The sequence below is a fragment of the Xenopus laevis genome, chromosome 5S, assembly GCF_017654675.1.
Source record: "Xenopus laevis strain J_2021 chromosome 5S, Xenopus_laevis_v10.1, whole genome shotgun sequence".
NCBI classification, from domain to species: Eukaryota; Metazoa; Chordata; class Amphibia; order Anura; family Pipidae; genus Xenopus; species Xenopus laevis.
The window spans coordinates 77,782,657-77,986,738 of NC_054380.1; the positions used below are offsets into that span (position 1 = coordinate 77,782,657).

General features: G+C 38.2%; 3 protein-coding genes across 8 annotated transcripts; all 3 read left to right on the plus strand.

The window, feature by feature from the left end:
• Positions 1-6,056: 6,056 nt before the first annotated feature.
• Positions 6,057-114,645, plus strand: filip1.S (filamin A interacting protein 1 S homeolog). 6 transcript variants are annotated; one of them, XM_018265491.2, is made up of 9 exons: positions 6,057-6,440; positions 41,328-41,365; positions 41,557-41,636; positions 62,104-62,382; positions 83,799-83,972; positions 85,582-85,760; positions 107,324-110,132; positions 111,073-111,130; positions 114,339-114,645. In XM_018265491.2, exons 4-9 carry the CDS (start codon positions 62,110-62,112, stop codon positions 114,377-114,379), a joined length of 3,534 nt encoding a protein of 1,177 aa, XP_018120980.1. In that variant the 5' UTR covers positions 6,057-6,440; positions 41,328-41,365; positions 41,557-41,636; positions 62,104-62,109; the 3' UTR covers positions 114,380-114,645. The 6 variants fall into 6 exon arrangements, with proteins under 6 accessions (XP_018120980.1, XP_041420601.1, XP_018120979.1 ...); XM_041564667.1 differs by lacking the exon at positions 114,339-114,645 and adding an exon at positions 10,685-10,753 and having other exon boundaries at positions 111,073-111,294; XM_018265490.2 differs by lacking the exon at positions 114,339-114,645 and having other exon boundaries at positions 111,073-111,294.
• A 6,247-nt stretch (positions 114,646-120,892) lies between these two features.
• tmem30a.S (transmembrane protein 30A S homeolog) lies at positions 120,893-150,116 on the plus strand. Its single transcript, XM_041564670.1, has 7 exons — positions 120,893-121,261; positions 123,975-124,088; positions 126,190-126,297; positions 130,122-130,209; positions 139,747-139,890; positions 141,871-142,080; positions 145,138-150,116. Exons 1-7 carry the CDS (start codon positions 121,025-121,027, stop codon positions 145,329-145,331), a joined length of 1,095 nt encoding a protein of 364 aa, XP_041420604.1. The 5' UTR covers positions 120,893-121,024; the 3' UTR covers positions 145,332-150,116.
• Positions 150,117-152,570: 2,454 nt separating this feature from the next.
• cox7a2.S (cytochrome c oxidase subunit 7A2 S homeolog) lies at positions 152,571-158,691 on the plus strand. Its single transcript, NM_001093888.2, is given in 4 exon segments — positions 152,571-152,648; positions 155,707-155,796; positions 155,882-155,966; positions 158,480-158,691. Coding segments are annotated over 4 exon segments (252 nt in total). The 5' UTR covers positions 152,571-152,630; the 3' UTR covers positions 158,539-158,691.
• Positions 158,692-204,082: the final 45,391 nt, after the last annotated feature.

Genomic DNA, 204,082 nt, shown 5'->3' on the forward strand with positions numbered 1-204,082 from the left:
ATAACGTCTCATAAAAATTCGTAAAGGCTGAAAGTATATCATCTGGAGTATTAACCACTTCCCCTGCTGAATCCTGTATCTGAGCTATTGGAGTCTGTGAATCCCTAGCTGAAGCCAACCTCGCCAGTAATTTACCAGCTCTATCCCCCTGTTCAAATATGCCCTGGCTGGCATATAACAACCGATTGCTAGTCAGCTTCGTTTGGGCCAACTCCAGGTCTCTTTGTGACTGGACCAGAAGCTGATATGTGGTATCCGTGGGAGCTTGACTATGGACCCTCTCTGCTTCTGTAAGAGCCATAGCTGCTTTATCAACCTCTGCCTTAGATATTTTCTTAACCTTAGCAATTTCACTAATTAACACCCCCCGAGCGACCGCCTTAGATGCCTCCCATAAGATTCCTGGAGGAGCCGTTCCCACATTGATATCCCAATATGCCCCATATTCTTCACATGAGTGATCCCTAACTTGTATATTTGATAACCACATTGGGCATAATCTCCAATTTGCTCTATTATCACCAACCCCCACTCGAATTGAAATACACAAAGGGGAATGATCTGAGAACGCTCTCGGAAGATATTCAACAGTACTAACCTGTTGTGCAAAATCCACAGAGGCCAAAGCTAGATCTATTCGAGACAAAGTAGCATAGGTCGCTGAATGACATGAATATTGTCCCTCGCCCGGATGTTTCCAGCGCCATAGTTCTATAAGACCTAGGTTATCCACCCATTGCTTCAATCCCTGGTTATAACTACTTGTTTGACCCAACCTATCCAAATGAGGAACAAGAGTGGCATTATAATCCCCTACCATACAAATTGGAGCATTTGGGAAGGAGGCAAGTACTGAATAGACCTGGTCTAAGAGGGATGAAGAAAATGGAGGAGGACAATAAACATTAGCCAAGGAAAAAATTTGGTTAGCAAGTTTACAATGAAGGACAATATACCTGCCATAAAAATCTGTTCTAATCCCCACACACTCAAACGGAACACCCTTCTTAACAAGAATCGAGACCCCTCTTGCATAAGTAGAGAACGAGGCATGATTAACATAGGCCACCCAAGGTTTCTTCAATGTAAAAAGCTTCTGGCCCACCAGGTGGGTCTCCTGTAGGAGCAAAACATCAGGCTTATATCTTTTGATGTAATCGAACACTCGAGCACGCTTATATTTACAATTAAGACCCCTAATATTCCAAGATACTAGAGTCAAGGAGGACTGCATATAGAAGAGAATTGGAATATCTCAAAAGTCAAAAGTACCTTGATCAGAATAATTATATGTGAACCATAACATACAAAACACATAAAAAATGAAATCCCACACATACCCTTTTCCCACCCTGCCCATCCCCTAATCCTAGGAGGGCCTACACCCAATACCATTAAACCCTATGAGGAGGAACCCTATTGCTCCCAACTAGTGGCCAGGAAGCTAACTGACACCCTTAGTTATGTCTTAGCCTTCCCAATTGTCCCGTGCTTACAAATCTTCAGTTTCGAACCAGTCCCAAGGTCAATCGTGCAGCAAGATCATAAGCGTCTCTGGGTTGGTGAGCCCGTAGTCACAGAGGCCTTCCCTCCAGCCACGCATTGGCCTCGGCCGGGGCTGTGAAGAAATGGACTCTATCGCCATCCTGGACTCTCAATTTAGCTGGAAACAACATCGCATACGATAAGTTGATCTGCCGGAGACGTTTTTTTATATCTGCAAATTTTAGCCTTTGCTTTCGCACTTCGGTGGAGAAATCTGGATATATAGAGATTTTAGCATTCTCATAAATAATTTCCTGCTTTTTCCGAGCTTCCGAGAGGATTTTATCTCGATCTCTGTAATTCAGTATTCTGGCTATACAAGGGCGAGGAGGAGCACCAGGTGGAGGTAAACGAGCCGGGACTCTATGAGCCCGCTCCACTGTAAACGCTGATGAAAAATTATTGCTCCCAAACATATCTTTGAGCCAATCCTCCAAAAAGAGCTCAGGCGTACTCCCCTCCACTCTTTCTGGTAGGCCCACCAATCTAATATTGTTCCTGCGGAGCCTATTTTCAAGGTCATCCGCTTTTTCCTCCAATCTCCGAACTTTCTGTGCCATTTCAGATAAATTATTTGGGATAGAGGTAGTAACATCCTCGAGTATGGCAATGCGCCTCTCTGCCTCTGTTGTACGTTCCCTTATCTTTTGCACATCCTGCTTCAGCAAAGCAAAATCCTGTTTAAGGTCATCCATCTTTGCTATCGTGGCAGCATGGTTACTGTTAATGAGCAGCATAAGTTCAGACAAAGTTGGTTCAATATGTACAGTATGTTCACTATGTTCTGCTATCTGCTCACTTAAATTACTGACCGGAGAAAGCATGGGAGAACCATAAGGGGAAGGCTCAGGAGATATAGACCCCTGGCTTCTAGGCATGGTGTCATTATGGGAAGTGTCCCTGGCATACTTGCCCAGTTTCAATGCTGCAGAAGCTCCAATAGTCTTCCCTTTCCCCAACTTGGTGGTAGTTCTTCCCTCTCCATCGCCATGTTTAGCAGAGTTAGGTGACACTCCACGAGCGCCAGCACCATCTTGGATATTCGGCGTTTTCACTCCGATGCGCGAATTCACTCCGCGACTTTTCCCCATATCGGCGCACAAGTCTGGGCCCTGGCTGTGAGCCGCAGAGTACCGCCGGGTAAGAAAACTCACCAAGAAAGACGCTCCGGTTCTCCAATCACGACTCGGCGGTTCTTTACAGGGGAAAAACAGTATCTTAGCAGCACGGGTGCTGCGGTGCAGTGCTAAGCGTCCGTCTCCGTCAGCTTCCGGCCACGCCCCAATTCATTTTAGTTTTAGGGTAAAAAGTTATATTTACTTAATGTTAATATTACATTTATCTGAATATGCTCCATACAGAAATACATGGTCAACTAACTGTTTCGGGTTTTATGACACAGATGTGTTTTTTCATAGTCTTAAATTGTAGCAAAAGGTTCACAGTGTGATAGTTTGGAGTAGAAAGGCAAATGTACCCATTTTATTTTCTAAATTAATCACAAAAAATGTATGGTTTGCTGGGCAGCTTTTTTGGCCTTATAATCTAAAGTATGCTAGTTTTTCATACTTTGAAAATTGAATCTATACCTGTCAGGAATCTCCATATAAATATACACATTTGGGGGGGTTATTTACTAAAATCCGATTTTTTTTTTCTGGTCGGACTTTTAAAGGGTAAAAACAGAGGGATTTATTAAACCCGATGTTGTTAAAACACTACTCCATCTTAAACCTTTCAAGGTCATGTATAAGTCAATGGCAGATGTCCTGTTTTGGGGTGTCAAATCCGTAAAAATTATAGGATTCAGATAGTTTTACGATTTTATTGAGACTTTTCCAGCACAAGATTTTTTGTGAAAATTTATAGATAAATACAGTGAAAAAAATGCTGTGGGAATTTGGTCAGAGTGGGAAATTTACGGAGTTTTATAACTCCCTAGGTATTGGTGATCTTGAAGGCTTTCCAAATCAATAGTTTCTTTATTCATATAAAAAAATATGTTCACATCATACAGAATAGTAATAGGAATTAAACAGAAATGAAGGTAGATTTCCTAGGTAAATCAAAATGCCCCTAAATCATAAGAGAGCACACCTTCATATGTAATAAATAAAGTTGAGCAAACTGTTCTGCTAGAATTTTGCTATGCATTTTTTGTTTTGCCTAAAAAAAGTTTTGAGCCACAAAAAATACTGACATTATTATGTACCCCTTGACTTCTACATCAACCAGTGGTATTAAAGCCCTCACCCTGTCTATCTAAAGAGCTGTCTGGGTCCTGTGGAAGTCTTTTGTTCTCATGAAGAATAGTTCTAGCCTAGTGAAAAGAACTTCTATAAAAAAAAGTTAGGGCAATCAATATATATGCTATTTCACAGTACCTGCAAAACTTAAAAATAGATTATTTTATTATTATTAGTCCCTGGGGTCTCCCCTCTTTTCCGACTCACAAAACTCATTCTCCCTCGAGTTCAGTAAATGGGAAAATATTATGGTGAGTGGGAGTCAGAGCTAAAAAATCTCAGGCAAACAAGCATATAGCAAAAAGAAAAATATAGTGTAGTATGGTGTATACGTTTTTGTATGGCCTAACTGAACCAATTATAGATATATCCACCAGTTGTTTTCTCATTAAGTCAAGCTGTATACTTCATAACCACACCAACTTAAAACACCACCGGGGTAATGTAATAAAAGTTAGTAACGGAAAAACTATTCGGAATGCGAAAAGTTATGCCTTTGCGTGAACAAATTTTGCCTTGTGCAAATTTAATATAGCTGTTGCGAACCCAGAAACTGTTAAGCGACCACTTCCGACAGTGGAAGACCGTTTGCGAATTTTATAGTTTGCGCCAATGCGCAGTAAATGTAATAAAACTTCTTACTGAAAAAGTCGTTATGTTTGCTCCAAAAGATTACAATACCTTCAAGCACTTCTTAAGAGTGCGCAATTAAGATTCGCAATGCACAATTAAAATTCGCAGTGCAATAACAGTTTAAAGAACAATATTACATTGCGAGTTGTGCATTATTATTCATATTGGTGTGAATTGTTTTCCTCTTTGCGACTTTAATTACATACCCCCATATGTGCATTATTTCTGGTGGGTACTTACAAACCATTAGCGTTAATCAGCGCACATCAATTAACCGGATATCAATTCTGGAAGTTTGCAAGTTTCTCTTATAGTAGTCCGCCCAAATGCTTGAATTTGAAGTGCTGTGATGTCACCCCCAAGTGCCCGGAAGGTAACACGCAGTGAAGTAGGACAACGCTGGCTGTGGTCTTCAACCCCTGATTTTAGCAAGCATTTGGGCACACTACTATAAGGGAGACTTGACATGCCTAAACAAACATCACGTTTCAGGAATTGATATCAGGTAAAGCTACTTGGGTTAATTAATGTGCGCTGATTAACGCTAAACGTTTGTAAGTACCCACCAGAAATAATGCATGTGGTGCTTTAAGTCGGTGTGGCTATGAAGTATTCAGCTTGACTTTTTGAGGAAACAACACCTGGTGGATATATATAATTGGGTCAGTTAGGCCATACAAATATACAACATACTACACTATATTATTCTTTTTGCTATATACTTGTTTCCCTGAGCTTTTTTAGCGCTGACTCCGACCCACCAAAAGATTTTACAGTATCTGCAATGTACAATGTAATGTTTAAATTCCAATGTATTTGCCTAAATGTTGCCTACAAGTAATAAAAGCACAAAGCTTGCCCAGGAGCAGTAACCCAAATCAACAACTGCAATGCTTGCTTTAAAACAATTCACTAGTAAATGCTACCTGCCAATGGGTTGCTAACAATGTAGATCAGTGCTGGATGATTTTTATGTCACCCAGTCTGCTCAATGGCTTTACTGTATGACATCATCATTTTAACTGAATCTGGCCTTTGAAAATACTATAGAAGAAATGATTGGCTCACTACATGTAATATTTTGGGCAGCAATGCATAGGTGATAGGTGCCTAGTAGATCTGTAAAAGATTTTTTACTGAATAATCCCCATAGTGTTAAAAATGTACCTTACATTTAATGAAAAGGAAATGCGCTGAAAGGTTTAATACGCTCTGTCAACAGACGCAAGGGTGCTATAAACAAAAATGTACTTTATTATTACCAAAACTCTGCAGACATTCTGCATTTGGTAATATGATTACTTGCATTCTTGTGTTACATTTTGTTTTGGTCAGGATTTATTTTTTTACATCTGTTATACTGATCCATTATTTATTGTAGACGAAGATTTAAAGGCTTTGGGTCTGCCAGAAGTCAGTTAGAGACAGTGTAATCTATTGCAATAACTATAATTTATTAACAATAGCCAAGTTGCAGATTCCAAACTCTGGGCAGTTATCATTACGTGTCAGTGATAACTTATAGCTGATGTACAACAGCACCAGGAATGCTCCAACATCCTCAGCTGTTGACAAGCCTGACCATCTGAGAACACCAGTTATATTTAGCGCAGTTCAACCAGCTCAACAAAGTCTCTGGCTTTACTGTGCCCGAGGAGACAAATAGAGAGGAAACCTTTTCTTAGGACCCTACTGCCAAGTCCCCAATAACACCTAACAACAGGAGGGGAGGAAAAAAAACCTAAAAAATCCATAAATCTGAGTGGGTGTATCTGTGACCTCCTACTTCTCTTTTGGGATATTTGTGATCAGGGATTGCATTGTACCATTTCCTGCATGAATTGTGCTTCTGGCAAAATCAACTTAGTGAGACAGGCAAATAACTGTGTGTGCTGGATGCTTTCTCACACTGTTAGACTGAATGTGACTACTACTATATTTATTCTTGGTTTTAAGTCAAGCCTTGGGCTGCACGGTGGATCCACTCACTGGTATTGCACAGAACAGCTACAGTAGGTAAGGCAAAACTCATTGTTATTACAAATAACATTGCAAATGTATTACTAATATTTTGTATTCTAATGTGAGATCTATGAAATATGTGCAGTGAATATGTGATACATGTACATGTTGTAAATGCATTTTTAGATACCCAAACAGGTACAGTTTGTATATGCTTGTGTTTGTTTACATATTCCCCTCCCACACAGTACACATACAGTAATAAAGCCATCTGTATATATGTTTTAACACACACACACACATATGTTACTACAATGGGGATGTGATCAGATCATTTCAACACAAGCACAATGTTATACCTTATAATCTGGGTTCAAAGCCCAACAATCTTGCCAATCAGCAGTCTTTTTAGAATTTAACGGCTAGCTACTTTCTAACAGTCCATTTCCTATTTTCAAGGGCAGATGAGTAATAAGGATGTGTGAAAGTAATGGAAAATATTCTGATATATCAATGTCCCTTAAAAATATCTAAATCTAACATGTAATATTGTTTGCCACATTTTACAAATAAAGAACAGACGCTTGTCTCTCTGCCTAAAAAGAGGATCTCTACCTAAAAAAAGGGGTACCCTGCTTGAAAAAAATTACAAATGTAATGCAATTACTTGTTTTTTTTATTTTAAGTACTGTATCATTAATACTGGTCACCCTAATTCTGCTGGGACCAACTTTTGTTGGCAGTAATCATTAGGATAATTTGGACAGTTATGTCATTAAATGGGAAAGGTTTTCCATTTTCAGCATCCGAAAACACGAATTTAGCAATCTGCTTTTATTGATGTAGTATCACTAGATAATGAGAGCAAACAATTGATTGGTTTACCCCAGATATAACATAGCCCTTATGCTGTTTTAATATGCCATTGCTTTATTAGCAGTTTATGCTCACATGTAGACCCTACAACAGTTCCTTAAACTTTCCAGTTTATGACAGTTAAGTGGAAAGTGACATGTTAATGTTCCCTCCAGTGTTACTCTGTTCCACTTGTTTTTTTTTCCACTTGTTTAATATTTTAGTGGCTGGAGTGTGCAGTTCAACTATTATCTTTTAATGCTTTACTATATGCTCATAATTTGGGTCCCAAGCTTCAGAGTCATTAATTATATGATTGGTAACATATACATTTCTTATTTCAAATAACTATAGTTTTAAGTACAACATGTAGTATTTTTTTAGGATTTTTTCCCGAATTGCTCTATATTTTTTTTGGCTTTTAAAAATAGTTGGATAGTCGGATTTTCGGGCTATTTACAGAGCAGAACTCAGACTCCTCCAAATAGGATAGGGACCTCTCTCACTGGCTTATATACAACCATGGCAGGTCTGAGATGCCGGATTTTTGGATCCTGACTTTTTGCAGCATCGGGCTTTAATAAATCCCGAAAAATTCAAGTTTTACAATAAAAAAAATACTAAACATTTTAGAGTTTTTCCAATCAGACTTTAATAAATAACCCATTATTGTTTCAGGACATAAATGCATGTTACCATCAGAGAAACTGCCAATGAGAAAACACAAGCATTCAATAGCTCTTATACAGTTCATAACTTGCACTGTCCTAGACATCATTGTTTACTTCATTCTACTGTTTTATTTAACATAGGAAACATAAAAGTAACAGGGTGGGTGTAGTTGTTATTAGCACATTGACCTCCAGATAAGAAGCCATTCATGGGTATACTTTTTGTTGTTTGCATCCCTGTGGCTCTTTTATTTTGCATGTTGTTTTTTAGCACATTAAAGGGCATAAGAATTTCCTTACTCCTGTCAAGAAGACTGCAATGCACTATATACTCTATGCTGAAGCAGGAAATGAGAAGTATATAGAAGTGCATTTCCATACACCTTGTCTTGTCCTGAAACAGCAGATGCAAATATCTGATTTCTCTCTATAAAGGTGAAATGTTTACATGTCTAACTTTGTAGTGTAATATGAGACAAGTTTATACTGTACTTTGGTGCCATTTTAGGTGGAGACGGAAAACAGCAATGCTGTCAGTTAAGGTCTGCATAATATTCTTTCCCCAAAAAGGCCTAAACACTTCTTAGTGTACTTATAGCAAATTTGGACCACAACTTCCAACCTTATTGTGGTTAATGAATGGCAGGTACATATTTAGTCTTGGAGTTAGAATTAGTTGAAGGTAGAGTTGGAAGCCATAATGGGAGAGTGGGAGGAATTAGTGAGATATTTCCCCTACTGCCTTTTCTCACTCACTCTACTTCAAAGCGGGATCATGTACCTAGGCTATGGTTTTCATAAAAAAACAGATATTTAAGTGACTGACAGGAATGGAATTCACTGGAGCACCTGTGCTGTCTATTGTCAGGACGATGGTGACTAGGTTGCTCTGTCAACATTGCAATGATTGGCTGAACACCTTGACCTGTATTAGCTATAGTGGAGCCTGCAACTGCTGGCAATTTTCCAATAGCAATCTATGAGATATCAGATATGCACTGTGAAATGGGGTAACATTCTGTAGAAATTAAATTCAATGCACATTTTTCATCAAAATGAAGTAAATTAAAGAGTAGTAAAATATATCACGGCCTATGCCTATATTCAAAGCAGATATTATGGAATTGGATTAACAGTTAGAGGAATGGAAGACAGGGAAACACTGGTGCGGTAGATTGTATTGCGGTCTCACATTCCTGAGATTACCACAGAGAAATCCTTATCATCCTATTTCAAGATACACTTGTGAGAAGCATTCTAGAACAGGTGCCAGGGGATATAAAGCATGCTAGCAAAGGGTTTAGATTTAAAGCTTTATAATACGCATACAGTATATACATTAATATATGTTTGCTGCAGTGATATATAACAGGTTACATGATATCCTAATAAAGGTCAGGTACACAAAGCACATGACAACAGTGCATATCTAAGGAAACCAACGAAGCTAGATTGCAAGCAGCATGGTAAAACCTGGAATCCTTGGGTACCGAGACAATGACACATTGGTGCAACAAATTGTGTTGTGTTGTGGTTTCACATTCCTAAGATTATCACAGAGAAATCCTTATCATCCTACTTCAAGTCTGGAAATAGTATAAAACTGGTGCCAGAGGATAATTAGCATTTTAGCAAATGGCTTAGTTTTTAAATAGTTTTTAAAGCAGTTTTTACAAAATATTGAATAAAACATTGCATAGCTAAATATCATTTTGAATTCAGATCAATATCATTAAAATGTTAGTTTAAGATGCAGTTCTTCATCAGTTTTAGTTGAAAAGAATACCACATTGATATGGTTTTATCTTTTCTGCCTTTTCCCACTATAAGGCATTTCTTCCCTTCCCTACACTATTCTCTTGTCAAAGAGGCCACTCCCCTTAGTCATAGTTTTGTGAGAACATTATAATACAGGTAGGGGATCCATTATTCGGAAACCCATTATCTAGAAAGCTACAAATTACAGAGCCCATCTCCCATAGACTCCATTTTATCCAAATAATGCAAATTTTAAAAAATGATTTCCTTTTTCTCAGTAGCTTGTACTTGAGCCAAACTAAGATATAATTGATCCTTATTGGAAGCAAAACCAGTAATTTTGGTTTATTTAATGTTACACGATTTTCTAGTAGACAAGTTATGAAGATCCAAATTACAGAAAGACCTATTACCTAGAAAATCCGGGGTCCCGCACATTCTGGATAACAGGTCCCATACCTATATGATGCAACTAGGTGTAATGTATTAAAAAAGGCAATGTTTGCAACAGGTTTAGCCACCTATAGCAAGCAATCTCCAGGTAGCACTCCTAGCCACCTGAAAGAACCACAGACATTGTCGGTTATATATTGCCTCATATCAGGATCCCCTAATAATGCCATTTAGCTTAATAAGGCATCATTTTCCTTTTTAATGTATAACACCACAGCAGTGGTGGGCATACCATTGTATCTGGGTTCTTATTGCAAATTCTTTATTTTTTTTTGCCATTACTGGTTTGTTGGTTTGTCCTGCTGGCACCAGAAAATATGGACGTATTTTGGCTTTTTTGTGACAGTAGTAAACTGTATGGATCTACCAGTTAACACATTTAGAAGTGGACTTGCTGGATACATTGGATAAAATCTGGTGACTATCTTACTGTTCATATAAAAATTACATACATACAAATTAATGGGTATTTCCAAAACTGACATCACGGACGTGAATAAACACACAGGGGTTCCTTCCGCTTCACATGCCTTTGAATGTTTGGTAATTCTTCTTATACAGTATTATCGGAGAGGTGCCGACTTCTTTTCCAAACACCAGGCAGGACATTTGGAGAGGCTGGGAAGATAGGTATTGTATTTGCATGAACCCTAAAATGTATAACATTCTACCATCAAACGTGGATTGCTTTTGCTAGTGTATATAACATAGAAAAAAGGAAAAGAAAATTCACGCTATTTATAGAACATTTTTTACGTTTATGGAAATCACTAGATCTAACAGTGGAGCCCACCAATAACCAAATTCTCATATAACATGGTAGAATGTGTGTGTGATACCTAAACCTCTCTCGTACATAAGTGTGCTCTTGAGAAGAGGCATAAACATCTGCAACTGATCACTATAATCTCTCTTTAACTGTATATCTAAAAATATCTTCTCAGTACTATTTTTTCATTTCTTTACAACAGTACAGTTGGTAAACATTGTCTACAATATCAATCGACAATATGAAAAAAGCTGAAAAAATAATTTGAATATCAGTAAATGCTGGAAACTGTTATAATTCTCAAATACATGTGTGCTTCTTGTATAATGTTCTCCCAGGTTTTACTGTTTTCAATCCTAGTTGCTGGAGCTTGAGAATAGGCCTGGGGTTTTCAGCTTTCAGCACCCATCAGTCCATCGAAGAAACTTGTCATTTAGTATTTCTTCACAAAGGTGATTTATAGGCTCACCCATTGAGCTATTTGCAGATAGCTACATGAATTGCAAACCAAATTACATTACCACTTGTTTAGTGGTGTCATTTTCCCTGTCTGAAATAGTAATCCATGTGGTATTGAGCTATAAGTAGTTCACTGTCAAGTAGCTCATGGGTTTAGCACTGATTCCAATGGGCATATATAAATTGCTTAAACAAAGCCAGCCTAAACCCCTTCTCATGCTTTATTCTCTGACCTTCTTTATGTTTTGCTTTTGAAATGAGGTTTAAAACACTCTTTTGGATATGTTAGCTGACGATGTCTCAGGCTGAACCTGATTTAAAAATATAGATCTGTTTATCTCCACTACATGCTAGCTTGCCATATCGCACTCATTCAAATCTGGAATTTGTTAAGAAGTCTTTATACATATGCTAAGCAAAACAAAATACTGCCTTTCAAGTTAATAGATTTATGAACAATATTGCTGACTAATAAACACACAGACATTTTCAATAAAAGTTCATCTAGATACACAATCATGCAATCTAGTAGAACAGGTATGGGATGACCTTCTCCATTAGAGTAAATTTTAAGCAAATAAATTATATTTGGAAAAAATATTCCCTTTTTTTACTGTAACTGTGAAACAGTAATTTTTACTTTATTCTAACTAAGCTGCACAAATCCATATTGGAGGCAAAACAATCCTATTAGAATTATTTAATGTTTCAACAATTTTTAGTAGACTTAGGGGCAGATTTATCAAGTGTCATTAAGTAAATTTGAATTTGAAATTCACACATTCGAATTTTAAACCCTCTGTGAGAAAATCTTACCCTGGTGGTCTAGTGGGGGGACGCAGGGACGCCTGCCGCCCCCTCGGCGGGGACGCTGGCTGCACTGAGCCGTTTTCAGAGCAAGCGCCGGTCTGTTAGGGCGCGCGTGCGCGCCTCTTCCTGGGTTTATGCGCATGCGCGCTGACGTGATGACGTCAGCGCGCAGTGGCGTGAAATTCAAATGCTATTTAAAGGGATCTCTAGTGCCCGTGATAGGATTTGTTCCTGGTGCTGTTAGCTTTTGCTATTCCGTTTGAATCTGACCCTGATTATCTGTTTTGACCCCTGCCTGCCTGTTTGACTATTCTGATCTCTGGAACCTGACCCTTGCCTGCCTTCGACAACGCTTCCTGCTAAATCCCTTGATTGACAACGTGGTTTGACCCTTGCCTGCCTGACGATTCTGGATATCTGCCTGCCTCGACCCTGCCTGTCTGACGATTCTCTTGCCTGCTCCATTTGTACCGAGACCATTGGCCTAACTGACTTTTACAACAGTCGTGCCCCTTAGCTTGCCAGAATTTCTCGCTTTGCTCCTCTCGAAAAGTCCAGGTGGCATCTGAGTTCGCTGAGGGCTCCTCCCGAAGCCAAAGGCAGTCACACTACTGGTGAAGCCGAGCCGAGACCAGGGAGCTTGGCATTAGTTCTGGTTTAGGGTGCCGACCGTGACACCCTCTAACCGAAAGTGAAATTCATCACACCTCGACCATGGGAACAGTCCTAATTTGAATACTTGCCACCTAAAACCTGGCGAGTTCATGTACAAGTCAATGGCAGAGGTCCATTGAGCCATTTGGAGATGTTAAAAGCCTTCTTGACATTCAAGATTTTTTTTTCAGAGAAAAACTCTTTTCATAAGAATCGAATACAAATTGAATAGAATTTGACTTTTTGGAGTCAGAACCACACTACACTGCACTTAAAAGCATCTTGGCGGCTGCTGTTTATTTTTTCTTTGCCTAATAGAATAGTCCAATACCTGAATTACTCCATTTATTAATACTCCTAAGTGCCAAACCTTGTATCTTTTGCCACCTTAAACCTTTTTATTATGTTGTCATCTATAGTGATTGTCACTGAAGCCTTACAGAGCATTTTGTTTTTAGAAGGGGTCAGTGATCCCCATGTGAAAGATGAAAAGAGTCAGAAGAAGTAAAATAATTCAAAACCTATGTAAAAAAAATTGCAGGCCAACTGAACAGTTGCTTAGAATTGATCATTCTATAACATACTAAAAGTTAAGTTAACCACCCCTTTAAGTACTTTTTGGCAGACTTTATTTATGGCAGACACTTTCTGCAGATGTAATTAAGTAATTAGTTAGTTCAGTTACTGATTTAAAAAAACAAAATTGTTATACCTATATCTGAAAGAAGTTCAAACAGAAAATGTTTTTTGTGCATAGAAATAGCCTGTGCTAATTTTAGTGTTACTGATATATATTTTTTTCAGTGTTTCAAAAGATTACATTTTTTAAAATCCTTAAAACCAACATCCTGCCTTACCATCTGTTTAGGGGAGAAAGTCTATTTATAAGCATATTTATAATAACTAGATGTGTACCAGGTACAGTTCAGAAATCTAGATAAGGCAGCAGGAAGTTTGTTATCTGGTTAATAACACAGCCCAGCACTATTATACTGTATAGATAAAGGTTTCAGTGTCTACATTATTCTCATATTCAGTAATTACATAAACATGTTTAATGGATTTACATTAAAACATTTTTTACAGATGTTACATCCATTACTTGAATTAAACTTCAAAAGTTCATTGTAAAAGATTCAGTTATGTTCTCAGCACACTGTCTTGCAAGAATAAATTGAATCAATATGTGATTAAGAATATTTGCCTTGTGACATCACTGTTTTTTTCCCTAGCCTAGAAACCAGTATTTTTTTCCCAGACTCATGAGTAATACCAAGTAATAAAGAGGATCACTTCCTTATACTTTATCCAAAAGTTATCTTTATTAAGTGAGACATGAAATGTTTTTTTTTTTTATGTTTCTGTTCTGTGGTTGGTTTTAAAGTATGTAGATCAGGGGTGGGGATGTCACACCTCAGTTTACATTTCATCACCAAAATCTGAACCCCCTACTGTTTTTTATTTTCAATAAATTTTTATTCTTTTAAACCACATTTGTATACAGAATGCTTTTTACACAGGATCATTTATATTTCCCATATCAATCTTACATAATAAACATAAAAACAAATCCATAGAAAATTTTAACCTGATGGCCTGAGGCCAAGAGGGAAACCCCGACAGCCCGGAACAAAAATGTGGGTTCCATATATCACCCCCCCCCTAAAAAAAAAAAAAAAAAAAAAAAAAAAAGGACCCGCATGCCCAAAGCCCCTAATGTAGTGTCATAAATTAAAGCTAGTATCTTCGTAATAAGTTGTGATCCTTGTATAGTGCAAACCCGTGCCATAATACTGTCGATGATTAAAACCAGTGATATTGTATATAAACCTAGAGCCGATTTATTGTGAGGAACGATGCCCCCGCTACTGAAATAGCCGAGCCATCGATCCTTTAAAGTGGACCCCTATAATCCTAGAAAGAGGAAAAAATAAAAAAAAATAAAAAAAAAAAAAAAGGAGAAAACCCCCCCCCAGTGATGCTCCCCCTACTGTTTTAAGTTAAGTTATGTTGATAAATTCAAGTTATGTTGAGATCAATTTCGACCCCTCCAAATGAATCTCAGAGCACATATATACACACACACTCACATCAACTATTATATACCAATATCTATATTAATTGTAAATTTTAGTAACACAATAGCCTTGGCTATTATGATTGTTCAAGAAATCATCCAAGCCTCACTTAAAGGCATTAACATAATCAGCCATCACAACATCACCCGGCAGGGCATTCCACAACTTTACTGTCCTCACTGGGAAAAACCACCTACGTTGCTTCAAATGAAAGTTCTTTTCTTCTAGTCTAAATGGGTCGCCTCTGGTCCAATGATCCATTTGATGGAAAAAAAAGATCTCCCACTATCTGTCTATAATTCCCTCTAATCAGCAAAGAGCCCTCCAGCCCCCCTCCGCAAGCCACAACCTCCCCTCCTCCGGCCCCCAGCACCTACCTTCTTTTTCTTTCAACCATGACTGGGCCAGGAAGGGAAGTCGGAAGTCACTTCCGCTTCCATGCAAGGCCCGGGTCTGGGCTGGCATTTTCTTGTCCTGCCGGCCCAGTCTGATGCTGCCTCTAATGTACTTATAAAGAGTAATCATGTCTCCTCTCAAGAACTGCCCTAACCTTGAGAGTCTACCCTCATAATTAAAGTCTTCCATCCCTCTAACCAATTTAGTTGCACATCTCTGCACTCTCTCCAGCTCATTTATATCCTTCTTTAAGGGGAAGGAAACCTAGCCGGCGCACACACCCCACCCCCCCTCCCATTTGTTGCCCACCCTCCCTCCTCCAGCCTGGCCTACCCGTCCCGCTGGCAAATGCCCCTAACTTGTTACTTACCCTTCTGCGCAGGTCCAGTCCAGGGAGTTCACCGACGACATCTTCTTCCACGCGATCTTCTTCCTGCTGTGAACGGCGTTTTGGCGCATGCGCAGTAGGATCATTTCGCCGGTATGGATCTACTGCGCATGCGCCAAAAGTCACGCGCATGCGCAGTAGATCGTACCGGCAAAATGATCCTACTGCGCATGCGCCATTCAAACCAGGAGGAAGATCGCGTGGAAAAAGATGTCTTGGTGAACTCCCTGGACTGGACCTGCGCAGAAGGGTAAGTAACAAGTTAGGGGCATTTGCCCAGCGGGATGGGTAGGCCAGGGGGGAGGAGGGCGGGTGGGCAACAAACAGGAGGGGGGGTGGGGGGTTTGCGCCGGCTAGGTTTCCTTCCCCTTTAAGGACTGGAGCCCAAAACCGCACTGCATACTCCAGGCCTTACCAGGAACCTATGAAGAGGCAAAATTAACCAATAATAATTTTCTTTGTGACCTTTTGCCAAGTCGAATTTCTCTACCCAAAGGAATTCCACATCCCCTCAGTGCCATCCATGGTAATTTCTTTAGAGCATGGCTTTAATATAGGTTTTACAGACATACAAACTCCTCCACCATTTTGAATCCCTCTGTCCCTCCTACAAAGGATGTAGCTATTTAAAGGAACACTATACCCCCAAAATGAATACTTAAGCAACAGATAGTTTATATCAAATTGAATGATATATTAAAGAATCTTACCAAACTGGAATATATATTTATATAAATATTTCCCTTTTACATCTCTTGCCTTGAACCACCATTTCGTGACTGTATCTGTGCTGCCTCAGAGATCACCTGACCAGAAATACTACAACACTAAGTGTAACAGGAAGAAGTGAGGAAGCAAAAGGCAGAACTCTGTCTGTTAATTGGCTCATGTGACCTTACATGTGGTTTGTATGTGTACACAGTGAATCTTACGATCTCAGGGGGCGGCCCTTATTTTTTAAAATGGCAATTTTCTATTTATGATTACCCAATGGCACATACTACTAAAAAAGTATATTATTATGATAATGGTTCATTTACATGAAGCAGGGTTTTACACATGAGCTGTTTTACTCAGTATCTTTTAATAGAGACCTACATTGTTTGGGGGGTATAGTTTTCCTTTAACTTCACAACCCAGTCACGTTTCATCCCACGAGCTCTCAGTGATACCAACTATGACATAATTTAAAGTCCATGCAGTTAACTCTATTTCTCCCATTTTTCCATGCATTCGCCAACATACAGCGGAGGTTACTACTTCTCTCTATTATTTACTATTCTTAAAAAATGTGTTAGTTACTTTGTGTATAGAAACTGTTTGCCATTAAAAGTTTTAGGTTGAGAAAATCAGGCGAGATGCATTTTTACATTAATAGAAGCCATTGGTTTATGCCTATACGTCACATCATGTGTTCCCGAACTACAGGGCTGCATTGTCTGCAGACCAAGATCTGTGTCATGTGGCCCTAGTCTTATTTTTCTAATACTACATTTAGATTAATTGTTTCCCCCTCTTAAAGGGGACCCATCACCCCAAAAAAATATTCAAAATCTTATTTTATCACATTAATCAAGCAAAATGAACTTAAATTACACTACATAAATTACTTGATTCTTGTTTCCTTCAGTCATAATTATAGCAAACAGGCAGGAGCCATTTTGTGGACACTGTTATTAAGGCAAGCCTTGCATCATCTCACAATCTTGTTTGTGCATCAGAATAGGGGACCCGATGTCCATCTCAATGCACTGGCTACACAATTAAGCGGGGGAATGTGTGGAGAGCAGTGATATCTAGGAAGTGCAGAATGGAAAGTGAAAGTAATTGTCTGCCCCTCCTCTATGCCATATGATTGACAGCTGTGATTTTTAAATGCGCTTACAATAGCTATGAATGCTTTAATAAAAAATTTAAATTGGATTTCATGTTTAATTTGAAAAGTACTTTTATTATACAGCTTTTTGTTATAGCTCTTACCATGTTAGCTACAAAGGAGCAGGAAATATTTTGGAATTTATACAGTCATTTTATTATGCCTTCTATATTGCAATTTGCTCTACACCTCCTATCACTCTCTTTGTAAAGAGCTGCATAAGTGGTGGGACCATTCCAAATTAAGTGTAATTAATAACCTCTTATTTCACATCACAGAGAAGAATTTGGGGATTAAATACAGAAGTACTAAAAAGAAATAAAACTATTGGGAATTGGCTGCGCAAACAGAGCTGTGTGACTTTTAGCAAAGAAACAGATTTATACAAATAAGCTTTGTTTTTCTTGTGTTTATCGCTGTTAGGAAATCAGATCTTAGAATAACATGTACCCAGCATTAAAGGAATAACAGTTCAGGCCGAGTCACAGAACACTTTGTCAGTTTTGACATCCTGCTCATTTTTTTACAGAAAGCTAAACAAACCAAGTCAAATTTCTTTTATGTGCACGTTCAAAGAAATAAAAGAATTCTTGGGCTCTAATAACAGTGTAACAGAACAGCTTTTTGGCAAGGGCCCCAGCGCTATTTGTTGTCAGCAGGTTAGAGGTGAGAAATCCAATGTTATCTCTCAGCTATAACTGTCAGCAGAGGGTATAAAACAAGCAGCAGCTGCGCTCTACCATTAACATGAGACTGTGGCCAGTTAAATCCAAAATAGCTTTTGAAGTCAGCCTGTGTTTTTGTTCCAAATGGGCTTTACAGGGAAACATACCCTATTTATAAGTATCCTATATAATTTTTCCTAAAATTTAGCATGAGGGTAGAACATACTATGTATGGAAAATTATCTCCTCCAGTGGTCAGACAGTCATAGATTCAGCATTTGCAGAATATGGATAATAGTTGGTCCATTTAGGGGAAAATAAATACAAGATAAAGCTTTTTTTATAATCTTTTATAAGATATGTTTTGTTAAAGAAAATAAGGTGGCTAATAGAGAATGTTCTTGCGTGTGCTTTAAGATGCATGGTTCTGATAAAGTATTAAAGTAACTGCTATATTTACAGGCATTTAAATTAGTGCATTTTTCTCCTGAGAAGAATGAGCATATGAAAGGTTTGGAATGAAATAAATGCAACTTGAAAGTGCTGTCAGTACCCCTCAGTCAGTGATTGTCACTTGGAAACACACCATTGGCTATGACAAATGCATGATGGGATTACAAATGGCATTTTCCACTGCAGTTAATTAAACCTGACCTTCCAAAAGCAACTTGTGGCATTTTAAAGGGCGACTAATGTCTTGAACAGACAACTTTCACTGTTCTTAATAATGCTCCCTCACAAGGCCAGCAGCATGCTGAATGGATTCTATAGGTAATGGAAACTGTAGCAAACTTTGCACGTTATTATATAATAATATGTTATTATATAACCCCTTATGTCACTTAAATTACCCTTCTACTAGGTATGTAGGCCTATGTCTCTAAGACCTCAATTTAGCCTGTGTGCACTATAAATGTGCCTGTACCCCTTGACATATTGTAGCAATACACATGGCCCTCAAAGGCTTGAAAAGGAAGGCTGTTCTGGAGTAACATGAAGGGGGTTATTTATTAAAAAGTTCTCACTATTTTCTGAAAACTACAAAATCCATACGGACTTTTCCCCCTTATTTATCAATACATTTTTACGAAAATTTCTTGTGCGGAAAAAAACTTGATAAAATCATGAAAAAATCTGAATTGTACAAATTTTATGGATTTGTCGCTGACTTTTAACACCCTCTGGGTTTAAAAAATCTTGAAAAATTCTAATTTTTTTTTTAAGAAAAAATTAAACATTTCCCCTTTAAAATAGGACTTTAATAAATAACCCCCAAAGTTTTAGATGATAGTAATCATGAAGTTGGACAATGATCAAAAAATTGTTTAATCCTTCTGTAATGCCTGATATATCTGCCTTTGTGTATATAAATATCTTAAACCGAGTGCTACAATAGATAATTACAGACTTGTTAGCTCCTATACATACAACTATGAGTTCTTGCAGCATATTTGTCTCTTACCCATGAAACAGTCCATTAGGTAATGGAATCTCTGGAATGGGTTTTATACTTCCAGAAATAGAATCTGCATACATTCAAGGAATTATATACTATGAAAAAGCATGCCAACTATTTTGAGCCGGAAGATGGCACCCACGAGCTCCGCTGTGCTTACTCTGCACTTATATAAAGTAAAGGATTAGGGGTACTTATAGATGTTATCACCTATGTGGCGTACAGCAGGGAGGGGGGCTATGTAGGGTACTGGGTAGGGTTTTTTATTAGTGGAGGGGTTGAGTTCTCATTTAAAGAGTTGAACCTGCAAATCAAGTGTTGATACTTGAGCTTCTGCCTGTGTTGGGAGTGTGATATTCTCTGATCTCTCCAGGTTTGAGGAGAGAAAACTATGGGGCAGATTCCCTAAAGGGTGAAGTGGCCAACAATAGCGTCAATTTGCTAGCGTTACTGCCTGCAGGGACTTTGTCGATTTCCTAATGGGTGCAGGCGTCACTTCGCTAGCGAAGGAAATAGACGCTAGCGTTGCTTCGCACTCTAATGCCAGGTGAATTTTCGCTCTGGTGAATGGACGTAACTCTGCAAATTTACTAAGAAGCGGATTTTATTGAATGTTACCTCATTCACCAAACTTGCCTTCACCAGCTCAGACCAGGCAAGTGCAATGGAGTGCATAGGACTAACTAAATTTTTAGTGCACAAATAGTCCCGCCCCATGATGTTGCCTGTTCTGCACCATGAGATCAGCGGTCCGCCTCATGACGCCCCCCTACCTGGACTGCATGGCCCTGAGAGGTGGCATCCTATCCCAATCTTCTTTCTACTGATTTACAATACATGCTCTGGGCTGTTGTCATTAATTTGATTAATAATTGTATCAGGTTCAGATCAGCAGCAGCAGAATCAGAAGTCATTTTCAGTCCAGTAGCATCAGATTTTATGGTAGATGTCAACTAGGGTTGCCACCTTTTCCGGAAAAAATATATTTTCCCTATTAATAACATTGGGAGCGACCATCATTTTACCGGCCAGGCCGGTAAAATACCAGCCAGGTGGCAATCCTAATGTCAAACTGCTTGCTGCTAAAGTTTTGATGATTTCTAATGATCCTTTTGCTTCTCAATAGAAGCCTAGAGCACACTGAGCATGTGCCACAGACAAAGTCAAAAGAAAGCAGCACTCTAATCTTGTAAAGATAAAACTACCTTAATTATTTCATACGGCAACTCCAGCAATGTTTTGGGCTATCCAGGCCTTTTTCAAGATGACTTTCAGCTTATAGTATATATAAAGTGTGCCGGAAGACTTCTGTTTGTCATGTGCCACAGACACTAAGGGGGTTATTTATTAAAATCTGAATTTATCTGATTTTTTACAATAAAAAAGTCTGACCAAAATAGAATCCAAGATGTGACCTTATTTATTATGAAAAAGCACGATTTAATTGGATCGGGGGAAACACTCTATAATATTGAGTGAAACCCCTAATCATATGATTTTTTAGATTTTTTTCCCCCCAAAAAGCCCAACATTTTCAGATTTTTGCCCGAAAAGTCGAAAATAGTCGGATTTTTGGGCTAATTCAAGTGCAGGCCACAGAAACTTCCAAATAGGATTAGGGACCTCTCCCATTGACTTATATACAACCTCGGCAGGTCTGAGATGGCAGATTTTCGGATTAGGACTTTTTTCAGCCTCGGTGTATATTAAATCTTGAAAAATACACGTTTTTTTTTCTATTAAAAATTCTAAATGATTCTGTATCATGTGACAATGCTATCAAATGTCTCTACCAGCCTTAATATCTGCGACCTAGACTTGTTAGCTATCCCTCCTAGACTAATAGTACTGCTCATCACTAATACAAGGCACCTCCATATAACACTAGAGAAAGGTGATTTAATGAACCTGTCATTACAGTGCCTAGGATACATTTATCATGAATAGGGATGTAGCGAACGTCGGAAAAAAAGTTCGCGAACATATTCGCGAACTTGCGCAAAAACGCGAGCGGTTCGCGAACGGTTCGCGAACCCCATAGACTTCAATGGGAAGGCGAACTTTAACATCTAAAAAAGACATTTCTGGCCAGAAAAATGATTTTAAAGTTGTTTAAAGGGTGCAACGACCTGGACAGTGGTATGCCAGAGGGGGATCAAGGGCAAAAATGTATCTGAAAAATCTGCCTGTGTGTGCTTGGAAGAGATAGTGTAGGGGGAGAGCTGTTAGTGATTTCAGGGACAGATGATAGTAAGTTTGCTGGCTAGTAATCTGCTTGATACTGCTCTGTATTGGAGGGACAGAAGTCTGCAGGGATTTGAGGGACATTTTAGCTTAGGTAGCTTTGCTGGCTAGTAATCTACTGTTCTCTTTAAACAACTGCCATACGTTGACCTTGTAGGCATTGTTTGCCCAGTTTTTTTGGACGCAGCCACTGAAGCACAGTTGCCAGAAAAAATATGCCATATAAATGCTGAAAATAGTAATTTTTCGCTGGGTACCTTCCACTGCGGTGTCCCAATTGCTACAAATTTGCGGAAGGCCTCAGAGTCCACCAGCTGGTATGGTAAAAGCTGGCGGGCTAAGAGTGCAGACAAGCCAGCTGTCAGACGCCGGGCAAGGGGGTGACAGTCAGACATTGGCTTCTTACGCTCAAACATGGCCTTCACAGAAACTTGGCTGGTGGCAGATGACTGGGAATGGGAACAGGTGGTCAAGGTGGAAGGCGGAGTGGAGGGTGGTTCAGACGGGTCAAGGAGAGCAGAGGTAGAGCAGTAAGATGCTGGACCAGAAGGAGTGTGGCTTTTAGTTTGCCTGTTGCCTTTGAGGTGTTGCTCCCAAAGTGCTTTGTGCTTGCCGCTCATGTGCCTTCGCATAGAAGTTGTACCTATGTGGCTGTTGGGCTTACCAAGGCTCAGTTTCTGACTGCACTCATTGCAAATTACAATGCTTTTGTCAGAGGCACACACATTAAAAAAATCCCACACTGCTGACTTTTTGGAAGTGTGCGATCTGGCGGTAACAGTAGAAGTTGGCGGCATTGGCGGCAATGGCGGGTGCGTTGGCCGGCTGAACACAGGTGCCGATACATGTTGTTGCCCTACTGATCCCTGCGGGCTGTCCTCCCTGCTTCTTCTAAGTCTTATTCTCCTACTGCCTCTCTGACTCTCCGTCTCTCCATCTGAACTACCCTCCTCTTGCTCTCTTCTACTAGGCACCCACAAAACATCAATCTCCTCATCATCATTCTCCTCAGATGCATCAATTTCTTCTGACACATCACAGAAGGAAGCAGCAGCGGGGACCTCCTCCTCATCACTCATTATGTCCATCTCTATCGTGTTCTCTGCCAGAATTAAATCTGGTGTAAGGTCCTCATCTCCTTCATCTTCTTCTGGCAATAATGGTTGCACATTACTCAGTTCAAGAAACTCATGGGAAAATAACTCCTCTGACTCCAGTGAAGAAGGGGCACCGGTGGTGGAGGAAGTGTTACGTGGGGTGGCCATAGCAGTGGAGGATGAGGAGGATGTTGTGGTAAAGTTAGAAACGGTAGAGGATGGGGTGTGCTGTGTAAGCCAGTCAACTACCTCTTCAGCATTTTGGGAGTTCAGGGTCATTGGCTTTTTAAAACTGGGCAATTTGCTAGGGCCACAGGATTGCATAGCAGCACGGCCCCTAGCACGGCCTCTGCGTGGCGGCCTGCCTTTGCCTGGCATTATTTTTAAAAAAACAACAACAACAAAAACTCAGTTGGTTTTTCTGGAAACGATAATACACACAGCTAGATGGCAGTTTGAAGAAAACAGTGTGCAAATAATGCCTACAAGGTCAACGTATACACTACTACAGTGGTGGATACGGATTACGTAAAATATATGAATGCTGCTTGAAAAAAAGTAACTCAAGTGGTTTTTCTAGAGACGATAATATTATCAATATTTAGACAAAATGTGAACAAGCTCACACAGCTAGATGGCGGGTTGAAGAAAACAGAGTGCAAATAATGCCTACAAGGTCAACGTATACACTACTACAGCGGTGGATACGGATTACGTAAAATATATGAATGCTGCTTGAAAAAAAGTAACTCAAGTGGTTTTTCTAGAGACGATAATATTATCAATATTTAGACAAAATGTGAACAAGCTCACACAGCTAGATGGCGGGTTGAAGAAAACAGTGTGCAAATAATGCCTACAAGGTCAACGTATACACTACTACAGCGGTGGATACGGATTACGTAAAATATATGAATGCTGCTTGAAAAAAGTAACTCAAGTGGTTTTTCTAGAGACGATAATATTATCAATATTTAGACAAAATGTGAACAAGCTCACACAGCTAGATGGCGGGTTGAAGAAAACAGTGTGCAAATAATGCCTACAAGGTCAACGTATACACTACTACAGCGGTGGATACGGATTACGTAAAATATATGAATGCTGCTTGAAAAAAAGTAACTCAAGTGGTTTTTCTAGAGACGATAATATTATCAATATTTAGACAAAATGTGAACAAGCTCACACAGCTAGATGGCGGGTTGAAGAAAACACTGTGCAAATAATGCCTACAAGGTCAACGTATACACTACTACAGCGGTGGATACGGATTACGTAAAATATATTATGGCTGCTTGAAAAAAGTCACTCCGGTGTTTTTTCTGGAGACGGTAATATTATGGATATTTAGACAGAATGTGAACAAGGTCACACAGCTAGATGGCAGTTGGTTGAATAACACACTGGGCAAAAAATGCCTACAGGGCAAATAATGCCTAAAAGGTCAACTTATACACTACTACAGCGGTAGTAAAATAAAAAAAAGTAAAATAAAAAAAAATGAATATTAAAAAAAAAGTTAAAGTTGGTGCTGCTGAACTACTAGGAGCAGCAGATTAGCACACCAGTCCCACTCCCCAACACTGCTAGACTAATAGCACTGGGCTCTTATAGTAGTAGTAGTAGTAGTAGTAAAACAACAAAAAAATAAATAAAAGCAGTCCTTACAAGGACTACTGTTATTGCAGCAGTCAGCAGATGAGATCAGAAGCAGGACAGCTGCCCACAGCAGCTACATACAGAGCACTGCAGTAGAAGGTAGATTACTAGCCAGCAAAGCTACCTAAGCTTAAATGTCCCTCAAACCCCTGCAGACTTCTGTCCCTCCAATAACAGAGCAGTATCAAAACGATTACTAGCCAGCAAACTTTCAACTGTCCCTGAAATCACTAACAGGCAGCAGCTCTCTCCCTACACTATCTCTTCAGCACACACAGGCAGAGTGAAAAAACGCTGCAGGGCTTCGGTTTTTATAGGGAAGGGGAGTGGTCCAGGGGAGAGCTTCCTGATTGGCTGCCATGTACCTGCTGGTCTGGGGTGAGAGGGCAAAAAAAAGCGCCAACAATGGCGAACCCAAAATGGCGAACGTCGCGCGACGTTCGCGAACTTCCGGCGAGCGCAAACACCCGATGTTCGCGCGAACAAGTTCGCCGGCGAACAGTTCGCGACATCTCTAATCATGAATGACAGCCGTGTAAAAAAAAAAAAAAAGAGAGAATATTTCTATTAACTGGCCTTGCTTGTTTAGGATGCACAGTAGTGCTGCTGTTTCTCCCATGATTTCCCAGCATTTAACCTAGAAAAGATAGCCAGTAAACTGCACATATAAGGTGTATAAGTTGAAAGTAGGGTCCCCCCATAAATGCAGACTTAGGTCCACCAAGCTAGGTTGGAAATCCACAATCCAATATGTATGTATGAGAATTATGAGCCTGTAAGTAGGGTGACATGAATATATAACTGCCAATGAATTTAAGGAATAGGTATGCAGCAAGAAACACTACAGGTTGTTATTTTCAGACAATAATAAAGAAAAAAAAACAACCTGACTGCAAATGAACATGTTTATTCAATATCTCATTGTTTTTTATAGAAAAGTTTACTACTTTATGCTAAGCTGGTATAACTAGTTTCCCATACCCATTTCATGGCCTTTTGTGTACCACAATATATATAATATTAAGTCTTCAGTCTGTCCTATATCAGCATAGAAGACCAAAGGACCCTTAAAGGGGAAGGAAACCTAGTTGGCGCAAAAACCCTCCCCCCTCCCGTGTGTTGCCCACCCTCCCTCCTCCCCCCTGGCCTACCCGTCCCACTGGGCAAATGCCCCTAACTTTTTACTTACCCTTCTGCGTAGGTCCAGTCCAGGGTGTTCACAGACGACATATTCTTCCACGCGATCTTCTTCCTGCTTTGAACGGCGTTTTGGCGCATGCGCAGTAGGAGCGCATGCGCAGTAGATCCGTACCGGCGAAATGCTCCTACTGCGCATGCGCCAAAACGCCGTTCAAAGCAGGAAGAAGATCGCGTGGAAGAAGATGTCGTCTGTGAACTCCCTGGACTGGACCTGCGCAGAAGGGTAAGTAACAAGTTAGGGGCATTTGCCCAGCGGGACGGGTAGGCCAGGGGGGAGGAGGGAGGGTGGGCAACAGAAGGGAAGGGGGAGGGTTTTTGCACCAACTAGGTTTCCTTCCCCTTTAAGACAGAATGTTCCAATATATAATACCAGTGCAAAGTGCTTTATGTTACATCACAAGAAAGGGGTAGTTCACCTTTAAATGAAGTTTTAGTATTTTTTTATTCTTGGTGGTTTTTCAGTTATTAGCTTTCTGTTCAGCTGCTCTCCAGTTTTTTCAGTCAGCAGCTATCTGGTTTCTTGGGTCTTATTTACCATAGCAAACAAGTTGTGGTTTGAATGAGAGAGTGAAAGATGAATAGGAGAGGGAGTGAATAGGAAGATAAGCAATAAAAAGTGCTACATGGTAGTCAGGTTCAGCTGGAAAGAGGCAGAAAAGGAAGTCAAATAAAAAAAGAAAGAAAGAAGGCCAATTGAAATGTTAAAAGGAATAGGACATTCTATAACACACTTGAAGTTGAACCACTCCTCCAAATATTCCTACCATACAGATGCAACTATTAGCCACAGCTTTTTACAGCATTCTAATATATTACAGTATAAACATATGCCAAAAATAAACTGTGCAATTAGTATGAACTATTCTACAATTCTATGCAGGCAATTCCCAGGTAACATTCATGATAGGGTCTGTAGGTTTGTTCTTAAGTTGAATTGATATGGAAGTTAAAACATATACATTTACTTATTAAACACAGCAAGACAGACATTTCTGTGCTCTGCATTAGACAACACACACTAGAGGGCATTAGGGATTGGGGAAGATGGTTTATTAAAACTAAATGCTATTAAAGGCCAATAAAACCACATTACATTTCTGTAATAGCCTCTGTATGTAAGTATGTGTTGTATGTAAGTCTGGTGTACAGTATGTAACTCAAAGACTCCCTGTAATTATATGCTGTATAAATAACAGGCCAATATCGGTCACAGAGAATTTCTTAACAGAAGATGAATACCTTATACCTACCTGATAAAACCCTACTCCAACTTGTATATTCCTCTCATTTTAAGACACTCCCTGAAAAGCTATGTATGGGAAAAGCCATATTTTATATACTGAACTTTTTGCACCAGCCTAATGTTTCAGCTTGTCAATAGCAGCAATGATCTAGGACTTCAAACTTGTCACAGGGGGTCACCATTTTGGAAAGTGTCTGCGACACTCACATGCTCAGTGGGCTCTGAGCAGCTGTTGAGAAGTTAAGCTTAGGGGTTGTGGCAAATTATCAAGCAGAAAAAGAGGTTTGTGTGTAATATAAGCTGATTCTACAGGGCTGATTATTAAATTCTGATTCTAGTTGCACTGGTTTCTGTGCTGCCATGCAGTAGTTATCTGTATTAATTACTAATCAGCCTTATACTGTGACATTTCTATTTTGTATATACAGTATATTTTGAGTCAGTCCCTAAGCTTAGTCAGTGACATCAGCACAGAGTATGTGCAGTGAATCAGCCGAAAAGAAGGCTGGCTGGTACAGAAGCATAAAACATACGTACAACATTCTAGCCAAGTTAATCTTTAGTTCTCCATTAAAAATACAAAACAACACATGCATTTAAATAACAATATTACAATATACTTCTATACTGTGATTACAGAAATATAATCCATAAAAAAGTTAACTATAGGGTGCCGTTTGTCCCAAATAAATTCTGTATACAAAACTATCCCTAATACACAGAATTAATGTCTCTCATGGTATATAAGTATTTGTGACCATACACAGATAAAAAATATAAAGGATGTCGTTATATTACGTACTCCATTCTGTACAGTTTAACAAGCTGTCTCACAAATGTATAACTTCCATGTAACAGACACACTTATGTGCAAAGTAACTTATAGAATGAAATATGTAAAAAAAAGTTGGACATAATATATAATAGTGTAACTAACTAGTGCATGTCAAGCTAGATTTGACTGACAAAATAGATATTTGTGATAGAAAGCAAGATTTTATACTACAGGATTCATTCTTTCCACAAAATGAAAGCTCAGTTTCACAAAACACATAAAATATCCATTCTGTGAAGCAATACTGTCAGTCACATTCCTGAACCAATAAGAACAAAGCTTATTGCCATATAACAAACAAGATGAGAAGTTGCCAGCTCTGCTCCACATGGCTGCATCATCCCTAAGGCAAAGTATCTGGCCTGATATAGAAGGCGCCCTCTAATGTCCCCTGTGCTGCATAGTAATAAACATGAACAAACATTTCCTAAAAGGGCTGCGGTTAAACACTACAGGTTCATAATTTGAAGTTCTTACAAATGGCTGAGAATATAATGCTGCACTGATAATGATTGTAAAGAAATAAAAGTATGCAAAACATAAATATGATCATTTTAGGTGATATGGCTATTCTTATTGTAGTGACCTGCTTGTGTGGGCATTTTGGTTAAGGGCATTCCTGCTGTTTTGCCATTGTCTTATGATTCATTCCTCTTCCTGTTTCCCTCTTACTGTCTAAGCTAAGAGCAATAATGGGGCAGGCCACACCTGCCTGCAAGATGGGAGTCAGTCTCCCAATCAGGCTTAGTTCTGCTCAATGGGGCAAATTCACTAAAGGGCTGATGCTAGTGAAAATTTGCCAGAAACCTCATCCACAGGGACATTGCCAATTCGATCGCCAAAATCAACAGGCATAGAGAACAATTCGCTAGTGAACGAGACCCTCGCTAGCATTCGTTCACACCCAATCGCCAGGCAACTTTTCGCTCTGGTGAATGGTCGTTACTCCGCAAATTCACTAAGATGCGAATTTTACTGAACGTTACCTCTTTCGCCGGAGTTTACTTTGCCACCTCAGACTTGGGTTGCCACCTGGCCGGTAAAAAATGATGGTTGATCCCAATGTTATTAACAGGGAAAAAAGAGAAATATATTAAAGTTGTAAAAAACGCTGGTGACTTTTCTTTTTTTAAAGTGGGATTGCCTTCAAGAGTCCGAACTATTAAAGATTTATGGGTGAACAATTTTTTTCCAACTAATTTGAGGGGCATGCCACATTTGTTTAAGGGTGGGCTCATGTCTAGGGCATTAGAGGATCTATTCTGTCTTTATTATGGCTCATTGGACATGTGATTAAAAAAGTGGTCACTACAAGCATTTGCACCAACATTACTAAGAAAGATGTCCATACGACTTTTAGATACCAGCCCTATTGAAATGAAACTAAGCGTAAGATTATAAGCAAAGGCAGAAACGAACTCTAGCAAAAATTCTCCATGAAGCATTCGCACTGCCGTTGTAACACTAGCAAAAATTCACCAGCGTTCAGGCTGCTGTGATGCAACTATGCATTTTAGTGAATTGGCATAGTGGTAACAAATTTAAATCTGGCGAAGAAGTGCGGAGTGTGGTTTAGTCACTGGCGAAAATTCGCCTTTAGTGAATTTGCCCCATAGTGTTTTTAGGCGAAATAGGAACACAGCTCCTGCACTTCCTTATAAAAAAAACTCCTGTAGGGTAATTCCCCTAATTGCCCTAATTGCCACCTGCTGGCTGAACTGTCATATTACTCAAATACATTGAAAACACCTTGTTACATGTTCACTGCTCCAAAATTGCAGTAAATGTTGGCTAATGGAACTGTATGATACAGTGTGTCTTCTGCCTGTTAGGGTTGTTCTCTTCTGATTCCTAAAGGTTTCTTTTTTTTTTTTTTATATAATTTTCCCATTTATTATTTGAAAGGATGTTGCTAATTCCCCTTAACGTCATGCCTGGGCCAGGCCATATTCGCATCAGCGGGTGTCTTGGTGGTGACAAAAAGGGGCACCTCTATATAACACAAAGCAACATCCCAAGTTCAGACAATTTTTGTCCTTACCAACTACATCTGAAAAAATTGCTACCCTTGCATTTCCACTCCTTCCTATGGCCATCTCTCCAGAAAGCTATATAGTCACATCTTAGTTTTCACCGAGACACTGCCAAGACACAGGATTCATGTAACTGAAATAATAAAGCTAAGAATAATTGCATTTCTGAGAGAGAGAGAGATTCATTTTGCTGTTTTTCTGAAGAAGAAACACCAGGACCCCCTAGGCATAAGAATTACATATTTTTGTAAAATATCTTGATTAAAAGCTTAATCATATATAGTATCAAATGTAAAAAAAACTATAAGTAAAACCTTACAAGCATAAAACCTCTCAGGCATGAAAGCTCTCAAACGTAAAGCCTCTCAAGCATAGAGGCTTAACAGCTCCCCAGGGCTCAAAATATCTGAAGCATAAAAGCTCTCAAGGGTAAACGCTTGTAAGCAGAAGCTATTTCAGCATAAAATATCTCCAGTGAGGTCCAAGGACCATCATTATGAAGAAGATAGCAGATGGTTTGTCTTATTCAACATGGTTGAAGTTTTATTAGAATTTTCACTTTGCCAAATTATACAAGTTTAGCCTGTAATGTACTGTAAAATTAGTTTCTTTCTTTAGTCTGACGAAATGCAAAGTCTCACACTTCTTCTCCGAAATCTGCCAAGTATGTACGCACTGTAGCAAACAAAACACTTCTGGACATGAACAGAGAAGAGGATTTAGCCATTGGTCAGGAACTGAAATAAGCCTGCGGATTTCAGCCCTGTCTGGCCCTAGCCTTAGGCCTTAGCCTTATGGCCACTTCGTCTTAACCACTGGGCTAGGAGAGCAGTTCTCACCTTACTCTCATTATTATCTTGGGTGTTGAGATTGGCCTGCAGATTTTAGTAGGCTGATTTTGGTCCCATCTGGCCCTAGCCTAACACATTCCCTTAGCAGTACTTGTTTTAGGAAGCTTGATGCCTGGGCACAGGTGGCACATCTTCTTCTAGGGTTTATGCTGAGAACCAAGTATTATTATGGGTTCTTTTTTAATGCACAGCACCATACAAGTCTATGGACTTCATTTCCTAGGCGAAACAAGGCAAAAAAAAATTTCCCATCCCCAGTTCTGAGGTTTAATTTTATGAACCTGCCAAAGAACTCTTAGAACCAATATATGTTTGAGAAACTCATCATGCTTTACTGGGTGAATACAAGATGGAGTTTTTTTGTGCTTTCAGAACAGATTTTGGAATAACCCCCATAGGGGCTAACAATAGCCAAGTGTGAAGTAAGAGGAGCCACCTTACTTCACAGCCATGCAGAACTTTGCAGCTTTGTTTGTTTCCCTGTAGAGCCGTCGGCGACTGTGTAGAGATTTGTATTGGATTTAATTTTTTCCTTTACATCCCCTTTACTGTTTCCAACTCCAGCTGCAGGGACAAAGATCTTGGAGCCAGATTTAAACAGATAAACTGGGATTCTTTTTGGATATTTATTTTGCTGCAGTCACTGGTTTTGCAGAGTTGGAGAAAGTTTGTATTAAACAATACAAAAATTATAAAATCCACATTAGATTACATGACAACACAGAACCCAGTGCAGTCTGCTTATTCTGATTATTAATCAGTCTTGCTGTAATGGCTTCTGGCAGATATTATTTGACTTGTGCTGTTTTGATCATTTATGAGGATCCCTAAGCAGCCCATACCACACTGAGCATGTGCACAGTCTTGGTCTTGCAAAGCTGTTTAACAATGTTACAAGGTGTTGACCCCCCATGGCCAACGTTGAAAGCATAAATCATTTGTTTTATGTTTGAGGCTTGTGGTGCATTAATTTCAAGTTTATGTTTAGTATACAAAATACAGCATTTCTAGTCTTTTTCTAATTTAGACTTTAATTCCCCTTTAAAGACGAACAACACCTTAAAGAACAGCTCTGTTTGGACATGTGAATTTTTCAAATGAGACTATCATATTACACTGCCCTGATTTATATTATGAGTAATCATTTATATACTGGATTCTACTTCTTCTTTCATTTTTATAAGAAAGCATGGGAAGAAATGAAAATAGTCCCTTGAATAGACTGATATATCGGATAATACAGTACAGGTGGAAATCACAATGTTTACTGCATAATTGACAAGCTTATGTGTTATCTCCAAAATGGTTTTCTGCCCCATAAAGTCAAATCCTTATATCCACGGCACAGGAAAGGCTTTGTCATCACTGTTTTTATCCCTGTATCAACTCCTGAATCAAATTCTTGCAGCCTTGGACACCTCTGTTAATCTCCCTGTGGCTAACATACCAAACTTAAAATTAGTCCTGTTATGTAAGAATTAATAAGAGATTGCATAAGAAGCTTTCAATATGTGAGTCCGTCTCCCTGGTAACAAGATTATTGCAGTCACTATTCCCTCTAAGGTGAGCAAATAAGGTGTGAAAGAGTTAATAGAGGACTAGAACAATAAAACAATAAAAATCTACAGTATGTTGCTCTGCTGCACGGAAACAGGCACTTACAATGGCACCCAGCAGAATAGTCTTTTCATAATTAGTTCAGATAAACCTGTCACTGCGAGTTTGCTCATACTGATTATGGCACACTTTTGTTTGGCATGAGCTCTGCAGGTTCCTGCTACCTGAAGCTGAAAAAGTTTGAAAGAAAGTCACAGAAAATATTCCGTTCAGCTCCTGTCATTATTTACTGAATTAATTGTAATATATTTATACTTTACATTGACACCTGCCTATCCAACATTTAATTCTGACAACAAGGGTATAAATATAAAGAATATACAGTATAAGAAACTCTACTAAAATTACTATAAAACTGCCCTTGGCAGCAATAATCATCAAATAATGATATCTGGTGTGCTGCTAAAAGAATGCTGAGAATGTTCCTTGTTCAACATCTTGCTTTCAGGTCCCCTGACTTTTATCTGTACCATTGGCAGTGGGTATAAGGATAATTGCAGATACTCCATTGATATACATAGGGATACATTTACAAGGGCGCTTGCTCACACTGGCATTTGTTTGGCAGATGTTTCTGCCCATATTAAATGCCAAGCTTCACTGCAGTTATCTTGATTTCAGTAAAAACTCTGTGATTTAATGGCACTTCCATTACAATACTTTAGAGATTGGGATTGGGTATCATTCCTACTCATATTAGAAACTCAGATAGCAAGAGACTATCAGCTAGAGACCATCAGCCTGATGCAGTAAAAATTAGGTTCTCTTAAAGGTTAAATCTTTCCTTTTGTCATTAGGGCATAAAACTGCTTATTTAACACTTGTTGGAAGAGACACAATCCCCAATATCATCTGGCAGCCAAAAGGTAGAGACATCCCCCAAATTATTGTGACTGAAATAACTTTGTCATACATTACCTCTCTTCACGAACCTCTGGAACACTGGATTTCTGGACACTGCAATGACAGGTACATTGGGAAAAACCTCTGGCACCATGAGAGAGGCGAGGGCTGTTACTATAGGCTGCGCATAACAAGCGCTATCCATGCCGCCGCTCCCCCCTTATTCCCCTCTGCTGCCCCCCTCCTCTTCTCCACTCCCCCCACTCTCAACTCCATCACCCCCAGAAAAGGCCCTGCTTCCCCTGTTTCCAAAGTCATGCAAGTATCGGCTATGAATGGCTGAATAGTATGGGAAAGCGCGAAGGAGGAAGAGGAACGCAGGCAGCGGTTTAGAATAGTTCTGGTTGATGCAATAGCATTGCAAGAACTTTTGGCAGAGTGCCCACTGTGTACGATATGCTCAATCCCTGCAGGCCCGGATTTGTGGAAAGGCCACCTAGGCCCGGGTCTAGGGTGGCAGGATTTTAGGGAGGCGGCATGCTGCCCAACCACACCCACATTGGTTCAAAAACACTGGGGATGCGTTGGAGATACAACCATTTTTTAAATTTCCCATGCGCCAATCCCCATTGCTCCTGTCCCCCTGGAGGGGAGAGGGGCGACGAACGGCAGTGGGCCTAGGGGCGCCCACTATGTAAATCCAGCCCTGAATCCCAGGGAAAGCATCCGTATCCCGGCCTCTCTTGCAGAAACGATATGCCATAAGCGGCTTTGTCCCAGCCATTGGCAGCAGCGAGAGAAAAAAATGTAAGCTGTCATTTTACAGCAATAGCTTTAGCCTCTCGGCTTCACTCCCTGCACTAGGAGCATGCTGTTTCCGGCACAGACAGATGACATTGCAGCCTCTTTGCCAATACAATGTTACTGAAACCTCTCATTCAGATCCCTTACCCAGAAGGAGGCCTTGGACGACCCCTGTGAAAGGGTCGTTCGACCCCCAAAGGGGTAGCGACCCACAGGTTGAGAACCGCTGCTCTACTCTAAGCTCTAGATTTTGAAACATTATTGGTAGAATTTGCTCCATTTATTCACAAGACCACTACTGAGTTGGACACTGATGTTGCATAAGTAGACCTGGCTCACATTCACCATTCCCATGATTCATCCCACACTATTCCAAGGTCAGGGCTCTGTGCAGCTCAGTCCACTTGTAACAGCGAAAAACCTAACTTTTGTTTTTATACAATAAGTTACAATCAACTTGTAGTAAACTAGTTGCTTTACTTTACAGTGATTCTGTCACTGGAAAACATGTTCTTTCAAAATGCATCAGTTATTAGCGCTGCTCCAACAGTATTTTGCACTGAAATCTATTTCTCAAAGAGCAAACAGTTGTTTTATATTTAATTCTGAAATTTAACATGGTGATAAACATGTTAATTTCCCAGGTGCTCTCAGTCATGTGCCTGGTGCTCTGATAAACTTGAGTCACTTTTTACTGCTGCACTGCAAGTTGGATGGATATCAACCCCCTCCATCCCCCCCCAGCAGCCCAGAACAATGGAAAAGTAACAAAATAACAACTCCCTGACACCCGCATTGATAAAATGCTCCCATGCTCGCTTAGTTGTAAGATATGAGCACAACACTTAATAGTAAAGAACTCAAGCAGACCGTGACTCCTCCCGTTACATTGAGTAGGAGAAACAATAGCTTATCTGAAATTAGTTGCATTGTGAAGTGCTGGCTCTTTCTGAAAGCACATGACCAGGCAAAATGACCTGAGGTGGCTGTCTACACACCACTATAACAGCTAAAAATTACATTTGATGGTTCAGGAATAGTATATTATATGGTGGAGTGAATTATTTGTAAACCGTGTCATTTAGAAATAAAAAATGTCAGGCCTAACTCCCTGATATGATGTTTTTCTAACCTTGATCTCAACAATGTAAGAATGGAAAGAGCACTTTATCTTCCTCTTCCAGAAATAGCTTTTCCTAGTAAAAACTGTCCACAAACAAATGTGAACATGTATTGCCCTTGCTTTTACACTAGTGATTAATGTACATACATACAGGGTCGCCATTAGAAATCACGGGGCCCCGTACAACAAAATTTTTGGCCCTGCCCACCCCAGGTCCCGCCCACCCAGATCCCGCCCACTTCACACCACAGCTAAAGGAACAACACAGCCATCAGCGCTAAAAACGGTAAGCCCCCTCACGCACAAGTTATAAAAAACTATTGATGATCAGGGCCCCCTTATAAGTTAAAAAAAAAAACTGGTGCCAGGGCCCCTCATAAAAGTTTTTTTTTAAAAAAATTTTGGTCTGGGCCCCCCTACAAGTTAAAAAAGGAGATAGGAGTAAATATTTAAGCTCCTTCTTGCTAGTCTGATACCTGTCTGTCTATACCTTCAGGCAAAAGTTTAGCCACCTCCGCCAGCCAGCCCCTCCAGTTTCATAATTTTTACTGTCTGTAAGTAAAGCTGTGCTCTGATTGGATAAAATGCTGGCAGAAGTATCCAATCAGAGTTCAGCTGATCTTCACAGCACAGAGCCTGGAGGCAGAACTGGAGCTTTCCTTCCTGTTTGAAGGAGCGCACAGTCATCAAGAGAGCAGGGTTTTTTTCTGTTTTACATTTTCTTTTGTGTCACATAGGTTTGGGGAGGCTTAGCTTCCCCTAGCCTTATTGAAAATCTGCCCATGAGGGGAGGGGAAAGCGACGTGCAGGCAATACAGCTCTGCCCTTCCTACCAGATTGTGTGGCTTTCTGACAGCAGCAGGGGCCCTGCCAGAGTGAGTACAGCCACCGGGCCCCCCACCGTGTCCCCCTGATGGCGGCCCTGCATACATATATACATTAAAAAGTACCATCATAACTTTATAAAATAACTAACAAAGTATAACAAAGGTTCTAAAACTTATTTCCAAAATAAACAAATGTGAATTAGATTAAATAAAGTCACTGTTAACTTTAGAAAATAGTTATTGTTATCAAAGTGCCTTATGACATCCAGTATATTTTTTTGCCGTGGGTTCATAAGCTCTCTCTATTTGTGTGTGTGTATATATATATATATATATATATATATATATATATATATATATCCCTCCCCCCATAAATTAATAGTGCAGCAGGGAAATGTTGCAACAGCCTATCAGGTAAGAGATAAATTGGAAACTGTCCAGCTGCTGCTTAAGCTGGCCATAGACTCAAAGATTCACTCGTTTGGCAACTTCGCACCTTAATAGATTCACACTATTATTACTTAATAATGAGAGGAAGGCAAAGGATTTGCATAGCAGCAGTCTCTTTCTAACTGAATGCTCATAAAAATTAAAAGTGGGCAAGAACTGTGCTGGAAAGAGCTTAGAAGCATGCTGCAGTTTGTTTTGCTGCCACAAAAAAACTATGGGGGGGGAAATCCATTTGGCGCTCAGTGTTCTGTCCCTCTAAATTTAATTTTGGGAATAAATAAAGCAAACTCATTGCGGAGTTTGCAGCAGACATGAATTTCATTTACATGAAAACTACAAATCCAGATTTAAGCAGGGAGTGAGTCACATAGTTGGTAACGACTGTACATCAATTTGTCTCTCATTGATTTGTGTGAACACACTATTTAAGTGCAAATCGGTAATGTCTGCATTTAACATATACACCTGGAGGGGTCTTAAATTATTTTGAATGAGTGTTTGAGTATTTTTCTGCAAAACAATCAAGCAGAAATGTGGAACTGAAGTGTGGCGATGCAAAACCATACTCACCCCCCCCCCTTAAATAAATATATCCTAAGGAAGGACACAGAGAGCAACGTTCTTGTTTACAAAGTGAAGGACCAGGTGCAAAACAGCCATGTCTTTAGCACTTTGCATCTTACCTTGTACTTTGCACAAAGCCCCTGCCATCCAATGTGAATCAGCTCTAAGGGGTTGTATTTCGTGCACCTTGGAGCTCCTGCACTTGCAACAGGGCCATAAATAAATGACCCCACAAGTATAAGTGAAGGTTGAGCACATTTAAATAGTACAGGTATGGGACCTGTTATCCAGAATGTTTGGGATCTGGGATTTTCTGTTTAGGGATCTTTCTGTAGGGGTCCATAGGGGTTAATCTGCCCCTATGGCTTTAAGGCCCTACCCTTTTCTCAGTTACTAGGCAAAATCCTGTGTAGCTCAGTGTTATTGGTCTAGAGGTGTAATGACCACTTCCTGCCACACTGCACTATAGTTTGTGTAAGGACTCTTCCTCTTTGGCTGCTGGATGCTGATCTGGCTGGGTGTGCCATGGGGAGCCTGGGTACAGCAAAGCCCAGAGAAGCCATGTGCCTAGAGGGACTGGGCCCTCTAGTGTCTAAGTCGGGGAGCAGGCAACCCCGTGGATGAGGAATAGAAAGTGTCAGGTGAGCTCCCAGTACTAGTACACTCTAGGAGTGTAATTTAGTAGGGGTGAGCTAAATAAGAGCAGTTCTGAGCTCCAACATAGGAGTGATAGATTGGAGGTATCTCTCCCAGGCCATATTGCCTATAGTAAAGGGATCCCAGTGGAGAGGGAATCAGGAGAGATGATTCCCCTGAGGTTGATCCAGAGACCACTACCGGAATATGTTGCAAAGGGGAAGTGGTATGCCTGCCAAGTCTGTCCTAAGGTAGTGTCAGCCTGTGTAAAGCTGCATGTGATATGCCTGTGCCTTTTTCCTCCAACTACTGTGATGTGAGTAAACCTGAGGTCATTGTCTCTGACTAATAAACAGTTTCTTTGTTTGCACCATAAGAACCTCCTGGTGCCCAATCATTTTTTATGCACAGTAGCCTGGGAGTTGTAGTTGCACAACAACTGTGGGGGAAATGCTTCCACTTAGCGAAGGCCCTGATCCTGAAGAGAGAGTCCAATGTAACCCATGCTCCTACCTTAGATGGACACTCATTAAAATAATAAATAAACCCAATAGATTTGTTTGCCTCCAATATGAATTAATTATATCTTAGTTTGGATCAAGTACACAATACAGTTTTGGTAATATATAAAAAAGAGATTTATGTTTTACATTTTGAGTTATTTGATTAAAATGAACTCTAAGGGAGATGACCTTCCAGTAATTTGGAGCTTTCTGGATAACAGGTTTCCAGATAATGGATCCCATACCTGTATAACCAGATCATTGTGCAGAACCAGGTTTGCTGCTATGGATTTATTTAATTTTTAAACGTAGACTAAGGGTTTTTTTCACAGGTGTATTTCTGTGCATTTTCTTCACACTCAGTATGCGTACATAAATGCATATAAAGAAGCCTGAGTTCCCTATATAGTCCCTGCCTACCTAGGATGGCACCGGACCTACATACTGCACTGCCTATATGTATGGACATCAACATTACAGAAATATCCCTTATTCAAAAAACCTCAGGTCCCACACATATGTTGCAATAATATAATTCTGCATTTAATTACATAGTAACATAGTAACATAGTAAGTAAGGTTGAAAAAAGACACATGTCCATCGAGTTCAACCTTTTTTTTTTTTTTATTAACTACCTATCTGCCAGTTGATCCAGAGGAAGGCAAAAAAAAAACCCATCTGAAGCCTCTCCAATTTGCCTTAGAGGGGGAAAAATTCCTTCCTGACTCCAAAATGGACTAGTCCCTGAATCAACTTGGACTATGAGCTATTTCCCATAACCCTGTATTCCCTTACTTGCTAAAAAGCCATCCAACCCCTTCTTAAAGCTATCTAATGTATCAGCCTGTACAACCGATTCAGGGAGAGAATTCCACATCTTCACAGCTCTCTCTGTAAAAAACCCCTTCCGAATATTTAGGCGGAACCTCTTTTCTTCTAATCGGAATGGGTGACCTCGTGTCAGCTGGAAAGACCTACTGGTAAATAAAGCATTAGAGAGATTATTATATGATCCCCTTATATATTTATACATAGTCATCATATCACCCCTTAAGCGCCTCTTCTCCAGCGTGAACATCTCCAATTTGGCCAGTCTTTCCTCATAGCTAAGATTTTCAATACCTTTTACCAGCTTAGTTGCCCTTCTCTGTACCCTCTCTAATACAATAATGTCCTGTTTGAGTGATGGAGACCAAAACTGTACGGCATATTCTAGATGGGGCCTTACAAGTGCTCTATACAGTGGAAGAATGACCCCCTCCTCCCTTGACTCTATGCCCCTTTTAATACAGCTCAAGACCTTATTTGCCCTTGATGCTGCGGACTGGCATTGCTTGCTACAGCCAAGTTTATCATCTACAAGGACTCCAAGGTCCTTTTCCATAATGGATTTGCCTAGTGCAGTCCCATTAAGGGTATAAGTGGCTTGGATATTTTTACATCCCAGGTGCATGACTTTACATTTATCAACATTGAATCTCATTTGCCACTTAGCTGCCCAGATTGCCAGTTTGTCAAGATCATGTTGCAAGGATGCCACATCCTGGATGGAATTAATTGGGCTGGATAATTTTGTGTCATCTGCAAACACTGATACATTACTTACAACACCCTCCCCTAAGTCATTAATGAACAAGTTAAATAAAAGTGGACCCAATACTGAGCCCTGGGGGACCCCACTATGAACTTTACTCCAAGTAGAGAATGTCCCATTTATCTTACTTACCACATCATAAAATGCAATCAAATTTGTCTGACATGACCTATCCTTCATAAAGCCATGCTGATTGTTGCTCATAATGCCATTCATTAGGACAAAATTTTGAATGTGATCCCTTAACAAGCCTTCAAATAATTTGCCCACCACAGATGTCAAGCTTACTGGCCTATAATTGCCAGGCTGAGATCGTAATCCCTTTTTAAATATTGGAATAACATCAGCTTTTCTCCAATCCATAGGCACCATTAGGGATGTAGCGAACAGTTCGCCTGCGAACTTGTTCGCGCGAACTTCGACCGTTCGCGTCCGCCTAATGTTCGCGAACGTTTGGGAACGTTCGCAATTTGAGTTCGCGACCATTCGACCGCTAAAATCGAACGATTTCCATTCGTTCGAACGATTAAAATCCCTCGACCGTTCGATTCGAATGAAAATCCTTCGATCGAACGATGAAAATCCTTCAAACGTTCGAATCGAACGAAAAATCCTTCGAACGTTCGAATCGAACGATTTTGCGGGTGTTCGAAGCTCGCGAACGGTTCGCGAACCGTTCGCATTTTTTGCCGGTGTTCGCGAACGGCGTTCGCGAACACCAAAACGGCGGTTCGCTACATCCCTAGGCACCATACCACATGACAGTGAATCTGAGAAAATCAGAAATAAGGGCTGGTCTAAAACTGAACTAAGCTCTCTTAGAACCCGGGGGTGTATGCCATCAGGCCCTGGAGCCTTGTTTACATTAATTTGTATTAAAGCTTTTTGAATCATATCCTGAGTCAGCCACTGACTAGATTGAGCTGAACCATTCGTGCAGTTATAAAGTGAGCCTGTGAACCCAGACTCTTCTATTGTATACACTGAAGAAAAGAACTGATTTAACACATTTGCCTTATCTGTATCTGTTACAACCATACTGGTACCATTATTTAATGGAGCAACACTCTCAACCTGCATCTTTTTACTATTAATATATTTAAAAAACTTTTTAGGGTTAGTTTTCACCTCCACCGCAATTAACTCTTCATTTCTTTTCTTCCGGATTGCTGATTTACAACATTTATTACAGTGTTTATATTCATTAAATGCAGCTTCTGTCCCTACAGATTTGTAGTTTTTAAATGCCTTTCTCTTCTTTCCCATTAACTTCTTTACTTCTGTATTAAGCCACACAGGATGATTCTTAGAGCTTCTACGTTTAGTCCTTAAGGGAATAAATTGAGAAAGGTAATGATTTAATATCATTTTAAAGGACAACCATTTCTGTTCTGTGTTTTTAGCTGAAAACCTAATGCCCCAATCAATGCTCTGTAGGGCAGCCCTCAAGGCACTAAAATTACTAGCAAAGCAGTGTTACAAGACAGATATCTTTTGTTTTCTAAACATATGCATTTTTATGTTTTCAGGGACATGGGTAACATTTGGAGGGCAGATTTCTGATGAGGTAAGACATTTATATAGAGGAATGTATTATCAAAATGAATACCTCCATTATTGTTTTTATATAAAAATATAATATAATTTTGGAGTGCAGAGGCTTATGCTTGCATATTATAATTAAAAAGAATAAGGATGCTAGAGGAGACAAATGTGACATCTCAAGTAACAAAATGAATGTGTTCACCTTTTCAACAGGTGGCTGAGCAACTCATGACCATTGCATATGAAAATGGAGTAAACCTGTTTGATACAGCAGAAGTTTATGCAGCAGGAAAGTAAGTGATTTTGTGCAGGGTGTATCCACAGAGGAAGACAACCCTGCGGCTGCCCAGAAAGTTGGGGGGCCCAGTAAGGCCCTAGTAATTTCAATATATTATATATATTGTGGTAGAATGTATCCATTAAGCAATGTTTTCAGGACTTAAATTGAATTTACTCTGGGACCCTGTAGCATCTAGTTATGCCACTGATTGTGTCAATGTAAGATTTAGAAACAATAGCTTAATGTTTCTAGCAGGGGGACTACACTGTATCCTGGATATTGAAAACATACACCTCCATAACAACACAAAACCCTTGTTGTTCAATGTATTTGTTTTACGAATAAAGTGGTATTAGCTGCTGAGCCGGCAGTATTTGTCTTGCAGAGCTGCCCTTGTTCCAGAATGCTTGGCCACAATCATATTCCCCTATTCATGTACAATAGAAATAGCAGGAATAACAATAATTAATTTTTAGGTTGCATGGGATCACAAGGTGTACAAATTATTTCTGTACTATGTATTTTTGTAAATATTGCAGAGTATCTGATACATCATTGTTTTTATATACCTGTAAACTTGTCAAGAGATGTGGGCTTGGAATTGTTGGACCTTGAAGAAGGCCTGAAACAACAAAAGTGTGACACTACTGTGTAACCTGAATGGGTAGCCCCCCCCCCAAATATCTTTAGTGGGGCCACCATGCATCCTCAGGCAGTCCTTCCTTAGCACCCAAATGGCTGCCCACTCATTTTCAGCAAGCAAGGCAGCAAAGTTTAAGCTGCAGAAGAAGCTGTGAGGAGGGATAGCATATGCTTACGCCACTGAAACTGCTGAACACTGAAAGGCCAGTAAGGGTGAGATTTTGAAAGGTGTTTATTGGCTCTCAGTATTACATAGGTTCCTATAAGTCCTATGGAGGATAGTAGGACTGACACAGCAGTTATATGGTGTTTCAGTTTCATTGTTAGGAACCAAGGAGAAACATAACCAATGTGACCATTTCCTTCTCTATAAGAGCATTATTCTAACTTCTCTCCCTCCCCCTCTATATGTTATCCCTGCCAAATCCCTAGCCCAATACCCACAATAAAGATACACACAATGACTTTGTGGTTAATCTGTGTAATCCACAGCTTTATTAATAATTAGATAAACTACGCTTTTTGATCGCAAGGAAGGCAAAAAACCCCTGAAAAGCAATTTCCTTCACTAGAGGGAAAAATTCCTTCCTGACCCCTTAAAGGCGATCGGATTTGCTCCCACGATCAATGTGCCACATTGAATCAAGGGAAGTGGTGGGGGGATATGGTAAATTAAGGCACTGCAGTGAAAGGATGAGAAAGAGAAGGGAATATGGCAGCATAAACATGGGCACATTTAAGCAGCATGATGAATGCTGCATTCCTTTCCATTCCATTAGACCCAGTCAGCCTGCAGACCCCGGCATTTGCAGTCTGAGGGATGGAATGAAAAGGAATGCAGGGTCTACCAAGTGGCTTAAAGGAGTTCTTGTGTATAACACCATATTTGGATAAAGGGGAGGAACCACTGGTGGAACTATGGTGGCTGAAAGCACCACTGGTGAAAGTGCAGTGGATGAAAAGGGGGCATCACTGGTGGAATTGAGATGTCCCATACTTACTGCTGTTTCCTGAGGATGTGGTGCCTAGACTGAGGTGCATCGGTATTTGGTACCAAGGAAACTGCTGGTGGTGCTGGTATCTGGTGCCGTTTGTAAGCTGTTCCGAGGACCATCTGTAAAACCAAACAAGATAACTCAGACTGCGTATTTTTTACCTTAGAAAGTGATATCCCTGCAAAATCCTTATATCGGTATAGGACCTGTTATCCAGAATGCTTGGGACCTGGGGTTTTCTGGATAACAAATCTTTCTGTAATTTGGATCATACCTCAAGTCTACTAGAAAATCATGTAAACATTAAATAAACCCAATAGGGTGGTTTTGCTTCTAATAACTATATCTTAGTTTGAATCAAGTACGTGAAACTGTTTTATTATTAAAGAGAAAAAGGAAATCATTTAAAAATGGATTGTTTGAATAAAATGAAGTCTATGGGAGATGGACTTTCCATAATTCAGAGCTTCTTGGATAATGGGTTTCCAGATAATGGATCCCACACCTGTAATATTTAGTAGCACATTAAGCACAAATCAGGTGATTAAGCAAAATTAAATGATTGACCAAGTGTGGGAAAGAAAAGGATGGATTATATACTGCACCTGAATATCTCTCATTGTTCTTAATCAGTATGGCCTTGTTAATCTTCTCTAGGTCTTTGTAGAGGTGTTTCAGGTGGGCCTTGATGTATCTGTAGTCCTGCCAGAACTCATTCTTAAGGTGTAATTTCCACCATTTTGTAATCGTCACACAGTTTTTGGCCATTCACAGATCGTAGAGTGCAAACCTGATGTCATTGGTGATCTTGTCCCTGATGCACTCGAGATAAGGGCCAGCGAGTGGATCCTCAAAATCCCTGATCTCAAAGATGTCCAGATCAGGCGAGATCCACGGTGAGGGCTATAAAAATGTAAGAAGCAAGAAAACATCGAGGTCAGGGCACACACTATGCTAAACCCTTTCAAATTTCTGTTTCATTGTATTTACACAGAAGATATGCCATGTTTAGCATTGGGTTAGCCCCTCCATTAACCCCTTGGATACCTTTCTCAGCAGTCAGAAAATAAAATGAGGAAATTAGCTGTGAGCACCTTTACCTTTTCATAGCGCCACTGGTAGTAAACCCTGCTACTTGCACTCATGCCCATCTTTGATGTTCCTGTAATATAAAATTGAGATTTGGGAAGGTTAGAGTTAACGTAAAGATGTAAGACCCCCAAATAAACACAAGAAAAAACACAGAGGTAAAAACAGCAGCATATTTACACCTTATTTAATAAGAATCCTTTTCATTCAGAAACTATGGTTTTAATATGGTTCCAATTAGAAACAAATGCTTACTTATGTATATAGAATGCCCCTCCCCACCAGCTCCCCATGTCCCCATTTTAAGACAATACCATCCCATTTTATTTGGTCCACAAATCAGCCCATTATTTCTGTCAGGGCCCTACTTTCCACTGGATCAGCAGTTAAACAAAAAGGTAGACGTTGATGGACGTGTGTCTTTTTTCAGCCCCATCTATTGTGTAATACGTATTAAAGATGGGAACAGGGCCGCCATTAGAAATCACGGGGCCCCGTACAATAACATTTTTGGGGCCCCCTGGGCCCCGCCCCAGATCCTGCCTACTCTATATCACAGTTAAAAGACCACACAGACATCAGCGCTAAAAAAGTAACCCCCCCACACACAAGTTATAAAAAGCTATTGATGGTCAGTTAAGTTAAGAAAAAAACATTGGCGCTAGGGTCCCCCATAAAAGTTTTTTTGAAAAAGCATTGGTGCCAGGGCCCCCTTACAAGATAAAAAAAATTAGGGCCCCAAAATGTTTTTAAAAAAAAAGCATTGTTGGCAGTTTACAAGTTTAAAAAAATTAGGGCCCCAAAATGTTTTTAAAAAAAAAGCATTGGTGGCAGTTTACAAGTTTAAAAAAAATCTGTAATTTGGATCTTCATACCTCACATCTACTAAAAAATCCTGTTAACATTAAATAAACCCAATAGGATGGTTTTGCTTCCAATAACTATATCTTAGTTTGAATCAAGTACATGAAACTGTTTTATTATTACAGAGAAAAAGGAAATCATTTAAAAAAAAATTGGATTATTTGAATAAAATGAAATCTATGGGAGATGGACTTTCTGTAATTTGGAGCTTCTTGTATAATGGGTTTCCGGATAACGGATCCCATACCTGTAATATTTAGGCTGTTTGGCTTTTCGGCACTTCCGCGTTTTGGCCGTTCGGGACTTGATAAATGGCCGCACGGCTCCGGCGCTCTCAAGGGGGGCCCGGCTCTTTCAAAAGTGCAGCACTGCTGGGCCCCCCCTTCATGCCCGGGTCACTTGTCCACCCTGTCCCCCCCCCTGATGGCGGCCCTGGATGGGAAAATGCAGGATCCTTACCTTCCTCCAAATAACCCACAATGGGTTGGGCAAGTTGTTCTTCTGCTCCTGATGAAAGTTGATAGTCTTTAAAAAGACTTTTGTGTTTCTTCTTTATCTCCTGCTCCTGGGAATCGCTGAGAATCGATGGGAATCACTTGGAATCGCTGAGAATCACTAGGAATCGCTTGTATTTCACTTTATGGGGAGAGAAAGAGAGAGAAGAGATTGTGAACTGAACCCTCTCTGCCATATATATCTGTATATACTGGATTTCCCTTAATAGCTCAAAACTGCGCTACTGAATATGGTTGTGCCTTATAAATAACCAGTAACACCAATCAGCAGCAACTTTAATAGAATGAAGGAGAGACAGAATTGATTGGTGCAATCAAGGGCCCTAGACACCCCTGCTAACCATGGTTGGGTCCTGGTGACATAATGCACAAACTAATAGTTAAATGAACACTTGGAATCACCCTCATTTATTTCTATGCCAATTGCTTTCACAGGGCTCAATTAAATTGAATTTAGAAATGAACAGGAGTGATCATTTGGTTGGCCATACACTGAACTGGAAATCACATGGGGACAAAACATCCCAAATCCCCCTCTGTGCCATTACTGTAAAGCTGTATGTTACTGGCAGGGTGTTATAGGGGCAAAAGACACTGGTTCCCATTAGAGGCCCAGGTGAGTAATGGGCCCACTGGGGCTTTTCATAACCAGTCAAGCTCTGATCAGTGCCCCTGCACCCATAACACAAGGCACCCTAATTCTAGGCATGTAACTATTGTTCTTGTTTGTGCTACTTGTCTTTCATCTCAGGTCCTCACTTACTCATCATCTACTCTAATGCTGAGGCCACTCGGATGAGTGATGAGTGGGACAGTTGGCTAATGGCAGTTTGAAAAATGGCAGTTGACATTAACAGCTTAACAGCAGCAGAATAAATGGTCTAACACTTCAAAAGCTGTAACAAGTAAACAAGAAATACCAAACACACTATATTGTATAACTACAAGTCAGCCACAGGGGGTGCTGGGAATTGTAGTTAAGGCACAGCTAGATAAGCACAGGTTTAGAGTCAGTGGGACAGCAAGTTCTCATGTTGTCTTACTCTCCTTAGCAATGGCACACAGGCAGATTTTGGGTACTTTGGCATCCACAAGTTTTAGTAGTTTGGGAAGGGGCAGGGCTGCCACCAAAAACCATTTTTAAGGCCCCATCATTGATTGTCCCCTTCCTTGTAGTTGTACCCCCGATGGCTTATCACCAAAAATGACCCCCCCTTTTCCAATGAAATTGGAAAAGATGGAACTGGAAAGACAAACTGACATTTCCAATGGACAATTTAATGACAAGCACCTTCCCAGACAATTACAATAGCAGGCAATGGTGGGGCAATTTTGGGAGCTTTGGCTCTAGACCAAAGTCCGGACTGGGATTTAAAAATGGCCCTGGCATGTGAGACACCCAGAGGCCCTCACAGCCCCCCCCAGTAGCCCAATAAATAGTGACTGTCTATGGCATCTTACCGCAACCCCTTTGGCATTTGCCAGAACCCACAGATTGCCAGTCTGGGCCTGGCTCTAGTCCCCGAACTACTATAAATCACGGAAGCCACACTGCCCAAACTATCCCCTTGTATCATTGACTTTATGCCTAGTGATGGGCGAATTTGCGCCGTTTCGCCCAAAAATTGCGATTTTCGGGCGAAATTCGCAAAACGGCGAAAAATTCGCGAAATGAGACGCCGGCGCCCGTTTTTGAGGCCGGCGCCCGTTTTTTGCGCCGGCAGCCGTTTTTTGCGCTGGCGAATTTTTGACGTGAATTTTCGCGGGCGTTTCGCAAATTTATTCGCTGGCGGCGAAACGCGCAAATTCGCCGCAAATTTGCGCCTGGCGAATAAATTCGCCCATCACTATTTATGCCCCCCCCATATAGTCTGCTCCACTTACCTATGAATCCAGAAATGAAATACTGGTCACTTGTGCCTGAGCCGTTAAGTCATCTTCCCTGGCAGCTTTCAGTCAATCAGTGCTGAGCTGGTGATGTCATCCTCAAGTAAAGCATCATATACCAGAAATTGGCAGCCAATCACATTAGCCACACACATGTGGATTTATGAAAATACAACAAATAGACATCAAACATAAGCAGTCATAGAACCAGGGCCACCATCAGAACTCACTGGTCCCTGACTGGACTCTCCCATGCCCAATGTCCTGCTGAGATCTCCTCCCTAGCCCATCAGCTCTGCTACTGGTTCTGGCTTTGAATGCTGGGAATTGTAGTTTAGCAGTGGCTAGAGAGATCCAGTTATGGGATCACTGAGGCAGACAGTATTATTCTGTTGGGAATGTGTTTTTTCACTTTACTCTTTTGCAGCTCTTTATGTTTGAATATGTTTGGATATGTTTGAATAGAATTGGAATAGTTTTCTTGTTTCAAATGTTCTATCTCCCTAGCAACCAGGCAGAGGCTTAAATAGACATAGAAAGGCATAGTATCCCTTGAAGCTTGCAGCCTATTGCCACAGCCTATTGTCACTTGTCTATAGAGCCTGAGACTAGAGCTGCACCCAACAAATATGCTTTAGTAGGGTGCAGCAGACACAGCAAGGGCCTAAACATTCCCCCTATGCCGTGTAGGGATGCACTGTATCCACTCTTTTGGATTCGGCCGAACCCCCAAATCTTTTGCTAAAGATTTGGCCGAAAACTGAATCCGAACCGAATTTGCATATACAAATTAGTGGTGGGAAGAGGAAACCATTTTTTACTTTTTTGTTTTCTGACAAAAAGTCACGCGATTTCCCGCCTCTAATTTGTATATGCAAATTAGGATTCGGATTTGTTTCGGCTGGGCAGAAGGATTCGGGCGAATCCGAATCCTGCTGAAAAAGGCTGAATCCGGAACCGAATCCTGGATTCGGTGGATCACTACATTAGAGGGTGCCCTCTATAGCAGGCCAGATACTATGCCTTAGGGATGCTGCAGCCATGTGGAGCAGAGCTGGCAACTTCTCATCTTGTTTGTTATATGGCAATAAGCTTTGTTCTTATTGGTTCTGGAATGTGACTGACAGTGTTGCTTCACAGAATGGTTATTTTATCTGTTTTGTGAAACTGAGCTTTCATTTTGTGGAAAGAATGAATCCTGTATTATAAAATCTTGCTTTCTGTCACAAATATCTATTTCGTCATTTAAATCTAGCTGGACATGCACTATTATACAGTATATTATGTCCAAGTATTTTTTTACATAATAGATTCTGTACAGAATGGAGTTTGTAATATATTGTCATCCTTTTGTGCATTAACCAGATTTTGTTCTCATACTTTAATAGAAATAAGTCTTTTGTATATTTTTTTATCTTTGTATGGTCACAAATACTTATATACAATGAGAGACATTAATTCTGTGTATTATTGGATATGTTATGTTTTGTATACAGAATGTATTTGGGACAAACGGCACCCCATAATAAACTAGTGAATTTGTTGTTAAGATTGAAGTATTGAATGATAAAAAGGGTAAAGGAAATGACCGCACAGTGCCTGCTTAGGCCATTGTTATTGTCCTGGAACACTAGCGTTAGAATTCATAATGTAACTAGTTCAATCCTAAATCTTTCAGTATTCGTTATGAACTAGCATTAAAGGAACAGTTCAGTGTAAAAATAAAAACTGGGTAAATAGACAGGCTGGGCAAAATAAAAATCTTTCTAATATAGTTAGTTAGCCAAAAATGTAATGTACTATAAAAGCTGGAGTGCGTGGATATCTAGAATATTAGCCAGAACACTACTTCCTGCTTTTCAGCTCTCTAAGTCTGAGTTAGTCAGCGACTTTAAGGGGGGTTCAGTGAGTTTGCAATTGATCATTAGCATTCAGCTCAGATTCAAAAGCAAACAGTTATGATCCATGTGGCCCTCCCTCAAGTCACTGATTGGTTACTGCCTGGTAACCAATCAGTGGAAACCAAGAGAGCTGCAACACAGGAAGTAGTGTTCTGGCTATTATGTTACTCATCAGCCTTTATACATATATACAATTTTTTGCTAATTAACTATATTGATTTTTCTTTTTATTTTGCACATTCTATGTATTTATCCAGTTTTTATTTTTATACTGCACAATTTCTTTAAGAACGCACAAGCATTAAAAGCTTCTGGGTTCAGTTTCTCATTATGTGAGTTTTGCTTGTCTGTATACTGTAATATATAGAAAGCTGGCCACACGTGCCAATAGTTTCTTACAATCTGATTATTTTCTAGTCTGCTTAAATGCTAGAAACTTTGCTGCAGCAAAATAATTTTTGTAATAATATTTTTTATAATAAATATAGTGTTTTACTTTATTTTTTTGGCCCTGTGGATTCCTTTGAGTGCCGGACAGCCCTGTTTTTCTTGTAGCTGTAGAAACATCTTCATTTCTGAATGATTGCTCAATGGGGGGAGGGGGCTGGTCAGCTAAATATTATGTTTTTCAAACTTCCCTTTTCTACATTAAATTTTCTGCGCAGCCTCGCAGGAGCCTCCTCAGGTAGCAAAAAGCTTAGGGGCAAATTAACCAAGCTGCGAAAATTTGCCAGCGACGGATTCGCAGGCAGCGCAACACTCCGCCAGACGAAAATTCGCTCAGACAATGCTAATTCACTAACATGCAAAGTTGTGTCAAGGGCACTGAACGCTGATGAAGTTGCGGTAGGTTTAATTCAGCAAGCAGAGCGAAGTTGCGCTAGCGTTGGCTAATTTATATACGGCAGGAAGTTAAAGTTGAATGGACGTATATGTTGCAGCAAATACATTACATTACACAAGCCCAGGGAAGCTTAATAAAATAAAATAAAGTTTTTACGCTCTTTTGCAGCCTATCACCCTGAAAAAAGGAAAAGACGCCAGCGTTTTCAACTAAACTTTTAGGAAGTCCTATCTACTCTATTGCACTTCGCCTGGTCTGAGGTGGCAAGTCTGGCGCAAGAGGTAACGTTCAGTAAATTCTGCATCTTAGTGAATTTGTGCAGTTACGCCCCTTCGCCAGAGCGCTACTTCGCCTGGCAATTGAGTGCGAATGAGCGCCAGCATCAGTCTCTTTCACTAGCGGAGTTATGCCTTCGCCCATTAGTAAATCAGCGAAGTACCGAAATGATGTCACACTGGCGAATAATCACTTCGCCCTTTAGTAAATTTGCCCCTTAGAATCACCCTTGTACTCCTACAAGACTTTTATGGCCAGGTGATATTTTCAACAAACAAAAAAGTTACTGTTGCATTTTGCTTTAATAGATTCTACTATAACATTACTTATGTATGTTATTCTTTTACAACATTTGGTTACACAAGCATTTCTGACCTCGGCAGACATACTATGAAAGCACTTTATTAAAGGGCAAAGGGATTATAGTTTGTGAAGCTGCTTTTCATCTGTAATAGTAGATATGGTTGCATATCTAAAGAGGTCAAATGAAGTGCAGGATTTTAATGATTTCTAAATATAAAGTAACAATCCCAACAGCCAGTTTCCATCTGCTGTCTGTTGTGGGCCTGTATTTAATAGTAACCAGTTGTGAAGGCATTTCCTCTCCCCAGATCATTAAGGTATAATCAAACCTGCATAAAATGCAATTTGTCAATGTAACTTACAACATAACCTTCTGCTGCTGACACTCATTGAAAAGAACTGGCTGCTTCATGCATATTCTTCTTATTAAATTATTCATAATCAAATAGATGTGTAGCATATGGAATCATGTAGTGCAATAAAGCTAACAAAACATTATAATAATAAGCATTTAATTTAACCCAAATCCTAATTACACCTTTGTTTATATGGATGAGGTAATACAGCTGAGGTAATAGACTCTTTGAATTAGTTGTATAGCGTTCAATGATTACATGAACTACTTATTCATATTATATTCATACTGAGATATGTGAACTACGTAATATTAAGGATATACCAGTAGATTTCATATGGCTGACATTACACAAAGGGTTTTATTTATTAAAGTCCAAATGCCAAAAACTCAAAAATTTTGTTTTTTTTACTATAAAATCAGAAAAAAACAGAAAACTAAAATTTTTCAGGGTTTATTATATACCGAGGATGGAAAATGTCTGAATTCGAAAACCCAGCATCTCAGACCTGCCAAGGTTGTATTTAGAGAAGTCCTGAAGATATCCTGATCTGTGCTGGGTTTCATGCAATAATACAAAGATTTTGTGGTTTTCAGGTGGAAAATTCGAAAAAAAATTGTATGATTTGAATTTTCATACGGTTTTCAAATTTTTTTTGTTTTTTTTCTCGCTCTGGAAAATTTTGGGAAAATGTATTGATAAATAATGGGAAATAAACAGCGTGGATTTCATTGGAGTATACAGTATTTCAGAAAATAATGATAAATTTGGATTTTGATAAATAACCCCCAATATGATGAATGGTTTGGGTAGGTCATAGTTTGTCGGTAGATTTTAGCTTGCATAGCATCTCATTGTTGCTAAAAAAAATGTTGCACTATTTGTGCTGCCTGCGATATGCAAAATAATAATAATATATCCAAATACTCTACAAAACAGTTACTTGTGCCAAGAGGGTGATTTATATCATCTACTAAATGAGATATGTAATTCATGAGTAGATTTGATCTACCTTTTAGTTATTTTAGACCAACAAATACAGGTATATATGCTGAGTCCCAATAATTCAGCAAAAGAAATAATAGTAAATGATCAAAATGTATTTCAACCAGTCAATCTTATCACGTGATCCCAGAGCAGTCTGGTTGTTTGAGGCTTCTATTATTGTGTGTGGGGAACAGTCTCATTTAGCTAAGGAATCTCTAAATCTAAATAGCCTCAAAAATCACAGATCAGAGTAACATGCTAATGTTTGGCCTCAAAAATCACAGATCAGAGTAACATGCTAATGTTTGGCCAATTTAATGGTTAATAATTCGAATATGTAGTTCCTAGTGTGTTGCTGTACACATTTCCCCTGCAAGCAAACAAAAACATGACAGCATGAGTAAAGGTTATGCCACTGGTATTACCATGGGTCGAATTGTATTGCAGGGTACAGTGATTTACACCAAATAAAAGCTCATGCTTTTATTGAGTATATACTGACTCTGATGAGAACATACTAACTCTGATGATTATATACTGACTCTGATGATTATATACTGACTCTAATGAGTATCTACTGACTCTGATGAGAATCTACTGACTCTGATGAGTATCTACTGACTCTAATGAGTATATACCGACTCTGATGAGTATATATTGACTATGTTGAATATATACTGACTTCAGAAAGCTGCACAGAGTGGGCAGAACAGAAAATCTATCTATACATTCCGAGACAAAAGCAGAATTGTATACACAGTGAGGCCACTGCAGTGGGTTGGTTAACTGGTAATCTATTAAACTTGCAAATCAATTCCATGATTATAGCAGTGGGCATGTCTCCCCAGCACAGAATGTTGTATCGTTGGCTGTGGCAAAATAATTATGCCAAAGGGCGTTTGTATTATAGATACCTGCACCCTATCCTAATTTATATTTTGCCAAACATCGAAGCTTTGATGAGTTAATGAGGATTCCTTTACTCTTTCCCAGTACCCGCGCATATAAGTTCTGGAGGATAAAAGTAGTTCTGTAATGGAGAGAATGATGTTTCAATTAGTAGGAGTGGTTTTAGTACGGCAGTAGTGCAGGGAAAGAGAAAGGATAGTTTGGTGTGAAGGATTACTAAAGGTGAATAAATTCAGCCCGAGGGATACACAGACATCACAAACAGGTAAGTAGCTACATGGCCTGATATAAATATCTACTATTCTGTGAAATGAACAGAGCAAGGAATGTTTTGTGTTGCACATTCATGATATTGATATTGATTGATAATCCAATAAAGGGATTATAGATGAGTATGGAAAGTGCCCTGTAAACACGTTTTCATCCTAATGTGAGAACATAGATATGGATTTAAAAAACAAACAAAAAATGAGAATGAAAATATGATTTTGGTTAAATATAAAACTATAACGTAGGTGTCTCTAGTACTTTCATATGTTTTGTGTATTACAGTTATGCTAAACACATATACACATTAACCAAGCACTGTGTTTCCTTGTGGAAATACAGGCCTTACAAGTTGAAAAAGCAAATAACTGCTAGTTTATTTCATATTTTCTTTGAATTAAAATTTGTATATTTATAAAAGGAGAAGGAAAGTTTGCTGGGGGGGGACAAGCTATAAGGCACCCTCACCCCACCCCAGTGATGGGCTGGTGTCCTTTACCTGGCCAAGCATTTGCACACTACAGGACTTCTTCATGGATTTCTGTACTGCGCATGTGCCAAGGGAATGCCTGGGACACAGAGGGGAAGTGCCAGCCTGGCTATGAGGAAAGCAATTAAAATCACATGGAGTTGCCTAACCACTTGGCAACCTCCAATGATTCTGCCTTTGCTTCTCCTTTAAATTAAGGGAAAAATATATAAGAATCTACCCTGTTCTGATATTTTGAAAATCTATTTACTGTCCCCTTAAGCAGCATGCTAAATATTCACTTGGGTGCACATTTATCAAAGACAATGTACCAGCTCTGTATTCACTTGTATATATATTTTAGGGTCAGTTATTTTGGACTAGTTTAAAAAAAACAGCTACTTTCCAATACAAATAATACTGTGTATATATTTGTCAGCTTCAGCTTCTGTGCAGCAGTATAGCATTGAGATCTGCTGGCCTCTGATTGGCTGCTGTTCAGGATGTAGAATTATTTGCTGATGAAATTATAGTACGTTATCTGAACAGAGCCAAATATGAAGTTATAATAAGGGCTAATGTCTATAATTAAAGAGCAAACACCACAGTCACTTCTTATATACTTTTCACATCCATTGTCACATGGTACAAAACTTTATAAATCACTGCATGTGAGAAAGTAGTGATGTACGGTTTGACCCGAAATCCACAGTGACCCATGGGTTTACCACCGGATGTCCAGGTTTGATTTGAAATTTGGCCAATCATTGTGGACTAGGGTTTGGTGTTGGTCAGACTGGGAGAGTAAATTTCTCCATTTCTCCCATAGATTCTGTGTCATGGAACCAGATGCACACACAAAAGTAGCATATAGATCAAAAAGATGTGGGTACGGTTTGTGTGCTGGTCCTACAATGGCAACATTTTGCTGGTTCTACAATGGCAACATTAGGGTCATGTGCATGTTAAGGTTTTGCAGCTTATGTTGAGTTTTTCTTGACCCGGACATCACTATAATATAATATTGGATGAAGTTAGAGTTTTTGTAAGGATTTGGGTTTGCAATGTAAATTAAGATCCTCAGACTGTGGCCTTGTGCCTTCTAATAGGCACAGACTTCCAAAATGCCTTCTTAAGAGTATATTGGTTTGGGGTGATTCATAAAAGTTATGGTAACTATAATCCAGAATTCTTGGCAACTGGGGTTTTCCATAAATTGTGACCCCATACCTAAAAGCTACTAAAAAGAACATTTGAATAATAAAAAACCCAGGTATGACTTTATGCTAGTTTAAACAAGCCAATAGAGTATGTAGAAGTAGAACTGCCTGCTCAAATAGGACATATTGTAAAGGGCACTTATTGTCTCATTTTCTGAACATCAGATCAGCATTAACAATGCACATGTATTGTAAGTGACCAAAAATGTCTTACACCTATATGCATGTTATGTATGAGGTTATACATTACAGCCATTTATTTACATTATACATTGTAATTCATAGCTTTTATTTGATATATGGAACATTTATTTTCTACTATGTATTAGCCATATACAAGGACCTATTGCTGATCCTATAAAACTTTGACTATTCCTGTTTAGAATGTTGGAATTTTTAAGCTTGACAAGGTCATTCTCATGGATTTATATGCGGCTTAGCATTATCAGGGGAAATGTCTTGCACAAAAACAGCCAAAAATATGTTGCTCTTACACAATGGTATTTCTATGACTCATAAGTGACCCTCTCCCAAGAATATTAATCTAAAGAAAAAATCGGTTATGACTCATACTATTCTATTTTTGTTTGTCTGTTTGTAAATTGCACTCACATTGAGATTAATCTGCTGTCATCACCCCCTGCAATATACAGAATCTGCTGCACCCAAGTAAACTTAGTACCCTAAAACTGTCTGTCAGACAATTACATATTAATTCATAGTTTAGCTTCCAGCTATGTCTAAAACTTTACATTTACCATTGTCTAAATGATGTTAACGTTTTCCTTTTGTATCCCATTAAGCCACGTTTTTACCCATAATGCAGTGTTTTCACTATAATCATATAATTGAGGGGCCTTGACGTGGCACGTGAGCTTACATATGTTGGCCAAAGTGTGGTACTAACATCTCATTTTTCGTAATAATTCTTTTTAAAGGCAAACAGCGTGCGGGCAATTTTTCTCTTTCTATTTCAGCAATTGTGGTGTGCTCTGAGTTACATCCTCTGCAATTGCACATGATGCATCATAAAGTATGTTAGTTTGGTGCACCTATTGATGCACTGTGGGAACCTTGGAGCTACCACAAAGTCCACAGTGGAGGTAGTTACAAGGTTCCCCAGCATCAATAGGTGCAGTTGTACGCCGCTCATCAGAAAAGAAAGAATGGATGCATTGTGGAAGGGCAAGAGTTTCATCTATCTATTTATTACTCACTATATTATTAGCATACTGCAACCTGTAAGTGTTGTTGTCAGTGTTGGACTGTTAGTGTTGTTGTCAGCTGCAACCGCAACTTTAGCCCTGTCCTCCCCAGCGCGTGCAGTTTCCTGCGTGTCATTAGAGAACTGGCATCAGATAGGGAGGTAAGCACAATGCAGGGATAGGGTCTGGCCTGGTGGGGCCCAAAACAGCCAGGGTCCACAGGGTTTTTTCCCGGTGTCCCACCGGCCCAGTCCGACCCTGGTTATTGTGTATCTTTTGCATATTTTACACTTTGTTAATCTCACACTCAGGGGCAGATTTATCAAGGGTCGAATTTCAGCGGGTTTAAGTTGGCGAAGTATTGAAGTCGAAGTTTTTTTTAAAGAGACGGTACTTCAATTATCAAATGGTCGAATAGTCGAACGATTTTTACTTCGAATCGAAGTTAAAGTTAATACGAAGTCGTAGTATCCTATTCGATGGTCGAATATTCAAAAAATTACTTTCAATTTCGAATTTTCGAACTTCGAAAATTCCCTCTAATTCACTTCAACCCTTGATAAATCTGCCCCTCAGTCTAATACCCAATATGCACCATAACAGCTCTGCCCCACCATTCAGCATTTTAACCTCTACCCCTTATCTTAAGTAAATAATAAGTACTTTCAACGACTGATATGGGAATCTACCTTTAAATAATGTAGCATTTAAATTCTGCCTGCTGAAAATCAGTTTCAGTATGTCTTAATCCATTTTTTATCTTCACAGATCACAACCATAGTGCTTTTTATTTTTAAGTCAACATAAGTAAAGCAAATAATTCTCCAGTATTTTACCCTTGCTTTCCAAACACTCCCAGTGGATATAGCTTTGACTTTCTCCAAACAATAGAGGATGGCCTTTAAATGAGCTTTACACCTGTAGGATTATGATACAATATTAATTCAATATTCTGCCTGTAAAAAGCAAACATTTGCTTATTTTATGATGCATAAAATGCTAGATGTGTGCTGGTGATAAAAATCCCCATTTTAGACTTTCCCCATATGCGTCAAAGATGTTAGATTTATTCCCACTCCTATAGTTTGTATCCCAATGGGATGGGCTATGTATGGTGTGATGAAAACCTGGAAATGTATTCCCTCTCTTGGTGCCATCAACTGGATTGTGGTTGATCAACATTCCCATAACAGATGTTGAAGAGAGAAAAATATCACACATGTTTTGCAGCAATAAAAAGGTGTCCCTAGTGATCCATTTCATCACTTCTACCGAGCCTGACCTTTATAAGATCTAACATGGACAACCAGGAAATGCGTTCTGCTATAAACTTTTATTGTTCGGGATTAACGCACACTTTGGAAGGAGATCAAGATAAGCATGTTAATGTGAAATAACTGCCATTTTAAGTGCTATTATGGGAGAAGAATAAAAGTATTGCTCGCCAACTGTAAACCACTGGTTTGTCAAAGGTATTCAGAGAAATATTATAAATAATTCCGTTGTATAAAGACAAACATCTGAGAATGAATTCTGTCTCTGTAAGCAATTATAACCATGAAGTCATCTTTGGTGAACTTGGGGAAGTTTTTTTTATTTCTTGTCAGTAGTGTGTTACATTTGTAAAGTCATCCAAACCGCTCCAAACAAAATCAGTATGTTAATGTGGTGTCTATGATTCCTGCTTATTCTGCTTTATGGCGGAAATCTAGCCTGCAATAAGCATCCATTTATTAAAGGTGGATCTCTACATGATAACACGGTCACTGAGTAAACTGTATTGATCAAATAAGCCCTATGGATGTATACTGCACTATGTCAAGCTGTGTTGCCATTGAGTGTTGCTCAGGAAAGCTGACTTCTATGCTCTGCAGTAAGATTTGCTTTATGACAACATATCATGTCATAGGGCAGCACATTTAACATTCTATTGATAACACATTTCCCATACCTTAATGGCAGGGAAGGTCACCTTTTGTACAATCTGATATACTGTAGGTTGACTAATTACCAATTAACCCGTAGGCACATATTTTAAAAGTATTTTGGGAGTGTATTTGGAGCCAGATCATCTCTTTAAACAGGGCATAGGTTTCATAGAAGTGCGCTTGTTACTGTAGCTCTTTTGCAGTAGCAGAGGTCCCATTTTAAATTCTTACCAGGGCATAATCTACAAAGATTTTGATTCACACTTGACAAAAAGCCTCACAGGGCTTGAAACATGTAGTGCTGAGAATAAAACACAGAAGTCTGAGCAGTTAAACTGCAGTTTCGCCTGTTCTTGTTCAACTACAGCTCCCTAGGATAATATTACAGCACCCTGGGCGGAGGTGTTAACAAGAACCTTATAAATTATATAATTACTCTGCTTGGACAGGTAACAGTCACACACAGTTTACAATTGATTCAGATTAATTTCCTCTTGATGAAACTGTGTTTGTCATGCCTGGTATGGTGCGGCCATACTGTACATGGGCAGATTTAAGATGCCGATTCGGGTCCTTTAGCCCAAAATGGCAGATTATCTGCCCATGTATGGGGCCCTCCAATGACCCACCGCACTGTTATCTGGCCGAAAGATGTAAATCGGCAGGTTTGATTTTCCCGTCAGATCATAGACTGTATTGGCTAGTTTGTGTGATCCTCTCTCCAACGGCATCTATTCCTATCATTGTATTCTGATTGTTTATCCCTAGGGCCAAAGATTAGATTAAGCACAATATTGCCCACTTTAGGTAGGTATATTTGGGGGTTTAATTTCCACTTGTTTGTCTCTTTTCTGGTTCTTTTATAAAACTCTTTTAATTCAGAAGAAAACGTGAAAATCTTCTACTTTAAACAATGTAGTATCATTTTATTTTGATACGGCATTATATGATGTAGACCTCTTTGATGTGTCCAAAGTAAATGACCTTGTAGTATCATATAATACATTTACGTTATAACCTTCAGCATGGGTAGCTTTAATTAATGTCACTTTGCTGAATTGCTGGTGTAATGGATTGTTTGATATATGAAAGTATATATGACTGGTTATGGAGACTCTATAATAATAAGTTATATTTCTTTTTTCACGAGTTTATATGTTCCATTCACTTTTTAGTTTAAAGGAGAACTAAACCCTAAAAATGAATATGGCTAAAAATGTCATATTTTATATGCCTAAAGTTTCAGCATCTCAATAGCAGCAATTTCCCAGAACTTCAAACTTGTCATAGGGGGTCACCATCTTGGAAAGTGTTTGCAACACTCACCTGCTTAGTGGGCTCTGCACAGATGTTGAGAAGCTAAGCTTAGGGGTCGTTGACTTTGTTAAGCAGAAAATTAGGTTGACCTGTAATATAAGCTGATGCTAAAAGGCTGATAATTAAATTCTGATGCTAGTTGCACTGGTTTCTGTGCTGTCATGTAGTAATATCTGTATTAATTACTAACCAGCCTTATATTGTGACATTTCTATTCTATGAGTACTGTATATTGTGAGTGGGTCCCTAAGCTCAGTAAGTGACAGCAGCACAGAGCATGTGAAGTCAATCAGCAGAAAAGAAGATGGGGAGCTACTGGGACATCTTTGGAGGCACAGATCTTCTCTGCTAAATGGCCGTGATTGCATTAGGCTGGTACAGAAACCCAAAACATTACGTACAACATTTCTAGCTACTTCTTTAGTTAAGCTTTAGTTCTCCTTTAAGGATTCAAATAATGTTTCTGAAATAATGACTGGGTAAAGCATCACCAAAGGGGGGGGACGCATCTAACTATCAACTGAACCCACTCAGTCATAATGGAAGGCAGTCATAGAAGGCAGCATTTAAATTGGGGAAGAAATAATGTGAAGGAAGGAGAGAAATGGAGAAAGAATGGAGTGCAATAAAGATAAATATATAACTGAATTACCGAGGCAGCATTTAAAGACATTCTGTGATTCTACAAGTAACATAACTGGATTGACAAGAAATATGGGCTTGAAAATTGGATCACCCAAAAATTGCCACACACATTGTTTGAATAGGGGTGTTGTAGACCTGAATGTGTTTTTTATCTTATATTCAGTATGTAGATGTAGATATATGATAGCTTTTTTCAGGAACTTTGCCGATTTACTAACGGGCGCAGGCGTCACTTCACTAGCGAAGGAGATAGACTATATCGGTGATTCGCACTCTATCACCAGGCAAATTTTCGCTCTGGCGAATGGACATTACTCCACAAATTCACTAAGATGCAGATTTTACTGAACTTTACCTCTTTCTCCAGCTCAGACCAGGAGAAGTGCAATGGAGTGCATAGATCTTCCTCAATCTTTTGTTACTCACATCATATTTTTTAGCGGAAAAACGCTGGTGTCTTTTCCTTTTTCAGAGTGATAGCCTGCAAAAGTCCTTACATTTTTTTTGGGTAACCGGGTTCCCCCATACATTTCCTAACATATGGAACATAAACTATACAGTGGGCTCATGTGTAGGGCATTATAACAACTCTATTTTCTTTATTAAGGTTCCCTGGACTTGTGTAATGTAATGTATTTACTGCAACATATACGTCCATTCAACTTTAAATTTCCTGCTGTGTGCAAATTAGCCTGAGCGAAGACCTCTAATGAAGTTGCGCTATGCAGAAATGAAAATGAAGCACATCTTTGCTTTGATTTGCTCGCATTGCCGAAGTAACGCTAGCGAAAATTCGCCAGCGTTCAGCGCCCTAGACGCAACTTTGCATCTTAGTAAATTAGCATTGTCTGAGCAAATTTGCGCCTGGCGAAGTGTTGCGATGGCTGTGAAGCCGTCGCTGGTGAATTTTCACGGCTTAGTAAATTTACCCCCAGATACCAGAGACAGACTGTGTTTGTTTGTGCTTCTTTCTTGTCACATTTTCCAACCTTATAATATGGCTAAAACAGAATTACTATAGCATGTTTCTTCCATTGTTTTACTTTGTTGAACTTTATCCTCCGCCATTGCTTGCAAATCTGTTATTTATTGCAGAGATCCAAGCCACAATAAAGCTGTAAAGCAGAACAGTACAAAATGATATCATCACATGGTTTAAACAAAGAGCAGGCATCTGCTCCTAAAATGGAAATGCTATGTGCTTTCTAATGAATGTATTTACGTGTAGGTCATCTCACTATGTAAGTAAGCTAAAAACAACGACTTGGACCCCAGCCAGTTTATACTTTAGCGATGATGCAGCTAAACTAAGCAAGTGACTTCCCTGACAGGAAACATATGAGAATGTTTGTTTTTCCATTATGCAGCTCAGAGGTTGCTCTGACTCTTCCTTACTGGGTCTATAGCTTTGTATGATAATTGGAAATAACGTTATTTTCCTACAAGCTGCACATGGAAAAGCTTAGCTACGTTTACCGATTTCTTCTTGGTGAGACTTTTAAACATTTTTTATATGTTCTTTTGAAAATATGCTTAAATTCAAACCTTAAGGTGGTGAGTTTAGGACTTTTCTTGGTATGAGCTCTCCTTTGTGGTCCAACATTTGGCCAGCTTTAGCAACCATGCAGCCATAGTTACAACACTATATAGGGCAGCAAATAAGTATTCATCTCAATTCTTCATCAAACTGGCATTCTTCTAGAATATCATTCTCACTTACCATCAGGCTGGGTCCCCTTAGCCACTACTCAAGTTTCCCATTGGAGGCAGTTTCACAGTTTTTGAACCACTTCTTTAAGGTATAAAGGGTTGAAAACATTTAATGCAGACTAAGTTTAATCATCTTTTTTTTCCTCTTTAGGTGGGAATGAGGTCTCGAAACCAGGGTGGAGAAAGCTCATCTGTTGGGCGGATCTCAAACTGCAATAATACAAATGTGTTAGAGGAGGGAACTGTCAATAAGGATGCCAAATATAACAACAAACTTCATGGAAACAAGGAGGGTGATATGCAGGTTTCTGCCACTGTTAAACGGCACATGAAGTCTACTGGAGTTGGTGACAGGAAAAACAAAAATCTGAATGAACCAACAAAAGATGACCTTGTCAGGCTGCTGAGTATTATGGAAGGAGAGCTACAGGTACAGTGACCAATATGCAGTGACACTAGGGCTGGATAATATTTTTGTGTAATAATGTGATCATTCAGGATAACAGGTCCCATGCCTTGTATATAATGTTCTTGTGTTCAGTGTATGCCCTCTAAACAATATGATACATAACTTTGCAGCTCCATTTATTATTGCAGCCCAAAAGATGTTGCAACAAAAACAGTGCAGTATTTCCATCTATCGCAGGTCAGAAAGTGTAAAAGCCATGAAAACCTCTAAGGCAAAACTTCAGCAACTAAATGTTGCAGAGGTACTATAGATCAGTAGGAACTGTGCTGATCCTATTGGACCACTTTAAATCAATTCAGACTTTTAGAGGTTTCGGATTTTTTCTCTGCTGGAAATTATCTGAAAAACTCACATTTTGAAAGGTTTTAGTGGTATTTGGTTTTTTTTCTTCAAATTGTTCAACTCTTTATTTCATTCCTACTTTTTATAATCAGAACTTTTAATAAATTCAATGACAATTGTGGTTTGTGAGTTTAGTTGTGGTTTCAAAAATTTCTAAAATCTGGCCCCTTATAAATAAGCCTCCATGTGTAAATATTTTCACTACAATAATGTTTACGTATTATTAAATCCTTGCAAATAAACTCAAGACTGTAAAGTAAGACCCATGTGTCAAATTAGGTGGATGACTCTGAGGTATAAGCTCAGAATTTTATGAGTTTATGAGCTTATAATACAAACATTTCCAGATTTAAAAAAATAATCATAAACTTGCTTGAATCTCTTGAATTGTAATAAATCATCTGCCAAGAGTAGCAGCAATACAGCATCTGGAGGCTGTTAAGCAGGTTACTCCTGTCCTAACACTATCTGAGCAAAGCTGAATTAGTCATAAGCTAAAAAAAGTGAACAAGTTTCAGAATTTCAGTGGCCTATTGCCAACTTTCAAAATTGGAAGTTTTGCTAACTTTTTGCCAAATATTTTGAAAGGTGCCATAGAACAGGGCCAAAAGAAAAGAGAGCTGGCACCAGAGAACTGAAGAAGACCCTCAGTTCAAGGGGCCAACCCACAATCCTACATGCAAGACTTAAAGGAGAAACAACCCCATTATTAAAATAAATCGTACCCCACATAGACCCTCTCCCTCCTCCCCCCCAGCCTAGCTGCTACCTGGGCAAATGCCCCTAACTTTTTACTTACCCCTCAGTGCAAATTCAGGGATTGGAGTTCACGGCAGCCATCTTCCGGGTCTTCGGTCATCTGAGAATGAGACCGGCGAAGCCTAGTTGGAGCAATTTCCTGGCTTGCGACAATTGCACATGCGCAGAAATTGCCGAAGTGCGGGAAGAAGACACGAAGACCCGGAAGCTGGCTGCCATGAACTCCGATCCCTGAATCTGCACCGAGGGGTAAGTAAAAAGTTACCATTTGCCCAGGGTAGCAGCTAGGGAGGAGGGAGGGGCCTATGTGGGGTAGGGGGTATGTTTTTTTTTTTTTTTTTAATAAGGGGTTTGTTTCTCCTTTAAGGGATAACGTTATTAGTATTAAGAAACAAGGGATAGTAGGGGAATGGGAATTTGGGGGCATATCCAAGTCTATAGTTTTTACCAGGTCCACCATCCTCTACAAATGCTACACAGGTTTGTCAAAGCAGTAGTACCTGCAGAGAGCCTAATCATTGATGAGGCCTTAACAAACAATGGGCCAGATTCAGTAAAAGTTTATCATGTGAAAAGTTATGGACAGGATTCAATTTTCAGAAAAGCTTATCTTCCTGTTTATCATGTGAAAACTCTATTGAAGTCTTTAAAAAAACTGGAACTGAATTTAGAATTTTTATTTTTCCTCAAATTGAATCATGTGATAAACCATGAGATAACATTTTCTCACTGAGTTGAATCTGGCCCAGTATTTAGTGTGGTTATATATGTTTTTTACCGAGGGTCCCGAATGCTGCAAGTATCACAGTCCCTAAAAGATAGTGTGGATTGCAATTAGCAACCTTAACCCTTTAACCGCCAAGCACGTACGGCGTACGTGCTGGCGGTTCAGGGCTCAGGCTGCCAAGAACGTACCTCGTACGTTCTATTGCAGCTGAGCCCTTCTCTCTGCATCGGCGGCTTTTGCCGCCTCTGCAGAGAGTCAGGACGGTAGACAGCCCCCTGGGCAACGTGGCTGGGGGGCTGTCAAGTCGGATCTGCGACGCAATTTTCGCAGATCCGACTTCAAAGTAGCAGAAGAGCAATGTAAGCGCTGCTGCTGCTGGCTTACCTCCTCCTCGTCACACCACCCGCCCACTCACTTCCTGCTGCGCAGTAACTCTGCAGACACGCTGCCAGGAGTCCTCCTTCGGTTCCAGCGATCCTCCTGCTACAAAAACGGTAAGTGCACGTTTTTTTACACACTTACCTGCACTTACACATACCTACAGTACATTTATACACTTACATAAACATTTTAGTAAAAATTTGTATTTTTTATTTTTTTATTTTAGCACACTTGGTCGATTTTGTACACTTATTTACACTTAATTACATGTATTTGCACACTCAGACAACTTTTATTAGTGCACAAATATGTATACACAAAAACTCACAAACAGGTGTTTTTTTTACTTATTCATTGTACTGTTTGTTTTGCCTAAAAGCATGTTATTTTGACAGCGTGACTATTGGATAATCGATTTCGGCCACTAATTACGCTGTCGGATCAATTATTTTGTTATTTCATTGATTTACGCTATTTTGTGGTTTTATTGCAATTTTATCCATGCATTATTGTTCCTTATGTATCTTTAGTATAGTTTTGCTGTTTGGTGCTTTGGTATAGAAAGATTTATTTTACTTAGTTTGATTCGCCAAAATATATGCTTTCCAAAAATATTGGGTTTTTGGGGGTCTTTTTACAGTTTTGGGGTCTTATGGCACATAACGCACAGTTGGGGCTCTCTTTTCTGCTGCTTAGTTGGCTAGCGTGAAAATTCATAGGCATGTTTTTCATTTGGGGTCCGTACACGCCACATACTTTGGTAAATCTATGCATATTGGGCATCAAACTATTTAGTAGACCTCTGACGTCCATATTTAGGGTGATTTTTCTTTATACGTAAAACATTGTGTGCGATAAATGCGGCAAACTGCAACAATTTTAGGCGATTTTCAGAAATGTAAAAACCTCTGCGTTTAGAAAAGCTTTGCAGTTTGGTGTAGAAAGACGTCTTTATCTTTTTTGGATTCGTCAGAATGTGTACTTTCCAAAAATATATGGTTTTGGGGGGGTCTTTGCTGTTAGGAGGGTCTTGAGGCACATAATATGAAGTCAAGGGTCTATGTTCACAGAAGGCGAATCGGCAGCGGAGAAAAATCATATGCACTATTTTCATTTGGGGTCCGCACATGCCAGCTGCCTTGGTATATCAATGCATATTGGGCATCAAACGGTTCAGTTGACCCTTGGCATCAGTATTTATGGTGTTTTAGAATTGTATGTAAGAAATTGGGTGAGATAAATGCGGCCAATTGCAATATTTTTAGGCAATTTTCAAAAATGTAAAAACTGTTGCTTTTATCGCCAAATTTAGGAAAGGCTTGCGGCTTGGTACTTTGGAGTACAAGGACATGCATACCCAATTTGGATTCGCGGGAATGTGTACTTTCCGAAAATATATGGTTTTCTGGGGTGAATGTACTTTTTTCTACCTTTGCTCCCCCCAAAACTATGTATATGTGTTGATTTTGCAGTACCTGAAATGACAGACCATATGGGGGTCTTCCTTTTGGGGCCCCTATATGTCACGTGCTTGGGTACACCTATACATATTGGGCATCAAACTGTTCAGAGGACCCTAGGCTTTCATATTTGGGGTGATTTCTCTTGATACCTAAAAGTATGTGGGTAATACGATGCTGCAGGGTAGAAATTTTGAAGTCATTTTTGGAAATGTCCCCAAAATCACCAAATTTAGGAATGATTTGCGGCTTGGTACTTTGTAGTACAAAGACATGCATACCCAATTTAGATTCGTGGGAATGTGTAATTTCCGAAAATATATGGTTTTCTGGGGTGAACTTACTTTTTTCTACCTTTGCCCCCCCAAAAACAATGTAAATGTGTTGATTTTGCAGTACCTGAAATGACAGACCATATGGGGGTCTTCCTTTTGGGGCCCCTATATGCCACGTGCTTGGGTACACCTATACATATTGGGCATCAAACTGTTCAGAGGACCCTAGGCTTTCATATTTGGGGTGATTTCTCTTGATACCTAAAAGTATGTGGCTAATACGATGCTGCAGGTTAGATATTTTGAGGTGATTTTTGGAAATGTCACCAAAATCACCAAATTTAGGAATGGTTTGCGGCTTGGTACTTTGGTGTAGAAAGACATGCATACCCAATTTGGATTCGTGGGAATGTGTACTTTCCGAAAATATATGGTTTTCTGGGGTGAACTTACTGTTTTCTACTTTTGCCCCCCAAAACGATGTAAATGTGTTGATTTTGTAGTACCTGAAATGACAGAATATATGGGGGTCTTCCTTTTGGGGCCCCTGTATGCCACGTGCTTGGGTACACCTATACATATTGGGCATCAAACTGTTCAGAGGACCCTAGGCTTTCATATTTGGGGTGATTTCTCTTGATACCTAAAAGTATGTGGCTAATACGATGCTGCAGGGTAGATATTTTGAGGTGATTTTTGGAAATGTCACCAAAATCACCAAATTTAGGAATGATTTGCGGCTTGGTACTTTGGCGTAGAAAGACATGCATACCCAATTTGGATTCGTTGGAATGTGTACTTTCCGAAAATATATGGTTTTCTGGGGTGAACTTACTGTTTTCTACTTTTGCCCCCCCCCCAAAACGATGTAAATGTGTTGATTTTGCAGTACCTGAAATGACAGACTATATGGGGGTCTTCCTTTTGGGGCCCCTGTATGCCACGTGCTTGGGTACACCTATACATATTGGGCATCAAACTGTTCAGAGGACCCTAGGCTTTCATATTTGGGGTGATTTCTCTTGATACCTAAAAGTATGTGGGTAATACGATGCTGCAGGGTAGATATTTTGAGGTGATTTTTGGAAATGTCACCAAAATCACCAAATTTAGGAATGGTTTGCGGCTTGGTACTTTGGCGTAGAAAGACATGCATACCCAATTTGGATTCGTGGGAATGTGTACTTTCCGAAAATATATGGTTTTCTGGGGTGAACTTACTGTTTTCTACTTTTGCCCCCCCCCCAAAACGATGTAAATGTGTTGATTTTGCAGTACCTGAAATGACAGACCATATGGGGGTCTTCCTTTTGGGGCCCCTGTATGCCACTTGCTTGGGTACACCTATACGTATTGGGCATCAAACTGTTCAGAGGACCCTAGGCTTTCATATTTGGGGTGATTTCTCTTGATACCTAAAAGTATGTGGGTAATACGATGCTGCAGGGTAGAAATTTTTAGGTGATTTTTGGAAATGTCGCCAAAATCACCAAATTTAGGAATGGTTTGCCGCTTGGTACTTTGGTGTAGAAAGACATGCATACCCAATTTGGATTCAGGGGAATGTGTACTTTCCGAAAATATATGGTTTCTGGGGTGAACGTACTTTTTTCTACCTTTGCCGCCCCCCAAAACTATGTAAATGTGTTGATTTTGCAGTATCTGACATAACAGAACAAACGGGGGGTCTTCCTTTTGGGGCCCCCTATGCCACGTGCTTGGGTACATCTATTCATATTGGGCATCAAACTGTTCAGTGGACCCAGGATTTTATATTTGGGGTGTTTTACATTGATACCTAATGATGTGTGGGAGATATGTTGCTGTAGAGTGGAAGCTTTGAGGTCATTTTTCAAAAAATTCACCAATTTCTATAAAACATTATAACTTTAGGAAACAATTGCAACTTGGTAGTTTGGAGTACAAAGATATTTCTACCTATTTTTGATTCACCAGAATCTGTTCTTTCTAGTAATGGGTAGTTTTCTAGGGTAAACCTACTGTTAGCGGAATGTTTGGCCTTGAAATCAAAAGTATGCCGTTTGGGGAGCGTTGCTTTGGAAATTTGGTTGTGTACTGCTTGTAGATTTTGAGCTATACAAGTGAGAAATCTTCATAAAACTATATATATTTGGTATTGTCGCGTTCAGGAGACATAGACCTTTCTAAATCGGCTGTGTTCTCGTACATAAAATGAATGATGTTTCCGATATATGTGATTGTTCTTCGTGAAACATGATTTTTTTCATTTTATTTGACACTTAGAATCCAATATTTTTTTTACAGAAGTAGAATTACACCAAAATTCTTGCATATTGTGAAAGTTCAGGTTGTCCTGAAAAAAACAATATATTGTTTTCCTGGGTTAACTAAAAGACCACCCCAGGAAAGGCCCTTAAAGTAAAAGAGTGCAAAATATCTAAAAACTGCTTGGCAGTAGATGTTCGCATCTAGGACAAAACGGCTGGCAGGGAAAGGGTTAAACTAACATATGAAAACATAGAAACAGAATTTGACAGTGGATATCTTGCCGATATACAGTAATCCTGTATTAGGAGTACTTCAACATCTGATCCACACTTTCCTGCAAACTGTGCAAATATATTTGCTAGAGATTTACCAACTCTACATCCCTTGACAGTGGGGGTCTTTATAAAGTTTGCTTAGAGCATATTTATTCGCAAAAGTTTGTATTGCCCATGTTTTTTCCTGAATGCTAAAATATTGCATTTCTGTGGCCATCTTTCTGTTTTTCGCGAATTTCCATTGAGAACAATTTTTGCAAATTAGATGGGTGTTAAGTTAGGACTTTTGCAGGTAATGACGCTGAAATACAGAATATAATTAAGTGACAGAAGATTGAGAAAGATCTAGCTACTTTATTGCACTTCACCTGGTTTGAGGTGGCGAAGGCAACTCTGGCGAAAGAGGTAACTTTCTGTAAAATCAGCATTTTAGTGAATTTGCAGAGTAACGTCCATTCGCCAGAGCGAAAAGTCGCCTGGCCATATACTGCTAATAACTGCTAGCGATATTCTATTTCGCTAGCGAATTGGCCCCTGCATTTGTTAGTAAATTGTCCCTGCGGGTGGCAACGATAGCGAATTGTCGCTAGAGTTAGCCACTTCGCACCTTAGTAAATCTGCCCCATAGGGGTATATTTATCAAAGAGTGAAGTTAGAGATCTCCACAGTCCGCTAGAGTGAAATTCCGCCAATCTCCATTCATTTCTATTGGACTTTTAAAAGAGTATTTATCAATGAATGAAAGTGAAAGTTCACCCTTTGATAAATACGCTTTTTTTTAACTGATGCGAAATATAATAAATATAAATAATACATAAAACATTCAACTACTGAACCAATTTGCTTAATTAAATCATAGCAGACACCGAAATGTTAGACAAAGCTCTAGTTAGCACTTGCACAATGCAACAGAGATGTTGACTTAGTTCCAAGTTAGATAAATCAAATCAATTACAGGTAGATCTCTGAACTAACAAAACAAAGCACTAAATCCTTCCATCAATAATAGTAAAGTACAAGGTATATATGAAACATTAGTTGAATCAATGACTAATAGCAAACCAAAAGGAGTGTTCGTTTAGGGCAGAAGTTCGTGTGACATTAAGGTGAAAACATGATTTATTAAACCCCTATGATTAAAGTCCGAATAAAAAAGTACTCCATCTCAAACCTGCCTAGGTCATGTAGAAGTCAATGGCAGGTGTCTTTTTTACAACTGGAATCTATCATGATCTGCGCTGGATTATGATGATATTATTTTGGTGTTAAATCCAAAAAAAAATCATACAATTTGGATTTTATTATGATTCCCCCAGATTTTTTGGAGTAAATTTATTGATAAATATGGTAAAATGTGCACAGGAGTTTGGTCGAATTGGTTTTAAGAAAATAGTAAAAATGGTAAATAACCCCCTAAAAGTTTTTTTTTGTCTTACATTCAACCATATTTATTTATGGCTGCTTCATGCATTTACAAAATTATATATGCACCTTTTTCCCATTCTGGCCTATTTAACAAAAAGAAAACATAAATACAAAGGGTATGTTGTATGCCCTCCAGTACAAACATGAAACTAAGGCTGTCCGAAAGTGACAAAAGTTGAATCTAAAATTAATGGCTATAGAATTATGTTCCCTCTAATTCCTTCTTGGCTATGTGAGGAGAAAAATTCATTTGTGCATACATTTTGGGGCATATTTATCAAGGGTCGAATTTCGAATTGAATAAACTTCGAAATTCGAATTCAAAAAGACTAAACCGAAATTGAGTCAAAGTTTTTTTTTTGGTCAAATAGGTCAGTTTTTGATCGAATAGGTCCGTATTCGGGCAAATTCGAATCGTACGAATCAAAGGAATAGCGCATTCGATCTAATTCGATGCAAAGTTTTTCCCCCAAAAAAACTTTTTCAAAGTCCACCAATTGACTCCGAATAGGTTCTAGGAGGTCCCCCATAGGCTAAAACAGCAATTTGGCAGGTTTTAGATGGCGAATGGTCGAAGTCGAATTTTTAAAGATACAGTACATGATAAATTTCAAATTTTCAATTTTTTTCAAATCAAATTTGGACAATTCCCTAGTCGAAGTACACAAAGAATACATTGAATTTGAATTTTTTTCATTCGAAAATTCACCTCGACCTTCGATAAATCTGCCCCTAAGTGTGCCGTTTTTCAAAACATGTGCTCAGGTCAGAATTAATACCACATTTTGTGCTTTCACACAAAACTCTTTGCTTGTGTGATCACAGAATTTGTGTGCACGTGCACAGGCACATACCTTAGAGCAGTGATCCCCAACCAGTAGCTCGCGAGCAACATGTTGCTCTCCATCCCCTTGGATGTTGCTCTCAGTGTCCTCAAAGCAGGTGCTTATTTTTGAATTCCAGGCTTGGAAGCAAGTTTTATATGCATAAAAACTAAGTATAGTGCCAAGTAAAGCCTCTTGTAGGCTGCTAGTCCACATAGGGGCTACCAAATAACCGATTATAGGCCTTATTTGGCACCCAAGGGACTTTTTCATGCTTGTGTTGCTCCCCAACTCTTTTTACATTTGAATGTGGCTCCCGGTTAAAAAAGGTTGTGGACCCCTGCCTTAGAGGGAACATTGATTACTGGTGCAAGAGGCACAATTATCAAAGGTCGAATTTTGAATTTGTGAGTTTTTTTAAAACTCCCCTAAACTCCCATAAATTAAAAATATGACCAATCTAAATTTATTATTAAAATCTAATTTTTCCAACTCGGACGAATTGAAACGAACAAATCGAATTCGATCAAGCTTTATTTGCGTTTTTTCTTGAAAAAATGTCAGGAAGGCTGCAAAAATCTCCAAATCCCTGGACCTCTCTGATTGACTTAAACAGCTATTCGACAGGTTTTACGTGGCGAATAGTTGAATTCGAGTTCTTAAAGGGCCAGAGTATGATGAAAATCAAAAATCGAATTAGAATTTTTTAAACAACTCAAATTGTCGAATTTGACAGTTTTGCCCGTAAAAAAAATCTAAAATTCGAATTTGGATTTTCAATTTGACCCTTGATAAATCTGCCCCTTGGTGTAGCATTTTAATGAATTATTTCTCTACCTAATCAACAAAATACATACTGTTCTAAACCACAAGAGGAGGTTCTGCCAGTTAGTGTCGTCTGAGGGGGAATATATTTTTAGCGGGAATCCACATCCTACAGCTATTCTGCTATTATAGAACTTCAAATCCAGCATCTTCCCAAGAACATTCAGTCGGATGTTGAAAAGTACAGGGCTGCACACTGGATATTCTTGCCCTGAGCAAATGCCCTCTTTACCTCAAACATCAGGCTTGGATGTTATCATTTATCTGGTGTTGTGTATTGCTCTGTACATTATTTATTATATACACATAAAGTAAATCTTGCATGCAAGGACCAGAATCAGATCAAGAGTTTGGATTAAAAACCTTAAGGGTGGCGGCACAAGTAGCGTTCAGTGGAGATTAGTCGCCCAGTGACAAATCTCTTATTCGGACGACTAATCTCCCTGAAATGCCTTCCCGCCGGCAAGAATATGCACTTCCGGCGATTCACATTCTTGCCGGCTGGAAGGCATTTTGGGGGGGGGGGGTTAGTCACCCGAAGAAGAGAATTTGTAAGGGTATCTGATCAGGTATGATAATGCAGCGTTTGTCATAAAAAAAAAAGATAAGAATTTTTCATTCAGCAACTATTACTAATTTAAGAGTTTTTACTAAATGGAGACTTTTAGCGCAAAAGTAAAACATGGAAAAAGAGATTTTGATGTGCCCTCTGGTGGTGATTAAAAGAAAACATACAATGCATTTATAGACACTTCTTGGTAGGTAAAGAAAGGTTATTCTTAAAGGGATAGTTATAGAATGCTTCCCAGTTGATCTTCAGTTTTAATTTTTATGGCTTTTTCTTCTGCCTCTTTCCAGCTTTTAAATGGGGTATATTGGTTTACAGCAGCCTCTTTGAGGCTACAATTGTTTTGTTCAAATGATCAATTACAATTTACATTACACTGTCATTGTGTACATCATCCTAAAACATAATAAAGTGAACACAAGCTTATCTCCTAATTCAGTTACAGATTTTACCGTACACTTGGGATAAAATAATTGGATCTTCTCCTGAAAGACAGTGAGTCTATCAAAAGCCTGGTTTTTTGTATGCAAAACTAAAACAAGATTTCATAATTTGCAAACATTTTGTGTCATTCCACTGTTGTGAGATATATGACTCGTATGGGCTTATTTATCAAAAATCTAATTTGTGAGGTTTTACAGTTTTTTTCTACTTTTTAAACCAATTTTAAAAAAAACTTGAATGTGTGCATATTTATTAAAAATCACAATATAAAAAACTCAATTGAATACAATCATGGAAAAAAACTTGAATACATTGAATTTGTGAGTTTATCAGCTCAAAAAACACTAAAAAACTCAAAAATCTCGAATTAAAAAAATGACCTGAATTTTGTCTAGGACAACTCCCATTAACTTCTACATAAACTCGCCAGCTTTTAGATGCTGTAGTTTTACATTTAAGTTTTCCAGGTTTATTGTGCTTAATTAATATCAGACATCTGAGTTTTTGAAAATATAACTAAAATTTGTGAGTTATTGTGAAAAAAAATCTACTAGTGTCAAAACTTTTAATTCAAACATTGATAAATCACACTCTAAGAGGCCGATTCACTAAGGGTAGAATATCGAGGGTTAATTAACCCTCGATATTCGACTAGGAATTAAAATGCTTCGACTTCGAATATCGAAGTCGAAGGATTTAGCGCAGATAGTTCTATCGAACGATCGAAGGATAATTCCTTCGATCGAACGATTAAATCCTTCGAATCGAACGATTCGAAGGATTTTAATCCAACGATCGAAGGAATATCCTTCGATCAAAAAAAGTTAGCCAAGCCTATGGGGACCTTCCCCATAGGCTAACATTGACTTTGGTAGCTTTTAGATGGCGAACTAGGGGGTCGACGTTTTTTTTAAAGAGACAGTACTTCGGCTATCAAATGGTCGAATAGTCGTAGTATTTTTACTTCGAATCCTTCGATTCGAAGTCGTAGTCGTAGTCGAAGGTCGAAGTAGCCCATTCGATGGTTGAAGTAGCCCAAAAAAACCTTCGAAATTCTAAGTTTTTTACCTTCGAATCCTTCACTCGAAGTTAGTGAATCGGCCTCTAAATGTCTAAACAAGATAAAAATAATAATTTAATAATAAAAAGAAAAATATTTTATTACATACATAGAAATACAATTGGGGGGTTATTTATCAAAATCTGAAATTTTCTCACTATTTTATGAAAACCACTCTCGGACTGGCCCACCGGGATACCAGGAAAAGATTTGGCCATTCCCTATTTCTTTGAGAACAAAGAGGCTAAATAGATGGAATAATAGATTATAGTATTTAAAGAATAGTGACTAGGAGAATAGAGGTTGAGTGAGGAGAAGAATAATAGTACTGAGAGTGGGCCCCTGGTCTATGGTTCTTTGGTGAGCCCCTGATCCAAGGTTTTTAGGTGGGCCCCTGGTGTCCCAGTCCGACACTGCACTCCGACCAAATTTGCATGGACTTCCCTCCCATTTATTAATAAATGTTCACAAATTTTTTCTTGTGTTGGAAAAGACTCAATTAAATCAGGAAAAAACCCGAATCATACAACTTTTTTCGGATTTGAAGCCCAAAAACATTTTTGGATTACTGCCCAAACACAACATACTCTTCAGAATATTGTATGAAACCCAGCGCAGATCAGGATATCTTCAAAATGTCATCTGCCATTGACTTGATCTACATGATCTCGGCAAGACAAAGCAAGGCTTCAGAGAATTCATTGGCAGGAGTGAAGCAGAGTTTGACACAAGCTAAGGTCTGGACAGGTGGCAACCATTCAGTATCAGAAACAAGATACGGTCAGGACAGGCAGCAATGAAACATAGCCAGGAACATATAGATCAGGACAGGAAACAGAAACTGAACTTCAATTTACACAAGTCAGAAAAACTCAGATTCGCCAGCGTTACCGCTTTCAGGGACTTCGCAGATTTACTAACTCACTTCGCTAGCGAAAGAGACAGATGTTAGCATTTAAACACACTCTATCGCCAGGCGAATTTTTGTTCTGACGAATGGACGTTGCTCACTAAGTAATTCACTAAGATGATGATTTTACTGAACGTCACCTCTTTCGCCAGACTTGCCTGCGCCAGCTCAGACCAGGCAAAGTGCATTGGAGTGCATAGATCTTCTTCATTCTTCTGTTACTTACATCATATTTTTTAGTGGAGAAAGTTTCTAAGTCCAAAAAATGCTGGTGCCTTTTCCTTTTTTCAGAGTGAGAGCCTGCAAAAGTCCTTAAATTTTTTTTGGGGTAACCGGGTTCCCCCCTACATTTTCTAACATATGGAACATAAACTATACAGTGGGCTCATGTGTAGGGCATTATAACAACTCTATTGTCTTTATTAAGGTTTCCTGGACTTGTGTAATGTATTTGCTGCAACATATACATCCATTCAACTGTAAATTTCCCGCCGTATGCAAATAAGGCTGAGCAAAGACCTCTAACGCAGTTGTGCTAGGCAGAATTGAATGCTAGCGCATCTTCACTTTGATTTGCTCGCATTGCTGAAGTAACGCTAGCGAAAATTCACCATTGTTCAGCACCCTGGACGAAACTTTGCATTTTAGTAAATTAGCATTGTCTGAGTGAATTTTCGTCTGGCGAAGTGTTGTGATGGCTGCGTTGCCATCAATGGCGAATTTACCCCTAGTTTCAGTGGAAATGTTCTCAGACACAAAGTTCAAGCCTAGAAAGGAGTAAGTGAAAGGGTCCATTCCGCTAGGGACCTGTCATGATTAGTTAACTGTAGTTAACTATAAGGCTGATGGATTTGTTACACAACACAGAGAAGCCCAGATTCACCAGAAACTGCTTAGTTGCTCAGGAAAGGAAGTCAGGAGCCAGATGTCTCTGGTTTATATCCCAACAGTGTGCCATTTTACCAGGTTAGCACTCCTATACATCACAACACCACACTTTAATAAAACAGGCAATTCCCTGGTTTATTTAGATATTCTCAAGATATTTTCAGGGTGAGCAGTTAACAGTACTCATCAGGCATTACTATGAAATACACTAAACAAACAGATTGTGTGACAGCATTTCTCTTAAAATTAAAAGAAATAAAAAACAATTGCACAATCATAGTTTTTCTAATGTGTATTCCCTGCACATAGAATTTAGTGGCATAAAACACTTTTTTTTTGCTTCCAATAAGGATTAATTATATCTTCGATTGAATCAAATTCAAGGCACTGTTTTATATTACAGAGAAAAAAGAAATAATTATTAAAAATTTGGATTATTTGAATACAATGGAGTATATGGAAGATGGCCTTTCCGTAATTCTGAGCTTTCTGGATAACAGGTTTCCAGATAACGGATCCCATACCTGTATTTATATATCTGCATCTTCAACTAATAGAAACAGAAAACAAAAGGAAACATTTCTCATCACCCCTGTTATTTCCACTGTGGCCCTGTAGTCTCTGTGTGAAGTCATTTATGCTGCCTCTAGGGATTATATGGGGAAGTTTTATCAAAGTGTGAAATAAGGGCACACCATAGTAAAATTCTGCCACTATTTATCAATTCTTATGGGATTTTAGAGGCATATTTATTAATGGGTGAAAGTTCACCATCTGATAAAAATACCTCTAAAAATTCCATAGGAATAAATAGAGAGTGATTGAATTTTACTGTGGTGTGCTTTAATTTTACATTTTGATAAATCAGACCTCAGGTGTCAATCTAAAAGGATGCAGAGCAGGAAGAGTTCTTATTCAGGCAAATGCAACTAAGATAATATAAGCAGTCTTAGGAAGATAGTCTAAGCCATTAGCAGATAGCCTAAAGATGGCCATAAGCGGGCCGATAATAGGTGCCGACAGACCGTATTGGCTACATTATGATCCGATCGTTGGGCCCTAGGGCCCACAATCGGATCAGCCCGATATCGCCCAACTCAAAGTGGTCATATCGGGGAGAAATCCACTCATTTGTCAAAATCGCTAAACGAGTGGATCTCTATGTGTATGGCCACCTTTACAGAGCCTCAATGTAGGCTGACAATCCACATAGGGGCTACTAAATGGCCAATCACAGCCCTTATTTGGCACCCAATGAACATTTTTCATGCTAGTGTTGTTCCCCAACTCCTTTTACTTCTGAATGTTGCACACAGGTTCTAAAGGTTGGGGATCCCTCGTCTAAGCCATTAGCAGATAGCCTAAAGGTGGCCATAAGCGGGCCGATAAAAGCTGCCAAAAGACCAAGTTGGCAGCTTACTGGCTTGTGTGTGGGGACCCTAGGGCCCACTATCAGATCAGCCCGATATCGCCCACCTCAAGGTGGGAATATCGGGGAGAGATCAGATCATTTGGAGAAATCACCAAACTAGCAGATCTCTATGTGTATGGCCACCTTTAGCCATGCCATTAGCAGATATAGGGTTCATTATAACATCAGAAAATTACATGCATTAATAATAAAATAATGCATGTAAATAAAACTTTGGTGTTTTCTGTATGAATTTACCTTAAACGCACAATATCAATTAAAATAATCTGCATTCCACCTGAGGTGGAGGCTGATGTTTTTTTGGCTGATTCCCATATATATGACCAGGTCGTTACTGAAATTTCGAGATCTAGGTCTGTTTCCCATTTTGTCATGTAGGGCTGATGTATGTCAGTGGTATCTGGAGAAAGTTGGCTGTATAACAGTGAAATAAGATGTGATGGGTGCAAGCGTTTGAAGCAAATCATTTCAAAATAGGTCATGGTCTGGGTTTTTTGGAATTTGATCTCAATTTCCACGTATGTCTAATTTGTAGGTGTCAGTTCGGGATGTCGTATTTCTCCTTACATTGTTGAAATAGTATAGTGGTTTGTTCTGGACGAAAGACTGTGAGAGTGAGCATGTTTTCGTCTATCCAAGGTTTAAAGTCTGTTGGGCTACAGCCTGGTGGAAAGCTCTTGTTGCAAATGATAGTTCTATATCTGGTGTTAGGCGTGCTTAATTTCTTCTTTACGGCTGTTGAATCCCACAAATCTAGAGCTTGTTGTGATGGGGGTAAGAGGTCTTTGGGGGTAGCTCTGGATGCCTTGCGTATCCAGAATAGGTGTGCTAATTTCAAGGGTGCTATAAAGTGGTTCTCAATTGCTTTCCATGGCTCCTCTGTCGGGACATGTATATGAATCATGGCCTCTAGTCTACTGGCCAGCTAATATCTGTAAATGTCCTGAATAAATATAAAAGTCCTGGTAGTAGTGCTATCCTGCCAAACCAGGAGCGGTGGTATGTGTGCCATGTAGCTAGGTCATTTTTAAGTTTGTTAATCAATTTAGGATAATTAGTTATATAGAGTTCCAATCAATATTTTAATAGCACTACTATATCTTTATAGGTCAGTATTGCACCCCTTTAAAATATGTTTTCATTTTGTGAAAGAACACATAAACGTACAGTGTTAAACACTGACAGGCTTTTATTTACTAGATACCAGGAAAATAGCAGGCCATTGAGATGGATATGATTAGTGGTTATCTCACCAGGGCACTATTAATGAATGTTTACCTGCAGACAGGTATCTTGCATGAAAGTGAAAGGGAAGCTTGACGGAAAGCTCCACTGAGGCAGTAACTGATGTAATTTATGAATAATTTCTGTCAAATGGAGTGGATTATGTCAACACTATATAAAGGATAATTGATAAATAATAATATTACCCAACCCATATTCTTCAGCAAGTATTCTCTTACACAAAGCAGATGCATAAAGGATGAAAGGTAGTGTTGAAATGTTTTTGCTTTTCTTATTGTGAAAATGGTTTGTGGTTTGTATCTTGCTTACCTATACTAACCCTCCTAAAATGAGAACAAGATTTAAAGGGATACTGTCATGGGAAAACATGTTTTTTTTCCCCAAAACACAGTTTATAGTGCTGCTCCAGCAGAATTCTGCACTGAAATCCATTTTTCAAAAGAGCAAGCAGATTTTTTTAAATTCAATTTTGAAATCTGACATGGGGCTAGACATATTGACAGTTTCCCAGCTGCCCCCAGTTTTGGATTTGTGCTCTGATAAACTTCAGTCACTCTTTACTGCTGTACTGCAAGTTGGAGTGATATCACCCCCTCCCCCCCCCAGCAGCCTAACAAAGAACAATGGGAAGGTAACCAGATAGCAGCTCCCTAACACAAGAACTAGTAGATCTAAGAACAACACTCAATAGTAAAAGCCAAGTCCCACTGAGACTGATTCAGTTATATTAAGTAGGAGAAATAACAGCCTGCCAGAAAGTAGTTCCATCCTAAAGTGCAGGCCCAAGTCACATGACTGGGGGCAGCTGGGAAACTGACAATATGTCTAGCCCCAAGTCAGATTTCCAAATTGAATATAAAAAATCTGTTTGCTCTTTTGAGAATTGGATTTCAGTGCAGAAGTCTGCTGGAGTAGCACTATGAACTGATGCGTTTTGAAAAAAACATGTTTTCCCATGACAGTATCCCGTTAAGCATATCTGACGCTGGAGGATGCCAAATTGCAGCACTCGTGCTGATGAATTGTAACTCAGAACAGCCCTACACAGCCAATAGTTAGGCACGCCTGAAGTAACCAATGAACTGCAGGGATGTCTCTGTATTTAAAGTTTTGACAAGTTTAATTCTTGTACAAAAAAGCTGAACCCTGCTACATACTGGCTTCCAAAATTGTTTAGATAGGAATACCTAATGAATAAGTGCTCCCAAGGCAAACTTCAAGTTAAATCAAATGTACTTTACTAAACCTCTGACTGATATTTCCAACCCAATTATCTTTGTTCTGCTTTTGTTTGCCAGGGCTCCTCATAGATGAAGTCATTATTTTTCTAAAGAGAACAGACCATGGGAGATTTCAATTACACAATTAATTATCTGTTCTCTGGGACTCTGCCAGAAACTGAGCAAGAAATGTCCCAAAGAAACAATAACTTCTCACTTCTAAATGTTGCAAAGACTTTGGAAACAAAATATATTTATGTTCCTGAAACAGAAATGAATTATATGAGGATTATTATTTATTTTCTTTCTTTTGTTCTCCTTCTTAATGTCTCTCAAGCATGAAGATGCCTAAGAGATAGCATATTTACTCTTATTCAAATCTTATTCCCTTTCCAAAACAGGTTTATGGTAATACTGACCCCACCCTACTTAATACACCCTTATCAATAAAGCTAATACTGTGTGGGGCAGTATAAAGTAAATCTGTCTTCTAGAAAATTCAGGTGTATTAAAGAATAGCTAGAGCAACAACCATATAACCCTAATGACATTTAACCTAAAGGCACATTGGGCATTTTGTCACCTGCACACAATCAGCCCTCTTATAGTGACAAAAATCCGAAAATACAATTTAAACTTTAAGAGGCAGATTTATCAAGGGTCGAATTAAAAATTTGATTAAACTCAAATTTCAAGTTTATTTCAGTGTTATTTGAATAGGAAATAGTCACAATTCGATTTGAGTTTAAAAAAAAAAAGTTGAAATTCGAATTTCGAAACTTATCATGTACTGTCCCATTAAGAATTGAAATTCGACTATTAGCCATCTAAAACCTGCTGAATCAGTGTTTTAGCCTATGGAGGACCTTGTACAATCAATTTGGAGTTGTTTCGTTGACTTTTGAAAATCAAATTTTTAAAAAAATTCAGTGAAAATTCGATCCGAGTTTGCAGGTTGATCCAATTCAACTGAATTTAAAAAATTTGAATTGTTTAATACATTTTGATTGGTAATTTTTTTCCCAAATTTCAAGTTTATGTGAGTTTTTATAAACTCCCATAAACTCTAAATTTGACCCTTGATAAATATGCCTCCTAAGAGTATTTTAATCACCAACATCCCTACCTACATTTTCTGTAATATTTAAAATGGGAGCCAAAAAAAGCTTGCTACTTTAATATTACTGTTTAACTTACATATGTAATTTATCATGCTGGTATATATTGATTAAGTACATTTCTGCACAGCCATTTTATAAAAAACAAAGGAAGTATATTGATTATATGCTGTATATATTTATATATAATAGTCAGGTGCTATCATTTTAGAGTTCATACACATAACACATTTAGCCTGTTTAAAAATGGAAGGTCTGCTTCACACAACTCTTTGATTGACAACTAGATTACATATTCCCCCCCCCCCACTCCCTTTAGGACTGATTTAACTGATCAAACTCAGGTGTTTTCATAGCAAACATGGTCTTCCAAAATGTATTAAATGTATGTGATCTAAAACTTCCATATAGCAATCCGTTCAATTTGGCCATCCGCTGGTACAAAATATGCAGGCCACTTAGATTAATATTCATGTGGCACCATTTTTATATGATGCTAATATAAAGTAGTTCTCTTGCTTGCTCTCTCTCTCTCTCTCTCTCTCTCTCTCTCTCTCTCTCTATCTCTCTCTCTCTCTCTCTCTCTCTCTCTCTCTAAACACCAACAAGTGTCAAACCCCACAGAAGGTTATGGACAAGGAAATTTCGATTTTTATTTCTGTGGAATGGCTCAACATCAATATTATAATTGAATATACTTTACCATTTCATTGACTAGAACTATATCAATTCAGAACAAGTCATTTTGAATTCAATTTAAAGGGGCTGTTCACCTTCAAACACCTAGGGGCAGATTTATCGAAGGTCGAAGTGAAGATTAGAATTATAAAAATTCAAATTTCAAGCTAATTTTTGTGTACTTCGACTAGGGAATAGTTCAAATTCGATTCGAATTTATCATGTAATGTGTTTTTTCGACTTTCGACCATTTGCCATATAAAACCTGCCAAATTGCCGTTTTAGCCTATGGGGGACTTCCTAGAACCTAGTTGGAGTCCATTGGTGGACTTTATAAAGTTTTTTTTTTATTAGTAAAACCTTGAATCGTTCAATTCGAATTCGCTATTACGTTAATTCATACGATTCGAATTCAATCGAAAATGTACTTATTTGATCGAAAATGGAACTTTGATTTAATTTCTCTTGGTCTTTTTCAATTCAAATCTCAACGTTTTTCAAATTCGAAATTCGACCCTTGATAAATCTGCCCACTAGTTGTTTTCAGATAGTTCACAAGAAATCAAGACTTTTTCCAATGACTTTCTATTTTCTATGTGTAACAGTTTTTCTAATATTGAAGTGTAAAGTATAATTTTTCACCTTCTAAAGCAGCTCTAAGAAGGGGGTTTGCCGACCCTATAAATGTTCTAAATTGAGACATTAGTTGATACATTTCTTATCTTTGTCCCTGCTGAGTAGAATCTCTGGGTTTCATTACAGGCAGCTGTTAGATTTGATACAATAGTTGCTAATATTCCAGAGATGCTGCTGAGAAATGTATCAACTAAATGTTGCAAAATTGTAACAGTTTAGAGTCTGTGCCTGAATTACTGAGCTGCCAGACTCAAACACCAGAGCCAGGTTTTGAAAAACACCAGAGCCAAACTTAGGTTTTGAAAAAACGGTAAAAAATAAACAATGAAAAGTATCTGAAAAAAGCCTTTATTTCTGAGGAATAATCTGAAAACAATTGAACTGAAAAAAGTGAACAACTCCTTTCATCAAAGTTGAAATATAAATACCATTAATTTGTAAGGATTCATAATCAGTGAGGGGCGAATTTGTCCTGTTTCACGTCGCTGAAAAATTAGCAAATTTCCCCCAAAATTTGTGAAACAAAACGTGAATTTTGACGGCCACGTCAATTCTGACACTCCCATCAATTTTGAAGGGGCGTTAAAGTCAATGGGCATCTGAATATTGTTGATGCATGACGACGGTTTTGACTTTTCCAACGTGTTCAGAATGGTTTGATGCGAAACACGGAAATTAGTCGCAAATTTATTCGCCCATCACTATTCATAATGATCATTGGTAAATATACCTGTCCGTATATGTTAAAGGAGAAGGAAACCTAGTCGGCGCAAAAACCCTCCCCCCCTCCCGTGTGTTGCCCACCCTCCCTCCTTCCCCCTGGCCTACCTGTCCCACTGGGCAAATGCCCCTAACTTGTTACTTAACCTTCTGCGCAGGTCCAGTCCACGGAGTTCACCGATGCCACCTTCTTCCAAGTGATCATCTTCCTGCTTTGACCGGCGCATGCGCAGTAGGAGCATTTCGCCGGTACGATCTACTGCGCATGCGCCAAAAGTGAAATTGGAAAACTTCGTGACTTTTGGCACATGCGCAGTAGATCCGTACCGGCGAAATGCTCCTACTGTGCATGCGCCAAAACGCCGGTCAAAGCAGGAAGAAGATCGTTTGGAAGAAGATGGCTTCTGTGAACTCCGTGGACTGGACCTGCGCAGAAGGGTAAGTAACAAGTTAGGGGCATTTGCCCAGCGGGACAGGTAGGCCAGGGGGGAGGAGGGAGGGTGGGCAACACACGGGAGGGGGGGAGGGTTTTTGCGCCAACTGGGTTTCCTTCTCCTTTAATGGCATGGTTTCATAAGGAAATCAATGCACTGTATCACACAGGCAGAAACTGAGAGTTTGTTAGAACAAAAAGAAAGTTACTTTTTGTACATACACTCTTATTTCATTTATGTAACATAACTAATGCACCTTCAATATGCGCCATCGTTGTGGATAGTACACAGTGATGTTTCTTAGCAACTTGTTTTACAATCGATTTAGCAATCTGTATTTTTGGCAAACTGAGTGTATTGTAGGAGAGGTCCTAGCCAATGAATTTAGCTCATGAACCAAAAGTCAGTTTATCAGGAATGAGGTAAGCATGTGTTATATAATGATCGCTTTCTCTAATCATATCATGTTACATTCCCACAGGCTAGGGAGGATGTTATCCATATGCTAAAGACAGAGAAAACAAAACCTGAAGTTTTGGAATCTCATTATGGGTTTTCAGCTCCAGAGGATGTGCTCCGAGTCCTGCACAGAGATGCTATCCTTGCTCAAGATAAATCCATAGTAGAAGATGTTTATGAAAAACCAATGGCAGAGGTAACTTGTCACTCTAACTATTTGTCTTACAGATTTACATTGTATTCACCCATCTGGATATCTGGAAATTCAACTTACAGAAAAAAACTAATGTAGTTGGTTAACTGTGGTTTCACAGCTAAGAGGTCTTACCATATTGAGTTTATTAAAACAGTTAAACATTACAAAAGGTAATAGTATTGGTTTTTTTTTGCCATGAACACATGTTTATACTAGTTTAGTTACCATTAAGAACAGAGTACAGGTATGGGACCTGTTATCCAGAATGCTCGGGACCTGGGGCTTTCTGGATAATGGATCTTTAAACATGTGTTCATGGCAAAAACAATACTATTAAACTATATGTTTTAGAAAATCATGTAAACATTAATCATCAAAGTAGGATGGTACTGCTTTGGGTAAGGATTAATTGTATCTTAATTGGCATCAAGTACAAGTTAATGTTTTGTTATTACAGTGAAAAAGGAAACACATTTTAAAAATTTGGATTATTTGGAAAAAATGGAGTCAATGGGAGACGGCCTTTCCGTAACTTGGAGCTTTCTGGATAACGGGTTTCCGGATAACGGATCCCATACCGGTACTGCCTTCATATAAGGCATATGCTGAATAGTTCATTGATAATAGTAATTGCATTGACCTTTATAATAATATTTGTCTTTTCACAAATAATATATATATATATATATATATATATATATATATGATCTTGATAGAGACCCCACTGAGGGTCGAAACGTCGATTCTAATGAAGCTTTTTACTGCATAAGTCCCTAGAGTGCAACAGCATTTTTGGTTCGACTATTCGACCATTCGATAGTCAAAGTACTGTCTTTTTTTAAAAAAAACTTTAACTACATAGTTCGCCACTTTAAACCTACCCAGCTACAATGTTAGCCTATGGGGACCTTTCCCATTTCTTTTCTAAGGGTTTTTTGATCGAAGGAAAATCCTTCGATCGATGGATTTGCGGTAAATCCTTCGACTTAGATATTCGAAGTCGAAGGATTTTACCTTGAGGGTCGAATTCGAGGGTTAATTAACCCTCGATATTCTACCCTTAGTAAATGTGCCCCTAAGTCTTTATTAAGAAATAACTTACTGAAACTCTGCTTGCGCTCCTCTTCAGAAAAGACGACAAAGCGACGATCCGTCTTGCGGGACTCGATTTCTCCTTCCTGGCTATCTCCTATAAGGCAAGCAGGGAGGAGAAATCGAGCGCCGAACGATGGATCGCCGGATCGCCTTTTCTAAAGAGGAGCGCACGCTGAGTTTTGGTAAGTTTTTAATAAAGACTTAGCGATTTAAAATTTTTATTTGTCCTTTTTTTTTTTTTTCGTTCTATACTAATGAATTTTTATGTAACTGGTCCTTTAAAACAATAGTCATTTTTGGTATACTTTACAAGTAAATTCACATTAATTCTGTGCAAGATGCAGATTGACAGAAGTCTTTATGCTATTTGAAGTAAATCCAGTGCTTCTACATTAATAATGTTTAGGAGCTTTATAACCTTTTAATGATCATATCAAGTATTTTTTAACAGAAGAGTTAGGGCAGAAAAGTTGTCAAGTTTGTTTAGTTATTTTTTCCTCTCTTTCCTATTCAGTTGGACCGACTTGAAGAAAAACAAAAGGAAACCTATCGTCGAATGTTAGAGCAGCTCCTGTTGGCAGAGAAGTGCCATCGCCGCACGGTATATGAACTGGAGAATGAAAAACACAAACATGTGGATTATATGAACAAAAGCGACGACTTCACAAACCTTCTGGAGCAGGAGCGTGAAAGGTGAGGGTCTGAGCCAAATATTGCTCTGTAGCCAGCAGTGATAATCAGCAAAATTACATTTTAATGAAATTGTCTCATTAAGAAATTCATTTTTAAGTCATGACAAGCTTCATTCTAACTATTGCTGCTAAAATAAACTGGCTTGGAGGGCTTATAAAGTCAAAAGGAACTTAAAATATATTGTGTAAGTGAAAAACTGAAACTGTGAGGTTGTGGTGCGATGCATGTGGTGTTTTTTTTTCCATAATATTTCATAAGCTATAATATTGTCAGTATTCTTAATACATTTAATACATTGATCTACTTTTCCAACAAAAAAATGTGGATGATTACCTATTTCAGTCTACAGTTTGATGTTTAAACATTATATAGTTGCTAAGAACACTGATCTCAGTACAGGTATGGGACTTGTTATCCAGAATGCTCGGGATCTTGGGTTTTCTGGATAATGGATCTTTCTTTAATTTCGATCTTCATATCTTAAGTCAAAAAAATCATGTAAACATTAAATAAACCCAATAGGCTTAATTTTGCTTCAATACGGATTAATTATATCTTAGTTGGGATCAAGTACTAGCTACTGTATTATTAATACAGAGAAAAAGGAAATCATTTTTAAAAATATGGATTATTTGGATAAAATGCAATCTATGGGAGAGAGCCTTGCTGTAATTCAGAGCTTTCTGGATAACGTGTTTCTGGATAACGGATCCCATACCTGTAATATTAAAGCAATTTCATTGGCAGGCTAGGTTTCTCATAAATGCTCAATTTGTCTGTATTCCAAATACAGTTTAATTACGTACAGTACCATAGATATTTTTTTCAATCTTTGATTTGTGCAAAATGATATTAATGGTTAATGACTGCAGAAATAATCCACATTGGTACTTCACCATAAAGGAGGATTTGGGAAGCAGCACTTCACAATTACAATTTTTCATGTGTTGGTTCCTGGAATTGGAGACATGTTGGAACCTGGACACATGGGATGGCAGAAGCCAAATATTATAGATATCAGGGATGTCTGAACAGTAGTCCTGAATCTATTCTAGAATTACAGCTCCAATGATCCTATAATAGCATTCAGCTGTTGGGGGATATTTGAAGTTTATTTAAACCACAGCTGGAGTGATCCAGGATGAACATCCATGTTAAATATGTGTATGTGTTGTGAGACCCATAAATAGGGGATTGCCACCTTCTCCCAAGAAAGCAATAATAGATGATCTGATTATCTAAAAATAAGAATACTCTTCATTCAGTCCTTTTTGTTGCCTGTGCACCTGCATGATGCAGACCCCACTAAATACGGTATGTTGAAATAACAGACATCATGAGCATGAGTTAGTTTACTCATCTAATGCTAAAATATGTCTTATCCATCTATGGGCCAAGTGTAAACATTGTATAATTATCTGTATAATGCACCATATGATATCTCCTTAAATATTAGCATGACACTAATTATGAGCAGATTTAAGGGTCGAAGTGAAAATTCAAAGTAAAAAAAAATCGAATTTCGAGCTATTATTTGTGTACTTCAACTAGGGAATAGTCCAAATTTCAATCGAATTTGAAAAAAATTAGAAAATTCGAATATCGAAATTTATCATGTTGGGGTAGATTTATCAAGGGTCGAATTTCGAAGTAGTGGGATTTTTTTTGAACTCCCATAACTTCGAAATTCGAATAAAAAAAGACCAATTGAAATTTATTTAAAAATCAACGTTTTGAACTTCGGGTGAATAGGCTGTATTCGAATCATTCGAAGTTTTAGCGCATTCGATCAATTCGATTCTAATTGAAGGATTTGCCCCAAAAAACTTTGAGGTCCCCCATAGGCTAAAACAGCAATTCGCCAGGTTTAAGATGACGAATGGTCAAAGACGAAGTTTCAAAGAGACAGTACATGATAAATTTCGAATTCGAATAGTCTAATTTTTTTCAAATTCAAATCTAATTTTTGCCTATTCGATAGTCAAAGTACACAAAAATAGCTTTGACATGTATTTTTTTTTCAACTTCAACTTTGACCATTTGCCATCTAAAACCTGCCGAATTGCTGTTTTAGCCTATGGAGAACCTCCTAGAACCTATTTTTCTAGGTTTTATGGTGGACTTTTTAAAAAAAACTTTGATTAAAATTCGATCGAATGCGCTATTACTTTGATTAGTATGATAAGAATTCGAACAAAAACGGTCCTTCAATTTTTTAAATACATTTCTGTTGGTCTTTTTTTATTCGAATTTCGAAGCTTTTTTTTCAAAATTCGACCCTTGATAAATCTGCCCCTAAGGGGCTGGTTTATCCGAAATCGAATAGACATTTTCTTTCTTGAGTCGAGAAAAAATGCAGAAAGAAAACTGAACATAATTATATGCGCAAGTATTTTCTAAAACCTAAAACGTCGCCTGAAAACCTTGGCACAATGTGTTTGAGAGTTTTTTTTAAATAAGCTGGTGCTTGAGGAAGACAAAAATGTGATCATGCTAAAATAGTTGTGGACATTCTGTTGCAACTTTTTCAACGCAACCATGTTTTTTCAATCCAAACCTCGAAATTTCATAACATGCCCTCTAACAATCAGTTTTAAGAATACAACACTTTCAAGGGAAGAATCGATACAATATAAGGTTGGGAACAGGTGGGCACATATCACCAGGTGTACCAATTTGTGACTTTTGGCCTTGTTGGCAAATATGAGTGGGGATATTGATTAATTCTAAAAATTTGCAGACATTTATTAAATCAGCCAATAGGCTAAATATAAACAGTATATATAAATCTGTACTCAGTACAGCAGCTCATTTTCTAATAAATAAGAGTGCTTACACGTGAAGCCGTGCCAAGAATTGATGAGTGTCACATTTCCCAGTTTACAGCATCCTGTAAAAGTCACCAGATATCAGTATTTGAAATAGGAGTTTCCTGCTGGCGAACTCTGGGTTGTTGTTGGTGCAGAAAATGGGCTGATAAGCAGGTGAACTGCAAATATATCAGTGTCCAATTGGAGCCCAATATCATGTACAAGCGGAGGTTAGAGTACTATATTTAGGGATGGTGCTCATCTAATAATTTGAGTGAAACCCAGTGAAACCCTATTTTATTGTTATAGGCTCCAACCAGACTTATTTGCAATGTAATGCATGTCTGCAGTTGGTGCCACTTGCCATATGCATCCTGATTAAATGTTTTGAGAAAATTGGCCGACAAGATTGGCCAGTAGTTGCACAGCAAATCCCAGTGACATTCAAATCAGAACATTTAACATGTATTTATAACTTTAATTATTATCTATAAAGCACTACAAAGATACGCACCGCTGTACAATGTTACAATATACAAAAGTACACACAGGGAGGACAAGTATAATAAATTCAATAAATACAGAGCTTAAGGGGGTTATTTATCAAAGTCCGGATTTATCTCCGTATTTTGTGCTACAAACTGTGATCAAATCCGATCGGGTTCTTTACACTTATTTATTATTGCATTTTCCTAATAATTTGCCTTGTGGGAAAAAAAAATCAGATTTTCAAAATTTTTCAGATTTTTCATCTGATTTTTGCACGAAACCCAGCGCACATTAAAAAATCATTCATTGACTTATATGCAACCTCGACAGGTCTGAGATGCCAAATTTTCTGATTCTGACTTTTCCTCAGGGTTTAATGAATTCTGAAAAATTAGTGATTTTTTAAAAGTCAGATTTCATTAAAAAAAATCTCAATTTTTTCGTGATTTTTACACAGAGTTTAGTAAATAACCCCCAAGTGCTATGTGGTATGAGATACAGTAAGCCAGAGGCCTCTATACTAAAGAGCTTACAATCTAAGTAAGTGGATAACATATGGCACAAATTGGAGGACAAAAAGTACACAAGGTTTGGGCATTGGCCCTTAAGTGCAGGACTAGACTAGACAAAATAATGCTCTAGTGCTCCAAAAGATGAATTATAAGACCACAAACATACATTTTGCCTATGCTGTGCTCTCTTTATAGTTGTCCTTGTTTACATGTGCAATATGCTCTACTTCTGGGTTCTGTGAGATTCTGGGAAGCCATGTGCTGCAACCTTGGAGGCAAAAAAAAGGAATGTTGTACTCTGTGGCATAACTAAGAGAGGCATGACATGAACCATTTGTTTTGCATAATTTTAAGTAGAAATGAATAAAAATAAATACAGCAGTATTCTTTTTTTAATGTGGCACTTAGCAACAGAGACAACAAAACAAGTGTATCCTCTTGACTTGTATCATCATCTTTTTTATTGCTCAAAGGTCCACGTTATAAAGAAAGGGCTGATAAATGACCACGGGTTTGTTTTCATTTGAAATTAAGCATTTTGAAACACACGTGAATTATCTGTATAACGCAGTCAAGGTTAATGTTTGGAAATCAGAATGGAACTCTTTATTATCATGACCAAGCTATGAAACCATTTCTTGCAGTTTGAGGAAAAAGTTTAATCCCTTTTCCAAAGATGTTCTAATGTCTATAGAAAACAAAATGTCTCGTTTCTCCCTATGTAATCATCCCTTACGCAAACATAAAATCAGTGTTTTATACTCTGGTCTTGTGGATGCTACATATACACAGGGGAAAACACCTACTATGCTGAAATGGGAACAGAGACTAGGGGAGCCCATAGAAATGGAGGAGTGGGAGAATATTCATAAGGTAATGGCAAAAGCTTCTATAAATACCTATATTAAAGAGAATGCGTATAAAATTTATCATGACTGGTATTATACTCCTAAGAAGTTGCATAAATGGTTCAACTCTTCTGATCTATGCCCAAGGGGATGTGGGGAAGTGGCAGATGAAATGCACATGTGGTGGACTTGTCCTACGATATACAGATTATGGGAGGAAGTCTTTAAAAAGATAAATGACACCTTGGCGACATCAATGCCACCTGATCCTTGGTTAGCTCTTTTGCTGCGTAAACCTGAACAGATAACATACAATGAACATAAATTATGTGTTCAACTCTGCCTAATCACGAGAGGCTTAATAGCTAAAAAATGGAAGGGCCCACCTCCAACTATGCAGGAAATCCGAAACAAATTGTGGTGGTCTATCGAAATGGAGAAGCTTACTGCTTTAATGAATAATAGGCTCAGTAAATTTGAGGATGTATGGAATATTTGGCTATATAGAGAAGGACTGTTGCTAAGACAAATATAATACCTCAACCGCCAGAAGGTCTCACTCCACCCCTCCCCCCCACCTTTTTCCCCCCTCTCCTTTTCCTCTTTTATTAGGAATTGTTGTAAATTTGTTAACACATAAATAGGTTTATGAATGTGAAATAATGCGATAGGCAAAGATTGCATTTCAGTAAAATTTGTATTGCTGTATATGTGAAATGGAACAGACAATTGCATTCTGTCGAGTTTGTGTGTTAACTTCAATAAACAGAATAAACCGATGCCTATTAGACTGACAGAATCCAATACTAACTGATCCATGGTGACTGAAATCCATACATTTTTCCATTTGCTATTGCAGCAAATTGCAATATGTAAATTGTCCCAAATAACTTGCTTCCAAGTGTGTATCTCTGTGAGTTCCCTCAGTGTCCAATTACTCAGACAGGCTTTACTCAAGGACAGCATGTACGGTTATCATATTACAGGACACATTATGGGGCAGATGTATGAAGGGTCGAATATCGAGGGTTAATTAACCCTCGATATTCGACTAGGAACTAAAATCGTTCGACTTCGAATATTGAAGTCGAACGATTTAGCGCAAATCGAACGATTAATCGAACGATTAAATCCTTCGAATCGAACGATTCGAAGGATTTTAATCCAACGATCGAAGGAATATCCTTCGATCAAAAAATCGCAGGCAAGCCTATGGGGACCTTCCCCATAGGCTAACATTGACTTCGGTAGCTTTTAGCTGCCGAAGTAGGGGGTCGAAGTTTTTCTTAAAGAGACAGTACTTCGACTATCGAATGGTCGAATAGTCGAACGATTTGTAATTCGAATCGTTCGATTCGTAGTCGTAGTCGAAGGTCGAAGTAGCCCATTCGATGGTCGAAGTAGCCCAAAAAACACTTCGAAATTCGAAGTTTTTTTAATTCGAATCCTTCACTCGAGCTTTGTAAATGTGCCCCTATGTGTGGTTGTGATCAAAGGACAGACCCATCACACATATAGAGCACAGAAAAGAATGATCTGGCTCATTTATCACATCATTTCACCACTTCACCTATTGGTATAAGATTTTTCCCTATGGGCCAAGGTGTTTGTGCTTTGGGGAAATCACATTACAGGTCTATGGGAAAGTTGTGTCTTTTTATAACATTTTTTCACATCTTTTCAGGAAAACAGCTACGGAAGAATGATAAATAGTGATGGGCGAATAAATTAGCCAGGCGCGAATTCACCGCAAATTTCCATATTTCGCCGGTGAAAATTCGTTGGCGTCAAAAAATTTTGGACGCACCACGAAAACTTCGCTCACGTCAAAACTGTTGCACGTCAACATTATTCGGACGCTCATTGACTTTAACGCCAGTGTCAAAATTGACGCGGGCATCAAAATTCGTGTTGCACAAATTTTTCTCCGGGACAAATTTGCCCATCACTAATGATAAACAAAGGCACATTTACTGACAACTCAGTTTTCTTCATTGATGAAAACCCAAACTTTAGATAAAACTGCACCTAGATGTGTGGTGGTTATTGTGGGTAGACTTTACAGCAGGATACAGGAATAGCTGAGTTCAATGTTGATTTCTAAACTATATACTTTCCAACCTGCTGCAGAATGTTACAAGTTGCGGCTTCTGTATAGCCTTCATTTGTGGATGTAGATCCAGAAAGGCATTAAAAATGATAAAACAGGTATTGGACCAGTTATCCAAAATTTTTCCCGAATCCCTCGACTTTTTCCCGAAAACTTTGGGTTTTTGCCCAAAAAGCCTGAAATAGTCTGATTTTTGTGCTAATTCCAGCACAGACCACAGAAACTTTCTAATAGTATAGGGACCTCTCTCATTGAATTATATACAACGTCCTCAGGTCTGGGATGGAGGATTTTCAGATTCTGACTTTTTCCATCCTCGGGGTATAATAAATCTTGAAAAAAAAATTAGTTTTTTTCCACTAAAAATTTGTATTTTATAGTAAAAAAACTAAAAAAAAATGTTGACTTTAATAAAAAAAAAACCTAAATGAACCCAAAAGGTTTGTTTAGCCTTCATTAAGGATTAATTATATTGGGATCAAATACAGATATAGGACTTATTATCCAGAATGCTCAGGACCTGGGTTTTTCCGGATAACGGATCTTTCCGTAATTTGGATCTAGAAAATGTAAAAATTAAATAAAGCCAAAAGAATGGTTATGCTTCAAATAAGGGTTAATTATATCTTAGTTGGGATCAAGTACAAGCTACTGTTTTATTATTACAGAGAAAAAGGAAATAATTTTTCAAAATTTGAATTATTTGGATAAAATGGAGTCTATGGGAGACGGTCAATCTGTAATGCGGAGCTCTCTGGATAATAGGTTTCTGGATAATGGACCCCATGCCTTTATACACATAAACCCTTGTACTCCTGCCTCACAATATGAGAACTTCCACACAGGCTGTATACAACAAAAGAGCTATGGGGCACTTCAAAATGATTGATACACTTTTATAATTTTGACCTGTCACCCAGTTTCTTCATCAAAGTACTCATAATACTGAGCACCAGAATGAAATCCCCAAGCCCAGTGCCTGATTCACACTGCAGGGTCGAATATAGTGGGGATTATTGGACTCTGGAACAGTCACATACAGTATATAGGGTTTACAGTTTGTTGACACTGAATGATTTTTCAGTCTTCCAATGTAAGGGAGTGAAAGGGTATGTCTTTAAAGGTATGGCTGAAATTAGTCATTAGTTATATGAGTAAATTGCCAAATTTTCTCAAGTTTGTGGCTATCACAGTTCCAAACTGAATTCATGTAAAACGAGATGAGTTTTTTTCATAATTTATTTTAGTTGCATTAGTACAGAATTAATGATATCGTCCATAGCAATAGACACCAACCAGCAAATGTCACAAAAACAATTGCACACCACAACCTAATTTAGGGCTGATTTTTAACATATAAAGCTTAAAAAAAGGCACTTTTCATTACATTGCCTAAAGAAAACTACAATCCCTGATGAAAATGATTTTACGGCCATAATTATTAAAAATACAATTACAGGTAGAGGATCCATTATCCGGAAACCCGATATCCAGAAAGCTCCGAATTACGGAAAGGCCGTCTTCCTTAGACTCAATTTTAGCCATATAATCCAAATTTTCTCTGTAATAATAACAGTTGCTCGCACTTGATCCAAACTAAGATATACAGTAAATAGTCCTTATTGGAGGCAAAACCAGACTATTGAGTTTATTTAATGTGTTAGTTATATGGGTAAATTAACAAATTTTGTCAAGCTCTGGCAGAAATCTGGTCTAAATAATTTTACTAGATATAAGACATAAAACATTTGTAGTTCCACAGTTCCAAACTAAATTAATTTAAGAAGAGATGTGGTTTTTCATAATCTGTTTTAGTTGCTTTAGTACAAATTAATGAATCCATAGCAATAGAAACCAACGAGTAAATGTCAGAAAAACAATTGTGCACCGCAACCTAATCTAGGGCTGATCTTTTAACATATAAAGGTTAATTCAATTGGCTAAAGAAAACTGTCAGCTACGATCCCTGATGAAAATTATTTTACATCCATAATTATTAAAAATACAACTTTAGGTAGAGGATCCGTTATCTGGAAACCCGTTATCCAGAAAGCTCTGAATTACTTGTACTTGATCCCAACTAAGATATAATTAGTCCTTAGTGGAAGCAGAACCAGCCTATTTAGTTTGTTTAATGTTTATATGATAGACTTAGGGGCAGAATTATCAAGGGTCGAAGTGAATTTGAGGGAATTTTCGAAGTAAAAAAATACGTCTTCGAATTCGATTCGAAGTAAAATAGTTTGAATATTCAACCATTCGATAATTGAAGTACTGTCTCTTTAAAAAAAACTTTGACTTCAATACTTCGCCAAATTAAACACTGTCTCTTTAAAAAAACTTTGACTTCAATACTTCGCCAAACTAAACCTGCCGAAGTGCTATGTTAGCCTATGGGGACCTTCTACAGCATTTTTCAAAGTTTTTGGAAGTTGAAGTAAAATCATACGATTGTACGATAAAATAGTTCGAATTGTTCGATTTGAAGGATTTGATCATTCGATCAAACGATTTTACTTCAACCGCTGAATACCCAAATTCCATGAAAAAAGTTTGAATTCTATATTCGAATTCAGAATATTAAAATTTGATGGTCGAATTTCGAAGTATTTTTTACTTCGAAATTCGACCCTTGATAAATCTGCCCCTTAAAGGAGAAGGAAACCCCCTGGGCGCAAAAACCCTCCCACCCTCCCGTGTGTTGCTTCCCCTCCCTCCTCCCCCCTGGCCTACCTGTCCCGCTGGGCAAATGCCCCTAACTTGTTACTTACCCCTCTGCGCAGGTCCAGTCCACGGAGTTCACAGATGCCATCTTCTCCCAAGCGATCTGCTTTGACCGGCGTTTTTGGCGCATGCGCAGTAGGAGCATTTCGCCGGTATGGATCTACTGCGCATGCGCCAAAAGTCACGAAGTGAAAACGGAAAACTTCGTGACTTTTGGCACATGCGCAGTAGATCCGTACTGGCGAAATGCTCCTACTGCGCATGCGCCAAAATCGCTGGTCAATGCAGGAAGAAGATCGCTTGGGAGAAGATGGTGTCTGTTAACTCCGTGGACTGGACAAGCGCAGAGGGGTAAGTAACAAGTTAGGAGCATTTGCCCAGCGGGACAGGTAGGCCAGGGGGGAGGAGGGAGGGGAAGCAACACACGGGAGGGTGGGAGGGTTTTTGCGCCCAGGGGGTTTCCTTCTCCTTTAAGGGGCAGATTTATCAAGCATTTGCCCAGCGGGACAGGTAGGCCAGGGGGGAGGAGGGAGGGGAAGCAACACAGGGGAGGGGGGAGGGTTTTTGCACCCAGGGGGTTTCCTTCTCCTTTAAGGTATGACGATCCAAATTATGTATAGATCACTTATCCAGAAAGATCCCTTATCTGGAAAACCCCACGTCCCGAGCATTCTGGATAACAGGTCCCATACCTGTACAGTAATTTTTGAATGATGTAATTATGCATTTCATATAAATGAGTGCAAATCTATTTGTCACATTTGGGGCAATCACTCTACTAAACATTCTGGATTTGTGTGAAGTTTGCATCTAGAATGTTTGCTTCTTGAAAAAGATTCTTTATCTGTTTTGCACTCCCTGCTGCTCACAATTAGTAAGCCATGAAGTAAATGCTGTGCTGTCCTGTTTGGAACGGAGTTACACTCATACTGCAGAATTTGACATGAATATAACAGGAGTTCAATGACCTTGTATTCTTCATCCATCAAGTTAACTTACATGCCGAAGGCAAAGCCTTCCTCTGTTTTCTTCCCCTATCTCCCCCTTAACTTCTCTCGGCAAAGTGCATATTGGCTATGATGTGATAAAACATTCCTCTGTCTTTAGTTATCCTGGCATGCAGATACATTTGGCTGCTCTTCCAATGATGTCATGCTGAAACCGCATCACCTGCAAAGGAAACTGATCTGCAAGTAATAAAGAACACAGCTTCTTAAAAGCAAAGATATTGTGTAATTGATGTAAGCAGGCCTAGGGCTTGTTATGTGCTTGTTGTTGAAGGCTCACAAGCTTCTTTAGAAGAAGAAGAACTGATAAAAAGGTGGAACCTGCCAATACAGGGCCAAAGCCAATAATTTACTGAGAACTCCTTTACTACTTGTTCATACGGCACCACACATCCTCAGGGATGGGCAATTTCAGTAGTAAAATGCTGGGCAGCTAAATCTCCTAGCTTACTTTTGTAAATTGGGTTTATGGACAAATGCTGGTTGTTGCTCTTCTGGTGTTTAAAAGATTGATATAGCAATGTGTTTCAAAGTGTAATATCAGATTGCCTAATGCATTGGCTCAAGGAAGAGGTTATCCCATGGGCCCTAGTACATGCGCAAGTGCAGATTGTAGAGCACCATAGCCAAACCTGACAACATTTAAACTTAACTAACCCAGAGATAATAAATAAAAAAGGGGGTATTGTTCTGTTATTATTACAATTAAATCATAGAAACTTACTCAGAGTAATCAGAAGGTGGATACAAGTACTTCCAATGGTAGATTTTCATTTTGGGATTTAATAGCACATTCTATTAAAACAGTGTATTTTTCATGAAAAATATTTATTTGTATAAATGTGCAGGGGTATAGTTTCCCTTTAACTTACCATATAGAAAGTGCATAAAATCACTTTCATTATAGGTACTTGTATCAAAATGTACTGCTTGCGCTTCCATAAAGTTCTGCTCTGTGCAATCCTTCTGTGTTTCACCAATAAGAGTTTTTAGCAGAACCATGGGCAAAATCTTCAATACAAAAAAACACAAGAAAAACACAGTGAAAAATAACATCCATTCCCTTCAATGCATTTGGAGTGAGAAAAATGCTTACAGAATTAACTTTGTTCCAAAAAACACCCCTTGACATCAATGTATGCAAAAAAAACATAGTGCAAAAAAACTCCAAATTGACTTGAATGCATTTCGCCACTTTTTTGTTGTTTTGCAACCTTTTCTAGGTTTTCACACATTTGAAACGGAATGGAACAGGTTTGCTAGTAATAAAAGGATATCGTGCTAACTTCTATAGGTAGAGCTGATGGAGGGATGTTCATTTCTTCTAACCTATCACTCTAAAATATATATAACATTTTTAAAAAAGTCTCCCTGTGTCTGTACAAAGTTGCAGAACAAGTATTAGATTGTATACAGAAAACTGATGGAGCTTATACTTACACAGTTTCTTGCACTAATGAATAGATCCCCCTTCACAAACATACATCTTAAAGGTTAGTTAAAGGTTAGTCATTTTTGTTCATTGTACATCGTTTTTCGTTTAAAAAAAAACTGCCTGGAGGTATTTTGGATTTGATTTAATATTAAGTTTGCCACTTTCTGGGTGTGATCCAAGCTTATCTGAGAAGAACTGGATGCAGTTCAAAACTGTCAGCTCTTGTACTCTTAGGTGGGATTAGCTATAAATAACGCAATGCACTATTTCATCTAAGTCTTCCAGAAAAACACATTGCTATAACGCAAATTACTGTAGATGTTTTAGAAACAGGATCTTCATGTCAAAACTTTTAAAAATACTGACAGATAAAAAAAATGTAATGGCTAGGCTTTGGATATTCAAGCTCAATGATCATTGAATATTTGTCCAGTACATAGTATAAATGGCACTGGGAAAGAGGTATACCTGTTCATTTGTTAAAACACCAATATGCACTAAGGGGTCCGTTTACTAAAGTGCGGTAAATCTGACTTTAAGTTTCCTCATGTTATCGCTGAGAATATTTTTCCGCCAGAATATTCGCAGCGACCAAGTTTACTAAATAGCGATGCACTCAGAAGTCATTGCGATCACTTGCCGTAACTACGTTAATGAACCAGCTTACGTTAGAGGTACTTTTAGCGTGTTGCGAATTTTCTGGAGACAAAGTACGTTTTTGCGAATATTTATGCTATAAAATAGTCTTGTTTTATGGCGGTTATTATGGCAATTTTTACTGTGACATTTATGGCCAGAAATGCATCTTCAAAACTCATAAACTTTATTGACTGATGATTATACCACAACATCACCAGAGTAACACCAATCAAACATATATGCATCATATAAAGCCTTCTGCCAATAGAATCATATGAACAAGAAATGATACCAGTCAATCTCATAGAAATGCGCAGTTTAATGTAGGCAATCACAATAAAACAAACACAATGAAACCAAAAAAGCGTAGAGGCTGACGAATCCTTGGACTGTGATGCCCGCAGGGCCGGATTTACCCTTCCTTCCCCCCCTAGGCCCAGCTACTGTGCCCCCCCCGTATTTTCTGTGCACGCATGCGCTCAGCAGCTCTTGCCTGAACTTGCTCCCTTCCCAATCCTCTAGACTCTATTTCTAATTACTCTGGCGCCGTGCGTGCCCGTGTAGCGCGCCAAGTGATGTCACGATGAAGCGCGCATGCGCAGTTACATGGTAACGTGGTGACGTCACAGAGCGCAGACTGGAAGAAGTGGAGATCTGCACCGACACCGCTTGCTATCTACTCTCTGTAGAGTAGAGGCAGGCGCACAGCAGGAGTCCACACAAGCTGCTGCGCTGGGTCAATAGGGGGGGGGGCGGCGTTTGCTCTGTTTGGAAATGTGACGGTCACGGACCGCTCCGCTTTACTATGTTATAGAGAAGATGTTAGGGGGCCTGCTTGCCGCCCCTAACATCTTGCCGCCCTAGGCCCGGGCCTAGGGGGCCTCTCCCCAAATCCGGGCCTGGATGCCCGCTGCCAATAATAAGACTCTGAGCTGAAACTGCTGCTGTTGCAACAGATAGAAGCAGAAGCCAAAACATCCTGTCAGCAATAGCTACAGATCTCTCTCCTGTCAGCAAAGAATGATGGGTAAAAAGTGCTATGGGATATTTCCTAGACCTTGAGAATTTTCTGGCAAAAAAATACTTTTACGCCACTACATAGGACAAAAAATGTTGTCTTTTGCACAGTTCGCTGTTTAGTAAACCAGGTGTTAATGTGTACGTAGCGTTATTTTCTGGCAAAAGCATATTTTTGAGCAAGAAAAATTTGCAAATGTATATTTACCGCAGGTTAGTAAACTGGCGAAAACATATTTGGCGACAAATTTGTCTATATTTTGTGCGAATATTTTTACCGCGCTTTAGTAAACGGACCCCTAACACTTATTTACTGTAAATGTATTTATGGTCTACCTAAATTAATTCAAAGGGTGTAGAGCAGATTTATGAAAATCTTCATAGAACAAAACAGCAAGACTGTGCCATATAAAAAGTTATATTGGTCATACATTCCCAGATTGGGTTTAAAGTTTGCCCAATTTCGACTATACTACCCAACCAGCTAAGCATGTATTTCAATTTAGGAAGGATATGCAAAAAGTGCCAGTGCTGACATTATCAAGTGTTCATCATTCACATGAACTGGAGGCGTCAGGGATGGTTTTGGGCTCTTCTACATTTGTTTCAATGTCATCCATGAAACTGACATACTCTTAACCCTTTTTAAGCAATTTGCTTTCAGCTGTAGTAAGAGTGATGTATGGAAAGGATTGCTTGGTTGCTATGGATTACTGCTATGGAAGAAAATGTAGTCCTGGTTTTAGAATTAAACGTCCCATGTACACAAAGCTAAACTATGCACATTTTCTAGTCGGTTTCAATAAACAAGAATTGACTGTTATTTTGTCTCTGTTGGCACCGCTATATTTACCAAATTTATATGGTGGCTTTTTACTTAAATGGAGAATCATTTTTTGATTTGAATATGATCTCCCCAACCCAGTTGGCTACTGAGACTCCTTGCTAAAACCTGCCTTCAGGCTCAACCAATCACACACTCCTCATGCATATTTATCCTTGATATCTCCCCTTTTTTGGTAACCCAATGGGGGCCCCACCCTTTTGCTGTGACAAAGTTCCTAATTAAATCACTACCGCCACAGCCACCATACACTCGCAACTGCTAAAGGTAGGACCACCTCTATCCCCAGACCCCTTCCTTTAGAGCCCCTATAGACAAGCGGTTTTACCTGCACAGGAGTAGACGCAATGAATTATTTTCAATGGGGCTGTACTCACACAGACGCATGTAAGCGCCAAACTCAGGTAAAATGCAACATGCTGCATCCCAACCTGCGTTCGGCACTTACATGCATCAGTGAGTACAGCCCCATTGAAAAGAATTCAGTCTGTCTACTACCCAGGAACTGAACGAATGACACCGGAAAGCAGGGGAGCGCAGGTAAAAATGCTAGTCTGTTATAGTCCTTAAAGACTCATATGCCCATTGAAAACTATTGTTTCACAACTACCATAATTCCCCAATAAAGTGGTGTAACTATAGACAAAGCAGACCCCATGGTCGCTTGGGGGCCCAGGGTACTGCTTTCTCTATAGCAGTAAAAAAACTGCCCCCTCTCCAGCTGCTTTCCTACCTGTGAGTGGAGAAGGAGGTCACAGTAAGCAGAAGATAGTGGAGGGGTGGTGGAATGGGCCAGCAAAAGGCAAAAGTGGGCTAGTGGAAGGGGTGAGTAGGCAAGCAGGGGGGCCAAGTAGGGATCTCTGCAGCCCCTCCAAAGATTTTTTTGATGGGGGGCCCTGGCACACGCTGACACTCTGATATCCTGAGTAGATCCTATTCATGACCCTTGGCGCTCCACTTGCTTGCCCCATGCTCACTTCTTTGGAGCCTCTTGTTTAATCCCTGGCAATTGGATGCTACTGTTTCCCAGTGTGATGTGCTGGTATAAACCTCCAAACGGCTGTTTACAAGAATTAATAAACAATCAGTCCATAAAACAGGCAAGAGGCTGAAAATCATTTTAGTGCATGTGAATATTGTTATACTCTGGATTTTATCAAGCCCATAAACAGTTAATTACATGAAACTGGCAGGATTCCAGTAACCAAGACAGATTTTTTTTTTTTTTTTTATGTTACACAATTTTTTCAAGCAGTATTCCCACTACATCATCTAAATGGAACCTGTGCTGTGCTTGTATTTAACTCCTTTAACTATAAAAAGGAACTATATATATATATATATATATATATATATATATATATTTTTTTTTTTTATTAACTTGGAATAGACTGTACAAATTAAAAGGGGTCAGTAACAGTTTTAAGCCATTCTTTTCCTCCTATCATGTCAGCTTTTGTTGTTCTCTCTGCCATGCTTCTGGTTTTACCCACATCAAGCTGTGCATCTAGAAGTCAGCAAAATGTGGAATGATTACAGTCTTCCAGCAGTTAATACTGATAAATGGGAGCAACCTACATCTCATTAGCACAACATTAAGTAGAATGAGACAGTCAAATGAATTTCATTTTTGATTCCTTTTATTCGCTGAACCCCCCCTCCCTTTGCTGAGTTGGGGAAGCTCTGAGAATGATTTGCATTACAAATACTATTTTTTTTCCTCTGAACTGTTCCAAGCCTTGTCTCAGAACCCATTGTCTCATTTTGTCCTACTCTTTAACCTAAAGACAGAGATGTTGTAAAAATCACAAATATGAAAGTGCTAGTTTTCTTCTATCTTTAAAATTCAATGTATATAGAAAGTCGTTTATACCCTTAAAGCAGCACATGCAGATTCTAAATTCTTAAAATCTGTGTGGGTGGGGGTGGAGGCCCACAAAATTTGTTTTGGAAGTGTATGTGCGCACATTGTTGCTAACATGTGGATCTGGGGAGAGTTTGACTGCAGAAAAGTTTCTAAGCAGTGCAGCTTTTTATTTATTTTTTTTCGGTTTGGGGGATTTGCTGCTCCACCCCTCTGATGTGAACAATAATGAAACATGCTAGTAGGGATGACATCATCAGACAGTGGTCCCAGCTCTTGTGCACAACATTCACCTTTCATTGTTCCAATGACATGGTTGGAATGCGATGGCAAAGGGGCCAGAAAAAGGCCTGCTGAGGTTTCCGTGGAGAGTTTGTATGCCTTGCAAACTATCTGCTGTCTAGTGGCAAAGGTAAGTGAAAGCTGTTAGGATTACATGCCTGTGATCTTGAGCGAGCCCTTCTGTAGCATGGACAATGCAAGAAAGACTTCTTGACCAAGACAGGACTGAAATGTTATGAGCATAGGACACAGACTAAACCACTAACCTCATTACTTTGCTTCTAACCTCTAATGGGGTGGTGCGCTTGTTGCCCATTTGGTAACACTATTGTGCAGATAAACAAAGGAGGTATAATTGATTTTGGTGTGTGTGTGAGGGGCTGGAGCATATGCTTATTGCTCACGTTTATGCTCAGTGAAATAAGAACTGTTTCTTCTCATCCACTCAGTGACACTAAACCAGTTGAACTTAAATATCTGTTATTATCACCTCGTGTGCTGTTTGATTCTAGATTTAGTAGAGATTCTACATTTTTATAGGTTCCTTTACACAAGTTCAAAGAGCAATATTGAAGGTATTTAAGGGCTCTCACAGACAAGCGTTTTTAGCAGTGCTCCCCTGCGTTTCGGTTTTTATGCGTTCAGCCGCAGGGGAGCGCAGGAGTAGACGCACTGAATTCTGTTCAATGGGGCTGTACTCACACAGACGCATGTAAGCCCCAAACGCAGGTTGGGACGCAGCATGTTGCATTTTTCCTGCGTTCGGCGCTTACATGCGTCTGTGTGAGTACAGCCCCGTTGAACAGAATTCAGTGCATCTACTCCTGCGCTCCCCTGCGGCTGAACGCATGAAACTGGAATGCAGGGGAGTGCAGCTAAAACGCTCGTCTGTAAGAGCCCTAAAAACCTATTTACAAATTGTGTTTAGCATTAATTAACAGGTTCAGCCTGCTTTGACAAATTGCACATGATACAAAGTAAGGGGAACTCTGGAGTTTACACCTGCCTTAAAGCAGTAGATCACCTTTAATTTATTTTTGATTTGATGAAGACAGTGGTATACAATACACAACTGTCCCATTTATTAACTATATACAGTGATGTTTTGGGAAACGGTCACTTTTTTAGAAATGTTTTTTTTTTTATTATCATTTGTTCAGCAGCTCCCCACTTTAAAATGTCAGCAGCGGTCTGGTTGCTAAGGTCCAATTTACTCTAGCAACGAGGCAGTGGTGTGAATGAATGAATGAATGAATGAAAAGGATTGAGAGAAGTAATAAAAAGTAACAATAACATTGTAGACTTTACTGTGCAATAGATGTTTGCTGCTGGGGTCAGTGACCCCCATTTGAAAGCAAGAAAGATGCAGAAGAAGAAGGCAAATAATTCAAAAACCATAAAATATAAATCAATTGAAATGTTGCTAGGAATAGGCCATTGTCACTAAACATTAACTTGTATATTACCATGCAACATCATGCAACGCAGCTGCATTTACATCTGACATCTGACACTCAACATATTTCAATGAGAAAAAAATGATTTCCGACATCATCAGTTTTTATCCCATCAGCCCTGGCGAGGCATTTTCAGGCGACTATTGAAAAGCGCATCGCCTCGTGTGGTTAGCACAGGCGTTTTTACATAGGCGCCCATACAAAACTGTCGCCTGCGCCGGTCGCGGCGACTGTCGCGGCGCTTTGTCGCCGCGACCGCAAACGCGTCGCTATCTCCCCGTGTGGACTAGCCCTAAGGGATACCACACCTGAATACCATTTTGCATCAGATACCAGTAGCCTGAAAGATTTGCAACAGTTACAAAATTACCACCTGCCCAAACAGGTGTAGCTGCAGGTGAGCTGCATGAAAGCAGGTTCAACTGGATAACTGATTTATAGTACAATACTTCTCTTTATGGCTTGATGTTTGGAGTTTTAATTGGCCCAGTTTTGTGGCTAGCCTTTCTAAATGAGCTGTAGTATCTCTGAGAAACAAAATCCAATATCATCGGATATCATATATATTATCATATAATGTGTATGTTATCTTTGTGATATAAAAGCTAATTACTATTTAGCATTTTAACAAACATTCAGCAGATTGCACTGTATTGTCTGGCCAGCTGCCCGTGGTGTTGTACTTTGCATGTTAATGACATTTGCCACTACTGACATGTAAAAGTGGGAGTTCTCTGGTTATATGAAAACCAGTACAAACCTTAAATACAATTTTAAAGGTCAGTATTAAGGCATTGGCTAGATTTACTTTATAACAGAGGAAACCTAACATTTTACTTTTTTGCATTGAAAATAAATCAGACTCAAACAAATCCCCTCCAAAAATCAATATATATATAGAGTTCAGAGCTGGTGCACCAATCAACCAATGAAATGCCTGGGTGCTGGTTATAGACAGCATACAAACGAAAAAATTAAACCGCACTCCTAGGGCTTTGATGAAAAACACGTGGTAGACTTTATTTCAATGTTTCGGCTACTACACTCGAGCCGACTTCCTGAAGAATCCGCACTCTCATAATCATTTATTAATAAAACTTCAATCTGTATCTCACCCAGAGACAAGCCGCACTCACAGGACTTGGTAAAGAAAATATTGAATTTTATTCAACATTTTAGCCTCTTGTGGCACTTCCTGAAGATGGCCCAAGTTAAGAGGCTGAAACGTTGAATAAAATTTCATATTTTCTTTACCAAGTCCTGTGAGTGCGGCTTGTCTCTGGGTGCTATTATGATATATTTGGACCAGCACACAAGCAGTGATATGTGATTTTTTTCGTTGTGCACCAACTATGCTTTATATATATATATATATATATATATATATATATATATATATATATATATATATATATATATATATATATATATATACTGTATATATGCAGAAATGTACAGAAATATCTTCACGTTATTATTTCACAAGTACATTGTGCATCTCATATATGGCAGAAAAACAAAGAAGAAACAAAAGCAAATTATCTCTATACACATGCATGGGATCTCCCTGTCTATACATAGGCATTCTGTACTATCAATGATGGGAATAATACTGTAATAGTACAAAGCAGTATGAAACACAGTAAATATTACAGCATAATTTGGCAACTAAGAAACTTGTTCTATCATTCATACATGGAAACATTTAACTAGAGCCCTGATTTATTAAAACATCAACAGGTTTAAGCTTGTAAAAACATTTTTTGTATCATCTGTAGGAAAATTTATAAAAATCTTTTGGTAGAATTTTTTTTTAGTTGAGTATTAACTAAAATTTGGATCTAGCGGGCCCTAAGTAAAAGTAATAGACTAACCCCCATATGTACTACAAAGCACCCAGTTTGCTTGAGAGCAGTAACCCATAGGAACCAATAAGATGTTTGCTTTTAAACAGGTGACCAGTCAGTGCTTACTGCTGATTGGTTGCTATAGGTTACTGCTCCTGGGCAATGTTAGGCAGATAGTATTTTGACACATTTTACACAAATACATTTATGAAAAGTATCCGCAATTTTTTGGGGGGGGGGGTGAGACAGTATACTTTGTAAATATGTTTTGTGTAGTGAACTGATTTGAAGCCACTGTTCCCAGAGCACACAGTGTGTGAGGCAACTTCAGGGTACTATAGAAAACGCATCACCGCCTTTGCATCAGGCGACTTTTCTTTGTAGCCTATGGGAAAAAACGCTGAGGCAGTTCGGGGAAATAGTTGCTCAGAAGACGAGGCGATTAGTAGCCAGGCGTCAAAATCTCCCCGAATCTCCTTGTGTGAACTAACCCTTAATGTTATCCGTTCTACTGTGGTCATCAAACTAGTATCTATTATTTAAAAAAGCCCCACCTTATCTATTTTGTTCAGTGAAGGTTTAGATAATACGACTTCAAGAACTAATCAAAACTAAACTAAAACTGAAAAAAAGTACAGCATCAAAACAACTTCAGAAACTTCAAAAGGGAAAACTGATCTAAAACTGAATGTAAATGCTTTTAAAGGGATACTGTCATGGGAAAATACATTTTTCAAAATTAATCAGTTAATAGTGCTGCTCCAGCAGAATTCTGCACTGAAATCCATTTCTCAAAAGAGCAACAGATTTTTTTATATTCAATTTTGAAATCTGACATGGGGCTAGACATATTGTCAATTTCCCAGCTGCCCCAAGTCAGACTTGTGCTCTGATAAACTTCAATCACTCTTTACTGCTGTACTGCAAGTTGGAGTGATATCACCCCCCCCCTCCCTTTTTCCCCCCAGCAGCCAAACAACAGAACAATGGGAAGGTAACCAGATAACAGCTCCCTAACACAAGATAACAGCTGCCTGGTAGATCTAAGAACAGCACTCAATAGTAAAAACCCATGTCCCACTGAGACACATTCAGTTACATTGAGAAGGAAAAACCGCAGCCTGCCAGAAAGCATTTCTCTCCTAAAGTGCAGGCACATGTCACATGACCAGGGGCAGCTGGGAAATTGACAAAATGTCTAGCCCCACGTCAGATTTCAAAATTGAATATAAAAAAATCTGTTTGCTCTTTTGAGAAATGGATTTAAGTGCAGAATTCTGCTGGAGTAGTATTATTAACTGATGCATTTTGGAAAAAAAAATGTTTTCCGATGACAAGATCCCTTTAAGATATCTTCATATCCTGGTATTACTGGACCTTTTTAGGCGGAGCCTAAATAATGTGTATTCATAAAGCTGGACGTAATGTGTAGAATAGATAGAAGACAGCCACCTTAGCCTAGTGTTATGCTGTTGTTCAGTGCTTTGTTATGAAAGCCATGAAAAATATTATAAAATATTTTGTTCAGAAAGTTAGTTGCATCCTACTTATTCTGTTCTGCAGAACTACAAGCAAATATCTGATGGTGATAATACTAAGTAATGTATCTGAACCCTAAAAATTGCTGCACATTTAAATCTAAAACACAAATCAGCATTTTTTAATTTTACTTTTGCAGGTTAAAGGAACTGCTTGAACAGGAGAAAGCTTATCAAGTGCGAAAAGATAAAGAGTACAGTAAGAGACTCAACAAAATTAGGGACGAATTGGTAAAGCTAAAATCTTTTGCATTAATGCTTGTGGATGAAAGACAAATGCATATTGAGCAGCTTGGGCAGCAGAGCCAAAAGATACAAGATCTAACACAAATACTTAGAGAAGCAGAGAACAAGTTGAAAGTAGCTTGTGCTAAAGCTAATGAGGACAGCCAAAAACTCTGTAAATTGGAAGAAGATCTTGCACACAAAACTTCCAAATATTCTCAAGAGCATGATGAAATGGCTACTAAAGTGGCTGCCCAGGAGTGCAATAACAGACAAATCAAGTTAAAAGTGGTAGGTCTTAATAGAAGGATTGAAGAGTTAGAAGGTGCAAATAGGGATCTTCAGAAGTCTGAGGAAGAGCTGAAAGAGTTGAGAGAAAAAATATCTAAAGGCGAATGTGGAAGTTCCAGCCTAATGGCAGAGGTGGAAAACTTACGTAAACGAGTGTTGGAAATGGAAGGCAAAGATGAAGAGATAATAAAGACAGAATCGCGATGTAAAGAACTCCAAAAGAAACTCCATGAAGAAGAACACCATAGCAGGGAAATAAAACTGGAGGTGGAGAAGCTACAAAAAAGAATGTCTGAATTGGAAAAGTTAGAGGAGGCATTTACAAAAAGCAAATCAGAATGTTCCCAGCTACATGCTAAACTAGAGAGGGAAAAATCCCAAACTAGGGATTTGCTGAAGGAAGTTGAGTATGTAAAAACTAGAGTGAGAGAACTTGAATCAGTAGAAGGAAGACTGGAAAAAGCAGAACATAATTTGAAAGATGACCTGACAAAGTTGAAGTCTTTTACTGTGATGCTTGTTGATGAAAGGAAAATAATGGTGGTAAAACTAAAGCAGGAAGAAGGGAAAGTTGATCAATTAAACAGAAACCTGAAAGTTGAACAGGGAAAAGTAATGGAAGTAACAGAGAAACTGATAGATGAAAGTAAAAAACTGCTAAAATTCAAATCAGAGATGGAAGAAAATGTATATAACTTGACAAAAGAGAAAGATGAGTCACTAAGTAAACTAAGAACTGAAGAAGACAAGAATGCTGAATTAAGGTGTAGGGTAGATCTGTTAATGAAAAGACTGGAAAATATGGAGGTGACGGAAAAAGATGCAGTACGAAACAGGTTGAAAAAAGGTTTTGACCAAGTCCACCAGGAAGACAACAAGATGAAAGAGATGATTTTAGAGATTGAAAGGCTAAGGAATCGGCTTCAACGGCTAGAAGTGGTTGAAGGAGATTTAATGAAGACAGAAGATGAATATGATCAGTTGGATAGAAAATTTCGGACTGAAAAGGACAGAGCAAATGTCCTTTCCCAACAATTGGAGGAACTTAAAAATCAAATTGCTAAGAATAAAGCTATAGAAAAAGGAGAAGCAGTAAGTCAGGAATCTGAATTGCGTCACAGAATACGTGTTGAGGAATCTAAAAGTAGAGACTTAAGAGCAGAGGTGCAAGCACTTAAGGAAAAAATACATGATATGATGAACAAAGAAGACCAGCTTTCACAGCTTCAAGTAGATTATTCAGTTCTTCAGAAAAGGTTTATAGAAGAAGAAAATAAAAACAAAAATATGGGTCAAGATGTTATAAATTTGACAAAAGAGCTTGAGCTTTCAAAGCGTTATAGCCGTGCAATAAGGCCAAGCATGAATGGCAGAAGAATGGTTGATGTTCCAGTTACATCTACAGGGGTCCAGACAGAAGTATTGAATAATGACCCGTCTGAAGAAGAAACCCCAGCTGTATTTATAAGAAAATCCTTTCAAGAAGAAAACCATATTATGAGCAATTTACGGCAAGTTGGATTAAAACCACCAACTGAAAGATCACCTGTCTTGGAAAGGTATCCACCAGCAGCTAATGAACTGAACATTAAAAAATCCTGGATCCCCTGGATGAAAAAAAAAGAAAATGGTACACCAGTGACACCTGATAGAACAATTAATAGCAATACTTATCCTGGACGTCCAAATGAAGTCTTTCTTTCGCCAAAGCATGGGCAACCCCTTCATATACGAGTTACACCAGACCATGAAAACAGCACAGCTACTTTGGAGATAACTAGCCCTCCATCTGAGGACTTCTTTTCAAGTGCAACTGTGATACCCACATTAGGCACTCAAAAACCAAGAATTACAATTATCCCTTCTCCAGGTATTATTACACAAAAAACAAAAGCTGCCGATAGTTCAGTAACTCCAGAAAGAGCTATGTCTCCTGTCACCATAACTACCTTCTCAAGAGAAAGGCCTGCAAAAAGTGGCAAATCGATTTTTAGTGATAGACCAACATCTCCAGTTCAGATATTCACTGTTTCCACATCTGCTGCCCAATCTGAGATATCTGTGTCACCAGATTCACAGGAAATGACTATGGGTCGTGCAGTTTTCAAAGTTACTCCAGAAAAGCAAACGGTTCCAACTCCGATTAGGAAGTTCAACTCCAATGCAAGCATTATAACAACAGAAGACAATAAAATTCATATCCACTTAGGTTCTCAATTTAAAAGAAATACGGGCACTTCTTCTGAAGGCACAACACCTGTAATTACAGTTAGACCAATGCATATTGGTGCAGAAAACCGAGAAATTACAACAGGAACTGTGCTTCGCTCTCCCAAGACCAGTCTGTCAAGTAGGCCTACAATGAACAAAGTGACTAGTTCCATTACTATAACTCCTGCCACAACCTCACCCACTCGTGGAACCCAGTCAGTGGTAAGTACAATTATGCAATATGTGGTGATATTAGTTTATCATACTTTGTATTGGACAACAAAACCAATTTATGCTGGGTAACAAGATAGTAGTGCAACAGTTTCACAAGAAAATATTATATTCCCGTAAATATAACCCAGCTTTGAATGCATTCTAATACAATAAGGGTCCTTTACGACCGCAAGTGTAGTGTGTAAAGTGCAATTTTGGATGCAATGCACCATGGTTAAAACAGTGCTCCTCCCATAATTCCAGCATAACTGCAACTATCAGATGGAGTTAATGTTTTGGAGAATCAGACTCAATTTTGCTTATTTGTTCAGATTCAAGGAGAAGGAAAGCTACGGAGGCATTTTATTGCCAATAGATTAGCTGCAATAGTGCAAGCTAGAATGCTATATTTATTCTGTAGAATGTTTTACCATACCTGAGTAAAAAGGTCTAGAAACTCTCTATTTGTTTAGACTAGGAGCTGCAGTATTAATGTGGTGTGACATCACTTCCTGCCTGAGTCTCTCCCTGCTCTGGGCTCAGATTACAGTAGAGAAGGGAGGGGTGGGGGGAGGGGAGCAAACTGAGCATGCTCTTGCCCAGGGCAATGAGGTTTAAGCTGAAGGCAGGAAGTCTGATACAGAAGCCCATGTGTACACAATAGAAGGAAAGAAATGCAGTATTTCTTTTGACAGGGGACTCAGAGCAACATTACTTGGGGGTTTACTGGTATATTTAGATGGACCTTTCTGATAAGGCTTACTTAGTTTTAACCTTTCCTTCTCCTTTCAAGAGTCATTTCACAATGATGTCTGTGTATAATTCTGTGTGGAAATGCAAGAAATATGTTATCTTAAACTAACAATCACAAAATACATTACGACTGTGGCTCAGTCTATCAGCTTGAAGTGGTATCAGAAAACATTGTAATACTCTCTTTTCCTCCTAGACATCACAGGATGGGTCATCCCAACGCCACACTCCCACCCGCATTCCCATGTCTAAAGGTACGAAAGCAGTAAAGCCTATAATGGCATTCACAGGAGCAGGAAATATGTCAAAATTTGAGCCACGCGGTGAGAGTCAGTCTATGAAAATAGAATTGAAGAAATCTTCAACCAGCAGCTCGGCCCCTCATGGAGGAGGAAAGGGCTGAGGCTAAGACTCAGGGGTATGTGCAGGTGTTTCTGCTACCATAAATAAACAGTCACCTGTTTATTTCACAGGAAAGTTATTAACTACTTTATATAGTAATTTCTGACTCAACATTTTAATCCATTTGTCTGTATTGGCCAGCAGACTGATGAGCTGCAGGCTTGTTTAGCACTGCTCTGCATTTTGATTTAAAAAAATTTAGATAATCAAATAACCATGTGTCTCAAACTAAAGTAATGTTTCTGTTCTGGAAAACATTGGTGAACGTGCTGCTATTATGTGATGTTTTCCATTAGTTTTTTTATTACATACTGTAACTCTATTACTATCAATACTACAGAGAGAGGTATTTCCTGTTTCTGTGGTCAGTGACCCTGATATAAACATGCAGGAGTCTTCTCCAAACACAAGCCTTTTCTAGTTATATATTGCTGGTGCAGTGCAGTGTTTCAGAATATATCAACTCATCACCATCCTGAAGTCAGTCTGTCTGAGAATGATAATGATATACCATCTTTCCACAAATCACCCTGGACAGCCTCTTTTATTATACCATCTGTTGAAGAAATAGCTTATTAGATACAGTATATACATGTCATGGGGTGGATCTATCTATCTATCTATCTATATGCAGCCTGTGCCCCAAGGCTCTAAAGGCTAGAGGGAAGTACAGTATGCCTATGTGCTACTGTTCATGAATACAACATCACTGAACACAGGTTCTGCTTTACTCATGAGATGGACATAGGTCTCTGCTTTTTTCTACTGTGTAGGGAAGGGCGTACAATGCAAGAAATGTGTTGTATTGTGCATCATGCCCTGCGAATACTAAATAACAATCAGCAATTACATTTTAATAAAGCATTTTCCTGAATAGGACTTTTTTCTTTTCTAGCTGCTCATTTGGTATAGATGTTTTGTATTATGCTACTGATTTCTTCCACTGTGAAGAACCCATGTTTACTACCAAAACGGGTTGTTAGCACTTTGTATACAAACCTTTATTTTTGGTAAACAAAAATGTAGAAAACTAAAATTTTCTGTTTCAGTGCAGGTATTAGGACTCTTGGGATCTGGAGCTTTGTGTTAGTTTTTTTCATAATGTAAAACACCATATATACTAAAAAATTTTTTAAATGACTGAAGATTTTATTTAATCAGCACAGTGAAAAATAAGGGAATTATTTGTTTAAATAGGACATTATGGGAGTTGACAACAGATCCCTTACCATTAAAACAAGGTTTTTTTTTTATGTGTGGAGGAGTCTTGTTTAGATGTCAGTACTGAGTGTTTGTATGCAAATACCTAATAACATATAACCAAAAATTTTTGGGCAATGGCACTGTAGATCTGTATGCTATTTTGTCAGTGTACTTTAGTCCATGAGGCACAAGGCCCTGTACCTGCCTTGATCGGGTGGTAAGTACAAGGTTACCTTGTGTGTTGTTTCTATAGAACTAAAGAACTTGTTTCTATAGGTTCTATAGACTCTTGCTGTAGCACCAATTGAATCACATGCAATTGAAGGGTATGGAGGTTCATGCCACACCTATATGTTGTCTGTGTGCTACAACTCACTATGAATAGTTTACTAACCTTCACCAATCTTTTACAAATATGACAGAATGCTGATTGTGGATAAAAAACACACAGATTGCATGGAGTTTTTGCAGTTTGTATTCCTTTAGTAAATGATCCCTTTTAAACTATGGATGCTCTGCGTGTATGCTGACCTCTACTGGAGCATTTGAAAATAATACAATTATAAACCAGCATACAATTGCTCCAGTTTTATTTAAGATGGAGTGTTTGCTCTGGCTCATTATTCTAAGAATGAAAATGGTTTTCCCATTTAAATGTATAATTTACATATACTTTCTATATTTCATAAGTTCTAAAAATAAAACACAGAATCCATTTCACAAAAACTCACTAGAAATAGTGTGGAACTCAGCTAAGGGAGTGGAAAAACCATAAAACTTGATGGGCACTCCAAAAATCCTCAGAGGTCACCAAAATGATAGTTAAAAGAGAATTCTTTATTTAAGACAACATCTGAATAGCCTATTATAGATGTGACCTGTGTGGATTTCTGGAATGCTCTTCACCTATGTTTACATATTATAATTACTATATTTGCCCCAATTTGCCAGATGAGAACCACACTGCTCTTTTTTTTCTTCTCTCCAAACTGTGGGCAACTTTCTGATTGCCTCTTCATAAATATGCTCCATGTTGCTTTGCCCTGTGGCCTCCTGCCTCACTGCTCCATTTTCTGACATTCACTAGAGGTGGAAAGGCAAAGGCTCCCATCTTTGGATAAACAACAGCTCAAGGGTTCAGATTAGAATCAATAGCATAAATGCCAAAATATTGTTTATTGTACATTTTGCTTATAAAGGAAATACATTATCTGGCCAGATGAAACCCTTGGAGGCTAAAGCTCAGTACAAATACATTCTCTGACACCCTAAAACTGTCCTGGACATGCTGAAAACATTTTAGTTACAAACACTGTTTTATAAATGAACTGTGAGCCGAAAACACGTACCATGCTTCCATTTCTTACAAACACGGTTTTATAAATGAACTGCAAGTTGAAAACATAGATTAGCTTGATTTGTATCCTAAAAAGTACCATACAATTGCAACAAGACAACAAAAGTTTACATGTGGTTCAGATTACTCACCATGTTTTACCATGTCACTACACTTATAGTAAATAAATCCCTATCACACTTTTTCAGTTAACGTGAAGGCCATTACATGTGTCCTGCTATGTGATGTCAAAACAAAATTTGCTCCATTAGTACTGCAATATAGACTGCAGCCAAGGTAAACACTGATGCAGGCAGATGTAGAACCATATTGTTGACCACTGTTTCTGCTATATGTATTAAAATATTTTGTGTATTAAGACATAAACATAGTGTAAAATAGAATATGTCTTCTTCCCAAATGTGTTTTGCAAAACTACATTTACATTTAAAAGTTCGAAGTAGTTCATCAATAGTAAAACGGTGTCAAAATCTTTTTAAAACATTTTCTTTTCTTTCCAGAAAGTATAATAATACATCAGCTTCGCTTGAACTCCAGATGACTTGGAAAGGCAACTGAACTGATGCACTTCTACTGAAATCCAGCATTAAACCCTGATTGAAATGCTACTGATACATGAAAGCAAATATGTTTTTCATTGCAAATATTTTTACATCTGTTTCTTTAAGAACATTCAGAGATACAGTATTTTGACTTAAAGGTTTATATTTTATTGTGAAGTTGTTACTCTTTAAGACTTCAGTCTCTGCTGTTTTTTTAAATTATTGTATAGAATCCTGAGCTAATAAAAATAAATAGAATGTGATTAATCCTAAAACTGTATTATTATTTTATAATGTGCTAAATTAACAAGCAAAATATAAAGAAAACATTTTGTAAAAAAACCCGCCGAGGTCATGTAGAAGTCAATGGCAGATTTCCCGTTTACAATTGAAAGATATCATGATCTGCGATGGGTTTCATACAATAATCCAAAAAAATGTGTGGTTTTCGGGTGATAATCTGAAAAAAAAACGGAGTTTTCAGATGTCAAATCCAAAAAAATCGTACAAATGCCCACCAATGCCTGAGGCTTCAGTTATTGTAAATGCAACTCAGTGGCAAGAAGCAGGGAATTGCTGAAACCTACACCATGGAATTTATTTAATAATCCAATCCAACCTGTTTAATGCAGCAGAATGTTCCAAGAGGAAACTATAAATTCATAGTGTTTCACCTGGATACTACACAAGAAGTCATAAAGAATAAAATCAATGCTGGTAAGGAATTTGGTAACGCTGATTCTATGGAATGAAATATATTAGTGCTGCATTATTGCAAGCACATGTAGTAGCATATGTGTAGTGACTTCACAGGATCATGCCAACCTAATGATCCTGCAGTGTTGTAATGAATAAAGTACTGGATGGTCACAGTGTCGGTAAAATATAAATGGTTTAAAATCCATCTTCTTCTGTCTTTACATTTTTCCCTTGGTGGTGCAGCATAGTGAAGTGGAGTGGGGACAGCAGGGGAAGTGGAGGGGGGGCTGGATGGTGGGCCATACCTTGGGTACCCAATGGGTCCCAGGTACCACAGTCTGACTCTGGCAGGGCTGGCTCTGTATGGCCACAATACTATAGACAACAACCTTTTTTACTTAAAGGGGTTGTTCACCTTTGAGTCAACTTTTAGTTTGATGCATAGTGTGATATTCTGAGACAATTTGCAAGTGGTTTTAATTTTTTTATTTGTGTTTTTTTCAGTATTTAGAAAGAGTCACAAGAGGAAGGCAAATAATTAAATTTGTCATTCTATAACATACTAAAAGTTTACCCAAAGGCTAACCACCTCTTTAATGTAGCTTCTGGTTGAAAAAAATATGACCCTTACGGTATTTTCCCAAATTTTGCATAAATATACTAAGAAAATTAATTTCAGATTTAAACATACCAAGAATATAAGCCATCCTTGCTAATGAAACTAGATATTCTTCTAACAAAGAGCAACTCCTTTGCTTGAGCCATCCACAAATGTGTTGTATGTTTGATCAGGCTTTGCTTGATGCCCATTCTTGAAATAAAACAAGGTCTCTCACTCACACCTGATTGTCATCCAATTGACTGAAAACAGCAGACCCTGATTTCACCTTTAAATTATACAATAATCCTAAGGATTCACTTAGTTTTGCCACACGCATACAGGTTATTGGATCTTTTTTGTTTCAATAAATACATGATCAAATATAATCACTTTTGTTTCATTTGTTTTCTTCATGTACTTTTAGGACTTACTTGAAAATCATATGATGCTTTAGGTCACATTCATATAAAAATATAGAAAATTTTAAAGGGTTCACAAACATTTAAGCACCACTGTATGTATCATATATAATATTTATATATATATGTATAATATGTCCGGATAACTCCTTTCCTTTATCCTACACTGATTGGAAGTGGATCTGGTGCAGTGTTTAAGAAGTGATTATTGTTTGAACCACATTAAGTTTATGTATACGTTGCTTTGACATCAGTGGCTAGACAGGTGCTATTGAACTTATACACTTTTACTAAGTAAAATCCTTCGAATTTCGAAGTTGAAGGATTTACCGCAAACACTTCAATCGAAGGAAAAATCTAACGATTCGAAGGATTTTAGTCCATCGATTGCAGGATTTTCCTTCAATCAAAAAAGGCTTAGAAAACTTATGGGGAAGGACCCCATAGGCTAACATTGTAGCTCGGTAGGTTTAAAGTCCTGAAGTAGATAGTCTAAGTTTTTTTTAAAGAGACAGTACTTCGACTATTGAATGGTCGAATAGTCGAACGATTTTTAGTTCGAATCGAAGTCGTAGTCGAAGGTCGTAGTAGCCTATTTGATGGTCGAACTACCCCATACAAACTTCGAAATTCAAAGTTTTTTTTACTTCGAATCCTTCACTCAAGTTTAGTAAATGTGCCCCATAACTTAAAACTTATATAGTGACAGCACTTTATAAATGACATTTATTTCAGCCCATGGAGCCTGTTAACAGGTCCAGACTTTCAGGCCAGTTATCTTTCGGTTTGGGGTATTTGTATATCCAATAGGCCAATTGCAAAGCAAACTAATTGGGGGAGAGGGGGAATAGGACATCCCTGTTCTGTATCCTTGCACATGTAGAAGGGGAGTATGATAGTTTCATTTACTCTGACCCATGTGGTTGGGCTTGTACTGTATCAATTTTATAAAATGTTTACAATGAATCTCTCAAGGACTTCACAAAGGTATACACATTTAAATAAATCAAAAGCATAGCATTATGCAAGATTGCAATGCTGAAAAAATTATGCAGGCTGACGTCTGTCCCAACATGAACTACACTGATTTGGGCCTGTGGTATTGAGTTAAGAATGTTTACAATATAACGTTTATCTCAGTCATTGTTTTGACTAGGTATGTGTCTACTGTTGGGAGGTGTCTGGAATGGGGAAGACCAAGCCCCTTAGTAATATATTTGTGCACATATAATTTTGTTTTTTTCTCTACATTGAGACGCATGCAATAGTGTTTTTTGGGGTAGCTCAGTTTGTTGGTCCTAGGTTATTCTAATAATGTACTAGTTAAGCTTGTCATCTAATGGAGAGGTATATGTCTTCAGCCTTTTCTACCTGAGCAGGTGTCTGAATAAACTCTTGTTACTTTATGCAGTTTGGCCGCTTTCAGATGCGTAAAGTCTTTTCTTGGTTAGCACAGTTTGCTACGTTTGCTAAGTTATCCTGACCTTGTACTAGAAATGATTGTCATCTCATAGAGAAGTTCTATGTCTTCTTTTAGCCTTTATTACCTGAACACCTACCTCACTAGTAAAATTGAAAATAACAAATTTAACTGAGTTAAGTAAAACTAAGATCAAGCCCAACTACAGTGTTGTTTAAATAATGTTAGATTATTATATGGCATGCACAAGTTGTCAATGACAAAATCGTGTATCAAGATGGAGGGTTGATTTTCCTCTACCCTAGGGAAAAAGTCCTTTCATCCGTAGCAGTATAATCTAGAAATGGGTAGCATAGGTCAGTCTAGTAATATAGAGCCAGATAGGATGTATAAAATTGAATGTGTACTGAATTTTGTGCTTTACCTTGATATTTCCAAAGAATATTGCTTTTTGATTTATCAAAACATTATGATTTTCCTACATACAGATAAAGAAGATGTAAACATACATCTTAGCATTTTTTGCAATGCTAAGGTAGGCTGCTAACTGGTTTTGATTTTGACTGAAGTTCCCACTAGACAAAGTTATGGGTATCCATAATAAAAATACTGAGAACGCTAGTGAACCTCTTTACCTTTTGTCCAAGCTTGTACTTCAAATGTTATCATATATATCTGTCATGAATAACCCAAATTTTCTATTCTGTTTATCAAATTTGAACTAGGAAGGTTAGCGTATTTCCCACACATGTATGAAAGAAAAGTGTTGTGTCATGCTGATCCTATATCAAAATATATTCTTTCAAGGAGGGTTATGATAAACTAAGTTGCTATATATGCCAATGTTGTGCATATTGGGTTGCTGCATTATACCTTTTCACCAATTTGTATTGAAAAGAAGAATCATATGTTTAAAGAGGAAACAATAACAAAGGTTATCACACTAAACTGAACCAAGAGAATGGTGTGCTAGAAGTGCCACTGGTAACTGCTTAAAGCTGTTGCATGTTTAAAGGTGAAAGAAGCTAGGCATAGGTTTTATTAGCACAATGTAAGCTGCATGGTATGCACTTGAGTGGATGGATAAATATAGAAAATCTTTCTTGTTGAACATAACCTACTTGTTGTTGAGCACGTGCATTACAATTAGGGATGCCAAGTTTTCTGAAAAAAATACCAGCCTTCCTAAATATTTATCTTTTTTACCTATTAATAACATTGGGATCAACCATCATTTTTATCGGCCAGGCAGGTAAAATACAGGCTGGGTGGCAACCCTAATTGCAATAAGAGGGCATGTAGTTGAGTCCAATATAGTGGTTGCAAACCACCATATTAGAATGTAGATTGTTAATTCTGGTGCCTCATTATTAAGCTGAATTCCTCTATTTTATATTTAAAGTATAGTTGTTCAAGTTGGAGGATTCAAGGCTAAAACGTCATGATGGGTTTCAATATAGAGCTCAAGGGCTTCCTCCTGCAAAAGTACAAAGAACATAAATCAAATGTAATGTTAACCATTTAGAAGTTTCTGAAGAATACGTTTAAGAGGATGAAAATGTACTTGCTTCACATGTTGCTGAGACATAATACATATATAATACACAAAAGCCATGAATATCCTGTAAATTATATCCTTATAAACGGTGAGTAGTGATGTCATCAGTTATAAACGGTGAGTAGTGATGTCATTTCTGTCACATGACTCACTAAAATTTGTGTATTATAATAAATAAAGTACCCCCAGTTGTAAAATATGAGGATATTAGAAGTTACCTCGGGGTTCCATGACCTCTATAAAAACACTCTGCCTTCGGCCTCGTGTTTTTATATGGTCATGAAACTCCTCGGTAACTAATAATATCCTTATATTTTACAAGAGGGGGTACTTTATTCACTATATAATGAATAAAGTACCCCCTCTTGTAAAATATAAGTATATTATAAGTTACCGAGGAGTTTCATGACCATATAAAAACACGTGGCCGAAGGCAGAGTGTTTTTATAGAGGTCATGGAACCCCGAGGTAACTTCTAATATCCTCATATTTTGCAACTGGGGGTACTTTATTTATTATAATACACAAGTTTCAGTGAGTCATGTGACAGAAATGACATCAGAACTCACCGTTTTTAACTGATGACATCAGAACTCACCGTTTATAAGGATATAATTTACAAGATATTCATGGCTTTTGTGTATTTTATATATATATATATATATATATATATATATATATATATATATATATATATATATATATATATATATATATATATATATACCAATGTTTCACAGACCAGCACTCCCTTTAATATAAGACAAACAATCTTTTATTGCATCTTTATCCAACGTTTCGGTCCCTTTTGGGTGATCATCCTTGAAAAAGGTCCCAAAAGGGACCGAAACGTTGGATAAAGATGCAATAAAAGATTGTTTGTCTTATATTAAAGGGAGTGCTGGTCTGTGAAACATTGGTGTGTACAAGATTTACCGTGCACCCCTGCCTTTATCAAGATTGATTTTGGAGTGCGGATACTCATCTGAATATATATATATATATATATATATATATATATATATATATATATATATATATATATATATATATATATATATATATATATATATATATATATATATATATATATATATACATACCTCCCAACATTTTGGAAGTAAAAAGAGGGACAAAAATTTTTTTGCCGCATGTAGCACAGCAATTTTTGACCACACCCCTTTCTGTGGCCACACCCCCTAATTACCATGTTTGTTTTACAAAATCTGGCAGGTTATGAAAGTTTGAAAATATTTCTCCTTATCTAAACTGTTTTTTGTGTCTCAAAATTGTTACAAAGTATCTTATTTGCACCTGTTAGCTATTCTGGGCTCTCTGCTAAAAGCCAATTAAGTGAGAAACTTTGTTTCTTTTTCTGGCTGTTCAGTGCAGAGAAAAGAGGGACTTTCCAGTACAAATGAGGGACTGCGGGTTGAGCTGTCAAAAGAGGCACTGTCCCTCCGAAAAAGGGACAGTTGGGAGGTACGTATTACCCACATCCTTTGACAGACAGGTGGCAACCATAGTGTTAAGTATGTTTTTGAATTTTATATTTTGGACATTTGTATTTTTATTCGGACATTATGGGGGTGATCTTCTGTTCTGAAACCTCAAAGGTTTGTGTGTGGGTTTAGTCGTATTACTGATTAGCCTCACAGAGCATTAGCATTTTGGTTGCCAAGTAAATAGTAGAATAAGGCAAATAATTCAACAATAAAAAAGTGACTAATTATAAACTTACACATATGTACATATACTGCACATTATACTATATAAAAGTCTGCGCATGCTCAGTTATTACTTCCGTGTTTAGCCCTCTTCATATGTAAACGGAAGTTGCCTCAGTCGCGGAGTTTGTTGTGGAGAATCGGAAGGTTCCGGGTTTTTTTTCTACTGCGCCTCTGCTCGTATTCCTCTTGGCTGCTTCTGTTTCGGTAGAGGTTTCCAATGGCGATGAATTATAATGCGAAGGAGGAAGATGGACATCCCACGTCAGGCGTGGGTCCTACTTTAGGGAAGAGCAAAAAGCCCGATAATACGGCCTTCAAACAGCAGCGCCTCCCTGCCTGGCAACCCATTCTCACAGCTGGCACCGTCCTACCAGCTTTCTTCATCATCGGGACCTTGTTTATTCCCATCGGGATAGGCATATTTGTCACCTCCAATAATATTCGCGAATTCGAGGTAAGGCCGCGCTCTGATAGACCTTTTCATGGGCGTGTGGCAGGCTAGACTCATTGTGATGTGCTATGTCTGGTTGTACGACACGCTTACAATATAAGGTGTTGTTAAATACTGCTGTATACTGGTCCATAATAAAACAAGTATTAATATAGTCGCATTACTTACTAACCCATGGCTTCCTGAGCACAAACATACCAGGGTATATAGTAAGGAACTGCCAAGTGATTGAATCATCTACAACCTGTGACGCAACTGAGGAATCTCAGATCTGTCAACATATTCATTAAAGGGGTGGTTCACCTTTAATGGTTGGGGCAGATGAGCAGATTGCTGGCCATGGATGCAAAGATCTGATCGTTCGAATCCTCGAATGATCGGACTTCATTATCTCCTGACCTGCCACTAATCTTTCAGATGAAATAAAGTAGTAAAAGAACAGATCAGCCGATGTTCTGCCCCTGACAGCAATCATATGAAAGTTATGTCCGACAAAGCTGGTGACAGTCTCCCACTGAAAATCATATGGTCGGCCATACATGCAGAGATATATATTTATATATATATATATATATATATATATATATATATATATATATATATATATATATATATATATATATATTTTATCGGCAGCCGACAGAAATCTTTTAACCTGGCCGATCGACCAAAAGATCGATCTCCATGGGGAGAAAAATGTCAGGACTCTACAGACACACAGTCCAAAAATCGGATCTTTGTGTCTATGGCCAATTTAATTTGTGTGAGAAATAGGCAGAACTGTGAGAGATATCACAGGAAATATGTGTTCTTACTGACATTTCCATGGCGCTTGCTCAATCACTTTTCCTTTAAATGTATGAGCCTCAAAAAAAAAAAAAAAAAAAAAAAAAAAAAAAATATGTATGAGCCTCTTAAAGAGGTTGTTCACCTTTAAATTAACTTTTAGTATGACATAGAGAGTGATATTCTGAGACAATTTGCAATTGGTTTTCATTTTTTATTATGTTTTTTTTACTTATTTAGCTTTTTATCCAGCAGCTCTCCATTTTGCAATTTCAGCAGTCTGGTTGGTAGGGTCCAAATTACCCTAGAAACTGTGCATTGATATGAACAAGAGACTGCCATATGAATTGGAGAGTCCCTGAATACAAAGATTAGTAATAAAAAGCAATAACAATACATTTGTAGCCTTACAAGGAAAACATGAAGGCCTTAAAATTAGCCATTCTATAACATACTAAAAGTTGACTTAAAGGTGAACCACCCCTTTAAAGGAATTGTTCAGTGTAAAAATAAAAACTGGGTAAATAGGCTGTGCAAAATAAAAAATGTTTCTAATATAGTTAGTTAGCCAAAAATGTATAAAGGCTGGAGTGATTTGATATATAACATGTCAGTCTGAACACTACTTCCTGCTTTTCAGTTCTCTTGGTTTACACTGACTGGTTACCCTGGTTACCAGGCAGAAACCAATCAGAGACATGAGGGGGGGCCACATGGGTCATATCTGTTGCTTTTGAATCTGAGCTGAATGCTGAGGATCAATTACAAACTCACTGAACAGAAATGTACCATGTGGCCCCCCTTCAAGTCGCTGACTAGATCAGAGTTATAGAGCTGAAAAGCAGGAAGTTGGATTCTGGCTGTTTTATTAGACATCTGTTCACTCCAGTCTTTATATATTACATTTTTGCCTAACTAACTATATTAGAAACATTTCTTATTTTGCACAGCCAATCTATTTACACAGTTTTTATTTTCACACTGAACTATTCCTTTAATGCCTGTTTTATACCTTCTCTGTAAATATATTAAAAGTGGTGGTTCACCTTTTGGTTAATTTTTAGTAAGCCTTTTTCTTCTAACTCTTTCCAGCTTTCAAATGTTGGTCACTGACCCATCTAAAATAAAAATGCTCTGCAAGGCTACACATTTATTGTTATTGCTACTTTATAGTACTCCTCTTTCTATTCAGGCCTCTCCCATTCATATTCTAGTTTCCTATGCCAATCAATGCATGGTTACTAAGGTAATTTGGACCCTAGCAACCAGATTGCTGCAACTGGAGAGCTGCTGAATAAAAAGCCAAATAACTCAAAAACCACATGTAATAAAAAATGGAAACCAATTGCAAATTGTCTCAGAATATCACTCTCTGCATCATACTAAAAATGATCAACCCTTTAAAATGTGATTGTGCACTTTATTTAAGGATCACGTTTGCATGCTATCTGATTAATAGAAATCAACAAAGTTTTTGGACAATGTGTGACTTTTAAATTTTTTTTTGGAATCACTGCATTAGAGAGATGGATGAGAATGTTGATGAGAAAGAGTGCTAGTATAAATGAAATGCACAGGAAATCATGCATATATTTAGAGAGTGATTATTTTGGGCCTATGATTAAAATGTAATGAATAAAGATTAATATTTGTGCTTGAAAAGCCTTCCCTTTGTTCTTTCCTTAGCATATTTTAATGTGGAAGCCCTTCACTTTTCACTGAAACTTAAATATACTAAATATACTCAATGGAGATATAATGGACCAGTTTATCAGGTCTAGAGTTAAATCTAAAAAGGATAATATACTTTTTTTTGTATGTATTCTATTTTGTTTGTGTATTTATGATTGCAAAGAATAATTTTGATTTTGATAATGTTAATGCTATAGCTGTGCTCATTGCCTTGGTTGCTTATATTTTATTTGTTTAGATTGACTACACTGGAATAGATCCTAGCAGTCCATGCTACAAGTGCTCAAATGTCACCTTGAATGGCCCGTCATGTAACTGCACTATCAATTTTACTTTGGACTATGCATTTGAGGTAAGTTTTGAAATAAAACTCCACATTATGATTTTTGTTTTGGTGTTTTTAATAGCACTGATTTGTTATATGTTGAATATATTTATTCATATGTGACACACAGGCCTGTGGATGCAGTGTTTACATTCTCAGAGCCCATAAGTTAATAAAAAAGAAAGAAAAGAAACCGGCCTCAAATTTTTGGTCTGTATGGGTATATATATATTATATTAGAGATGTACCATATCCACTATTTTAGGGCTCAGCCAAATCCTGAATCCTTTGTGAAAGATTCGGTCGAATCTGAATGCTTATTTGCATGTGCTATGATGGGTTGTGTTACACTGTAAAACTAAGAGGGCTGGGAAGTGGCTCTTACAAGTTAAACTGGTCATTCACAGCCAAATTGGAGTCTGGTTTGGCTGCCCGTTTGCTGGTGCAAATGGCGCTGATCTGATCATTGGTGGTAGGGTCAAAGACAGGATCATATAGTGAGGCCTACAGAAATCTGTTTATGCATTATACGTAAGCCTATCTGAATAAGCTCATCTCAAAAATGGCTTGTATTTCCCCTTTAACCACCATGGCCTTTATGTAAAATAGAATTACAGTTATATGAATTCTGAAAGAGGTTGTTCACTTTTCAGCACTTTTTCAGTTGTTGTATTTAGATAGTTCACAAGAAATAAAGGATTTTTCCAATTGCTTGAAATTGTCTATTTGTGACTTTTTTTCTAATATTAAAGTGTAAAGTTTCATTCTTCACCTTCTTATGTATAAAGTAGCTCTGGGAGGCGGGGGGGGGGGGGTCGCAGACTCTGTAAACTGTTCTAAATTGATACATTTAGTTGCTACATTTCTTATCTTTGGCCCTGCTGAGCTGGATCCCTGGATTTCATTAAAGGATAACTAAACCCGCCCAATAATAAAAACCCGTACCCACTACCCTACATAGTCCGCCCTCCCTGCTTCGCCTCCCCCACATAGGTTATTACCCCTGAAAGTGCCCCTAATTCATTACTCATGTATTGGTGCAGAGTAAGTGCATCGGAGCTCATGGGTGCCATCTTCCAGCTCGTCTGTATTCTTTGTGAAGTGCACACCTTAATGGCGGATGCCATAGACTCAATTTTAATGAAATAATTCAAATCTTTAAAAATGATTTTCTTTTCTCTGTAATAATAAGCAGTACCTTGTACTTGTTCCTAGCTAGAAAATAATTAATCATTATTTGAGTCAAAATTTAGTTTAATCGATGTTTTATGATGACATATGCGATATGGAGATACAAATTATGGAAAGATTCCTTTTCATATGAGCTTTGATTTCTATTATGTATTATCAGCCAGAATAAATGCCAGGAATCTACTAAATACAATGGGATGTGCAGTATGCATTCAACATTTATTGTGTCATATCGTGACCCTGAGCTTTTTCAGGTGCTATTCATGGACTTTCAACTATTTCATATGTTTTTGTTCACGTTCTATTCCATAGTCCTTTTGATTTGTGGCTATATTAGGTCATAGCAAGCAAAAAAGAATATATATATATAGTGGGTTAAAGGTGCATAAGCATTGTCTGAATTGTCAAAAATTTATATAAATGTATTTTCTATACAAGCATATACTGTAATAGAACCTGTGTTTATATGTCCTGAAATAGATGCCGTTTTGTTGTGGTCAGGCAAACTAAAATTTACAGTGTTTTGACCTAGTCACCTGGGGAATGTTAAATCAGGTTTCTACTGTAAGTGATTCCCAGATTAAAAGGAAACCATAAAAAGACTGCCTGTGACAAGCCCTCCCTCCCCATTTAGTCTCACAAAATGATCAAACCCTGCCCTCACCTTGTTCCATTGTGAAGTGATGGATTCTTGGGCTTGAAGTCCCTCTTCTTTCAAAAGAATCTGTGCACCCTTCAGTATGGAAAGTAGAGAGTTTATGTCCCAAAATCCACGTTTACACATTTAAACTTAAGGAAGCACAGATATGAATCTTTTGTACATAAGCCCAACTGAATTAACTCATGTCAAATACATAGGTGTATTTTCCCTTTGATAAACATTGTTTTTAATGTACAGTATCAAAATATTTATATGTATGTTGAATCTATTTTGCAGAGCAATGTTTTTATGTATTATGGACTGTCAAACTTCTATCAGAATCATCGCCGTTATGTCAAATCTAGAGATGATAGTCAACTAAATGGAGACAAAAGTTCTCTTACAGTAAGTATCATTACCTGTTATGTTTAACCTGTCCATTTGCAGGTAGTTCCTTGGTTTATGTTCATCTATGTAAATATGTAGCATTTGTTTACTGTGTTCATTCTCATATATAAATATCCTCGTACATGGAGATACTAACCCCCCCCCAGACGTTTTACTGGTGAGCCACATTTAAATGTAAAAGACTTGGAGAGCAACATGTAAAAAGTTCCTGGCGATGCCAAATATGTGCTTTGATTGATTGTTGGTAGACCCTATGTGGACTGGCAGCCTACAGGAGGCTCTGTTTGACAGTACACATGGTTTTTATGCAACTAAAGTTTGCCTCCAAGTCAAGAATTCAAAAATAATCACCTCCTTTGAGGTCACTGGGAGCAACACCCGAGTGGTTGGTGAGCAACATGTTGCTTGCCAGCTATTGGTAAACTGAGGCTCAACCAGATTCCAGGCAGTGCACTTGGAGTCCCTATGCCAAAACTTGTTTCCAGTGTAAGATAAAACATGAAAGTAACTTATGTTTTTAGTGGCCTTTAAAATATCTAAATATTTCTACAGAAATGGGATCTATTGTCTAGAAACCATTCTCCAGAAGGCTTCAAAACACAGCTCTGTAATATCTTTTCATGTCTCATTTAAACAACAATTATTAATTTTTAACTATACCACTGAACATTGCAAGTCTCTAAGAATATAATATGTATAATAATGCTTAATCTACATTAACCTTTTTCATAAAAATATACTTTTCTTGTAGTATGTGCCTTTGGAAAATTCCTAAATAGTATAATGCCATTGTATGTACTAAGGACTGCCCCCAGACTCATACAAATCCTTGTTTTCATATCCAAACCAAGAGGACATAAATAAGCATTTGAATGGTCTGAGCTCTCTGTTTTCCTATTATACTTTTTCCTGGTAGTGTTTGAACTGCATTGTTTCCTGAGGGAGCACACTGATTAGAGTCCTGTATGGGTCTGGTTGGACAGATCTGTTCCTAGCAAAACCCACATGCAACCTGACCTGCACCTGCCACCCCACTATACCACTTACCCAGGGTTTACTCACCACACAAACCAGTAGTGAAGTCACTCCAGAGGCAGATAAAAAAAGGAAAAAAAAAAAACTTGCTAAATGATAGTGTGGGAGGAAGGGCTAGACCTGAAGCTGAACCAGATACCCAGGCAAGATACCTGTGGACCGCCTGCCTGGTTGGTGAATCGGGAACTCTCTACCTAAAACCCAACTGCTTTGCAGTAATTTTACAGGTACCCAACCTGCTGCAAGTCTCTTGACACAGACCATCACAAAATTGTGGTTTAAGGTAAAAGGGAAATGACTGATATTAAATGATCTTTTCATATGGGCATACAGTAAATTCCTATGATATAAATTATCTGTTGGTTAAGTGTTTATTCTGATGGTAATGTTAAAAATTGTGGTCATTGTTACAGAAAACTACTTATTGAGAAACCCCAGGTACCATACCTGCAGTTATATGAGACAAACTCATTCCAACTCATTAAAGATAATAAGTAATACCCCTATATATGAAATACGTTTGTGGTTATGGTAAGCTGCTATGTAAGGCTAGAGAAATGAATCATGGGTGGCGTTATTTGTAACCTCATCAATTTTGCATAGATATACAAAATGGCGTTTACCTCTTCACAAGTTCATAAAACATAAAAATAACCAATGGAAAGTCTGATATCATAAATATCCAGGAGAAGTTAATAAACCGTATCACTTCATTTGTTTATTGCTAGAACATATAACATAAGCTTTAAAATTTAAAGACACTAGTTAATTATTTAAGTGAAACAAATCAATGAAAGCTGTGTTAATACTGGCGGTATTGTACAAGGTATTGTACCTTGTTTAGAAATACACTGACCTTGTTTGTTCTTCAGTGCCTTCTGCTTTAATAGTATTTAAAAAGTGTAAACAGCCTTCATGGAGGTCACAAAAACAATGCTTCAAATGCATGCATAAGGGCAGAGACACACGATGCGATTCGGGGAGATTAGTCGCCTGGCAACAAATCTCCTCTTCTTTAGGGCAACTTATCTCCCTGAACTGCCTTCCTGCCGTCTAAAATGAAAATTCGCCTGGCAGGGTGGCACTTGGAGGGCTTCGTTTCCTGAAGTCGCCCGAATTTGCGTCACAAGGAAACTTCGGAAAATGAAGCGCTCCCGCCAGCGATTTTCATTTTAGCCGATGCAGTTCGGGGAGATTTGTCGCCAGAATCTCCACGAATTACAGAGTGTGTCTCTGCCCTAATAAGTGCAGGATCCCACACATTTGATAGTGAGAGATTACAGGCACTTATTTTCCTCTGTAATGCTACTAGCTGGAGGTAGCCAAGGTTGCCCAGGAGTAATAGACTTGTTTTTAAAAAAAAAAAGCACTCTGAAAGGCAAAGCATTTGCACTGCTGAATAATACAATGGAATGCCATGATGTCATTTTGGTCAGATTGGTAGGTAGGCCTGCACCCAGAATTTGCCACAATGTACATTGAAGAATAGTTCTCCAGTACAGTTATAAAAAATTTGGATCCTTTGGATAAAATGGAGTCTATGGGAGATGACCATCCTGTAATTCTGAGCATTCTGGATAACAGAACCAGCCTAATGGGTTTAAATGATTTTAAAGTAAACTTGAGGTATGAAGATCCAAATTATGGAAAGATCCGTTATCCAGAATACCCCAGGTCCTAAGCATTCTGGATAACCGGTCCCATACCTGTTCTATGGAATGAATCCATGTGGCATATTGGTGAAATGGGCTAGCCTGTTTTGTTGTATTTGGCCATCAGATTGGTGAGATATGCAGAGCCATTATATTCTAGGGGCTCATGGTTTTTGTACAGCAGTAAGTCTGTAAGTATGCATGTCTTAACTAATACAAAATTCTCAGTTCAACCTATTTTTTAAAGGATAAATTTTACATAATATCCATCTTCAGTTATATTGCTCATCCTAACCTTACAGTATGTAACAATGCAAAAAAACAAACAGTTTTTAATTCATTTTGTCTCCTCAAAAATGTAATTATATCAGAGCTACAAAAAGTTATTTTCAGTTGAGAGACTAGGCTGGTATATACCCAGCTGTACATAATCTATAGTCTATAATACATTGTTGTATAATAGATAATAATAGATACAATTTCTGCATCCATTATTGAAAATGAGCACAGACATTAACTATTGTAGGTTCCCGTACAGTTCCTAAAGCTTGCAAGTCTCTACCAGTTAGTCCCTGCAGTCAGGTTTCCGTAGAAAAGGTGCCATGCTGCATTTGTTTGTGGCTTGGGACTTTTGCTTTCTAATGCTATCGCAGTGTAGATATCAAAAGCAATGTATTAAAATACATTGTAAGATCAATAATAAAAATGAGCAATAACAATTCATGTGTAGCTTTACAGAGCATTTGTTTTTAGATTAGGGACAGTGACCCCTATTTTAAAGTTGAAAAGTCAGAAGAAGGCAAATAATTAAGAAACTACCAAAAATGAAGACTGTTTGAAAGGTTGCTTAGAATGAACCATTTTTATCATATTAAAAGTTAACATAAAAGTGAACCATCACTTTAACTATGCTAATAGCTGAATTTGCTTTGAACAGAGGCAGAGCAGGGATGATTTTATCCCTTTAAGTAGTGTAAAGTGAAAAAGAAATAAAGCTAACGAAAGTGTTAGGCTTGTAATGGTGCAATTCTACTTTTAGTAATTTTGTTTTGAATTGCTTCTAATCATCATAATCATCCTAATAGTTTTTTTTTTTTCATATTCAATCTAAATATGTTATCAATTAATCTACAGAACCCAAGTAAGGAGTGTGAGCCGTACCGAATAAATGGAAGTAAACCTATTGCTCCGTGTGGTGCCATTGCCAACAGTATGTTTAGTGGTAAGTTATTACTGTTTTAGGCTTGAATTGGGAAATGTATTTGTTTTTTCAACAGTTGACCAGTAGGTTATATGTTTTTTTGGTAGCAATGCACAGGATTGTTCAGCTGCAGATGAATATCGAATCTTCTGCAAAGGATTTGGATGAATCCTAGTTTGCAAAATTCTGGGGAGAAAATCCACGCTGACAAAATTGGCAATTTCTCTAGTCGGCCCTCCTGTCAGTGCAGACGTAGTGGGCTATGTTATCCTTCACATCTGGAGGCAGGAAAGAAACTGTTGACTCATGACCCCTCCTCCTGATATAAGGACTGGCTCCACCCTCTCTCCTCAGTTCTTTGTCCTGCCTTAGGAGGTTATGGACATTTATTTTCCTTCTTACTACAATTCTTTTGATTTTCTCCTTTTCTTACAACTCTCGTAGGAATATACACCGAGGATGGAACATGCTGAGCTGTCCCCCCCCCCCCCCTTTTTGGTGCAACAATCTGAGCCCTTCTGCAATGCAGACACTGGCGGCTCATCATGGCCATAGGTGACATGCAGAGCTGTCACAGGCACACAACCTATAGGGTATGCAGAGCTACCCGCTATGCTGTCTAGGTTGTTACAAAGCCCTCGAGATCACAGGGCCACGATGGTTGACCAGTGCACAGCACCTAGCTGCTACAGGGTAAGTATACAAAAGACGCATGGTCAGCGCTCAACGATCTTACCATTAGAGTAAAGGACTCAGTAGTCCTCTAGTGATCGCTTAGTTTTCTGCACAGGTTTCTCCTCCTTTTTCGGAAAACAAGTACAAGCAGCCGCGGTGAAGGTGGGTTGCCTAGCAACCAACCACGCCGCAAAGACGCAGCAGGACTCTTTGCGCCGTTCACGCACTGACGTCATCATTACCGGCCGCACTCAGCTCATCACGGGTGTTCTTCGCACCGATCCATATGTCGCATTGACGTCATCAGGCACGCCTGCTCCTTAACTCGGCAGCTCACGCATCGGCTCTAGTTCAGTTCTAGCAAAGCATGTCTACACCACACTAGCTAATAGTGAGCGGAAACAGCAGCATAAGGAGGGAGGTTTATATCACTCTCAGCCTGCAGACTTCTAGACAAGGGTGAGTGCACAACACATTTTTGATCTTGATACATCCAATAAACATGGAGAAATCAAACTCTCTCACCGAGTTAAGGGCATATATACAGTCCATAAAGAAAACAAAAAAACCTGAAAAATTACCAAAATGTAAAACTTGTAGGCATTCATTAAGGAGGTTGGAGAGAAATTATTGCTCAGACTGTAAGGTCAGCACCAAAACTGCAGATGTCCAAGGACCACCTATATTATCCCCACAATATAACATGTCACAACCACCTCCTGACCCAGCCAATACAGATGATAGGAGGCCATCTCCTGGGCCCATTTTGCCTCCATCACCATGGACCGCCACCCCATTGCAGGTCTCATGGGACGCTTCTCCAATTCCACCCTGGAATCAACCAAGCTCCTCAAATCAGGTCCCACCACAATTTGGAGATTTCTTACAATGGATCATGAAATCTGTCCAACCTTTTCCTACTGTTGAAAATACACCATCAGGTAGACAAAACAAGAAGCGTAAAGCCGCACTCACATTAGACTCCGCTTCGGAATCAGAGGAGGTCTTAGCTTCAGATTCAGAGCAGGAAGAAATTCCCTGTCTAGAGAAAGACACGTCTGATCACACTACTGACTCAGAAGATGAACCCATACAAACTTCTAACCCAGAAGTGACTAAAAAACTGCTTAGGGAAATGATGCAAACACTGGAGATTAAAGATGAAACAGTAGCGCTATCTAAGGCTGACAAGTTACTAGGCGTCCAGAAAAAATCTAAATGAACTTTCCCAGTGTTCAATTCAGTCACACAAGCAATTGAAACTGAATGGAATCAACCAGAGAGGCGAATTGCCCTCACTCAACGTTTTTTCAAAAAATTTCAAAAAATTCCAGAGGAACATCACAAGAAGTGGGAGAAAGCCCCTAGAGTTGATTCGGCGGTAGCATGCCTGTCCAGACACACTGCATTGCCTGCTGAAGAAGCGGCATTAAAGGACCCGTTAGACCGCCGCATGGAATCTACCCTTAAGAGATCTTATGTCCAAGTGGCAGCAATTCTGAGGCCAGCAATAGCCTCGGCGGTTTTAGCCCGTATGGCAAAACATTGGGTACAGGAAATTGCCACACATCAACCGTCATCAGCACATGTTGCAGTCAGAAGTAGACAAACTCGTTACCACATTCTCATTCCTTGCCGAGGCAGCCATGGAAATTACCAGGCTGGCAGCTAAGGCAACAGCAAATACTGTTGTTACTGTTGGACTTCACCATTTGATCACAGTATCTGATACTTTATGGATGGATGTTTTTGATTACAATGTTTAATATATGTTTTAGATAATGTTTTTATTATTTTGTATAAGCAACCTGTTTTTGCTCCATATGGTTATTATTCAGGCATCATGCACTATGGCATTCCATTTTAATAACCTGCCCTTTTATTCTCTTTTATTCTCCCCCGATTTTATAGCCGCATGCCCACATCAATATGATCAACACTCCCCTATTTCTTATATGTGTACTCTCACGCACTTTTATGTACCTATTTCACTACTCTGTCCCATCCAACATGGCGGCTAAGTAACCCCCACACTGCCCCTCCCAACATGGTGACTATTTACTTCCTATACTATAGTATTGAACCTTTTGCCTTAACCCCGCCCCCTATGATGCACTTCCTGTTTGTAAGATGCTGGTTCCCCTCCAAACTCTCACTATAAAAGACACTCGGGCGTCCTCCGCCGGCACAGAGGTGCTAAGTGTGTATACTACTGCCAGATGGTGAGTCTTGTTATTTATTACCACACACCACTCTATGCCTTATATGTTTATATTAACTTTGCAGCCCCACTATGTTTTTGCTCACTGCACTTTCTTCTTACCCTATTTACTTCACCTGTATAATTGTTGTATCCTCCCTGCACCATACCTTTATCCCAGAATAATGACCACCATACATATTTTGTAATACAGAAAAGCTTTTGTTTTGACGAATAAGCATACAGCATACTATTTGTCACTTTGGTCTCTGAAATTCACAGCTGTAACTCTTATGTTTATTGCCTGAAGAAGCGGGTCTGAGCCCGTGAAACGCGTTGTACTGATTGGAGTTCGTTAATAAATTTTGACTGCTTAATTACAGTCGTTTTGTGTCTGCTTGGAGGCGGTAAGTCCACTTCTGCCTCCTCTGATTACCAAGTTTTTGTTTTTTAACTCATTTATATCCTTTTATTCTTTTGGCGCCTCTGTTCTTTTTATACAATACTAAGTCCACCCTGGGTGGAGGGTTGATACCCTTTTTCTATCTACAGAGAGCGACTTCTTAATCCTGAGTGGGGTCAGGACAATCTCCCCACCTGCCTTTACAGTGGTTGCCTATTGGTAACCCTGGTTTGTGAGTATATGTTATCTACTCTTATTTCATTATCCCTTACCAATACATATTACACTATTGGGGCTCTTGGTGTTCTTTTTGTTTATCTTTTTGTTGTTACAAGACGTGCCTTATGGCTCAAACACTGGTCAGGAGACACTGCCTCAAAACTAAGACTCGTCACTTTGCTTCACAGGCGAATCCCTTTTTTGCCCAGATCTTAAACAGATCATTTCAGATGTAACTGGAGGGAAAAGCACCTTTCTCCCCACGGGAAAGAAACCAAGATTTGACCATGCAACTAAATAGGAAGAACTGGTCCTCTCAATCCAGACCCTTTCGGTCAACCTTCAGGTCAACTCCCTCCGACCAGACCAATAAGCGCAATAAACCACCTTGGCACCAACAGGCACGAACCAACTTTAAGAAGATTATTCTCAATAGAACCACATCGGCCTGACTCAGCCCCCCAGGGGCACCATCTAGTGGGCGGTAGACTACAAAGGTACCTGGGCGCTTTGGAAACACGTCACAGACTTGTGGGTACTAACAATAATTCGACAAGGCTATCGAATGCCTTTCACACCCCACCTTCCAGCCACCAGGTTCCGTACATCCACCACTACTCCCAACAGGGCGCTATTGCTCCAACAGGCAATCCAATCATTACTGCACGCGGAAGTAATACAGTCAGTTCCACAGCCCCAAAGGTTTCGAGGTTTTTACGCCAACCTCTTTCTAGTCAGAAAGAAAGACAGCATATTCAGGCCTGTGCTAATCCTGAAATCTCTCAACACCTTAGTCTCCAATCAGAAATTCAGAATGGAGTCCATTCGATCAGTCATAGCCACTATGGAACCAGACTATTTCATGACATCCATAGACCTTCAGGATGCCTATCTCCACATAGCCATTTACCCCGAGTCCCGCAGATACCTACGCTCTGCTATAGGCAATCTACATTACCAGTTTACTGCCTTGCCCTTTGGTCTTTGTACTGCACCACGGGTTTCTACCAAGCTACGAACACCTGTAGTAGCCTACTTCAGAACATTGGGGATCAAAATTCTACCCTATTTGGACGATCTACTTATTTCTGCACCTTCGGCAGCTCAAGCAGCCAAAGACACTCACACCTGCCTCCAAGTGCTATCCCAGCATGGATGGCTGATAAACTACCACAAAAGTACGCTTCAGCCAACCCAGACCATCCGGTTTTTGGGTCTGGAGTTCAACTCGCAGTTATGGAGAGTATTCCTGCCACAAGACAAGATGGACAGACTGATCCACGCAACCAGAGTTTTCAAGACTTCACAGACAACCTCAGCAGAGGACTGTCTACTCCATCTGGGGTTCATGGTGTCGGCGCTAGAAGCGATCTCATTCTCCAGATTCCACCTTCGACCACTTCAAAACAATTTTCTGAGCCAGTGGAACAAGAACCACAAAGACTTAGACCAACTCTTCACCATATCCAGCATAACACTTCAGAGCTTGGAATGGTGGATGGACCCAGTCAATCTCCACAAGGGCAGGAGTTGGGCCCCCTCCTAGTGGGAACGATCTGAATGCGGCGTTCGTGGACGCCTTCGTCATACCCTGGAACTTCCAAAAAGTGTACGCGTTTCCACCCCTGGCCATACTGCCCAGGGTAATCATGAAAATAAAACAAAGCAATGCCACCACTATCCTGATTGCACCCGATTGGCCAAACAGAGTGTGGTACACGGACTTAATTCAACTGTCTGTATCCAAACCATCGCGATTGCTGGACCGTCCCGATTTACTCACTCAGGGACCAATCACCCCAATTTACCAATGCTGCGTTTAACGGCATGGCTCTTGAGACCGACTGGAGGACCCAACAGGGGTACTCACAGAACGCCATAGACATTTTACTTCAAGCTTGCAAACAGTCAACAACTCGAGTATATCATAAAGTATGGAAAACTTCTTTAGCGTGGTGCCATCAACATAGTTTGCACTGGGACACTATTTCACCATATGTTGTCACTGAGTTCCTCACTGATGGTTTCAGGAAAGGTCTAGCTCTACGTACTCTTAAATCACAAGTGTCAGCTCTGGCAGTCTTAACTCATGTACGTTGGGCTGACAGACCGGAAATTCAACAATTCTTTAAGGGGGTAGTGAGAACGCGGCCCCCGATAAGACAGCCACTTTCAACCTGGTACTTGCCACTGGTGCTGAATGCTTTACAAAAGCCACCCTTTGAACCACTCGCTTCATGTGACCTTAAGTGGTTATCCCTCAAAGTCTTCTTAGTAGCCATCACGTCCGCAAAGCAAGTGTCAGAACTGGCAGCCCTTTCCTGCAAAGAACCTTGGATTTCCATCCATACCGACAAGATAGTACACAGAATGGTGCAAAGTTTTCTACCCAAAGTGGTGTCTGAATTCCACATAAATCAGGACATTGTCTTACCATCTTTTTGCCTCCAGCCAACTAAAGATTGAGAGAACCGCCTACACACACTGGATGTAGTGAGAGCATTAAAAATCTACATTAAGAGGTCATCGCCTTACCGACTCACAGACAGCTTGTTTGTTTCCTATGCGGTATTCCACAAGGGACTAGCCATCTCAAAAAGGACGATTGCTCGATGGTTAGTAGAGACTATAAACATAGCCCATGATTTTGAAAAAAAGCCCAGGCCATTCGCAGTCAAAGCTCACTCCACAAGGGCATAGAGCACATCTTGGGCACTACAGAATATGGCAACTGCCGAACAGATTTGCAAGGCAGCCACTTGGGCTTCACCAAATACTTTCATTAAGTTCTACATGTTAAATGTTTTGCATCACAAGCGGCCGTGTTTGGTCGAAAAGTTCTCCAATGCGCAATGAATAGGCAAATTAAGCTACTCAGTTTCAGTTATACCCACCCTAATTGAGGGACAGCTTTTGGACGTCCCACTTCGTCTGCACTGACAGGAGGGCCGACTAGAGAAAAAGGGATTTTGTACTCACCGAAAAATCCTTTTCTAGTAGGCCCGAACTGTCAGTGCAGTAAGTCCCACCCATGCTGATTTTAGTATGGGTTCCGGACATCTTCTTTCGCTATCTTTTTCTATCTGTTGTCTCTTGCTCTTTTATCTGATATGTCTCCACCAGCTGAGCTTTTCAAACGAACTGAGGAGAGAGGGTGGAGCCAATCCTTATAACAGGAGGAGGGGTTATGAGTCAACAGTTTCTGTCCTGCCTCCAGAGGTAAAGGATAACATAACCCACTACGTCTGCACTGACAGTTCGGGCCTACTAGAAAAGGGTTTTTCGGCGAGTACAAAATCCCTTTTTCTGTAGTCACATTCTTTTGACAGGTTTGAGTTCGATTTGTCCAGGCACTTGGATTTGGCAGACTCCTGTAAAAAGGACTCATGTTTGGCAGAATCCCTGTGTATCTCTACTGTTTGGTTTCTATCGGTTACTGGTAGTAAATTATATTCTGTAACATGGAAGTGTAAAGTGTGGTGTGAGACTCGCAAAAATGAAAACAATAGTGAGTCAGCCTATGAGTAAATGCCCCAATAGGCATGAAATACATTTGGCCTTTTTCTTTCATGCCCTAATAAATGATTTTGTATTTTTAATCACTATTGTTTTGATTTTTAGGAGTCTCACTCCAGACTCTCAAGTTTCAGTTTGTTAAAGGAATTGTTCAGTGTGAAAATAAAAACTGGGTAAATAGATAGGATGTGCAAAATAAAACATGTTTCTAATATAGTTAGTTAGCCAAAAATGTAATCTATAAAGGCTGGAGTGGATGTCTAACATAATAGCCAGAACATTACTTCCTGCTTTTCAGCTCTCTTGGTTTCCACATATTGGTTACCAGGCAGTAACCAATCAGTGACTCGAGGGACGTCCACATGGGTCATAACTTTTGCTTTTGAATCTGAGGCATCAATTACAAACTCACTGAATAGTTATGTCCCATGTGGCCCCCTTCGAGTCGCTGACTAACTTTGAGATAGAGAGCTGAAAGCAGGAACTAGTGTTCTGGATATTATGTTAGACATCCAGTCATTCCAGCCTTTATACATTACATGTTTGCCTAACTATATTAGAAATATTTTTTATTTTGCACAGGCTATCTATTTACCCAGTTTTTATTTTCACACTGAACTGTTCCTTTAAATGCACCCTCAGACTGGGGTGAATTGTGAGATTTTCCCTTATTTCTATTTTCTTTAGTTGGAATTTAGTATGTTTGGTGTGGTGCCTTTAATTTTTTTATTGATTTGGAATCCGTGACCGCTTATTCATCCTTGCCTTTTGCTTCAGTCAGTAAATTATACTGCTTTTTTTGTGCAGTTATGGGATAGTTATCCAGGAAGCTCCAAATTACAGAAAGGCCATCTCCCAGAGACTCCATTTTATCCAAATAATCCACATTAAAATGTATTTTCTTTTTCTGTGTAATAATAAAACTGTGCCTTGTACTTGATGCCAATTTAGATAAAATGAATTGTTACTAGAAGCAGCCTACTGAGTTTATTTAAGGACAGATTTATTAAGGGTCGAATAGTGAATTTGAATATTCAATTTTTTTTCTTGGTCAAAACTCTCAAATTCATATTGTGAATTATCCAAACTCGAAGATTTATCAAACCTATACCCTGAGAATAATTTGAATCAGACCATTCGCCATCTAAAACCCGCAGAGTTCATGTATAAGTCAATGGGAGAGGTCCAGTGGCCCATTTAAAGATGTTAATCGCCTTCCTGACATTTGAGTTTTTTTGGAGAAAAAAATAGATTTGTGTTTTTGGGTCGGTAATATTCGTTCAAGTTTTAGATATTCGATTTTTTTCTGAAATAGCCTCCCAATCGAATTTCAAGTATTATATTCAAATTTATTAAAACAAAAATTCACATGAATTTGAAATTACATCTTTGATAAATGGGCCTTAATGTTTATATGATTTTCTAGTAGACTCAAGGTGTGAGGATTTCCAATTACGGAAAGATCCGTTATCCAAAAAGCCGCAGAGTCTGAACATTCTGGATAATCCCAGACCTGTATTTTCTTTTCATTGTGGTAATTTGTATATCAGCAGAAACTGGGAATGAAACATGGTGCTGTCACTTTTTTTTATTTTTATTTTTTTTTAAATTAGACTGAGTTTACTGCACAGTTTTTTTGTTTTTTTATGATAATTTGAATATTGACTGTCTATATAAAGCAGGATTTCATAAACATTTCCACAGGGGACCAGGTTTATATTTGGCAGTCAGCTTAGTGACCCAAATGAACTGGCTTACAATGACTTTTTTATTATAACTTTTACTACTAGTAGGTTAAAAATCAATTATATAGATGAATGATATCAATTAAGATGTAAAAAGTCCAGTTTGAGTTTACCAAAGCAGTTAAATCGACAGAGAATTACAATTTCAAAGAGAAAGTTTGTATATTTGTATGCAGCACACTAAGTAGGCATTGGACAATTGATCAGTGTAACAGGACAAGAAGAGCTGTTTAAGGGTTAGTTCACACGAGGAGATTCAGGGAGATTTTGTCGCCTGGTGACTAATCGCCTCGTCTTTTGAGCAACTATCTCCCCAAACTGCCTCACAACTTTGGGCAACTATATCGCCGCGTGTGCATTAGCGCAGCCGACTTTTCATTGTAGCCTATGGGGAAAAACGCTGAGGCAGTTCGGGGAGATAGTCCCTCAGAAGACGAGGCGATTAGACACTAGGCAACAAAATCTCCCCGAATCTCCTTGTGTGAACTAACCCTAAAAGGACAGTAACACTAAAAGAGGCTGTAGGTATGTATAAATATATTGTTTCAGCAGCTCTTATATATTTCTTGAAATACCTACTGTGTGGCTATAGGAGCTACCATTGCTTAAACTGCTTAGAATTTTATAAAGGAAAGCTGTTCCAGTTAATGATCCAGTTTTTGATGTTACTGTCCTGGTAATATATAAGGAGAATTAGAGTAGACATGGTAGCCGTTCTGTTGGCACCAGTAGTATAATATAAGTGACATACCACATTAAGATTCTCTTTCTTCTTCTTTTTTTTTTTGATATATATATAGACAAACTCAGTTTGTTTCAAATTGTAAATGGTGTGGAAAAAAAGATCCAACTCACCAAAAAAGGCATTGCTTGGTGGACAGATAAAAATGTGAAATTCAAAAATCCAACTGGAAATACAAGTAACCTAGAAGCCATTTTCTCGGGTAAGTAAAACAACCAGACTATATGTTGTTGGTTTTTTATAAACAATGTGTATTAGAGATTGTTGTTTGGTTTTTTTTTTTTTTTTTTTTTTTTTTTTAGTGGGGGTATTTTAATTGATGTAGTCCATAATTAGTCAGTTCCAATGTCTTGATACTACTGCTTTACATATTGCTTAGAGTAGGGACTGTCCAAACTGGTGATCTTCAGATGATTCAGGGATTGTCCAAACCTTTTGTCCAAACAGTTTACCAGGAATAAAAACGTTTTCCAACTATCTGTGACTGTTTTTTCAATACTGAAGCTTAAAATTAAATTTTTCACTTCGTCTTTGTAAAGCAGCTCTGGCAGGGGGGTCACTGACTCTGTAACTGTTTTAAGTTGATACATTAAGTTGATACATTTCTTATGTTTGTCCCTTCTAAGCAAAATGCCTGGGTTTCATTAAAGGCAAGCTGTTAGAATTGATACAATAGTTGCTAATATTCCAAAGATACTGCTGAGAAATGTATCAACTAATTCTATCAACTTGTAACAGTTCAGAATGCTCCTGGATCACTGAGCTGCCAGACTGAAACACTAGAGACAGGAACATTTAACTTCAAACTTACATTTTGTGGAAAATTATGAAAAATAAAAGATTGAAAACAATTTGAAAAGGTATTTTTTTTTCTGGTGAAAAATTTGCAAACAACTGAACTGTAAAAAGTGTTTGGAAGGTGAACAACCTCTTTTACCCTCAGGTAATTTTGTCAGTTATTGGAAACATTTGTATATTGGCCACAACTGTACAAAACCAAAGGATGGCACACCCAATTAATATTGTAAATGGCTTTTTTGGGGCTGTAAACATCCAGTACTCGGATGTTCCTGGGAAATAAAAGGCATACCACTGTTATCTTTTTTGTTCAAAGTGGAGTAAAATATTATGCATATGACTTCTGTATATATACAGAACAGGTACACCCAATATGTTTGGGATTATTATTTTTGAAAGCTTGTGTTTATTGCTTTTCAAAAGGGAGGGAAGGGGTTGGGGGATAAGAGGTGATAATACAAAAGGAAAAAGAAAAACACAAAGTAAAGTTTACATATAAATGTCTGCTGTACAAATTCAGTGATATACATCATATTTAGTTGTTACATACTAGATACTGTAATTAATGGAGATAGTCGCACAGTGTGGGTCAATACATTACACATTCACGGTTCTTGTTCTGAGTGTAATTCCAACCAGGGGGACCAGACTTTATCAAATTTGGTGGGGCACCCTCTCGCTTCATATGTCAATTTTATATTTACCAAAGCCTTTTCTATCAATGGCAACCACTGTTGCAAGGTGGGGGGGGGGGGGCTGGGCGGCCATCCATTTCATGACCAGTGCTTTTTTAACATAGATTAAAAGAGTTATAATAAGAATTCTGGTCTTAACCAGGGGAAGTACGCCTTCTACTATTCCCAGCAAGCATATTTCTGGCATGTGGGCCCCAGGGAAAACCAGGTGCTCCTGTAGGTGTTCCAGATTCACCACTTCTGTCCAGTACTGGGAAACTGGTGGGCATTCCCACACTATATGGTAAAATGTAGCTTCTGGGTGGTGACATTTGGGGCACCTGGCTTCAGTAGCTCCCTCATGTTTTTAACCTGTCTGGCTTGATGTATAGCTGATGTCCGTGACTTCTTCCCAGTCATTTGGTTCCAGTGATGGGATAACCACTTTTGTTGGGCTTTATCAAATGGTGCCGGTAGGCAAGTGATTAGTGACTTAGAAAGCTTAGAGACTAGTTTGTTATTAACTGTTACTATTAATTATGATTTCTGTGGTTAGTATAAAGTATAATTTCTCCTTTTTGCATTGCGGTGAATCGGAATAGAAAAAGGTGGTTCTATTTTTGCTTATTTTATGTATGTCACACTTTAAAATGTTTTTTTTTTTATTCTGAATTCACGTTTGTGTAACCTTGATCTTTCAATGATTCCAGGTACAACAAAGCCCATTAACTGGAAAAAGCCAGTTTATGAGCTAGATCCAAGTGATCTTGAAAACAATGGATTCATTAATGAAGATTTTATTGTATGGATGCGTACTGCTGCTTTGCCTACATTCAGAAAGCTTTATCGTTTAATAGAGAAGACAGATGCTACATATCCAGCTCTGGAACCAGGCAATTACTCTCTTCATATTGAATACAGTATCCTTTGCAGCAAAATAGTAATGTTTTATGAGGGAAATACAGATTTTTTTTAAAGGTCCCTATTGCCAAAAGTAACCTTCCCTTTTAAGATACACAATATACAGTATATGCTCTTAGCAATATACTATACCAGAGGCTACTTTTTATGAAGTATTTATTGAAATCCATTTATTTTTAAAATAATTATTCTGCTGGAAATGTTTTAGTTTAATTTAGTATGATGTATACCTAGGCTGCTGGTTATAAGAATGCATGGATTTAAATTGATACTCTTAGGGGGCAGATTTATCAGTAAATACCAGTTTATACCAAAACTCACATTCGAGTTGTAACTCTGTCTGGTATTTATTAAGCAAAAAAAAAAAAACAACCTGAAATTTAAATGTAATAATTCAGGTCGATTGGAGTTTTCCTAGACAAAGCAAGTTTTTTGGTTGATTTGAGGGTTTTTATATGAAAATTTGATCAATTCGAGTTTTCGAGACATAAATCCAATCAATTCAAGCGATTCTAGTTTTTTGGGACATGAACTCGATCGTTACTGTTTTTTTCCCTGTCATTTTTCATTAGCGTTTTTGACATTTGGAGGCACATTTATCAAGGGTCGAGTTTCGAATTCTTGTGAGTTTTTTAAAACTCCCATAAACTCCAAATTCGACCAATTGAAATTTATTAATAAAGTCCAATTTTCTCAGCTCAGGTGAATTGAATCGACCTGAAAACTCGAATTGAATTTGATTTGAGTTAGAAAAACTCAAATTGATTTAAAAAAACTCGAATGTCAGGAAGGCTGCAAACATCACCAAATTGATCCCTGGACCTTTCCCTTTGACATATACAGTAATTCAGCAGGTTTTAGGTGGAGAATAGTAGAATCTGAGTTCTTAAAGGGCCAGAGTATGATATATCTCGAAATTCAAATTCGAATGAAAACTAAAATCGAGTTTGGATCATTCACAATTCGAAAAAGGGCCGGGCCGCGCTGCACAGGTGCCCAAGGCAAGCCGGCAGAGGCGCTGCCGGCTTAGCCCAAGTGCGCATGCGCAAGGAGGCGCTTGCATGCGCAAGAAAATCTGTAGTTTTTACTTCTTTTGCACTTCTGCGCATGCGCGAATGTGTGCATGCGCAAATTGCCGAGAGATACATTCGCGCGCATGCGCAGGAGCGCAAGAAGCTGTAAAAACTACAAAGAGTCGGGCACCGGACTGGGGGTAGGCGAGAGAGGAGGTGCGTGCCTGGCGCCCCCCCCCCCGGCTTTGCGCCCTAGGCAAGTGCCTACTCTGCCTACTCTGCCTACCCTGATTCGAAATTGAGAGTTTTGATCATGGGTTGGATACTCCAACTAGAAAATGACTGTAAAAACACTTTGAAATCTACAAAGACTTGTGTTTCAAACGAATTGCTGATAGTGGTACCTCTATGCATGTATAGTGTCCTAAAATTCAATAATTCTGGACTGCAATTCTTGCATTTATGAATACCTTTTTAGGACTCCCAGCCATTCGGACACCAGCATTCTGCCTACTGGGACATCTAGAGGGTCCTACCCTTTCATCTTGTGACAGGTTGTGATTGCAGCAGCTCCTACATTATGCAAAGAAAGCTATTTTGCTCACATAGAAAGCCCAGGAACCTCCTACCCTAGCATTATCAATGATAATCTTCCGAGCCACAAACTGACATATATAACGCGTGAATGCCCAGATAAGTTCAAGAAAATTTGGGGCAGGTGGCTTACTGAACCACAAACTGGCACTGTAGCCATATAATTTAAGGATTATGAAAGCTGCCAACCACGTTTGTACTGTAAGCTACAATCTATTGCATAAAGGAAATGCCCATCCTCTTATCTATCTCCCTTTTCTTACTCCTCTTTCCTTCTTTCTTACTTCATGCTATGTTTATAAAATCAATAAAATAATAAAAGATAATCTTTCAAAAAAAAAAAAAAATTCAAGTTCGACCCTTCATAAATCAATCCCTTGGATTTTTTCAGAAATACCCAAACATTCAAAATTCAAGTTTACCCGAGATAGAAAAACTCTCATACAGCAATATTTGATTCTTACTAAATATGCCCCTATGTCTGCACTGTTCACACCTCAAAATCAGACTCCAAGCCCCTGCAATGTTAATCTATTCACACTCGGACAGAACTGGAATGTTCATATTACAGTGGACCTAATAGGTTTCCTCTGTCTCCTCCTTTACTCTCCCTGTTTCTGCCCTGTATTTTGCTGCCTGTGGATTCCATATTCTGCCTGCCCGTTTTTGCCATTCTTTGCTTGTCCTACACTGCATGTGGGAGATGAGCCTCTTGCTGGTTTATTGATATCTGGAAATAGTTGTTAGGAAGGTCCCTAAGGTGTTTCATTATGTGCTGGGGAGGCATATGGACTTAGGGTATTTCTTTTTTTGACTTTTTCACGTATGAGTGATGGTGATATCTTGTTTTGTTTTTTTTGGTGTTCTACCACCATTAATGTGGATATGGTATTATACATTTCTTGTGATAACACTGGTGTGGTTTAAAAAACTGGGAGTGGCCATCACTGGCTTTCATTGTCAGCCGTCAGACAGAAAAATTCCAGCCCTCAGTTCAGCAGAAGTTAAAGAAACAGTAACACCAAAAAATGAAAGTGTTTTAAAGGATTGAAAATATCATGTTGTGTTGCCCTGCACTGGTAAAACTGATGTGTTTGCTTCAGAAACACTACTATAGTTCACATAAACGAACGGCTGTGAACGGATATTGGAATAACCCTATATGGCACAGGGTAAATAGTGCCCTGCTCTGTAACCTGAGCCTTTATCTCAGGGCAACATTGCATTGTATTTGTATTACTTTAAAACACTTTCAGTTTTTGATGTTACTGTTCCTTTAAACAGAACTGAGTCGAGAGTTTAGTTTTTGTACACCAACACTTTAGGAAAAAGTGATTCATTATCTGAATTATTGACTGCTGCATATCTTTCCATCTGACTATCTAGTTAAAGATATTCCTTTTTTTATTGACACTGTGAAAACGCTTGTCTTTCCTATATAGTCTTCAGATTACCCTGTTCTCAGCTTTGACGGAAGAAAGAGGATGATTCTCAGCACCATCTCTTGGATGGGAGGAAAAAATCCATTCTTGGGAATTGCTTACATTACCGTGGGCTCAATATGCTTTTTTCTTGGAGTTGTACTGTTTATTATACATCACAAATATGGAAACCGTAACAATAGCGCTGATATTCCCAATTAACTGTCGGTACAGTTCTACTTGCATGTATATCTGGGCAAATTCCACACTGCACAAAACCTGTATGCTATTTTCCAGCTGTAGTATTTTTAATGAGTGGGCACACATTTTAAGTCCTTTTTATTTGTTGTAACCTGGAAAAACTAGTAAAGTATTGACAAAGTATGAAATATCAGAACTAAACTTGTGCTTTGTTTCAAATACATATTCGTTATTTTGTTCTGTTTACTATATATGGATTTGCCAGACAGTATACATGTATAGTGTACAGGTATGGGATCCGTTATCCGGAAACCCATTATCCAGAAAGCTCAGAATTACGGAAAGGCCGTCTCCCATAGACTCCTTTTTATCCAAATTTTTAAAAATGATTTCCTTTTTCTCTGTAATAATAAAACAGTAGCTTGTACTTGATCCAAACTAAGAAATAATTAATCCTTATTGGAAGCAAAACCAGTCTAATGGGTTTATTTAATGTTCACATGATTTTCTAGTAGACTTAAGATCCACATCACAGAAAGATCCATTATCTGTAAAACCCCAGGTTCCGAGCATTCTGGATAACCGGTCCTATACCTGTATTAGCTGGGTTTTTTTTAATTAAAAAAAACAAAAACCTAAAATGTTTCCCCCCCCCTCTGATATCCCCTTTATGACCTAAATATGTATATACATTAGTGTTTTTTATGGATACAGTGTGCTTGTAAAATAATTCAAAATCAGCTAGGGATAAATATTTGAAAAGGAGATTTCCACAGCTGCCTACTCTCACTTAGTGTTTAGGATTAAATAAACCCCCATGCCGTCATTGTTTAATTTTACTGTGCTATGTAATTTCATAAACTTGAGAGAATTTTTCTTTAACACTGAAAGACTGTTACAGTGATACCCACTCCCATATGCACACTGGTTACAGATGGAAAACATGTCCGTCTAAACTAATAGACTCCATTATCACAGCATCAGATCATACAATACTTGATTGCTTCCATGGCAACCTCCCCAGAAGGAAACTGTCAGATCTCCTATACTTTGCCCAGATAGCATGTTGAATGATTATTTCTATTGGTTCTGGTTTCCATAGCTAATTTTTGATTCATTATGTCCAGAATGTAAATTATTGCTTGTGTAAATTATTGAGAGTTTATATAAAGAGAAAATGTTTAAGTGTAGGCATAGAAAAAGATGGAAAAGTGTGTAATATTGCTTGTTGATCTAACTGGTCTCTTGGTTAATTACCAGTACTATGCAAACCAAATTAGTTCTGTTGACAGGTAATTCATTTTATTTTGGCAAAGTAAGATATTTAGACTAACAAATGTAACATATCACTTTATCTTGCAGGGGTTCTTTTTGCTTATATCCCCACATTCTTTAGTTTGCACTAAACACTGTCCTGCCTTGTTAAAACAGTATAGATGTAGATTTTGTTTTCATAATTAATGCAGAATCCTGTAAGATGCTCCAGACTGCTAGTGGTTCTTGTTCTGCACTAGAAGACAAGAATTTCTGTTTCGATAACCTGGAAATTCAGCTCTTAAAGGGGTTGTTCACCCTTGAGTTAACTTTTAGTATGATGTAGAGAGTGATATTCGGAGACAATTTGCCATTGGTTTTCATTTTTTATTATTTGTTGTTTTTTGAGTTATTTAGCTTTTTATTCAGTAGTTTTCCAGTTTGCCGTTTCAGTAATCTGGTTGCTAGGGTCCAAATGACCCTAGCAACCATGCATTTATCTCAATAAGAGACTGGAATATGAATAGGAGAGGCCTGATTGGAAAGATGAATAATTAAAAGTAGCAATAGCAATCATTTGTAGCCTTACAGAGCATTTGTTTTTTTTAGATGGGGTCATTTGAAAGCTGGAAACAGTCAGAAGAAGAAGGCAAATAATGCAAAAACTATAAAAAAAAATAAACATTGAAGACCAAGTGGCTTAGAATTGGCCAATCTATAACATACTAAAAGTTAACTGAATGGTGAACCACCCCTGTAAAGTTTCATGGAGCAGCTTTTTTTTGCTACCCCTGGTAACTCTATGTGCACTGCTGCTTGAGGTGAGTTTCTCAGGTCGCCTCATTGGCTCAATGTCCCTGACATTGTCCCAAGCCATGAGCCTGGTATCCCTTACTCAATTGTTTCTAGTGAGATTAATGGAGATTTTATGTGTATACATTAGTCATATGTGGGCTGACCCAAAACCCGCAGGGACCTGCCAGTTTACTGTAGGTTGGGCAGGGTTGGGTAGTAGTGTATAGAGAGACGACCTGGGTCCTTCAATATTTAGCGGGTTTGAATTTGGTGCAGGTTAAAGGTTTTGTGGGTTGACCCGCACATCATTAGTATACATATATGCTCCTGACATTTTTCTTGGAAACCCCCCCCTCATCCAGTTTCTAGCCTTATAAGAACTTTATCCACCTCAATATTGCCATTCATGTAATTAAAACCAAGCAGTGGAACATTCAAACATGCTATGAAAACAGTTATGCTAACTTCTTTATAAAAAATATGTGTTTTGAATCATTAGAATAGCTTATTGTTTCTGAAGTGAAGCCTGATGGCATTACATAAATGGCTCTTGTGCCGGCATGAGATTGGGAATTACTAATGTATGTATATATAGTATTGTTTCTGCCACAGCACGTTTAAACAGGTAGTTTAACTTGTATATTATGTACTTGGTCCTGGGTCTTCTATAAATAGTTAAAAACAATGATGTGAATATTTTGTGGAGTTAAATATCTGATTTGTCTCAAAGGAATTGTTCATTATAAAAACTGGGTAAATAGGCTGTGCAAAATAAATGTTTCTAATATAATTAGTAGCTAAATGTAATGTATAAAGGCTGGAGTGACTGGATGTCTAACATAATAGCCAGAACACTACTTCCTGCTTTCAGCTCTTTTGGTTTCTACTGATTGGTTACCAGTGACTTGAGGGGGTCACAACTGTTTGCTTTTGAATCTGACCTGCATTCTGTGGACCAATTGCAAACTCACTGAACTGTTTTGTCCCATGTGGTCCCCTTAAAATGACTGACTAACTCTGAGATAGAGCGCTATTTTTTGCTAACTATGTTAGAAACATATTTTTATTTTTAACAGCCTATTTAATTACCCAGTTTTTATTTTTACACTGAACTGTTCCTTTAAAGGGGTTATTCACCTTTAAATTAACTTTTCGTGTGATTTAGAGAGTGATGTTCTGAGACCATTTGCAATTGGTTTTCATTTTTTATTATTTATGGTTTTTGAGTTATTTAACTTTTTATGCAGCAGCTCTCCAGTTTGCAATTCCAGCAATGTGGTTGCTATGGTCCAAATTACACTAGCAACCATGTATTGATTGCCATACAAAGCTGGAATATGAATAGCAGAGGGCCTGAATAGAAAGATGAGTAATAAAAAGTAGCAACAACAATACATTTTCAGACATTTTTAGATGGGGTCAGTGACCCCCATTTGAAAGCAGGAAAGAATCCGAAGAAAAAGGTAAACTATTAAAAAACTATAAAAAATAAATAATGAAGACCAATTGAAACGTTGCTTAGAAGTGGCCATTCAAAGTTGACTTAAAGGTGAACCACCCCTTTAACTTTATTTTAACGTTTTAATATTAAAGGAGAAGTTCACCCAAAATAAACTTTACCGACACATTATGTTCCAAAAACGATATTAAGGACTAGAGCACTGTAAATATTTCCTACAACAGGAGAGCAGCCAGTATCCACCAATTGCATCCTTGTAGATAATTTAATACACTGGAAGAAATGTTCCTTTTAATAATGTTGCTCTTCAGTTTGACATTTAAATAGCTATGTTTGCTAGGGTCACTGAACATAGCAACCACGTCTTAAAGGAACAGTAACCCCAAAAATGAAAGTGTTTTAAAGGTATGACAATATAATGTATTGTTGCCCTACAACTGGTAAAACTGGTGTGTTTGCTTCAAAAACTGTACTGTAGTTTATATACAGGAGCTGCTGTGTAGCCATAGGGACAGTCATACAAGCACAGGATATACAGTAGATACAGATAAGTTCTGAATCCCATTGTATACTACAGAGCTTATCTGTTATCTGCTGTGTATCCTGTGCCTTTTCTCATTTTTAGCTTTGGATGTCCCCCCCATGGCTATACAGCAGTTGGTTTATATAAACTATAGTAGTGTTTCTAAAGCAAACACACCAGCTTTACCAGTTCAGCAGAACAGTACATAATATTTTCATTACATTTTTATTTTTTGGTGTTACTGTTCTTTTTACAATGTGTATCTGAACATCAGTGTGTCCAAATTGATTTTAAGATGAACTTCACCTTAAACTTTATTTTTTCCTCCTAACATTCCTTTCTACCTCTGGATTATTTGTAGGCGTTGACCATATTTATCCCAAGTTACTTCAGTACCTTCTAAAAAAACTTTTTTTTTAAAAATTTAACAAAAACATTTATTGCATTCACTTAAACCGAATCATTTGGTTAGAGATCGACTTACACATTATGCCAAGTTGGGGTCGACAAAAAAAACATTCCCACTGACCAGAATGTGTTTTGTTGTTAGCCTAAACACTATTATTGATTGCAAGAATTACTTTTGGCATTACATTTATCAATGCTGTATGAGGTAGAGAAAGGAAATTGTTCAGGCTCAATTGTTTGCAGTCTAATAGATGTAATGGAGGGGTAGTGAGGTCTTTGTTGCCACTGTTAAAAAATGTCTGTGTTTAGCTTATTATTGTCCCATTATTTTTGTTTTTTGCCTGTCAATAAAAACTTATTGAAAGTGTGTTTTGTCTTACTGTCATTTTTGTTGTGAATTGTATTAAATTACTGTATTAAATTACAATAATTTATAAGTTTTGAGAGGTTTCTTTTTTTTTCCCTAAGCAAAAGAACATCAGAGCAGCCTCTTGTTTCTCCTGACAATGTCCTTGACTACTTGGTGATCATAATAGTCAAAAAAACTGACCAGCAGGTGGTGCTGTTCTAACAATTTATTGATATTAACAGTACATGTATCTCTTAATATATTGGAATAAAAAAAAAATTAACAAATGTATATTGCAAATTTTTTTAGAATAGTACCTTCATCAATTTTATATTCACTTATTTTAAAGATTACTTACTTATGCTTTATGGTGTAGGCTGGGTTTCTGGTTTGGCATCTAGACAGGGAGCCCAAATGTTTCAAATTTCCCTGGGCAGCCTCTGGCTTCATAGGTTAATTTAACCAGTGGGAGAGCTTTTGCTATCCAGGTACTGTAGGCAATTGAGTCACCATCCACCTGGTCACTGAATTTTTTTTAGCACAATATAAAAGTTGTTGTGTTCGTGATCTACGATTAAGGGCAGCATTTTGTTTGCTAACCCCAGTAAGCAGACCTCTGGCTAAAAGGGCCTGGAAAGTCCAGTTCAAAAACCATATATTCCTCCACCTCCTCTCCAATATGTGCCAAGGTGTTAACAGAACCAGGTCATATCATAGAAGGTAACTTTCTCTAGACCTTTATAACACATGGCACTAGGATAGTTGGTATTTTTGTTTTCTGGTAAAATGTGAAATTATACTGTGTGAAATTGCAAATGGGTCAATCATGATTTTTGCCATCCAATCTGTGGTTCTACAGAGCTGTCAACCTTTGAAGATCTCGTCAGGGGATCCTGCATGCGCACAACCCCTCATGAATCCATAGATCCCGTGATACTGCGCATGTGCACATCGAATTTTTGACCCAAAATTGTCTGAAACTGAGGGAATGCTTAGGAGTGGCGGGAGACCGGTGGACAGTGCCCAAAACTTTTTTGGGTTAACAACTCTGTCCCAGATCATTCCTTAAATGTTCCGCTCTCATGCCTGCCTGTCGGTCCGGTCATTTGCAGAAGACTGATATCACTCACCCATGATGTATAAGAAGTTCAGCAGCTTGAAGATGAGATGGCACAGGCCTGCAGCATGCATGTAAAATGCTTGAGAGGCCACACCTGTGGAGAGGGGGCCATATTGCATCCGTTCTTCCAGCCATTTAAAGACAGTGTTGGACTGGCCCACCAGGATACCAAGAAAACTCCCAGGGGTCCCAGGTGTCAGGGGGGGCCGTGTGCTGCTGAAGCTTTGGCCTATTTCATTGCCATTTCCTATTTCTTTGAGAACAAAGACATACCTCCCAACATTTTGGAATTAAAAAGAGGGACAAAAAATGTTTTTGCATGCAGCGCAGCATTTTTTTTACCACACCCCTTTCTGTGGCCACACCCCCCTAATTACCATGTTCATTTTACAAAATGAGGCAGGTTATGAAAGTTTGAAAATAATTCTCCTTATCTAAACTGTTTTTTTGTGTCTCAAAATTGTTACAAAGTATCATATTTGCACCTGTTAGGTGTTCTGTGGTCTGCTAAAAGCCAATTAAGTTAGAAACTTTGTTTCTTTTTTTGGCTGTTCAGTGAGGAGAAAATAGGGACTTTCCAGTACAAATGAGGGACTGTAGATTGAGCTGTCAAAAGAGGGACTGTCCCTCCAAAAAAGGGACAGATGGGAGGTATGCAAAGAGGCTAAATAGATGGAATAATAGATTATAGTATGTAAAGAATAGAGACTAGGAGAATAGAGGTTGCGTGAGGAGAAGTATAATTAAGTACTGAGAGTGGGCCCTTGGTGTCCCAGTGGTGACACTGTTTAAAGACAGTGGTTGTGTAACAAGCAGCAGTAGAATGGAAAATGTGACAATTTGGTGTTCTAAGCATCAGAAGTGATACACTATCCTGTGTTTTCATACCATTCATCATGTTCTATTTAGCAGGTCTCATTTTAGAGGCTAGCTGTTCTGTTATGACCATGGGTCGTATTTTAAAACCTTGTTATTCTTTAGAGGCAGCTCTTCCGGGATGTTAAAATATAACTAAAGGCAATTACGCTCGAGAGATTCCATGTCCAGTCAGACTCGTTATATATTAGTATGTGCATTGAAATGTCCGGCCATATTTGATACTGGCTAAAAGCCTTATTAGGACGGAACTCTTGATTCATACCATCCTGCCCGGAACCTTAACATTTGCTCAACCCTGCAAGTGAATGCATGTCAGGCTACCACTATAAAACCCAAAGCGGAACTCGTTCCATTCAATATCGTTTTCCGACGACCTCGCGCTTGACATTTGCCCTTATTAGATCGTACAAGCACGCCTTTCCCGTGACGCGCCACCGTTTCCGGTTTAAGTTTACTTCCTTTTCCGCCGGCCTAGTGTCCTTGTCTTTTCTCGGGTTATAGGTTGTGTGCGGAGTAAGAGAAGAAGCATCATAATGCTGCGCAATTTACTGGTAATGATTTGCTTCCTTGGACATCTTTGTCGTGCTTTAGGCGAGAGACCTGGGTGGGATAGTTACAGACTGATAACTGAAAGGAATATGACTGTCTGTGTAGCCCTCAATGACACTGGGAAATTGCTAGCAGTATTGCTTCTTATTGAGTGTATTGCCGGCATTTTGTCATTCTGCCCTGAAATGCAAAGGGAAATCTCATGTGCTAACCTGCGCCTCTTCTTTACTTATCTGTCTCCTGTCATAATAACCCAATATATATATATATATATATATATATATATATATATATATATATATATATATATATATATATATAGATAATGCAAGGATCAGCACACTCGTTTGTAGAAAAGCAAAGTGTATTTTATTTCAACACAGCATTGTGTCCAACGTTTCGGTTCCTCCTGGGAACCTTTATCCCAGGAGGAACCGAAACGTTGGACACAATGCTGTGTTGAAATAAAATACACTTTGCTTTTCTACAAACGAGTGTGCTGATCCTTGCATTATCTGTATCATTAATTTGATCCTGCACCTCAAACTCATACAAGTATCGAGTGCTGATACCCACAGGACGCATATATATATATATATATATATATATATATATATATATATATATATATATACTGTATATACATGTCAGCTTCGTTTTGTCTCTGTGTAAAGGAACCTTATCACAAAGCTATTTCTATACAGATATATATATATATATATATGATGTTTCCTTGGGGCAGGGACCTCATTTCCAACGATGTATCGACTGCTGGAAGCTCTTAAAGGGATACGGTCATGGGGAAATAATTTTTTTTCAAAATGAATCAGTTAATAGTGCTGCTCCAGCAGAATTGTGCACTGAAATCCATTTCTCAAAAGAGCAAATGGATTTTTTTTTTTATTCAATTTTGAAATCTAACATGGGGCTAGACATTTTGTCAATTTCCCAGCTGCCCCAAGTCATGTGACTTGTGCTCTGATAAACTTCAATCACTCTTTACGGCTGTACTGCAAGTTGGAGAGATACCCCTGTCTGTGTTAGACCTTGTATAGCACTGCGTACACTTGTGGTGTTGTATATAAATACATATATACATGTACATTATCTAGAAATGACGTATTCTGCCACCTGAGCAGCTGCATTGCTGTACATTTGTCTTGCATGACCTAATGTGGTTGCTCATTGAACAGAACATGTCCTCGTTTCCACTGAATATTAGATACTCGCTCTTAAATCGTTTTGGAAATCATTTGACGTTTGTAAATTTTATACATTGTCAATAAGTTGTTCCCCCCCTCCCCCCCTGTTTATTATTACAATGATTCTACTGTTTTTTATCTTATTTAATTTATTGACAATAACTAGAACATAGTTGAATCCCGAGAGGTTTTGAACATGTTTAATGTATGAACATCTTTGCTGTGTACATTAGATTTACCTTGTAGTCTCTGCAGTGTACGTGCAGTTTCCTCACTTCCTGGTTTTTTATTATTCATGTCATTTGGTTGTGGGAGGGGGCAGGTTGCAAGTTCACTTGATTGTTCTGTGCTGAACGTTGCTAGTATTGCGATATATTAGGAATACTAATTTACTTTTTGCATTCGTTTTCATCTTAAAACACTTATTTTAGAAGCTATTCATAGTGGGGTTTTCAAATATGCCGTGGGGTAGGTGTGAAAGTATCCCGAATATAGAAGTATAAAAGAGAGCACACTTACAACTGCTGCAGTGGAACAATTGTACCTCCAAGTGTTTGTTATGGACTGGCTGTTCTCTACAGTTATTGACTAGTCACCTTTAAGATAACTTTGTATGATGTTGAGAGGGATATTCTGAGACCATTTGCAATATTTATTTATTATTTGTGTTTTTTTTTTAGTTATTTAGCTTTTTATTCAGCAGCTCTCCAGTTTTCCTTTTCAACAATCTGGTTGCTAGGGTCCAAATTACCCTAGCAACCATGCACTGATCTGAATAAGAGAATAGGAAAGGCCTGAATAGAAAGACGAGTAATAAAAAGTAGCAAAAACAATACATGTGTGGCCTTCAGCGCATTTGTTTTTAAGATTGGGTCAATGACCCCCATTTGAAAGCTGAAAAGAGCCCGAAGAAGAAGGCAAATAGTTAAACCTATAAATAATGAAGACCTATTGAACAATTGGCCATTCTATAACATACTAAAAGTTAACTTAAAGGAGAACCACTACTTTAAGGTACCTTTGTCACATTTCAGCAGTTGTGATCCCCCTTTTCTCCTGTCTAACTAGCAGTTAGGCAGGTTAGATAGATAGATAGATAGATAGATAGATAGACGTGTCTTTTTTTAAACCTATGTTACTATGTAATGGGCACAATACTGTGTCAAATATTAATGGTCATACAAAATGAAGTATTTAAATGTCGTTTATTACTTTCATTCATGTTTTTGAGAAATTAAAGGGTTGCAAAACCTTCTTAAACAGTGGCTGTTTTTTTTTTGTTTTTTTGGATTTTGGAGGAGCAACAGCATGGTGGCATTTGTTAAAAGGGTAGTAAATACCAACGTATTTTTTTTTTTTTAACATGAGAAAAATACATTTACACTGAAAATGCGTTATGCTTATTTTTATTTATTTAAAAATCTATTTTTCTATTGTTTTTGTTTTTTATTATAAAACATTGTTTGCTTTAATTAAAAGACACATAATGAGCTGTGTATAAACAGCCCCCACCCTTCACCCACTTGTCACTGTTTTGGCTTACAGATGAGCAGAAGTCCATTAAGCAGGGGCTTTATCTGAATGATAATCCAGTGACTAAAATAGGATTGTTGCTACCATTATGTTTTTGTTTTGTTTGCAGATTGGACAAATTGCTATAACCGTAACACATTAATGACTTGTTTAAGTTTTTTGTGTTACTTAAATGAAGTGACTGTGCCATCCAGTCCACTAATATATTTAACAAAAGCACATGTAAAAAGGGTTTACTTTATGTATAAATTAGGTGTTATCCCACCCTCCACCTTCAAAGTACTCATGAATTTGCACAAATTGTTTATCTCCTCTGTATTATTAGGCTCTCCGCCAGATTTCCCAGCGGACCATCAGCAGCTCTACCAGGAGATCTCTGCAAAACAAAGTGCCAGAAAAGCAGAAGATTTTCCAGGTGCCAAGTGAAATAATCTCATTTAACCATAGACTATTGTTTGTGTCACAAAATCATGGAAATTTAGAAAACTTTTTTTTTTCAGGAAGATAATGGCATTCCGGTTTACCTGAAGGGGGGTGTTGGTGATGCACTGCTCTATAGACTGACCATGGCTCTTACAGTTTTGGGTAAATAACAATTTAAAGCTTTCTTATATGTTTCAAAGTAAAAACAAGTACATATTTTATTGGTAATATCAAATGGTTAGTTTTGCTGGATTTCTCCATAGTAAGTTCAGGTCAAACACTTTGTGTGCTGCCCCCTCACCTTTGGGAATCACATGGGACTTAAGTCCATATTTAGCCTTGTAGAAGCCAGTATTTTATCTGAAATATAATTATTGTGTCCAAGCTCAATCAATCTGTTTTATCTACAGGTGAGCTTACAGCAGGAACCTGCTATATGTACCTTTTGTTACTGTTTGGGTAAATGTGCAGTTACCAGATCCTTTAGCCCCTGCATTCTCATCACTTGTCAGCTACTTTTCCTATTATTGCTCACATTGACCATTGTTAATATAGACGGCTCCAACATGTTACTAGATCAGTGTCACCTTTGGGCTTACAGTGCACTTTGCTATCTCTGGGTTCCCTTTAAACACACACACATATAGATAGATAGATAGATAGATAGATAGATAGATAGATAGATAGATAGATGAACTTATAAAAAGTTGTATGACCAAAGTCTCTTCCCCTTTGTTATCTAACCCGACAGTCCTCGTTTCTCCTTGAGTAAAAAGCAGTAATCCAAGATTTTTTAAGGGTCAGTGTGTGGCTATTAGATGGGTACTTACAGACATTTAAGTCTAACACATGCACATTAAGATTTGTAGAAAATGAAGCTGTAGAATATTTGTAGCTGGATTGGTTTTTACTGTTCTAAAATAAAAAGGATTTTGCACTATATTTGCGCATTTTTAACCTCCTCCAGCTACAAAGAATATTCTACAGCTTCATTTTCTACAAATCTTGATGTGCATGTGTTAGACTTAAACATCTGTAAGTACCCATCTAATAGCCACACGTGGTGAATCATAAAGGGTTACTGCACCAAAGAGTTTATTTTGGTTGTGGAACTACAACTCTCAGTAAATACTACACTATATAAAAATATATTCATCATATTTTTCCCCTGAGCTTTGAATTAGCGCTGACCCTTAAAAAAATCTTGGATTCCCTTTAAACACAGAAAGGTGAGGTTCATATAGATAGGTGTATGTTATAACCTTTCAGGTAGAGCAGATTGAGCGGACTGTAAAAGCTGCTGGTGGCCTCTGCTAGAAATATACAAATAGTCATATACTGCTTGCGGCTTACAGGGCCTAGAGCTTCCATATTCTGAGTAGGCATACTGCTTAGGTGGTGATTAATGGTGGCCATACACGGGCAGATAAAGCTGCCGATATCGGTCGTTTGCCGATTTGACAGCTTATCTGCCCGTGTATGGGAGCTTCCGACGGGGCTTCCCGATCGATATCTGGCCACGATATCGATCGGGAAGGTTGGATTTTTACCCGACCGACCCGTCGGAGCCCCTTGGCGCATCGTGATTCGATCGTTCGGCCGAACGTTCGGATTACCCCCAATATAGCCATGCTGTTTAGTGGCATATCGGGGAAAGATCCGCTCGTTTGGCGATGTCACTAAACGAGCAGATCTTTGAGTCTTTGGCCACCTTAAAGGAGAAATATGAAATTGAATACTATTTCAAACTATGTTCAGAATGATTTCTCTGAATGTAGTTTATTAAAGGGGTTTTTCAGCTTTAAATTAACTTTTAGTATTTAAATTACCCCAGCAAGCTTGCAATAGACTGGAATAGGAGAAGCCTAAATAGAAAGAGGAACAATAAAAAGTAACCATAAACGTGTAGCCTGACAGCATTTGTTTTTTTTTTAGATGGGTTCAGTGACCCCCATTTGAAAGCTGTAAAGAGTTAGCAGAAGAAGGCAAATAATTAAACTATAAAAAAAATAATAATAATCAAGACCAATTTGCTTATAACTGGCCATTCTACAATATACTAAAAGTTAACTATAAGTTTTTCTCTCAGAAAAAAATTGTATTTTCCCCTTTAAAACTATGCAACACTGTTTTCTATGTAATGCACTACCCCCCCCACACACCCCCCACACACACCCCCCACACACACCCCCCCCCCCCCCACACACCCCCCCCCCCCCCCCCCACACACACACACACACACACACACTTGTGTGAATTTTGGCAAATGACAAAACAGCAGTGCAAAGGGAAACCCTGTAAGGGTTATATGAGAAGTACAGGGCCATCTTGTGTCCCATTAATGGGTGTAGTGGGTGCAAGGAAATTGAATAAGGGATCTATTGCATTTCAAATAAAAGACTTATGTTTTAAAGTATCATGTAGAGTGTCCAAAAATGCACACAGATTGAGAGAGAAGGAGGTGATATATGGTATCCAATAATAATGATTCCAGGATTTTTATCCTCTTAGCCCTCATGAAGAATGACGAATTACACTTCTGTACTTATGTATGAAAATTAAAATCGCACACCGGTATTGATCCTGGAATCATTATTGGATGAATAATTATTTTGACAGTGCACCCAGCTATAAACATTGGACTCATTTTTATATATAAATATGTTTTCTTTCAGGAACAGGATATGTTCTTTATGAGCTTTTCAATGCCGCTATGCCCAAGAAGAAGAAATGATTCCAATATCTTTCCAACCTGATCAAATGATGTGTCCAATTCAGTGTAAATCATCAGGGATTGTTCTTGTCCTAAGATGACTGGTCCATTTTGAGGGAACAATATTTATTGAAATGTACTGTAAAAGCTGCAGGAAATAAAGCAGTTTTACATTACTGTATTCAGTGTGTTTCTTTACATATTCTCATGCCGGGCCATTTGAATACAAATATCAAAAGTGCTCTGGAAGAAGTTTTATTTTTATTTATGTTTTCCAAGGATCTTTCACTAACTGTGTTAATTCCATATTGAAGATTTCCCCTATTACACTATGGTGGTTATTTACTAAAATCTGAAAATTTCTCACTTTTCTTAAAACACTTCCACCAAGCTCCTATCCACATTTTTAACGTATTTATCAAATTTACTCGAAAAACTGGTGTGAACGAAATTGTGAAAACACTGTACCATTTTTTTCGGATTTGACGCCCAGGAATCTCAAATTAATCGCATCATGGGCAGCTCATGATATATTCCAACTGTAAACAGGATATCTGTCATTGACTTCTTCATGACCTCGGCAGGTTTGAGATGGAGTACTTTTTTATTCAGACTTTTAACAGCATTGGGGTTTAAGAAATCAAAAAAAAAAAAAAATCTGAAATAATGGTGTATTCCCCTTAAAAACCAGAAAAAATTTGACTTTTAGAAATAACCCCCTATGTGATCATTTAAGTGTTTCCCTTTTTCATTTAATGCTTGTACATTTCTGATCAATTTATTATTTGAGCAACTTCTGCTTGAACTTTCAAGGGTCTGAAGTAGTGTAAAATAATGGCAGCAAATCTTTGTCATTTACATGGCGTAAAGTTAAACGCCTTTATTTTACAGGAATTGAGACACTCCTAGCAGTCCAGGTTACAGAGCTGCTTGCACTTAAAGGACCAGTAACATCAAAAAATTTAAAAAAAATTTTTGTATATAACGGGGAAAAAAACCCACCAAGACATATTTAACTTTAAAATAACAAAGTCTTTATTAATAAATAACTTACCAATACTCCGCTTGCGCTCCTCTTCAGAAATGGTGACAGGGTGACGATCCATCGTGCAGTGCTCGATTTCTCCTCCTTTCCTTCTATAGGAGATAGCCAGGGAGGAGAAATTGAGCGCTGCAAGATGGATCATCGCTCTGTCACCTTTTCTGAAGAGGAGCGCAAGCGGAGAATCGGTAAGTTTTTTATTAAAAATGACTTTGCGATTTTAAAGTTAAATATGTCTTGGGGTATTTCGTTATATAGAAACACATTTTTTTTAAAGAAAATGTGATGTTACTGGTCCTTTAAATTAAACCCCAACAAGTTCCAAACCCACAACTGGTCCAAATGGATACATTTAGTTGATACATTTCTTATCTTGCTGAATAGAATCTCTGAGTTTCATTAAAGGCAGCTGTTAGAATTGATACAATAGTTGTTAATACTCCAGAGATGCTGTTGAGAAATGTTGCAAAATTGTAACAGTTTAGAGTCTGCACCTGAATTACTGAGCTGTCAGACTGAAACACCAGAGACACAAACATTCAACTTTAAACTTGGATTTTGGAAAAACAGTAAAAAACAAATAATGGAAAGTAAATGAAAAAAAGTCTTTCTGAAAACTTGTTGTTTACTTTTACAATAGCTCTAAATAGAGCAATATGGACTCCTGCACAAGTTTGCATTCTGATGACAAGGGAGGGGAGGTGTCATTTAAATTATTCCTGCACTCGTGCTGCCCATTTAGGAATGACAACTCACCTTAGATTATGCCTCTTTGGTTATAAATGGTTCTGCTGCCCCCTAGTGGGTTTGCAGTCCTTTTCTCCGAAGTCTTCTATCAGTAAGAATTATTTTTACAAGATTTAGTGCCATATTGTAGCCTGCTGTGTTTCCTATGATCTAAAAGCTCAAGTATGTCATGTATTAAGTAGTGATGCCTGGTGATGTGTGGTGTATTTGAATGTGGTTTGTTTTTTTTTTAAACATTACATATGCAATGTGCTATTCTGTTAAACAGTATAATTCTTACTTGCATGGTAACAGTATTATGCTATGGCAAATCAGAGATTACACACCCACAAAACTATCGCAGCCTGCTTTCAACCTGGAAATGGTGAGTCTTAACTCTTATCAATCTTCACCAGTCTATGCATACCTCCTAACTCCTGTTTTTCACGGGACAGTCCAAATTTTGACCGGTTAACCTGCAGTCGTGGATGATTACAGAAATGTCCTGACTTTCTCTTTGATCTACTGCACTGAACAGCTAGAAAAATATAACTTTTCTAACTTAATTGGCTTTTGGCAGAGAGCCCAGAATATGTGGCAGGTGCACTTAGATATATACAGTTAGGCCCATAAATCTTTGGACAGACAACTTTTATCTAATTTTGGTTCTGTACATTATCACAATGAATTTTAAATAAAACAACTCTGATGCAGTTGAACTGCAGACTTTCAGCTTTAATTCAGTGGGTTGAACAAAAAGATTGCATAAAAATGTGAGGAACTAAAGCCTTTTTAACACAATCACTTCATTTCAGGGGCTCAAAAGTAATTGGACAAATTAAAAAACTGAAAATAAAATGTTAATTTCTAATACTTGGTTGAAAACCCTTTGCTGTCAATGACAGCCTGAAGTCTTCTACTCACCAGATTTTGGGTTTCCTCCTTTTTAATGCTCTGCCAGGCCTTTACTGCAGCGGCTTTCAGTTGCTGTTTGTTTGTGGGCCTTTCTGTCCGAAGTTTAGTCTTCAACAAGTGAAATGCATGCTCCATTGGGTTCAGATCAGGTGACTGACTTGGCCGTTCAAGAATATTCCACCTCTTTGCTTTAATAAAGCCATTGACTTGAATATCAATACGCCTACCTCCTGGAGAGTGTTGTTCACTTGTTTGGCTGTTGTGAAGGGTTTGTCTACACCATGGAAATGATTCTGCGATTATTCACCACTGTTGTCTTCCGGCGACGTCCAGGTCTTTTTGCGTTGCTGAGTTCACCAGTGCTTTCTTTCTTTCTCAGGATGTACCAAACTGTAGATTTTGTCACTCCTAATATTGTAGCAATTTCTCGGATGGGTTTTTTCTGTTTTTGCAGTTTAATGGCTCTTACTGATGAGCGGTTGAAGCTGCGCTCCCCTGCGTTCCGTTTTTCTGCGTTCAGCCTGCAGGGGAGCGCAGGAATAGACACATTTAGCTTTTTACAATGGGTTTATACTCACACAGGCGCGTGTAGGCGCCGAACGCAGGTTGAGACGCAACATGCTGCATTTTTCCTTCGTTCGGCGCCTACACGAGCCTGTGTGAGTACAGCCCCATTGTAAAAAGCTAAATGCGTCTGTTCCTGCGCAGCTTCAACCGCTCGTCACTAAGAGCCCTAAGAATGGCTTGTTTGATGGAGAGCTCCTTAGACCGCATGTTGTCAGTTCACAGCAAAATCTTCCACATACAAGCACCCCCCTTAAATCCACTCCAGGGCTTTTATCTGCTTCATTGATAATGAAATAACAAAGGAATTGCCCACACCTGCCCATGAAATAGTCTTTGAATCAAGTGTCCAATTATTTTTGAGCCCCTGAAATGAAGTGATTGTGTTAAAAAAAGACTTGAATTCCTTACATTTTTTTGTTCAACCCACTCAATTAAAGCTGAAAGTCTGCAGTTCAACTGCATCTGATTTGTTTCATTTAAAATTCATTATGGTAATGTACAGAACCAAAATTAAAAAAAAGTTGTCTCTGTCCAAAGATTTATGGGCCTAACTGTATATTACAATATAAAGGAGAACTAAACCCTCAACGGTGATAAGTCCTCACTGGGCCCCCTCCCTGCCTCCCCCCTGCTAAGTGTTACCGCAGAACTTGTGTCCCCTGTAGGATTACTGACCACAAATGCAGAGTGAGTGCAGCGGAGCTCACAGACGCCATCTTCAGTGCTCCGGTAATCCTCGTAAAGTGATTGGCGCATGCGCAGTTGGAGCAGTTTGCCAGTTCGTTACAACTGCGCATGCACTTGAAGTGATGGACCAAAGCGCCTAAAGAAGATGGCACCCGTGAGCTCCGCTGCACTGACTCTGCATGTATGGTCAGTAATCCTACAGGGGACACAATTCTGGGGTAACGCAGAGTGGAGGCAGGGAGGGGGCCCAGTGGGGACTTAGTACCATGGGGGTTTTAGTTCTGTAGTGTTCTGTTCTGTTAGACTTTCACTCACTTTAGCCTTTATACATTACATTTTTAACTAACTATATGAGAAACTTTTAGAATTGTTTAATTTTACACAGCCTATCAATTGACCCAGTTTTTCTTTTTACACGGAACTGTTCCTTTAAGTTCATTTTTTTGCAGGCTATATAGTTTCTCTTTCATGTCATTCACTATAACTAATGACTAATATTTCTGGCTAGACATTATACTTCTAAATTACGGCTGACGAAAAAAAAAACAATGCTCTAAGAAAATATTAAGGAGTCCTATCCAACTCTTTCATCAGCTGTAATAAGGTAGCATCTGGTATATCAACTATGCCACATTCAACCAATGGAATATTGTACAAAATGACAATGTGCTTGATTGTAATACTAGAATCAAATCAGTATGTGTTTATTCTAGAAGGAATAGACTATGTGATCAACTGGTACAGGACAAACCTTGTTACTAATTATAATAAAATGTTAAGTTCTGGGAAAAACTTCTTCAGATCTAACTGGAGTGGTTACAACCCTTATGCTGTACAAGGAAAACTCAGATTTCTTTCAGCAGTAAGAAATTCAAAACAACAGACCTGCTTCCCATGCTTTTAACCCTTTAAGTGCCAGTATAATTTCCCATTTCATTTGCTCTCAGTGCCAGACGTTTTTTGAATATATTGTGCTCTCTCTTCTGTGCTCTTATGGGCATTTTCCTGGGGGATTTTTAGTTTACCTAGTTCAATTATACATGGGTTTTTTTTCAGGAGAACCTGAACTTTCTAAATCTGCTGGAATGTTTGTGTAGCTATTTTTCATGATGTAAAAATGTTATTTTATACACAAAAATTCAACTGATTTGGAAAACCTCATTACTCTCAAACGTGCCAATACCAGATGGTATTGTATTCTGACTTCTATAGATTAAAAACAATAAATTACTGAATTTTCAAAGCACTACAGCAGAATATGGCATACTGATTCTAAAGCCAAAAATCCTGGAACATTAGGTTTACCCGAGGAAACAATATATTTTTGAAAAGTAAAGATTCTGCAGAATCCAAAATGTGTAACCAAGTCTTTCGACTCCTAATTACCAAACACCAAAGCTATTCTGAACGTAGCCGTTTTTTATAAATATTTATGAAAATTCTGAAAAAACATACGACACCCCAAAACCATATATTTTTGGAAAGTACACATTAGGACAAATCCAAAATGGATAACCATGTCTTTCTTCTCCAAACTACTGAGTTGCAATGCTTTCCCAAATTTGGCAGTTTTGACAATATACATAGATTTACCAAAATATGTGGCACACAGAGACCCCCAAATGAAAATAGCTCATAGGAATTTTCATATCTGACACAATGGCTGCTACAAAATAAGCACCTGATATGTGTATTATGTGCTATGAGACCCCCTAACTGTAGGAAGATGCTAGAAAACCATGGATGTTCTAAAAGTACACATTCTGACAAATCCAAAATTGGTAAATATTTCTTTCTATGGCAAACTACCAAACTGCGAAGTCATGCCAAACGTAGCAGCTTTTATGAAATTTCTGAAAATCGTCACAAAGCTTGCACTTTACCTGTTATTCACCCCAGATTTTTATAAGCACCAACATAAAACATCCTAAATAAGGACGCCACAGGTCTACTGAACAGTTTGATGGCCGATATGCATAGATTTTCAAATTCCAAATTATGTGACACACAGAGACCCCCAAATGGATATATGGTAGACAACAGTTTCATGGGCAAAGACAAGTATAAAAGAACATGGCATAATGCAATAAAATCACTACAATCCAATAAAACCACTAAAATCAATGATTTTTTTTCTCACCTAGGGCAATTAGAAGTCAGAATCACAGTCTGATTATTTTGGGTTGGCCAAATAATTTTTACGGATGGAAACAAGTGAACAACACCTGCACAGAACTGAAAATGCAACACAATGGCTAAAAATGCAAAAAAAAAAAAAATTCCTAAAAATGCATCAAAATGGTAATATAATCACTGAAATATCATACAAAAGATATTGCACAGTGTGGTTAGCGAATATGATATTTGCAATGGCCTTAAAACATTTTTACAGGCAAAAAAAAAACATGATGCAGTAAAAAAAAAAGCTACAAAATTGTGCAAGTGCATATGAGTGTGTACACTTGGCTAATTGCGTTTTATGTGCGTGCGTGCAAGTGTGTGTAAGGCTGTGAATGTGTAAAAGCCCCCGATCCTCCAAAAATATATGTGAGTGTGTTTAGGTGTAAATGTTACATAGTTACATAGTTAAATTGGGTTGAAAAAAGACAAAGTCCATCAAGTTCAACCCCTCCAAATGAAAACCCAGCATCCATACACACACCCCTCCCTACTTTTAATTAAAATTCTATATACCCATATCTATACTAACTATAGAGTTTAGTATCACAATAGCCTTTGATATTATGTCTGTCCAAAAAATCATCCAAGCCATTCTTAAAGGCATTAACTGAATCAGCCATCACAACATCACCCGGCAGTGCATTCCACAACCTCACTGTCCTGACTGTGAAGAACCCTCTACGTTGCTTCAAATGTAATTGTGCATTAGTGTAACGTGTGTGTTTGTGAGTGTGTAGTGGCACTTTTTTGTTTGATCAGGTAGATAGGCAGGCTGGAGGTACAGGAGGACCGCAAAGAACTGCGCCATCAGGGAGTGGGTCCGCTTGGGGGACGATCCCGGAGGAAGTGCTTGCTGTAGGAGACACATATTTGCTGCTCTCTAGGGGCCCATGGGCGTTTGCAGCCAAGGGCCGCTCGTTCCCCGCCCAGGAAATCCAGTCATGGAGGCAGGGGAATGAGCAGGGAGCGGCTTTGCAAGCAGATTCTCCACTCCTGAACCAGAATCTACATTTTGTGACACTTAGAGCTTTTCATCCACAGAACCTAGATTCTACGTTCTGTGGCATTTAAAGGGTTAAAGTGATATTATGAGTACCAAAAAAAGGTTTGTTTTAGTAGCACTCTGAAACAGTGTAGGTCTGCCTTACCACCACCTTAACCCCACTAAATGTTCCCCTTCTTAAAGGAGAATCAAACCCTTTATATTAAAATCCCCTACCCTACATAGACACCCCTTCCTGCCCCCCCAGGCTAGGTGTTACCCTCGGTAACTAAACTCTTTACTTACCCATTATTGCAGATTTAGTGCATCGGAGTTCACGGGTGCCATTTTCTTCTCTTCGGTAATCTTCGGGTCTTCTTCCGGCGCTTTGGTAATTTCCGTGACATTCGGCACATGCGTAGTTTTTAAAAAACCAGCAGACTGCTCAAACTGCGCATGCGCTGATACGGCTCTTACAAGGGGTGAGTAAAGAGTTAGGGGCATTTACCAAGGGTAAAAACCTAGGCTGGGGGCGCGGGTGCAGGGAGGGGTTCTATATAGGGTATGGGGGTAGGGGATTTTAATATAAAGGGTTTGGTTCTCCTTTAAAAGGGTGGTTCACCTTTAAATTAACTTTACGTATATTATAGAATGCCCAATTCCTATCAAGTTTGCAATTTGTTTTCATTATTTATTGTTTTAATAGTTTTTAATTATTTTCCTTTCTCTTCTGCCTCTTTCCAGTTTTCAAATGGGAGTCACTGAACCCAGCAGCCAAAAACTATTGTGAGGCTACAATTTTATTGCTATTGTTACTTTTTATTACTTATCTTTCTATGCAGACCGTCTGCTATTCATGTTCCCATTCATGTTACTAGCCTGGTGGCTAGGGTAATTAAGACCCTAGCTACCAGATACTGTAGCTGCTAAATTACCAAATGAGCTGCTGAACAAAAAGCTAAATAACTGAAAAGCCATAAAAAATTAAGACCACTTGTGTCACAATATCAATGGTTAATTAAATTAAAAGTTAATAAAAACCAACCTGGGGTACATGTTCTTTCATGTCCAAGCCATCCACTGTCTCTATTATAGTCACATCTATGCGAAGTACAGAAAGTGACACACATGTTGTTTACTGTGCATACCCTTGTCCATGGTGGTGCAGGGGATTCCTGGGACATGGAAGAAGATAGTGGCCCAACACACATAAGTAATGTACCCCCAGCCAGTGCATATCTTGAAGAAGAGAACTATCCTGGGGTAGGAAATATGTAACTAGAATCATTAGGCTTAACTAATACCTTGGTTCCCCTTATTGATTGTACCTTTCCTCCTCATTTAAATAAAAATCCCTTCTGCTTAACCTCAACCTATTAATGTGACTTGTATTTAGTAGTGGTGTTTTTTTGCACTGCAATGAAAGTATTTGTCTCACATTAAAGCATGAGTAAATAATTTCTTTCTGAATCATGGTAATCTGGGCCTAATTAAAGGAGAAGGAAAGTTTTAAACTAAGAAAGCTTTATCAGAATGGTCTATATTAATACAGTAGTAAACCCTCAAAGTAATGCTGTTCTGAGTCCTCTGTCAAAAGAAACACCACATTTCTTTCCTTCTATTGTGTACACATGGGCTTCTCATCAGACTTTCTGTTTTCAGCTTAAACCTCCAGGGCTTGGGCTTGAGCATGCTCAGTTTGCTCCTCTCCCCTCCCTCCTCCCCTCCCTGCTGTAATCTGAACGACAGAGCGATGAGTGAGCAGGGAGAGACTCAGGCAGGAAGTGATGTCACATCATGCTAAAATGGCAGCTGCTATCCTAAACAAACACAGACAGTGTCTTTAGCATTCTAAAGAATACAAATGGCATTCTAGATTGCACTGTTGTGGCTAATCTATTGGCAATAAACTGCCTTGGAGCTTTCCTTCTCCTTTAACATTTATTCAGACGTATTTGCTGATTCATTTATGTGTCACTTAAAAACTGAATTTTAGCTAGTTTTTCCTGAACCACATGGATGTTTGGTGTCTCTAAATCTAGACTTTATGATACCAAGGCATATGATTCACCACTGGTCTTTAGAGAGGACTCTAAAAAAACATTAGACTTGCTTTACAAGGGCTGTGCAATATCTAAATTATTCAGGATAAAGACATTAAATACATGTAGCCGCAACAATGTTCCTTTGCAACACATTAATTAGTTATTGTAAGATGAATGTAGAGTTTGCAAGTAGGGATGGGCGAATTTTTTTCACCTTGTTTTGCCAAAAAAATGACGCCCATAGACTTGTATGGCGTCCTGCGTCAAAATAAAAAGACGTGCGTCAAAGATTTTTTGCCGCGCGACATTTTTTTGTTGACGGCCATAGACTTTAATGGGCATCAGCGACATTTCCCCGGCGCAAATTTTTGGCAAAACGAAACGGGTCAAATTCGTCCATCCCTATTAATTGCAAGTGAAGCTCTGTTGTGGATGAAAGCTACAGGATGGGAACCAAGAGACAAGTTACAGAAAGGCTTTTTTGCAACTAAATGGAGCAAAAAAGCCTTCCTCGTCTCTTCCTGCTTTTATGATTTTTACATTTTCCGGGGCAGACGCATGCGCAGTAGAGAGAAATAGCTGGCTTTTTCGTTAAAGTTCTGATTGTTGCTCGACTTCGCTTGCGCATCCGAGAAAGACCCAAAGAAGCAGGAAGAGGATCACTCCATGGTGCTCACTAGAAGAGCCCCAGGCCGGTGCAGTTTTCTGCTGATAAGAGCACCGGGTTGAGGTGACAGGTAAGTAAAAGTAGGCACCCCAAGTAGAAAATGGTATTCCTTCTCCTTTAAGGTAGAAACTACTGTAGATGCCCTTTGCCAATATATTATAGGCACAGCCTATAGAATCTACTGTGCTGTTTTCATTATTAGGGACATCAGGAGACAGTAGAGGTCGCTCAAACCAAAGGTGAAAGAAACATCAAGATAATAATAGATCCTGTGAGTGAGTACATAAACATAAGCAACATCTGCACAAATAAAACATACCATGGTTTGAGAGATCACATTTTGAAAACATTGAAATATCTAAAACTGTTCTTAAATGCAGTTAAAACAAACAGTTGTATGAGAGAAGTTTCCCTGGATCCAAAACATTTCCTGTTTAATGCTCCCACTGGCATTACTCTGGGAGCCTGAAGGCCCAGCAGTTCTTCAAGTTTGTTTTAAAAGTCATGACATATTTTTCACAAAAATCATCCATAGGGGACAATACCCATATGAAGTTGGTCTTTGCAAATTGCAGCACTTCCGTGCAGGTACTGCACGAAGATTATTGAGGCTAATGATTGTTACTCGCTTATTAAGTTGATTGTTACTCGCTTATTAAGTTAAGTTATTAAACTCGCTTTTAAGTTATTAAATGATCCAAACATATTAAATACATCTTTCAGCCTAGGTATTTCTCCATACTAAACACAATTCACTTAAACTCAAGTTAAATTATTACAACCATTTATTAAACGCCCCCCTGTTTTTTTTATTTAGAGACCTTGCCTGCTCCTGTAAATAATCCAGTCTCCTCCTGCTTGTTCATTTCCAGCTGCACTGGAGACGCATCAGTTAATAGTGCTGCTCCAGCAGAATTCTGCACTGAAATCCATTTTTCAAAACAGCTAACTGATTATTTTACATTTAATTTTGAAATCTGACATGGGGCTGGACAGTCAGTTTCCCAGGTGCTTCCAGTCGTTTGATTGTGCTCTGATAAACTTCAGTCACTCTTTACTGCTGTACTGCAAGTTTGAGTGATATCACCCCCCAGCAGCTCCCTGGTAGATCTAAGAACAGCACTCAATAGTAAAAATCCATGTCCCACTTCAACTCCTTCAGTTACAATGAGTAGGAGAAATAATAGCCTGCCAGAAAGCCGTTCCATAGTGCAGCACTGGCTCTTTCTGATAGCACATGGCCAGGCAAAATAACCTGAGATGGCTGCCAACACACCAATATTATAACTTAAAAAACATTTACAAAATATACTTTTTGGGTTAGGAATGCAATTTTACATGTTAGAGAAAATTATTTTCAGTGTAAACAGTGTAATTTAGAAATAAAAGATACACCATAAAACCATGACAGAATCCCTTTTAAGTTTTAAGGTTAATACTAGCTTTTCCATTTACAATGATGTTTAAATGAGTTTATTGTATTACAATGAGTACAAATGCAGAATATTTCCTTGCTGACCTGTGCCTAGTACAAGGGAATACCCAAGCTAGGTATTTTTAATATTATCTCTTTGTACTGGTGATGAGCAAGCAGATGGACTATACTTGGTCCATGACATGACCAGCCATTAGCTCAAGTCTTACAATGCAAACGTAGTCTTTCATTCCTTTAAAGGGTTTGTTCACCTTTAACCCTTAACTTTTTAGTATGATGTAGAGAGTGATATTTGGGACAATTTGCAATAGGCCTTAATTTTTTTTATTATATATGATTTTTGAATTATTTAGCTTAATTCAGCTGCTCTTCATCTTAGCATTTCAGCAGTCATCTGGTTGCTAGGGTCCAAATTACTTTAGCAGCCAGGCAGTGGGTTGAATGTGAAACTGGAATAGGAGAGGAACTAAATAAAAAGTAACAAAAAAATAACAATACCAATAAAATTGTAGCCTCACAGAGCAGCAGTTTATGGGCTGCTGGCGTCAGAAGACAAAGGCAAATAATTAAAACTATAAAAAAATATACACAAATTGAAAAGTTGGTAAGAACTGGCCTGTCTATAACATACTAAAAGTTATCTTGATAGTGAACAACCAGTAATTTAGTTGCCAATCGGAACTTTTCCAGTTTCAGTTCAGTTTTCCATTTTTTTGGCAAATGGAATATCCAAACCTGCACGTCATACTCAAGGTTCCTCTTTCCTATTTCTATTGTTTTTTGGTAAAAGCATAACCAAATTCAGAGGAAAGCTGACCAAACAGAAGGTAGTATCTGCCAGATCAGATTTATATTGAATTTAGGGAAAGCCTGCAATAGGAATTATTTATTAATCTCGGAATATTTCCATTAGCTGAATATAAAAGTTACTATGGGATATGGTGATTTACCCCCTGGAAGTTTTAATTTAAGATGATCTTATTTGCATACATTGATAGACACAAGACATAATTACTCTGGCAGAATTGCACAATATAAATTGCATATAATTTGTAAGAGCTAATATTACGGGAAACTGAATTGGCAGGTTTTGCCTGCTCACGGGCATGGTTTGATTTCTCCATGGAAATTAACAAGGTAACATAATCTTTATCTTTCTGGTTCTGACTGGGGAGAGAGTGGCACAAGAACAGGGAATTTCTATAAGGTCCTGCCAACAAATAGTCAGAAGCTTTCTGTTGTATACTTTTAGAATTAAAGCAGGGCCCTGTGTATTGTCCAAAATCATATATTCATTGTGACAACTTCCATATTCATGTGCTTATTTCTATTACAGAATAATAATAAGCAAACTGCCAATCATATTTGGAAATCGGATTGGTAATTCTAGGTGGAATTCTACATCATTTTAATAAGCAGTGAAGCGAATTACGAGTTTGTGTTTTCTTTCAGTTTTTTACAAGGTCATCGCAAACTTATAAAAAGATTTGACAGCTTCCATCAGTTCACCCTGCTCTACTTTGTTGTACCCCAACACACTGCTGTAACTAAAACAATCTCAGTTTTGCATTACTTCTATGTCATACCAGGAGAATTCAATAACATACTTGTTAATGTCAAGTCACACAACTCAGAAAAACAATTTGATTTGGTGCTTGTTTATGAAACGTAGGATATATCCACAGAAATTCACAATAAAATGATTTTGTGGTAATGGAAAATATGTTGTTAATTTTACAACATCTACTCTTCTTAGGAAGTTGGTTAGTCAACTTAGAACAAACATGCATTGCGTTCGCGTCAGAAAGGATTTCTATTGGCTCTTGGTACGTTATTATGACAGACTGTTAGTAAACATGTGGCTTTCGGGTTGAATGTTTATGTGACCCTGGCCAAATGCTGAAAAGTAGTTCCTGTTAATAAAATATACCAAATCCTGTATTCAAGATATGAGTCCCTAAATGTTTATAAACAAGTTCCATATTCACAAGAAAGAAGTTGGATCCCTGTATCATGGATTGTGTGAAACAGACCAAAGCTTTGTAATTACAAAAAGGAGAAACCGAATGGTTACATTTCTGCATAAACTCTTTCTTAACAGAAAATGCATGCTCAGCTCTGATGTCAGACAAAAGGATAAGAGGAGTTTCTCATATTTCACACATATCTATATATATATGTTTATTGATGTATAGTAGAACCCCCATTTTATGTTTTTCAGGGGGACCAGAAAAAAAATGGTGTTCATTCCAGAAAAATGTAAAATCAGGGAAAAGTATGCATGATATATAGATGGGACCACAAAACAACAATGTAAAATGAGGAGAAACTTAAAATCAGGGGATATAAAATTGAGCTATACCTGTATTTATATATATATATATATATATATATATATATATATATATATATATATATATGTGTGTATTTTGCCCACCCTCTGATCAACCCAGGCCATGCCCAACCACACGTCCAATCTATTTCAAGTTCCACCTCTGACCCCATCTAAAAACAAAAGCTCTTTAAGGCTAAAATGCATTTTTATTGATATATTTTATTTCTCATCTTTCTATTCAGGCCTCTCCTATTCATATTTCATTCTCTTATTCAAATCAATGCATGATTGCTAGGGTAATTTGAACCCTAACCACCAGATTGCTACAACTGCAAACTGGACAGCTGCTGAATAGTGATGGGCGAATCTGTGGCTTTTCGCCGAATAATTCATGAATTTGCAGCACAACGGCAAAAAAACCCGAAACGGTGAAAAATTCTAATTTTTGACGCGGGTGTCCGGTTTTTTTTTACGCCAGTGCACATTTGCCGGCAAAAATGCGCCGGCGTCCAAAAAAAATCACGGGAATTCACCGTGAATTTGCGCATGGCGAATAAATTTGCCGATCACTACTGCTGAATAAAAAATGAAACAACTCAAAAGCCACATATAATGAAAAAACTCAATTGTCTCAGAATATCACTCTCTACACTGTACTAAAAGTTAATATAAAGGTGAACAACCCCTTTAAAGTATTTTGGTTGCTTCTAGGTTCCAGTTGAGCTGTTGCTAAGATCAATACTCATTGTCCTCTGCAAATAAAAACAGATTAATTAGATGTTGATACAGTACATACATTTAGAGGCACATTTATCAAATTCAAGTTTTTTCTAACTCACGCGAATTTGATTGTACTCGAAATTTGAATATTCAATTATTTATTAATAAAATCTATTTATTAATAAAAGTCGGATTATTTTTATCGACTCAAAATTGATTTTGATTGATTCAATCAAACTTGATTCAAGTTTTTTGTCTCGAAAAAAATGTGAATGTCAGGAAGGCTACAAACATCACCAAATTGATCCCTGTACCTCTACCATTGACTTATACAGTAATTCGGCAGGTTTTAGGTGGCGAATAGTTGAATTCGAATTCTTAAAGGGCCAGAGTATGATAAATTTCCAATTTTTTTTAAAAAAATACTCAAATCGAGTTTGGCTAGTCGAATTTGACAGTTTTGACCATAAAACAATTCAAATTTTCAATTTGACCCTTAATAAATCTACCCCTTACTGTGTGGGCATATGAATACATGCCTGAAGCAACTTGATGTGGAATCATGTTAGATTTTTGTATGTATTCAGCAACTTACATGCATGTGTCAGACACTGTGTCTATGCTTATAGTTCATCACATATGGCCAGACAGGTGACTTACTTAGAAAATTAGTTGGCCTATAGCAAACTGTAATGATACAAATGCAACCCCTAGAGCCTAGAGGGATAACTAGAGAGCCAACTTCATCTGCTTTATGGAGCATAGATGAAAAACAGAAAGTAACGGTAACCAATCAGTAATTAGTATTGATCAGACTAGTACAAGTTACAGTATTATATTAATAAAACCAAATATCTAATTAGTTGGGCAATGGGCAACTGCACTGGTGCAATTTAGCATCTATACTATTCTTTAATAGAAATGGTTCCCCATTAACACATTAGCCTTCAGTATATAAAAATGTGTATTTTTTACAATAAGCTCTGCTATGACAATTTGGGGCGTCAAGCAGCAAGGAAAAGTGGAACCAATTTAGATTAATGTTGTCTGTAGTCTGGTTTAAGGATACCATCATCTAAATGGCTAAATGGTACAGTAGCAATACCTGAAAGATAAAAGTCCCATGTTATGTGATCATTTTATTATAATGTATTTACAGTAAAAAGATCAGAAACCTCAGATGACTTTTCTAATGTTTTTCCAGAACAGAGCAACATGAAAAGTAATCTTCTGAGATTAACCATGAAGTTGAAAAACACTCCTTAAAAACGAAAAGCTTTCTTTTAAATGTTAAATATGTGGGCATGCCATTATGTTGGCTTGCATGGCTCAAATAATGCCTTAATATTCTTATTACTAGCTCCAATGTGTATAGTCTATACAGAACTTTCACTAGCAGCCAGTCCTGAGGTCATTATATACAAAAATAAATAATAATTTGGCATTAATTAACATAAACCATCACAATAGCAACCCCTTATTGACAGGCTTTATAATAATAATAATATTGTTTACCGTAATAATGATTATGTTCTTAGCCATGAACATTTCAGAGGGTCAAGGGTAGGCAGATGATAATTCATTATGTTCCTTTACATCAACCAAGGCTGAATTAAGACTTTTTTTAGTCCCGCAGTTTTTGCAAGTCGTTTGCAGATGAGGGAGAAAAAGACAAACATCCAATTGGGTACGGCACAGGGCACCACTAAGATACCAACATAAAAGGAGTTTGTACTTTTCAAATTAGCAAGATGCAATACGATATAAAACATTTTTCATTTTAATAATAGTGCCACCAATTCACAAAATCTGAAATGTGAAGAAATAACTAAATCTTAGACCTCGCCATAGGTTTTTCCCAGCTTCACTGACCCAAGCAATAGTAGATAAGAGCTTTCATTTCAGAGGTTTCCCACGACCAGCAGATCCCAACAATCACAAACACCAAAGCATGCCAGAAAACATTAGAACATTAGAACTGAGCAAATCATTAGTGATAATCAAAACAAAAATTAGGCCTCGCAGATCAAGCAAGGACATGAATCTATCCAATGTTCTTGTAATCATCATTACTTTTTGGGTGCAGTTTTTTTTAAGTCACGTCCCAGTGTAACTCTGTATAGCTTTTGCAGCCCTTGGATGTTATGGAAATTGGCTCTATATGCCTATGGCAACTTTGTCATCTATATAATTTACCCACCCTTTCTGGTCTTCCAGTCTAGACTCATCCTGCAAGCTTAAGAAAAAGTAATATGAGCAGCAAAGATAATTTAGAATTGAGTCAAATTAAAATAAAATGACTAAGGAATGGTGGATCACCAGTGGGGGGTGCCAGTGATCCAAGTTTTTGCTACTCAATTAGCTACTCTTGAACTCTGTAAAACACAAGCTGAGCAAGACTTCACAGATGACCCAATCCCGCAAAAACCATGCTAAATTTGTCATGGCCCTTACACAGTAGAATTACACAGGCTACACTTCACCAAAAAACAGCTTCTATACTCCACTAATAGAGCACGTGCCTTGGGAGACAAAAATGGCAAACCTCTGGCCTTTATAGCCAATACAATGGACCAGTCTACAGCTATCTCCAAAATATTTAACGCACAAGGTCTTACCATTTTGGCTCCCTCAGAAATAGCAGAAGAATTTAAAACATACTATGCAGACTTATACACATCCTAAGCCAGTGCCAGTGATCCAAGTTTTTTTCCCCATCACAGCTCTTTTTAAGAAAAACTGCACTGGCCAGGGGAAATAACTGACAGTTACCACCATCTTAACTTTCATCCCTAGCTTGGTCTTGAACAGCAGCAGAGTGTCATTCTCCAATTTGACTGTACAGCACATGTACAAGTGACTGATTTTCATGTACTGGTGCAGTTACTTTACCTTTAGCAATCACATTTTTGCTTTCGTTTTCTAATTTGATGTAGACTAAATAAAGCTAGCTGCTGATTGGCTGCTGTTTGTAATGCCACTGGTGCAGTTGTCACGATCGCCGCCCGGAGCAGGTCCTGGAGCTCCGGGCGGCGTGTCCTCACCTGCTGGCGTCGCTCCCAAAATGGCGGCGCCCATGGCCGCCATGTGGGTAGCGGCGCCGGCGCGATAACGTCAGCGCGCCGATGTCGACGCAAGGACACCAATGACGTCACAATGACGCCAAATTCAAAATAGAAACGCTATCTAGACGCCAGAATGGCACCCAAGTATAGGAGACATTCCCTAAGTGTATCCTGGGTTTCCTGTGAGCTGATATTGCTAATCTTGTTCCTGATTACTTATCTTGACCCCTGCCTGGACTTTGGACTTTGCTGTTATCTGCCTGCCCCTGAACTCTTGCCTGGATTCTGACCACTCTTTGGATTAACCCTTTGGACACCGCGACCTTGCTCCCTCAAGAGGGCTTCCTCCTCGATCCTGACTACCTCCCTGGAGGGATCTCCCGGCTCCCTGACAGCAGTATAGAACCCATGTTAAAAAATGGTATCACTGTAACTACCAAATCAAAGAATTTTTGAATTTCCCATTAGTTTTCTGATTTCTATAGAGTTTCTAGTGGATATTGTCCCTGCAGATAATTTCTTCCCCAAGAGGCTGGTACTCCAAAGCTTAAAGATTTATCCCTTTCCAAAGGAAATCTGTCTGACCCTTAATAATCTTTTGCTGGATCTTTTTCACAAAATACTCTAGCCAGGAATGCAATAGAAACCTGCTTTGACATATACACTTTTTAAAGTATTTTAGGAATCTCAAATGAGTTTTCTCTTTGTGTATAATGTATGTGGATACACTAGCTAGCTGCTGATTGGCTGATGTTTGTCACCAATAAATTCAACCATTGTCTTTGCTTGTGTGGAAAAAGAAGGGCAACTATTCCTGGCATTATTTTGAAAAAAGTTGTGTTGATAAAGCAATGCTAATTCTTTTGTAAATGTCACCATATCATGGCCTTTACCATACATGTTTAATATTCCTGTTCCATGAATAGTCTTTATTTTTTTCTTACATTACTTAGACATTTAACAATTAGTTTTTGTGCTCTTCAACCTAACATTTTTCTGGCTGCAAGCAACTCATGCTGTGAGTCACTGACAGATCTCACAAGTACAAAGTGACTGATTCCAGCTTAGTCAGAAACATGCAATGCACTGCTAAAATACACCATGGGTGTCTTTCTTGCTTTATGAAAAAGCGCTCTCATAAAACATTTGTCTCAAAAACTTTAGAAAAAGACCACAAAAAATACATATTTGAAAAACAATTATCATTTGATTTTATTGTAATGGATAGCAACCAATAAGAAGTGAGCTGGACGATTCTATTGTAGGTTAAATAATGAAAGCAAATCTGATATTGATTGCTATGGATACCTACATTGGGGCATAGTTTCATAGTGTTAGTAAATGAGCTCCAACATTTTTAAATATTTCTATACAGTATATAGTATGTAGCATTATCTGTATCTCTATAATAAATATTAACCACTTAAAATGGTTTGTTTGATGAAGAAAGAATACATATCCTGGAAAGCTAAAGTACTGTTAAATTTAATAATATAATAATAGAGCTAAAGTACTAATATCAAGTACAGGTATGGGACCTGTTATCCAGAATGCTCTGGACCTGGAGTTTTCTGGATAACAGATCTTTTTGTAATTTGGATCTTTATACCTTAATTCCAATCCCATACCTGTACTAATAAATGAATTTGGTACATTTTCACACATTCTGCTGCTGGTTTATTATTCATTTACATCTCTTGTAAAATATTACTTTCCTTGAGACAGTGAAGCCCTTTGATCTGTAGAGTAAATTGGTAAACATGTTTGTCTTTGCATGGTTCAGCTCTTTCAGCCATATAGTTTGAGAAGTTGGCTGAGAAGATAAAGGACCAGTATCACCAAAAAATAAAAGTTTTAGAAGTGTATTGTTCATTTGAAAAAATTTATGTTAGTTTATGTAATTCGGCTCATGTGTAGCCATTCAAATGTGCAGGGTGCACATTTACAGACACTAAAGATAAGCTATTCAATACAGTAAGGATACTATTTTTAGTTTTTAGACAAGAAACAAAATAGGAGATAAATACCAAAAATAGATCTCTGTAACTACATAGTCTATTTTTTTCTTATATGAAATATACAGCATAAAATAATGTATTTGTAGAAGCTGCATGAAAAAATGCAAACTATAGTTTTTCAATTCATGACATTACTGATTTTTAATTTCTTTGATTGAAACACAGGATTTATAACTAGAGGCTGTGGTTTTCCAACACACTCAAAATATGTTCCTGGTGTCCCAGCATGCCCACTACATTTAATGCTTGCTTTCTGGCCTGCTGTAAATTCACATCAGAAGGCTTTAGAGACCTGCAAAAATAATATTTAAACATGTTCTCCCTTCCAACTTAACATCCACAATGCTGGTATGCCCAATTGAGGACAGTGGCATTGAATGGATAATAGGATGGTCAGCAGTTATAATGTGGTATATCGTTTTATGGAAACTGGCAATGAAATTACAAACAAACAAAAAACCTTTTAAAGGACCAGTAACATTAAAAAAAAAAAAAAAATTGTTAGTATAGATTGAAAAAAAACAACAGAAAGACAAATTAAACTTTTAAATCGCTAAGTCTTTATTAAGAAATAACTTACCGAAACTCCGCTTGCTCTCCTCTTCAGAAAAGGCAACACGGTGACGATTCATCATGTGGCGCTCAATTTCTCCTCCCTGTCTATCTCCTATAAGGAAGGCAGGGAGGAGAAATCGAGCACCGCACGATGAATCGCGGGATCGCCTTTTCTGAAGAGGAGTTTCGGTATCTTATTTCTTAATAAAAACTTGTCTATTTAAAGGTTTAATTTGTGGGATTTTTTTCGTCCTATGCTAATGAATTAAAAAAAAAATTATGTTACTGGTCCTTTAAATTGAATACAAATTATTTGTGAATCTGTTGGGTTCAGCACAGGTTTATAATGTTCTTGTCAGTGAGAATGAATAGGTAAAGGTTCAAATGTACAATAAGAATTTGCACATTCAAACAGCTATAAACATGGCTTCACTGCTGATCTTGTGATGCTGAAAGAGAGGATATAATTCTCCAACAAAGGCCAACTAAAATGAATGACCCAAGTGAATAGCTGCATGTAATTAGTATCGAACTAACATTAGCCAAAATGGTTATTAAAAGCTTTTCTTTTCCTGTAGACCAAGACTCCTGTGATGCTAGAATTGTCAATTCTCTAAAAAATTCTCTAAAAACTATTTTCAGTGTTCTTATAATACTACTAAAGTGTAGTAGGTCTGCACAATGTTTAGTAACCAATGCAACCAATCAATACATAAGAGCAACTGGTCAGCTGTTTGAGTACACACAAAAAAAAATCTGCTGTGAGTTGATAAGAGTGGCCAAAGACTCACAGACAATATTCGGTATGTGTATGGCAGGAGACAAGGCTATCGGTTGGCTCGTCCATCGGGCAGGTCAGAAAATTTAGATTGGTTGCTACTGAAGGCGCCCGAACATTGGCCTTTTGAACTGTTGAATTGTCAGATACAGGTAGAATTCTATTGTTTCTACTTGTATATATGACGATTCGACTGTACACATCTGTATTGAAAACTAATGATCATAACTGAACCAGATAAGGTGGCCATAGACGTTACAAACACTCCAACTTTTATTAAATTATCACTTATATGCTAAATTATGACTGTTATAGATTACTGAATCCCTGCTTATACCTTCCATGGAATATGTTGTCCCAAACAGAATACTGTAAAAAGAAAGAAGAGGAGATGAAGATGGGCATTAAAGTTGCTGTTCAACTTTAAATTAAGTCTTGGTATGTTGTAGAGAAGATTTGTTATTCATTTGTTATTATTTGTGGTTTCTGAGATCTTTATTTAGCAGCTCTCCAGAGATTGGAATATGAATAGGAGAGGGCCTGGAAAGATGAGTAGTAAAAAGTAGCAATAACAATAAATTAGTGGCCTTACAGAGTGTTTTTTTTTTAGATGGGGTCAGTTTTTTTAGATGGGGTCAGTTTTTTTAGATAGGGTCAGTTTGATCTGAAAGCTGGAAACAGTCAGAAGAAGAAGTAAAATAATTGAAAAAACTATAAAATATTAAGGCCAATTGAAAAGTTGCTTAGAATTCTATAACATTCTATAACATACTAAGCATTAACTTTAAGGTGAACCACCCCTTTAAGATAAGACATAAAGAAATGACAAGGACACATGTTCTTGTATTCACCAGGGCTCACTACTTGCAAATCTTCCCACATGTAATAGGGCAGTAACCTACTGTATAGGTTATGGATAAGCAGTCAGGTATCTAGTTTCACTATACCTGTTAATTGTTGATTGGCTGTTACAATGGCACAGTTCTCCACAGATCTTCATTGATACTAGGGGGCAGATTTATCAAGGGTCGAATTTCGAAGTAATGTGAGTCTCTTTGAACTCCCATAACTTCAAAATTAGAATATAAAAAGACCAACTGAAATTAATTTAAAAAAAAAATCAACGTTTTTTTCTGTGGGTGAATAGGCTGTATTCGATTGTTCAAACTGAAGTAAGATCGAATTCGATTCCAAGTATTTTAAAAAAAAAAAAACCTTTCATTTTTCAAAGTCCACCAATAAACTCCAAATAGGTTCTAGGAGGTCACCCATAGGCTAAAACAGCAATTCGGCAGGAATTCGATTCAAATTTGGAGTATTCCCTAGTCGAAGTACACAAAAATAGCTTGAAATTCGAATTTTTTTACTTCGAATTTTCAATTCAACCCTTGATAAATCTGCCCCTAAGTGGCATTCAGTATTTATTATGCTGTGTAACAATAAATTTGCTAAAAAAAAACCAGTGTAAAAAGCTGTGTAAAATAAATAGCAAATTTATTTGCCGCCGATATTTTACATTGTTTCTGGCGGAAGTCATACCAAGAGAAGACACGTAAATATGTATGCCATTTTTTATGCTGTTTTTTTACACGGCAAAGCCTGGCGATGTGTGCTGTTTTTTACACAGCATATGATACATATGCCTCTTTGTTTCTCTAGGAACTCTCTGGAAGTGATATGATAACATATTTGAAATCTGTGCATCAGTCAATTTATTTTTAATCTGATCTTTAGATTGCAGCTGTGAACTCATCTCTGGCATGTTCCTTTAAGGCACTCTAGGAACAGACTGTACCATTAGTTGTTCAGTGATAGGTTAATTAACAAGAAAACAAATTCATTGCTCAGCTATGTCAAGGTAAATTAATGATATTTTAAATAGTAGATGATTACTGTTCAATAACTTCTCTAAAATATAATGACCTGCAGAAAAAATGCTATCAACACTGCTTGAGTAAAATCACCTTTCTCCACTAAATGTATCTGTGTTATTCATCTTCATTAGTCTTTAGATGATTGCTTTTTAATGTAATGAATGACTTTCTGACTGCAGACAGAAAAAGACAGTGTAAGAAGTGTAAAAAGACAGGGTTAGAATTTTAATGGTCATACTTCTGAGAGTTCAAAGACATAACATAAAATTTTATCACGCAAACAGAGCTTTTCACATCTTTTCTAATTTTTTTGGAAACTACATTTTTGAAAAAAAAAGGGAAAAGTGTGTCGCATTTGTCATCTTACCTTTTTCATTAATTTGCAATGATTTTTTGTTTGTTTCTTTTTAAAGAAACCAGTCTTTTTGTACAATAAATGTTTGAGAAGTTGGCAAAATACATTAAAAATGTCAGACATATTTGTTGCTCACATATATCGAAAAATAACATATTTTTGTGGGAATCTTGATAAATATGACCGGTGGAGGCTTATTTATTAAAGGTCAGATTTTAATGGTTTTAGAGGTTTTTTGAAATCACGACTAAACTCACATACTCTAAAACCAAGATTGTCATTGAATTTATTGAAAGATTCGAATATAGAAAGTACAAACGGAATAAAAGTACTGAATAATATGGAAAAAGTACCATGAAAACCTCTAAAATTGCCAGTTTTGCAGATAATTTGTAGTGAAAAAAATTCCAAAAACCTAGAACATTCCAATAGGTTTTAAAATGGTCTAATAGGATCATTGTACCTCCCATTGACTTCTACAGCACCTCAACAACTTTTACTTGGTGAAGTTTGTCATTAGTGATGAGAGTTCGCCTGCGTCAAAGTATTCTAACGCCAGCGAAGGTTCTGACACCAGTGACAATTTAGATGAATAACGGGTGTCAAGTGTTGCCGCTGGTGGAATTTTACCGCCGGTGAATTGTCGCCAGTGTCAAAATTTGTGTTTCGCTACAAATGACAATGACAAATTTGTCATTATTTGTCATTAAAGGCTTTCTTGGTTTTTACACTTTTTTTTTTTACACAAATAACTTTAGTGCTTTTTAGAAATATAGCAAAACCACAGATATTTTGTGATTCGTAGAAAAAAAATCACAATTTGATTGTTAGCAAGTGTTTGTATTTGCACAGCACATTAGACATTATATAATTACCAGCACAGAAATTTAGCTAGTTAAAACAATATGAGGTGTTAATGCAAGTGTGGGATCCATTATCCGGAAACCCATTATCCAGAGAGGTCAGAATTACCGGAAGGACATCTCCCAAAGACTCCCTTTTAATCAAATAATTACAATTCATAAAAGATATCTCCTTTTTCTCTGTATTAATAAAACAGTGCCTTGTACTTGATCACAACTAAGATATAATTAATCCTTATTGGAAGTAAAACAATCCTATTGGGTTTATTTAATGTTTACATTATTTTTTAAGTATTGGGATCCAAATTTGTGAAGGCCCCAGGTCCCAACCATTCTGGATATCAGGTCCCATACCTTTACCATACTTCAGCCGAAATATATAAGCTTAAGTGCCAAGTCAAGACCCCTCATTACTTGCATAACACAGTTCATCCTGTTTTAAAACAGGTTAAGTGCAGTCAGTTAGTTATAGAAGATAAGTGCCATTACTGATCTATGCTATAACAGCCCAAAGTCTTTTCATTTGATAACACAGTTCATCTTAGATTCACAACTTAAGTGCAGTCGATTAGTGTGCAAAAGAAAGAAGTGCCACTTCTGATCTATGATAACAGGCCCCCAAGTGCTTTCATTTGAACAACATAGTTTATCCTAGTTTGAGAGCAGTTTGCATGCAATAGACTCTTGAAGGGGAACTCTGGCTTCCAAACCAAAATTTGATAAAGAGGCAAACATAACACTGCAACCCCTAGTATACCCATCACAATTACCTGTTTCTTCAAAAAGTATTAATAAATGCCATTTTCTATGCTGAAATCCAACTGTTTAACAGTTCTTCTCTTTCTGCATCATTTGAAATCCTGGCAGGGAAGGAGGGACTAAACACTGATGTTACAAATTGTAACAACTTCTCCACAGCTTACAGACAGCATGCAGGAACTACATAACCCACAATGTATTGCACTGTGATGTTCCTATCCTTATTGAAATCACATGTGTATACTGATTTCCCTATATGCAGATGACACTCGCTTGTATTTAGCGGACCCTGACCAATCTTTAAAGAATGCCCTAGATATTATTGACACACATACGGTTTTTTCTGGCCTTAAATAAATTGGTCAAAATCTGCGATCTTCCCGACAGATCCCGTCCCCTCCACTCAGCCTAATCAGACAGTGGAATTGCTATGGGTGGATACGTTCAAATATTTGGGGATTTGGATACATCTGGATCTGGCGAAATTTATGGATTTGAATATTAATCCCATCTTAGAATACTTGGGGGCTAGAATAGAGAATTGGAAACGTCTTCCACTTACCTTGGCAGGCAGAATCAACTTATTTAAAATGGTAGTTCTCCCAAAGTTGACATATGTCCCCCGTTCCATCTTCAATAAGATTAAGGGGCTTATGTTAACCTTCTTTTGGAATGGGGAGCAGCCTAGGATTTCACTGCAAACCCTGCAACTACCAACTACTAGAGGGGGGTTGGCAGCACCAAATTTGTATATGTATTATCTGGCAGCGCAAATGGTGGTGGCATGGAGATGGATGTCGCCTTCGCCTACCAATGTAGCTACTATGTTAGAGGCGCAAATTGTGGGATCTCAGGAAAGTCTTAAGAACCTATTGTACAGGGGCACGGCCTCTGTAGGGAGGGTGACTCCACAAATGACAGCAATAGTTGGAGCTTGGAGAATGGTGTGCCAACTCTTCCCTAAGCCTCAACCACATTGCTCGCAGTATACTCCACTATGGTGTAACCCCAAGCTTCAACATCTTAAGACTATCCCAGACCCTCAGTTATGGTTGCGTTATGATATCAAATACATCTTGGATATTATGCCCGAAGGCACTCTTTTAACCTTTCCAGAACTACAACACTCTTTCTCTCTCCCCAATAACATGTTCTTTAGATACCTGCAACTGCGACATGCATTGGGGTCCCAGTTTGTTACCCAACCTATTGATGTATCTCCGAGAGGAGTGGAACTCTTGGGACGTACTGAGGATCTTAAGAAACCCCTCTCAACCTTTTACAATAGATTACTGCTAGCAGGTAGCACCTTCCTACCTAAACTGTATAGCAAATGGCAGGGAGATATCCCACACCTTTCAACAGAACAATGGGAAGACGAACTAGAGGCTACCTTTGATGGGATTATTTGTAGCAGGGACAGACTAACTCAGTTAAAATTTATACATAGGATTTATCTTACACCTCATAGGTTGCACTTAATGAACCCGGAGATTGGGCAAGAATGTCTGAGATGCCGATACTCTCCAGCAGATTTCTTTCATATGGTGTGGAACTGTGCTAGGGCGCAACGCTTTTGGGGGAACGTGGTGAATCATATATGGGATAGGACAGGCTTAGTCGTCCCATTGGACCCACTAGTAATCTTACTTAACCAGGTGGAGGATCTTTCATATGGTAGAGCTCAGAGAATGTGGATTATATTACTGTGTATGTATGCAAAAAAAAACTATAGCAATCCATTGGAAATCTGCTGAGGGTCCCAAACTGGTAACTTGGGAGACACTGATCGACAAAGCCATCCCTCTTTATAGGCTTACGTATATTAGGCGAGGGTGCCCACAAAAATTCGATAAAATATGGGCATCTTGGGTGGATTTTGAACCCACCTAGGAATCATTAGTTAATATTTTCTGATTCCCATCTTACATTGAATGATCTATATAGCTTTTGTTCTGGAATTCTGTTGGTACAATGTCTTGTCATGGGTAGGACGAATAAGTACATGTATATGGAAGATGTGATGGATTACACTGCACCGTTATTGTTTTTCTTTTTTCTTTTATTATTTGACTGGGGTTGAAATGTTACCTACAGTTCATATGTTGTACAACAAACGATTTCTGCTTAATAAAAACGAATTGTTAAAAAAAAAAAAGAAATCACATGTGCATGGAATTGTGGGGTTTGGAGGATGCAGGCTAAGGACAGCTGGCTGATGATACAAAGTAACAGTAGTCAGCCAGCTCAGCAAAGTAGTCTGAAAGATCAGCAGGAGAGCAGGGGTCTAGGTTTAGGGAACTGTTCCAAACCATTAAAAATTATGAAAAGTCTGCATATTTTTTAACTGATGTATATTGCAAAGTTGCCTGAAATTATGTTTACTTTTCAAAAAGCTTAAGTTGTGTTTTTGTGTAGTTATCCTTTAACTGAATGCAAATTTGTGTGAAGGTGTTGAAAATAACTTTTGAATTTTACTTACCCTTGAGAAGATTGTCATATCAATTTAGTTACAAAATATCACAGTGTAACAAAGAAAACCTATAATATATACAAGTTCAACTCTGCCCTGCTTATTTGGGTGCCATGTATCAGATATTTCTTATTTTCAAAACTTTTTTACTGGTTAGCAATACAGTATTTTCTTTCAACGTGGTTGATTTTTGTACATTTTTTCTTTCCGATAATAGATGCCCACCTGCGCAGAGGAGGGCGCTGTTGTCATATTCAAGTACATTGGAAGACATAAAGAAGTTTCCACCATTATCACTCCCTTTATTCACTTTGTAGACTAAAACATTTTAATGTTGGAAATTGTATACCAATAAAATGTTGAACTAATGAACTTGCAGTGGAAAGTAGAAAGAGAATCGCACAGACACCAAATATGTTGCAGGTGGGGAGCGTCCCCTATTTTTTATTGTGACCACCTGTGCATCAACGTTTCGGGGGGATTAACCCTCCCTTCGTCAGGATACAAACTCAAGTGCTACAAACATATTTAAGGCATTTGGGGTACATGTGATCCCACCCCTTTACCCATAGTCCACCAGGGTTCAGTGTGTTTCAAAGTGAGGCTTGACACTCATTGTCCTTGTGTAGATTCAAAAGTTCAATCATATATACAGAAATGCATGTATGTAATCCCTTCAACACAGCAATTATTATTATTAATAGCAAAAAATGGCTAATACTACTCACAACCAGCGGGGTGTTAACCGTAATCTCTATTTCTCATAATTCCCGCTGGCCCAGGTTATCTGTGGGAAGGAAACACAGTGTAAGTAACAGCAGTGAAGTGTTTACAGAAAACAAGATAAACTAAAATTCTCATTTAAACCCTTAGGTTGCACGGTTTCTAGTTTCCATATCCAGAACGCTTCCCTTTTAAGCAATGCCAGCTTCATCTCGTTCCCTTGTGGTGCTGTAATCTTTTCAAGGATTTGCCACCTTAATTGTGATACTGTATGTTTTTGTATATAAAAGTGCTTCGCTAATAAAGTTTCTTTTTTGATTCTGTCCTTCTTTTTGCTTATCGCCGGGTCACACCCTTCCATTTCAGGTACAAAGTTTCTAATCACACTTTTGTGTTCATTTAACCTTACTCAACACATCCTTGAGGTTTGTCCCACATATCCCAGTCCACATGGGCATTTTAATAAATAGATAACCCCTTCCGTATTGCAAGTGGCGAAACATTTTAGTCCTATGGGGAAGCCTTTGCTGGGATGGGTACAGACATCTCCTTTTATTACACCACTACAGTGTCCACAGTTGAAACATGGAAAGGTGCCCACTCTTTCGGATACTGGTTTTTTGTACTTATGACGTTTAATATCAGTTTTGGTGAGCTGGTCACCTATGCTTTTACCCCTTTTGTATGAAAACAATGGGTTATTCAAAAACAATTTCCCATAAATCTTGTCATTTTGTAATATGGGCCCATATTACAAAATGACAAGATTTATGGGAAATTGTTTTTGAATAACCCATTGTTTTCATACAAAAGGGGTAAAAGCATAGGTGACCAGCTCACCAAAACTGATGCACAGGTGGTCACAATAAAAAATAGGGGACGCTCCCCACCTGCAACATATTTGGTGTCTGTGCGATTCTCTTTCTACTTTCCACTGAATGTTATGACGTGTGCTGACCGTCTTGAGAAATCTGCACCACCTAAGCAGGAACATCAAAGGAAAGGTGAGAGGTGCGGCTTTTTGTACATACAGAACTAATGAACTTAACCATCTGGTTCCGTGTTTATTATTATATTTTCCATATAACCTCCTAATTCAGTGTTTGTAAATATCAAAGATTCCATCTTATAGGCATCAACTCTATCCGACATTACTAATAAAGTTAAATTTTTTGTTATACAAAATAGTATAAAGTCCTCCCTAAATATTTTTATTGTAATCTAGTATATGTTATCCAAGGTGACCAGATCTTGGTAGAGACATTATATTTGTCCGCAGTTATACTCAACATCCTTTCATTTATCATGATGCAGTTCATTTTAAGATGAAATATGACTATAGGAATTGAATGTTTTTTCCAAAAAGCAGCTATAATTTGTTTTGCTGCTGTAAAGATAAATTGTATTAACTTACGATTATATTTATTCCGAACTGGAATAGTTGTATTAACTAATACTTGCAAAGGATCTTTTCGAAGATTAATTCCCATAATTGAATCAATTAACGTAAATATCCTAGACCAAAATCTGGAGACCTGTTTACATTGCCACCAAATATGCAACATTGATCCTTCCATACAACAATGTTTAAAACAAAGCGGACTAGAATTAGGATAACATTTATGCAGCTTAGTAGGAACCAAATACCATCCAGATATTACCTTATATAGTGTTTCTTGTGCCAAAATATTTATTGAAGTCTTAGCCGTATTCACCCAAGTTTGTTGCCATGAGGTTTCATCTATTGTTTTGTTCAATTCTCTTTCCCATTGCTTGGTATAAGTCAGAAGGGAAGGAGTCGATGAATTTAAAATGTCTTTTTTAAGTATGGATATAATTCCTCCACTTTCTTGTAGGCCTGGCTGAGCAGATATGTATTCTTTCATTTTCCTCTCTTATGTGTGTTTCTCTTTAGATTCATGTCAGACCACCAGACAAGTAGAAATGCTTTTTTTTCTTGGAAACTACAATTTGGTTTTTGGAAAAAAAATAAATGTATTTTACACCACATTCATAGATAAAATGTATTTCGCTCTCTCCAGTCTGTGTATTTGTGCTACTTCACATTATCGTTATTATCATTTAAAGGGCACAAGCATTTTCAATGCCCATAACTGAATAAAGAGTATTCATGACAGTTACAACATTTTTAATGCTTTCTGGTGCTTCCATTAAGACAATATTAACATAAGGATTTTGCATTTGCAGTGTTAGCACATTTCCCTTAATAGTCAAATATTATAATGTGGTACTCTGGTGGTACATAATGTGGTACTCTGGTGATACATAATGTGGTACTCTGGTGGTACATAATAGTTTTTTGTAGTACCAATATATGATGCATAATGAATTTCCCTGATTTTACATTTTCCCAGATTTTATAAAAAAATTTTAGTCCCCTGAAAAATGAAAAACTGAGGGTTCCACTGTAAAGACAAACTTAAAGGGGTTGTTAACTTTTATTATGATGTAGAGAGTGATATTCTGAGACAATTTGAAATTATATTTTATTCTTTATTATTTGTTATTTAGCTTTTTATTCATCATCTCTGCTGTTTGCAATTGCAGTCTGGTTGCTAGGGTCCAATTACCCTAGCAACCATGCATTGATTTAACTATGAGACTGTAATATGAATAGGAGAGGGCCTGAATAGAAAGTTGATTAATTAGCAAAAATTAGCAATAACAATAAATGTGTAGCCTTAGAGAGCATTTGTTTTTTGTTGTTGATGGGGACAGTGACCCCCCCCCATCTAACAGCTGGCAAGAATCAGAAGAAGAAGGCAAATAATTCAAAAACTACAAAAATAAATAAATAATGAAGACTAATTGAAAAGTTGCTTTATTACGAGCAGCAGTCAGGAATGGGTCAAGTGGAGCAGGTTTTCATGGTGCACAAAGCAAACCTGTTACTATATGCCATGCTGCTTACATTTCAGGATGACATACCAAAAGAGGTGGGCCATGGGCATAACAAAATGTGCTCCTCAGCCCCACAGCCCCTAATTATTAATATGGCACAAGAAATAGAGCGCAGCTCTCAGTGTGCTATGGTTAGCAACAAGTTAGCATTTGTGCCACTAATTGATAACAAAGGACTTACTGTCTATATTATAAGATTAAAGTGTCTGTGTTCACAGATAATAATTACTGTCAAATAAGCCAATGATGCCTCCTAAACAAAGTGGGTACAACCATATAATTATCCATAAATCTTCTGCAGCTGCACCTCACAGAGATTATTTCTGACCTTAATCAGGTATAGCATTATCATGTCTGTCTGAATTTAGCATATTTTAAATTTTACAGAGTTGATATATGACTTGCTGTCAGTATGTATGCAGAATGCATTTTTTGTATACTTACCTAGACTGAAATCGCTTGAGGAACATTAAAACATGAACCCTGGGGACATGACATATTGTGGTTGCACGAATACATGAGTTCTTTTTACATAAACTGGAAACAGGCTACAAAAGTAGAAATCATTTATTTTTAAACGATACTTTTTAAACGGCACCAAAATATTGTTTATGAAAGGGGTGGTTGCCATACCTGGTGGCATATAATACATTTAACAAGCATAAAATAAATGTAAAGTTCTATGCAAATACCTATTATTTGTTTTGTTTTTTAATTTACATTTTCATGTGCAAAGTTTATTGGATCTGGAAGAGCCAAAACTGTAGCATGAAATACATGAGAATCACATACTTATGGGAATTCTGCGGAGTAGATTGTCTGACTGAACTGCACAATCATATCTACATGCGTGGCATTTTAAAACGATTGGATGAATGTTGATTGGCCAAAACAGGAAATTGGACAAACATGATATCCAATTTAATAACCCAAAAAGAGCAATACTTACTTATAGTTTCTATCATGAACACTAAAAACTATATAAACTATATGTGGGGAAAAACGGCATTAAATAATGAGATACATTTTATGTATGTTTTAGTCAATGAATTTAATATGCCCTGCAACAGACAAGAAAGGTTGAAGAAGAAGAAAGAGAACTAAGGCTATATATATATATATATATATGTGTGTAGCTCCCACCCTTCCCAGCTATAGTCAGGTGATCCCACTGGTGTCTAATAAAAGGGCAGCCAAGTTTGGGAGTTTTACTTTGAAAGCAGCTGGTAAGTTGCAGGTAAAACTTAGTCCCTTTGTAAAATGTATAATCAAGCAATTGAATTCTTAATGAATCAGATGAAAATTAAGCGTAGGACTGGCCAGATATGGGATGACTTTGATGTAGTTGGCCAGCACACACACACACACACACACACACACACACACACACACACACACACACACACACACACACACACACACACACACACACACACACACACACACACACACACACACACACACACACACACACACACACACACACACACACACACACACACACACACACACACACACACACACACACACACACACACACACACACACACACACACACACACACACACACACACACACACACACACACACACACACACACACACACACACACACACTCAGGGTAGCAAAGAATAAGAATAACAAACACAAGCAAAGGAAGGCACTATACTTTACACTGCTCTCTTCAGAATGAAATTGAATGGCAACTCTTGTTTTGGTGATTCCAACATGACACTGCCAGAGTCTGTTAAAAATTTTCCAATTCAAAGGTTAAGACAGGAAAGTCATACTGCCATCAATGTTAAGGAGCTAATAATCTAACAAGATAAACCTAGAGTTGGTGCATATATTTAATTTCCATTTAAAATAGTGCATATTTTGGGTCATTCATTGGAGCTTTGTTTTAGCTGTTGACAGTCTTTTGTCAAGAAGAACTAAGTGATCATTAGTCTCAAGTGCCATCAGTGGGCAATTTTGAGATGAAAGAAGTCCCTCGTTGTTATAAAACCGTTTAGTTCTCTTTTAATTTAACTTCAGGTAGATTATTTAGTGTGAATCTTTGGTCCATGCAATAGATAAATAAGGCAATTGCACAGTAAGGGGTTATTTCTCAAAGGTCAAGTTTTAGAGGTTTGGCACTACAGCCCTTGTAACGCTTTGGCCACCTTAATGATTCTGCACCATTGCTCTCTTTGTTGTACCCTGTTTCTTCATACTCTTATTGCACAAGTCTTCCTGTAAGTGGGTCTGGATTCCTCAAGGGCCTTCTGGGTTTTTTTCCCAGAATCCGACCCTGATCATACTTACTATGGAGGCTAAAGCATTGCTGGTAGCAGGTAAGCCTTGTAATACTTATGGAACTTATAATAAAATTCTTATACTATTAGGGTTATAGCATCAGGTGAAAATGTGAATGTTTTCTTAACAATTACTGGGAACACTATTGTGTTGATAAATGATAGAAATGCATTGTTTTCTGTCTGTGGTAATGGAACATTTTACCCATTAGAGCCCGTTATTAGAAAAATGAACTGTGCTGTATCCAAGTCTAAGCCTTCAAACACAGGGACTAACATAACCAAGAACAGATTGATAAGGAATCAGCCAGTAAAAAGAGATGTAACTGTATTAACGGTAATAATTATTTATTAACTAGGATGCTAATTTTAAAACAATATTCAGCCATTAATATTGTGGTCTAGGTATCTGTGCTATGGTTGTTTGGCTGTTGCTGATGTTTCATATTTTGCTAGTGTGTGTACAAGGCAGCCATGTATAAGCTATGTCATATAATGGTAAGTTACCTGGTGCACATGGCACTATCACACTCTTTCTGCAATTCATCTTTAGAGAAATTAAATTATGACCAGGAATAATGAGGAAAATGTTATTGGATATGAATGTGTTAGAGATAACTCAGATGTTCTTGCTGCTGTAGGCAAACATTTCAGTGAGTCATTAGCACAGTAATGAAGCACTTACTGCCAACAATAAAGCTTGTGTCTAGCTGATCATTACAGACAAAGCGATGGATCATCAGCGTATTTGATATTTTTGCTACCAGTAGTTTGCATTATGTTCCACACCATTTAACACAGAAATGCAGAATGAAAGGCACATAAAAAAGCTTTTTCGTGAAATGAAAGTGAGTGTTATTCGATCACTCCAAGGCCAATGAGAGAACAGTAAAAGGGCAGTGGAATTGCAATTAATCTGGCCAGAAGTCACAAAAAGAAGGGATTGATTACAGCACATCCCATGTACATTTAAAGCATGAAAAATACATCTGTATTGTTGCTACTTTGGGAGCAGGGAGTAGGAAAAAAAATGTTTTCCCTTTTAAAAGCACTTTCTGAAGTGACACATGAGTAAATGTTGAGATATCAACCCAAAGCATTTGCAATTCTAACACCTGCGTAAATGGAAACTTTGCATTCCCAAATTTGTGAGTAAAATGTTCCATTACCACAGACAGAAAACGATGCATTTCTATCATTTATCAACCCAATAGTGTTCCCAGTAATTGTCAAGAAAACATTCACATTTTCACCTGATGCTATAACCCTAATAGTATTATAAGTTCCATAAGTATTAAAAGGCCTACCTGCTACCAGCAATGCTTTAGCCTCCATAGTAAGTACGATCAGGGTCGGATTCTGGGAAAAAAACCCAGTGGGCCCTTGAGGGACCCAGACCCACTTACAGGAAGACTTGTGCAGTAAGAGGATGGAGAAACAGGGTACAACAAAGAGAGCAATGGTGCAGAATCATTAAGGTGGCCAAAGCGTTACAAGGGCTGTAGTGCCATTGGGTTAGGTAAGTAAGTATCTAGATCTGCATGAAATATTGGATTTAACAGACATTTGCAGAAATATACAAAATCAATCTGAAGCAGGAGTTTAGCCATTTTCTGCCTTTAGCAATAGCAAGGAAATTATCATCCTCTTCCGTTTGAACAAGACTAAACAAAATCATATCCGATTCAATTTATCTGGCATCTAACGTGATGCCCACCTTTTGCAGACACCAAGTTTCATGACAGCAAGGAAGTAAGCTTATATCTGCATGGATTACTTTCTAACCCCTGAAATAGGTATACACTGTAAAAGATTACCTCTCCTCTATTGGGTCTGCTTGTCAATAAATAGTACAGTATCGCCATAAAACATTCCAAAGTACAAATGTGATAATTTAAAGGGGACATATAGCCTTAAAAATAACTTATTGTAAAATTGACCCTTATTTGGTCAATTCTATTGACAGACTGCCGCTGCCACCCTCCTGGTGAGTTATCCAGTGGGTGGGGATATTGTGTATGTAAAGCACAAAATGGAGATTTTGGTGTGTGTTTTATCACCGAGGAAAGGGTAAGAAAGTCCCTAAAAAGTTTGGTTTTTGCAATAAACTATTTGGAGGTATTTGTGTACATAACTTCAGTCGTATGTGTTCTTTTTGCCATACTACTTTAGATGTCCTGCACACTGAGCCATGTGAATCTTGAAAGCAGGACTGGATTTATGATTTGGGCACCCCAAGGGTAAAGGGTCCTGCAATTCCTCCCAAGCCCAAGTCCACCCCCAACACCCGCACCATGTACATGCAGAGGTTTCCACTGGAGCAATGGAGATTAGGTACACAGTAATTTTAAAATCTTCTTCACATCCCCAGTGCTGTCTAAGAAATGTGGAAGCAGCTGGGCAGCATTCCGCCCCTAAAATCTTTCCAACCTAGGCATTTGTGACCCTTCCGCATATCCGGGCCTGCTTGAAAGAACAGCACTGGCTGAAAAAAACTTTGTAAAGTTCTTCACTGCAATAGCTGTGACTGTATTGAATCCTACTTATCACTACTAATAGACAGAACTGGTCATATAAATTTCAAGAGACGCTTCCTGCTTAGTGGAGACAAGCATTTGCCTTTGGTGAACAGTAGGGGATGCTCAAGTTCATTTTGTGATATTGGCAGTGTAAAAACTGCTAATACCATAACATCTAAAAATAAATATGTAAATTGCAAATGTGCTCTAAGAGTGCTTTCAAGTCGACTTTGAGCAGTAAGGTATTTTTATACAGTATAGCACTTCAGCTGTCATGAAAAACTCAAGGAAAGACACAAACAAAAAATTCCATCTTAAAAAATGGTAAATCTGCAGTCAATAAGGTTTGCTTTTAATGTATTGCTTGCGGGATAGCGTGTAATCTTCCAGGTGGAAACCAGATGCCAGATAGCATGATTGCTCCTCATTCATTTAGCAAGCCATTGTGAACAGTTGTGCTGAACAGTGCTTCCCCAGCTGACAGCAAGTGTAACAAATTCTTCTACGTTGAACATTTATTGGAGAGGCTCTATCTGATAAGCCCTTTCATTTCTGTGCAAATATTTTTATGGCTAACTAAAGTAGTTTCAACTTAGCAGACTCATTCTGTTATTTGAAATATGCAGAAAGATCTAAGATCGTAAATATGACAAACTGGTGGAATGGAGCCAGACAATAATGTAGAGAAACTATTTGTTACAAAAATATCTGTCCTGTAAGTGAAATGCCTGAATCAAACAGAAGTGCACTGGTTTGACCACTGGGTTCATTAGCTTCATGCTTGTCTGGTTCCAATATTTTTAGTCAGTCATTATTTAAATAAGAACTAAACCCTAAAAATAAATGTGGCTAGAAATCCTGTATTTTATATACTGAAATTACTTGTACCAGCCTTAAACTCCAGCCCTGTAACAGTAATGATGCAGGCATTCAAAGTTGTACACAGGAGCTTATCATCTTGTCAGTGACACTTCCCATGCTCATGTTCTCCTGGCAGCTATTGAGAAATTACACTTAGGGGCTTAGGGGTCCGTTTACTAAAGTGCGTTAAAAATATTCGCACAATTTATAGACAGGATTTTCGCCAAATATGTTATCGCCAGTTTACTAACCTGCGGTAAATATAAATTTGCGAATTTTCTTGCGCAAGAATAATTGTTTGCCAGTTATCGCATTCGCTGAAAATAACGCTACGTACACATTAACGCTTGGTTTACTAAACAGCGAAATGTGCTATAGACAAAATTAACGCCAGAATATTCGCAAACTTTTACCGCCACCTATGTAGTGGCGTAAAAATATTTTTTTCGCCAGAAAATTCTCAAGGGGCAGGAAATATCCCATCATACTAGTTTTTTTTTACCCATCATTCTTTGCTGACAGGAAAGAGATCTGTAGCTTTTGCTGACAGGATGTTTTGGCTTCTGCTTCTATCTGGTGCAACAGCAGCAGTTTCAGCTCAGAGTCGTATTATTGGCAGCGGGCATCACAGTCCAAGGATTTGTCAGCCTCTACACTTTTTTGGTTTCATTGTGATTGGCTACATTAAACTGTGCATTTCTATGAAGCAAAGAGATTGACTGGTATGATTTCTAGTTCATATGATTCTATTGGCAGAAGGGTTTATATGATGCAGACATGTTTGATTGGTGTTACTCTGGTAATGTTGTTGGATGGTATAATCATCAGTCAATAAAGTTTATAAGTTTTGAAGATGCATTTCTGGCCATAAATGTCACAGTAAAAATTGGCCATAATAACAGCCATAAAACAAGACTATTTTATAGCATAAATATTCGCAAAAACGTAATTTTTCGCCAGAAAATTCGCAACTCGCTAAAATTACCGCTAACGTAAGCTGGTTCCTTAACATAGTTACCGCAAGTGATCGCAATGACTTCTGAGCGTATCGCTGTTTAGTAAACTTAGTTGCTGCAAATATTCTGGCGTAAAAATATTCTCAGCGATAACATGCGGAAACTTAAAGTCAGATTTACCGCACTTTAGTAAACGGACCCCATAGTTGCAAATCATCAAGCAGAAAATTAAGTTTGTCTGTTATAGAAGAGCTGCTTATTTATTTCTGATGCATATCACACAGGTTTCTAAACTGCCACATAATATAAATCTGAATTAATCACTAATCAGCCTTGTATAGTGACTTTTATATTTGTATGTATTTGTATTGTATTTAAGCTGGCCAACTACGTCAAAGTCATCCCATATCTGGCCAGTCCTATGCTCAATTTTCATCTGATTCATTAAGAATTCTATGGTTTAATTATACATTTTATAAAAGGGACGAATATGTTTTACCTGCAACTTACTAGCTGCTTTCAAAGTAAAACTCCCAAACTTGGCTGCCCTTTTATTAGACACCAGTGGGATCACCTGACTATAGTTGGAGGGGGTGGGAGCTACAACATGGAGCTGGTCACTGCTCCTGTATAACTATAACAAACAAGGGAAAGTTGTCCTCGCCACTCATTTTTAAAACCATTAGGCGGGGGTGCAATGAGACTGTGACCACAAAATACAAATAGACAAATACAAGAGTCATCTGCACTCAACCCATTATCAATATATTTAAGACAGAAATATTTTGTGCATATATATATATTGTATATTGTGTGTTGGTACCTAAGCTGCAAAGAGCATTTGCAGTGAATCAGCAGAAAAGAAGATTGGATGCTACTGGGGCATCTTCAGAGGCAGTGCTAAAGTGATATCTAGGGGATACTGCTAGGGGCTGATACAGAATTCCACAACATGCATGTGCAGAATTTCTACCCTAATTCTTTGCCTTAGAAAAAGGAATATACAGTACAGGTATGGGACCTGTTATCCAGAATGCTTGGGACCTGGGGTTTTTCCAGATAACAGATCTTTCTGTAATTTGGAATTTCATACCTTTTGTCTACTATTTTGTCTAAATCATGTGAACATTAAATAAATGCAATAGATTGGTTTTTGCTTCCAATAAAGATTAATTATATCTTAGTTTGGATGAAGTACAAGGTACTGTTATATTGTTACAGAGAAAAAGGAAATCATCTAAAAAAAATTGGATTATTTGGATAAAATGGAGTCTATGGGAGATAGCATTTCCATAATTCGGAGCTTTTTGGATAATGGGTTTCCAGAGAACAGATCCCATAACTGTACTTGTTTAAAGGGGCCGTTTACCTTTTAGTTACCTATTAGTGTCCTATATTTAGCAACCAGATAATGCTTAACTGGACAGCTACTGAACACAGTGCTAAATAATTCAAAAACCACAAATAGAAAATGAAGAACAGTTGCAAATTGTTTCAGAATATATTCGTCTTACTCATACTAAAATCTGATTTAAAGAAAACTACCACTTTAAAACTGCTGTGAAACAATGACGGTTAGTTAAATGAAAAGCAATAACTCCAGCAGCACTCCGATATGTGAATCAAAGGTTATTTATTCATGCCATTAGCAGAGCGACGTTTCGGGCTATTCCAGCCCTTTATCAAGCTTGAATTTTTCCTCGGGCAGAGAGGAACACAGCTGTGCACCCGACGCTGCAAAAGGTGATTCTGTGTAAGTGTGGCACCTTACTGATGTGAAATGACGGTTAGTTAAGTTACGAAGAACATGCCTTACTTATATACCCAAATGAACAACACCTCTATGATGATGATCCATGCACCATTTTTTGCAAACCTTATCTGGCACTCTCTTGGGTGTCAAAGGGCTGTTTAGTTGCTTAAAGGGGAACTAAAGTCTAAAATAGAATAATGCTATAAATGCTGTATTTTGCATACTAAATGTAAACAGGGACTTACTGCACCAGAAGCCTAATTAAATAAATGATTTATGCTTTCAAAGTTGGCCTGCAAGTTGGGTCATCATCTTGTAACTATGTTAAACATCTTTGCAAGACCAAGACTACATGCTGCAGTGCAGCTAGGAACCGTTCCTATCCTCAGCAGTCAGAGCAAGTAAAACGAAGGGGAATTTCACTGCGTACAGTCAGGTTTCTTATAAAAACGGTACACATTTTTAAATTATATTGAAGATAGATTTCTTATTCATTAAAGAAAGTAAAAATGGGATTTTATTTTTTTACCTTAACATCCCCTTTGATTGGTCACTCAAATGCTAATCAAGCCACTCAAAATATGCCCAATGATATTATTAATTTTCCACTGAATAAATCATAAGGGTTTATTTGTTAACCTTGGAACACAAGAATAAATACAGGAATCTTTTATTTGGAAACCAGATATCCCAAAAGTTCTGAAGTACAGAAAAGATGTATCCCATAGAGTAAATTGTAATCACATTTTTAAATACTACCTTGTATTTGATAACTAAGCTGCACAAATCCATATGGGTGGCAAAACAACATAACACTTTCAATTTCCAGGTTGTACAAAGGAAGGTGCAATTAACCACAGTAGAATTTATTGGCTGTACTCAACATTGAACAGTGTACATGAACATTCTTTGTAGTGCTCCAGGCTACCACCAGGTTGTGCTGTTGCCCTACAAATCTCTGTTTCTTCAACAATTTTAACAGGATCACTGCAGAAGAAAACTGAATTATTATGCTAATTAACCATTTCCTTTTTAACTTCTCTTATGGATATCTGCTTGCCCTTATGTTAAACTTCCCATATTGATATCCATTTTTATGCAATCAGTGTGTCAGCTGTGCACACAGTTTTGTTGTTCATAATTATATATGTTCCTATTGGTATTGCTTAATAAACTTTTTTCAGCCATTTTGTCACACTGACACAGATTATTGCATCTCTTTGTGGCTGTAGCACTGCCTGTGTCTGGAAGTGCTGAGTACTAGGATGATAACATTATTTAGAACATGCCAGGGAACACATTGGTACAAGGGAACCCTGTACTTAACCAGGTACTTGTTTTAGTCCAGTGTGGCCCAAGGTACTAGACCACCGACTGCTCCCTTCCCTTTGTCCACCAAGGGTAACACCTTCCACCCCTCAGCTTTACTTTTGGATTTACGTAGCTGCCTGGCTAAGGTGAATCATTTTTATAACCATTCTTTAATATAGACAACCAGACACCACAGGCATGCCTATATATAAATATGACTCTATATTTAAAGAACTAAAGCTTAACTAAAGAAGAAGGCTAGAAATGTTGTACATTATGTTTTTGGGCTTCCTCAGCCCTTTAGCAGTAAAGATCTGTGCCTCCGAAGATGCCCCAATAGCTCCCCATCTTCTTTTCTGCTGATTCGCTGCACATGATCTATAACATTGTCACTTACTAAGCTTAGCAGCCGGCACACAATATACAAAACACATAGAATTTAAATGCCACACTATAGGGCTGATCAGTAATTAATACAGACAATTATTATATGGCAGCACAGAAGACATTGCAAGACATTGCTAGACAGTGCAATTAGCATCAGAATTTAATCATCTTATACTACAGGCCAATCTAATTTTCTGCTTGATGATTTACGATGACTGCCCTAAGCTTAGCTTCTCAACAGCTGCTCAGGGCACACTGAGCATGTGAGTGTCACAGCCACTTTCCAAGATGGTGTCCCCCTGGGACAAGTTTGAAGTCCTGGATCATTGCTGCTGTTGAGAAGCTGAAATTTTAGGCTGGTGCAACAAGTTCAGTATATAAAATATGGCATTTTTAGCCATACTCATTTTTAGGGTTTAGTTCTCCTTTAACACCTTGTAGTGTAGTAGAATGCAAAATGGCGATGGATAAGTATATGCACTCTAGCACTCTAGCCTAGAGTCCTGCAAGGGTCAATTTTTTGAAACCCAGAACCGCAACCTACAACTCAAACTCCCAACATGCAATTTGACCCACATGTTCCTGCTACTCGACCCGCAATAGGTCAACTAACCTTCCGCCATGGAGGATATTTGACTGGAAGCTTACACGGCCAAGGAATCGGAGACTTTTTGCCCGAAACCTGACCATTTTGTGGGTATTCTGCGGGTACCAGACCCGATGCAGGACTCTACTCTAGCCCAGATGTCCCTTGTGAACCTTGAAGTTCTGTTGAATGCACTAGATGAAGATTGGGACGATTTATGTAAATCTCAGAATTTATGGGCAGCTTTTGCTTGCATTACTTTCTCAAGTCCATAAAAACTACTCTAAAATAGTTAAATTACAAGTATTCAGTGGTTATTTTTCTGTCACTGTACAAATGTAATGAATCACGCTCAGCCAGGCCCTTGATTCCTCTGAAATCTGTACGCCTGAATCACTGTATTTCTGTGCAATATACCCTGTGGTGAGATATTTAACAAGCTGTGTCTGCGCCCAGAGGCTCTGGTTTGTACATGCTTGGGCAGCACCCACAAGACTCTGGTTGTACTTTGTGTGTGTGATAGTGTTGTGTTATTCGTCTGTGTCGTCTATGAATTTAGATAATATTTGATTTTATTAAATGAATCACTCAGCACCGCCACTTTTGAACACAACTTTTTATGACTGTTCTTGCCAGAATTTGTGCCACTTTAATAAATCCAATTGAGGTGGCATAAAATAAAGGCGTCATTTTAGCGTTAGTTTGGTTTTTAAAGAAAAAAGCACACCTTTGCAAATGTGGAGGGGAGGGTTAACGCTTCATAAATATCAGAAAGAAAATACATTAAAAGGGATTCAAAAGTATAATGTTAACTACAACAGTCACTCTGCTATAATTGTGTATTTAGGACAGCTAATATCTACAAACCCTAAAAGTAAGCCTAGCTGCCATTTTATTTGGGCCCCCTCCGCTGCTTTATGTCTGAGGGGAGCTGACAGTTTGGGAACCTGGGCAGATCATTGTTGCTGTGATATTTTTTGAGCAATGGGCCGATATCAGGAAGCCTATATAACATAGAACTTCATGTATTTTTTTTACTATTTCTCCCAGAATATGAGATACTAGTACGAGTATGGGATCCCTTTTACAGAAAACCAAAAAAAAGCTCCAAACGACAGGATGGCAATCACCCAAGATTCTAATTGTTAAAATCGATTTCCCTTTTCTCTGTAATAGTGAACCAGTACTTTGTATTGATCCTATAATATGGTGAATCCATATTGATGGCAAAGCAATCCTACTGGGTTTATTTAATGTTTAAATGCATTTTTAGCAGACTTAAAATATGGTTATTCAAATTATCCAGAGAACTGCAGACCCACTAGCCATACACTGGCCAATACTTGCCGGTATCTGACTGATCAGCTTGTTGGCCAAATGGATGCACAAAATATGATAGACCATACGAGGTCTCACCACCTTTCTTATCCTTTTCATTAAGACAGACAGCATGAATGACCAAAGCAGCCAGAAGTGAAGAGTTGCTATCATACCCTGGATGACATGTATAACCAGCTTTAAGTCAGTGTCACACATAGTGTGGACTGTTAATGCACACACAGGGTAGATTTTGGCAAAAAATGCATAGTTCAGCATTCCTAGGTCAAAATCTGACCCATGTGCATGCTGACAGGCTGATGCCAAAATATGAGACAATGGACCATGACTATCATATTTATCAGTCAATAGCCACTGGAATGGAATATTTCTTAAATAAGGTTTGCCCTTAGGATTGCTCCAGTTATGCTAAATACAACCCCTATGTATGTTTGATCAGTCATACATTGCACTATGGTGCAAAGCAATTACTCTACATACTACACTGAATGAACCACTGCCACGAAAGGTCTGGACATGAGATCAGTTTGAAGCAAGTTAATGTATTTGTTATTTTAGAAAAAGCAGTAGTTTTACTGTATGTGTGGCCAATCTCACTTAAGATGCACATTCCTGTGGGTTATACGTTATCATGGTTTTATCAACAGGCAATGAGGTCATTTCCTTAACGGTGTCCGCAAGAAAAACCCAAACGTTGTGGTTGCAGTAGCTCTCGTGCTGAAAAATTACAGCTCTTTTTCCTTTTACTGAATCTGGACACAGAGAATGCAAGTTGGCTCTTTCACTCGCACACACACTGCTGGAAGCGCCTCAAAGACTCTCTTTTTATTTAACCCATTCCTAACAGCTTTACATTTCTATCCTTGGCCTGGTTTATGGCACAGGGAGGGATTTAGGCCCCTGCCTTAGAGGGGCCAATTACACATCAGAATATCCTTGGTACAAATTATCATATTACTGCCTTACCTTAGTTATGTTTAATCCCATCATAGCTATGTACTTACTGTTCTCTAGTTCTTGTTGAACTACAGCTGTCACCAAGAAAATTAAGAACCTAAAACTGGTACCCCTAGTGTACCTTCATCATTAGGGGGGGGCACTTTACTATCTCTTTTGTGAACCATTGATATTTTAATCCATTTCTTTTGTCTTCAGATGCTGTTTTTATTAGAATAAACAAATCTCCGCATTCCTTGGCTGGCTTTAGCTGCCCTGGCATGCTGGGAGTTTCAGTCTTAAAAGTGATTAAAGGAACAGTAATACCAAAAAATAAAAGTGTCTAAAAATAATTAAAAATTATGTACTCCTGTCCTGCACTGGGAAAACTGGTTTGTTTTCTTCAGAAAGACTACTATAATTTATATAAATAAGCTGATGTGTATCAATGGGGGCAGCCATTCAAGCTGGAAAATAGAGAAAAGGCACAGGATACTCAGCAGATAACTGATAAGCTATGTAGTATACAATGGGATTCTTCAGAACTCATCTATCTACTGTGTCTCCTATGTTTGAATGGCTGCTCCCATGGCTACTCAACAGCTTGTTTATATAAACTGTAGTAGTCTTTCTGAAGCAAACACAGAACTTTTACCAGTGCAGGGCAGCAGTAAATTATATTTTAATTACTTTTAGACACTTTTATTTTTTTGGTGTTACTGTTCCTTTAAGCCTGCTCTAACCCTTTAGAGTTATACATCCTCTCAACTTCTTCAGGGGATACATTGTGGAAATATAGAGGTGGGAGGCAAAAAAAAAATAAAAATCACGCAGGAAAGAAGCCTCTTTCTCCTAGAAATATTCAGGGTATGCAGTACGCTACCAGGGTTGCCTAGAGCTCTGCAGCAGTTTGTGGCATGCATCGCCTTTCTGTCTCTTCTGATGTGTGCTGCATCTTGCTTTACTGTATTTGTATAATAGAGATTATTTACATGGATTTTTTCAGCCCTTGTTTAAATTGAATTTTAAATTATTAGGGGTCATTCAGGCCTGGATTTGTGGAAAGGCCACCTAGGCCCGGGCCTAGGGGGGCAGGATTTTAGGGGGGCGGCATGTTGCCCAACCACACCCACATTGATTCAAAAACACTGGGGATGTGCTGGACAATCATTTTTTAAATTTCCCATGCGCCAATCCCCATTGATGATGAAAATTTGCACAAATATAGGGGGGGAACAAGGGTGACGAATGGCAGCGGGCCTAGGGGTGCCCACTATGTAAATCCGGCCCTGGGGTCATTTCTGACTCATGGAGCAGGGTGAAAATTGCAAGATTAAGGCACATGCTGCCATGTTTTTTTCATTTTGCACCCTGACTAGTGATGGATGAATTTGTCCAGCTTCACCGGAAAATTTGTGAATTACCAGAGAAATTCGCTAAACGGGGAAAAATTCACTAAACGCATTATTTTGCCACGCGTCAATTTCAACACCCGCAACTAACGCATTGCTTTGCTGCGTCAATCAAGTCGCCCGGGACAATTGTTATATGCGTGCCTATTTTGGCCAAATGCATTAAAGTCAATGGGCGTCCAAATAATTTTGACACGCGACAATGTTTGTCCGCACGACTATTCTGTCGCACGGCCAAATATTTTCGCAGCTGCGGATTTTTCGGTGGTGAGTTTCACTAATTTATTTACCGGTGGCGAAACACGGAAATTCACAGCAAATTTGCGCCTGCTGGATTTATTCGTCATTTCACTAACTCTAACCCATGTGTAAGGTCCTTACACTCCAAAATGGAAGAGGATAAAGACAGAACTGCTTTGTACCCACCAGCGCTGTGCTTTGTACCTAATGATAGACTATTAAGGGCTCATTTACTGATGTCAGGGCAGTAGTGATGGAATGCCAAGCGCTGGTTCCTGTGGG

Coding starts and splice junctions, on each gene's coding strand:
- filip1.S (XM_041564667.1), top strand. CDS start 62,110: ATGAGGTCTCGAAACCAGGGTGGAGAAAGCTCATCTGTTGGGCGGATC. Junction 83,973..85,581: donor ATGAAAAACCAATGGCAGAG/GTAACTTGTCAC, acceptor TTTCCTATTCAG/TTGGACCGACTTGAAGAAAA. Junction 110,133..111,072: donor CTCGTGGAACCCAGTCAGTG/GTAAGTACAATT, acceptor TTTTCCTCCTAG/ACATCACAGGATGGGTCATC.
- tmem30a.S (XM_041564670.1), top strand. CDS start 121,025: ATGGCGATGAATTATAATGCGAAGGAGGAAGATGGACATCCCACGTCA. Junction 124,089..126,189: donor CTTTGGACTATGCATTTGAG/GTAAGTTTTGAA, acceptor TCTATTTTGCAG/AGCAATGTTTTTATGTATTA. Junction 139,891..141,870: donor CCTAGAAGCCATTTTCTCGG/GTAAGTAAAACA, acceptor CAATGATTCCAG/GTACAACAAAGCCCATTAAC.